This window comes from Phyllobates terribilis, unplaced genomic scaffold (genome assembly GCF_046119375.1).
Source record: "Phyllobates terribilis strain yellow unplaced genomic scaffold, ASM4611937v1 Scaffold_3__8_contigs__length_932513732, whole genome shotgun sequence".
NCBI lineage: Eukaryota > Metazoa > Chordata > Amphibia > Anura > Dendrobatidae > Phyllobates > Phyllobates terribilis.
In genome coordinates, this window is record NW_027362763.1 from 418577509 (window position 1) to 418865866 (window position 288358).

Consider the following 288358-nt stretch of genomic DNA (forward strand, 5'->3'; position numbering starts at 1 on the left):
TGCTGTTTTAAAAGGAAAGTCTAGCAATGTGTATGTCAACTGCAAGCTCATAGGGATGTTTGGGGAAGGCATTAAAAGGACTAAATTTAAGTTCCACGAGGGCATAGATTTTTTTCACCATGGGTCTTAGCCTTTCACCCATGGGTGGGCAGATTCTTCAAAGCCGTTCAAAGACTAAAGGAAAGTGAAAGAAAACACTAAAGGCTGATATTTAGACTTTTTAATCCCTTATTAAACTCTGCTTGTAGGAAGTCTAATATTTTAGGAATATCTGGTCGAGACGCATCTATAGAAGAACAGCCACATTCAGAACAGAATCTCTTCCAGATCTTGTTGTAAATGGCCAAGGTGACTGGCTTCCTGCTTGCCTGTATTGTGGATATCACCTGATCCGATAGGAAGATCCTAAGATCCTGGGGCCTTTCAGGATCCAAGACGAAAGGTGAAGTCTCTCCAAGTCGTGGTGAAGAACTGGGCCCTGAAGAAGCAGATCTTTCCTCTGAGGGAGCAGGATAAGTTCTTCTAGGGCCATGTTTCTTAATAGTGGGAACCAACTTTTTTTGGCCAGAAAAGAACTATCAGAAGTACTTTTGCCTGGTCCTCCTGAATTTTTCTGAGAATCCTTGAGATCAAGGCTATTGGTGGGAAGACATGATAGAGTCCAGCTCCAAACTTTGTTTAAGGCATCGATCTTCTTGGGTTTGTCCGTAGGGTTCAAGGAGTAAAACCATTCGACCTTCAAATTTTTTTCTGGTTGCAAAGAAGTCCATTTGAGGAAAGCCCCAACGCTGACACAGCTGCTGGAATACCTCCACATTTAATTCTCCCTCGGTAGGCCAAATCTTCGTCCTGCTTAGATAATCTGCCATTCTGTTCTGGCATCCTTCCAGATGGACCACTGGAATTGACAAGACTGTCCTCTCTGCCCAGGAAAAGATCTATTAGACCAGATCCTGAAGTGTACAAGGTCTTAGGCCCCCCTCGGTGACGTAAAAAAAAATACAGTCGTTACGTTCAACAGAATCTTTACATGCGTTTTTTTTTAGCAATGGTCGACTCTGTTTTAAAGCTTCCCATACCGTGCAAAGCTCCCTGTAATTTGAAGTCTGGGGTTGGATTCCGGAGGCCAGACCCCACTAAAAATTTTCCTTCTAGATGGGCTCCCCATCCCCATTTGCTTGAGTCAGTGGTAATTGTGACACAGGGAGAGGAAATCCATGAAATACCCAACTGAAGGTTTTCGGGGATGGTCCACCAGACCAGAGATCTCCTTACCACTAGGGATAGGTACATTTCGCTGTCTAGGGTTACTTGCTGCCTGTTCCAGAAGGATAGAATAGCCCTTTGAAGATCCCATGTGTGGGACTGACTCCATCGGACACAGGGGATACAGAATGTTAAAGGTGTCTATAATCTTCATCGCCATCCTGATCCAACATCGGCTTCTTAAAAATAGGCAGATCTTGTTGCTTACCATATTTGTTTCTCTGCTGGTAAAAATGAAACTACAATGGAATCTAAAAGGACACCCGGGAATATCTTCCTGGTTCCTGGAACCAAATCAGATTTCCAATTTAGGATCCAACCCAGACTCAAGTGTTGAAATTGATACTTCCAGGTGGTTCCGTAGCTCCTCTACGAAGTTGGCCACCAGCAAGAAATAGTCTAGGTAGGGAACTACACTGCTCAAAAAAATAAAGGTAACACTCAAATAACACATCCTAGATCTGAATGAATGAAATATTCTCATTCAATACTTTGTTCTGCACAAAGTTGAATGTGCTGACAACAAAATCACACAAAAATCATCAATGGAAATCAAATTTATTAACCAATGGAGGCCTGGATTTGGAGTCATCCCCAAAATTAAAGTGGAAAAACACACTACAGGCTGATCCAACTTTGATGTAATATCCTTAAAACAAGTCAAAATGAAGCTCAGTATTGTGTGTCGCCTCCACGTGCCTGTATGACCGCCTTACAAAGCCTGGGTATGCTCCTGATGAGCTTGCGGATGGTCTCCTGTGGGATCTCCTCCCAGACCTGGACTAAAGCATCCGCCAACATCTGGACAGTCTGTGGTGCAACGTGATGTTGGTGGATGGAGCAAGACATGATGTCCCAGATGTGCTCAATCGGATTAAGGTCTGGGGAACGGGCGGGCCAGTCCATAGCTTCAATGGCTTCATCTTGCAGGAACTGCTGACACACTCCAGCCACATGATGTCTGGCATTGTCCTACATTAGGAGGAACCCAGGGCCAACCGCACCAGCATATGGTCTCACAAGGGGTCTGAGGATCTCACCTCGGTACCTAATGTCAGTCAGGCTACCTCTGGCAAGCACATTGAGGGCTGTGCGGCCCTCCAAAGAAATGCCACCCCACACCATTACTGACCCACTGCCAAACCGGTCATGCTGAAGGATGTTGCAGGCAGCAGATCGCTCTCCATGGCGTCTTCAGACTCTGTCACGTCTATCACATGTGCTCAGTGTGAACCTGCTTTCATCTGTGAAGAGCACAGGGCGCCAGTGGCGACTTTGCCAATCCTGGTGTCCTGTGGCAAATGCAAAGCGTCCTGCGCAGTGTTGGGCTGTGAGCACAACCCCCATCTGTGGACGTCAGGCCCTCAGAAACAGATTCCATGAGGGTGGTATAACAGTTTGTACAGACACATACACATTTGTGCCTGCTGGAGGTCATTTTGCAGGGCTCTGGCAGTGCTCCTCCTGTTCCTCCTAGCACAAAGGCGGAGGTAGCGGTCCTGCTGCTGGGTTGTTGCCCTCCTACGGCCCCTCCACGTCTCTGGACACTACGCTGACAGACACAGCAAACCTTCTTGCCACAGCTCGAATTGATGTGCCATCCTAGATGAGCTGCACTACCTGAGCAACTTCTGTGGGTTGTAGAGTCCGTCTCATGCTACCACGAGTGTGAAAGCACAACCAACATTCAAAAGTGACCAAAACATCAGCCAGAAAGCATTGGTACTGAGATGTGGTCTGTGGTCCCCACCTGAAGAATCACTCCTTTATTAAGGGTGTCTTGATAATTGCCAATAATTTCCATCTATTGTCTATTCCATTTGCACAACAGCATGTGAAATGGATTGTCAGTGTTGCTTCCTAAGTGGACAGTTTGATTTCACAGAAGTTTGACTTACTTGAAGTTATATTCTGCATAAGTGTTCCCATTTTTTTTGTGAGCAGTGTAGAATGATGTCTCTTTCAGTTAGGTAGGCTACGATTTCTGCGATTAATTTCATGAAGACCCAAGGTGCCGAGGACAGACCGAAGGGAAGACACTGAAATTGGAAGTGGCAGTTCTGGTCCCGGAATCTTATTGCAAACCTTAGGAATTTTTGACAGCAACAATGTATTGGAACATGGTAGTATGTCTTTTTTTAGATCTAACGTGCACATCCCTGCATTCCTGTCTATTAAAGGGGATGTTCGTCTTTATGGACTCCATTATGACTCTTTTGCACTTTAATTTAAAACCATTAAATCGGTGGATATAGTACCAGCCTCACCAGAGGGCTTTTTGATGGTGAAAAGGCTTGAGTAGTGATCCTGACCTCTCTACCTAGGGAATAGGGTCTATTACGCCTGATTTTAAATAGTTCTCTTATATCTAACCAAATAGGGAAACTGGTTGCTGGAGAGTGAGGATCTGTTCCAATAAATCTTTCAGGTGGCACCTGGACAAATTATCATATATCCCTGTGAAATGGTTTTTAGAGTCCACTGGTCTTGGGATATGTTCTGCCAGTACCCCTGCAAACTGCCTTAGCCACCCTTACACCAATGGAGTCATTGCCTCCTTGATCCTGAGTGAAAAAGGGGAGCTCTACCCCTACCCCCCTTTGGGGTAGCTCCATCTGCTGGACTTCCACTTTCCCCGATAATCCTGCCTCTGGGAAGGACAGGATCTCTGAAAGGGCTGAAATTTCCTGGGTCTATATTCCAGAAAACTTTTTTTGATCGATCCACAGATGCATGGACCTCGCAACTGAGGTAGCGTCTAGGTTTGCTTTCATTATTGCCGTTGAGGCTTCCCAGACTCTTTTTAGAAGACCATCAGCCTTCCTGTCCATGGGTTCCCTGAGGCTTGAAGAATCCTCAAAAGGAATGGAGGTCTTTTTGGCAACCAGGACGTCAATTTTTGGGATCTCTTCCCAGGTCTTTATATCTTCTAGTTCGAAAGGTAGACTAATCCTGAAGTCACAGGGTATAACAAGTCTTTTCTCATCTTCCCATTCTTCCAGGATCATGGCACGAATGTGATTGTTTACCAGAAAGATTTTATGCCTTTGGGATCTCAGGCCTCCAAACATTTCATCCTGGATTGACAGATTTATGAGCTTCTTCCACCTGCATAATGCTTCTGACTGCTCATAGGAGCTTGTCTGTCAGATCTTTTTTACCCTCTTCCGGAGGTTCTGAAGTTACCTCCCCCTCTTCATCCTGATCCGAACCAATGGATTGTAGGTCTTCTTGTGAACTTAGTTCTATCTCCCATCTTGGTCTCTTAGCACGTGGACTAGATTGAGATGTATGTGGGGAAACGAGACTAGAGATAGAGGCTTGGACCTCCTCTCTGATCATGGACCTTATGTCAGACAGGAAATTAGGCTGTTCGTCCCCGATGACCTTAGATGCGCAACCGTTACAAATCTGCTTCTTGCATGGTCCGAGCAATTTTACACTGCAGATGGCATATCTTCTGGTTTTCCCTGAGGCCTTGCTGGCCCTTTTAGGTGCTGATATTTATGTAGCAGGGGCTCCACTGTCCTAGATTTTTAAACAACGGGGAAGATACTCAGTATACATGAAAAAAAACTTTGTGAGTAATCTTATTATCAGTACTCACAATTACCATGGTTTGCTCAACAGGGACATTTGCACAACCTGCATCCTCCATTGTGTTGACTATGTCAGCAGTGCCTCCAGTAGACAATAGTAATCCTTTTATATTACCTTGTCTTCCTTTTGCAGATCTTTTCTGTTCCACCCTGGAATGTGCGCCGGGTCCGGAAGCATGTGCTGTCGGTGCTCTCCAGTGACGTCACCGGAAGTGCACCTCTTCACTTCTACCGGGCGCTTTCCCCGTGAATGAATAGCGTAGAATTGGCAGATGCCCTGAGCCGAGAGTCCCCCACAGGAGGGAAGCGGCTCAAAGACCAGAAGCTCCCCTGCTCGACTGGTTTGTGGCTGAAGAACCACCCTTCGTGGGGTGTCGGCCATGGACCGCTTGACAGGGAAAAGGAGAGGATGGACTCCCCGGATCCCACTCAAGTCAATTCCAGGTAACCTTGCTTCTGAGGCTCTTCAGAAGTCTTCTCTTGTGGACAGGAAAAAACTAAGGGGTGTGGGTGGGAGGTGTCTTTTAACCTCTTGGGCGTTTCCTGTCCCTACAAGGATAAGAAGGACGACCTCCATGGTGCGGTCAGGAGGGACATCCTGGAAAACTCATTGTGGGACCTTAACCTCAGACACAGATGCCTGCTATTTAATTTAGCCAACATCATCCCTGTATGGAGCAGGCTGAGCTTCTGAGCCTGCTCCCCACACCTTGACCCGCACCATGATAGATACAGTCATGGAGCATTAAGGGCTTAAAGAATTTGTCCACTACTTGTCATACCCCACGACTGGCCCCGATAAAATAAAAAAGCTCACACTCCCCTCCCGTGCTGGTGCTGTTCCCGCGGTGTCAGCACTCGCTCTCCCCATGGCTCCTGTGCTGTTGTTGTGACACGAGATTCCCGGCACTCAATCAGCGCTGGTGTCACTGTCCCCGTCTCCTGTCGAACAAGAAGAGGAAGTCAGATCAGCTGCAGCCCGGACTTCTTGTTCATGTTAGATTTGTCTGAAGGCGGGGACAGGGATGCCAGCGCTAACTGGGCGTCGGGGTCACGTGTCACAACAACCGCATGAGAGCCCCGGAACGCGAGTGCAGACACTGCTGGAATGGTGCCAGCACAGGAGGAGAGTATAAGCTTTTTTTATATTTATCAGGGCCAAGTGTGGTGTATGACAAGGAGTTGTCCAAGAAGTGGACAACCCCTGCAAAGGAAGTAGATTTTGAGCTCTGTGTGACCCTAGGTTATGCCAGCAAGATATATAGGTAGTAAATAAAAAATATATACATATGGTCAATAAAACACAGACACACAAATTAAGTATTAACTAAACAACCATAAGTAAATTAAAAAAAAAAAAAAAATAGACTCAACCAGTAGTTTGCATTTGCTTCTGTTCAAGGTGTTTATTGCATCTCACAGGGCATACATGCACTGGGTCTTTAAACCATGATACAAAGGAAAGCCAGTTTGAAATTGATTTTAAATACTTGATCCCCATTTACAGTGTATGTTATCCCCACAGTAAATTCAGATACAACCATCGAATAAATAATTGAATTGAAAGACTTACAACAGGTGAACGTCGTTCCTATCCAATAGACTTCTACAAACAGCTGCCAAGCCACTTGTTAACACTGATCAACAGTGACCTCATTTGCATTCACCAAAACCTTAAGCCAAAGCAGTCAGCACACAACGGGATGAGTGTGTGAACGAAAAATGAAACGCGCACAATATGTACAAGAGGGGGTGGACCTTGCTGATTCACATGACATTCGGCCACAAGTGTTACAAACCTACTCACAGTCAACTCAGAGGAAAAAGTGCTAAAATAAACACAAAACAAGAAAATGAATGTACAATAAAATTTAAGATAAAAAAAAAAAAAGGAAATTGTAACGCTCCACGGAACCTAGTAGCCCTGCTGCAGCTACAGTGAAGAGATACGTTGATTCATTTTGCAAAACGGACCAATAGACTAGTTTGGGTGCAGAGACTGAAAAATATAATTAAAATATATATTATATTTAAAAATCAACAAAAAGAGAAATATGATGCATTTCTGATATGATCTGTCTGAATAGGATTGCATAACTATATACGTGGAGGATGGATTACCTTTCATATTCAATTAACTTATAAATAACTTTAAACATATAAAGTACCACAACAACAGCTTCCTTTTCCACAATTAATAGTCCTGTGGGTAGTTCTCACACACAAACAACGGGTTGTATTGGAGTGTTTTCTGCTGTCATCACACAAGATTTCATATTTGATAGAAGAAAAAACAGGGGATGTCCAAACATTATATACATTGAAACGTTCAAAAAACACAGACACATCTGTCCAGACTGCTCAGCACACAACAGCTGCGTGTTCTGCCCCCTTCAGGCAGGGGCAAGAAAAGCACTAGAAAGCCATGGTGGGGGGGGGGGGGGGCATTACACTCACTCATGGAAAACACTGGAAACACAAAAACACAGAAATGAACAAAATATGATATATAGTGGCGGGTTACTGCTAGGGTAATACAGGATCCTAATGATTACTTTCACAGCTGTGCTACGCGTTTCAGATGAGAGAAATCTAAGCACTGGGTTTGGTACTGGTGGCTCACTTAAAAAACTCTGAGCAGCAATCTGTTCTTCACAGGCTCCAGACTCACATATTCAGGTCACAAAACAGAATCTAGAAGAAAAAGATACAAATTAGCATTGTATAGGACAAGAATACATCTTGTAAACCTACTGCCATGTTATATACATGGACAGAGGTCAATCACTTTCTGACGCTTGCGTTTGCACAGATCCTGGTCCCTATTGCTATGAGGAACTGCTGCTCCGTGCTCATGGGCAGTGGTGACAGCGGTGGGGTTGGCGAGTACTACTTTACCAGACTGTTTGGCCCTACCCACCAAACTTAAAGTGACCCTCCACCTTGGGACAGAAAAGTGAATATACATTTGAAAAATTATAGTCACCCTAACTTTTGCCCTCTGTTTTTTTGGTTTTGATTTTACAGTGATCATTGTTGGTAAAAATTACTTGTATGAATAATTTAAGCAGTGAGAAAAAAAGTAATGTCCTTTAAACGGGTCTTTATAAAAGTAATATCCTCAGTGGAAGCCCTAGAAAGTAATTGGGTCACCTTTTGCACCCTAGACTATAAAAAAATACCCCTTTCTTCTGAAGGCAATTTTTGTTTCTCTACCTTTTCACATCCCCTTCTTCCAAGAGCCATAACTTTTTTATTTTTCCATCCATTTGTTTTTTTGCAGGACAAGTTGTAGGCTTGAATGACGCCATTCATTTTACCATTTAATGTACTGAAAAATGGGAAGTGTTTTTGTCTTTAAGGCATACATTCTATGGTAAAAGTTACTGTGAATCATGAGACTCCAGGTCGGTACAATTACAGTGATTAGAAACTTACATTATATTTTAGCTCCCTTAGGGAAATTGAACCTTTTATTGTTCAAGATTACACTATATACTGCAATACTGTGGTACTGCAGTATATAGCTTAAGCAATCGGTCTCAGCTAATAGCATCAGTGTCCTGCGATTGTGTCACTGGGAGCCAAACAGGAGCAGGTATGGCAAGCAGCAGCATGCTTTCCATTTATCTGCCGCTGTCAGAGATTGACAGAGGTGTTTAAATGGTTAACAGTCACCAGAGCTCATTTCCGGCTGCATCTGTCAGAGACAGACGCCGGCTATGCTGTATAGCCAGTATCAGCAGGTGTGAGCTCAGCTTCTGAGACCCTCCACACGCAATCACCCCCTCAATCACATACACGTATGTCATATTTGGTGAAGGGGTTAAAGGTTATAGTGTTACCCTTAAATAGTAATGCCCCAAGTGCCACCACTACTCAGATTGACGTTTCCTTCATATATACAAGAAAGCGGTTGCAGCCAGCAGAAGTGCATCGGTAATGCTAAACCACACCATCCCTGCCTTTCCTGTGCTGTGGGATAGATCTATTCAATATCATAATCTAATCTAATTTTCTTACATTCTTTAATTAAAAATTTCCTATCGCTCCCTGGCTACACTAACTGCATTATTTTTTTTCCCACTTCCTTTGAGTATCCCAGCATGCACTGGGATTATCAAACAAAGTGTTGTCGGGGGGCTGAGGCTGCGGTTACTGCTGCAGCCTCTGCCCCCTCCCTGAAACAAAGCGTCATCCAGGGGCAGAGGCTGCATTTACTGCTGCAGCCTCTGCCCCCTCCCTGAAACAAAGCGTCATCCAGGGGCAGAGGCTGCATTTACTGCTGCTGCCTCTGCCCCCTCCCTGAAACAAAGCGTCATCCATGGGCAGAGGCTGCATTTACTGCTGCTGCCTCTGTCCCCTCCCTGAAACAAAGCGTCATCCGGGGGCAGAGGCTGCATTTACTGCTGCTGCCTCTGTCCCCTCCCTGAAACAAAGCGTCATCCGGGGGCAGAGGCTGCATTTACTGCTGCAGCCTCAGCCCCCTCCCTGAAACAAAGCGTCATCCGGGGGCAGAGGCTGCATTTACTGCTGCAGCCTCTGCCCCCTCCCTGAAACAAAGCGTCATCCATGGGCAGAGGCTGCATTTACTGCTGCAGCCTCTGCCCCCTCCCTGAAACAAAGCGTCATCCATGGGCAGAGGCTGAGGTTACTGCTGCTGCCTCTGCCCCCTCCCTGAAACAAAGCGTCATCCATGGGCAGAGGCTGAGGTTACTGCTGCTGCCTCTGCCCCCTCCCTGAAACAAAGCGTCATCCATGGGCAGAGGCTGCATTTACTGCTGCAGCCTCTGCCCCCTCCCTGAAACAAAGCGTCATCCATGGGCAGAGGCTGCATTTACTGCTGCAGCCTCTGCCCCCTCCCTGAAACAAAGCGTCATCCAGGGGCAGAGGCTGCATTTACTGCTGCTGCCTCTGCCCCCTCCCTGAAACAAAGCGTCATCCATGGGCAGAGGCTGCATTTACTGCTGCTGCCTCTGTCCCCTCCCTGAAACAAAGCGTCATCCGGGGGCAGAGGCTGCATTTACTGCTGCAGCCTCAGCCCCCTCCCTGAAACAAAGCGTCATCCGGGGGCAGAGGCTGCATTTACTGCTGCAGCCTCTGCCCCCTCCCTGAAACAAAGCGTCATCCATGGGCAGAGGCTGCATTTACTGCTGCAGCCTCTGCCCCCTCCCTGAAACAAAGCGTCATCCATGGGCAGAGGCTGAGGTTACTGCTGCTGCCTCTGCCCCCTCCCTGAAACAAAGCGTCATCCATGGGCAGAGGCTGAGGTTACTGCTGCTGCCTCTGCCCCCTCCCTGAAACAAAGCGTCATCCATGGGCAGAGGCTGCATTTACTGCTGCAGCCTCTGCCCCCTCCCTGAAACAAAGCGTCATCCATGGGCAGAGGCTGCATTTACTGCTGCAGCCTCTGCCCCCTCCCTGAAACAAAGCGTCATCCATGGGCAGAGGCTGCATTTACTGCTGCTGCCTCTGCCCCCTCCCTGAAACAAAGCGTCATCCATGGGCAGAGGCTGCATTTACTGCTGCAGCCTCTGCCCCCTCCCTGAAACAAAGCGTCATCCATGGGCAGAGGCTGCATTTACTGCTGCAGCCTCTGCCCCCTCCCTGAAACAAAGCGTCATCCATGGGCAGAGGCTGCATTTACTGCTGCAGCCTCTGCCCCCTCCCTGAAACAAAGCGTCATCCATGGGCAGAGGCTGCATTTACTGCTGCAGCCTCTGCCCCCTCCCTGAAACAAAGCGTCATCCATGGGCAGAGGCTGCATTTACTGCTGCAGCCTCTGCCCCCTCCCTGAAACAAAGAGCCATCCGGGAGCAGAGGCTGCATTTACTGCTGCAGCCTCTGCCCCCTCCCTGAAACCAAGAGCCATCCGGGGGCAGAGGCTGCATTTACTGCTGCAGCCTCTGCCCCCTCCCTGAAACAAAGCGTCATCCATGGGCAGAGGCTGCATTTACTGCTGCAGCCTCTGCCCCCTCCCTGAAACAAAGCGTCATCCATGGGCAGAGGCTGCATTTACTGCTGCAGCCTCTGCCCCCTCCCTGAAACAAAGCGTCATCCATGGGCAGAGGCTGCATTTACTGCTGCAGCCTCTGCCCCCACCCTGAAACAAAGCGTCATCCATGGGCAGAGGCTGCATTTACTGCTGCAGCCTCTGCCCCCTCCCTGAAACAAAGCGTCATCCGGGGGCAGAGGCTGCATTTACTGCTGCAGCCTCTGCCCCCTCCCTGAAACAAAGCGTCATCCATGGGCAGAGGCTGCATTTACTGCTGCAGCCTCTGCCCCCTCCCTGAAACAAAGCGTCATCCATGGGCAGAGGCTGCGGTTACTGCTGCTGCCTCTGCCCCCTCCCTGAAACAAAGCGTCATCCATGGGCAGAGGCTGCATTTACTGCTGCAGCCTCTGCCCCCTCCCTGAAACAAAGCGTCATCCATGGGCAGAGGCTGCATTTACTGCTGCTGCCTCTGCCCCCTCCCTGAAACAAAGCGTCATCCATGGGCAGAGGCTGCATTTACTGCTGCTGCCTCTGCCCCCTCCCTGAAACAAAGCGTCATCCATGGGCAGAGGCTGCATTTACTGCTGCTGCCTCTGTCCCCTCCCTGAAACAAAGCGTCATCCGGGGGCAGAGGCTGCATTTACTGCTGCAGCCTCAGCCCCCTCCCTGAAACAAAGCGTCATCCATGGGCAGAGGCTGCATTTACTGCTGCAGCCTCTGCCCCCTCCCTGAAACAAAGCGTCATCCAGGGGCAGAGGCTGCATTTACTGCTGCTGCCTCTGCCCCCTCCCTGAAACAAAGCGTCATCCATGGGCAGAGGCTGCATTTACTGCTGCTGCCTCTGTCCCCTCCCTGAAACAAAGCGTCATCCGGGGGCAGAGGCTGCATTTACTGCTGCAGCCTCAGCCCCCTCCCTGAAACAAAGCGTCATCCGGGGGCAGAGGCTGCATTTACTGCTGCAGCCTCTGCCCCCTCCCTGAAACAAAGCGTCATCCATGGGCAGAGGCTGCATTTACTGCTGCAGCCTCTGCCCCCTCCCTGAAACAAAGCGTCATCCATGGGCAGAGGCTGAGGTTACTGCTGCTGCCTCTGCCCCCTCCCTGAAACAAAGCGTCATCCATGGGCAGAGGCTGAGGTTACTGCTGCTGCCTCTGCCCCCTCCCTGAAACAAAGCGTCATCCATGGGCAGAGGCTGCATTTACTGCTGCAGCCTCTGCCCCCTCCCTGAAACAAAGCGTCATCCATGGGCAGAGGCTGCATTTACTGCTGCAGCCTCTGCCCCCTCCCTGAAACAAAGCGTCATCCATGGGCAGAGGCTGCATTTACTGCTGCTGCCTCTGCCCCCTCCCTGAAACAAAGCGTCATCCATGGGCAGAGGCTGCATTTACTGCTGCAGCCTCTGCCCCCTCCCTGAAACAAAGCGTCATCCATGGGCAGAGGCTGCATTTACTGCTGCAGCCTCTGCCCCCTCCCTGAAACAAAGCGTCATCCATGGGCAGAGGCTGCATTTACTGCTGCAGCCTCTGCCCCCTCCCTGAAACAAAGCGTCATCCATGGGCAGAGGCTGCATTTACTGCTGCAGCCTCTGCCCCCTCCCTGAAACAAAGCGTCATCCATGGGCAGAGGCTGCATTTACTGCTGCAGCCTCTGCCCCCTCCCTGAAACAAAGAGCCATCCGGGAGCAGAGGCTGCATTTACTGCTGCAGCCTCTGCCCCCTCCCTGAAACCAAGAGCCATCCGGGGGCAGAGGCTGCATTTACTGCTGCAGCCTCTGCCCCCTCCCTGAAACAAAGCGTCATCCATGGGCAGAGGCTGCATTTACTGCTGCAGCCTCTGCCCCCTCCCTGAAACAAAGCGTCATCCATGGGCAGAGGCTGCATTTACTGCTGCAGCCTCTGCCCCCTCCCTGAAACAAAGCGTCATCCATGGGCAGAGGCTGCATTTACTGCTGCAGCCTCTGCCCCCACCCTGAAACAAAGCGTCATCCATGGGCAGAGGCTGCATTTACTGCTGCAGCCTCTGCCCCCTCCCTGAAACAAAGCGTCATCCGGGGGCAGAGGCTGCATTTACTGCTGCAGCCTCTGCCCCCTCCCTGAAACAAAGCGTCATCCATGGGCAGAGGCTGCATTTACTGCTGCAGCCTCTGCCCCCTCCCTGAAACAAAGCGTCATCCATGGGCAGAGGCTGCGGTTACTGCTGCTGCCTCTGCCCCCTCCCTGAAACAAAGCGTCATCCATGGGCAGAGGCTGCATTTACTGCTGCAGCCTCTGCCCCCTCCCTGAAACAAAGCGTCATCCATGGGCAGAGGCTGCATTTACTGCTGCTGCCTCTGCCCCCTCCCTGAAACAAAGCGTCATCCATGGGCAGAGGCTGCATTTACTGCTGCTGCCTCTGCCCCCTCCCTGAAACAAAGCGTCATCCATGGGCAGAGGCTGCATTTACTGCTGCAGCCTCTGCCCCCTCCCTGAAACAAAGCGTCATCCATGGGCAGAGGCTGCATTTACTGCTGCAGCCTCTGCCCCCTCCCTGAAACAAAGCGTCATCCATGGGCAGAGGCTGCATTTACTGCTGCAGCCTCTGCCCCCTCCCTGAAACAAAGCGTCATCCATGGGCAGAGGCTGCATTTACTGCTGCAGCCTCTGCCCCCTCCCTGAAACAAAGCGTCATCCATGGGCAGAGGCTGCATTTACTGCTGCTGCCTCTGCCCCCTCCCTGAAACAAAGCGTCATCCATGGGCAGAGGCTGCATTTACTGCTGCAGCCTCTGCCCCCTCCCTGAAACAAAGCGTCATCCATGGGCAGAGGCTGCATTTACTGCTGCAGCCTCTGCCCCCTCCCTGAAACAAAGAGCCATCTGGGAGCAGAGGCTGCATTTACTGCTGCAGCCTCTGCCCCCTCCCTGAAACAAAGAGCCATCCGGGGGCAGAGGCTGCATTTACTGCTGCAGCCTCTGCCCCCTCCCTGAAACAAAGCGTCATCCATGGGCAGAGGCTGCATTTACTGCTGCAGCCTCTGCCCCCTCCCTGAAACAAAGCGTCATCCATGGGCAGAGGCTGCATTTACTGCTGCAGCCTCTGCCCCCTCCCTGAAACAAAGCGTCATCCATGGGCAGAGGCTGCATTTACTGCTGCAGCCTCTGCCCCCTCCCTGAAACAAAGCGTCATCCATGGGCAGAGGCTGCATTTACTGCTGCAGCCTCTGCCCCCTCCCTGAAACAAAGAGCCATCTGGGAGCAGAGGCTGCATTTACTGCTGCAGCCTCTGCCCCCTCCCTGAAACAAAGAGCCATCCGGGGACAGAGGCTGCATTTACTGCTGCAGCCTCTGCCCCCTCCCTGAAACAAAGCGTCATCCATGGGCAGAGGCTGCATTTACTGCTGCAGCCTCTGCCCCCTCCCTGAAACAAAGAGTCATCCATGGGCAGAGGCTGCATTTACTGCTGCAGCCTCTGCCCCCTCCCTGAAACAAAGCGTCATCCATGGGCAGAGGCTGCATTTACTGCTGCAGCCTCTGCCCCCTCCCTGAAACAAAGCGTCATCCGGGGGCAGAGGCTGCATTTACTGCTGCAGCCTCTGCCCCCTCCCTGAAACAAAGCGTCATCCATGGGCAGAGGCTGCATTTACTGCTGCAGCCTCTGCCCCCTCCCTGAAACAAAGCGTCATCCATGGGCAGAGGCTGCGGTTACTGCTGCTGCCTCTGCCCCCTCCCTGAAACAAAGCGTCATCCATGGGCAGAGGCTGCATTTACTGCTGCAGCCTCTGCCCCCTCCCTGAAACAAAGCGTTATCCATGGGCAGAGGCTGCATTTACTGCTGCAGCCTCTGCCCCCTCCCTGAAACAAAGCGTCATCCATGGGCAGAGGCTGCATTTACTGCTGCAGCCTCTGCCCCCTCCCTGAAACAAAGCGTCATCCATGGGCAGAGGCTGCATTTACTGCTGCAGCCTCTGCCCCCTCCCTGAAACAAAGCGTCATCCATGGGCAGAGGCTGCATTTACTGCTGCAGCCTCTGCCCCCTCCCTGAAACAAAGAGCCATCTGGGAGCAGAGGCTGCATTTACTGCTGCAGCCTCTGCCCCCTCCCTGAAACAAAGAGCCATCCGGGGGCAGAGGCTGCATTTACTGCTGCAGCCTCTGCCCCCTCCCTGAAACAAAGCGTCATCCATGGGCAGAGGCTGCATTTACTGCTGCAGCCTCTGCCCCCTCCCTGAAACAAAGCGTCATCCATGGGCAGAGGCTGCATTTACTGCTGCAGCCTCTGCCCCCTCCCTGAAACAAAGCGTCATCCGGGGGCAGAGGCTGCATTTACTGCTGCAGCCTCTGCCCCCTCCCTGAAACAAAGCGTCATCCATGGGCAGAGGCTGCATTTACTGCTGCAGCCTCTGCCCCCTCCCTGAAACAAAGCGTCATCCATGGGCAGAGGCTGCATTTACTGCTGCAGCCTCTGCCCCCTCCCTGAAACAAAGCGTCATCCATGGGCAGAGGCTGCATTTACTGCTGCTGCCTCTGCCCCCTCCCTGAAACAAAGCGTCATCCATGGGCAGAGGCTGCATTTACTGCTGCAGCCTCTGCCCCCTCCCTGAAACAAAGAGCCATCTGGGAGCAGAGGCTGCATTTACTGCTGCAGCCTCTGCCCCCTCCCTGAAACAAAGAGCCATCCGGGGGCAGAGGCTGCATTTACTGCTGCAGCCTCTGCCCCCTCCCTGAAACAAAGCGTCATCCATGGGCAGAGGCTGCATTTACTGCTGCAGCCTCTGCCCCCTCCCTGAAACAAAGCGTCATCCATGGGCAGAGGCTGCATTTACTGCTGCAGCCTCTGCCCCCTCCCTGAAACAAAGCGTCATCCATGGGCAGAGGCTGCATTTACTGCTGCAGCCTCTGCCCCCTCCCTGAAACAAAGCGTCATCCATGGGCAGAGGCTGCATTTACTGCTGCAGCCTCTGCCCCCTCCCTGAAACAAAGCGTCATCCATGGGCAGAGGCTGCATTTACTGCTGCAGCCTCTGCCCCCTCCCTGAAACAAAGCGTCATCCATGGGCAGAGGCTGCATTTACTGCTGCAGCCTCTGCCCCCTCCCTGAAACAAAGCGTCATCCGGGGGCAGAGGCTGCATTTACTGCTGCAGCCTCTGCCCCCTCCCTGAAACAAAGCGTCATCCATGGGCAGAGGCTGCATTTACTGCTGCAGCCTCTGCCCCCTCCCTGAAACAAAGCGTCATCCATGGGCAGAGGCTGCGGTTACTGCTGCTGCCTCTGCCCCCTCCCTGAAACAAAGCGTCATCCATGGGCAGAGGCTGCATTTACTGCTGCAGCCTCTGCCCCCTCCCTGAAACAAAGCGTCATCCATGGGCAGAGGCTGCATTTACTGCTGCTGCCTCTGCCCCCTCCCTGAAACAAAGCGTCATCCATGGGCAGAGGCTGCATTTACTGCTGCTGCCTCTGCCCCCTCCCTGAAACAAAGCGTCATCCATGGGCAGAGGCTGCATTTACTGCTGCAGCCTCTGCCCCCTCCCTGAAACAAAGCGTCATCCATGGGCAGAGGCTGCATTTACTGCTGCAGCCTCTGCCCCCTCCCTGAAACAAAGCGTCATCCATGGGCAGAGGCTGCATTTACTGCTGCAGCCTCTGCCCCCTCCCTGAAACAAAGCGTCATCCATGGGCAGAGGCTGCATTTACTGCTGCAGCCTCTGCCCCCTCCCTGAAACAAAGAGCCATCTGGGAGCAGAGGCTGCATTTACTGCTGCAGCCTCTGCCCCCTCCCTGAAACAAAGAGCCATCCGGGGGCAGAGGCTGCATTTACTGCTGCAGCCTCTGCCCCCTCCCTGAAACAAAGCGTCATCCATGGGCAGAGGCTGCATTTACTGCTGCAGCCTCTGCCCCCTCCCTGAAACAAAGCGTCATCCATGGGCAGAGGCTGCATTTACTGCTGCAGCCTCTGCCCCCTCCCTGAAACAAAGCGTCATCCATGGGCAGAGGCTGCATTTACTGCTGCAGCCTCTGCCCCCTCCCTGAAACAAAGCGTCATCCATGGGCAGAGGCTGCATTTACTGCTGCAGCCTCTGCCCCCTCCCTGAAACAAAGCGTCATCCATGGGCAGAGGCTGCATTTACTGCTGCAGCCTCTGCCCCCTCCCTGAAACAAAGAGCCATCTGGGAGCAGAGGCTGCATTTACTGCTGCAGCCTCTGCCCCCTCCCTGAAACAAAGAGCCATCCGGGGGCAGAGGCTGCATTTACTGCTGCAGCCTCTGCCCCCTCCCTGAAACAAAGCGTCATCCATGGGCAGAGGCTGCATTTACTGCTGCAGCCTCTGCCCCCTCCCTGAAACAAAGAGTCATCCATGGGCAGAGGCTGCATTTACTGCTGCAGCCTCTGCCCCCTCCCTGAAACAAAGCGTCATCCATGGGCAGAGGCTGCATTTACTGCTGCAGCCTCTGCCCCCTCCCTGAAACAAAGCGTCATCCATGGGCAGAGGCTGCATTTACTGCTGCAGCCTCTGCCCCCTCCCTGAAACAAAGCGTCATCCATGGGCAGAGGCTGCATTTACTGCTGCAGCCTCTGCCCCCTCCCTGAAACAAAGCGTCATCCATGGGCAGAGGCTGCATTTACTGCTGCAGCCTCTGCCCACTCCCTGAAACAAAGAGCCATCTGGGAGCAGAGGCTGCATTTACTGCTGCTGCCTCTGCCCCCTCCCTGAAACAAAGCGTCATCCGGGGGCAGAGGCTGCATTTACTGCTGCAGCCTCTGCCCCCTCCCTGAAACAAAGAGCCATCTGGGAGCAGAGGCTGCATTTACTGCTGCAGCCTCTGCCCCCTCCCTGAAACAAAGCGTCATCCATGGGCAGAGGCTGCATTTACTGCTGCAGCCTCTGCCCCCTCCCTGAAACAAAGCGTCATCCGGGGGCAGAGGCTGCATTTACTGCTGCAGCCTCTGCCCCCTCCCTGAAACAAAGCGTCATCCGGGGGCAGAGGCTGCATTTACTGCTGCAGCCTCTGCCCCCTCCCTGAAACAAAGAGCCATCTGGGAGCAGAGGCTGCATTTACTGCTGCTGCCTCTGCCCCCTCCCTGAAACAAAGCGTCATCCGGGGGCAGAGGCTGCATTTACTGCTGCAGCCTCTGCCCCCTCCCTGAAACAAAGAGCCATCTGGGAGCAGAGGCTGCATTTACTGCTGCAGCCTCTGCCCCCTCCCTGAAACAAAGCGTCATCCATGGGCAGAGGCTGCATTTACTGCTGCTGCCTCTGTCCCCTCCCTGAAACAAAGCGTCATCCGGGGGCAGAGGCTGCATTTACTGCTGCAGCCTCAGCCCCCTCCCTGAAACAAAGCGTCATCCGGGGGCAGAGGCTGCATTTACTGCTGCAGCCTCTGCCCCCTCCCTGAAACAAAGCGTCATCCATGGGCAGAGGCTGCATTTACTGCTGCAGCCTCTGCCCCCTCCCTGAAACAAAGCGTCATCCATGGGCAGAGGCTGAGGTTACTGCTGCTGCCTCTGCCCCCTCCCTGAAACAAAGCGTCATCCATGGGCAGAGGCTGAGGTTACTGCTGCTGCCTCTGCCCCCTCCCTGAAACAAAGCGTCATCCATGGGCAGAGGCTGCATTTACTGCTGCAGCCTCTGCCCCCTCCCTGAAACAAAGCGTCATCCATGGGCAGAGGCTGCATTTACTGCTGCAGCCTCTGCCCCCTCCCTGAAACAAAGCGTCATCCATGGGCAGAGGCTGCATTTACTGCTGCTGCCTCTGCCCCCTCCCTGAAACAAAGCGTCATCCATGGGCAGAGGCTGCATTTACTGCTGCAGCCTCTGCCCCCTCCCTGAAACAAAGCGTCATCCATGGGCAGAGGCTGCATTTACTGCTGCAGCCTCTGCCCCCTCCCTGAAACAAAGCGTCATCCATGGGCAGAGGCTGCATTTACTGCTGCAGCCTCTGCCCCCTCCCTGAAACAAAGCGTCATCCATGGGCAGAGGCTGCATTTACTGCTGCAGCCTCTGCCCCCTCCCTGAAACAAAGCGTCATCCATGGGCAGAGGCTGCATTTACTGCTGCAGCCTCTGCCCCCTCCCTGAAACAAAGAGCCATCCGGGAGCAGAGGCTGCATTTACTGCTGCAGCCTCTGCCCCCTCCCTGAAACAAAGAGCCATCCGGGGGCAGAGGCTGCATTTACTGCTGCAGCCTCTGCCCCCTCCCTGAAACAAAGCGTCATCCATGGGCAGAGGCTGCATTTACTGCTGCAGCCTCTGCCCCCTCCCTGAAACAAAGCGTCATCCATGGGCAGAGGCTGCATTTACTGCTGCAGCCTCTGCCCCCTCCCTGAAACAAAGCGTCATCCATGGGCAGAGGCTGCATTTACTGCTGCAGCCTCTGCCCCCACCCTGAAACAAAGCGTCATCCATGGGCAGAGGCTGCATTTACTGCTGCAGCCTCTGCCCCCTCCCTGAAACAAAGCGTCATCCGGGGGCAGAGGCTGCATTTACTGCTGCAGCCTCTGCCCCCTCCCTGAAACAAAGCGTCATCCATGGGCAGAGGCTGCATTTACTGCTGCAGCCTCTGCCCCCTCCCTGAAACAAAGCATCATCCATGGGCAGAGGCTGCGGTTACTGCTGCTGCCTCTGCCCCCTCCCTGAAACAAAGCGTCATCCATGGGCAGAGGCTGCATTTACTGCTGCAGCCTCTGCCCCCTCCCTGAAACAAAGCGTCATCCATGGGCAGAGGCTGCATTTACTGCTGCTGCCTCTGCCCCCTCCCTGAAACAAAGCGTCATCCATGGGCAGAGGCTGCATTTACTGCTGCTGCCTCTGCCCCCTCCCTGAAACAAAGCGTCATCCATGGGCAGAGGCTGCATTTACTGCTGCAGCCTCTGCCCCCTCCCTGAAACAAAGCGTCATCCATGGGCAGAGGCTGCATTTACTGCTGCAGCCTCTGCCCCCTCCCTGAAACAAAGCGTCATCCATGGGCAGAGGCTGCATTTACTGCTGCAGCCTCTGCCCCCTCCCTGAAACAAAGCGTCATCCATGGGCAGAGGCTGCATTTACTGCTGCAGCCTCTGCCCCCTCCCTGAAACAAAGCGTCATCCATGGGCAGAGGCTGCATTTACTGCTGCTGCCTCTGCCCCCTCCCTGAAACAAAGCGTCATCCATGGGCAGAGGCTGCATTTACTGCTGCAGCCTCTGCCCCCTCCCTGAAACAAAGCGTCATCCATGGGCAGAGGCTGCATTTACTGCTGCAGCCTCTGCCCCCTCCCTGAAACAAAGAGCCATCTGGGAGCAGAGGCTGCATTTACTGCTGCAGCCTCTGCCCCCTCCCTGAAACAAAGAGCCATCCGGGGGCAGAGGCTGCATTTACTGCTGCAGCCTCTGCCCCCTCCCTGAAACAAAGCGTCATCCATGGGCAGAGGCTGCATTTACTGCTGCAGCCTCTGCCCCCTCCCTGAAACAAAGCGTCATCCATGGGCAGAGGCTGCATTTACTGCTGCAGCCTCTGCCCCCTCCCTGAAACAAAGCGTCATCCATGGGCAGAGGCTGCATTTACTGCTGCAGCCTCTGCCCCCTCCCTGAAACAAAGCGTCATCCATGGGCAGAGGCTGCATTTACTGCTGCAGCCTCTGCCCCCTCCCTGAAACAAAGAGCCATCTGGGAGCAGAGGCTGCATTTACTGCTGCAGCCTCTGCCCCCTCCCTGAAACAAAGAGCCATCCGGGGACAGAGGCTGCATTTACTGCTGCAGCCTCTGCCCCCTCCCTGAAACAAAGCGTCATCCATGGGCAGAGGCTGCATTTACTGCTGCAGCCTCTGCCCCCTCCCTGAAACAAAGAGTCATCCATGGGCAGAGGCTGCATTTACTGCTGCAGCCTCTGCCCCCTCCCTGAAACAAAGCGTCATCCATGGGCAGAGGCTGCATTTACTGCTGCAGCCTCTGCCCCCTCCCTGAAACAAAGCGTCATCCGGGGGCAGAGGCTGCATTTACTGCTGCAGCCTCTGCCCCCTCCCTGAAACAAAGCGTCATCCATGGGCAGAGGCTGCATTTACTGCTGCAGCCTCTGCCCCCTCCCTGAAACAAAGCGTCATCCATGGGCAGAGGCTGCGGTTACTGCTGCTGCCTCTGCCCCCTCCCTGAAACAAAGCGTCATCCATGGGCAGAGGCTGCATTTACTGCTGCAGCCTCTGCCCCCTCCCTGAAACAAAGCGTTATCCATGGGCAGAGGCTGCATTTACTGCTGCAGCCTCTGCCCCCTCCCTGAAACAAAGCGTCATCCATGGGCAGAGGCTGCATTTACTGCTGCAGCCTCTGCCCCCTCCCTGAAACAAAGCGTCATCCATGGGCAGAGGCTGCATTTACTGCTGCAGCCTCTGCCCCCTCCCTGAAACAAAGCGTCATCCATGGGCAGAGGCTGCATTTACTGCTGCAGCCTCTGCCCCCTCCCTGAAACAAAGAGCCATCTGGGAGCAGAGGCTGCATTTACTGCTGCAGCCTCTGCCCCCTCCCTGAAACAAAGAGCCATCCGGGGGCAGAGGCTGCATTTACTGCTGCTGCCTCTGCCCCCTCCCTGAAACAAAGCGTCATCCGGGGGCAGAGGCTGCATTTACTGCTGCAGCCTCTGCCCCCTCCCTGAAACAAAGCGTCATCCGGGGGCAGAGGCTGCATTTACTGCTGCAGCCTCTGCCCCCTCCCTGAAACAAAGCGTCATCCATGGGCAGAGGCTGCATTTACTGCTGCAGCCTCTGCCCCCTCCCTGAAACAAAGAGTCATCCATGGGCAGAGGCTGCATTTACTGCTGCAGCCTCTGCCCCCTCCCTGAAACAAAGCGTCATCCATGGGCAGAGGCTGCATTTACTGCTGCAGCCTCTGCCCCCTCCCTGAAACAAAGCGTCATCCATGGGCAGAGGCTGCATTTACTGCTGCAGCCTCTGCCCCCTCCCTGAAACAAAGCGTCATCCGGGGGCAGAGGCTGCATTTACTGCTGCAGCCTCTGCCCCCTCCCTGAAACAAAGCGTCATCCATGGGCAGAGGCTGCATTTACTGCTGCAGCCTCTGCCCCCTCCCTGAAACAAAGCGTCATCCATGGGCAGAGGCTGAGGTTACTGCTGCTGCCTCTGCCCCCTCCCTGAAACAAAGCGTCATCCATGGGCAGAGGCTGCATTTACTGCTGCAGCCTCTGCCCCCTCCCTGAAACAAAGCGTCATCCATGGGCAGAGGCTGCATTTACTGCTGCAGCCTCTGCCCCCTCCCTGAAACAAAGCGTCATCCAGGGGCAGAGGCTGCATTTACTGCTGCAGCCTCTGCCCCCTCCCTGAAACAAAGCGTCAACCATGGGCAGAGGCTGCATTTACTGCTGCAGCCTCTGCCCCCTCCCTGAAACAAAGCGTCATCCATGGGCAGAGGCTGCATTTACTGCTGCAGCCTCTGCCCCCTCCCTGAAACAAAGCGTCATCCATGGGCAGAGGCTGCATTTACTGCTGCAACCTCTGCCCCCTCCCTGAAACAAAGCGTCATCCATGGGCAGAGGCTGCATTTACTGCTGCTGCCTCTGCCCCCTCCCTGAAACAAAGCGTCATCCATGGGCAGAGGCTGCATTTACTGCTGCAGCCTCTGCCCCCTCCCTGAAACAAAGAGCCATCTGGGAGCAGAGGCTGCATTTACTGCTGCAGCCTCTGCCCCCTCCCTGAAACAAAGAGCCATCCGGGGGCAGAGGCTGCATTTACTGCTGCAGCCTCTGCCCCCTCCCTGAAACAAAGCGTCATCCATGGGCAGAGGCTGCATTTACTGCTGCAGCCTCTGCCCCCTCCCTGAAACAAAGCGTCATCCATGGGCAGAGGCTGCATTTACTGCTGCAGCCTCTGCCCCCTCCCTGAAACAAAGCGTCATCCATGGGCAGAGGCTGCATTTACTGCTGCAGCCTCTGCCCCCTCCCTGAAACAAAGCGTCATCCATGGGCAGAGGCTGCATTTACTGCTGCAGCCTCTGCCCCCTCCCTGAAACAAAGCGTCATCCATGGGCAGAGGCTGCATTTACTGCTGCAGCCTCTGCCCCCTCCCTGAAACAAAGCGTCATCCGGGGGCAGAGGCTGCATTTACTGCTGCAGCCTCTGCCCCCTCCCTGAAACAAAGCGTCATCCATGGGCAGAGGCTGCATTTACTGCTGCAGCCTCTGCCCCCTCCCTGAAACAAAGCGTCATCCATGGGCAGAGGCTGCGGTTACTGCTGCTGCCTCTGCCCCCTCCCTGAAACAAAGCGTCATCCATGGGCAGAGGCTGCATTTACTGCTGCAGCCTCTGCCCCCTCCCTGAAACAAAGCGTCATCCATGGGCAGAGGCTGCATTTACTGCTGCTGCCTCTGCCCCCTCCCTGAAACAAAGCGTCATCCATGGGCAGAGGCTGCATTTACTGCTGCTGCCTCTGCCCCCTCCCTGAAACAAAGCGTCATCCATGGGCAGAGGCTGCATTTACTGCTGCAGCCTCTGCCCCCTCCCTGAAACAAAGCGTCATCCATGGGCAGAGGCTGCATTTACTGCTGCAGCCTCTGCCCCCTCCCTGAAACAAAGCGTCATCCATGGGCAGAGGCTGCATTTACTGCTGCAGCCTCTGCCCCCTCCCTGAAACAAAGCGTCATCCATGGGCAGAGGCTGCATTTACTGCTGCAGCCTCTGCCCCCTCCCTGAAACAAAGAGCCATCTGGGAGCAGAGGCTGCATTTACTGCTGCAGCCTCTGCCCCCTCCCTGAAACAAAGAGCCATCCGGGGGCAGAGGCTGCATTTACTGCTGCAGCCTCTGCCCCCTCCCTGAAACAAAGCGTCATCCATGGGCAGAGGCTGCATTTACTGCTGCAGCCTCTGCCCCCTCCCTGAAACAAAGCGTCATCCATGGGCAGAGGCTGCATTTACTGCTGCAGCCTCTGCCCCCTCCCTGAAACAAAGCGTCATCCATGGGCAGAGGCTGCATTTACTGCTGCAGCCTCTGCCCCCTCCCTGAAACAAAGCGTCATCCATGGGCAGAGGCTGCATTTACTGCTGCAGCCTCTGCCCCCTCCCTGAAACAAAGCGTCATCCATGGGCAGAGGCTGCATTTACTGCTGCAGCCTCTGCCCCCTCCCTGAAACAAAGAGCCATCTGGGAGCAGAGGCTGCATTTACTGCTGCAGCCTCTGCCCCCTCCCTGAAACAAAGAGCCATCCGGGGGCAGAGGCTGCATTTACTGCTGCAGCCTCTGCCCCCTCCCTGAAACAAAGCGTCATCCATGGGCAGAGGCTGCATTTACTGCTGCAGCCTCTGCCCCCTCCCTGAAACAAAGAGTCATCCATGGGCAGAGGCTGCATTTACTGCTGCAGCCTCTGCCCCCTCCCTGAAACAAAGCGTCATCCATGGGCAGAGGCTGCATTTACTGCTGCAGCCTCTGCCCCCTCCCTGAAACAAAGCGTCATCCATGGGCAGAGGCTGCATTTACTGCTGCAGCCTCTGCCCCCTCCCTGAAACAAAGCGTCATCCATGGGCAGAGGCTGCATTTACTGCTGCAGCCTCTGCCCCCTCCCTGAAACAAAGCGTCATCCATGGGCAGAGGCTGCATTTACTGCTGCAGCCTCTGCCCACTCCCTGAAACAAAGAGCCATCTGGGAGCAGAGGCTGCATTTACTGCTGCTGCCTCTGCCCCCTCCCTGAAACAAAGCGTCATCCGGGGGCAGAGGCTGCATTTACTGCTGCAGCCTCTGCCCCCTCCCTGAAACAAAGAGCCATCTGGGAGCAGAGGCTGCATTTACTGCTGCAGCCTCTGCCCCCTCCCTGAAACAAAGCGTCATCCATGGGCAGAGGCTGCATTTACTGCTGCAGCCTCTGCCCCCTCCCTGAAACAAAGCGTCATCCGGGGGCAGAGGCTGCATTTACTGCTGCAGCCTCTGCCCCCTCCCTGAAACAAAGCGTCATCCGGGGGCAGAGGCTGCATTTACTGCTGCAGCCTCTGCCCCCTCCCTGAAACAAAGAGCCATCTGGGAGCAGAGGCTGCATTTACTGCTGCAGCCTCTGCCCCCTCCCTGAAACAAAGCGTCATCCATGGGCAGAGGCTGCATTTACTGCTGCAGCCTCTGCCCCCTCCCTGAAACAAAGCGTCATCCATGGGCAGAGGCTGCATTTACTGCTGCAGCCTCTGCCCCCTCCCTGAAACAAAGCGTCATCCATGGGCAGAGGCTGCATTTACTGCTGCAGCCTCTGCCCCCTCCCTGAAACAAAGCGTCATCCATGGGCAGAGGCTGCATTTACTGCTGCAGCCTCTGCCCCCTCCCTGAAACAAAGCGTCATCCGGGGGCAGAGGCTGCATTTACTGCTGCTGCCTCTGCCCCCTCCCTGAAACAAAGCGTCATCCATGGGCAGAGGCTGCATTTACTGCTGCTGCCTCTGCCCCCTCCCTGAAACAAAGCGTCATCCATGGGCAGAGGCTGCATTTACTGCTGCAGCCTCTGCCCCCTCCCTGAAACAAAGCGTCATCCATGGGCAGAGGCTGCATTTACTGCTGCAGCCTCTGCCCCCTCCCTGAAACAAAGCGTCATCCGGGGGCAGAGGCTGCATTTACTGCTGCAGCCTCTGCCCCCTCCCTGAAACAAAGAGCCATCTGGGAGCAGAGACTGCATTTACTGCTGCAGCCTCTGCCCCCTCCCTGAAACAAAGCGTCATCCATGGGCAGAGGCTGCATTTACTGCTGTAGCCTCTGCCCCCTCCCTTAAACAAAGCGTCATCCGGGGGCAGAGGCTGCATTTACTGCTGCAGCCTCTGCCCCCTCCCTGAAACAAAGAGCCATCTGGGAGCAGAGGCTGCATTTACTGCTGCAGCCTCTGCCCCCTCCCTGAAACAAAGCGTCATCCATGGGCAGAGGCTGCATTTACTGCTGCAGCCTCTGCCCCCTCCCTGAAACAAAGCGTCATCCGGGGGCAGAGGCTGCATTTACTGCTGCAGCCTCTGCCCCCTCCCTGAAACAAAGAGCCATCTGGGAGCAGAGGCTGCATTTACTGCTGCAGCCTCTGCCCCCTCCCTGAAACAAAGAGTCATCCATGGGCAGAGGCTGCATTTACTGCTGCAGCCTCTGCCCCCTCCCTGAAACAAAGCGTCATCCATGGGCAGAGGCTGCATTTACTGCTGCAGCCTCTGCCCCCTCCCTGAAACAAAGCGTCATCCATGGGCAGAGGCTGCATTTACTGCTGCAGCCTCTGCCCCCTCCCTGAAACAAAGCGTCATCCATGGGCAGAGGCTGCATTTACTGCTGCAGCCTCTGCCCCCTCCCTGAAACAAAGCGTCATCCATGGGCAGAGGCTGCATTTACTGCTGCTGCCTCTGCCCCCTCCCTGAAACAAAGCGTCATCCATGGGCAGAGGCTGCATTTACTGCTGCAGCCTCTGCCCCCTCCCTGAAACAAAGCGTCATCCATGGGCAGAGGCTGCATTTACTGCTGCAGCCTCTGCCCCCTCCCTGAAACAAAGCGTCATCCATGGGCAGAGGCTGCATTTACTGCTGCAGCCTCTGCCCCCTCCCTGAAACAAAGCGTCATCCATGGGCAGAGGCTGCATTTACTGCTGCTGCCTCTGCCCCCTCCCTGAAACAAAGCGTCATCCATGGGCAGAGGCTGCATTTACTGCTGCAGCCTCTGCCCCCTCCCTGAAACAAAGAGCCATCTGGGAGCAGAGGCTGCATTTACTGCTGCAGCCTCTGCCCCCTCCCTGAAACAAAGCCATCCGGGGGCAGAGGCTGCATTTACTGCTGCAGCCTCTGCCCCCTCCCTGAAACAAAGAGCCATCTGGGAGCAGAGGCTGCATTTACTGCTGCAGCCTCTGCCCCCTCCCTGAAACAAAGCGTCATCCATGGGCAGAGGCTGCATTTACTGCTGCAGCCTCTGCCCCCTCCCTGAAACAAAGAGTCATCCATGGGCAGAGGCTGCATTTACTGCTGCAGCCTCTGCCCCCTCCCTGAAACAAAGAGCCATCCATGGGCAGAGGCTGCATTTACTGCTGCAGCCTCTGCCCCCTCCCTGAAACAAAGCGTCATCCATGGGCAGAGGCTGCATTTACTGCTGCAGCCTCTGCCCCCTCCCTGAAACAAAGCGTCATCCGGGGGCAGAGGCTGCGGTTACTGCTGCAGCCTCTGCCCCCTCCCTGAAACAAAGCGTCATCCATGGGCAGAGGCTGCATTTACTGCTGCAGCCTCTGCCCCCTCCCTGAAACAAAGAGCCATCCGGGGGCAGAGGCTGCATTTACTGCTGCAGCCTCTGCCCCCTCCCTGAAACAAAGCGTCATCCATGGGCAGAGGCTGCATTTACTGCTGTAGCCTCTGCCCCCTCCCTGAAACAAAGAGTCATCCATGGGCAGAGGCTGCATTTACTGCTGCAGCCTCTGCCCCCTCCCTGAAACAAAGCGTCATCCATGGGCAGAGGCTGCATTTACTGCTGCAGCCTCTGCCCCCTCCCTGAAACAAAGCGTCATCCATGGGCAGAGGCTGCATTTACTGCTGCAGCCTCTGCCCCCTCCCTGAAACAAAGCGTCATCCGGGGGCAGAGGCTGCATTTACTGCTGCAGCCTCTGCCCCCTCCCTGAAACAAAGCGTCATCCAGGGGCAGAGGCTGCGGTTACTGCTGCTGCCTCTGCCCCCTCCCTGAAACAAAGAGCCATCTGGGAGCAGAGGCTGCATTTACTGCTGCAGCCTCTGCCCCCTCCCTGAAACAAAGCGTCATCCAGGGGCAGAGGCTGCGGTTACTGCTGCAGCCTCTGCCCCCTCCCTGAAACAAAGCGTCATCCAGGGGCAGAGGCTGCGGTTACTGCTGCAGCCTCTGCCCCCTCCCTGAAACAAAGAGCCATCCATGGGCAGAGGCTGCATTTACTGCTGCAGCCTCTGCCCCCTCCCTGAAACAAAGCGTCATCCATGGGCAGAGGCTGCATTTACTGCTGTAGCCTCTGCCCCCTCCCTGAAACAAAGCGTCATCCGGGGGCAGAGGCTGCGGTTACTGCTGCTGCCTCTGCCCCCTCCCTGAAACAAAGAGTCATCTGGGGGCAGAGGCTGCATTTACTGCTGCTGCCTCTGCCCCCTCCCTGAAACAAAGAGTCATCTGGGGGCAGAGGCTGCATTTGCTGCTGCAGCCTCTGCCCCCTCCCTGAAACAAAGCGTCATCCATGGGCAGAGGCTGCATTTACTGCTGCAGCCTCTGCCCCCTCCCTGAAACAAAGCGTCATCCATGGGCAGAGGCTGCGGTTACTGCTGCTGCCTCTGCCCCCTCCCTGAAACAAAGCGTCATCCATGGGCAGAGGCTGCATTTACTGCTGCTGCCTCTGCCCCCTCCCTGAAACAAAGCGTCATCCATGGGCAGAGGCTGCATTTACTGCTGCAGCCTCTGCCCCCTCCCTGAAACAAAGCGTCATCCATGGGCAGAGGCTGCATTTACTGCTGCAGCCTCTGCCCCCTCCCTGAAACAAAGCGTCATCCGGGGGCAGAGGCTGCATTTACTGCTGCAGCCTCTGCCCCCTCCCTGAAACAAAGAGCCATCTGGGAGCAGAGACTGCATTTACTGCTGCAGCCTCTGCCCCCTCCCTGAAACAAAGCGTCATCCATGGGCAGAGGCTGCATTTACTGCTGTAGCCTCTGCCCCCTCCCTTAAACAAAGCGTCATCCGGGGGCAGAGGCTGCATTTACTGCTGCAGCCTCTGCCCCCTCCCTGAAACAAAGAGCCATCTGGGAGCAGAGGCTGCATTTACTGCTGCAGCCTCTGCCCCCTCCCTGAAACAAAGCGTCATCCATGGGCAGAGGCTGCATTTACTGCTGCAGCCTCTGCCCCCTCCCTGAAACAAAGCGTCATCCGGGGGGCAGAGGCTGCATTTACTGCTGCAGCCTCTGCCCCCTCCCTGAAACAAAGAGCCATCTGGGAGCAGAGGCTGCATTTACTGCTGCAGCCTCTGCCCCCTCCCTGAAACAAAGAGTCATCCATGGGCAGAGGCTGCATTTACTGCTGCAGCCTCTGCCCCCTCCCTGAAACAAAGCGTCATCCATGGGCAGAGGCTGCATTTACTGCTGCAGCCTCTGCCCCCTCCCTGAAACAAAGCGTCATCCATGGGCAGAGGCTGCATTTACTGCTGCAGCCTCTGCCCCCTCCCTGAAACAAAGCGTCATCCATGGGCAGAGGCTGCATTTACTGCTGCTGCCTCTGCCCCCTCCCTGAAACAAAGCGTCATCCATGGGCAGAGGCTGCATTTACTGCTGCAGCCTCTGCCCCCTCCCTGAAACAAAGCGTCATCCATGGGCAGAGGCTGCATTTACTGCTGCAGCCTCTGCCCCCTCCCTGAAACAAAGAGCCATCTGGGAGCAGAGGCTGCATTTACTGCTGCAGCCTCTGCCCCCTCCCTGAAACAAAGCATCATCCATGGGCAGAGGCTGCATTTACTGCTGCAGCCTCTGCCCCCTCCCTGAAACAAAGCGTCATCCGGGGGCAGAGGCTGCATTTACTGCTGCAGCCTCTGCCCCCTCCCTGAAACAAAGAGCCATCTGGGAGCAGAGGCTGCATTTACTGCTGCAGCCTCTGCCCCCTCCCTGAAACAAAGCGTCATCCATGGGCAGAGGCTGCATTTACTGCTGCAGCCTCTGCCCCCTCCCTGAAACAAAGAGCCATCTGGGAGCAGAGGCTGCATTTACTGCTGCAGCCTCTGCCCCCTCCCTGAAACAAAGCGTCATCCATGGGCAGAGGCTGCATTTACTGCTGTAGCCTCTGCCCCCTCCCTGAAACAAAGAGTCATCCATGGGCAGAGGCTGCATTTACTGCTGCAGCCTCTGCCCCCTCCCTGAAACAAAGAGCCATCCATGGGCAGAGGCTGCATTTACTGCTGCAGCCTCTGCCCCCTCCCTGAAACAAAGCGTCATCCATGGGCAGAGGCTGCATTTACTGCTGCTGCCTCTGCCCCCTCCCTGAAACAAAGCGTCATCCATGGGCAGAGGCTGCATTTACTGCTGCAGCCTCTGCCCCCTCCCTGAAACAAAGAGCCATCTGGGAGCAGAGGCTGCATTTACTGCTGCAGCCTCTGCCCCCTCCCTGAAACAAAGCCATCCGGGGGCAGAGGCTGCATTTACTGCTGCAGCCTCTGCCCCCTCCCTGAAACAAAGAGCCATCTGGGAGCAGAGGCTGCATTTACTGCTGCAGCCTCTGCCCCCTCCCTGAAACAAAGCGTCATCCATGGGCAGAGGCTGCATTTACTGCTGCAGCCTCTGCCCCCTCCCTGAAACAAAGAGTCATCCATGGGCAGAGGCTGCATTTACTGCTGCAGCCTCTGCCCCCTCCCTGAAACAAAGAGCCATCCATGGGCAGAGGCTGCATTTACTGCTGCAGCCTCTGCCCCCTCCCTGAAACAAAGCGTCATCCATGGGCAGAGGCTGCATTTACTGCTGCAGCCTCTGCCCCCTCCCTGAAACAAAGCGTCATCCGGGGGCAGAGGCTGCGGTTACTGCTGCAGCCTCTGCCCCCTCCCTGAAACAAAGCGTCATCCAGGGGCAGAGGCTGCGGTTACTGCTGCAGCCTCTGCCCCCTCCCTGAAACAAAGAGCCATCCGGGGGCAGAGGCTGCATTTACTGCTGCAGCCTCTGCCCCCTCCCTGAAACAAAGCGTCATCCATGGGCAGAGGCTGCATTTACTGCTGTAGCCTCTGCCCCCTCCCTGAAACAAAGAGTCATCCATGGGCAGAGGCTGCATTTACTGCTGCAGCCTCTGCCCCCTCCCTGAAACAAAGCGTCATCCATGGGCAGAGGCTGCATTTACTGCTGCAGCCTCTGCCCCCTCCCTGAAACAAAGCGTCATCCATGGGCAGAGGCTGCATTTACTGCTGCAGCCTCTGCCCCCTCCCTGAAACAAAGCGTCATCCGGGGGCAGAGGCTGCATTTACTGCTGCAGCCTCTGCCCCCTCCCTGAAACAAAGCGTCATCCAGGGGCAGAGGCTGCGGTTACTGCTGCTGCCTCTGCCCCCTCCCTGAAACAAAGAGCCATCTGGGAGCAGAGGCTGCATTTACTGCTGCAGCCTCTGCCCCCTCCCTGAAACAAAGCGTCATCCAGGGGCAGAGGCTGCGGTTACTGCTGCAGCCTCTGCCCCCTCCCTGAAACAAAGCGTCATCCAGGGGCAGAGGCTGCGGTTACTGCTGCAGCCTCTGCCCCCTCCCTGAAACAAAGAGCCATCCATGGGCAGAGGCTGCATTTACTGCTGCAGCCTCTGCCCCCTCCCTGAAACAAAGCGTCATCCGGGGGCAGAGGCTGCATTTACTGCTGCAGCCTCTGCCCCCTCCCTGAAACAAAGAGCCATCTGGGAGCAGAGGCTGCATTTACTGCTGCAGCCTCTGCCCCCTCCCTGAAACAAAGCGTCATCCATGGGCAGAGGCTGCATTTACTGCTGTAGCCTCTGCCCCCTCCCTGAAACAAAGCGTCATCCGGGGGCAGAGGCTGCGGTTACTGCTGCTGCCTCTGCCCCCTCCCTGAAACAAAGAGTCATCTGGGGGCAGAGGCTGCATTTACTGCTGCTGCCTCTGCCCCCTCCCTGAAACAAAGAGTCATCTGGGGGCAGAGGCTGCATTTGCTGCTGCAGCCTCTGCCCCCTCCCTGAAACAAAGCGTCATCCATGGGCAGAGGCTGCATTTACTGCTGCAGCCTCTGCCCCCTCCCTGAAACAAAGCGTCATCCATGGGCAGAGGCTGCGGTTACTGCTGCTGCCTCTGCCCCCTCCCTGAAACAAAGCGTCATCCATGGGCAGAGGCTGCATTTACTGCTGCTGCCTCTGCCCCCTCCCTGAAACAAAGCGTCATCCATGGGCAGAGGCTGCATTTACTGCTGCAGCCTCTGCCCCCTCCCTGAAACAAAGCGTCATCCATGGGCAGAGGCTGCATTTACTGCTGCAGCCTCTGCCCCCTCCCTGAAACAAAGCGTCATCCGGGGGCAGAGGCTGCATTTACTGCTGCAGCCTCTGCCCCCTCCCTGAAACAAAGAGCCATCTGGGAGCAGAGACTGCATTTACTGCTGCAGCCTCTGCCCCCTCCCTGAAACAAAGCGTCATCCATGGGCAGAGGCTGCATTTACTGCTGTAGCCTCTGCCCCCTCCCTTAAACAAAGCGTCATCCGGGGGCAGAGGCTGCATTTACTGCTGCAGCCTCTGCCCCCTCCCTGAAACAAAGAGCCATCTGGGAGCAGAGGCTGCATTTACTGCTGCAGCCTCTGCCCCCTCCCTGAAACAAAGCGTCATCCATGGGCAGAGGCTGCATTTACTGCTGCAGCCTCTGCCCCCTCCCTGAAACAAAGCGTCATCCGGGGGGCAGAGGCTGCATTTACTGCTGCAGCCTCTGCCCCCTCCCTGAAACAAAGAGCCATCTGGGAGCAGAGGCTGCATTTACTGCTGCAGCCTCTGCCCCCTCCCTGAAACAAAGAGTCATCCATGGGCAGAGGCTGCATTTACTGCTGCAGCCTCTGCCCCCTCCCTGAAACAAAGCGTCATCCATGGGCAGAGGCTGCATTTACTGCTGCAGCCTCTGCCCCCTCCCTGAAACAAAGCGTCATCCATGGGCAGAGGCTGCATTTACTGCTGCAGCCTCTGCCCCCTCCCTGAAACAAAGCGTCATCCATGGGCAGAGGCTGCATTTACTGCTGCTGCCTCTGCCCCCTCCCTGAAACAAAGCGTCATCCATGGGCAGAGGCTGCATTTACTGCTGCAGCCTCTGCCCCCTCCCTGAAACAAAGCGTCATCCATGGGCAGAGGCTGCATTTACTGCTGCAGCCTCTGCCCCCTCCCTGAAACAAAGAGCCATCTGGGAGCAGAGGCTGCATTTACTGCTGCAGCCTCTGCCCCCTCCCTGAAACAAAGCATCATCCATGGGCAGAGGCTGCATTTACTGCTGCAGCCTCTGCCCCCTCCCTGAAACAAAGCGTCATCCGGGGGCAGAGGCTGCATTTACTGCTGCAGCCTCTGCCCCCTCCCTGAAACAAAGAGCCATCTGGGAGCAGAGGCTGCATTTACTGCTGCAGCCTCTGCCCCCTCCCTGAAACAAAGCGTCATCCATGGGCAGAGGCTGCATTTACTGCTGCAGCCTCTGCCCCCTCCCTGAAACAAAGAGCCATCTGGGAGCAGAGGCTGCATTTACTGCTGCAGCCTCTGCCCCCTCCCTGAAACAAAGCGTCATCCATGGGCAGAGGCTGCATTTACTGCTGTAGCCTCTGCCCCCTCCCTGAAACAAAGAGTCATCCATGGGCAGAGGCTGCATTTACTGCTGCAGCCTCTGCCCCCTCCCTGAAACAAAGAGCCATCCATGGGCAGAGGCTGCATTTACTGCTGCAGCCTCTGCCCCCTCCCTGAAACAAAGCGTCATCCATGGGCAGAGGCTGCATTTACTGCTGCAGCCTCTGCCCCCTCCCTGAAACAAAGCGTCATCCGGGGGCAGAGGCTGCGGTTACTGCTGCAGCCTCTGCCCCCTCCCTGAAACAAAGCGTCATCCAGGGGCAGAGGCTGCGGTTACTGCTGCAGCCTCTGCCCCCTCCCTGAAACAAAGAGCCATCCATGGGCAGAGGCTGCATTTACTGCTGCAGCCTCTGCCCCCTCCCTGAAACAAAGCGTCATCCATGGGCAGAGGCTGCATTTACTGCTGTAGCCTCTGCCCCCTCCCTGAAACAAAGAGTCTTCCATGGGCAGAGGCTGCATTTACTGCTGCAGCCTCTGCCCCCTCCCTGAAACAAAGAGCCATCCATGGGCAGAGGCTGCATTTACTGCTGCAGCCTCTGCCCCCTCCCTGAAACAAAGCGTCATCCATGGGCAGAGGCTGCATTTACTGCTGCAGCCTCTGCCCCCTCCCTGAAACAAAGCGTCATCCAGGGGCAGAGGCTGCGGTTACTGCTGCAGCCTCTGCCCCCTCCCTGAAACAAAGCGTCATCCAGGGGCAGAGGCTGCGGTTACTGCTGCTGCCTCTGCCCCCTCCCTGAAACAAAGAGCCATCTGGGAGCAGAGGCTGCATTTACTGCTGCAGCCTCTGCCCCCTCCCTGAAACAAAGCGTCATCCAGGGGCAGAGGCTGCGGTTACTGCTGCAGCCTCTGCCCCCTCCCTGAAACAAAGCGTCATCCAGGGGCAGAGGCTGCGGTTACTGCTGCAGCCTCTGCCCCCTCCCTGAAACAAAGCGTCATCCAGGGGCAGAGGCTGCGGTTACTGCTGCAGCCTCTGCCCCCTCCCTGAAACAAAGAGCCATCCATGGGCAGAGGCTGCATTTACTGCTGCAGCCTCTGCCCCCTCCCTGAAACAAAGAGTCATCCATGGGCAGAGGCTGCATTTACTGCTGCAGCCTCTGCCCCCTCCCTGAAACAAAGCGTCATCCAGGGGCAGAGGCTGCGGTTACTGCTGCAGCCTCTGCCCCCTCCCTGAAACAAAGCGTCATCCATGGGCAGAGGCTGCATTTACTGCTGCAGCCTCTGCCCCCTCCCTGACACAAAGCGTCATCCAGGGGCAGAGGCAGCGGTTACTGCTGCAGCCTCTGCCCCCTCCCTGAAACAAAGCGTCATCCATGGGCAGAGGCTGCATTTACTGCTGCAGCCTCTGCCCCCTCCCTGAAACAAAGAGTCATCCATGGGCAGAGGCTGCATTTACTGCTGCAGCCTCTGCCCCCTCCCTGAAACAAAGCGTCATCCATGGGCAGAGGCTGCATTTACTGCTGCAGCCTCTGCCCCCTCCCTGAAACAAAGCGTCATCCAGGGGCAGAGGCTGCGGTTACTGCTGCAGCCTCTGCCCCCTCCCTGAAACAAAGCGTCATCCAGCGGCAGAGGCTGCGGTTACTGCTGCTGCCTCTGCCCCCTCCCTGAAACAAAGAGCCATCTGGGAGCAGAGGCTGCATTTACTGCTGCAGCCTCTGCCCCCTCCCTGAAACAAAGCGTCATCCATGGGCAGAGGCTGCATTTACTGCTGCAGCCTCTGCCCACTCCCTGAAACAAAGAGCCATCTGGGAGCAGAGGCTGCATTTACTGCTGCTGCCTCTGCCCCCTCCCTGAAACAAAGCGTCATCCGGGGGCAGAGGCTGCATTTACTGCTGCAGCCTCTGCCCCCTCCCTGAAACAAAGAGCCATCTGGGAGCAGAGGCTGCATTTACTGCTGCAGCCTCTGCCCCCTCCCTGAAACAAAGCGTCATCCATGGGCAGAGGCTGCATTTACTGCTGCAGCCTCTGCCCCCTCCCTGAAACAAAGCGTCATCCGGGGGCAGAGGCTGCATTTACTGCTGCAGCCTCTGCCCCCTCCCTGAAACAAAGCGTCATCCGGGGGCAGAGGCTGCATTTACTGCTGCAGCCTCTGCCCCCTCCCTGAAACAAAGAGCCATCTGGGAGCAGAGGCTGCATTTACTGCTGCAGCCTCTGCCCCCTCCCTGAAACAAAGCGTCATCCATGGGCAGAGGCTGCATTTACTGCTGCAGCCTCTGCCCCCTCCCTGAAACAAAGCGTCATCCATGGGCAGAGGCTGCATTTACTGCTGCAGCCTCTGCCCCCTCCCTGAAACAAAGCGTCATCCATGGGCAGAGGCTGCATTTACTGCTGCAGCCTCTGCCCCCTCCCTGAAACAAAGCGTCATCCGGGGGCAGAGGCTGCATTTACTGCTGCAGCCTCTGCCCCCTCCCTGAAACAAAGCGTCATCCGGGGGCAGAGGCTGCATTTACTGCTGCAGCCTCTGCCCCCTCCCTGAAACAAAGAGCCATCTGGGAGCAGAGGCTGCATTTACTGCTGCAGCCTCTGCCCCCTCCCTGAAACAAAGCGTCATCCATGGGCAGAGGCTGCATTTACTGCTGCAGCCTCTGCCCCCTCCCTGAAACAAAGCGTCATCCATGGGCAGAGGCTGCATTTACTGCTGCAGCCTCTGCCCCCTCCCTGAAACAAAGCGTCATCCATGGGCAGAGGCTGCATTTACTGCTGCTGCCTCTGCCCCCTCCCTGAAACAAAGCGTCATCCATGGGCAGAGGCTGCATTTACTGCTGCAGCCTCTGCCCCCTCCCTGAAACAAAGCGTCATCCATGGGCAGAGGCTGCATTTACTGCTGCAGCCTCTGCCCCCTCCCTGAAACAAAGCGTCATCCATGGGCAGAGGCTGCATTTACTGCTGCAGCCTCTGCCCCCTCCCTGAAACAAAGAGCCATCTGGGAGCAGAGGCTGCATTTACTGCTGCAGCCTCTGCCCCCTCCCTGAAACAAAGCGTCATCCATGGGCAGAGGCTGCATTTACTGCTGCAGCCTCTGCCCCCTCCCTGAAACAAAGCGTCATCCATGGGCAGAGGCTGCATTTACTGCTGCAGCCTCTGCCCCCTCCCTGAAACAAAGAGCCATCTGGGAGCAGAGGCTGCATTTACTGCTGCAGCCTCTGCCCCCTCCCTGAAACAAAGCGTCATCCATGGGCAGAGGCTGCATTTACTGCTGCAGCCTCTGCCCCCTCCCTGAAACAAAGAGCCATCCATGGGCAGAGGCTGCATTTACTGCTGCAGCCTCTGCCCCCTCCCTGAAACAAAGCGTCATCCATGGGCAGAGGCTGCATTTACTGCTGCAGCCTCTGCCCCCTCCCTGAAACAAAGAGCCATCTGGGAGCAGAGGCTGCATTTACTGCTGCAGCCTCTGCCCCCTCCCTGAAACAAAGCGTCATCCATGGGCAGAGGCTGCATTTACTGCTGTAGCCTCTGCCCCCTCCCTGAAACAAAGCGTCATCCAGGGGCAGAGGCTGCGGTTACTGCTGCTGCCTCTGCCCCCTCCCTGAAACAAAGAGCCATCCGGGGGCAGAGGCTGCGGTTACTGCTGCAGCCTCTGCCCCCTCCCTGAAACAAAGAGCCATCTGGGAGCAGAGGCTGCATTTACTGCTGCAGCCTCTGCCCCCTCCCTGAAACAAAGCGTCATCCATGGGCAGAGGCTGCATTTACTGCTGTAGCCTCTGCCCCCTCCCTGAAACAAAGCGTCATCCATGGGCAGAGGCTGCATTTACTGCTGCAGCCTCTGCCCCCTCCCTGAAACAAAGCGTCATCCATGGGCAGAGGCTGCATTTACTGCTGCAGCCTCTGCCCCCTCCCTGAAACAAAGAGCCATCTGGGAGCAGAGGCTGCATTTACTGCTGCAGCCTCTGCCCCCTCCCTGAAACAAAGCGTCATCCATGGGCAGAGGCTGCATTTACTGCTGCAGCCTCTGCCCCCTCCCTGAAACAAAGCGTCATCCATGGGCAGAGGATGCATTTACTGCTGCAGCCTCTGCCCCCTCCCTGAAACAAAGCGTCATCCATGGGCAGAGGCTGCATTTACTGCTGCAGCCTCTGCCCCCTCCCTGAAACAAAGCGTCATCCATGGGCAGAGGCTGCATTTACTGCTGCAGCCTCTGCCCCCTCCCTGAAACAAAGCGTCATCCATGGGCAGAGGCTGCATTTACTGCTGCAGCCTCTGCCCCCTCCCTGAAACAAAGCGTCATCCGGGGGCAGAGGCTGCATTTACTGCTGCAGCCTCTGCCCCCTCCCTGAAACAAAGCGTCATCCGGGGGCAGAGGCTGCATTTACTGCTGCAGCCTCTGCCCCCTCCCTGAAACAAAGAGCCATCTGGGAGCAGAGGCTGCATTTATTGCTGCAGCCTCTGCCCCCTCCCTGAAACAAAGCGTCATCCATGGGCAGAGGCTGCATTTACTGCTGCAGCCTCTGCCCCCTCCCTGAAACAAAGAGTCATCCATGGGCAGAGGCTGCATTTACTGCTGCAGCCTCTGCCCCCTCCCTGAAACAAAGCGTCATCCATGGGCAGAGGCTGCATTTACTGCTGCTGCCTCTGCCCCCTCCCTGAAACAAAGCGTCATCCATGGGCAGAGGCTGCATTTACTGCTGCAGCCTCTGCCCCCTCCCTGAAACAAAGCGTCATCCATGGGCAGAGGCTGCATTTACTGCTGCAGCCTCTGCCCCCTCCCTGAAACAAAGCGTCATCCATGGGCAGAGGCTGCATTTACTGCTGCAGCCTCTGCCCCCTCCCTGAAACAAAGCGTCATCCATGGGCAGAGGCTGCATTTACTGCTGCAGCCTCTGCCCCCTCCCTGAAACAAAGAGCCATCTGGGAGCAGAGGCTGCATTTACTGCTGCAGCCTCTGCCCCCTCCCTGAAACAAAGCGTCATCCATGGGCAGAGGCTGCATTTACTGCTGCAGCCTCTGCCCCCTCCCTGAAACAAAGCGTCATCCATGGGCAGAGGCTGCATTTACTGCTGCAGCCTCTGCCCCCTCCCTGAAACAAAGAGCCATCTGGGAGCAGAGGCTGCATTTACTGCTGCAGCCTCTGCCCCCTCCCTGAAACAAAGCGTCATCCATGGGCAGAGGCTGCATTTACTGCTGCAGCCTCTGCCCCCTCCCTGAAACAAAGCGTCATCCATGGGCAGAGGCTGCATTTACTGCTGTAGCCTCTGCCCCCTCCCTGAAACAAAGCGTCATCCATGGGCAGAGGCTGCATTTACTGCTGCAGCCTCTGCCCCCTCCCTGAAACAAAGCGTCATCCATCGGCAGAGGCTGCATTTACTGCTGCAGCCTCTGCCCCCTCCCTGAAACAAAGCGTCATCCATGGGCAGAGGCTGCATTTACTGCTGCAGCCTCTGCCCCCTCCCTGAAACAAAGCGTCATCCGGGGGCAGAGGCTGCATTTACTGCTGCAGCCTCTGCCCCCTCCCTGAAACAAAGAGCCATCTGGGAGCAGAGGCTGCATTTACTGCTGCAGCCTCTGCCCCCTCCCTGAAACAAAGAGCCATCTGGGAGCAGAGGCTGCATTTACTGCTGCAGCCTCTGCCCCCTCCCTGAAACAAAGCGTCATCCATGGGCAGAGGCTGCATTTACTGCTGCAGCCTCTGCCCCCTCCCTGAAACAAAGCGTCATCCATGGGCAGAGGCTGCATTTACTGCTGTAGCCTCTGCCCCCTCCCTGAAACAAAGCGTCATCCATGGGCAGAGGCTGCATTTACTGCTGCAGCCTCTGCCCCCTCCCTGAAACAAAGCGTCATCCATCGGCAGAGGCTGCATTTACTGCTGCAGCCTCTGCCCCCTCCCTGAAACAAAGCGTCATCCATGGGCAGAGGCTGCATTTACTGCTGCAGCCTCTGCCCCCTCCCTGAAACAAAGCGTCATCCGGGGGCAGAGGCTGCATTTACTGCTGCAGCCTCTGCCCCCTCCCTGAAACAAAGAGCCATCTGGGAGCAGAGGCTGCATTTACTGCTGCAGCCTCTGCCCCCTCCCTGAAACAAAGCGTCATCCATGGGCAGAGGCTGCATTTACTGCTGCAGCCTCTGCCCCCTCCCTGAAACAAAGCGTCATCCATGGGCAGAGGCTGCATTTACTGCTGCAGCCTCTGCCCCCTCCCTGAAACAAAGCGTCATCCATGGGCAGAGGCTGCATTTACTGCTGCTGCCTCTGCCCCCTCCCTGAAACAAAGCGTCATCCATGGGCAGAGGCTGCATTTACTGCTGCAGCCTCTGCCCCCTCCCTGAAACAAAGCGTCATCCATGGGCAGAGGCTGCATTTACTGCTGCAGCCTCTGCCCCCTCCCTGAAACAAAGCGTCATCCATGGGCAGAGGCTGCATTTACTGCTGCAGCCTCTGCCCCCTCCCTGAAACAAAGCGTCATCCATGGGCAGAGGCTGCATTTACTGCTGCAGCCTCTGCCCCCTCCCTGAAACAAAGCGTCATCCATGGGCAGAGGCTGCATTTACTGCTGCAGCCTCTGCCCCCTCCCTGAAACAAAGAGCCATCTGGGAGCAGAGGCTGCATTTACTGCTGCAGCCTCTGCCCCCTCCCTGAAACAAAGCGTCATCCATGGGCAGAGGCTGCATTTACTGCTGCAGCCTCTGCCCCCTCCCTGAAACAAAGCGTCATCCATGGGCAGAGGCTGCATTTACTGCTGCAGCCTCTGCCCCCTCCCTGAAACAAAGAGCCATCTGGGAGCAGAGGCTGCATTTACTGCTGCAGCCTCTGCCCCCTCCCTGAAACAAAGCGTCATCCATGGGCAGAGGCTGCATTTACTGCTGTAGCCTCTGCCCCCTCCCTGAAACAAAGCGTCATCCAGGGGCAGAGGCTGCGGTTACTGCTGCAGCCTCTGCCCCCTCCCTGAAACAAAGAGTCATCCGGGGGCAGAGGCTGCGGTTACTGCTGCAGCCTCTGCCCCCTCCCTGAAACAAAGAGCCATCTGGGAGCAGAGGCTGCATTTACTGCTGCAGCCTCTGCCCCCTCCCTGAAACAAAGCGTCATCCATGGGCAGAGGCTGCATTTACTGCTGCAGCCTCTGCCCCCTCCCTGAAACAAAGCGTCATCCATGGGCAGAGGCTGCATTTACTGCTGTAGCCTCTGCCCCCTCCCTGAAACAAAGCGTCATCCAGGGGCAGAGGCTGCGGTTACTGCTGCAGCCTCTGCCCCCTCCCTGAAACAAAGCGTCATCCGGGGGCAGAGGCTGCGTTTATTGCTGCAGCCTCTGCCCCCTCCCTGAAACAAAGCGTCATCCGGGGGCAGAGGCTGCATTTACTGCTGCAGCCTCTGCCCCCTCCCTGAAACAAAGCGTCATCCATGGGCAGAGGCTGCGTTTATTGCTGCAGCCTCTGCCCTCTCCCTGAAACAAAGCGTCATCCATGGGCAGAGGCTGCGTTTATTGCTGCAGCCTCTGCCCTCTCCCTGAAACAAAACGTCATCCGGGGGCAGAGGCTGCGGTTACCCTGCAATGAAAAGTCATAAAAAGGAAGTAGGGGGAAAAAAAAAAAAAAAAAAAAAATGTAGTTGGAGAAAGATAGGGATTTTTTTAATTAAAGAATATTAGAAAATAGATTAGACTATGGCATTACAAAAGCACATTTTACTTAGGTTCATGCATATACTAATATATATATATATATATATATATATATATATATATATATATATATATATATATATATATATATATATATATATATATATATATATATATATATATATATATATATATATATATATATATATATATATATATATATATATATATATATATATATATATATATATATATATATATATATATATATATATATATATGGCTAGCTATATCTTGGCGCAATAGAATATGAATGTTCGCAGCCGAAACGTTGCCAGTCACATGATGGGCTAATAAAGTCCTTTTTTCTTCATTGAAACTGGAGTGCTGCCTTTTTCTCTTTTGGAATAATAATAATATAGAATTATACATTCATATTCTATTGCGCCAAGATATAGCAATAGTATTCCCAACTTTGTGCTTGCACGCGGCCGTCTGCACAAACTTTCTTTTACAGGTCGGAGTTGCATTGATGGTACAGTAGAAACACAAAAAGTTTGAAGGAATTACATTACCTTACACATTTACAAGAAATCCTTGATGTTGAGATCGGCTAATGGATCCTTTGAGGGTGGCTTTTTGGGGCTTTGTGAAGCAGGAGTCATACTTGGAGATAGCTGTAAGTAAAATAGATATTTGTAAGGTTGTTGAGATACTGTAGGTTTACATGTGTCTTATTTAAGTTCTAAGAACATAATCTTACCGGGGCACCAGAAGCAGAAGCACCGCCAAATGACGGCCTTATAGGTTGGCCATACATCATTGGCTGTTGGGGCATTATTGGTACCCCTGTCCCAGATGCAGGCTGGATAAAAGAGTAAAAAAAAGTAAGAACGTATGAATATTTTTATGTAAAGCAATATTCAACAAATGTGTAAACATTTAGCTCTGGAATACAGGATTTGGGCATATGCGCTGACAGGGCCATTGACTGGAATGATGCAGATGAAGTCACTGTGTGCTCTGTTGGACATCATTTTCGGCCGTGTCCAACTACTCGACGCGGGTGCCAAACTCAGTCAACTCAATTGGAGGCATGGCCAAAAATTATGCCTGACAAAACAATGAGTTATTTTCTGCAATTCTAGTCAATTAGCCCATCAGCAAATGCATCAGAAACCCATTTTCAAGGGCTTTAGATGTAAGCACCGATGGAGTCACAGAAGGAAGGGTAAAACGCGATGTGAACTAGCCTTATACATTTTACTAGAACACATAATATCTGCATTCTACAGTCATAATGAAAACAATCCCAAATTACACTGCAATGAAAAAAAACCATGAGTCTCTTAACAGAATATGTTTCAATACACCAACAAATTTGGCATTTAGGTTCAGCCAGCCCCAGTGTAACAATACCCCAAAAGATCTTTCCAAGCTATTTTTTCAAACCTATACAGCATCATAATGCATAGGAGAGGGCCTTATACCAAAGTATAATTATATTATTTCCATTTATTAGATTTTCTACTTGGAAAAGAAGAAGAAAATGAAGTCCAACCTGCCACTGTCATTAGCTCAAGTCCGATTCTTCCACCGCTCGTGTACCGTGATAAATGTACAGCTGTACGAGTATATCACGTACATGGTGCCGGCATTCATAAATCTTACCAAATGTCTTTTCTACATAATTACTGTGACATGATTGTTACTGTATACCGTTACATCAGCTAAACATATCAACCTACTGGTAATGGCCAAGGATATATTTAATTCGAAAAGGGGCCATTTAAAGTGGACTTTCCATTTTAAGTATTTATTGGGTCTCGTGTTAAAATACTTACCAGACCAAATCCTGCGGCTGGCTGTGCACCTTGAGCAGGACTTGCTGCCTGGGCCCCCGCACTGCCTGGAGGAGCAGATCCTTGCTAAAATAATAAGTCAGATACAAAATTAATTAAACCTACTTATAAAATGTCATTAATTCATGTTCCAACACTGCTAAAACATGTTCCTATGTGCGTTTTGTTTGGAAATGTTCAAATCACCAATGACATTTTGAGCAAATTCTGATGGTTCTCTATTAGTTACAGCTAAGTGTGATCGCTCTGACAGACCCCCCAAAACATGACTTTTTGAAGTCCTTCACGAATTGGAGGGTCTGTAATCTATAGGTAACTAAAGAATCACCTTTCAGGTGCCTAACTAGTAGTACTAGTGTAGAATAAATGATGAAGCATGGGACCTCATCCTTGTTGTTACAGCCCATATGTCAAGCCTGTAAAGCAGATCTCACATCACTATTTACCAAAAGAACATACTCAATTATATCTTAGCCATCTGCCCTTTATATCACCTTTCCAAATGCTACACTAAATTTGTACCAACTCTAGAAGCATCATTACGCTTCAGCACATTTAATCATAGGACCTGGTCCATAAGCTACAGGTGCATCTCACTAGATTAGAATATCATTAAAAAGTTCATTTATTTCAGAATTGAAAGACTCTTGGTTGTCTACAAAAAGCGTTTACAAGCTGTGTTACTTTCAAAAGGGGTGCTAACCATGCAGGGTGCCCAAACTTTTGCATAAATTAGTTTTTTGGCCTAAAATACAAAGGAAATGTGTCATCTTTAACTTTAGCCCTTTTAGAGATCAGTTCATCTTCAACCTGCTTAACTGTTCACAATAACAGTAATTTTGACCAGGGGTGCCCAAACTTTTACAAGCCACTGTACGTAACTACCTGACGGAATCCACAATTCTTCTTTTGATTAGCGGTCCTGGCACAACATCATGTGTTAGTCATGCCACAACAATGACGTTGCTCCAGGCTGGCCAATAAAAAGTGGAGTCAGGGATGCCATCAGGTAAATGGCGGTTCTCAGGGAAGCTACAGATTGACCTGGCAGCTGGATCAGGTCCCGCAAATCGATCTGCACCAACTCTATTCTCTACTCTAACGATCAGCAAATGTTCACATTCGTGTCAAGCTCTTTATTTATTTATTTTTAGAATTAGGTTATATTGTTGGATTGATACTTAATAAATATTTAATTTAGACATTCTGATATTTCTCCTAAAAATGCACTTCTTAACAATAAAGAAATAATAAATGATGTCAGTAGAACATTACCATAGACGCAGTTGATGGGCCACCGGATGCCCATGTGGCCGGAGCTACCTTTGGTTGCCAGTTAGCACCTCCTGTCAGCTTCTTCTCGCCTGCATTCCACTCAAGGCCTCCCCTAAACAGTTACATTGTGAAACAATAAGCTATGCTCTGCAGTAGAATTAGGTCTACATTTCTGCAAGACATGTATACATTTAAACAGTTAAACTTTCTTCTTTTTTTTTATCATTTCGCCTCTCCATTGAGAAGATATTAGCAATTAAAGTATTTTCCACCTAAACAGTTTTTTTATTTAAACAAGAGGCATTGCCAGAGAGATTTCACCAAGCGCTCATACCCATCAGGGTGAATAAAATCAGTCGCATTTTGTTCCTGAAAAGTCAGACAAGTGTCGTGCGAGTAGAATGCCATTTTTCTCACCTAGCATCCAAATGACATGCGAATGCAATCCGAATGCAATGCGATTTTAACATTAGCTTTTACATATGGTAATTCTGTGTGTCATTTAAAGATTGGTTTTTAAGAATATTTTATTTGAAAGCTTAGATAGATATGCGAGTGAGATATATAAGCAGTGCTTTGTGTGTGTAGCTTACTGTACATGTATTTAAGTAATAAATGTAAAAAAATGGCAAAAGGGTCCCCCATAATTTTTATTAACCAGCTGTGGGAAAGCAGACAGCTGGGGCTGATGTTTATAGCCTGGAAAAGGGGTAAAAGAGGAGGGGGTGTTTATTTCTATTAAAGGATTTTATTCCGGCTGTGTATTATTTACAAATTTGACTATGGGGTTAGTAATGGGGGCATCTTATAGACGCCTCTCCATTACTAACGCCTAGGCTTGATGTCAGCTGCCAATACAAAGCTGACATAAACTCCAATACTATTACCCTACTTGCCAACGCACCAGGGCAAGTGGAAAGAACGGAGGCCAAGTGCCAGAATTGGCGCATCTTATGGATGCACCATTTCTGGGGCGGCTGAGAGCGGATTTTTTAGTCTGGGAGGTGGCGAGTATCCAAGGCCCCTTCCTAGCCTATTAATATCAGTCCGCAGCTGTCTGCCTAGCCTTTGCTGGTCATTAATTATACAGGGAAACCCACGTAATTTATTCATTCATTTCTTTTTTTGGGGGGGGAAGGGGTGAGTCCCTATTTTAATAATCAGTAATGGCCAAGAATACAGCTGTGAGCTGATATTAATAGCCTGGGAAGTTCCATGTTTATTATCCCCTTCCCAGGCTATAAACATCAGCCCCTAGTTAACCAGCTGAGTGAAAGCGGACAACAAAATTTTGAAGTATCCTACGCCATTTTTTTCTGTAATTTAATTACTAAAATACATGTACAGTAAGCAACACATGCACTGTACTTCTATATGTCACTCATTTCTAGCCATCTATTCTATGCCTATATATCTTTTATTGTGACGGGTCACACGGATTCTACTGTACTCGGCTGATGAAATGACAGGTTTTCTACGAGATGGGTGCGTAAAAATTGGACGGCACAAGCATGGTCTGTGTGCCGTTCGATTTTTTTTCTTGCATCCATTGACTTGAACTGGCGATTCTTGTCCGATATATGCGGACAATCGCATCATGCTGCTTTTTTTCCCTCAGTCCAATGTGAGAAAAAAAAAAGCAGTGAGCATGGAATGATTGAACATTAATCAACGTGCAATCCGATTTTTTTATCGCAGATGAATATGAGTTTTAAGGGTGTGTACTTCTTCCCCCTGTAGTGCGCTGACCAATCATAAGCAGGCAGCAACACACTCCGGAGAAACACGCCCCCACAATACCTTAGAACAAGCTCAGTGTGAGAAATTTATTGATAATCTGCTCTTCTCATTGAAATGTCATGACACTAGCCTGTCACATAAATATTATCAGTAGAGCTAGACATTTAGTTCGTGCCATCTGTTTTATATACCTTTCATAATCTTATTGATGTCAGGACGCAGTTTCCAACATTTGGCATCAACAAAAGAAAATCTCACCCCACTGTACCCCCATAAAAATGAATTTTTTACAACTAAAAACTGGTATAATTTTAAAATGCTACATAGCACTTAACACTTAAGGTATCATTCAACAATTTTTCACTAAAACTTTTTTTTTTTTTCTTTTTACAAAAAGCATAGAAAAATAAAAAAAACATTTTGGCTTCTGAATGTTTGACATGAACATATAGCAAAATAGCTGTAGATGTATAAGCTCTCCTAAAAAATAAATTTCGAGATGTACAAAGTTCATACCTGTGACATATGCGCATGTCTAGATTTCACATATCTTCAACAAAATCCTCAGAATGAAGGGGTGATTAGAGGTGTTACCCCATTAGGGTATGTGCACATGGTGTATTTTGCCACAAAAAAACCCACAGTCCTGACAAAGTGAATGAGATTTCTGAAATCTCATGAACATGTCGCTCATTTTTTTCCTTGCAGATTTGAAGCAGTTTCAGCAGTATCTGACAAATATGAATTCTGTGTTTTTGCTAATAAATGGGAAAAAAAATGCATGTTTTTTTCTGCATTTTTTCCTGCCAAGAGACATGTTTTTGATGCAGAAATGTCTGCAGCAAATACCCTTAGAACAAAAAAATAAAAAGCACCCACCTCAATGCATACTAAATGGCACAATCAAAAAGCACATATCCTCTCTGATAAGATGTTAATTGCAGTTTCTCCCCATCCCTCTCACAGTGACACAGAACTAATAGCCCACAGCATAATGGGCACACAGCCTTATAATTAACAGGCCTGGCTTTCATCAATGTGGGGCAATGTACCCGGACTACTAATCAGAAGAGGTGCCAGCGATGCAGGCAGGAGGTTCCCAGTAGGTCTGCTGGACCAGGGTCTTGTGAATCTAACCAACATGACCTCTGAACCAGGATCCTGTGGATCTTTTTGCTTCGCTGTAGATTTAGGTCATGACTTTTTCTATACAATTTAGTAATAAAAGTTTATATTTCCTAAATCCCAGTTGCATTACTTATTTCTATAATGTAAAATGTCACCAAGCACCACACAGGTTTTAGGCTGATTGGCTGGCAGAGACTTACTTTTTAACCGTGGTTCCAGAAATACCAAGATCTAAAAAGTAAAAAAATTAAACTTTAATGCAACATTACTTACATCATGATATTTATCACACAGTTCTATATAGAGTATTATAACATTCATGGTTATAAACTGCTCTTCAAAATACAAGGAGGAAGTGGAAAAAGAGGAAAACATGGAAGGAAACACACTGATGGGTGATAACTGGATTATCAGAGGCCAGTGTGATCTTGTTGCGAGCACTGACTGTTTCACGGTGATCTTCTTGGGAAAGTCAAGGTTGGGTGCAACAGGGTCATTGTCAAAAACATAAGAAAGCAAATTGTAAGGAAGCAACTGACTGACACAGCACGGAGATTAGCAGAGGTTCTGTAAGAGTCCTACCAAACTTACACATCTAAATACACATAGAAGTAAAATATGAGCAGAAATGTTCCAGCACTTACTGCCTACTAAACTTGCAAGAGAAGAATCGAGGTCACTGCCAAGTCCTTTGCCAGCACCACTGGCATTGCTTGCTGATGTGGCTGATGTTGGCTGAGATGAGGAGGTCATTGTGGGTATAAGAAGATCACCTAAACCATCAAATACTGATATAAAAAAGACAAAGGTTAGAAACAAAAAAAAACCATTAGCCATTTAAATTATTGTATGGGCTACCCAATTGAACTTATTAAATGTTTAATAAAGCTGAACTTTTTATTGCCGGTTTTCTTCCATTGAGAAACACTTCTGACAGACAGAATATGGACTACAGATAAACTACAGGTGCATCTCACTAAATTAGAATATCATCAAAAAGTTAATTTATTTCAGTTCTTCAATACAAAAAGTGAAACTCATATATTATATTGAGTCATTACAAACAGAGTGATCTATTTCAAGTGTTTATTTCTGTTAATGTTGATGATTATGGCTTACAGCCAAAGAAAAACACAAAAGTCGTTAAATTAGAATAATTAACAAAAAACACCTGCAAAGGTTCCCTAAGCATTTAAAAAGGTCCCTTAGTCTGTTTCAGTAGGCTCCACAATCATGGGGAAGACTGCTGACTTGACAGATGTCCAGAAGGCAGTCATTGACACACTCCACAAGGTCCCAGAGTCTGGAAGAAGAGTGGAAAGGCACACAATCCAGGCTGCTTGAGGTCTAGTGTGAAGTTTCCATAATCAGTGATGGTTTGGGGAGCCATGTCATCTGCTGGTGTAGGTCCACTGTGTTTTATCAAGACCAAAGTCAGCGCAGCCGTCTACCATGAAATTTTAGAGCACTTCATGCTTCCCTCTGCCGACAAGCTTTTTGGAGATGGAAATTTCATTCTCCAGCAGGAATTGGCACCTGTCCACACTGCCAAAAGTACCAATACCTGGTTTACAAACAACAGTATCACTGTGCTCGATTGGCCAGCAAACTCGCCTGACCTTAACCCCATAGAGAATCTATGGGGTATTGTCAAGAGGAAGATGAGAGACACCAGACCCAACAATGCAGACGAGCTGAAGGCTGCTATCAAAGCAACCTGGGCTTCCATAACACCTCAGCAGTGCCACAGGCTGATCGCCTCCATGCCACGCCGCATTGATGCAGTAATTGATGCAAAAGGAGCCCGACCAAGTATTGAGTGCATTTACTGAACATACATTTCACTAGGCCAACATTTCGGATTTTAAAAACATTTTTCAAGCTGTTAGAAAATATTCTAATTTACTGAGATGATGGTTTTTGTGTTTTCATTGGCTGTAAGCCATAATCATCAATATTAACAGCAATAAACACTTGAAGTATATAGTCATTACAAACAGAGTGATCTAATATATGAGTTTCACTTTTTGTATTGAAGAACTGAAATAAACTTTTGATTATATTCTAATTTTGTGAGATGCACCTGTATATTAAAGTGAATCTGTCAGCAGAGTTTTGCTATGAAATTGGATAGCAGCATGATGAAGGGGCAGAGAGCCTGATTCCAGCGATAAGTCCTGACTGGACTGCTTGGTGCAGTTTTGGTAGCATCCTTGTTTTCTCAGATGTGGGAGTGCTCATGTTGCGGAGCTGTGTATAACACCACCCACACCACAGATTGGCAGCTTCCTATGGCACTGTTTGCAAGTCACCAATCTGTGGTGGGAGCAGGAGGTTACACAGATTATCTGGCCTGGCATGCATGTGAGACCTAGTCCACTAGTGATGATCTCCTGCTAATAAAACACTAACAGTATTGAAACTATGGTACACAGCCTAGCAAGTAACATCACAGGAATCGGGGTCTCAATGTCTACAATATGCTGTTCTCAAATTAAATAGCAAAAACCTGCTGACAGATTCCCTTTAAGGCTAGGTTCAAAACATATTTGTATCCAGTTCAAAAGGTACTGGAAATATTGTAAGCATGACAAAAGAAAAACCATAAATTACAACAGGACGTCACAACATGGTGTGAACTTAGTCTAATTTACAAACATGTGGTTTAAGACACCATTACGCCCCATGATACGTCAAACCAACCTGCACTGCTAACAGTGGAAAAAAATAATGGCAGAGATCTGGTAGACACTTTAACTAGAATGAGCCTCGCTGCCAGCAGGGAGTCAGCAATTCCTATTGAAAATGTAAATTTTGCTACAAGCAGCATTCAGAGGGTAAGCTACCAATAACGTTAATTTTTAAAGCACCATTTTTATTTTGAATTCATACTGGGCAATTATTGTCGTGGTTGCTCTGAAACTTGCAATTCATGGCAATGGTTGACAGGGAGAACAAGTTTTAATACAAAAAAGTGGTTGAACTTTGGGAACTTTTGGAAAGAATTTCACATCCTATTCCTAGAAATCTATGGTAACTACATAGTATTTGGCAAGTAATTGGATGAGTAACCATTTCCTATCATTCCCTGTGTGTTGACTTGTGACCAGAAAGTAGAGGCTTGTAGGGGAACCAAAGTAACTAGGGTACCCAGGAGTCATTGAGGCAAATATAGATTATTTTTAAACTCATTTTTGGCGATCGATAAAATAAAGTTTGCTGCTTAAGAACTGCATACTTTGTTTAGGTATCACTGGTTTAAGGTCATGTCAGGCTTTTTGAGATAACAGAGGGATGGTCCTCTGGCGGAATGATGTTTAAAATGTGTTCTTAAAAGGCAGATGAGAAATAGACCTATGTAAATCTCTGACACTTGCCGCTTACTTATTACTAGAGGAGTATTACTGGTGCAGAGTGCCAAGTAACAGATTGTAGAGGAAAACTCACCAAAGCAACAGTGCAGCACAGCCCCAGCATGGAAAGTGCCAAAATGAAAGGAAAGAAAATGAAAGTAGTACAAAGTGATAGCAGGATGACAGCCCAAGCAGTTATAGTAAGCACAGAATAGCTCTACATTTCATTATCTTGTGCCATGCATAATGCAAATCTACAGCTTGATCACCCACCTCAACTACATTATCAACCAAGCATGCGATCACTCATGCAGATCAAAACACTATTTTGTTGTGACACTTCACATTAAATTATATAAAACAATGTAAAGTATTCTGGTTATTTAAAAGTCTATATGTGAGTGTGTTTTAAAAATGCATTAAGTAATCCTAAGAAATTTTAGATAATGGTTTAAGGGATTAGCCAATATCCCCAACACCTGGGGTGGGTTCTATCATGTGGGCATCTTCCCTTTAGTTGCTGTAGGTTGTTTATGATGCCTTCAGCTGCTGCCAGGAATATCTAACCAGAAACAAGGAAAGCAACCTATGGATTTATTTTATTTATTTATTTTTTTAAAAAAAGGAGTGACATTAATCCTCCTCTAGCCCAAAAAAATAGTATAAATTGATTTTACATCATAATCGATGCTGCTTGTCAGAACCATATGACAGCTAAATAAATAAAATTACATACATATTAGATATATCTTTCTATTGTCCCAATTTCATAAAAGTTGTGTAAAATGTAAATAAAACAAGAATGCAATAATTCGGAAGTCTCTCTTGGCCATATTGTATTCACAACAGAAGGCATATCAGAAGTTGAAAGTTAGACATTTTTCCATTTAATGCGAAAAAAAAACAAGTTCTCAAAAAAAGTTGGGACAGTGTGAACAAAAGGCTGGAAAAGTAAGTGGTTGCTGAAAATTGACCTACCAGATGTTTTACTTAAGAAGTCACATGACTGTATAAAAAGAAGAAGGTTAGAGAGGCAGAGTCTCTCAAAAGCAAAGATGGTCAGAGGATCACCAATATGAACAGCTATGTTTAAAAATTATCAAACTATTTCAGAAAAAGGTTTCTCAACATAAAATTGCAAAGACTTTGAATATCCCACCATATACAGTACTTAGTATCAAAAGATTCAGAGATTCTGGAGAAATCCATGTGCACAATGCAGACTCTCAATGGATGTTCGTGAACTACAGACATTAAAAACAGACATGATTTGTTCGTGCAAATCGCTGCATGGTCTGAGGAATACTTCCAGAAAACATTGTCTGTAGACACAGTTGGCCATGCAAAGCACAAATGCAAGTTAAACCTCTACCATGCAAAGAAGCAGCCATGCATCAACAAAATCCAAAAATGCTGCTGTTTTCTCTGGGCCAAAGCTCATTTAAAACAGACTTCGGCAAAAATGGAAACTTGTTTTGTGGTCAAAATATAGAGAAAAATCATATTTTAATTCAAGAAAACCGCGGACTCAAGAGGAGAGGGACGATTCAGTTCATCAGCGCATAGCCCAAAACTCTGAATCTCTAATGGTATGGGGCTGCATTAGTGCCTATGGCATGGGTAGATTACACATCAATAGGCACCACTAATGTTGATCATTATATAGAATATATTTCAGGGAAGGCCTTGTATATTTCAGCAAGACAATGGTAAACTGCATATGGATTCATCACAACAGCATACATTAAAAGAAAGTTTGGGTGATTAGCTAGACACCTGCAGTCAAGACCTTTTACCAATTGAAAACATTTGGCACCCTATGAAAGGAAAAATCCAGCAAAGACGACTCAGAACTAATGAGAAACTAGAATCCTACATCAGACAAGAAAGGGACAACATTCCTCTCCCAAATCTCCAGCAATTGGTCTCACTTACCAGATGTTTAACCGCTTCCCGACCGCCCACTGTGCATAAACGTCGGCGCTTGCTGGGCTCTGTGCAGCGCCGACGTTTAAAAACGGTCGGTGGTCCCGCAGCCCTCAGGACCCCCAGGGTCCTGCAAGCGCTGCAGGTGCGGTGCAGTGCGACAGCTCTGACAGGGAACATCATCGGGACCTGATTGGATCAGGTCCCAAAGATGTTAACCCTTTGCCATCTTCTATATGCCGCGATGTATAGTGATCGCGGCATTTAGAAGATAGTGAGAGGAGAGGGGGTCGTCCACTTACCTCTTAGACGGCCCCCTGATGTCTGACCGGACCTGCCGTTGCCATGGCAGCCGGAGGTCACATGACCGCCTCCGGGTCTGCCATGTACGGTGGTGTCCAGCTAGGCTCAGCCTGCAGCTGAAGTCTAGCAGGAGACACTGAATGTGAAAATGTCAGCAAAGCTCTCATGCAATGCAATACATGTCTATTGCATTGCATGAGAACAGTGATTAGAAAAATAAAAATTAATGTCCCATACAGGGACTAAGTAAAAATGTAAAAAAAAGTCTAAAAAATGTTTTCAAACTGTTTAAAAAAAAAATAAAAAAAAATAAAAAAAAAATCACAAAATAAAATATTAAACCAATAAATCCGTATATTTATGCAAAAACAAGAAAAGTACACATTTGGTATCGCTGCGTCCGAAACAACCCAATCTATAAAACTGTCACACTAATTAACTCCTTCTGTGCACACCGTAATAAAAATAAATAAAAAACGGAGCAAAAAACTGCTTTTTTTTAATCATATCAGCAAACAAAAAGTGGAAAAAAAATGCGATCAAAAAGCAAAATGGAAATAAAAATGGTACCGCTGAAAACGTCATCTTGTTCCGCAAAAAAAAGCCGCCATACAGCTCCATCAGCCGAAAAATAAAAAAGTTATAGCTCTCAGAATAAAGCGATGCAAAAAAAATATTTTTTCTATAAAATTGTTTTATTGTGTAAAAGCGACAAAACATAAAAAAATATATACGGTAAGTGTAGTATCGCTGTAAACGTACTGACCCGAAGAATAATGCTGCCTCATCACTTTTACCACACGCAGAACGGCATAAAAAAAAACCTCAAAAAACAATTCCTGAATTGTTGGTTTTTGTTAATTTTACCTCCCAAAAAACGGAATAGAAAGCGATCAAAAAATGTCAATTATCCAAAAATGGTACCAATAAAAACGTCAACTCGTCCCGCCAAAAAAAAACAAAAAAATAAGCCCTCACATGATGCTGTCGGACGAAATATGGAAAAATTATAGCTCTCAAAATATGGCGATGCAAAAACTAGATTTTGCAAAAAAAGCGTTTTTTAGGGTGTGACAGCTGTCAGTCATAAAAACCCGATATCAATCTGGTATCTCTGTAATCGCACCGACCAGAAGAATAAAGTAATCTCATCACTTATACCGCACGAGGAACGGCGTAACAAATAAATAAAACGAATTCTTCACCTGCTACTGATTTGTGTATTATGTCTCCCAAAGATCGCAGTAAGGCTCTGCTCACATTTATCTTGCGCTCTGCACTGAGCACTTACACCGGGGTTTCCGTGTAAATCTTTGAAATACGTGATACAGACGGAACCCATGACGGAAGATTCCCTGTAATGAAGCAGATATAGGCACTGTGGATAGCGTCTGGCCTGTGATCCCACGGTGTCAGTTTTTTTAGGTGCGCATAAAAGTGCGGTTGGTCACAGTTTTGTGCACTTCTGAAAAAAAGGACACCGCTAAACAGAGGCCAGACGGAGTCCAGAGTAACTCTGCTGCCTCATTACAGTGAATGGATCCCGCAGGGGTTTCATCTGAATTACATCACTTGGAAATTTAGATGGAAACCCCGAAGTAAGTGCTCAGCATAGAGCGCCGGATAAACAATATGTAAAATGTTCCCAATAAAAGCTTCAACTCAGTCCTCAAAAAAAGCTAGTCCCCACTCAGGTCTGTTATCTGTTAAAAATATAAGGGACTTCCAAGTTACTGGTAGCAGAAAGGCTCTGGAAAAGCGAAATGGCCTTTGCCCCCCAAAAGAAATTCAGAAAATGTTGTGCTCCCAAATGCAAATGCCTATTCTACAATAATTTGTTCTCCAATTGTCAAATAGTGCTCCGTCCCTCCAGATCTCGCCGTATGGCTGAGCGTTACGATACAGCCACATATGGGGTATTGCCACTTTTAGAAGAAATTGTGAGACACATTTCGGCACCATTTTCACCCATTGCCCTGAGTGAAAATGTAAAATCTGGTTTCGGGTTTCTGCTGTTTCGGCATGTCAGTGACTCTTCAAATGTGACATGGTGTCTGCAACCTATCCCAGCCAACATAGCGCTCCTTTCTCTACCGAACCTTGCCGTACACCAAAGCAGTGGTTTTCCCCCACATATGGGGTATCGGCGTACTCAGGAGAAATTGCACAACAAATTTCATGGTGCAATTTCTCCTGTTATCCTTATGATAATGCAAAATTAGGGGATGAAAAACATTTTTTTGTGGGAAAAATGTTAAAATTTTATTTTTACGGCTCAATATTATAAACTTCTGTGAAGCACCTGGGGGTGCTAGGTGCTCACCACACATCTAGATAAGTTCCCAAAGGGGTCTAGTTTCCAAAATGGTGTCACTTGTGGGGGGTTTCCACTGTTTAGGCACATCAGGGGCTCTCCTAACGCAACATGGCGTCTGCTAATTATTCAAACAAATTTTTACATTCAAAAAGTCAAATGGCGCTCCTTCCCTTCCGAACCCTGCAGTGTACCCAAATAGTGGTTTTCCCCCACATATGGGGTATCGGCATACTCAGGAGAAATTGCACAGCAAATTTCATGGTGCAATGTCTCCTGTTACCCTTATGATAATGCAAAATTAAAGGATGAAAAACGTTTGCGTGAAAAATGTGAACATTTTATTTTTACAGCTCAATATTATAAACTTCTGTGAAGCACCTGGGGGTTAAAGGTGCTCACCACACATCTAGATAAGTTCCATAAGGGGTCTAGTTTCCAAAATGGTGTCACTTGTGGGGGGGTTTCCACTGTTTAGGCACATCAGGGGCTCTCCAAACGCAACATGGCGTCCGCTAATTATTCAAACAAATTTTACATTCAAAAAGTCAAATGGTGCTCCTTCCCTTCCGAACCCTGCAGTGTGCCCAAACAGTGGTTTTCCCTCACATATGGGGTATCAGCGCGCTCATGAGAAATTGTACTACAAATTGTGTAGTCCATTTTTTTCCTGTTACCCTTGTGAAAATAAAAAAATTGGGTCTAAATTAAAATTTTAATGAAAAAAAGTTAAATGTTCATTGTTTTCTTCCACATTCCAAAAATTCCCGTGAAACACCTGAAGGGTTAATAAACTTCTTGAATGTGGTTTTGAGCACCTTGAGGAGTGCAGTTTTTAGAATGGTGTCACTTTTGGGTATTTTCTGTCATAAAGACCCCTCAAAGTCACTTCAAATGTGATGTGGTCCCTAAAAAAATGGTTTTGTAAATTTTGTTGGAAAAATTAGAAATCGCTGGTCAACTTTTAACTCTTATAACTTCCTAACAAAAAAAAATTTTGGTTCCAAAATTGTGCTGATGTAAAGTAGACATGTGGGAAATGTTATTTATTAACTATTTTGTGTGACATATCTCTCTGATTTAAGGGCATGAAAATTCAAAGTTTGAAAATTGCTAAATTTTCACCAAATTTCCGATTTTTTCACAAATAAACGCAAGTGATATCGAAGAAATTTTACCACAATCATAAAGTACAATAGGTCACGAAAAAACAATCTCAGAATCAGTGGGATCCGTTGAAGCATTCCAGAGTAATTACCTCATAAAGTGACAGTGGTCAGAATTGAAAAAATTGGCCTGGTCACGAAGGCGAAAACAGGCCCTGGTGCGAAGTGGTTACAAACTGTAGTAAAAAAGAAGAGTGGATGCTACACAATAGTAGACATGGCACAGTCTCATGTCCCAATTTTTATGTTGCTGCCATCAATTTCTAAAGAAGTGATATTTTTCCATTTTATTTGAAAATATTAACTTTCACCTTCTGATCTGTATACTAATGCTCTGTTATGAATAACATATGACTACATGACATTTGTATATCATTGCATTCTTGTTTTTTAACATTTTACACTGCTTTTACTTTGGGATATTAAATTTCTTTTAAAGCATTTTGTATCTAAAAATTCACCTTGTTGACAACCCTGTAAGCTCGTTTTTGTTTAGTTTTGCACATTGATGCAGTTGTAATTCTTATTTATCTGGTATTACTGAAAGAGGGAAAATATATTGTCATAGAATCAGAGAGTGAATTTTGGATTACCCTGCCTTCAGGGCCAGCTTCAGGTTTATGAGGCCTTTGGGCTGTAGAGTCACAATGGGCCCCTAAATTATTTAACTTCTTCCATCCATACAAGCTATACAATAATAACGTGGAATGTTTTCATCATGCGTTTTGCTCTATTTTTGTGTGTATGTGTAATATATAACATAATATAATATAATATAATATAATATATATATATATATATATATATATATATATATATATATACAGTGGTGGCCAAAAGTATTGGCACCCCTGCAATTCTGTCAGATAATACTCAGTTTCTTCCTGAAAATGATTGCAATCACAAATTCTTTGGTATTATTCTCTTCATTTAATTTGTCTTCAATGAAAGAAACACAAAAAGTATTGTCCTAAAGCCAAATTGGATATAATTCCACACCAAACCTAAAAAAGGGGGTGGACAAAAGTATTGGCACTCTTTAAAAAATCATGTGATGCTTCTCTAATTCGTGTAATTAACAGCACCTGTAACTTACCTGTGGCACCTAACAGGTCTTGGCAATGACTAAATCACACTTGCAGCCAGTTAACATGGATTAAAGTTGACTCAACCTCTGTCCTGTGTCCTTGTGTGCACCACATTGAGCATGGAGAAAAGAAAGAAGACCAAAGAACTGTCTGAGGACTTGAGAAACCAAATTGTGAGGAAGCATGAGCAATCTCAAGGCTACAAGTCCATCTCCAAAGACCTGAATGTTCCTGTGTCTTCCGTGCGCAGTGTCATCAAGAAGTGTAAAGCCCATGGCACTGTGGCTAACCTCCCTAGATGTGGACGGAAAAGAAAAATTGACAAGAGATTTCAACGCAAGATTGTGCGGATGGTGGATAAAGAACCTCGACTAACATCCAAACAAGTTCAAGCTGCCCTGCAGTCCGTGGGTACGACAGTGTCAACCCGTACTATCCGTCGGCGTCTGAATGAAAAGGGACTGTATGGTAGGATACCCAGGAAGACCCCACTTCTTACCCAGAGACATAAAAAAGCCAGGCTGGAGTTTGCCAAAACTTACCGGAGAAAGCCTAAAATGTTTTGGAAGAATGTTCTCTGGTCAGATGAGACAAAAGTAGAGCTTTTTGGGAAAAAGCATCAACATAGAGAGTACAGGAGAAAAAAAAGAGGCATTCAAAGAAAAGAACACAGTCACTACAGTCAAACATGGCGGAGGTTCCCTGATGTTTTGGGGTTGCTTTGCTGCCTCTGGCACTGGACTGCTTGACCGTGTGCATGGCATTATGAAGTCTGAAGACTACCAACAAATTTTGCAGCATAATGTAGGGCCCAGTGTGAGAAAGCTGGGCCTCCCTCAGAGGTCATGGGTCTTCCAGCAGGACAATGACCCAAAACACACTTCCAAAAGCACTATAAAATGGTTTGAGAGAAAGCACTGGAGACTTCTAAGGTGGCCAGCAATGAGTCCAGACCTGAATCCCATAGAACACCTGTGGAGAGATCTCAAAATGGCAGTTTGGAGAAGGCACCCTTCAAATATCAGGGACCTGGAGCAGTTTGCCAAAGAAGAATGGTCTACAATTCCAGCAGAACATTGTAAGAAACTCATTGATGGTTACCGGAAGCGGTTGTTCGCAGTTATTTTGGCTAAAGGTTGTGCAACCAAGTATTAGGCTGAGGGTGCCAATACTTTTGTCTGGCCCATTTTTGGAGTTTTGTGTGAAATGATCAATGATTTGATGTTTGCTTCATTCTCTTTTGTGTTTTTTCCTTGCAAGCAAATTAAATGAAGATAATAATACCAAAGAATTTGTGATTGCAATCATTTTCAGGAAGAAACTGAGTATTATCTGACAGAATTGCAGGGGTGCCAATACTTTTGGCCACAAATGAATGAATGAATGAATGAATGAATGAATGAATGAATATATATTTATTAATTCCATTTAATTGTTTAATGCTGTTTGTAGAAAACAAGTACCCCAGCTATGACATAGGTTAGGTTTACACATACAAATTTGCAAAGCCCTACAATCACTGGATTCCCAAGTCAGATAAAAAAGGCATGATGGTAGTGATTATTATTAACTGAAGACAAAGACAAGGATATTACCCACGAAATCATATGTTGTACACTCTACAATTTCCACATTGGGCATCATTTATAAAAAAACAAACAAAAAGCAGACAAAATGTATAGAAAAACAAGAAACCGTTTTAATTTTCACAAGTTTAGATGATTACCATACTCCTAATTCAATTGATTCAATTGGCCATTTAAATTCTCAATGACAAGCATATAGTTGAGAAATAAAAGCCTCTACAAGTAAGATATACAGAATATTTATTTCTCATTTTTAATAAAAAATATAACGTTTTCCAGAGAAAGTAAACTCCAGTATTGAAAAATAGAATACGCTACATATAAAAGTCTCTGGCAGCCCCCTCTCGGTGGTCTCATTCTGGTGATGCCTTGATATGCGAGTTATGTAGGCAGTGAACATTTATGCCATGTTAAAGTGAATATACGTGTAAGAAAAGTAACGTGATCCCCAAAAAATTAAGAAAAATAAATAAAAATGTAAAAAAAATATATTACAAACATGGGTAAAAGTGGAAAGAGATTAGATTAGAATATCACTACCTGGAAGTTTAGATAACTATATGACACTATTTTTCTTATATGTACTTAGCCTCACCTGAAGCATCAAAGGTGCTGCTAGATGTTGCAGTGGCTGCAGCCGGAGCAGGGGCAGTAACTGGCTGACTGGCTCCAAACGCAGCATCAAAGCTTGGCTGAATTAGGTTATTCTGTGCAGGGGCAATCGGTGCAGGAGATGGTGAAATAAATGACCCTCCAAATCCTATAAACACACAGAAATTTGTAAACTTTTTCAGAATCTTTTCTGGTCATTGTTTCTGTTTAGCTTCAAACCTCTGTCTAACGCACTGGACAATAAACCTTTGGCCAACAGATAGAACAATGATACATAGTTCCGGTATTGCAGCTCAGTTTCACTAAAGCGAAAACCATACACAACCTGTGGACAGAAGTGACAATTTTTCAGAGGGAAGTAAACATTTGAATAGCATTCATCACCCCTGTAAGACTGCAGAATTGAAGCTGTATTTTTGCTTTATAAATGCTGAGAATTTTTAGATCACCTTTTGGAAAAAAGGGCTGATTTGATGGATTATAAAAATGGAAATTATATCAGTAAACACAATTTAGAGATAATTAAGAACAGAAATAGTTACCAGCCAGTAGATCTGCTGAAGCTGATGAACTCGTAGGTGCCAAAGCCGCAGGCTGTGGTTCAGTAACACTTCCAAAAGCATCTGTCATCGATGGTAAAAAAAAAAAAAAACGAAAGAAGAGATTAATCTCATAATGTACAGAAATGGATTAAAAGCAACAAGACAGGTTTGCCATAACCAAAACGACCGATAAAATTTCAAACCTCAAATATGTCCACTAAAGCTTAGCCTAGAAGTAAGTCAACAGGTGAATTCAGGGAAAATAAACTTGCGATTGATAATTAAAGAGCAAATCTTTTGAAACTAAAATTTACCAGAATCGGTAAATGCAATGGATTCCCTGTGAATCGCAAGTACTCCAAATGGCCTGAAAAAGGTGTATACCGGCAGCTCCCAGGTTACAATCTATACAAGTTCTGTAGATTGATTCGGAATTGGAATTTGTAAACAAGTTGGAAGGTTCACACCTTGACATCACCACCTTACAATACGCAGTGACCTACGACGCCTGGATGTGGTCAGAAGTCCTGGCCTATAGTGGAGGAGCCAGAGATGGAGCACACGATGATGGAAAGAAGAGAGCAGGGCAGCGGGAAGCAAGCAGCCAGGGTCTTGGAGAGGCGAGAGATAAAGTATTACTTCTTACATTTCTAATCAGGAGTTGTACGTAAGCAATCGGATGTTCGTAACTCTGGGACTGTCTACTCTGTAACTAACTCTGATGTCTACTAGGAATGTATCCGACTAATTTCAAGCTCTTTGACATTACCAAGGACTCTTTCACACGTCCTTGTGTCTGGCAAGTGTGGTGACAATTTCCACAAGTACTGGAGACACACACAAGTAGACCCATTCAAATGAATGGGTCTGTGCAAATGTCAGTGTGTTTCCACGGACCATGTGTCCGTGGGCAAAACATGTTGACATGTCCATTTTTTACCCGCTGCACGGGCTGCAAAACGTCCCACACTGATTACATCCGTGTCTCATCTGTGTGACATGTACCGGCGCTTGGGAATCAGCGGTACAGTTAGTGCTGTTCTAAGCGCCGGGTGCTGAACGCTGCACTCATCATTGTTCCCTGCTGGTGCTGTGATCAGCACCAGCAGGGGACAATATTGAGTGTAGTAGTCTGCTCTCGCAGTGTCCACCTGTAAAAAGAAGAATAAAATAAAAAAATCCTTATACTCCCCTGTACTGAGTGTCCCTTGCTGTAATCCATATGACCGCTCACACTGAGGAGTCAGGGAGAATGACTTGCTCCAGCAAGCGAGCCCCAGAGCTGCGCTGCAGTCAGTGAGTGACAGGACAAAGCTCGCCGAGTTCAGCTCTGAGGCTCGCTCGCTGGAGTGAGTCATTCTCCACAGCGTGAGAGGTTAGATTTATTACAGCGGGGGACACTCAGGACAGGGGAATAAGGATTTTTTAACATTTTATTCTTAATTTTTACAGTTGGACACTGCGTCAGCAACAGACAATTCTACTCTCAATATTGTCCCCTGCTGATGCTGATCGCAGCGCCAGCAGGGAACAATGATGAGGGCAGCGTTAAGCACCCATCGCTTGAGAACAGCACTAACTGTACCGCTGATTCCCAAACACGGGTACGTGTGCTCCTGATGCGCCACATGTGTGCCACACAGACACGGATAACTCTGGTGCTGATTTTTCCCGTGCCGGAAATATCAGGAAGTGTGAAAGAGCCCTAAGGCTGTAAGTGCGTTAAAGTGGCCTCAACATATAGGGCTATGGGTAAACAGATGGTACAGTCCTTCACTGCAGTATTTTCACACACGATAGGTATGGTTTCTTCAATGTTTTATGACTCTCTTTCTATTTCTATTCCTAAGCCATGACGTTTTCTCACTATTCAGATTAACCCTAAAATGACTTCTGCATTCTCTGTCTCTGCTGTTATACAGTCTATGGATAGTCATTCCTGATTGGCTGTGTTATAACATGTGGCGTGATCTCTGCAAGGCATTATAGGGCAGCACGGCCAACTGCACCTGATTTCATGTCAGCCTTTCCTGGCAGATACAATGTTCTGCAATGTGTAAAACGGAAGCTGCTATTTGTGGTAATTTATTTTACTCATTTATACAGCGCCATTAATTCCACAGCGCTTTACAGACATTATATGCACTGTCCCCATTGGGGCTCACAATCTAAATTCCCTATCAGTACGTCTTTGGAGTGTGGTAGGAAACCGGAGAACCCGGGGGAAACCCACGCAAACACGGGGAGAACATACAAACTCCTTGCAGATGTTGTAATTCATGCAAATTGAAAGTTTCTTGTATTCTCTGGGCTTAGTGAAATCCTAAGAAATGAAAACTAGTTTGATTTGCTCTCACCGGTTGTCAAAATATGTAATTATCTCATGGGTTTGTGATCTGGGTTGAATGGTTGGCACATGGGTAACATTCACTAAATCACAGCGAGTTTCCCCATTTTAAATATTGGCCTCTCCCACTTTGTCTTAAAAAAAAAAAAAAAAAAAACACACAACACAATACAATACAAATAAAATCTTAGGCTGCCACCAAAATATTGCAGCATGTGTGTCATAATAAAATATTTCAGTAGGCATATATCAGACTGTCTGTAGAGAGATGGGTGGACTCCCACTTCAAACAGGGCCTACTCTGAGTTTTTAACCAAATGTCTTAAGAGGGAAGTCTCTTTTGTAAATGTAAATACTATATTATATATATATACTAGCTATTGAGCCCGTTCTACGCCCGGGTGGCGAGCATTTGTATTGGTATATGGTCTCCCATCCTGGTATTTGTGCTCCCCAATGCTGTTCCCCCATCCCTATCCCAGCATGCATGGCACCCCTCACCCCCCAATCCCGGCATGCATGGCACCCCTCACCCCCCAATCCCGGCATGCATGGCACCTCTCACTCCCCAATCCCGGCATGCATGGCACTCCCTCACCCCCCAATCCCGGCATGCATGGCACCCCTCATCCCCAATCCTGGTATGTATGGTACCCCTCATCCTGGTATGTATGGCCTCCTTATCCCAAAAACCTGGTATGCATGGCACCCCATCCCTCATCCTGGTATGCATGGCACCCCATCCCTCATCCTGGTATGCATGGTACCCACCAATCCTGGTATGTGTGGTACCCCTCACCCACCAATCCTGGTATGTGTGGTACCCCTCACCCACCAATCCTGGTATGTGTGGTACCCCTCACCCACCAATCCTGGTATGTGTGGCCCTCTCATCCCTTTCATGCTGTACACACATATAAAAAAAATACACACTTATACTCACCTTTCTTCCCTGTGCTCCAGCGCTGCGGTGTCCTGTTCTGCCGGGGGAAGAGTGTGGCGCAGGAGTACGCGCTTGCCCATATCACGCTGTCCGGCGCCATTTTGCTGAAGACACACTGCAAATGTGTGTCTTCAGTAAAATGGCGCTATGCGCATGCGCCGATCCGACGCATCACTCCTGCCCCGGTCGAAGAGAGGCGCCGCGGTAACTCTCCTCCCGGTCAGGTAAGTATGTAAATATGGCGTCGGAGATCGCGGTATGCGTTCAGTGTCTACGCATACCGCGATCTCCGGCACCATACACTCCTCTTACCTGTAATGGCAGGATGCCTGCTTCTGTCTGGAGCCAGACTGTGCGACATGCATGCGCGGTCTATCGAGGCTTCAGACAGAGACAAGCATCCCCGGATAGCTAGCTATAGATAGAGATATCTATCTTTACACACACACGCACACACACCTATGTATAGTGCTAGATCAGCCCACTCGACAGCACACAGAGGTAGACAAGGGAACACTTTTTTTCCCCAAAGCTGATAGCTAAAAAATCTAGTCAAATCTAGTGCCAGCTTTCCGCCGCTGCTTCAGTCTTTGTTATTTGTTTGCAGCGTCGGCACCACATCGACAGCTCGAGCCGGTGAGCTCACTGATAAGCTGCAGTGCTGTCGACATGACATCAGCGCTGCAGAAAAACAGTCGTGCAGCCGCAGAGACACATTACTGGACCCAGGGAGTGTAAATAAAGCACAGTTTAAATAAATAAATAAACTGCCGCAGCTTATAGCTAAAAGTTTTCTGAAAGCGGACAACCCTTTTAAATGACTTGACAAAGAAAGTTGTGTACCCACCTCCAAATAAGTCAATTACAGCTGCGGGTTCAGCCTTAGCCGGAGATGCGGTGGGCACAGGCGATGGCGCAGCAAATGTGTCCACTGTAGTAATTACAAAATATAACATCTTACCCATATTGACTTTTAAAATTGGTATTCACATTTTAGACTTTTCTTTTCAAAAACTTATTACAATGTGAGGAAGGACTGGTTTTCCTTAAAGAAGCTGTCAGCAGATTATTACATCCTCTAAACGAATGTCATCTATATAAAGTCACCGTAAAGTTGATTAAATTCTTTGTTTTACAAATCTATTGGCAATTTTTTATGCAATTGAGCCACAAGTGCAGTGGGGTTGACACTACACATACAGATGTCTGGCCTCACTCCCCTCTTCACCTTCCCCCCAACCGCCACCTGCCTCCACTCCAGTGACTGACAGGCCACTCGTCTCCCGAGCTCAATATCTTGCACAGGCGCAGTCATTCCCTGGAGTAGTGCATGCCCAGATAAATCGTCCCTCATAAGGAGCTTATTGCACATGCGCGGCTCAGGTATGGAATTAATCAACATTAAAGCAACTTTATCAAGATGACATTATTTTGGGGTGTAGAAACCTGTTGACAGGTTCCCCTTAAAGAGACCAGCTGAGTGTTACAGGCAATGCTCCATGGGAGAAAAGTACACAGATTGGCACTCTTGGAGAACCAAATTCTGTGAGAGCTAATTTTCATACAAAAACTGGTTAAACTGATATGTCAATAGAAGTGTCATACAAAAGCGCCTTTTGGAAAATATTAAAAACATAAGAAGCTTGATGCTAAAGGTCCGATTGCTTTTTTATAGTTTATTGTCACTATAGGTACTTTTTGAGGTCATGTAATTTTAACTAGAAGAAATTATTCAATAGATCCAGCATGGTCACATGTTTAGGAAGTATTTGGGGTAGAAACAGGAATTAAAGGGAATCTGTCAGTAGGATGAACCCTCCCTAAGCAGTCTATATGGGCATGAAGGTCGTAGGAAGCTGAATAAATTAATACCTTAATATCTATTATCGGATTTCTTATTCCAGAGAAATCCACGTTTTTCTTATATGTAAATGAACTGTAAAAGACCTATGGGCCAGACAGTAATCTGCATGAGAATCTGTCTCCAGAGCTTATTTTATATGAAGGGGGAGTTACCAGTGTGATGTGTAATGGACGCTCTCCAGATCTCACTGCGGAGCTGTGTGTGATTATAACTGACACATCAGCAGGTTCCTTTCAGCTTCCATCTCACAAGCATCCAGTGTTTCTATACAGCAGAGCTGTGAGAGCTGCAGCAAATGTGTTTGTAAGAAGACAAACTTCAGTTGTACTGTTCGCTACATGTCTCACACTCGCAACACCTCCTTTTATTACAAATAAGCATTGGGAGGCAGATTCTCATGCAGAGCAGTGTCCATGCCAATAGATCTTAGCAGCTCATTTACATACAAGAAAAACGTGGATTTGTTTGGAAAAATACATATCATATATCTGCGATCCAATGTATCATTTTATTTATAGATGGCTTATGAGGGTTGATCCTACTGACTGATTCCAGGGCCTTTAATATAAAAATTCTATTTCTTGTTCCTTACTAATGCCTTGGGATATAGGCTTCTCTATTAAAAAGAAAATGAAAATTAAATGAAGAAATACATTATAAATAAAATGAAATCAATAAAATGACAAATAATTAAAAAGTATAACGCCTAAACTGAGCGGAATGGGTTATGTCAGTTCAGAGAGCCCCGGATGTATGTCAGCCCCCCTGCCTAGCTGTTAGCTACGAGGAGAGATAGGAGAGGATGTGTGCAGTATCAGACTGGGGTGCCAAAGCCCCACCACCAACATGGATTCCGGAGGTCCACTTAATTACCTGACCCTTGTTCACAAATTTGGCTATGCTTTTATTTATCCATTTTGGACAAATAAAAAGGTCTAGATAGGGGAAAAAAAAACAATACAAAATGTTCTGCTGTTCTCGTGATTATGTTCTAGAAATATTTGCTTTGGGAACGATTTAAGGCCATGTTCACAGCTTGCCAGGTCAATAGGTCTGATATATTTCTTATACATATATATTACATATATGAAATGTATTGTAGTGTGTTTGGAGTTTATGTGTTGCCTATATGGTGTATTTTGTGAGTCCTTAGTTCAAACTAAAAAAAGTCAATTTTCACTTTTAGAAAAAAAATTGGAGTTACATTTTAACTGTAACCTCTAGTAATTGTGCCTTACCATGGAATCACATATGTGACAAAGATCGTATATAAAAAGGGGTTTTCCACTACTATGATATTGATGACCTATTCCACTCTCTTTGGGATTTAAAAAAAAGAAATAAAATAAAAAAAATAAAATAAAAAACTCAATTGAAAAACATATCTTATATGTTACAATTCCCAAAAGCACAAGTAATTAACTTATTTGTATTAGTTTTTCCTTAATAAAAATATAAAACTATAAGATGCCCATATTTCTCCATTTTGGTCTTGGGTTCATATTGCTAAAGGAGGGGGGGGGTGAAGTATATCCTATGCATACAGTACGAGGTGGAAGGTGTAGTTGTTGGCTGAATGCTTCGCCATGTAACGTTTTGGCAAGTGGAAAGGGATTGTCTGGGCTGATGACAGATTCCCTAATCTGATAGCTCATCAATATCAGATCGGTGAAAGTTCGACACCCGGCATCCCCACTGATCAGCTGTTATTAGTTCTGTCAGCAGCTGGATATCGCACAGCCCTGTTCAATGTGTAGTAGCCACTGCCAAGTGCTGCACATCAGCTCTTATTGTCTAGGATAAGAGCAGACATGTAGTTCTTGGCAGCAGCCACTACATATTGAAAGTTGGTGGGATAGCAGGAGAACTGAGACAGAGATAAAAAGCAAGTATCACTATCAAAAATCTTGCAATGTTCACTCTGGCCACTAGGACAAATTTAAGATCCCTTCTCCCAGCTGGGCTTAAGGACATGGCACATGTTTAAAATAATACATTTAATACCAAAAACCACAGCTCATTTTCTGATGACACATTCCCTTAAAGCAGTAGAAACAGAACTTCATGATAGAGAAGTTACTGAAGCACAATAAACATGACTTCCCAGCTAAGTGGCCTTTACCAGACACCAGAGATTGCATATTGGCATGTAACAAATGGTAGAATGACCGGGGAAAACTGAAATTTTACTTTAATAGCAGCGGGCAGAGCCAGTCTTTATAACACATTGAGCATGCATTCTCGAGTCTCGAAAATTAAAGTGGTTGCCCAGTTAAAAAAAATAATAATATACATACTTTAATGTCCTAAAAAAATAAGTTTTAAAACTTTACCTTGTTAATATACTTTAACTACCCAAAAGGTGCCAATATGAAAATATCCACCCGGGTAGCCTCACTTCTCGCTTGTACTCAACATAGCATTTCCCATGTTGGTACATCATTAGTGCTGTATGTGTAGGGACTAGCTGACCGACTTATTTCAGTCCCTAAGTCAGACTCATTCTACATCTATGCATTACCCATGATTGAAAACTGGGGTTAGTTTAGCTGTTGAAATGATCCAGTCAGTCAATGCTCTTCACATACTGCATTGAAGATGTGCCGACAAATGAAAAGCTCCTGTGTCAAGCACAAGTTGGAAGCAGATCTGCAGGAAAGGCAATAATATCTGAAGACACCTTATATGACTGAAGTATATTAGGAGTTGTATAGCTTGCAATTTTAAGAACACCATATTTTATTTGATTGGGCAACCCCTTTAACATGCAGCTACAAATCAGATTAATTGAAATGACACTGCAGACAACTCATATCCTAAATGTATGATGTAAGTAATGATACAAAGCACAACGGGCAGCGACATGGACAGTTGATCAGCGCATTGGATGTTCTTACAAGACCACAGGGTTTCTAAAACCTTAGCTGTACAGACATGGCCAACTGTTACTCATCCATTAGGCCTACATATCAAGTGCTTTACCCAAAAAAGCACTCACCAGATAAGAGATCTCCAGTGAGGGAAGTCTCGGGCACAGGAGAAGGCCCATGCGGTGGGGATGAGAAAGCATCTTCCCAAAGCAAAAGAAAACAAGAGCTGCGTCAGTATAAGCAATGAGTAAATCAGAAGAGCAGCAACAATTCATGGAGCCAAAAAATGTGAATGAAAAAGATGTCATGCTTTACCTGTACCAAACAGGTCTATGCTAGGTGCAACTTCAGGCTTAGGCGCAGCAACCACCTCCGAAACAGACTCAAATAAATCTAAGACCAAATACAAGCAATGTTATTTCTTCAATGGTGCTTAGAACAGCAGAGGGTGAATGAGTAATCTGTTTCGAAAGGGAGAGAGGCATGCAAAGAAAACTTGCATGGTAATCATTGGCAAGCAGATTTCAATTGTAGAACAGCACATACAGATGACTTCAGACATTCTGAACCTCAAGTTCCATCTTATCACAGTAGTGTAGAAAATCCACACGGCCACGTGAATCTCCAACTTTTAAACATTGCTGGTTTTTAAATTCATAGTTCTGTGCAGATTGATTTCTTAATACATCTTTATAGCAGTAGGAGCTCTATTTTGTTATACAAAACTCCATATCTCCTTGATAGCCAGAGATTTAAAGAAGCAGTACAGTATTTTTTCCCCATCCCTCAAATGATTGTCTATCACACTGTGCATTTTTGTGCATGTGCACTTACTTATATGTAGTTCAGCCTCCATCTTGATTTCCAGATTTCACCCTGTATTTTCCCTCTATAACCTGCTATCAATTCCATGATGTATGAAGACAGCATCATACAGGCAACTATAGCCAGTAACATCTCTGCGTACTGTAGGGATAATTAAAGGTAATCGGTCAGCAGGTTTTTTGCTACCTCATCTGAGAGCTGCCTATATTATGCCAAGAGAAGCTGAATCCAACAATGTATCACTTCGTTTATTGGGTGTATCAGTTCTGATACAGAGCTTTTAGATTTACGTAGAGTGAAGCAGAGCTGAGAAAGTAGCCCCTGCCCACACCAGGCTCTGTGTAAAAAGTCCATGGACAGTGAGGTGCTTGTAGTCCGGCAATGTTAATCTCTTCGTGATAAATCCTTCACAGTTAGTAATTAACAGCACACACTTTGCCAAGTGATACATCCCTGAATTCTGTGTTTCAGCCTCAATCGCCTGCAGTCTTCAGATTACATAAGAAAAACCTGCTGACAGATTCTCTTTAAATGTTCCTGCACTCTACATTCTCTCAAAAAGTGACTTAGTAAAAAAATATGAAAATTGTAATCTTTATTAAATTAATTAGTCAAGATAAAGACTAGAATGATAAAAAATGGAGTCCAAAAAAAAAGTATGGGACAGAGATCCCTGCTACCCAGGAAACAGTAAACAAATAGTTTAGAAATCTACAACAATGTATACTCGAATAGGTCTGTATATGTATATAAAAATAAAAGGGCTAAGTGCCTATCCACATACATAAGCATATACAGACAAATAAGATATAAATATCGCCAAAAAAGTATCAAAAGCAATAGAGTAAAGTACATTGCATTAAATAAGTAGTAGAGACCTGAGAAACCAGCGAGGGCAAGGACAAAAATTCCCAAGTGTGTTTCGCATTAAATATACCCCATGGAAGAAACCAACACAAAACGTACGTTGGGGTTTTGGTCCCGACCCTCCTTGGTTTCTCAGGTATCTACTACTTATTTATCGCAATGTACTTTATTTTATTACTTTTGCCACTGTTTGGCGCTATTGAGATCTGATTATGGGTGCATAGACACTTGGCCCTTTATCTCAATTTGTTTACCAGTTTCCTGGGTAGCATGGCTCTGTGTCCCATACTCTTTTTAGAACTATTAGTCAAGACAAGGATAAGCATGATGAAAATGGAGTCCTAAAAAGAATATGGGACACAGAGTTCCCTGCTACCCAGGAAAAAGTTAAACAAATAGTTTAGAAATATATAGGGAACAATGTATTCTCATATAGGTCTGTATATGTATATAAAAGAGATAAAGGGGCAAGTGCCTATTCACCTACATAAGCATTAACAGACAAATAATTAGATCTCAATAGCGCCAAACAGTGGCAAAAGTAATAAAGTAAAGTACATTGCAATAAATAAGTAGTAGAGACCTGAGAAAGCAGGGAGGGTAGGGACTAAAACCCCAAGTGCATTTCGTGTTAAATATACCCCCTGGAAGAAGCTATTTTTTTGCGATATTTAGATCTTATTTGTCTGTATATGCTAATGTATGTGGATAGGCACTTGGCCCTTTATCTCTTTTATATACATATACAGACCTATATGAGTATACATTGTTCCTTATAGATTTCTAAACTATTTGTTTACCCGTTTCGTGGGTAGCAGCGATCTGTGTCCCATACTCTTTTTAGGACTCCATTTTTATCATGCTTTTCATTGTCTTGACTATTTTATCTCATCGAGATTACAATTTTCATATTTGAGCCTTTTGCTCCCATTTTCATTGGGTGCTTTTATCTTTTGGACATGCCCCTTCTATATCTCAGCCTGATAGAAGTACTCTTTATAATAAGTAGGCAGACATGGGAGGCTGAACTACTGTGATCTTTTTTATAACCATGTGTGACAGGAGAGGTGCAGTACAAGTAGTGTTTCTGCCCCTCCTCGCCCACTATCCCGAGGAGAACTTCAGTGGTTTAGTCCTGCCTGTATGATGAAACTGCATGTTCTGGTGACTTAGATTTTCTGAATGAGGCCACTATCTGTCATGTGATTTTATGGTGTCCCCTTGGGAACTTCATGGCTAATTGAAGAAAATCATACCATGTATTTTCAGATAGGAAGATACAAGGCAATACTGGCAGACTTAGAATTAGGCCACGGCTCCACTATCAGTATTCGGTCAGTATTTTTTCTCAGGAGTGGGAACCAAAACCAGGAGTGGGTGGTAAATGCAGAATTGGTGACTTGTTTCTATTATACCTTTTCTCTGATTGTTCCTCACCTGGTTTTGGCTGGGGCCGGGGCCTTACTTGGAGACTAGTGAGTTAATAAATGCTGCTGCTTGCCTACAGCAGGCGCTGGAGGGACCTCCGGTTCCTACTGCATACGGTGATATTAGTTCACAGTATAAATAGAATACAGTAAACTATAAAGCTCCCTTAAATGGTTACAGACAGCCAGCATTTTATCTTTAGTGTAAAAAAAAAAGCAAGAGCGCAATTATTATTATTATAGAGCTTAGAGTTTTATCTACGTTAAACCTTTATGGTTTATGTATGGTTGTCCTGTCAGTGAACTCTGAAACGCGTTGACAATAAACCTACAATTGTATTTACCAATATTTGTGTCGTATTGCAGAGAGTGCAAAACACTTCCTATCCTGCTACTTATTTTTATCTTTAAAATCTTATGGCCCCATTTAAAGCTGAAAATAATAAAAATGCACAAGTAATCATTCACCAACGTAAATTTTCATATTTGAACATTTTTCTTTATTGGTATATGTCTACATTTTTTTTTAATGAAGAATTGGAAATCTCCTGCAGCGATGATGAAAACCCTATGAATATCTCTAGCCACTACTAGTGAGAGCATTCTTTATGTCGTGTATTCACTAAACAAAAAGTATAAAACCGCATGTTGGATGCGCTCTAGTGGTGGCTTAACATAACTGAGTGAACACGAAAGAGAATATCTGCCTTTTTAACTTGCATTTTTTTTGTAAAGTTAATGGGGTTGTCTGACATTTTTTTCTAGACATGAATATTGACTAAAAGAGCAAGTCATTGGCAGCTTCTCTGATGACGGGCATTTCTAGTCACTGACTGCTGTAGCTAAATACAGGCTACTGCAGTCCTGGAAACTTCTGAATGGAGCAGACAGCTAGCGGAGCCAGAGCAGAACTTCAAAAGTGGCCCAATCTCAATCTATGGGGTGGAGAATGGTGAATAAGTCTGTCATTTTACATGACAAAAAAAAAAATGGATTCAAAATGTTGGACATCCCCTTTAAAGAGCCAAAGGAGCCATAGTGTGCCATGGTAAGCTGCTATAGTTTCATTATAGAAACATGATACATTTATCTAATGGACAGTAATGTCTAATTAGATTATGACCATACATGTGATATATTACAACTTGAGATTTCAATGTCTGCCTCATAAAACACGGTCTTAAAAATAAGTGAAGCCACGAAGCTCAACCAGATATTACAATGAGTGGGAAAAGAAAAACAAAAGGAAGCGATGAAAACAGAAATCACCTGGTTACAAAAATAAAGAGAACAACAAAAAAATACATATCAATCAAAAACCCACAAAGTCATTTACCACCAAAGATATCTAGAGCAGCTGTAGCAGTAGTTGTTGTAGTGCTGGCAGTTGTGGTAGCAGCGGTGGTAGTGGTAGTAACAGTTGTGGTAGTAGGAGCAACTGCTGCAGCAGGAGTAGGAGGAGGAGGAGGAGAAGGAGTAGTGGTGAGAGCAGCACTAGCAGTGGTTGTACTAGTCGTAGGGGTAACTACAGGAGTGCTGCTGTCAGCTGGCTTCAAAGCAAAAAGGTCCAGTTCAGGAGCAGCTTCTGCACTACCTTCAGATGGGGCAAAGGGGTCTTAGGAGGAAGAAAGTGGAAAACAGATGGAGAAGTTAGGAAGGAATAAGAACTCATTGTCTTGAAGGATCAGGAACACAGTTCATGCTATGATAAAGTTAACTCAAAACGACTGTAAAGTTCATTGCATACACAGACATCCACCTGTAGTTCTGATCAGATGACAAGAACCAACTAGAATAACTAAGGATACGTTGCCATATTTTCGGATGCATGTAGTAAATTTGCTGCATAGTACAGTGCCGGTATTGTGAAAGACTTCTTGAAATCTCAGCCACATACTGCTGGGATAATCTGCAGCACATATTGACCGGATCGGAAAATATGAAGTCTGTCTCTCGTCACACTGTGCTGCAGATGTAATGACGGATTTCATCCTTTGGTCCCATTACAATGTACCCTTAGTGTATATTCACAAACTCAGATTTGTTGACGACATTTCTGAGACTGCCATATTCATCTAAATGCGGCTAGTAGAAATCCATGTGCTTGATGTCAGAATAGCCAAATTTAGATGAATGGAGGGGATTCTCAGCTGCAGAGATTTTAACTGTAAAAAATACATATACAGTCATGACTGAACATTGTGAGACTAACACAAGTTTTGGTTTTCACAAAGTTTGCTGCTTCATTGTTTTTAGATCTTTTAGTCAGATGTTTCTATGGTTACTGAAGTACAATTATCAGCATTTTAGAAGTTTTAGGGATCGTTCACACTAAGGTATGAAGAACAACAAAAAGGTCCGATTCTCATCCAGGAAAGTGGGACGATTTTTTTCTCACTTATTATCCATGTGTTGTCCCGTGAGCTGTCCGTACACAATCAGTTTTTTACTCAGCAGTTATTAATCTTTAACGGGGCCATTTACAGTTTCCTATGCTACAGAACTGGAATGCAAACGTAAAAATCAGATGTCAAACTGATGGTCCACATGGCATCTGTCGGATTCTTTTCTCACATCCATCAGATTTCAGAGTGAAATCCCAGCATGCTGCGATTTTTTTTCTCATGCCGAATACAACAGAGAAAAATACGCAGATCTGAACGGCCTTATTGAATAACGTGAGTCCAATTGCAATACGATTTTTTATCGAATTGCACTCATCCAAGTTATACGCTAGTGTGAGCGAGCCCTTAAAACACTGATTGATACATACGTCAAGTTTATGCAAAGACTCAATATTTACAGTGTTGACCCTTATTTGTCAAGACTTCAGCAATTCACCCTGGAATGCTGGATTTCAGATTCTGGGCTTAATCCAGGCTGACTACAATGACTAGGTTTTGGTTTTCCTTACCACTTTGACGACTGACCACAAGTTCTCAATGGGATTGAGATCTGGGGAGTTTCCTGGCCATGGATCCAAAATTTCAATTTTTGGTCCACCAGGCCACTAGGTAATAACTTTTGCCTTGCGACATGGTGCTCCATCATGCTGGAGAAAGCATCCATCACCAAATTGATCCTGGATTGTTGGGAGAAGTTGCTATTGTAGGAAGTTTAGATACAATTCTTTATTTATGGTAATGTTCTTAGGCAAAATGTATAGTGTTCCCACTCTCTGATGAGAAGCAACCCCACACATGAATGGACTCCTGATGCTTTACTGTTAGCACGACACGGGACCAATAGTAGCCCTCACCCATTCTTCTCTGCACAATTATTCTTTTAGACATTTCAAACAGTCTGAAGGGGACATTAGCTCGGACTTCATTAGAGATAACTTTACTTGTGTCCTTTGCAGTCCAAACCCTGTCCTTCCTGCAAAGACTGGGACATCTAGAATAATGATTGTCCGGAGAAGAAGAGGTGAGCGCTGCCATGAGTCCTGGGTCATGTCAACAGTAAAGCATCCTGAGATCATTCATGCGAGAGGTTGCCTTTTATCCAAGGGATCACTCTCAAACTTTGGCCCATTAATAAAGAAAAACGTCTAACAATCAGGAAGAATTTGGCAATGGACAATGCTTTTTCCAGCACGATGGAGCACCATGTCAAAGCAAAAGTGATAACCAAGTGGCTCGGTGAACAAAACATTGAAATTTTGGATCCGTGGCCAGGAAACTCCCCCGATCTCAATCCTATTAAGACCTTATAGTCAATCCTCAAAAAGCAGGTGGACAACACAAATTGTGATAAACCCCAAGCACATATTAGACAAGAAATGGTTGCCATCAGTCGGGGTTTGGCCCAGACACGGATATCCAACATGTCAGGGTGAATTGCAGAAGACTTGAAAAATAAGAGTTGACACTAAGTATTGAATCTTTGCATAACCTTAATACATTAGTCAATAAAAAAAGTGTAAAAACATGAAATGCGTGTACTTCAGTATTTTTAGATCTTTTAGTCAGATGTTTCTATAATTACTGAAGTAGCAAAACTTGCGAGAAGCATACATTTGTGTCATCTCAAAAATTTCAGCCACAATAATAGAAATTGTAAAAAACACACAATAGCACAAATATAATTAAAATAAAAACAGAGGTGTTACTCATAGCATATGCTGAATATGGCTGGTTGCATTGCACAATATATCCACCTTTCCACTGCACCATTTTTAAACACACCATCCCACAGTCTGCTTTAATGAATACATCTAGATCATGTCCTCACTTGGTAACTGTGTTTTTAACAGCAGCCATATCTCTGATGGATCTGTGGTCTTACACTCTCCAGTGGACCCTAAATTCTTATATAGGATATGATGAAGTTTCAGTAATTTTTTATTGCACTTCTAAAGCTGCATGCTTTGCTAATATTACCATAACAATGTCAGAATCCAGCAGCCAGAGTGTGAACAGAGCTTTATAACCAAATGTTGAAGTTCAATTACAATATTGGTGAGCATTAAATAGCAATTATTCAATATAGAATGGTATTCCTGGTACTGCAGCAAGGTAAGACAGCTTTCCAAGAGACAAGGGCAAAACTACAGATAGACTTTCATAAAAGAATCCCATTTGTAGACTACTTGATTTGTAGGTCACTATACCAAGGAAGCAGTACCAACAATTACATTATTGCAATGAATTGCTATTCACTCTTTGCATATTGTAAATAAGTATTAACAAAAATTAAATTAAGTCAGTGCAAGGCATGCCGACAGGTGACAAGGAGCAGATTATGAAACCCACCGTTTCCAGAGCATGCATCAAGAGCCGCTGCAACAGGGGTAGGGGTAGGTGGTGCTGCAGCCCCTTCTAATGTTGCAGGTGCTTCACCAGGAGAAGCAGCAAAGGCATCTAGGGTGAGGGAATTTAATGGAAGCAAAAACAAAATCAAAAAAGGGGAAGAAAAAGAAGAAAAATCATTTTACATTCCCTTATACAACAAGCGTAATTTCCTCTGACTGCATAAGTCAATTATAGCACATGATAAAAAGAACAGGCTTATATTGTATAAGGGCTCCATGCATATGGTTAGAGCGTCACAACCACAAGACTCACTTACCAGCTACTAATGGATATCTTTGCTTGAGCAAAGCAGATCTCTTTATTTTCCCTTACCATGTTCAAGCAAGGATATGATATTGCATGACAGAAGCTACTGAAGGATGGAGTACAGATATATAACTTTTTTGGATCTTAGAATATCAGAAAAGAAGATACAAGAGTTTAGGCAACAAGACAGAAATCGTGTGTCAGACCAATCATCGTGTTGGCCTGTAAACAGTTTGTAAGTCTTCAGGAAGAAATTTGCTTCATGCATTCAGTTCATCTTCAGACTTATTTATATTTTCTTAATATATTGTAATCCTCCTATTATATAGCACTGTGTACTTAAAATTGCTCATTTTGCCTTTCTACCCAGCTAATTCTTCTCTTTTTTAGGTCTATGACATGACATGATTAAAAACTGACCAGCTGAATCATTCTAAGATCTATGTAGAAACAGGAGGTCAATTTTCACTGCATGACTAATCCGTCACTGCAAAAGTCTCTGGCAGGAGAGAGAAGTGGAGCAGCTTGGTCAGGAGTTGAAAAGGGGAATGATAAATGCAGGGACAAGAGACTTCCTGTTTCTACATAGAGCAGAGAAAAGAAGAATTAGCTGGGTAGTATAAGGTACTGTGAAAAAGTTATATGAGGGTCAGGGAAACACTAAATTACTTACCAGTAATGTGATTTTCCTGAGCCCATGACAGCACCACAACGAGAGAGGGGGATCCGCCTTTCCAGGACAGGAAACCTCAGTTGTTTACAGAGCATGAGAGGACACTACTTAATAGTTATATATCCCATGATTTTTCCTTCTACACACAGCGTGAATCAAACATCACGAGGAAATGGAGTGATCAACTTCTACCAGTGATGGGAGTGAATATAAGGGTGCTGTCATGGGCTCAGGAAAATCACATTACCGGTAAGTAATTTAGTGTTTTACCATCACCCATGACAGCACCACAACGAGAGATTTACAGAGAAAAAACGTTAAAGTTAGGGTGGGACCACAGCCTGTAGAACAGTTTTCCTAAAGGAAAGGACAGCAGAAGATCCCAGATCAAGCCTATAGTGTCTATGGCAGGTGCAAGGTGAAGATGAATCGCAACCTTACAAAATGCTTGATGGGGACATCTGCTTTCTTATTGTTCTGCTATGGATTCCCTGGATTAGAACAGAAAGTAGGGTGCACAATTTCCTGACTTCTACGGAAATTGGAAACCATCTTCGGAAGATAGGGTAGCTCCGGAACCGGCCCATCTTCTAGGATCTGTATAAACAAAGGAATAACCGACAAAGCTTGAATGTCACTAACTTACCATGCTGAAGTCAGGGCCACCGGGATAATAGTCTTTAATGTGAAGCGAATGTGGGTTCAAGCAAAGGCTTGTTAGAGCTGTAAGCACTGGATTCAGATCCCAGGGTGCCATCTTTGGACTGAAAATGGGCCTAGATCCAAAACTCACCTTCACATTCCTGGCTTATTCAATGCAGGTTGGACACTGTTCCAGTAGTCTACGGCTAAAAAGGTCCACTTGCAATTCTCTTCCTCTTTATATGAGGTGCTGTTAAAAGATAAAAGATGAGACTTCGCCATCTGAAGTGATTATACATAAGTGTCTTGGCAGAGTTCCTCCATAATGGTTTATGTAAGCTAAAGCTACTCGGTTGTATGACAAGACCTTTACATGGTGACCATGTATAGATGAATGCAGCTTTCTTATATAATGCCTAAAGCTTCTTTAGGTTAGAGGAACTGGATCTTTAGAGGCAGCCCACGGATGTGTATCTGTGACCATGCTACTACAGGAATGTAGGAGATTAGAGTTATTAACAGCAATATTGTCTTGTTCAGAGTTGTGGCCAGACGGCTTATTAATTTTGACATATAACAGGACTCCTTATTCTACCTTGGAAGACCACAACTCTTACTCACTGCCCAGTGAGTTCTGCAGCGCTCGATGGATCTGCCCATAATCCCGAAATAGTTGAGGTAAACTATTGTCAATGCCTCTTCCTTCGATATGAGAGTTGTCCTAACTACTATAATTCTCCATAAAGCCTTAAGGCTCATTAACATCTGAATGGAAGGACACAAACTGAAAGCCTAAATCCTCATTTTATGCCAAGAATTATTCTTAGGAAATTTGATGCTTCACCTGAATTGGAACCTGATTCTATACCTCCTTAAACGCCTATACTACTATATAGCAATCTGGAACTGCAGATTTAATAGCAGATCTTATAGAGTCCATTTCCAATTATCTAACTCTCAGGGATTTGTACAGCCCCTTCGGGTTGTAGCAAACCCAGGTAGGCCTGGGTTAAATAGCAGCTTTACAGGTCTTGATTAGAGCACCTGGAGAGCTAAGCACCAGAGCAGGCTAGGCATTCACCTTAGTCAGACTGCTGGAAAGCAGAGCAGACTGTGTGCGTCTTGGAGCTAATCAGAGACACAGGCCAGACTCCACCTGAGCTGAGTCTGTAAGTATCAGTTGTTGCCCTGGATAAATATTGTTTTGTTTGATCAAGCAGAGTTAGCTGAGCTGTATATGAGTAGTCAGAGTCTGTCCTATTTAATCAGCGCTTGGACAAGACCAGAAATATTAATGTTTATGACTTCTGTGCAACCAGTAAAAAGTAATAAAACTGCACTTGATTGGACCAAACCCACAATGTATGAGCACTACGTGATGCCTCCTACCTTTAAGAGCGAAACCCTACAAGGTTTATTATTATTAACATGCAAAACTAAGGAAGCGCTCTTATTGTCACCTGCCTCCAACTGGCATTCCACTGAGCCAGCTGAGCTCCAGCCAGGAATACTGCCACACTCTATCTCAAAATAGAGGCTAGGATATTTTTCCCCCTGAATTCGGTAAGCTTGCCATGCACAGTTTACAGTCGCAGAACTTGGTTTTGTCAGACAAACTTAGTTGTGCAACCAGTACCTTTACAAAGAGGGACTATGAGGCACAGGGCGCTACAAGGCACAGACACCCTATAAAGCACTACAAGACACAGAGGCACCCTGACTGAGAGACACTATGAGGCCCCATGAGGTACTAACAGGCGCTATGCGGCACTATGAATGCACCATGAGGCGCGATTAAGTGCTATGAGGCACTATGCCATGAGGCACTATGAGACGCTTTACGGCACTCTGATGTGATATAAAGCACCATGAGGCACTGTGCCATGAGGCACTATGATGTGCTATGAAGTGCTATACTATGAAGCGCTATGATGTGCCATGAGGCACTATGAAGCGCTATGCCATGAGGCACTAAGATGTGCCATGAGGCTCTGTGAGGCACTATGATGTGCTGTAAAGAGCTATGCTATGAGGCACTATGATGTGCCATGAGGCACTATGATGTGCTCTTTCTGAAATGCAAAGAGGCTTTATGAGGCACTGCGCTCAGATTTTTATTTAAAAAGAGTAATCCATCTGAATGAAGGATAAACCTTTCCTTTGGGTGGTAAATCTCAATAGTCAGACTAGCCACCAGAAGGAGCCAACTGATGAGACGCAGCTGGATAGCAGACTTTCACAAAGACCTTTACCGTTCTGTGGATGGAGTAAACAGACTGGAGGACAACAGTAAAAACCTGTGAGTGTTACTTTAACATTTACGGAGCAGATTGAGGCTCATTTTTGTGGTAAAATTCTGAAGGCTAACTTTAGCCTAGAGGTATAATGTCCAGCTTCAGTCCTGAAGCCAAATTTAAAGCACGAGGCCCTTGGCCCAGATGGGGTCTTACAGAGCGCACACACACCCATTTTTGAGTTTTGCGCCAACTTCCTTCAGCCTTTCCTAGTAACCAAAACAAGGAAAGGGCCCCATAAACAAGATAAAAATTCACGACGATCACTCACCACCAGCTGTACGAATTTGGAGGCTGGACCAAGTCACAGGCCTATTCCTCTTCATCCGGCCGTGCCGGAGCAATACTGGGGTGGCCAACCCCAGGCAGGGGCGCCTCCAATAGTGCGCCGATCAAAGCTGGAGCTTCTGACCCCAGGCATGGGCGCAGCTCAACAGATGCTCCCATTGATGTGCAGAGCTGGAGCTGTTGACCCCAGACAGGGGTGCAGCTCCACAGCAGCTTATCCACTGATGCACGGAGCTGGAGCTGCAGACCCCAGACAGGGCCGCCGCTCAGTCATATCTTCAACAGGTAAGCCTGTCTAAGGTTCTCCCATCAAGGACCCTCCGGTACGATAGTCATCAGGGCTGCAGGCTGGTACAAAACAGTAGCTGGAAACAAGTTAGAAGATATTGGTCTCCGCTACTTCTTTTTTCACTGGCGTGCGTCTTAAGGTGCGATTTCCTGGATAGTGTCCTGTGCCTGCACAACCGGGATGCGCAGCTGCCAGGCCACCATAAGGTAATGGTGCGGCTGCTGCTCATGCCCGTCCAACGGAACAGGCCCCCTTGGACCCACCATGGTGCTTCCAGGTCCCTGGCGTCGGCCGCAGCAGAGACTGTGCCCTTTTAGAAACCGACCGGCCCATGTCTGGCCCATGTCTTTCTTCTGCCGCCGTTTTAACAAGGTTCCCCCTCAAGGACAGGAAACCAACTGAGGTGGTGGAGAGGCGCCGCCCTTTTATTCTGCAGGTTTCCTGTCCTGGAAGGGCGGATCCCCTCTCTCGTTGTGGTGCTGTCATGGGTGATAGGAAAAATAATGCTTTAAAAATAGAAGTGTTAATATTTTTTCATAAATTTAAATGCAAAGTGAATGAACAAAACAGAAATCTAAAATCAAATCAATATTTGTTGTGGCCATCCTTTGCCTTCAAAACAGCATCAATTCTACTAGGTGCACTACAGTTTTTGAAGAAAGAATGTGAGAAGCAAGGATAACAGATTTTTGGAGAATGTAGGTAGTCAAACACATTGGCTGCTCTATTAATAAAGTGTATAGTGTGAAGAGGGAACCACTGACATGAATGGTAAGACATGCGATAGCTGGATAGCCTTGGTCTGCAGGACCAAAAAGGTGTTGTCCTAGTAGTGTACAACCCCTTTGAATGATTCTCTTTAATCCACACAAAATAGTTAAAGTTTGAAAATTTTCAGAATTTTGTGTCAAATTTCTGATATTTTTATAAATAAAAAACGCAAAACATATTAACCTAAATTACCATCATCAAAAATATAAGGTGTCACAAAAAAACAAAAACATTCTTGAAATCAATGGGATGAGTTGAAACATTCTAGAGTTATTGCCACAAAGTGACACATCAGATTTGAAAAATTTGGCATGGTCACTAATGGGTTAAACTGTACAACTCCTGGCCCGCCTAATATATACTAACCATAATAAAAAATCTATATAAAATATAATACTAGGCCCTGTACAACATATTTGATGAAATGGCATAATTGATGGAAGAAATTTACAGGTACACTTTGTCTGAAGTGCGTTCTAGTGGATACTGGGGTAATTATGTACATAGCAAAGTCTGCTGCACTGTGTCAATGATCTATGTGAACTGTCACTCCTCAATAAGCAGTGCCGTGTACTCCAGCAGGTATGCCCAAATTACAAGCCAATACAAAAGATCCTGCTAGCTATAAATCACCAGCATGTGTCCTCGTATGCAGATTATTTAATAGCATGTAAATTCTACAACAGGGCAAAAGTAATGAGAAGCTGATTAACCTTTAAAATATAGGCAATTAAAATATTCCCTTCCTGGAGAATCTGGATGCCTAAGAAGCAACATGCAAGGACAGGCAAAGCATTTTAGAAGCTATAGTCAGGGCAGCGCTATAGTCAGGGCAGCGCTATAGTCAGGGCAGCGCTATAGTCAGGGCAGCGCTATAGTCAGGGCAGCGCTATAGTCAGGGCAGCGCTATAGTCAGGGCAGCGCTAGTTTTCCCTCACAGTGTACTTCAAAGTGAAAACTCTCTGAAAAGCCACACATTTGTTTGACTTGCTGTCAAACAAATCTGAGATCTGATTTTGCTGTAAGTAAAAGCAGCCAATTTGCAGATAAGTTGAACACAAGTTGCATGTCGAGTGTGACCTGCATTGAATTCTACGGCATGTGTGCCATGTTCGACTTGCGACCAAAAATCCAACACATTTGGAAATATTTCCCACTCTGTGGCAGAATGTCACACGTCGCAACCTGACACCATTGTTGATCATTACGTCCAATACTGCAATTTCAGTTTTGAGCGAAATCTCGCCTTGTAGCCCAGCCTAAAGATCAGAATATTGTAAGACCAGATTGCAAAGGTTTGAGGATACCTTATACTTGCATAAACATGACTACAATAAACTTTACAGCAGAGTCCTTGCACGCATAAATCCTATTAATGGGGTACTCCATGCAGATAAACTATAGTTTTAGACAAAATGTGATTGGAAATAAAGACTCAGATCCCCCTTCCTTTTCTTATATGTAAATTTATGTAAGCTTACTACTAGGGATGAGCGAGCATGCTCATATATGGAGTTATCCGAGCATGCTCTGGTTCGGATAGAGGAGCCGGTGTTCTCAAGTCAAAGGCTCGGGTAGCCATCGCCGCATATATCGTGGCTGATACACTGCCGCTAATCACAATACATGTGGCCGTGGCTACCTGAGCATTTGACTCAAGCACGACGGCACCTGTATCCGAAGCCGAGCATGCTCGGATAACTCCATATCTGAACATGCTCGCTCATCCGTACTTACCATTTCTCACTGTGATTTAAAGTTAGAGCGCTGCTGAGGATTCCCCCTCCCTTCAGTATAGCTACATAAGATCAGGGGACATGGCTTTTGTAAGGCTGTTTATGCAAGCCAGAATCCTGATGAAGGGTGTGTGGCCTGCTACTTTCAACTTCTGCAAGCCAGCCCCCTAACCAAGGCGTGCACGTGCGCGTGTGTGTGTGTGTGTGCGTGCGCGTGCGTGTGCGTTACTCCTTCCCCCTCACTCTCATTCTGCACAGCTTACAGGTGACCTATCATTTCCCTCTCCATGTTTCTCGAGTGCTATTTCCGTACTCCTTGACAGGTCATGTACAAGCTATGAAGGTGCAGGCAGGCAGTGGAGAAAGAAAAGATGGAAAGGAGTGAGCGGAGGGAGAAATCTTCACAGATTGTTATAAGCCTCTGTCAGAGGGCTGGCATAAAGAAGAAAAAGGTAGCAAGCCACATGTGCTGATCTTCTGATAACATGTCCCAGAGAGGAGGGGGAGCACTCAGGAGCAGCAGCAGCACTGTGATGGGAGGTAAAAATCACATGAAGTTACATACAAGAACAGGAACATCAGCTTTTAGAATTTATCTTCCTGAAATACCCCCTTAAAAAGGAATCTGTCAGCAGGTTGTTGCCATGTAATCTGAGGACGGCATGAGGCAGCAGCTGAGACATTGAATTCAGTGATGTTACTTATTAGGTTATGAGCTGTTTACTTATAATGAAGGTTTTTTTATCACTAGGAGATTCTCATTGCTGTGACCAAAGTGCACAAGAGCACTGGTCTGACCACGCCTCCTCCTCTGATAAGCAGCTTAATGTCAATAGACAATGTACACAGGAAGCTGTTGTGTGTGCAGGGTTAGCCTTCTGAGCTCTGCTACATACTACATCTAAGAACTCTGATTGAGTCACAACTGCTGCACCCAGTAAACCAAGGGACATATCGCTGGAATCAGGGTCTCTTTTCCTACAATATGCTGCTCTCAGGTGAGGTACCAAAATTCTGCTGACAGATTCCCTTTAATGCTGCATGGCAGCAGTGCTGTGTACCATCTGCCATGCAGCATGAAAGGATAACGCCACATTGGAAACATTTCTATAATGTCATTTGTCTGACAGCATCACTGGGTTCATGAATACATTTCTTCAAATCGATGTCATTATCCTATTTGTACTCTGCAGAAAACGCAGATGTTGACACCTGCATTTTTTATTGTTGGGTACCGTATTAATGAGAAAAAAAAAATTAAACTAGAGGACATTGACACACAATGCTAGGTCGTAGGATATACAAGGGAAAGCAAGGAAAGCAGATGTCTACAGCCTTACTAACCTCCAAAGAGATCGACATCAGCACTGGCAGTACTAAGAGTGGCAGGTGCCGGAGACACTGAGGGTGCTGGAGGTTCAGTGGAAGCAGCAGGAAGGGCACTGGGCTCAGCTGAAAATGGGTCAGAAAGCTGAGGAGCCTCTGAGATAAGAGAAGTAGAAGGCGCAGAGAGAGAGTCTGCATGCAACATGGAAGGGGAGAAATGTTATCTGTCAGAAGACAAGGCACAGAAGCAAGCAAGGAGAAAGGAACAGCCGGACAGAAAAACTACTCACCCTCGCCCAAAAGATCTGTCATGTAATCCATTAAGCAAGCGATTAAAAAGAAAACAAGTGTAAGAGGTAGGATAAAAGGAGAAACTTTGAATGTTACCTGCAGAGTGATGAAAGAGAAAAAACAGAAAAGGGCAGTAATCTGGAATCTTTCCTACCAAAACCATATAAAATATTTAAGCACATACCTACAATGTGACGCCAACTGAATAGCAAGCATAAGGTGACAACCATATTCCACAACAAAGGCAGCCGCCATAGGTATCAAGTTTAGGGCAACAGTAACATTTGGGGTAGGCAAATTTTTTTTTTTTTTTTTTTTTTTTTTTATATGAAGCCAAACTTGAGATCAATAAAACCCATTCATCCGCTACCATTTTTTTTTCTTTCTACTGAGTGAAAAATACAAAAGACTGGATACTACCTAAAAATGAAAGACATGATATACTACACTGTGTGTAGAATTATTAGGCTAATGAGTATTTTGATCACATGATACTTTTTATACATGTTGTCCTACTCCAAGCTGCATAAGCTTGAGAGCCAACTACCAATTAAGTAAATCTGGTGATGTGCATCTCTGTAATGAGGAGGGGTGTTGTCTAATGACATCAACACCCTATATAAGGTGTGCTTAATTATTAGGCAACTTTCTTTCCTTTGGCAAAATGGGTCAGAAGAGAGTTTTGACGGGCTCTGAAAAGTCCAAAATTGTGAGATGTCTTGCAGAGGGATGCAGCAGTCTTGAAATTTCCAAACTTTTGAAGCGTGATCACCAAACAATCAAGCGTTTCATGGCAAATAGCCAACAGAGTCGCAAGAAGCGTGTTGGCCAAAAAAGGCGCAAAATAACTGCCCATGAATTGAGCAAAATCAAGCATAAAGCAACCAAGATGCCATTCGCCACCAGTTTTGCCATATTTCAGAGCTGCAACGTTACTGGAGTATCAAAAAGTACAAGGTGTGCGATACTCAGGGACATGGCCAAGGTAAGGAAGGCTGAAAAACAACCACATTTGAACAAGAAACATAAGATAAGATAAAACGTCAAGAATGGGACAAGAAATAGCTTAAAGGCTGATTTTTCAAAGGTTTTATGGACTGATGAAATGAGAGTGACTCTTGATGGGCCAGATGGAGGGGCCAGAGGCTGGATCAGTAAAGGGCAGAGAGCTCCACTCCGACTCAGACACCAGCAAGGTGGAGGTGGGGTACTGGTATGGGCTGGTATCATCAAATATGAACTTGTGGGACCTTTTCAGGTTGAGGATGGAGTGAAGCTCAACTCTCAGACCTACTGCCAGTTTCTGGAAGACAACTTCTTCAAGCAGTGGTACAGGAAGAAGTCGGTATCGTTCAAGAAAAACATGATTTTCATGCAGGACAATGCTCCATCACATGCATCCAACTACTTCACAGCGTGGCTGGCCAGTAAAGGTCTAAAAGAAGAAAAAATAATGACATGGCCCCCTTGTTCATCTGATCTGAACCTGTGGTCCATCATAAAATGTGAGATCTACAGGGAGGGAAAACAGTACACCTCTCGTCTGTGTCTGGGAGGCTGTGGTGGCTGCTGCACGCAATGTTGATCGAAAACAGATCAAGCAACTGTCAGAATCTATGGATGGAAGGCTGTTGAGTGTCATCATAAAGAAAGGTGGCTATATTGATCACTAATTTTTTTGGTTTTTGTTTTTGCATGTCAGAAATGTTTATTTCTAAATTTTGTGCACTGATATTGGTTTACCTGGTGAAAATAAACAAGTGAGATGGGATTATATTTGGTTTTTATTAAGTTGCCTAATAATTCTGCATAGTAATTGTTACCTGCACAAACAGATATCCTCCCAAGATAGCCAAATCTACAAAAAACCCACTCCAACTTCCAAAAATATTAAGCTTCGATATTTATGAGTCTTTTGGGTTGATTAAGAATATAGTTATTGATCAATAATAAAAATAATCCTCTAAAATACAACTTGCCTATTAATTCTGCACAGAGTGTATGTGACTGCACATAGAGTACATCTCTGGAATGTCGGTGGCATCTTCAATTATGACCGTGACAATGAATGTCTTGTACATGTGGTGTGAATTCACATGCTTCATTCTGCATAGAGACTGCGAACACTGATCCAAGGCAAACCTCTAACATACTCTGCACAAGCAGCAACTTATAATTTTGATGTTAAATCACGGCAAAAACTATACCAAATTTACATAGAAATCTGTCTTACATGAGGGCTTTACTTCGGATTTTGTTGCAGAAGCGCCATAGACTTCATCGTTCACAATATGAGGTCTTCAATGAAATCCGTAAAATTAAATGACATGCTGTGGATTTGAATACTCACATGGCGGTATTGAAATGTATCCCCAATGTATAGATGAGAATTGTTTAGCTTCATCTACAATGTGGGTACTGTATTACACTATTGATATGCTGCTGGAGAATCAGCACGGCAAACATTACTAAACGTGTGCATTTACCCTAAAATAATTTTTTTCTACAGTCTTCTGTGCTTAAGTTAGCCAAGGAGAAGATTTAAATCTTCTCCTGTCACATACTTCTCCAGTAGCTCTTGTATTTTTGCTTATGAGATAGCTCCTCTGTCAGCTGAGACACAGGTCTCAGGAGCTGCATTTTTTCAGAATGCAGTCAGTTCTGACACGCGACTCGGATGGCCTGCCGTTTGGATTACATGAAGGGGGGTGGGGGGGATTTTAGAACCCCTTTAAAACAGCATGTCATAACCCAACACCCGAGGGTCGTAAAAAAAAATATTATAATATATATATATATATATATATATATATATATATATATATATATATATATATATATATATATATATATATATATATATATATATATATATATATATATATATATATATATATATATATATATATATATATATATATATATATAATAATTATGGATATTGAGTATATATATATATATATAATAATTATGGATATTGAGTTTACCTCCCCACGCACTGGCAGCTGCGGGAGCAGCACATGCCGCCTGACCGGATGAGGTGAAGTCTGGCTGCAGATCCAAAAGATCATTGGAGAGCTTTGCTGAACTACAAAAGGACAAACCAAAAAGGATTAAGAAAAATATACTTCACAGTTATATGTACATTGATGTGAATGACTGGAGAACAATTCATTAGGAGTTAATTTGCTGAATCACATCATTATGATATATTTGTAACACACACTGGAGTCGGCTTCAGTTGGGGTCAAAATGTATGGAAACCCATAAATAAAGAGCTAAACAATTTTTGGCATTAGTGACCTTCACACTTCCAAGCAAACCACTCCCCCTTTAATCTCACTCCACCTAATTAGGTTATATGAATTTGTTAAACGTTTCAATATTGCATGTCTTTAATGTACGTAGTTCAGACAATTTATAACTCCATAGATAAAGATCCTTATGCAACCTTGGCAACTGGATTAAGATGGAATTACCCAAAAATTATAACTTCTGGTAAAAGATTCCTACAGAACTGAAGAAACCACTTGGATGTATGATGAGAATATGTACATGTAAAAGCTTAAAAATAATTCCCTTCTTACTACTAGAGCATGCGGAACAATCCGGATGAATACAGACCATGGCCTCAATTCATCAAGCAGTTTGTGCTAGAATTTTGGCATAAATCTGTTTGAATTGTTGCAAATTATTTGTGCAAATTTTACAACTTAATGTTTTTATGTCATTCTCGGCCACCTTTGCCAACTTTTTGAAAAGTAGTTCGATTTTGGGCGGAACGGGGCTTGGCCAAGCGTACCTGACAAATTCGTCATAATTAATACCACAAAAGTGGCGCAAATTACGTCAGAAATGCATGCCAGCCACAACCTAGCAATAATTTTGGGCAATATCACTTGGCAGTTTAAAAATATGCCAAATTCAATAAGAGGCAGACCCTTCCTAATGGATTTGACCATCTTACTCTAGCGCTCCGTTCATTAAAGGGGTATTCCCATCTCCAAGATCCTATCCCAATAAGTAGTAGGTGTAATATTAGCAAACAACTCCAATTATAAATGTAGTATAGCTTTTCTGATTCTCTGCGTCTCTTTTCCTCATGTGCAGGCATTGCAGGACATTAGCCATTCATGGTTACGACCACCGATAGTGACAGTTAGCTAGTTGCTAGTGGTCATAACCATGCATACCGAAGGCCCTGCAATGCCTGCACATGAGGTAAGGGACATAGCGAATCAGAAGAACTATACTACATTTCTAGTTAGAGGTATTTGCTATTACTACAACTATTACATATTGGGATAGGATCTTGAATACGGGAATACATTTAGGTAAGAGGAGATTGCCTTGAAACACGTCAACTACTGTGCGCTTAAGGGACTTTTTACATCTAAAGTTTTTTGATACGCCATTCTTTCATCGGTTTGTTTTTAATTATAAAAAAGAAAAGTTTACAATTTAGACGTGCTGGATCTCTTTTGGATTTTTCTATTTGCGGTGGATTTAGAGCCTGTGCACTCTTCAAGACAGGTGAGCCGGAAGCCCTACTTATTCATTAAAATTGGTATACCAAAATGCCAGTCTTAATGAATCAGAGCCAATGTGTTTATTCCTAATGGTTATATATTTTTCCCTATGTAAAAATTAAAAGGCACCAAATATCAGGAAATACAGTTTGCTGGCTAAAAAAAAAAAAAAAAACAACAACAAAAAAAAAACCTTCAAGATTTGCAGTTAACCTTCAGGGATTATAGAGCACACCATAGTAGCAAGTGACATTTTTCACAAAAATGACCATTAAACCTCAAAATACCACGGTAATAACGGACCCAAAATAAAAAACAACTTACCAAATGGGAGATGCAGCGCTTGCAGTTGCAAAAAGATCAAGAGGTGGCGAGGTGTCTACAGTCTTGGATGGAGTAGTGTTTGGAGAGGTGACTGTAGTAGCAGGGGAAGACTAAAAACACAAATTACACAATAAACATAGGAAAACTATGGATTTTAATTGATGAAACACTCTGAAGTGCCAGAACACCAATGGCAATTTGAGTGCTAGTGATAACACCATAATGACTTTAGTCTATAGTGATAAAAGTCTTATTTAAACACTATCATACCTTAAAAATCAATGACTAAGTTTTAATCTGTAATTATTAAAAGTTATTTTAAATTTACTCCAAATGGTTAAGTCTGTGAATTAGTATAAGTTTCTACCTTGGAGACATAATTATTATTTTTATACAGTGAAGATGGTGGCATAACCCCTTTAACTTTGCTGTGAACAGGATTACCAATGGCAGCAAAAAAACAAGTGCTGCATGGTGCTTGAAAAGGGAATGAAAATTACAAGAGGCGGCTCAAGCTCTAAAAGGCCAAATTTCTTATTGAAGCTGCAAAAAAGATGGGCAGTTAATAGGGATGGGAGGATTTAAGAGAGTGCCTGTGATTAAGATTAGCGCTTTACGTACAGCTATGCAGGAAGAGTTGTGCAATGACCATAGGAAGACACTTAAAAATAGTTAATACGAATGAAGCACTGTTTGCATTGGGGGTCAGGGCTTCCAATATCTCACACAACAGATCTGCCATTGCATCGTGGCTTCAATTATATACAGAAATCACAATTCAATTAGGAACATACCATATGCCACCTATAAATCACAAGGGAAGATGAGCAAGACATATTTAGTTACATTACCTTGCCTCCTGGTGATCCAGAGCTGAAATCACAAATGTACACGTCATTAGTTGCTATATTATATAAAACATTTAGTTTCTACTATTTACAGATTTCACATTGTAAATTTATATGAATTACTGTATTTTCTGGACTATAGGAAGCACCTACATTTTTGACAACATAAAATAGGAAAACAAATAGAACTTCCCTTGTTAATGTTTTTCAGCTACATGTGTATTATACATGTTGCATTACACATATACACTACACACACTCTGTTACATACACACACAGCTCAGCTATATCAAAACACACACACACACACTTCAGGCATGTCATCAAAACACTTTCACAGCTCAACCACAACATACTCCACTAACTATTTCATCTAAAAACACACAGTATAACTTTTGCAACATTTTGAATTTCCTGAAAGGTCCTTCAGTATCTGTGTAGTTACCAGTAGCTTTCTCTCCTGTCCTGCACTGATCAGTTAGATCAGTGTAGGGCACGAAGAGAGAGCAGTTATCTAAGTGATCGGGAAGGACACTCCGCTTTCTCCTTGATCACAGGAATCTGCCTCCGGACTAGAAGATGCACACTTTTTAGCAAGAATTTTTCTAGCTACAAAGTTAGTATAGTCCAAAAAATATGGTAATTTTTAACATACAGTAAAGGCTATTGACGCCTTAAGACTTTTTTTTTTTTTTTTTTTTTTTTTTTTTACTTCACAAATAGTGGAAAAAAAAAAAAAAAAACCCACAGCACAAGAACATGGCTTCTTGAATTCCCCCACTCCCCTCCCCATTGACAGCATCGCAGTCCATCAGTGAGCTCAGCAGCACTGTCAGTGTGGACTGAACGCCCTCTTCAGAGCCGCCTGGCGCACTTTTTGGCTGTTGCGCTGTAGGCGTGACATCAGCGCCGCAGACAATGGGCGCGGCGGCAGAGACTCGCTGGTGGATCCGAGTAAGACAACTACAGTGCGATTTGTTTCTTTATAATAACCTACAGTCAGGAACATTCATTTACCAAAAGGAAACAACCCCTTTAACTACTTTATTAACTCCTTATGGTGAGAATTTTTTTTTTTTTTTTGCCATCTATCCCTATATATACGCACGCACTTTAAGTGTGAAATTTTATTCTTTTTATAGTGCTGTACAAATAGTTTGTTAACTTAGGTCAGTATGGTTATAGAAATACCAAATTTATGTAGTTAGATTTAAATCTATTAAGGGAGAATCATTAAGGTGCTTAAGCGAGAAATCTGGCGTAAACACCTTAGCAAGTCACAATATTTTGGACATTTTAGCACTAAAATGGGTTGTCCCATTAACAAAGTGCATCACCTAGACAAAAGATAGATAATGAATGTATTAGTGCTAGGATCCGACCACCACAATCACAGGAAGGGGAAGTCCCATGTAAAAGAAGCAAGTTTGATCATCGGCTGGAGCGGCTAACTGAATGAGGATGGAGAGGGGGGGGGTGGCTGCAATTAGATCTTTAAATGCATAGAAAATCAATCACACAATAAAAAATGTATGCAAATTCTCACCCATCACTGAATGATCCAAACACGGAGGAGAAAAAAAAAGAAAATATTAAGTCAGTTCAGTAAATAGCATTAAAAAAAAATATATATAATAGGTGATTAACTATTTAAACTAAGACAGACATAAAAAGAATATCTTAAAAAGGGCTTGTCCACCTTTGGAGGCAGGGGACTTATTATTTTTGCTCAAATTCATGTAATTGGGGATAAAAATAATTTTATGCAAGAGAGCTTCATTACAACAATGTTGCACAGTTTGCCTTCTATAGCCTCTGTGTTGCATCGTCTGCAGAATGAGTTATCTGTGAATTCATCCGACAGCTCATTATGACGGTCTGAAAGGGAGCGCTTAACTTTTATCTCTCTTTTTCTGAAGTGCTCTCACCTGATTCACAACGATATTGGAATTGAATGTGAAGGGAAACAAAGGACATAAAAGCCAAACTGTAAAATTGTTATTGAAACCCAACTGCAAAAATTATTTTTAGCCCAAAATAAATGCATTTACGTTACAAAAAGAAATAAATTCACTCAAGAAATGGAAAACTCCTTTACGGATATATGCACATGGAGCCTTTTCGCACCCGCACAGTTACAGAAACAGAAAACGCAGGAGGAGGGGGCGTTTTAACTGCAGTCTTTTTCACATCTTTTCGGATGTCCTTTGCAGTGGCTGTGCTGTTTTTTTTAATTTTTTTTAAATGGTACATATAAACATAGTAGTACTGTAGCTTCCAACAAGAATCACGGACCAGTCACTTCTTTTAACCATTTTTCGGCGTCTGAAGCCGGTAAAAGTTGCTAAGGATGAAACATATGCACAGCAAGCAAGTCATTTTGACTTTTGGGCACAAGATGAGGCTCAGAAGGTAAAGAGCCACATTTGGAACAAAATTTTGCTTGAATAGTTTTCTGTCGCCATATTAATATTTACAGGTATTAATACAGGAGAAACCTTTACCCCTCAATGTATTTATCAAAAGGAAGGAAGGAAAATTTTAAAATTCCAAAAGAGCGGAACATTTCAACTCTCCATTTTGCAGGTATTAGTAATCAAAGTGTTAGAGCCCCAATACCCTTTTTTGAGGATACATTAAAAATCATGAACATCTGAACGTGAGAGATGGGAATGTTTGCTGCACACTTATGCAGCTTGAACTTTATCTCCAGATATCTTAGGATGGATCGAGACTACTGTGACGATTTTGGTCTCATTTTGAAACGAACAAAGAATGCCAGCTTCAAAATAAGCACTGGAACGCTTCTGTAGGCCTGATCCTAGCTGAGATTTCTATAAACTTTTTGACAGGGAGGGTGATCAATGAGCTGAACAGGCTGCCACGAGAGGTGGTGAGTTCTCCTTCATTGGAAGTCTTCAAACAGAGGCTGGACAGACATCTGTCTATGATGGTTTACTGAATCCTGCATTGAGCAGGGGGTTGGACACGATACCCTGGAGGTTCCTTCCCACTCTAACATTCTATGATTCTACATACGGTCATTAATGGCAAGAGTGTTTCTCATTTGTCCTTGGCTACTGAACTGCCACCTGGCAAGGATGTAAGTCATACGTCCATGGCAAGGAAAGTGTTAATAGGGGCCTTATGTAAGCCATTTTGCCTTTAGTTGTAATGATGTCCCAGATTGCTTTTTTTAATTAGAACATCTTTCCAAGCCATTCACTGACATGGACACAGTTACATGACGATTCACTGATTGGTCACTCACATGTACCACAATGCCCACTGGTAGTCATAGAGGAGAGCAATATGGGAGCATGGAGGACTAAGTGCTTACACACGTCACCCACAGCGCCTCTGCGCTCTGCCATATACACTAAGGGCTCATGCACACCGGAAAACCATGGGAAATTGGTAGGTAAATTACAAATAGGCACACAAAAAGGAACTATATGGACAATATTCATCAATGATCCAGAATACAGCCATGTGAGCACAAATGTGGTATGTGGATAAGATATTTGATTGAAAGAAATACTTGGGGGTCGGGGGCTAGACAATATTAACATTCAAGATTCTAAAAAAAAAAAAAGATTTAGATACAAACTTGTTGCCTTTCTTCCCTTCCAATGTATTTAAATGTTGTTCTAGGGTTTCCATAAGGCTGCTTGGTGCCTATGAAACAAATAACATATTACATAATTCCAAAGCAAAGACATGTGTTACCATTCACTGTCAAAAAGACAATTTTTCTGATTTATTACTGATTTACGTGAGTAAAGACATAGCCTCTTTGAAAACAGATTGATCAAGAGGACACAAAGTAAAAGCCACTGAAGACACCAAAGAGGAACCACTAGTAGTGTAGGTGAACCCATTAACAAAGTTATAGCATGCAATCAAGCATTAGGGGGGAAACAGGACAGTCCTTACCATAAGATGCTAATTACATTTCTAAGAATCTCACTGAATATTATTTTTTTTAAAGACAGAGAAAAAAATTAAGAAAAAAAAAAGAATCTAATGTAAATGAAATAAATAAAAAAAAAATATTTTTTTTTTTTGAGAAAAGTGTACCAAAAATCTATATGGGAGATTAAGCGCAGAGTCAGCTTTTTTCTACTGCAGCGTGGTCTGAGGTCAAGTTTGCACACAGCAATGTTGCATTACACGAAAATGAATGGGAATGCATGGATCCTTTTCAAAAAAGCTTTAAAACTGAGGATATATGGCAACTTAGGCCGTGACACAGGTCACTCGCCCAAAGATCACTAGGTGTCATCACAGCGCAGAACAAGTGAATGGGAAACTCCAATTGGTTACAATATTTGAGACTTGCCCGTCATGGGCGCAGTATCCTCAGGTTTGCTATGCGACCCTATTCACTTGCATTGTGCTAAATATAGCAATGACATCCAGCGATCATGGTCCTCGTGACCTGGGTCACAGCCAAAGTCGCCGTGTGGCCCCAGCCTTAGTGAGGCTTCACTTCCTTAAAGGCTGCACTAAATGACACATTGCTTAGCCTATAATACAGAGAGTGACTATTTGACCATCAGATTATTTCACATATAATCTTTATTTCGCACTTGGATTTTGGCTTTCTAAAAGCTTCTACTAATGTGTTATGTTATGCGGCTAGCTATGAATGTCCTTAGAACTCGAGGTCTCCAGCACGTAACATACACTATATGGAGTACATAAAGATGGCCATACACATGTGAGAGAAGTAGGTTGATGGTTGAACAATCAAATCATAAAATTTCCATTTGCAGGCATACACAATTTAATTGATGTTGGTAGTTAAACGGAATCTGTCAGCAGGTTTCTGCCATGTAATCAGAGCACCAAGATGTTGGGGCAGAGACCCCGATTCCAGTGATGTGTCACTTACTTGTCTGTGTTTTATCACCAGGAAATTAACACCAGAGGACTAGGTGTTTCATACCTCCGGTCAAACCTTGGCACCCACCACTGATTAGCGCCCTCTGTCAATATACACAAAGTTGACACGCAGTGGTGTGCGTGGGGCTCAACATTCTGAGCGCTGCTAGAAATGCAGCAGAAAAACGGACTATCACAACTGCGGTACCAAGTAAACTAAGTGATACATCACTTGAATCAGGGTCTTTATTCCTACATCATGCTGCTGTCAGATTACACAGCAAAAACCTGCTGACAGATTCATTTTAAAGTTGTTCAAAGCAGCAATACAAGTTAGGGTTACATCCAGCGGGTTTTGGACGATGTATTGCCAGAAAAGACTGTCATCGTAGGAGGATGGAAGAAAGATCTTTCATAGGACGATCCTTCATGGATCAGCAATTTGACCCAATAAAGTCACTTACTAGTGGCCATCAGATTAAAAAAATAATAATAATTCAAGACATTTTACAACGGATGATGGCATAACAATTTTTAGCTTAAACAATTGTTTGTTATATTTCACCCTCCAAATATTTGTTATGGTTGATATGGTTCATGGTCATCAACCTTAGTATGTTTATGGCACCTTTACCAAGACAGCCAAGAATTTATTGCAATTACATCCAGTTGGAACAGAGAGCTGTGATCTGTTAATTGTCATTTTGTATTATGTGCTTATGGCAGACTGAAGGCTCTGCTACTATCTGAAGATATAGAAGGTAAAGCAGGAGTTACTTCTTAGCAAGATCATAAGAGGCGAGCAAAGACACGCTGAAAGCAAAGTGTCAAGTCTAAAAATTAGCGCCTAAATTACCGGCTCCTCGACGATACCGTCCTTAAAGGGAAAAAAATATGGTTAAAAGAGAAGGTTGTCTACTATCAAGTAATAATGAAAAATAAATTGTATGGAGAAGGAATTCATTCAATTTAACAATATGAAGTTGAGCAATTCATAGGCTGTCCCTGTGTGCTGTCTATTACCTGCCGTCTAAAACACACACGACTATGGATCAAATTGGCCATTATTAGTGTTTGCATATCTGAGACTTGGCAAATTAGAAAGTACTTAAATTGGGACCTCCAGAAAACCCCTTTAAGTATCCATAATGGGATGAAACAGGCATAAAAATGGCAGGGATTACTTGATTAGAAGCATCACATTAGATTTCATAGTAAAGGCTGCTCACCTGGGTAAGATCGGGGATGTCACCTTTATCGATACCAACTTGCTGTAACACAAATGTAACATAAGTGGAAGATACAGAAAAACGCACAAGGTAAAGACCAAGCAAGCTCGTCTGCATTGGTATTCCCATAGTAGTGAATGGAGAGGGCACATGTGCGGCCATAGCTCCTGTCACTGCAGCTGGGGCACCAGTCCGAAAAGGAGTATGGAGATTATGGGACCCCCATTCTGTGGACAGGTACAGATCCCACAGTTAGCACCTACATAGATTACACATTTAAGGCATTTCCAATCTGGGGAGGGACTATCCCTTTAACAAACGGCATAATTTTGGACATAAATTACCTTCAAGAACAGCTGTATGACTTACTAACAAGCAGTCTGTAGTCAAACTATAGCATCCGACCACTGTGTATCACAGGAGCTTACAAATTCATTGTTTAAACCCACTTACCTCGGCAACTTTCATAAACTCTGAAACTCTTGTCATTCTGGTCAAGAACCGCTTATAAATTTCGAGAGCATCCTTGCATTGACCTTTCTTCATTTCAAAGAATTTCTCTGATTCATAATGGAAAAGGTAGGAAAAAAAATAATGGAAAATTTAAATAACAGAACGGTAAGCCACAAACTGATAAAATATTTAGCTGTAGGATCCATTCACATCTTGCAGCAAAGATGATGCAGTTTTACCATTATTTTGAAATTTCACAAAGTTAGGGCAAAAAAAAACAAAACACAAACTTGCAGTTATTGCCAATTTGCAAAGTGTGAACACTGCCTTAAAAGGGTTGACCACCTGGGGGCGTGGCCTGGGCTCTGGCATGGCTGGTCGTGCTTGATTACTGCTCCTGCTCCCAGGTCACGAAAAGCACTCAAAACCTGATGTATTTTCTTTTTTATTAGCTGTGGCCACTAGTATCCTTTCCCTGTTGCTTTGTGGACTCACCAGAGCGCTCATACCGCAGTTGTAGCTAGGAGGACCGAAGAGGACGCAGCGGAGACCCCGGAGCAGCGGGGCCTGTTCGGTGGTGGAGCTTCCCGCTTGGGCTGTGACGAGTGCACCGTGCCCTGTGAGCCGCCAGCACGACAGAGGGACGCGAGACTGCAGGAGACCCTGGGGAGTGATCTGGTCGTTCCACCAACGGCCGAGGAGAGCCAGCACGGAGAGCGGCGGTGGGCCCCGGGTTAACTTGTGAGCACGTGACAAGGAGGCGGTGACGGTCACCCGGCTTTGCTCCCTGAGCGGAGAAGGAGCCATCGGATAGTGCCCGCTTCTCTGTGCCCGAACCGAGCGGGCGGTGCTCGGTGGGTGAGGTCCGGTGGGGATATCTCTGCTGTCCCTGGGGCGTGGGAGCTCGGCGCCATCTTTCCTCATATAGCTCCGCCCACGAAGCCTGAAAAGCGCGAAAGGCGCCATTATACTAATCCCTCGGCTCCTGTCTCTATTCTTCTCAGCTGAGAACCCGTTTAACCTCCAAGTTCCTGGAGAGGATCTTGTTAAGATTCTGGCACCATCACACAGTTGGATATATACCAGGAACAGCTGAACTGAGTATTTCTTATCCCCTAATCACACGGTGAGGACACATTTAACAGTGACTGTGGCAACAATAGGACATTATTTCTGATAACAATTCTGGGGGCTCATATCTTTGTGATCGTGACAATCTGCTGGAAGGGAAGACCTGAGACACTTTTACTGTGCTTTGATTATACACAGGCACATATTCCATTTCAGATTCTTTTATGTACAACTTCTCTTACTGCGAGCTAGGTCTCATTACTTTGTGGATTGCGAGCTCCATCTACTGGAACGACCGGGTTACTATATTTCTACAATGTTGGGTCTATAATTTCTACAATTGTGCCCAAATCCTTATAAATATGCTGATATATTGATTCTTCTAATGTAACCAAGTGGTGTCTAATCCCACTCGTAATCAGCTGCCTTATAATGGTTCGCACAGATCATAAAATATGGGCAAAAAGCCTTAAACGACAAACCTCTATAACTTTGCCTACCACACCTAAGGGAGATTTGGATAAATTTTTAAAAAAAAAATTGGGAATGTCACAGCCAACTGACAGACTGCAGTGAAGCGATTTCGGGGGTTAATGATCTCTCCGACGAGGGCCCGGGCGATTCAGACTGCAGATCTACTTCAGAGGACTCGGCCCCTCTCTCCAGGTCCTATATGAAATCTTTGCTAGAATCTACTGTGCAACCCTTGCTCAAGGAATTGACTGAACTAAGATCTGACGCAAGACATATAGGGCATACGGTTGAAACACTTGAAAATACGCAGATGGACTTAATAGACGCCTCTAACACCATTGGCGACCATATCCTTGTCCATCAGCAACACCTTAACTCCGTTTATCTTGCACTAGAGGACCAGGAGAACAGGAGCAGAAGAAAAAACGTGCGCCTCCGCAGCATCCCCGAGTCGTTTGCACCAGAATCCCTTAAAAAAAAGTGTCCAAAGAAATATTTGCAGCCTTATTGGGCACTGAAAGAGCAGACGCTGTATTCATTGAAAGGGTTCATAGAGCCCTTAGACCAAAGCCCAAACCTAATGAATGCCCAAGGGATATAATTTGTGGTCTCCTCAGTTATGTCGACACTGCTGCCATTTTGTCTGGAGCAAGGGAAAAAGCACCCCTGACATATGGAGATGTCAATTTCCAAATATTCCAGGATATCTCCCCAACTACATTGGCCAAGAGAAAAATCCTCAAACCATTGACAGAAGCAATATTAAACCAAGGCCTATGATTCAGGTGGTTGTTCCCTTTTGGGTTGGGTATTACCAAAGAAGATAGTCAGATCATCATTCGCTCCCCGGAAGACTTGGAAGCAGCCTGGGTGCCGTTACAAATGGTCCCCATATCCATTCCCTCGTGGATGCCACTAGACATCGGTTTACCCATCCCACGGCTTGAAAAGCCCGACGATTGGTCGATCAAAAAAAAAATAAATAAATAAATAAAAAATAAAATCGACATCACCTAAGGCCAAAAAGCATGCGAATAGACAGCAACATACATGAATATGACGATCACCTTTCTTTAAATGGACATCGAGACTGATCTCTTATGCTGTCCTCCTTCCCCTAAGGGACTAATGGACAATGGCAGGGGTCTCTCGTATTTTTGATTAGTTTACTTGGGAATCTTTGGACTTAGGTTCCCTTCAATTTTTGGTGTGGTCCATAAAGGTGTAGAGCTGCGCTCGCCTCTTATAATTCTTCTATGGTTCATAGAGGAGAGCTCGATGTGTGTAGGTCACTCTCTTGTTACTAGTTAATAATAACTTCATATATATCTGAACACCACTTGGTTGCCATGGAACTCATCTTCCGCAGGGGGAGGTTGTAAGGACCCAATTGTTGAAGAGGAGTCTATCTTTGTTTATGTACATAATTCTGTTTTGAATTTGTTTCATTCCCATTACAGGTCTAACTTTCAGGTTGAGATCACCGATGTTACGTGAATATGGCTACTTGTACTGGGAAAGGTTCGATCACTGTGGTGTCCCTCAACACAAAGGGGCTGAATAGCCCCGCCAAACGTAGCCAGATCTTGTCCCTTCTGAATAAAGCTCATTCCCAGGTAATCTTTTTCCAGGAAACACATTTTAAGAGGGGTAGATCTCCCAACATGTCCTTTTCCAAATACCCAATTTGGTTCCATAGCTGTTCAGGGTCGGCTTCTAAAGGGGTCAGTATAGCCTTAAAAAGGGGATTACCTTTCACTTTAAAAGATAGCATCACGGACTTGGAAGGCAGATACATCTTTGTGAAGGGTTTTCTGTCTAATACCCCAATTACATTTGCAAACGTTTATGCTCCAAACCAGGGTCAGGTGGAGTGGTTGTCAGATACTTTGGATGCGCTTTCACTGTTTATGGAAGGACTATTAATTTTGGGAGGAGACTTTAATTTGACGTTACAACCGGACCTGGACTCTTCCTCGGGGGAAGTCTAAAATTTCTTATAAAGATCGGAGAAAATTGATCAATAAATTACAAGATATTCACTTATTAGACCCCTGGAGATTGGCCCATCCCAATGAAAAGGATTATACTTTTTATTCTTCCCCTCATGACACGTTTCACAGAATCGGTTATTTATTAGTTCAATCCTCGGTTATTAAATTGATCACTTTTACTTCAATCGGATCCATAGCACTATCAGATCACGCCCCGATCTTCCTATCGGTTAAAATAAACTCTTTATCGCGACACCATCCCTCATGGCGTCTGAACGAAACACTCTTAGATAACGCTGATAATGTTTCCCAGATCACCTTCTCATTGCAAAAGGTTTTTCAGAGAGAATAAGGTCAATGGTGAACTTACCCCCATGGTATGGGAAGCCCATAAAGCTGTCCTAAGGGGGAGAACTGATTTCTCTGGGTTCTTACATAAAAAAGAAAAGGGACAAAGAAATTTTCTCTCTTCTGCACCAAATCAATGTTATGGAGCGTTTGCATAAACAAAAAAAAACGGAGGGAGTCCGAAAAGAGTTGAAGGATTCGAGAGAAAAACTAAAGGATGTACTTAATGTACACTCAGCTAAAATTTACACACGTTGCAAACAAAAAATCTAAGTACACGGTAACAGGGGTAGCAAATTTACTTCTAGAATGCTAAAGGCACAGAAAGACAAATGCTTCATCAGGCAGATTAGTTCTGAGGGGGGTGAGACCGTTTCGGATTCAGAAGGGATAGCAGAGGCTTTCTGCACATATCACTCACTGTATAATTTAAAACCCCATGATTCCATGTCTGACCCTCCTTCAGCACTCCATCGCATACATGACTTTCTTTCTACTCTTGCACTACCGGAGATCTCCGTTTCAGGCCATTCTATTCTACTTGCCCCAATCTCCTCTCGAGAGGTTAAGGAAGCACTTGCTTCTACTCCTAATGGAAAGACTCCGGGTCCAGATGGTTTCCCCATTATATACTACAAGAAGTTCGCGGAGGTATTCGTTCCTCATTTGGTTGAATTATTTAACCTCTTTCTCTCAGGTTCGGTTCCCCCACCACAGGCTCTAGAGGCACATATTACTGTGCTTCCTAAGGAGGGAAGAGATGGCACCGTATGCAGTAGCTACCGTCCTATTTCCCTGCTGAACGCAGATCTTAAACTATGGGCAAAAATTTTAGCTAATAGAATTCATTTAGTATTGGCAGACCTAGTTCACCCTGATCAGGCTGGTTTCGTTCGTGGAAGGGACAATAGTATTAAAGTCTTACAGGCAATTTGGTATGCTAAACACAATCGTCAGCCGCTTATATTACTTTCTACGGATGCTGAAAAAGCATTCGATCGAATCAGTTGGCGTTTTATGGCGTGTGTTCTGCGGAAGTTTGCCTTTCCCCCTCCTTTCATAGACGCAATCATGTCGCAGTATACTTTCCCTACGGCTAGGGTCAGGGTGAATGGGATTTTATCTACGCCTTTTAATATCACTAATGGCACCAGGCAAGGCTGCCCTCTCTCTCATTCTTTATTTGTATTAGTGATGGAATGCTTTATCCAAGCAATCAGACAACAGCCTGAGATTGGGGGTTTGAGGATCAACTATTTAGAGCTGAAGACTGCTGCCTTCGCGGACGACCTCTTGCTCCTCTTATCCAACCCAAAAATCGCAGTCCCAAAGATTTTGGAACTTTTCTCCTTATTTGGAGAACTCCCCAACTTTAAGATTAACTTAGATAAAACAGAAGCACTGAATATATCGGCTACTGAAAAAGATGTACAAATTTTGAAGAGCCTTGCCCCTTTTAAATGGCAACAACACAAACTTAAATATCTTGGAATATATATAACGGATGATCCCAGTATGCTTTTCAAACATAATTTCTCCCCTCTGATAGGACAAACTGAAACTCTCCTACGCTCCTACAATACTCCTCTTCTGTCCTGGCTTGGCAGAGTCAACGTGTTTAAGTCCTATGTTTTCCCCAAGATTTTCTATGTGATGAATATGATCCCAATTCAACTCCCCGTTTCTTTTATACGCTCTCTTAAATCAAATAATAGCCAAATTTGTTTGGAAATATAAAAAAGCCAGATTACCTTTGAAACTTCTGATGCGCTCAAAATGTGGGGGAGGAGTGGGTTTACCTAACCTAGCTCTTTATCATCAAGCCATTCTTCTGGCAAATTGGCTAAAATTAATAAAATGGGCGGAAAAGGGTCATGATTCGCACATTGAAATGCAACTTCTGGGAAAGCATGCATTGAAATACTTATGGACAGATTGCCCCCTTCCTAAAGAGGGACTGGGAGATGTTCTCCTAGCTACTTTACAAACCAGACATGCACGGATTCCAATCAAAGCCCCAACTTGTAATTTTCTAGATAAAATACCAATGGGACTTCTCCCCTATCTCTTCTCTCCGGATTTTACAGACCCTTACGCTCTATGGTCCTCCTTACCACTTAAACCCATTTCACATTTGCTTCAGGGGAAAATTCCATGTGTTGACGGTTGGCCAATGGCAGCGGGGAAACGCCCTCTCAATTTTTTACAACACCTACATATTGATCATTATATGAACTTGATCACAGGATTATCTCAACCTCACACCAAATGGCTTTGGCTTGAGATTCTAACCAAAGTCAATCATTTTGTTCCAAAAATTGTTTCTAAACTTTATTCTAATCTTGCAAACTTGATAGACAATGCCCCACCGTTATTCTTACATTCTTGGGAATCTGAACTGAATATTCACCTCTCCCCAAAAGATAAACAAATGATATGCCTCAATTCACATGTTTTTTCACGATGTGTGGTATCCCAGGAAATGGCGTACAAATTGCTCTCGCGTTGGTACTATACACCAGATAAACTTTATCATTTGGGGTTAACTAGCTCTCCACAATGCTGGAGGTGTGAGGGGTCGCGAGGTGCTTTGTCTCATGTCTTCTGGTTTTGCCCGGTCCTTCGACAGTTTTGGTCTGAGGTTATGGGAGTTATGCGTTCTCTCAAATTAATTGTTTCAGATTTGATGGTAGTAGAGGTGCTTTTGTCCCTTGCCAAAAACAACTTCCACCCTAAAAAACATGAGTTGGCCCCACTGATGTTAGGGGCTGCGAAACAACTGATAGCCTTTAAGTGGAAGCAGCAAGCCCCACCAACTTTGGATGAATGGAAATGTAAAATGAGAGATCTTTTTAGGTTGGAGGAATTGACGAGTTGGGACTCCATGACACATGAGAAATTTAGGAAGATTTGGGCCCCGTGGATACATTATACGGGGGGTATCACATCTTAGTCCCTGAGTGTCTGGGGGGTGTCACGGTGGTCAGCCGAGTATTAAATCACCGTTAAGTGTTGTGTACAATAATGCTAACTCTCCACATATTTTGCCAAAATCCGCTAGGAGACTTGAGGGTTTACGGCCCTGTGGGCTCTGGTTTGACAAGGGACGGATATTGCAATGTTCTCTAATGTATACTCCGCATTGGTTTATCTCGGGAGTTGCTTTGATTCTAGGGTTGAACTAATGCTTTATTGATACTCTCCTGTAAGTGGGAATGCTTTGTATTGAATTGTTTTGAACTGTTTAATATTTCTCTGCTTGTTTAGAGAATTTGTTAATTTTACTGTATTAAGATTGTGCAACGCAGTGTTTTTGTCTTCTTAACTATCGGAACTTATATGCATCTCTGTGTTGCATAGTATTTCTTCTTTATTGCAAAATTAAAAATAAAGAATTGAAGAAAAAAAAAAAAAGGGTTGACCACCTTTGGGGACTATTTTTTTTTTTCCATTACTTTACTTTTCGCCCATAGGGAGTAATGGGTGGTCATAAAAAACGCAGAAAAAAAAGCAACAAATATGCATGTTTTTTACGCAGCTGTTTTCCTGTCAGAGAAAAGTTAGCAGCAGAAAAAAAAAAGCTACAACGTGTGTGAACATAGGCTAAGAGTTACAAAAACTTTCCTGCTAGTCTGTCAGAACACGCTCACTGACGGATTCTCAGGTAAAGAGGTCGGCCTCGTGTTAGGGCAGCTTTCTTCACAGACTGACCGGCACTTCTGTCCATACAATGGCTGCTGGTAGAGGAGCATGTGATAAAACCAGTCCATCAGCCACCTCCAATAGAAAAGCATATCTCACATGTGAGGTGTTTTACAATTGGTGGAAGCTGGCGGACCGATCCAGTCACATGCTCCTCCACCAGCAGCCGGTCAGTCTGTGAGGAAAGCTGCACTAACAAGAGGCCGACCTCTTTACCGGAGAATCCTTCGGACAGCCTAAGGCCTCTTCAACACGTCCTGATACTGCCGGTAGTGTGACCGCTCACTAAGCGTGAGAAACTGCTGCAGTGACGAGCGGTTAAGGTCACAGGCAGCGGTTCTCACGATCAGCTCTCTGTGAGCCGGTCTGTGAACTACTTTAACCCTACCTACATCACTGCTCGCAGTGGGAGAAATGGCGGTGATGCCAGTAAGGTTACCGCATGGGAAACTTGCGCACATACAAGTCAGAGAAACAGACATGTTGCGGATTTCAAAAAGACACTACACCTCAATGTATGCGGCGGAAAAACAAAGACACAGTGGGTACGAGGTTTCTATAAATCATATCCATTGTTATGAAGCTGTAAGACGCAGCGTTGTTTGCGCAGCAAAAACAAGCAGGATGAAAAACTCACCAAAAACTTATTGTGGGAGGTTAACCTTAGAGGAAAGTTTGTAACTGTCATTTTCTGAGCTTCGCGCAACTGATATCTGGCCGCAGACTACATTAAAGAGAAACAGTCACTAGGATCGCACCTCCTAAGCCATCTATATGGGCATGTAGGTCATCGATATCAAGGTATCATTTTATTCAGCTTCCTGTGATCTGATTTATTTGAGAGAAATCCATATTTTTCTTGCATGTAAATGAAGTGTTAAGATCTATGGGCTGGGCACTGATCTGTATGAGAATCTGTCTCCAGAGATTATTTTACATGAGGAGGCGTTACCAATGTGAGACATGTAACAGCACATTTGCTGCAGCTCTCACAGCTCTGCTGTATAGAAACACTGGCTGCCTGTGAGATGGAAGCTGAGAGTAACCTGCTGATGTGTCAGGTATAATCACACACAGCTCTGCAGTGAGATCAGCAGAGCAGAGAGCGGCCATCACACATCACACTGGTAACTGCCCCCTTCATATAAAATAATCTCTGGAGACAGATTCTCATGCAGATCAGTGTCCCCTCTAAAGTCTGAAACCGCTCATTTACATAAAAGAAAACCAGAGATTTCTCTGGAATAAGACATCGGATCACAGTATCATCTTTTCAGCTACCTATGACCTGCATGCCCAAATAGCCGAGCAGTGCAAAATTTGTAATGAACGCCAATTGAACAAGTTGTTTCTAACCTAAAATTACTTGAATTCAAGTCTAAAAAATAAAAATAAAAAGTTGTTCCCGCAAAAAGAGGTGGACATATAGGGCAGCTGACTTGCGCCATTTACACATACTCACCCAATAAATTAATGATTCCATCATTATAACAAGCAAACAACTTGATAAGATCTTTAAAAAGTAGCATAAAAGCAGCATTTATAACACCATTGGTCAATTCATTAGGGTGAACCTGCAAACAAAAGAAATAAGATTAAGCATAGCACCCAGCAAAGGCAACATAAAAAATACATGATATTCACATAAAGTCCATGTGAAATTTACCCTCAATTTCCTATTTGTATAATCCAAAATAAAAAGTCGCCTAATTGAATACTGCCATGTGGAGAAGATTTTTATCCTATAAGCTACTGCTTCTAATAACAAAAAAAGGAAACATTTCCCTGTATTCACACTGGGTTCAAGCCATAGTATATGGTTGTTAGAAATGTATATAGTGTCTGAATACAAGCTAATTGGCTACACACAGAGAAAGCACAGCATTATTCATTCACAAGCAGACTCCCCAGGTTTAATGGTGTTAATAACAGAACCTGTCCTTATGGCTTCCTGCAATATATTATTACCAATTGTGTTCCCATGCAGATGGCATTCTCTCAGAAACTACTACATGTTTCTTTGCAGAAGAAACAGTGATTATCTATTTAATAACAGATAAATCCTAACAGCAAAGAAGTCATGTGCCTAGAAACTTGGTAGTAGCTGTATACAGTTTGGGCTGTTTTAGTCTATAAACCTTCTTGTAGAATAGCAAAAAAAGTCAAATATTGTTTCCTGGGCAGGTAATTTTTTATATTCTAAATTGTATACTTAGTAGAGAATTACAGGCTGTCACGCTCAGGTCAGGAGAGCCGACGGTCAATCCAAGGATAGCGATGCGACCCTTGTGCGAGTAATACGGCCTTCCGACTGTGCCCTTAGTGACAGAGCGGCTGCAGTACCGTATTTTGCGGACTAAGACGCACCGGACTACAAGACTCACCCCAAATTTTGGGGAGCAAAATAGGAGAAAATAATGAAATAAATTGGGCGGTCCGTCTTATAGTCTGAACTTACGGTAGCTTACTGGGGGAAGGGGGAGGGGGGGGCAGCAGTAGTGGAGCGGGGGTCACAGGAGGTAGGACTGGTGATGGAGGGAGCCGGCAGGAGTGGAGCAATGCTGCAGGCCCCAAGCTAGGAGGTAGGGCTGTCCTGGCAGTGTGAGGTTGCAGGCCCTGGGCTTCAAACAAGATGTTGGTGGGGAGGCAAGAGAGGAGTCCCATGTTCTGCCCATTGATTTCCCGGTGGTGGGCTTCAGGAAAATGGCTATCGGATGTGGGCCGTGCGCAGATTTAGATCTCGGCTCAAGGAGTAGCCTAGATCTCAATCTGCGCATGTGCAGCCTCCGGTGGCCATTTTCCCTGAAGACCACAGCCGGGAAATCAATGGGCAGAGTGGGGACTCCACTCTTGCCTCCCCACCGACATCTTATTTGAAGCCCAGGGCCCGCATCCTTGCACCACCGGGACAACCCCTCCTCCCAGCCCGGGGCCTGCAGCATCGCTTTACTCCTGCTGCTGTGACCCACCGCCAAGCCCCCATCTCCAGTAACCACTTTCAGACTGCAAGTACCCCCCCCCCCCCCCACTTTCCTCCCAAATTTTTTTGGGGAAAAAAGTGCATCTTCTAGGCTACTAAATTTGACAGAATTACTGTATTTTTCATAGGTTAGAGAATTGTAAAATGGGATTGATTGCAAAGCTCTTATACAGTACATCACATCTGGAAATAGATTCTCAGCAAAAGGATAAAAACACTACCTTTCATTTACTCCACTTTTTCATAAACCCACCCCTCACCCCAAAAAAAAGAAAAAAAGAAATGCAGGTTACAGTGAATTCCCCAAAAGTGATGTGGAAGGTCGTGAAATAATTACATAGTTAATACAGTTAAAAATATAGAGGTCCATGAAGTTCAACCGAGGGATGGGAAAGGATAAAGCCTGCCCTAGAGGACAGAATCTTTCCCTCTAGATGCCAATTGCAGATCCACTGGACCAAGAATTCAGAAAAAATCTTAGCACATTTACATACCGTAATTTATGTACATTTTCTTCTTTAAAAAAAAAAAAAAAAAAAATCTAAGCCCTTTTATAAACCATCAATGGTTCCCACTGTGACCAGCTCTTGTGGTAGAATATTCCACAGAATAGTTCTTAAGGTAAAGAAGGCTAATCTCCTCTGATGATTGAAGGAGTGCCACCTTGTCTTTTGAGGGGGTTTAATATAAAAAACAAACAAAAAACTTGACCATACTTTTTATGCTGTACTATAAAATAAAATTATAATGTGGTACTGTGTTAGCCAGAAAAAAAATTCTATGTAAATACTTTAATTCCCAAAAAGACAAATTATTCTGGTAACAACTGAACATATTCACAAGGATCCCAAGAAGCAGCCTCCTGGGCTACAAACGTAGGGAAGATAGCAACAAGGTGCCTCCTATGGTCACATGCAACCCCAAAATGAGAATCCTAAGGAAAATTGATGCTGGTCTTCAACCCATATTCCACAGGGACCACAGACTGTAGGAAGTTAGTGGTAGATCTGGAAACATTTTTAAAACAGCCCCCTAACTTTAGGAATCTGCTTTTCAGAAGATCATGATTCATCATCCATTATCATGATTCATCAACCACCACTATATCCATCATCACAACCATATCCAATGCAAATACGGACTATAAGATCATGGATGTCTTTTCATGTACATCTTCCAATATGGTGAACATGAAAAGAGTACAAGGTGCCTGGAGGTATCTACAGAGGCTTGCAAAAGTATTAACCCCCTCCTCTTCCTTGGCAGTTTTTTGTGTTTTTCTACCTCACAACCTGGAATTTCACGGTTTGTTTTTTTTTTGAGGGTTTGCATCAGTTCATGTAAAGAACATGCCTACAACTGTGAACATTGTTGTTTTACGTCCCAATAAAAATAAAACGAAAATAACTGAAAACTTCAGAGTGTATAACTATAGACCCCCCCCTAAAGTCAGTACTTTGTAGTGCCTCCTCTTGCAGCAATTACAGCTGCAAGTAGCTTAGGATAAGTCTCTGAGCTTTCGACATCTTGCCACTGGGATTTTTGTCCATTCCTCAAGGCAAAACTGCTCTAGCTCCTTCAAGTTAAATGGTTTCCTCTTGTGAACAGCAATCTTCAAGTCTGACCACAGATTCTCAATTGGATTAAGGTCTGGGCTTTGACTAGATCAAGCCAAAACATTTCACATTTCCCCTTAAACCACTCGAGCAGTATGCTTTGGTCAGGTCTTCTTGGAAGGTGAACCTCCGTAAATAACTTACAGACTGAAACAGGTTTTGCTCAAGAATATCCCTGTATTTCGCACCATCTATCCCCTTCTCCCCTAGACTCAGAACATTTTCCCTATCCCTGCTGCCAAAAAACATCCCCACAACATGATGCTGCCACCACCATGTTTCACTGTGGAGATTGTGTTCTTGGACTGATGAGCTGTGTTGGTTGGGCGCCAGACAAAATGTTTACCTCAGTGGCCAAAAAATTAAATTTTGGTCTCATCTGACCACATCACCTTCAAAGGCCACTTCTATGGAGTGTACGGCTTATTGTGATCATATGGACAGATATTCCAGTCTCTGCTTGTGAACTCTGCAGCTCCTTCAGTTTTACCATTGGTCTCTGCGCTGCCTCTTTGATTAATGCCCTCCTTACCCAGGCTGAGAGTTTTGGTGTGCGGCCCTCTCTTCGCAAGTTTGTTATGGTACCATGTTCTTTCCACTTGATAAATGGATTTGATGGTGCTCCAGGGATCATTATAGACTGGGAGATCTAGATATACACACATACATACACTTAACCCAACCCTGATTTGAACTTCTCAACTTTGTCCTTGACTTGTTTGGAGATCTCCTTCGCCTTCATGGTGTTTGGTTAGTGGTGCCTCTCCCTTAATGGTGTTGCAGCCTCTGTGGCCTTTCAGAAAGGTGTGAATATACTGACACACCATGTGACACTTAGATTGCACACATGTGGACTTCCTTTCACCAAGCATGTGACTTATGAAGGTAATGGCTTGTACCAGAAATTTAGGGGTTTCTTTGCAAAATGGGTGAATACATATTCGCATGCCAATTTTTAGTCATTTGATCCCATACATTTAACTTTTTCCTATATTTTAATTTTTCTGTCCATATGGCCATGTGAGGGCTTACTTTTTGTAGGACGAGTTGTACTTTTGAACACCATTGTTTTTCACCATTGCAGTGAAATTGCAAAAAAAGTGCAATTCCCCAATTGCTTTTTGGGCTTTTTACCATGTTCACTAAATGCTAAAACTGACCTGCCATTACGAGTTCGTAGATGCCAAATTTGTATAGGTTCTTTTTATTTAAGTGGTGAAAAAAAATATCCAAAGTTTGCAAAAAAAAAAAACAAAACAAAACGTAATTCTGGCGTTTTGACTTTCTCGCTACGAAGTTTACCGTTCGGATTAATTTTTTTTTTATATTGATAGATCGAGTGATACCAAACATGTGTATTTTTTATTGTTTTTGAATGGTTTTATTTTGAATTGTGCGAAAGGGGGTGATTTGAACTTATTTTTTAAGAAAAACTTTTTTTTTTTTTTTTCCCTTCACTTGCTTCAATAGTCTTCATGGGAGACTAGAAGCTGCGATCTTCTGATCGCCTGCGTTACACACAGCAAGGCGGCGCTCATAGCAGATCTTCTATGACAACCAGAGGGTTCTCCTGCAGACCCCGGGTTGTCCTACCAACCCATTTGCGACCCGCGATCATGTGACAGGCGCATCGCCGGAGCCCACACCAAAGAGAGGGATGCGACCTTGGATGTACTCGTACGTCCAAGGTCTTAAAGAGGTTAAGCCAGTTTTCAATCCAACTACAAACCTTACTTTCTAAGACTATAAACTTTAAATTTACTCATTAGGAGTCTGTGGGACAGCATCAAACGTCTTTGCAAAGTCTAAAAACACTATTCACAGTTATCCCTCTGTCCAGAATTATACTCCTGTATATAATCCCTTACAAGCCCTTTGAACTTCTTCCCCACACTGGAGGTTAAAAACGTACTGGTCTACAATTACTTGGGATAGACCTGGAACCCTTTTTGAAAATGGGCACCACATTAGTGTTGCACCAGTCTCTTGGTAAAGTTCCAGTCACTAGGGAAGCTAGAAATGATGTATGGGGCACAGCAATAATTGAAACAACTTCATTAGGAGACCCTTGATGCAACAAGTCTGGGCTGGGAGCAAGGCTTCCTTTGATTATATTTAACATCCGTCGTTTTCTCGTCTTTGGTATATACACGGAGCTAAATAAAAAAAAAAAAAAAAAAAAAAAAAAAAAAAAAGCAATTTAGTAATTCTACCTTCTCTTCATCCTCAGTGACCAACTCCCTGATACCATTATTTAGGGGACCTACCTGTGTGAACCTTGAATATATTTTTACAAACTTTACTTCCCCACCCCCCTCAGGATTCTATTCAGCTCTTTTTAAATGCTAGAGCTAGTCTATCAAGAAAGGTGAGGGAAAAATCCCAACAAACTTCCTATCTCAATTTTTCATACAGCTCTACCAAATTTTCCATGTAAAAAAATGGGAAAAATTAGGAATTCCAGACTGTTCTTCACTTATAAAGGGGCCTAAATTAGACTCCATTACAAAGTTTCAGTCATTAAAAACCCTATACAATCTTCCTGATCAAGAATTCTATAATTTTCTAGACTTAAGTATATTAGAAATCAATTCTCTTTACCTTTGACCCCTTCAAGAGAACTTGTTACTCTTTTAGAGAATCCTATGAATAACTCAATTTGGAATATGAAGAATATCTACTCAATTTTTAATTCTGATGTCTCATTAGAAAAACTGAATTATATGTGGAGATGGGAAAAGGATCTAAATAATCATTTCCTCCTAGATAAATGGAAAAAAGCGGTGGAACTAGCGTACAAATCTTCTATTAGCGCAAACCTACATGAAAATTATAAAATTTTACCTAGGAGGTTCTACACTCCCGCTAGACTTAAAAACGTATTCCCTGATCAATCTGATTTGTGCTGGAGGAATTGTGGTCAAAGAGGCAATCTTCTTCACATATTCTGAGAATGTCCAAAACTTTCGATACTTAGGAGAGATGTCTCTTTACTATTGAATAAAATCAATGAATCTTTTGTCAAAATTTCTCCCCAGTTGGTTCTCCTTTTTCTGGAAGCAGATGACCTCCCTCAAAAAATTAGACAAGTTTCTTTACATATTTTTTGTTATAAAAACTTGTATTGAATTGGAAATCAATGGATATTCCCTTTATTTCCAACATAATTGATATTATGTCCTCCCATAATGCCTTTGAAATCTCCTTAGCTTTAAGGAATAACTCTCTACCTAAATATAATTCCAAATGGTCCTCTTGGAACGCAATTTTTCCTCCAAGCAAGAGAAGCCTCTTTATATGATGTTTTACTACTTTGCTGGAATTCTTTTAATCTATACTTTATTCTATGTTGTTTTTGCACTTGGTATGTTAACGTTGTGGTGCAATTATGTTAAGATGATCTTCATTTCCTTCTTTTTTTTCCCACTCTCTCTCTTATTCTCTACTCTTCCTCCCTACCCTATTTTCTCTTTTCTTTTATTTGGTTGCCTTTCCTTTCCCTTCATCCCTTTCCTGACCCCTTGTTCCCTATACTGTAAAAATCTCCTAATAAGAATTTTAAAGAAAGGTGAGGGAAGAAATAATTGTACAATGACGGGAAGAGGGGGGAGGGAGCCTAACAACTAGAGAAAGGGGGAGTGGAGATTCCTAGGCATATCTAATATCACCCTGCCTTCCCTATATAGGTTCTGCACCCATTGCCAAGCAGGAACCTAAACCCTGAATGTACGTAGAGCTTGGCCCTAGACAGGAAAGTGACTGGGTGAGCACTAGTCAGGCCCCACTACAAACTAAAGACAACAAGGTAAACAAACTAAGGGGGATACACTTAACTTGCGCAGACACCAGAGAGATAACGCCAAATGTCGTCCAAGGGCACCAAAGACGAGACTAGCCGACTGTCAGTACTCCAAGTCTGTATAGAGGTACATAGAACTATCACCAGCGACTCTCTAGAGAAACTGAGTGTTTTTAACTACCAAGCAAGGGTGTGTCAATCAGCAGCAGAAGGTGGAGGTTGCTGCTGGGTCCTAAAGGAAGGACATAACTATACTACAAAGATGAGAGGATCAAGAGGGCGCCTGCAATGCCAAGCGCAGTGACCTTCTACAGCTGGATCCAGAGCGACTATCTGTCACACCAGTAACAGTCCTTCACATTTATAAACTATGGGCCCGATTCATCAAAACCAGCATTGTTCACACAGGGATTGAGGAGAGTGCGCGCTGGAGTCCGATGCTCCCAATTCAAGAAGAGATGCGCGCCTCTACACGAATCTTGAGTGCCCGACAAGTGGCGTGTCCATAGCTTGTAAGGAGTTAGACAATATTTGCGCAGTCATGCCCCGACCCACTGCACCCATTTCGCTGGAGCTTAGAAAAACTGTTGTGAAAATAACAAAATTCTCAAAATTTGGTGGAAACTAAGTTGTGCTTAAATTTTGCAACTTATCAAAGCTTTTACGCCAGAATTCTGGCATGAAATCTTTGCTGAATTGGGCCCTATATATTCTAAATTCCCTTTTTTTGTCATGAATACCCTTCCCGACTGTAAGTGTAAGTAACGTGTGGTGTAATTTTAGTTATCTGTACTTGTTACCTATAGGAATACATTTTGCAGTCAGATTGACCAATATAAACTTAAAGTGCTCTCATTTATCATTTGTATCACAATCACTATCTGACAGTAGCTGCCCCCAGTTAATGTCCTGAAGTGCAGCCTTCAATTTGGGAAAATAAAGCCAAAAATGTCATTCTAGCCCCGAACTGGAGTGAGATTTCTGGTGAGGCGCATGCTCCACACTCATGAAGAGGCATGCATCTCTTCATGAATCAGAAGCTGCTGACTGCACCACGCTCCTCATCAGGATTGGCAAGGAAGAGGTAAAAAAAAAAGTAAAAGTAAAACATTGATGAATCGGGGCCCAAGGGTTTTTGCCCTCCCTGCTCGAGAATTTTTTATTGGGTAAGCAACATAAAATAATATTGTGGTGACTGGTACTAAAGGTTATCATGAACAGTGACCTTTCCATCCAGCTCTGCCTTGTTAGAGATTACTATTTTTATATATCTAATACCCTGGGTAAAGTTGTATTTTGCCCAGAGAACCCCTTTAACAAAAGCAAATATATTTTTACAGCTTTTGTGGTGTTTGCCTCTTTGCTTGCAACTTTGTAGTGCAGTTTCATTCATTTTAAGGTCTTCCTCTTCCCCTAGCTACCAGCGACAGAAACTTAACACAAAGTAGATTATAAAGTTAATAATCTGCATTGCCTTTAGCTTTCTAATTTTGCTTAGTAGTATTTTCAACAGTACAGTCCCTGCCAAATACAAGTCACACTCACAGCGTGCGTGCCGCAGTAAGATTTTATCAGCTGAAGCCACCAAATTCTCAAATAAACCTGTTAAAAGGATGTCTGCAATCAGTACAATTTGTCCGTTTCTATTAACTAGTTTTTGCTTTCTCATTCTTCAGCAGGGCTTCAGATGTGAAACCTCATTTGGCCAGCATTCTTCAGACATGGGATTACAAATAATCTTTATTAAGACAATTTTTATTGCCATTTAAAAAGGCATACTACCCAGTATTTATCTTAGGGAGTCAGCAATACAGAAAATAAGATCAATCAAAAAGAAAATTATATATATATTATATATATATATATATATATATATATATATATATATATATATATATATATATATATATATATATATATATATATATATATATATATATATATATATATATATATATATATATATATATATATATATATATATATATATATACATACATACATACATACATACTACTATCTATAACAACTTTGCCCCATACTAGGAGCTTCTATAGTCTAAAGCAGTGGTCCCCAACCTTTTTTGCACCAGGGACCGGCTTGAAGCAAGATCATTTTTCCATGGCCCAGCAAGGAGGGGGTGGGGTGGGCGGGGCTTTGGAGTTTAGTGCATACTTATCATATAGTGTAGACCAGGTCCCCGCCAGGAGCTATGCCAGGAGCCCCACATAATGTGCTGTGCCAGGAGCCGCATCACTGAGGCCCCATCACGCCCTGCAGCAGGACAGGGCAGCTGTCCTGACAGCTGCTGTTCAGCTGCATTTACTTCATCCCAGGGGCGGACACAGACTGTAGTGGGCCCCTGTGCAAGAAATTTTTGGGGGCCCCCCCCGCCCTTCATAAGGCAACAAAGTTATGTAAACATAACCCCCCCATGTGCATCTCTCACCCCCCCATGTGCAGCTCACCCCCGTGCATCTCTCATCCCCCTCCGTGCATCTCTCATCCCCCTCCGTGCATCTCTCATCCCCCTCCGTGCATCTCTCATCCACCCCCCGTGCATCTCTCATCCACCCCCCGTGCATCTCTCATCCCCCCCGTGCATCTCTCACCCCCCGTGCATCTCTCATCCACCCCCCGTGCATCTCTCATCTCTCCCCTCCCTCCCATGTGCATCTCTCATCTCTCCCCTCCCCCCATGTGGATCTCTCATCTCTCCCCTCCCCCATGTGCATCTCTCATCTCTCCCCTCCCCCCCATGTGGATCTCTCATCTCTCCCCTCCCCCATGTGCATCTCTCATCTCTCCCCTCCCCCCATGTGCATCTCCCATTCCCCCCACTCCTAGTTAATTGTATTTAAAAAAAAATAAAACTTGTTATACTTACCCCCATGCGATCCCTGCAGAATCCTGGCGCTCGTCCAAATCGCTGACACCAGGTTCTCCTGACTTCCGGCCATGTGACGGCGCCGTCACATGACCGGAAGTCAGGGGAATCATGAAGGTGCTGCCGCAGCAGCGCAGCGCTAAGATGTCCCGGACCCGGCGCTTAGCATGCGGCCGGGGGCCCCATGAGGAGAGAGACGTACAAGAGGGGGGCTCCGAGGGGGCTCCTACCGGCCGGGCCCCATACTGGAGTCAGGGCAGTCATGCCCTGATGGCGGCCCTGCTGGAGGCTGGAGGGGCCCCCTCTCCCCGCGGACCGGCTGAAAAACCCCAACGGCCCGGTCCTGGTCCGCGGACCGGCGGTTGGGGACCTCTGGTCTAAAGATATAAAATATTTCACATAAGACCAAATAAAAATCTGCAAGAACAACACACTCTGAATTGCAGCTGTTTAATTGATTGTGACAAATGTATTTTTTTTTAATTCAATTAGATGTCAGATCTAAGCATCTGTCACACGTCACTTGGTATCAGCTGTAATTCTGTGGCATTCATCATGTCTACAGGAGCAGTGACTATTACTGATGTACTAACATGGGCAGCTTGGTGGACCAGTGGTTCACATAATTGCTTTGCAGTGCTGCAGTCCTGGGTTCAAATCCCTGCATGGAGTTAATATGTTCTCCCCGTGTTTGGAGTGTGGGAGGAAACGGGACAACCCAAAAGGGAACCCACACAAAGACATACTGATTGGGACTCTCAATCTAGATTCCTTATGGGGACAGTGAGGATGAGGTCTGTAAAGCGCTGCCAAATATGACGACGCTACAGTGGCATGTAAAAGTTTGGGCACCCCTGGTCAAAATTACTGTTATTGTGAACAGTTAAGCAAGTTGAAGATGAAATGATCTCTTAAAGGGCTAAAATTAAAGATGACACATTTCCTTTGTATAGTTTTGGCACCCTGCATGGTTAGTACCTAGTAGCACCCCCTTTTGAAAGCATCACAGCTTGTAAATGCTTTTTGTAGCCTGCCAAGAGTCTTTCATTCTTGTTTGAGCGATTTTTTTCCATTCTTCCTTGGAAAGTTCTTCCAGTTCTGTGAGATTCCTGGGTCATCTTGCATGCACTGCTATTTTGACGTCTAGCTACAGATTTTCAATGATGTTCAGATCAGGGGACTGTGAGGGCCATTGTAAAACCTTCAGTTTGCACCTTTTCAGGTAGTCTAGTCTATTGTGGATTTTGATGTGTGTTTAGGATCATTATACATTTGCAGAAGCCATCCTCTTTTCAACCTCTTAGCAAGGTCCCTCTCCTCCCTCCATGCGGGTACGTCAGCGTACTCACCACCCACGGTCACAGTAGTGTCCACTTGATCCTACCTCAGTGCAAGCTGTCTCCCGACGCCGCGCCTAGTGCACACGCTCCCCTGCTCTTAGAATGGGGCAGCGCGCATAAGGTAAATGCCCCCATCTAATAGCTGGGAGGCATTTGGTTAAAATGTTCACCTACAAGATGTCTCCCAGCCAATAGCTGGGAGGAATCTTGAATAAAAGGCACCCTCCCCAATAAGGAGGAGCCTGAGCAACCCCTAGAGTTTAGTGTGTACAACTGTATATGTTGCCAGGTCCCCCATCCCTAGTCTGTTAAAGTTAATCCCTTATCCTGTTTTCCCATTCGTATACTAAAGTGATACCTTATCCTGTTCTGTCCCTGTATAACCTACTCAGGACTACATTACCCTGAAGCTGCGTCTGTGGTATCCGTACCCCGTTGCCGCATCAGCGGTACCTGAACAGTTTCCCGAGACATACATGTCTGTACCTGTCCCAGTGGCCTTCCTGCCTTGTCTAGAACTCTTTCCAAATTAACATCTCTGACCCTTGGGGCCAGCTGCTACTGCCAGATGCCACCCTGGAGTGGCACCTGGCAGCTACCTGCTGCACAAGTCAGACCTCACCACTAGAGGCTCCAGTGAACACCAAGGTAGTTACTTAGTTACGCCCCTCCAGAGCAAGTCCGGTCCATGGCACAGTGGGTTCACGAACCACGTGTGCCACCTGCAGGCGTGACAATACCTTTGTTCATTGTGGCCAAAGAGTTTATTTTAACCCCATCAGTCCATAGGACGTGGTTCCAAAATGCATTAGGTATGCTTAGATGTTCTTTTGCATACTTTGACACCGAATTTTATGGTGAGGACGCAGGAGAGGTTTCCTTCTGATGACTTCCATGAAGGCAATATTTGTGCAGATGTCTCTGAACAGTAGAACAATGTACCACAACTCCAGAGTCTGCTAAATCTTTCTGAAGGTCTTTTGCAGTCAAGCAGGGGTTCTGATTTGCCTCTCTAGCAATCTTACGAGCAGCTCTCACTGAAATTTTGCTTGGTCTTCCAGACTTTATCTTGACCTCCACAGTTCCTGTTAACTGCCGTTTCTTAATTACATTTTGAAGTGAGGAAAGGGCAACTTAAACTTTGCCATCTTCTTTTAGCCTTCTCCTGCTTTGTGGGCCTTCACCATTTTCAGACTGCTAGGCAGCTGCTTAGAAGAACCCATGGCTGCTGTTTTTTTTGGCACAAGGTTAGGAGAAGGCTGGGTTTTTGTAAAGCTGGGAAATTTACATCACCGGGCCTTTCCTAACAATGATAGTGAACAAGCCATAACCCTAAGGTTAGGTGCGCACGATGAACAGCCGCCCGCGGCCTCCACTCTGGAACAGCCGCCCGCGGCCTCCACTCTGGAACAGCCGCCCGCGGCCTCCACTCTGGAACAGCCGCCCGCGGCCTCCACTCTGGAACAGCCGCCCGCGGCCTCCACTCTGGAACAGCCGCCCGCGGCCTCCACTCTGGAACAGCCGCCCGCAGCCTCCACTCTGGAACAGCCGCCCGCAGCCTCCACTCTGGAACAGCCGCCCGCAGCCTCCACTCTGGAACAGCCGCCCGCGGCCTCCACTCTGGAACAGCCGCCCGCGGCCTCCACTCTGGAACAGCCGCCCGCGGCCTCCACTCAATATACAAATGAGCAGCACCATTTTATGGAGAAAGTAAGCATGCGGACCCACAAGAGAAATTGACATGCTGCGGTCAGGAAAGATGTGCCGCATGTCAGTTTCCGCGTGTGATCCGCAGGCGCCCAGATACGCATAGTGGACATGGGATTTCTAGAAATCCCATCCACTATGCTGCAACATCTGGCCGCTGCGGCTTTGACGCTTCATAACACACAGCGTCAAACCCGCAGTGTCTCCGGATCGTGTGCACATAGCCTAAAAGGTAGATTAAGGTCTGAAACCTTGGTAAAAGTTATCTGAGCAGACAAATCTCCAAGGGTGCCCAAATTTTTGCATAGGCTTATTTTCCTTAATTTTAAAAATTACAAAAAAAACAATATATTTTTTTTGCCCAAAATACAAAAGGAAAATGTGTCAATCTTTAACTTTAGGCCTTAGGAGATCATTTCATCTTCACCTTGCTGAACTATTCACAACAGTAGTTTTGACCAGACTTTTGCCCAAACTTTTACATGCCACTGTATATAAGCAGAGCATAATAAATAAATAATTCACCTAGCAGTAAATGTAAGTAGATAGTCAGCAATATTGCAACTTACATCAAACTCGAGAAGAGCATCAATTTGTCCCTGTAGTATTGGCATACCCTTGAGTAACTTTTCTGGTACCATTGTTCGCATCACTCCTTCAGCACTAAAAACAAGGTTACAAAGATGATGAATCGGATCAAATACATTACTATATAAAAAGCATTATACAGCCCTTGTCATTCCAGAGCAATGCTTGTTTACTCTCTGTACAGAATTTGCTCTAGTGATTGGCATGGTTAAAAGAGTATTCCTACAATGGACATTTAGCACCCATTCACAGACTAGGTAATGTTTGAACATTAGAATAGAAGCTCAATGAGCAAACATGGTTTACAGATCACAGTGCTAGACTTTTTTGCTGTTTTTTCAGCAGCACCAATTTAGCTGCATCTTTCTTTCCTTAGAAATAACTAGCTCATCAGAATGCAGCAGAGAAGAGCATTGCATTATACAATTATAGAATCCGCCAGGCTTCTGTTGGAACCAGGAAAATTGAAAATGCAGCTCTGAAGCGTTCTATAGTCTAACTCTGTATCAGTACAAGGCAAGTCATGAAATGTACAAAGAAACTCATTTACGCCTTAACAGTTTTTGCTTCACTAATCCTCACTCTTCTCCGCTATCCCCAAACCAAATAAGCATCTCTCCTTCCATCTTACCTCCTCACCTGACCTCATCTGCTGACCTGCTCTTCAACCTCAAATCTATCCTACTCATAACATAAAACAAGCCGGCCACTCTCCTTTTTCCCACATGCTCTCCCTCTCTCTGCTGGCGATATATCTCCCAATCTGGCCCCCCACAGCTTACACCCTCCAATTGCGCCCCCTCCTATCGCTCCCAACCAAATAAAAACTACAGCAATCTCTCCTACGTTAAACCTGTGCCCTTGATGCCCACCCTCCTGCTCCCCCTCTAGGGCACTCTGGAACACCCGTTCTGTCTGCAATAAGCTACATGTTATACACGACCTCTTTACCTCTAGTAATCTCTCCTTCCAGGGCATCACTGAAACATGGCTGACACCCTCCGACACGGCCTCCCCTGTTACGCTGTGTTACGGTGGCTTGCACTTTACCCACACTCCTCGCCCTGGTAACAGACATGGTGGAGGAGGAGTGGGTCTTCTCCTTTCTGCCAACTGCACCTTTAACCCAATCCCAACTCTACCCTCCCTTATTCTCCCTTCTTTTGAAGTCCACTCTGTCCGCATCTACTCTTCCTCCAACCTCCAAGCAGCTGTCATATACAGACCTCCGGGCCCGGTCACTCCCTTTATTGACAAATTCTCCACCTGGCTTCTCCACTTTGTCGGCTGTCATTCCCACCATCATCATGGGCAATTTCAACATCCCCACTGACACACATCAGTCAACAGTATCCAAACTTCTGTCACTCACTTCATCTTTTGGACTTACTCAGTGGTCCTCCTCAGCCACCCACACAGATGGACATAGGGGGAGGGGGGAGATAGGGATGAGAAAGTGAGTAGATGGTCATATGGGGTGCACCCTGTTCTCCTCACCTGTCACCCATATTCAGCAGCTAGCACACCCCCGCAGAAACCTTGCACATCTAGAAAACACACACTCTGACTCTACCCTACCATGGACATCCATATCTTCACTCCACGACACAGACAGTGCCACTGCTTTCTACAATGCCACTCTCACATCAGCTATTTACTCAGTCGCGCCTCTTGTGCATAGCAGAGTGCGACGAATCAATAGACAACCCTGGCACAATAACCTCACTAAAAAGCTTCTGCAAGCGTCCAGGGTTGCAGAGCGGCGTTGGAAGAAAACACATTCGCAAGATGACTTCACTGCATTCAAAAAAGCAACACTCACATTCAAATGAGCCCTCGCCTCCATTAAACATGCATACTTCACAACCCTGATATCCTTCTTATCCTACAACCCCAAACAACTATTCAACACTTTCAACTCCCTCATCACTGCTGAGGACTTTGCCACACACTTCAAATACAAGATTGACCAAACAAGGCAAGCCTTCATTGTCCGACCACCACAACCACTTTGTTTTCCAAACCATTGCCCTTCCCCCACAACCTCTCTCCAACATCACTGAAGGAGAGCTTACAGGCCTCCTCTCCAAATTACACCTCACCACTTGTGCACTTGACCCCATCCTCTCCACCACACACACATCCCATCCCTAACTCATCTCTTCAACCTATCACTAACTTCTGGTACCTTCCCCTCTGCTTTCAATGCCACAATCCCTCGACCCAACCGCTTTGTCCAGCTATCGCCCCATAGCGCTGCTCCCATTTGCCTCGAATCTCCTTGAGCTACATGTCCACGCTGAACTTTCCTCCCATTTCTAATCTAACTCTCTCTTCGACAACCAACAATCTGCCTTCCGTCCTTACCATTCCACCAAAACTGCCCTTACCAAAGTTACTAATGGTTTTCTTACAGTCAAAGCTAACAGACAATTCTTCATATTCCTCCTTCTAGACCTGTCCTCTGCCTTCGACACAGTTGACCACTGACTCATACTACAGATTCTCTCTTCCTTTGGTGTCAAAGACCTTGCCCTATCCTGGATCTCCTCATACCTTTCCAACCGCACTTTTAGCGTTTCCCACTCCCACACTACTTCCTCATCCTGCCCTCTCTCTGTTGGAGTCCCTCAAGGATCTGTCCCAGGACTCGTACTCTTCTCCATCTATTCTTGGCCTGGGGACAGCTCAAAGTCCCACGGTTTCCAGTAACACCTGTACGCTAATGACACCCAGATCTACCTCTCTGGCCCAGACGTCACCTCTCTGCTGTCCAGAATCCCAGCATGTCTATCAGCCATATCCTCCTTCTCCTCTCGCTTCCGCAAACTCAATGTGGACAAATCTGAACTCCTACTCTTTCCTCCATCTTTCCCATCTGATCTATCAATCACAATAAATGACATCACTCTTTCCCATGTACCAGAAATCCGCTGCCTCGGTGTAACCCTCGACTCTGCTCTGTCCTTCAAACCACACATCCAAGCTCTAGCCACCTCCTGTCGTCTCCAGCTCAAAAATGTTTCCAGAATTCATCTTTCCTCAACCCTCAATCTACTTGTGCATGCCCTCATCATCTCCCGCCTCGACTACTGCAACATCTTCCTATGTGGCCTATCTGGTAAAACTCTCGCACCCCTCCAGTCCATCCTTAGCCCTGCTGCGCGACTGGTTCATTTCTCGCCTCACTACTCCTCTGCTACCCCCTTTGCAAATCTCTCACTGGCTCCCATTTGCCCAGCGTATCCAGTTCAAACTACCAACACGGACCTACAAAGCCATCCTTAACCTTTCTCCTCCGTACATCTCTGAACTAATCTCCCGATATATTCCTTCACGTAATCTCCGGTCCTCCCAAGATCACCTCCTCTCCTCCACACTTATTCATTCCTCACCCAATTGCCTCCAAGACTTCTCCCGAATATCCCCCATCCTCTGGAATTCTGTGCCTCAACACGTCCGATTATCTGCCACATGTGGATCCTTCAGACGGAACCTGAAAACCCATCTCTTCAAGAAAGCTTACAACTAGTGATGAGCGAGTAGGTTTGGTTAACCCTTTCGGCGAGTATGCTCAGGCGAGTACCGAGTATCTTCAGCGTACTCTGTGATATGTTTGAATCACTCCCTTGTGCATAATTTGCGACTGTTTGACAGCTTTAATACAGGTGAGGAATGTGAAAGAAACAAGCATTCCTCCTTCTCTTCCGTTCTGCTCTGTCGACGTGGTGTCTCTGCTAATATTATACTGATTGGGCCCCAACTGTACTGAGTGGAAGAGAAAGATCTGCTCCATCAACGTGATGTCACAGGAAGCGTTAGAAATTTACAGCAGGAACGGTCTGGGAGAGAAGGAGCTGCTCTTAGACACAAAAAAAAAGGCCTGCATAACCGTTTAGAATAAAATCTTTTGTGACAAAAAAAAAAAAAAAAAGTGTAAACAAGACAAAGTAAATGTAAGAAAGTTAAAGGGAAAAAGTTACTTGGAAAATCTGACAAATTTACTGCAAATGAAAGTCAAATTGTGTAATTTGTTTTACATTAGAAAATATAAATTTCAGGAATTTCTAGGACAAAGCACTATTTGCAGCACCACACAACTATTAGATACAGATGAATGGTCATACCCTTTCTTCACTCTGGCGAAGTCAAATGCCATTTGTCGGTAGGAGAATGCTTTTTCATTGAGATATCTACTGTAGCGCCTAATAAATGTTGACATGTCATAACCTGAAGGAAAAAAAAATAAAAAATACATGACCATTGCTTTACATGATTCATAGCATAGTCCTATAATAAACATGTATAAATATACATAGTGGTAAATAATTCTCCTATTAAGAGGCTTTCTGTAGCGAGAAATATAAAAAAAAATTAAAACATATTTATGATGTTAGACACTTTGTGTTGTACTACAAAGCAGGATGTCCTCGAACATGGCTGTAGTTTACTGGAAAAAGGGCATAATGTGCCATAATTGTGGTGAACATTACTGGCACAAAATAAGCCAATTCTACAGTGGTGGAAACTTATACTAACCGTCAGGATTTATCAAACAGCAGGAACCACCATAATAAATCTGGTGCATTTTAAGACTGTCTAGTCCAAGTATTGGACAACAGCGATAAATATGCCCCAATCTCATTTTAAGGAGGACAGGTACAGGCCCTTTAAATTTGCATATATGCACACAACAGTACAGACCAAAAGTTTGGACACACCTCATTTAAAGAGGTTTCTGCACAATTTTCATAGTCATGAAAATACATTCACACTGAAGGCATCAAAACTATGAATTAGCACATGTGGAATTATATACTTAACAAAAAAAGTGTGAAATGACTGAAAATATGTCTTATATTCTAGGTTCTTCAAAGTAGACACCTTTTGCTTTGATGACTGCTTTGCACACTCTTGGCATTCTCTTGATGAGCTTCAAGAGGTAGTCACTGGAAATGGTTTTCACTTCACAGGTGTGCCCTGTCAGGTTTAATAAGTGGGATTTCTTGCCTTATAAATGGGGTTGGGACCATCAGTTGTGTTGTGCAGAACTCTGGTGGATACACAGCTGATAGTCCTACTGAATAGACTGTTAGCTGCTTTTTTTCTTGCCATAATACAAATTCTAAGTAAAGAAAAACGAGTGGCCATCATTACTTTAAGAAATGAAGGTCAGTCAGTGCGAAAAATTGGGAAAACTTTGAAAGTGTCCCCAAGTGCAGTTACAAAAACCATCAAGTGCTACAAAGAAACTGGCTCACATGAGGACCGCCCCAGGAAAGGAAGACCGAGAGTCACCTCTGCTTCTGAGGATAAGTTTATCCGAGTCACCAGCCTCAGAAATCGCAGGTTAGCAGCAGCTCAGATTAGAGATCAGGTCAATGCCACACAGAGTTCTAGCAGCAGACACATCTCTACAACAACTGTTAAGAGGAGACTTTGTGCAGCAGGCCTTCATGGTAAAATACCTGCTAGGAAACCACTGCTAAGGACAGACAACAAGCAGAATAGACTTGTTTGGGCTAAAGAACACAAGGAATGGACATTAGACCAGTGGAAATCTGTGTTTTGGTCTGATGAGTCCAAATTTGAGATCTTTGGTTTCAACCACCATGTCTTTGTGCGACGCAGAAAAGGTGAACAGATGGACTCTACATGCCTGGTTCCCATGAAGCATGGAGAAGGAGGTGTGATGGTGTGGGGGGTGCTTTGCTGGTGACACTGTTGGGGATTTATTCAAAATTGAAGGCATACTGAACCAGCATGGCTACCACAGCATCTTGCAGCGGCATGCTATTCCATCCGGTTTGCGTTTAGTTGGACCATCATTTATTTTTCAACAGGACAATGACCCCAATCACACCTCCAGGCTGTGTAAGGGCTATTTGACCAAGAAGGAGAGTGATGGGGTGCTACGCCAGATGACCTGGCCTCCACAGTCACCAGACCTGAACCCAATCGAGATGGTTTGGGGTGAGCTGGACCGCAGAGTGAAGGCAAAAGGGCCAACAAGTGCTAAGCATCTCTGGGAACTCCTTCAAGATTCTTGGAAAACCATTTCCGGTGACTACCTCTTGAAGCTGATCAAGAGAATGCCAAGAGTGTGCAAAGCAGTCATCAAAGCAAAAGGTGGCTACTTTGAAGAACCTAGAACATAAGACATATTTTCAGTTGTTTCACACTTTTTGGTTAAGTATATAATTCCACATGTGTTAATTCATAGTTTTGATGCCTTCAGTGTGAATGTACAATTTTCATAGTCAAGAAAATACAGAAAAATCTTTAAATGAGAAGGTGTGTCCAAACTTTTGGTCTGTACTGTACATACTTATTTTCTGTGTATATGTAGTAGATCTGCACAATGTAAAGTGATATGTAGTTGGTCTATATTTCATGATGTACATATGGATGTATAGAAAGTCGTGCTAGTAACTATAGAAGCATATTTAATATTTCGCAATGCAACGACAGGTGAATTTTATAAAGGACTCTTATCTGGGTCCAGGTCATTACGCTGGTCTTTTAGGAACCCAACCACAATTCCTCGGTGGGGGCTCTTTATAGTTTCCTTTGCTTTTCTAGATCTAGCATGGCATCATGATAGAAGTAAAAGCCGGACCATGAATAAATCATGCCTGACAACCAACTTAGTGCTGCATCTGTTACCTACACCTTCAATGAACACAAAACCAGGCTGTATACAGAGCAGTTCACAGCTGGAAACTAGAAAATGCTCATCCCGATGTACAGTTATATGGATACAATAGATATCTGGTGCCAGACTTCCTAGAATTGTATACTATAGATGGTTGATGGATACCAGATAGAGGATACGGCAGTAAGCATAGGAGATCAGGAGGGCCATTGTACGAGCTAGTTCTCCAGTGTAGGCCACGACTATACTAAAGGATACAGTGGCGCCCATTTGTAGGGTCTTTAATATTTCTTACGGGCAGTATGGTCGCTCAGGGGTCCTGGAATGAAAGGGGTGACCTCTGTATGGAGTGTGTTCCAGTTTCCTGGTTTTATCACACAGATATAAGAAGCTCTGATATCACCTGTGGTCTGTAGATCCATTGTGAGCTGTGCAGGATTTACATCTATAGGATGGGATGCATGTTAAAGGGAACCTAAAGGACAATTTTACAAGTGATATGGATGTACAGGTTCTAGTACAATAAAACAAATATACTTGTTTTATAGTAATTTGATGTGTTAGTGCTGAGGAATCAGGATTTGAAGCCACATGCAAATTAGCCTGAAAGTGCACTGAGGGAGTGTTCATGTACTTGGAGTCCTTGATTGTCAGCATTGCCACATTTCTATAAAAAACAGGTATAATTTTTAGGCTGGGACTACACAACTATTTTTGAATGGAACCCAAAAGGTCCCACTACAAGCTAAAAAATAATAAAAAATGTAACTAGGCTTGACAGCGCACCTTGTGGAGCACTATGTAACCCCATTCAGTTGCATTATGCTGCGATTTATAAGTGGCATACAGCAAACTTTAGCCACGTATAACCCCAGCCTTATTGTTATACTTTGACCTATACAGCCATACCACCAGTATCAACAGTAAAATCGATAAAGTATATGATTTAATCACTTATTTTTAACGTTAAATCCTTTTGGTATTTTTGTATCCATTGCTTTTTCTTGAGTAACAACTTCCTCCCCCAGTCAAGCCTTTCTCGCCCTCATTCCACCCCCCCACAAAAAAAAAAAGTGCACTTAGACAAAGTGATGATATTCTGCTACATTTATTTAAATTCTCTGATTCAATACATTGAATGTAACAGGCTTCACATACTGAGAGGACAAGGTGCGTGTCACTACTGATAGAATCCTCCATTCTGCGACATACAAAACAGGTCCTGAACCCGGTGAAGGGAGGTTGTTGGAGATACGGTTCTTAGTAGAATCACATTAAAATACTGGATTTCATTGTAGACTTGGAAGAGTCGTGAAAATCTTTTACATATTCAAGTCAATTTTATGGTCATCAAGGCAATCAGCAGCCACAGATACGCGCCACATGGCCGCTATTCAACGAGAAGAGTGAGTGAGCTCGCCAATTATCTATGATCTCATTCAAATCAGTGTGGCTACAGCAATACCCCATTTATTTTGTTTTTATTTTCAATTTTTAGAAGGCGAATGAACAAAAAAAAACACAAACAGTACCTCCAGCACTTTTTGTGGCAGTCACTTTGCAGTTAACTACTGTATGATATTGCCATTACAGTAAGGTCACATGAGCATACAAAAACAAATAAAAATTATATTATTATAACAATAACAATAACAATAACAATAACAATAATAATAATAATAATAGTTCAGCACTTCATCCAGAAAATTGGGACTACTTTTTTTTCCCCCTCACTTATCCATACGCAATCGTTTTTTTTCCCAGCAGCCATTAATATTACAGGACCATTTACAGTTTCCAGAGCTACAGAATTGCAATGCATCTGTAAAAATAGGATGGTATACTGTGGATCCGTATGGGAACTGTTTTTTTACGAAGCTATAGACCTGAATAGATGAGCATCGTCCGACTTACAGAAGAAACTTGCGCATGCCACAATTAATTATTATTATTATTATGCAGATTCCGTCAGTGGGAAGGGGGGGGGGTAGAGGAAAAAGAAAAAAAAAAAAAAACTAAATCGCTTATCTGCACTGATCCATTGAACAATTTGGTCTGAGGGCTTTCCATTTTATCCACAACCCAATTACATGTATTTTATTTTTTTTTTTTAATATAGCAGTCTCCTCCTATCTCAACTATATAAATTCTTTAGTCGTTATTGACCGTAGTATGAAAGTTAAAGGGAACCTGAGAGCAGGATCGACACCCATTAACTAATTACATGGCTACATTTGTCTTTTAATGGCAAGTATAGGCAACTCCATTGTGTGGGGAAAGTTTACAATATATTGCATATTCTTGTGAAAAGGACTAGTCCAAGAGGCATCTGCTACGTGTGGACCATTCCTGCCCTATCCTACCATAGCATGCCCACTGAGCTCCATGAACTGCCCTTATACAGTCCTCCCAGGACTTTGAATCCAGCTGTGAGAGTCTAAGTTCCAGGATGACATAAGGGAAGCTCAGGGATCTTGGTCACATCTCAGTAGGCATGCTATGGGTAGATGGGGCAGGACTGTTTCGCACATAGAGGTCTCTTGGGCTAGTCCTATTCACAAGAAAAGGCAGAGTACAGTCTTTAAAAAAGATGAGAATATGCAATACACTGTAAACTTGCCCCACACAATGAGGGTAACCTGTAATCACTATTAAAAAGACAAATGCAGCCAAGTAAATAGTGTATAGACGACACTTCTGGTGTCAGGTTCCCTTTAAACAGCCAGGATAGGAGTTCTCTCCAATCCCAGTTGTCAGAGCAGGGTGACTACTTGAGGATATAGTTGCCACCAGCACCTGTACCCAGGCCATCTGTGGTGTGCATTTGTGTTAACATGAAGGAATTGCGTAGACACTACAGATGTTCCACCCCTATACCCCTATCTAATCTTCTACAAGCTGGGAAAGGCAAAGAGGGAAGGAGACAAATTAACATGTTAATGATACAGCACTTATTTTATTTTTACATGAAACAACCAATGTTTTTGTTCCACATCTCAGGTTTAGAAACAAGCCAAGGAAGGACACATCTGTATACACAGATAAGGCTGTAGATGCCGCTCTCCTGATCTCTGGGGAGGTGGCTGGTCTCCCCCACTTCATTCACAAATCTTTACATTTCTCTGTCAATGGCCTGCGTACTTGCAGCCCAGCAATAAGGCAGTCAGTCAGTCATTTTCCTTAGCTGGCTTTTTTTTTTCCTTTCTATAATTTAAAACTAGAGGAAGCCGCCCAAAGAATGAACAAGTTCCTTAGAAGTAACCAAAGACTGAACAAGTGCACAGCAATGTCACTTTTTTTTCAGATGTTTGAACAGTCAGTCGCGGCAACTACTGCAACATATCTGCCACATGTGAATATAGCCTTAGCCAGCAAATATTCATCATCATCAGTAGTCGCTCTATTCCAAAAAAGTAAAAAATGAAAATGAGACAATCTACCTCTAAGTCTACATTTCTGATATTATTTTCTGGAGTTTTACAATGAAGAGTTTTCAAATAAAGTAACCGTAATTAGATCCAATTTTCCTATAAGATTTTCCAGTGGAAAAGGAAATGTCTACTACATACAAAGAAGAGCATCCCTATCCATGAAATCTGCAGTTGTGGATTCCTCACAGCAGATACTGTAAAGGAATGGCATCCTTAGAAGAATAGATGGCACTTATTACTCTGCCAAGAGGTCAGGGCTATTAACATGGAAACACCGCGCAAAAACAGTCATTATGTAGTAGCTAAAAGTAGTCTCAGCAGGTCATTGTTAGAAATCCTATTTGTCTACAGCCGACCTCAAACATTGTCCAGCTCACATTTTCCCTAGGAACAACCCGCTGTGAAAAAATCCTAACAAGTCACAAAGCAAAAATGTTTAGATTTCCTGTAACACTGTATGAATGAACAATATAGTATAGCATGTAGTACAACACATTGTACATGGGGTTTGAGTACCACAAGCACATGGAGCCGAAGAAACCGCTAAGAAAAACATGGCTTTCAATGCATGAAGTGGAAAAAAGGTGGCGAATCTGGATTCCACCAACCCATGAGAAAATACACCTCGGATTACTTACAGATTTGGCTGCAGAAATGATGCATGTATGCAGCAAGGTCCATTGCAGAAATTTCTGCAGTTTGGAAGTGCCCAAATACCATGAAAAAACAAACAAACACACACACAACCAACACCACACGCACCACGCCCTTACCATGTGATCCGCTTTTGTCCAAAAAGTTGCTAAGATTAAATAGTGTGTTTCGCGATGCCAAATACTGGATGAATCTCTGCAATAAATTAAAGAACAAAAAAAAGTTATACAAGACAGTGTGCTGCATTTTTAATACGTTTTATCTTAAGTACTGTTGCAGTCAAAATTATTCAACCCCAAATGCAAATTAGATTTATTAGTAAAATTGACAAACTTTCTGGTGTGTGCAATAAACCGAAAGAAGAATAATTTAAATGTCTCAACACAACTAATTTAACAAGTATAATACAACCCTAACACTTAGTAGAGCCAGCAGCAACTCAGCTGCGTCAAAAACTTAGGTTTTGCTGCCTTTTTTGTGCGTTTTTCTTCACTGTCCTTCTGTCTCTATTTATGAATGTACAAAAAGTTCAGAGGAAAAAAAAAAAAATCTTATTCTGGTTTTGGCATAGTGGGGTGAGGAAGGGGGGGGGGGGATTTTTCAGGAATAGTTTAGACAAATGCATTGAGTTTGTGTGACACTATTTAATTTTACACTATGGGTTCTGCCATTCAGTTGCACAGGCATTGTTCAATTTCACACCTCCCTGGGCCACATGTATTGTTCAATCTCACACCTAGCTCAGCCAGTGTTTACAATGTACACATCACTAATTTAATTAAACTCTAATACAAACAACCATCTCAGTGACCAAGACAAGATGGTAAAAATCACAAATAAATGAGTTTTACATACTTCTGTACTTTCTTATTGTTACTAAAAACGCAGAAAAACCTGATAGCTATGTTCACACATCATGTTTTTTTCAGCGTTTTTTTTTTTTTTTTTTTCCCACTACCCATTACTTCCAATGGGTGAAAAACGCAGAAAAAACGCTGAAAGAAGTGACATGCTCTATTTTCCAAAAACCCAACAAAGGCACAAACTACGCAACAAAAAAAACAAGAAGTGTGAACAGAGAATTCTGGTTTCTCAAAGACTTTGCTGGTACTGCAAAACACAGCGGAAAATTTGCATAAAAATCTGCAGCAAAAAACGCTGAAAAACCCAACATTCCTTAGGCTTGTGTGCTGCACCTACTTTGTTTAACCCCTTCATGACCGAGATATTTTCAGTTTTTTCCTCTCTCTTCTTCCAAGAGCCACAACTTTTATTTTTACTTTTTCAAATACTTAGCCGTGTAAAGGCTTGCTTTTTTGCGGAGCAAGTTGTACTTTTTAATAACACCAATCATTTAATCATGATCATGTTATGCAGCGGAAAGAGGGGAAAAAAATCCAAGCGTGTTGAAATTGCAAAAAAATATATAATAATAATAATAATAATAATAATAATAAATAATAATAAGTGCAATTCCACAATTATTTTGAGGGGTTTTTTTTTTTTTTTTTTTTTTACCTACCATGTTCACTATACGGTAAAACTGACCCGGTAATATGATTCTCCAGGTCAGTACAATTACACAGGTTAAAAAAAATAAATAAATAAAAAAACTATGCATATTTGCTATTTAAGTGATGAAAAAAAAAATAATAATTTGCATATGGGGACATGGGGCTGTAAAAGGGCTTATTTTTTGTGCACCCAGCTGACGTTTTTATGGATACCATTTTGGGGTAGATACAATGTTTTGATAGCTTTTTTTGTATTTTATTGCAATGTAGCGGTAGCCAAAAAAAATAAAAGAAAAACAAACGTATTCTGGCATTTCGATCTTCGGTCTCGTTACACCATTTACCGATCGGAATTTCACAAATGCAGTGATACCAAATGTTTTTTTGTTTGTTTTTCAATTTATGCGCTATGCACTTTTCCCCACATATCTACCTCTGGGGACACTGTATTGTTGTAGAATAGAATCTATGTATTGGAAACGTCCACCATTTTTAGCGGATTTGCCCTTTCTATAATTATACAACTTTTTTTGCTCCCTGCAACACTAGACGGATTGCCGTATTTTAGAGCCATTTTTCAGATCCACTTTGACTCAGAGGATTTCTGGAAACATCTACTCATTACTTATTAGATATTTGTAAGATTGGGTCTAAGCACATACATTTTAAATGTTTTTTATATGTCAATAATAAATCTATGCTTCTAAACCATTTATTGCATGTGTAGTCTCTCTCTATAGGTTTAAGAACTGTATTGTTGATTACAACCAGTATATATATTATTTAACCTTTGGTGGCTTTGGACACTTCTGTAGGTTTTCAACTATTATATTAAATTGAGATAATCTTTAATGTATGTGTGTGCCTCCATACTGCCCTCTAGGTCTTTTTCTTTCAATTCCTCAAACAATTGTAGCATGGTGTCCTCTCATCGTTGATTACAGCGTTCCTTCAGCTTTAATCTTGTGAAGTATGCTTCATATTGTATCTCGAGGAACATTCAATGCCTTTGCTATCTTTTTGTATCTTCTTCCTCGTCTGTGTACGGCATCACTCTTCTCAACTTCTTGGACTACTCTTGACACATAAGGAATATTCGTGAACTAAAGACCATTGCCCAGGAGGAATGGGAGCAGTTTTTGATACCTCATCTGAAAGCAGCCTGAATCAAACGATGTATCACTGATTACTAGGTGCAGCCGTTCTCACACCGTTTTCAGATTTAGCAATGCAGCAGAGCTGAGAAAGCTAACCCCGCCCACAACAGGCTCTGTATGTACAATGTCCATAGACAGTGAGCTGCCTATCACAGGAGGGGGGGGGGGGAGAGGGGTGTTCCACCAAGGCTCACCCAACCAGCTAGACACAGCAATAATAAACTCCTGGTAATAAAATAATAATTGTAACAAACAAAAGATCAGCGCTCGATAAGAGGCATCGCTGAACTCTGTGTTTTAACCCTTACCTTATGCTGTCTTCAAATTAAATAGCAAATACCTACTGACAGATTCCCTTTAAGAACACTGCTAGAAGCTGGGGCCTGGAAATGCATGTTTGTACCTGGATGGTAGGCACACGCACATCATTTCTGGGGTAGCCTCAGTTGGGTCCACTAGGATGATGGAAGGAGAGCTTGCTTCCATTCGTTCTTTAAGTCTTGGACAAACTCTATAATTGCCAAGAATGCCTCGATCTTCAGACATTAATGTTAATCTCAAGTTCTCAGAGCTCCACTGCTGACTTGTATTCAACACAGTAGAGGGTCTTCTGCGATGGCACATGACCAGGGCTGTGTGTGAATGCATCGGCCATAACAGAGAAAGGAAGCTGGCTTGCTATCAAAATGAGCAACTAAGCCAACCCCATTCTCTTCTAGCACTGATGTCCTGCTCACATAGAAGCTGCTCTCTTGTGCTGAACATAAGCTAGAAGCAGAGCTGCCTGCCATGAGGGCTAATGCGCATATCTGATGGTGAGGTGCAGTTTCAATACAATCATTGTTTTATCAGCAGGAGATTACCTCTACAGACTAGGTGTCTCTGCCATGTAGTCCTTCTGCTCTGTGTAACTCAGCCCCCATCATTGATCAGCACCTTTCTATCAATGTACAGTGTACACAGAAAGCAGCCAGTCATGTGTGCGGGGTTATACACAGCTCAGCATTTCAGCTCTGCTATATCTGCAGCAGAGAAAGCTATCAAAACAATGGCTTGCAGACCAGCAAGTGACATCACTGAAATCAGGGCCTCAGCCTCTACATCATGCTGCTTTCAGATTACATAGCAAAAATCAGCTAACAGATTCCATTTAAACAGTAAAATACAGGCGTGTGTTTTGGCTTTTATTATCATAGGACCATTGACAAGTTTGATCCGCAACACAGATCAAAAGTAGCATGCTTTTTTATGAGAAGGCACATTTATTGTAATAGGTCACGTTATCTATTCACAAAAATAGTAGGACAATTAATGTAGTATTAGTACATGGTACTTAGGGCAAGTCCACCCACTGGATTTATGCCGTAAATCCAAAATACATTTTTCCATGCAACAGAAAGTGACATGCTGCAGTGTGGTATAAGCGTCCCAATGCCAGCTAGTCTGTCCAGAATACGGTCTGCACAAATCTGCAGGTACAACCCTCAGCTTTTCCATGCCTTGTGGATGTACCTTTACAGCATGGATGGCATTGTACTATACAATCAACATCTTTTTTTAAAAGAAACTCTTGATTTGTCATGACCTAAACAGCTGCCACACTGAAGTACAAGTAGTAGAGTATTTATAAACGCCTGAATAATCTATATATTCCTACCTCATTACCATGGACCATCAGATGATGAGTTGTGACTAAGGCTTTGAACACAACCACCCAGCTGCTATTTGTGGCTCGCTCAAACAAGGTGTCTGCCATCTGAGGGATATTCACATTAGTCTCATTGGTAGCTTGGATCAAATCTGAAATGCAAGAAAAAAGAAGGAGAAGGATGTACTCCACAACAAAAACAAAAAGGTTCATAATCCTGAAACGTAGAATGGACAGTACCTGTGCAGTCCTTCAGAAACTCCTATGCCTTATTCACACTGCATGATCTTGGTCAGTATTTCACATCCGTATTTTTCTGGGCTTACCTCCTGCAAAATGGGATCCAGGCGTATACGCCGCCAGGACAATTATTGACTATAATGGTGCAGTTGGAGTCAATGTGTGCTCGGTCCTGCATCACTTTCGGGCATATATGCCTACTGGAGGCAGACACCCAAACATAGTAGACGTCATGTGGGTGTCTGCCCCGGTAGGCATATATGCCCGAAAATGAAGCACAACAGACCACAAGTGGACTCCGACGGGGTCATTCCAGTTAATAGCCCCGACGACACATACGCCCGAATCCTGTTTTGCAGGTGGGTTCAGACCACAGAACGTGGAGAAGAACGCAGTGTGAAAGGGGCCTTATACATTTTCTGGTTGTTCCACACCAGGTTTTGGTTTGCAAATACTAATGTAAGGCCGCATTCACACATCGGTATTTTATAATACGTTTCATACACAAGTTCCAGTGTTTCTTAGGAAAATTATACATAACTGAAAGTGAGCCTGAAGAGCTATAAAGACATTATCTATATTAGTAACAGATGGATGGAACATGCAGGACCTACCCAATGGCCATAGTAATACCCATCCTCTATACTAAACAGATATGAAAGCCAAGCAGTAACAGCGGGCCAATGAAATCTTTACAATGGTCTCCCAATCTCCAGGTATCAGCATAATTCATGGGACCCTAAATTTCTGACAGATGCTCCACTTCATCAATGCCATGTGGAAAAAAAAAAAAAAAAAGCCAATATCGCTCCCAAGAATTGTAAATTCTGTTCACGCCTCTTTCAATGCATCAGTAGTAACAGTAGGGGGCTGACGTAGATAGTAAAATAAGTTAGCCAGCCTCCTCCGCAAACACTGATGACGTGCCAATACAGAAAACGCTCTCCTATTTGAATAAAGAGCTGGAAGTGGAGCTGCCCGGACCATCATAGGGCGGACACTGATAACTGAGGATTGGGAGACCTTTGGTAATTAGAGTACATGAGGACGTTTTAGGTTTATAGTTCCAACACATCTTAAGATATCCTTTTTATAGATAGACAGCCCTTAAAAAAAACATCCCCCTTTTTTAAAAGTTACCAAAAATTAGAACAATTAAAGAAGTAAATAAACATCATTACTAAACTCCTTGGCTCCCGCTGGTGCTGCAGACTCAAAATGGAGATGAAGTGTTTGGGTATTAGGAGAAACTGTCTTTCTAATTTGCCTACTATAGGTTTGGGGGCGTTACACAGCTGTCGATTCTCTTACGCTAAAGAATGGGGCAGATTATGCTAATGGGGGCCAAAAAGCGCTGAACGGCACTGCCCCATAGTGTAACATCAGTCAGAGGGCTATCCAATAAAACATCAGATAGAACTTGGCCGTGTTATACGCTAGTGAGTGCGAGCCTAAGACACGTGGACCATATAACAGCTTATAAACCAATGTGAATTAAAAAGGGGTTAGTTATAAGTTTGGAAGTTTCCAATCACTGGTGGTCCGACCGCTGGACAAATGTGGACCCCCACTTCACTCAATGGTACTGCAGGAGATGGCCAAGAGCATCATCTTCGCATTCCCATTAAGAATGAATGGAGCCGTGGTGCACATAATGGACCACATGGAGCAACTCAGAGACCTGGTTCTCAGGATCAGTGGGAGTCGCAATTGGGTCCCCAGGGAATTTAGCGTAACCTTAGAATGGGTCGCAGTAAGAATAATTTACTTCTTACATTAGAATCCCAGTGGTCGGTCATTCATGGATGAGCCTTTTGAGCAGTCAGATACGCCATGAAAGCAGGATGCGATAAAACCCTGTTAAAGCAGGGGTGCACAACCTGCAGCATGAGAGTCTCTTTGCAATACACAAGAAATCTGAACACACGTGTCTCTAATGTGCAGACATGGCCGTCAAGAATCCAAAAATGGATATGGTGCAGTTTATACTACCAGGAGACTGAAAATAGTGCCACTATGCCATAAATGGGAAAAAAATAAACTCAGATTTGTATTGACTCTTGGAGGTAATACAATGTAATAGCACTACTCTAAGACAGAAAAGTTTGCGCACACCAGCTTTAAATAAAAAAAAAATATATATATATGATATAATATATAGTGATGAGCGAGCATGCTCACCACTGCTCGGTACTCGCCCGAGCATCTCAGTACGCGAGATGCTGTGAGCTCGCCGAGTACTTTCCAGATGCCCGTCCCCGTCCTGCATGTCTGGCGCTATTTAGAGCACCAATCATGCAGGGATTGTCTGCCACTCACTGTAATATCACAGCCATGGTGGTTGTAGCATTACAGTGATTGCCCAAATCGATGGGAACAGTGCAACATGAAAAGCCGGCAATTCAGCAGCGGCATACACCGGTACCCGACAATTTAGACAAGAAGGAATAGAGCCTCACACATAGATAGAAACATGTCAGTCACATATATAAGAAGTACAGTGACAGTGTTGGTTACTGTACTTGTCATTTAGTGTTAAAATAAAGGATTTATTTAAAAAAAAAAAAAAAAAAAAAAATTGGCGTGGGGTTCCCCGTAATTTTAGTCTCTAGCGGAGGTTAAGCCGACGGCTGGGGTAGATGTTTGAAGCCTGGGAAGGGGGTAATACCCACGAAGCTTCCCAGGCTACTAATATCAGCCCCCAGCTGAATACCTAGCCTTTACCAGCTATTAAAATGGGGGACCCCCAAAAAGATGACGTGGGGTCTCCCCTATTTTAATAGCTAGCAAAGGCTAGGCAGACAGCTGGGGGCTGACATTAATAGCCCAGGAAGGGTGCCATGAATATTGGCCCCCTCCCTGGCTAGAAACACCAGCCGTCAGCCGCCCAAGAAATGGCACATCTATATCTCTCTCTCTATATATATGACTGACATGTTTCTATCTATATAATCTGTGTGTGATGCTCTATTGTTTCTGTTCTAAATTGTCGGGTACCGGTGTATGCCGCTGATGAATTTCCGGCCGGCTTTTTTAAAGAGACGGGTGCATGAAAATCGGAGGGAATAGTGTGTTCCAAGTGCCCTGCTAGGTTTTTCATGCACCCTCCTATATACCCTGCCTGCCTATATATTCTGCCTGCCTGACGTTTAATTGAACACGGTTCCCATCGATTTGGGCAATTTTTGACCTTCTGCAGACCGCCGTGGGGGGGGGGGGGGGGGTTGGGGGAGACCGACAGAAAAATGCTTGAGTTTCCCATAGACTTACATTGGGCTCGTTGCTCGGGTCGAGCACTCCAATGTGCTCGACCCGTGCATTTTAGTGCTCACTCATCACTAATTATAGATAAAGATATACATATTTAAAAAAATAAAAAGTATGAGGGTTCACTGTACTCTCCACTTCTTATATACTTTTATCAGGCTGCTCGGCACACCAAACTATCAGTGTTCCTGTACTGCCTGCCAATTAAGGAGACAGACTACCATTTATGCTATATCTCCTGGGTCATTAGCAGAATGCTAATAATAGAGCGTGCGGAGACGGCAGAGGCCACCAGCACCATGTAGCCTCCGCACACAGTCACATATATCCTCATTGTACAAATCACACAGTGCATATTATAGAAAAGGCTTTAGCTACATGTCCCCCAATACTCCCAATCTTGCAGCACTTCAACACTGTAAAAACACAATAGGGCACCCTATTCTACTGAAGCCTCCATGCCAGCCCGTGGGAACACCTTCATTAAATAGAAAAAATGTGCAAGAACAGGAACCCAGATTGGCCTTTAACAAGGTTAGCATGGTTACATTTTCGTTTAATCCCTGTATATCCCCGATGAAGCGCACTGATAAGGACTCAAAGCAGCGCCTCCTCAGGTAGACTGGGAATCCATTACTCAGCCTCCAATTACTAGATAATACAGAATCCATTTCCACAGTGCTAGCAATTCCCTGATGTGGGAACAGAAGCCTGGCAAAAGCTGTCTGCTGGTGAATCAGCAACACCACACATTAAGCGCATCAGATCCTCGAAGGGTTAAAAGTGGAAGCATCAGCTCATCATTACATTCTCATTTGTGGCGGAGGTTTGGGCTTTCTTCTACCCCCCAGATATAAATATCTATACATACGGATGGCATGATGCCCACTGTACAGAAAAAAAGTGTACACCAAGCTCCAGCATTTGCTACATTAGAGGTGGAAAAGATTACATCCCATTTTTATACATTTATAAGAACACAGCACAGATCTAAATCTAAGCCTTATTTAAAAGTAGTTCTCAAAGTCTTAAGTTAGCTATCCTATTGATAGAGGTTAAGAACGTGCTGATTGCTGGAGGTCTGATAATGAGACCCCTCACCACTTGCAGAACGGGGGCTCTGCAGGTCTACATCATGAATGGAGCGGAGGTGCACTTGCTCGGCTTCTACTCCATAGTGTCTATGAGACTGTGGGGGAAAGCAGAGGTGTGAACTTTGCCTTCTCCCGTATTTCCATAAATAATGAAAGGAGCAAGGGGCAAGCACACGCACCTGCACTCCAATCAAGACAGGATGCTACAAAGCCATGTTCTTGGGGTTCCAAAATCCATAGATATCAGACTCCAAATTATCAGCAAGTTATCCTCTTAACAACAAAGTCAAAAGATGAATCAATCTAGAAGTCCTTTAAAGCCAGACCATTCTAAAAAGGCAACGATAATCTAACATAATATTATAAAAACAAATAGTTTTTACTTCTATAGCGCCAACATATTCCGCAGCACTTTACATTACAGAGGGGACTTGTACAGACAATAAAGACATCACAGAATAACATGAGGAGTGAGGACACTGCTCGCAAGCTTACAATCCATGAGGAAATAGGGGAGACACCAAAGGTAATGGTAAAAGTGCTTGTATTTTATGGTCCAGCCATCAATATAATAGATAGGGTATTCTAGGAACCGTATCTGAATAAAGTACAAAGTGCTATTAAGTGCATTGAGGGTATAATAAACAGATGCTATGAGGGGTCAGATTTGTAAGAAAATTTTTGACGGGCAAAACTGGAATTGCTACATAAATGAGGTGAGGTGAGGTGAGGTGAGGAGAGAGGCCAGTCTAAGGAAATGCGTTTAGGCCACGCTTAAAGCTGTGGGTATTGGGAATTAATCGATTTGTCCTGGTTAGTGCGTTCCAGAGAAGTGGCGCAGCTCGCGATAAGTCTTGGAGACGGGAGTGGGAAGTTCAGATTATTGAGGATGTTCGTCTTAGATCATTAGAGGAATGGAGGGCACAGGTAGGGTGGTAGATTGAGATGAGGGAGGAAATGTAGGGTTGTGCAGAACTGTGGAGCGCTTTGTGGGTGAAGGTGATGAGTTTATATTGGTCTCTGTAGCGGATGGGCAACCAGTGCAATGTCTGGCACAGGGTAGAGGCATCGGTGACACTGAGCAACAGTAAGAAAAGGTCGAAATCTAGAGAGATTTTTGATATGTAGGTGACATGAGAGAGTAAGTGATGAAAAGTGTATGAGAGACTGGACAGGATACAACATACATTTCAGAGAGCAGAATTCCAGATCATTCTCCTGTCTGCCTGTCACAATAGATTACAGATGCTTTATTATTAAGAATTTAATGTACAAAGACCTACAGGTAAAAATAATTTATATATATATATATATATATATATATATATATATATATATATATATTTATATTTATATATATATTTATATTTATATATATATATATATATATATATATATATATATATATATATATATATATATATATATATATATATATATATATATATATATATATATATATATATATATATATATATCTTAATTGTCTCCCACGTTTCCAGTTTATACTGAAAGGTTTCCGTAATTATTCAGGCTCTTAAACAAGTCTTTGAAGAGAAGTGAATAAAAGAAAGATCTCGAGCGGCAATGTGTCGACTGCTGAAGTGCAAATATTTTACTAGTAAGGATTGTATGAATGAGGGCTAATGTATAATTTACAATCAATGCATTCATAGGCACAAGTTTCCAATGAGCCGGCAGCAGCCTGTGAAGCATCAACACCAATGTAACAGCTGCTTTATTACATTGTGCTGATGTGTCTGCTCCGCTGCTAAATATGGCACAGAAAACATTGAAAGGGATAGTCTGATCTTAGACATTTAAGCGTGATTATCTATCTATCTTGGACAAAGTCGTGGGTGGTGCTTCTGGTGTTGCGGGCCAAATAAACCACCTTGTGTGCCAGATTTGGCACATGGGCCAGAGTTTGACATGTATGTTTTAGATACTAGTTTTTTTGGCCTCTGTGTTCTTAATTCCATATACTGTAGGCCAAACCCATTGAAATCAGCAGGTTCAGAAGACACTACTCTGCTGTTTATGGAGACCTTAAGGGTAAATATGCACAATCAGTATTTGCTTGCAGAAATTTCTGCAAGGGTCTGCACCTCTTGGCATCAAAAATGCTGCGGAAATTCCAAGTTTTTTGCCATGCGTTTTTTTCCAATGCATTGTATAGGAAAAACGCAGGAAAATCCGCACAAAGAATGGACATGCTGCTTATTTAAACGCACATGAAATTCGGTCAGGAAAATTAATGATCATGTGAACAGAACTTGCAAATGGTCAAAGAAAACGCTGGGATAAGGTTTGCAATGCGTTTTTTGGGGCCAATTATGTGTGGATTTACTGCACCAAAAATGCATCGTTTGCACATACCCTAAGAGTGTCCACCACTACTGAGCTCATTGAGATGGATTTACGCCCCTTACTGCCTGTAGGTCTTTGCATTTATTCACATCTGGGCACAGGGACTTCATAACTATGATGCTCAAACCCAACATTGAACAGGTTGGTGAGCTGGCAGGTAAACATGATGTTGTACATTCTTAAAACAAAGAGACAAGTCAGTGTGATTATGGGAGAATCAAGGCCCGGAAGCAATAGACAACTAAAGGAAGATCTCTTCATCCACTTTGGTTCTTGTTGTTTAGGATGAGATGGAAAGGGTAATGTTGGCTTAGAGAACCAGTAGATTAAACCTACATTTTTAGAATATGTGCATCTATGTGTATTAGAAAACATTCAGCGCCACTGTTCTTGAAAACCTGTGGAGTCTCAGGACGCATTTAAATTCCTAAGATGCTTGCATATCAATAACTTCATAAAGATCGACTTATGCACCGAGACCTCCAGAGCAACATGAGAATATTTTACTGCATTTACCTTGAAGCCATACTGGGACACACAGCATCTGCTAAGACTTTTCTGCATCCTCAATACCTTATGGAAAAACCAACAAATTATTGGATATGATGTATGTAACCCACACACAGAGTGATATACAGAAGTGGTTAATGTTTAAAGGGCTTTTCTTCTAAACAGGATTTATCACCCATCCACAGGATAGCTGATAAGTGTTGGATAGGCCGGGTACAGACACTGGTTGTAACAGGTAGAAGACCCAGCAGTCAGGCATATACCAATCTTACATCTATCACCTTTTCCATTAGAAGGATCCTTTGATGATAAACTGATTACAGGATTTATAGGTCATAAATATGATGTTAACAGAGCTTTAAGGGCTTGTCCACTACTTCTGTTGCCAAAAACTGTAGCTCTGCTCCTACCTTGGTGGAGCACTCATGTATTGTCAATGGAGTGAGTGGAGTATCACATGCCCAAGAACAAAAAAACAGGCGTTTCATTCACACTGCCTGATCCTTCTCTTTTCCAACATCTGATAGGTGAGAGAGATAGGCAGTCCCCCATATAGATCAGTGGTTCACAACTTGCCTTTAGAGCTGTACCGGTATGCCAGCCACAGCTCCCCACCACCACCACCACCACCACCACCATAGAAATCACAATGAGCAGTATGCTTACGCCTAGGGGTTCCCACCTTACCCCAATTCAGTATTTTCTCATCAAGCACTACCACCACACTACTGCATCCAGTTTCAAGCATGTCTCTAAGGCAATGCTGGCGATCCTATGGCACGCGTGCCAGAGGGGGCACGCAGAGCCCTCCCTAAGGGCACGCGCGCCATTGCCACAGCACTAGCTCTCCAGAACCGGGCCTGGTGGGTGAGGACTGTGAGCCCACCGAGTGCAGGCGCCAGCTCCTACTTCAGCTAGATGTGCGTTCTCGGACACACATCTAGCTGAAGTGTATTGCAGCGCACAAACTTGCCAAGCCCTGCGCGGGAATACATGCTGCCAATAGCCGGCGTACAAGCGACTGGGCGCATGGCAGTGACGTCATGGGCCCCCGTCGCTAGGACGTTGAAGTCAGCTGCCGGCTACAGGAGAGGAAGGGAGGTGAGTAGAAGTGTTTATTATGTTGTTTTTTTTTGTATGCGATGAACAGCAGCTCCAGCATGATGGGGGGGGGGCAGCATATATACACATGGATTGGGGGGTGGAACGCAGCATATACCAAGATGGGGGTGAGCACATTCTTTATTTCTGAAGTCTCATACCCCTGCTCCTTCCTGTGGCTGCTCTATGCTGCCCTCGCCTGCTCTCTGTACAGTCACACGTTCAGTAGTTGGTCAGTATTTTATATTAATATTACCAAGGCTGTGGAGTCGGAGCCGGTATAAAATGGACTAACTCAGACTCCTAAAAATATATGATAAATTGGGTACAGTAGTTCAATGCAATTTGTGGGGAATATTTTTTCCTAAGAATTTGGGAAAGTTATGAAATGTCCTATTCCTGATCTAAGGGTCTAGACTTGTAGCTGAGATGAATCTGTGATACAGTAAATTTATCACTTAAACATGAGCCATGTATGAGGGAGTCGGAGGTTTGGCTTGCCGACTCCACAGCCCTGAATATTAGTAAGCCAAAAACAGGAGTGGATCATCAGAGAAAAAGTACATTGCTCAAAAAAATAAAGGGAACACTTAAACAACAGAATATAACTCCAAGTAAATCAAACCTCTGTGAAATCAAACTGTCCACTTAGGAAGCAACACTGATTGACAATCAATTTCACATGCTGTTGTGCAAATGGAATAGACAATAGATGGAAATTATTGGCAATTATCAAGACACCCTCAATAAAGGAGTGGTTCTGCAGGTGGGGACCACATCTCCGTACCAATGCTTTCTGGCTGATGTTTTGGTCACTTTTGAATGTTGGTTGTGCTTTCACACTCGTGGTAGCATGAGACGGACTCTACAACCCACAGAAGTTGCTCAGGTAGTACAGCTCATCCAGGATGGCACAACAATGCGAGCTGTGGCAAGAAGGTTCGCTATGTCTGTCAGCGTAGTGTCCAGAGGCTGGAGGCGCTGCCAGGAGACAGGCCAGTACACCAGAAAACATGGAGGGGGCCGTAGGAGGGCAACAACCCAGCAGCAGGACTGCTACCTCCGCCTTTGTGCAAGGAGGAACAGGAGGAGCACTGCCAGAGCCCTGCAAAATTACCTCCAGCAGGCCAAAAATGTGCATGAGTCTGCACAAACGGTTATAAACCGACTCCATGAGGGTGGTATGAGGGCCCGACGTCCACAGATGGGGGTTGTGCTCGCAGCCCAACACCGTGCAGGACGCTTGGCGTTTGCCACAGAACACCAGGATTGGCAAAGTCGCCACTGGCGCCCTGTGATCTTCACAGATGAAAGCAGGTTCACACTGAGCACATGTGACAGACGTGACAGTCTGGAGACGCCGTGGAGAGCCATCTGCTGCCTGCAACATCCTTCAGCATGACCGGTTTGGCAGTGGGTCAGTAATGGTGTGGGGTGGCATTTCTTTGGAGGGCCGCAAAGCCCTCCATGTGATCGCCAGAGGTAGCCTGACTGCCATTAGGTACAGAGATGAGATCCTCACACCCCTTGTGAGACCATATGCGTGGTGCGGTTGGCCCTGGGTTCCTCCTAATGCAGGACAATGCCAGACCTCATGTGGCTGGAGTGTGTCAGCAGTTCCTGCAAGATGAAGGCATTGAAGCTATGGACTGGCCCGCTCGTTCCCCAGACCTGAATCCGATTGGTGGATGGAGCGAGACATGATGTCCCAGATGTGCTCAAAGTCACGTTGCACCACAGACTGTCCAGGAGTTGGCGGATGCTTTAGTCCAGGTCTGGGAGGAGATCCCACAGGAGACCATCCGGAACCTCATCAGGAGCATGCCCAGGCATTTTAGGGAGGTCATACAGGCACGTGGAGGCCACACACAATACTGAGCCTCATTTTGACTTGTTTTAAAGGACATTACAGCAAAGTTGGATCAACCTGTAGTGTGTTTTTCCACTTTAATTTTGGGGGTGACTCCAAATCCAGGCCTCCATTGGTTAATAAATTTGATTTCCATTGATGATTTTTGTGCGATTTTGTTGTCAGCACATTCAACTTTGTACAGAACAAAGTATTCAATGAGAATATTCCATTCATTCAGATCTAGGATGTGTTATTTGAGTGTTCCCTTTATTTTTTTGAGCAGTGTATAATAGAAACACGTCATCACTTCTGTATTTTTCATCCACTCCTGGTTTTGGCTTACAAATACTGATAGTGTGACCGTAGCCTAAGGGCTCATACTCATTTGCAAAAAAAAAATAAAAAAGTTATTCAGATTGCACTCTGACCAATGTTAAATCTATGAGTTACAGCTCATCTGCTTTTTTTTCTCAGCTGAAATCGGACTGAGAAAAAAACAAACAAAAAAAAACAGCATGCTGCGATTTGCTGCATATATTGGACGAGCCTCACCAATGCAAGTCAATCGGTGCGAGAAAAAATAAAGGACGGCATACAGACCATCTGTATGCCATCCGATTTTTTACAGATACATTACCATTTTGTAGCATAGAACACTGTAAGTAATTGCAGAAAAAAAAAAAAAAAACGCACTACATATGGATGTCCTACAGAGCCTAGGTGTGGAGAAAAAAAAACAAAAACCAAATGGGACTAGGCCGATTTTTCAGTCCAGATAGCGGAATTTTTTTTTTTCTACACATATGGGTATGAGCCCTAACAGTCAGTATCATAGTACCTGCACACCCCCACCCCGGGCCAGTATATGTGCATCCAGATCTGCTCTTCTGTGCAGGGCTACTCACAAAAATCACAATCTGGGGGCCTGATCTTCATCGGAGTTTTCTAGACCTTGTGCTAATGCACCAAGCCGGTAGACAGCCATGAGCCACACATCATGGGTCTGAGAGCCACATGTGGCTCCCAAGCCATAGGTTGAGGACCCATGCATTAGATGGTTGCAATACAATTATGTACAGGGGCCTTTAGTCATTAGGAAGGGACCTCTTTAGTATATAGTGGTGCCGATTAATCAATATATTTACAGAAATTTTCTGACGCAGATAAACAAGGGAAAACAAAGTCCGGTCCCAGTCCCCTAAAAGGCGGGGTGGGCTGACGTTAGTCTGATGCATATAGGGGGGCTTTAATGATATAAATAAAAAAAAACTGCATCAACCACCCTCACATCCATAACAATCATCTAAATTAAAGTCCTATCCTTTCCTAAAATAGTTACATTTGTCAATAAATTAAACAGAGGTGTTTGTGTTTTCTTTTTTTAAGTCATCCAACATGTTGAGAGACTTTTTCTTATTTTCATCTATTTGCACCCCATAATGACGAAGCACATTGCTGAGCACTGGTAAAGCTGTGACCGGGGCTACCTATGCAAGTGAAAAGGCAGCGGGATTTCATAGCCTATGTCTCGTTTCCATGGGATCACTAAAGGAACACACTTGTTTGGAATTGAAGCCGCTCTGAACAATAGCAATGTATAAACCCCCACCTAGAGAAATATCCAGCCCTTACTTATTAGAAATACCAGTCTATTAATCACATCCATCACCTTCTGCTGATATAAGCAGAGATTTTTGACAAATTTCTCACATTTGTTTTCTATTGGGAACATAGGAAAAAAAAAATCTTAAAAAGGGAATGTAAAAATCAGACTTACTTGTTTAAAATCAGGTTGTTTAAAAAAAAAGACAACATTTTGAAGGAAAGTGGGGGGGTGCGTCTTATAGTCTGAATGTGATGTATGCATGTACAGTACAGACCAAAAGTTTGGACACACCTCATTTAAAGATTTTTCTGTATTTTCATTACTATGAAAATTGTACATTCACACCTTTTGCTTTGATGACAGCTTTGCACACTCTTGGCATTCTCTTGATGAGCTTCAAGAAGTAGTCACCGGAAATGGTCTTCCAACAATCTTGAAGGAGTTCCCAAAGATTCTTAGCACTTGTTGGCCCTTTTGCCTTCACTCTGCGGTCCAGCTCACCCCAAACCATCTCGATTGGGTTCAGGTCTGGTGACTGTGGAGGCCAGGTCATCTGGCGTAGCACCCCATCACTCTCTTGCTTGGTCAAATAGCCCTTACACAGCCTGGAGGTGTGTTTGGGGTCATTGTCCTGTTGAAAAATAAATGATGGTCCAACTAAACGCAAACTGGATGGAATAGCATGCCGCTGCAAGATACTGTGGTAGCCATGCTGGTTCAGACAGTAACACTATTAAGCAAGTAAGAAAAAGATCTTCAGCTCACCTGGCCCAGCCTGCCCAGTTTTCCTTTCCATGATATCGGTGCTCGGAATTAGTCCATCCCCATCTGGGAGAAAAATGTGTAGGCTTACGCGTTTCAGATCACATTTGACCCTTAGTCATAGCCATGCTGGTTCAGTATGCCTTCAATTTTGAATAAATCCCCAACAGTGTCACCAGCAAAGCACCCCCACACCATCACACCTCCTCCTCCATGCTTCACGGTGGGAACCAGGCATGTAGAGTCCATCCGTTCACCTTTTCTGCGTCGCACACAGACACGGTGGTTGGAACCAAAGATCTCAAATTTGGACTCATCAGACCAAAGCACAGATTTCCACTGGTCTAATGTCCATTCCTTGTGTTCTTTAGCCCAAACAAGTCTCTTCTGCTTGTTGCCTGTCCTTAGCAGTGGTTTCCTAGCAGCTATTTTACCATGAAGGCCTGCTGCACAAAGTCTCTTCTTAACAGTTGTTGAAGAGATCTGTCTACTGCTAGAACTCTGTGTGGCATTGACCTGGTCTCTAATCTGAGCTGCTGTTAACCTGCGATTTCTGAGGCTGGTGACTCGGATAAACTGATCCTCAGAAGCAGAGGTGATTCTTGGTCTTCCTTTCCTGGGGCGGTCCTCATGTGAGCCAGTTTCTTTGTAGCGATTGATGGTTTTTGCAACTGCACTTGGGGACACTTTCAAAGTTTGCTCAATTTTTCGGACTGACTGACCTTCATTTCTTAAAGTAATGATGACCACTCGTTTTTCTTTACTTAGAATTTGTATTATGGCAAGAAAAAAGCAGCTAACAGTCTATTCAGTAGGACTATCAGCTGTGTATCCACCAGACTTCTGCACAACACAACTGATGGTCCCAACCCCATTTATAAGGCAAGAAATCCCACTTATTAAACCTGACAGGGCACACCTGTGAAGTGAAAACCATTTCCGGTGACTACCTCTTGAAGCTCATCAAGAGAATGCCAAGAGTGTGCAAAGCAGTCATCAAAGCAAAAGGTGGCTACTTTGAAGAACCTAGAATATAAGACATATTTTCAGTCGTTTCACACTTTTTTGTTAAGTATATAATTCCACATGAGTTAATTCATAGTTTTGATGCCTTCAGTGAGAATGTACAATTTTCAAAGTCATGAAAATACAGAAAAATATTTAAATCAGAAGGTGTGTCCAAACTTATGGTCTGCAATGTATGTATGTATCCCGCGGCTCCGGCATGGGGAGCAGTGACTATTCCCGCAGCTGATCTCACCCTGGGGGGGGGGGAAAGTCGCATGGCAGTGACTCATCATTAATAAAATCTTGCACTTTTCCCAATGGCCACTGGGTTGTTTTTGTTTTTTTCTCGTTAGACCCCGTTTCAGGAAATCAATATGTACATTAGCAGCAACAGAAAGACTCAGACTATCTTTTGGATTGAAGCATCTAATGAGCGTGTGCAGAGGTCATTGTGAACATAGGGGGTGCAGGGTCAGCTGTGATATGACTATTGTTATTGACGTATTCTGTATTACGCGCTGTCTAAAGAGGTGCTACCTGTTATTATAGTAGGGCAAAATGGGTCACTAAGGCCAAGTTCAGTATTTGTAAACCCAAACCCAGGAGTGGAACAGTCAGAGGAAAAGTACAATAGAAACTCGTCACCACTTCTGTATTTATCACCCACTCCTGGTTTTGGCTTACAAATACTGAACGTGTGAATGGGGCATAAAGCAGCTTTTTGGAACGCTTTCAAATGCTGTCAGAGGGAAGAGATCACTGTAAAATTAAAACAAAGCACACATACATAATCTTGTGGGGGTAGCAAAAATACAGGAGTGAGCAGCTTGATGTGGCTACGCAAATAATGCCTATTTTTTGTCAATATCTGTAATGTAGTTCTAAACTTCATGTCATTTTTTCTAAATAAATCACAAGCTCAAAAAGGTATAGCAAAATGGATTAAGAAAACATAACTAAGGTTATGTTCACGTTGTTGCGCTTTTGTAGCATTTTTTTTATGCACATTTTCAGCTGGGTTTCACAATACCAGCAAAGTCTGAGATTTCAGAAGTCTCATGCACACACCTTGTTTTTTTTTCCTGACTGTTTTGTTAAAGAGCTGCTTTTTTGCAAAATGGAGCATGTCACTTCATCCAGCGTTTTTCACTCGTACAAAGCAATGAATAAGTGCAAAAACGGAGCAAAAGACACAGGTATCAGATTTTGCTGCGTTTTTGGTGCCAAAACCATAAGGAAGTTGAATCAGGTTATTTTTTTTCTGCAATAATGCACAAAGATAAATGTACCCTGATAAAAACATAACAAAAACTAATCAAAACCTGCTTTTTTGACATTGCTTTTTTACTGCCAAGAGAGCAGGTTTTGCCTGCGGGGGACGCAAAGTGTGAACATAGATTTCTACTATCTCCTGTAACTGCCCCCATTAACATGCCAGCTCGGATCAGCCACACATGCATGTTTACGACAAGAGAGAAAGGCTGCCATCCGACACCACTGGTGGCACTTATTTCCCAAGTGAAATATAGGAAAGGGCATGTTGACATTCAATATGTGGGAAGATGAGGAAAATAGTGCAAACTGCATAAGCACATAAAAAAAAAAAAAAATTTCCAACAGAAAAATAATTGCACCTGCAGAACAGATGTAAGTGGTCAGGGAATGGCCTGCTGTTCTGTGCATTACTAACCATCTCCAAAAACAAGAAGTTAAATTAGCATTACTGGCCATTTTCCCTGAAGAACCTCTCCATCTGATCTAGTAGATGAAGCCTTTACAAAATGGGTTTTGCCTGGAGAACAAAGCACCAAACCACAGAGGTGCACAATGGTAGCAGGGTCATTTACAGTGCTTACTCCCGTAACGTAGCTCCCATTGTCATTCCAGAATAATAATTAAAGGACCAATTAAAAAAATATATTAGTCTTCAAGGGAATGAGATGTTCTCAGCCACATCTGGCCCAGTTCCAATCCAAGAAGGTAATGACAAGTATAATGGACTATAAAAGCAAAGGAGAATTACAGTGACACGTATGTGTGTTGTGTCATTCTTAATTGTATGTGATTCCTGCTGCACACGGAGCTTCTCCAGCTCGCACATTTATACTATTACATTACCTAGCCCTGACGGGACGTCGCCCTCACTACTGCTGACATAAGCATCAGCTCCATCTCTTCAATTAGCAATTTGGAAAAACAAACTGAGTTAGGGCTCTTTCACACGTCCGTATTTCCAGTACGTGTGCTGAACACACGTGAGTAACATCCGTGTGTCATCAGTGTGACACGGACCGGTGCCTGGGAATCAGTGTACAATTAATGCTGTTCCCAAGTGCCGGGTGCTGAACGCTGCCCTCATGGGTCCCTGCCGGCGCTGTGATCAGCACCAGCAGGGACAATGATGAGGGTAGTGGTAGTCTGCTCCAGAGTCCACCTGTGTAAAAATAATAAAATAAAAAAATCCATATACTCACTTGTCCGGAGAGGTCTCCCGCTGTAATCCATGTGACTGATCAGCAGAGGAGTCGGGAGAATGAGACGCTGCAGCGAGCGGCGTCGTGTCACCGAGTGCAGCTCCGGAGCCGCCCACTCTCCCTGGCGTCAGCGGTCGCATGGACTACAAAAGGGGGATACCTAGGACAGGTGAGTATATGGATTTTATTATTTTAACCCTATGTTACACAGGGACACTGCGGGAGCAGATTACTACCCTCATAATTGTCCCTGCTGGTGATGATCACAGCGCTGACAGTGGCAGGGAACCATAATGAGGGCAGCATTCAGCACCCAGCGCTTGAACAGCGCTAATTCCCAAACATGTGGGACACACGGACACTGATGATATCTATCAAAAAAAATAAATAAATCAACTGCACAAGAGCAGTATTTAAGATAGGATGCAGCTCACTAAAGGATCAGGGAGTACATACCCTAAATGATCACATGTATTTGATCGGTGATCATTTAACGGCCTGGATCGAACAGAGTGAAAGTGGAGTTACTTTATAATCATGTTTTGGACAGGAGCAGTGCACCATGAAAATGGCGACAGTTACCACCCACACATGTAGGATGCCAAAAACATTGTTATGTGCCCACAAAATCTTTTTCAGGCGGATTCCGCCTGGAACATAACTGGCAAAACAAGAACAGTGTACAGCAATGTACAGATGACATTGCTGTGCACATTTAGTCTTTTGTTGCTTCTTTTAACCACCTCAGGGTGGTGGTGAAGCATGTAAAAGGAGTAACATGCTAATTTTTCGGGTGGCTTTGTTTGGAAGCCGCCCACTCGTTATAGTTAAAATACATGGAAAAAGAAGCTGGAGGCGGAGAAGTCACTAAAAACTACGGCAAAACCGCCAGTGAAGCAGCTTTATGAAAAAGATAGTCTCTCTCCAGAAGTGGCTTTACCTAGGAAAAGCTCAGCAGCTTCACTGACTGGCGTCTCATTTTTCCAACAAAATTTACAAATATTTTTTTTTTTGGGACCACATCACATTTGAAGTGACTTTGAGGGGTCTACATGACAGAAAATACCCAGAAGTGACACCATTCTAGAAACTGCACCCCTCAAGGTGCTCAAAACCACATTCAAGAAGTTTATTAACCCATCACGTGCTGCACAGGAACTGAAGCAATGTGGAAGGAAGAAATTATTTTTGTGAAAAAAAAGTTACACTGCTCAAAAAAATAAGGGAACACTTAAACAACAGAATATAACTCCAAGTAAATCAAACTTCTGTGAAATCAAAACTGTCCACTTAGGAAGCAACACTGACGATCAATTTCACATGCTGTTGTGCAAATGGAAAAGACAATAGGTGGAAATTATTGGCAATTATCAAGACACCCTCAATAAATGAGTGGTTCTGCAGGTGGGGACCACAGACCACATCTCAGTACCAATGCTTTCTGGCTGATGTTTTGGTCCCTTTTGAATGTTGGTTGTGCTTTCACACTCGTGGTAGCATGAGACGGACTCTACAACCCACAGAAGTTGCTCAGGTAGTGCAGCTCATCCAGGATGGCACATCAATTCGAGCTGTGGCCAGAAGGTTTGCTGTGTCTGTCAGCGTAGTGTCCGGAGGCGCTACTAGGAGAGAGGCCAGTACACCAGGAGACGTGGAGGGGGCCGTAGGAGGGCAACAACCCAGCAGCAGGACCGCTACCTCCGCCTTTGTGCAAGGAGGAGCACTGCCAGAGCCCTGCAAACTGACCTCCAGCAGGCACAAATGTGCATGTGTCTGCACAAACGGTTAGAAACAGACTCCATGAGGGTGGTATGAGGGCCCAACGTCCACAGATGGGGGTTGTGCTCGCAGCCCAACACCGTGCAGGACGCTTTGCATTTGCCACAGAACACCAGGATTGGCAAAGTCGCCACCGGTGCTCTGTGCTCTTCACAGATGAAAGCAGGTTCACACTGAGCACATGTGATAGACGTGACAGAGTCTGGAGACGCCATGGAGAGCGATCTGCTGCCTGCAACATCCTTCAGCATGACCGGTTTGGCAGTGGGTCAGTAATGGTGTGGGGTGGCATTTCTTTGGAGGGCCACACAGCCCTCAATGTGCTCGCCAGAGGTAGCCTGACTGCCATTAGGTACAGAGGCGAGATCCTCAGATCCCTTGTGAGACCATATGCTGGTGCGGTTGGCCCTGGGTTCTTCCTAATGCAGGACAATGCCAGACCTCATGTGGCTGGAGTGTGTCAGCAGTTCCTGCAAGATGAAGGCATTGAAGCTATGGACTGGCCTGCCCGTTCCCCAGACCTGAATCCGATTGAGCACATCTGGGACAGGAGATCAGGAGACCCAGTGGATGGTAGAGGTACCGGGAGGGCTAGGGGGGGTGGTGGTGGTGGTGGGGGGGGGGGGTTCATATCTCTCTCTCGTCCGACATGATATACATGTCAGAGGAGAGATGATTGTAATTGCGGGCACACTTTTTGCTTCGATCACATGATAGGGGACTGGAAAAAAACGGTAGCCGAGACCCCGGAGATTTTCAGATGCTGGGGATGTGGGGACGACTACACTGTTATTCCTCAGCACAGTTAACCCCTTCACCCCGAAACCTGTTTTCACCTTCCTGACCAGGCCAATTTTTTGAATTCAGACCACTGTCACTTTATGAGGTAATTACTCTGGAACGCTTCAAAGGATCCCCCTGATTCTGACATTGCTTTTTCATGACATTGTACTTCATGATAGTGGTAAAAAAATTTCGACATCACTTGCGTATAAAAAAAATAAAATAAAAAATATCGGAAATTTGGGGAAAATTTTGCAAATTTGAAAATTTAAATCTTTAAATAAGAGATATATAACACAAAATAGTTAATAAAGAACATTTCCCACATGTCTACTTTACATCACCACAATTTTGGAACCCAATTTTTTTTTTTTTTTTATTTGTTAGGAAGTTCTAAGGGTTAAAAGTTGACCAGCAATTTCTCATTTTTTCCAATAAAATTTTACAAAACCTCCCCCCCCTTCCTTCTTTTAGGGACCACATCACATTTGAAGTGACTTTGAGGGGTCTATATGACATAAAATACCCAAAAGTTACACCATTCTAAAAACTGCGCCCCTCAAGGTGCTCAAAACCACATTCAAGAAGTTTATTAACCCTTCAGGGGCTTCACAGGAATTAATGGAATGTGGAAAGAAAAAACACAATTTTTTGTTAAAAAAAAAAAAAAAAGTTAAGTTACTTTAGACCCATTTTTTTGCTTTCACAAAAGTAACAGGAGAAAAATGGACCCCAAAATTTGTGTGCAGTTTCTCTTGAGCACACCAATACCCCATATGTGGGGAAAAAAATACTGTTTGGGCGCATGGCAGGCTTCGGAAGGGAATGAGCGCCATTTGACTTTTTGAGTTTGCTGGCATAATTAACGGACACCATGTCGCATTTGGGGAGCCCCTGATGTACCTAAACAGTGGAAACCCTCCACAAGTGACCCCATTTTGGAAGCTAGACACCTCAGGAAACTTATCTAAATGTGTGGTGAGCACTTTGAACCCCCAAGTGCTTCACAGATGTTTACAACATTGAGCCGTGAAAATAAAAATAATTTTTTCCCACAATGTTTTATAGCACAAAATTTGGCATTTTCACAAGGGTAACAGGAGAAAATGGACCCCAAAATTTGCTTTGCAATCTCTCTTGAGTATGCAGATACCCCGTATGAGGTAAAAAAAAACTACTTTTGAGGCATAGTGCAAAGCTCAGAAGGGAAGAAACGCCATATTGGAGTTCAGATTTTGTTGGACTGGTTTGAGGGTGCCATGTCACATTGGTAGAGCCCCTGAGGTGCCAGATCAGCTGAACCCCCCCCCCCATAAGTGACCTAATTTTATAAACTACACCTCTCAATGAATTCATCTAGGGGGTGCAGTGATCATATTGACTCCACAGGAGTCACACAATTTTATACCACTGGCCAGTGAAGAAAAAAATGACATTTTTACCACAAAAAAAATTAGTTTTAGCCCCAGATTTTACATTTTCACACTGGAAAATGGGTAAAAAAATGGCACCCAAATTTAGGCTTTAGGCCTCCTGGAGCGCAGATTTTCCTAGAATAGTTTGCGGACTACATATACAGAGATCCTAAGTGCTAAAAGAGCAGAATCCCCCTCAAGTGACCCCATTTTTTAAATGATACCCCTTTGTGAATTTATCTACAGGTGTAGTGACGATTTTGACTCCATGGGTATTTTCCAGAAACAAGCAGCAGTGGATGTTGCCAAGTGAAGATTGCAAACTGCTGTTGTAGTGACCAGTACCCTGCAGGGACCAGTACGTTGCAGGGACCAGTAGTACATTATGCCCAGCTCGTGCTTCTGGAGACATGCACCAGAAATTAGGCAGGCTCTCATCGCTACAGGAAAGCCAAACATGTGGATGTTAACTGCGGTTTAGACACACTCAGGAGCACAGAATGGAGGGGGACATTTGGATTTGGGAGCGCAGAATTTGCTGGATTTCTTTTGGAGGGTGAGGAGCCATTTCGTTTTTCCAGAGCCTTTGTGCTACCAGTAATGCGGAAGCCCCTATATTATTGTTAACAGATAACGGACCTGAGTGGGGGCTTTTTTTGTGAATGGAGTTGAAGCATTTATTGGGAACATTTTACATCAAGTTTTTCCTGCACTCTACGCTGATCACTTACAACGGGGTTTCCATCTAAATCTCCAAGTGATGTGATTTAGATGAAATCCCCAAGGGATCCATTCACTCTAATGAGGCAGTAGAGTTAGTCTGAACTCTGTCTGGCTTCTGTTCAGCATCGACGTTTTCAGAAGTGCATAGAACTGTGGCCAACGGCACTTTTATTCACGCCTAATAAAAAGACGGACACCGTGGGATCACAGGTCCTACGGCGTCCACAGTGCCTCAATCTGCCTCATTACAGGGAATCTTCCACCGGGGGTCCCGTCTGAATCACATATTTCAGAGATTTACACGGAAGCCCCGATGTTAGCGCTCAGTGCAGAGCGCCGGATAAATGTGAGCCGAGCCTTACTGCAATCTTTGGGAGGCACAAAGAACCAATCAACAGCATGTGAAGAATTGGTTTTATATATTTTATACGCCTTTCCTCGTGCAGTATAAGTGATTAGACGACTTTATTCTACGGGTCGGTGCGATTACAGCGATATCACATTTATATTTTTTTTATGTTTTGGCAGCTGTCACACACTAAAAACTATTTTATAGAAACAATTATTTTGGCATCACTTTATTCTCAGAGCTGTAACTTTTATTTTTCTGCTGACAGCTGTATGGGGGCTTGTTTTTTGCAGGACAAGATGACATTTTCAGTGGTACCATATTTATTTACATCGCGTTTTATTCCACCTTTTGTTTGGCGGCATGATGATCAAGGCAAAAAAGGATGTTTTTTTTTGTTTTGTTTTTTACGGTGTTCACTGAAGAGGTTAACTAGTGGGACAGTTTTATAGGTTGGGTCGTTACGGATGCGGCGATCCCAAATATGTGCACCTTTTTTTAAAAAAAAAAAATAATAATAATTATATATATACACATACATATTTATTAGATTAATATTTTCTCTTTTTTTTTCCTTATTTTCTGATTATTTTTTAAATATTTTTATTAAAGGTTTTATTACTTTTTTACATTGTCGCAGGGTGGGACATCATTAGCAAATGTTCAGATCGCTGATCTGATGCTCTGCAATGCATCTGCACTGCAGAGCATCAGAGCAGCGTCTGACAGGCAGGAAGGAGGCGTCTCAGCCCCTGAAGGACCCTGTGGCCATTTTGGGACAGGGGGGGGGGGGGTGTCACCATGGAGACCATCAACATAATGCAATCACATCGAGTGGTGTTGATGGGATCATAGAGGGAGCCCACTCGCCCTGCGATGTGGCTGTCGCTACTGACAGCAGCATCAGAGGGGTTGAAAGCCGTGGGTGCTGCTGCAGGGTGTCCGCTCTCACACAAAGCTGACATCCGCATGCGATCGCGATGGCGCTCAGCGTGAGCCCACAACGCAACGCAACTCCCGAAGAGCAGTACATGTACGGCGCACGTTGGGAAGGGGTTAAACGGCGGCACTGAGGAATAAGTAACCTTAACTGCTGCCGTGAAAAGGTGCATAAAAGGTCGCTAAGGGGAGGGGGGGGGGGGGGCTAAAGGAATCTGTCAGCAGGTTTTTGCCATGTAATCTGACAGAGAACCTGATTCCAGCAACATATCACTTAACTCGAGTGCAGCATTTGTGATAGAGAAAAACTGTGATTCTAGCAGGGCTCAGAATGTGTATAACCCCACCCACACCACTGATTGGCGGTGTTCTGTGTACATTGATTACTAGCTTTCTGTCGCTATAATCCTAAATTTGTATCAGGAGGCACAGACGAGTCTTCTAGTGATATCCTGCTAAGACACTGAATTTATTGAAATAGCAAAATACAGCCCAGTAAGTGACATCACTGGATTCAGGGTCTCTTCCCCTACATCATGCTGGCCTCAAATTACTTTACAAAAACCTGCTGACAGACTCCCTTTAAAGTCGTCATGTGAGCATATCCTTAGGCTATGTGCACAGAGGGGGGTTTTTTGTTTTTTTTTTAGGAGTTTTTGGAGCAGAAGCTGAGTGGAAACTCTGCAAAACCTCCTCAAAAATTTTTAGCAATTTATGCTCCAAAAATGGAGTGCCCTTATTAAGAGTGCCACTTTACACACCTGTCTTAATAAAGTGGCGTAGTAGGGTAAAACGTGCACGACATTTAACGAGTTTGACACATGTTCTCAGTGGCATAAATACTTTAATGAATCGGCATAGAACCTTAGTCAGCACCTCTGAGCAAGATTAAGTACAAGAATTAGGTCTCTTTTACACATGGGAGCACATACATAAAAATAGAGAGTATATTTGTCAAAAAAAAATAAAAAATCCCATGAATTTGAACCATTTTTTTTCCCACATTCATAAATATACCGAAAGAAGAATGTCACACCCAGCACAGTTAACGAACCAAAAAAATAAAGTGTACACGACAAACATTAAAAGGGAATCTTTAACCAGGTTTTTGCTGCCATGAGAGCAGCATAATGTAGAGACAGAGACCCTGATTCCAGTGATGTATCATTTACATAGCCAATTGCTGTCATTTTGACAAAATCAGTTTGTTTTTCTGACGATGTAGCAGTTCTCTGAATGCTGAGCTCTGTATAACCCTGCCTACCCCACTGATTTGACAACTTTCTACCCATGTACAATCAGTGGGGTAGGCAGGGTTATACAGAGCTCCTGAATATGGAGGACTATGTCAGAAAGTTTACTAGTTTTCTAATGATAAAATCAGTTTAATCAACTGGAGATTATAAAAAGTACACTAAAGCAGCCCTGTGACACATTGCTGGCATCAGGATCTCAGTCTCTACATTGATGCTCACAGATTAGGTGACCCAAACCTGGTGACAGTTTCCCATTAACTGAAGAAGCAGACCAGTTTTTTTTTTTTTTTTTTAGGTTTTGCGTTTCCCAAAAGACCACAAACACACACAATCATATTTTCAGCTAACTGTATGTGAGCCAAAGCCAGTTCCTAAGTTCATCCTCCAGAGAGGCAAGTCTCCTGTTATACAACTACAAGGTTTTTTTTTTTTGCAGGAACCCATCTGCACGAGGTTGGCTTAGCAGGTGGGCTCACACAATTTGATCAAAATATGTCCTAAGAGTCTCAAATTTCTACGTAAATATAGAGAAGATGCAATGATAAAAAGATTGCACATTTTCAAATACCTAAAAAGGAACTGTTCACATTTGCGTTGACAACTAGGACAGCACACGGGGCTATTTTATCTCGGAAAATGAAGGACCCCATGATGAAACTTGATAAACTCCATTGATTAAAATTGGGTCAATTGGGTATCATTGATAGCCATCATGCGATTGTTCCATCAGATCTTGAATTCTTTTACTGCTGCTATGACTGAACAGAGAAATGGGGTTCCTAATGCAGCAGTGCACTCAGCCTTATTGCCGGCAGGGTGATGCATCCTTGTGTTGGTTTGCTTTTGCACTGCAATCTCCGCAGATTTGGACCTGCCTATTCGTTTCCCTTTCTTTGGAGGTCCCAACTAACTTTGTCTTTTAATTTGCCAAGCCAATGCATTCAATATGCCTATGAGATATCTGCATACAATTGTATGCTGAAATACAATTTATTGATGTATCTATTGATCGCTCAATAACATTAAAACACTTCAGTTGTAGGATATCCTAAATGTTTTCATCAAATCATGTGGATGAAAGCATCAATAAAGTTCATCAAAATTAATAGTGTTAGACTTTTTCATTTATCTACTATAAAAGTATTGAAAATGAAAAAAAGGGACAAATCATCAAGAGATATTTGTTTCCAACTCATAGCTTGGCGCTTTATAAATAAGAATAAACATTGCTATATAATAAAGGCAGCCATACACATGTATGGGGGGCCTCCCAACTCTCCGCCAAAAGAGGATGCTGAATTTCAGTGGCCGATCCTTTTGTTCTCCCTCGAGATTAGCAGCCGCCAGGAGTCTGGCAACAACTCTTCATAGAGAACACAGAACACTTGACTGGCTCGGTCATTCCTGTGTATGGAGGCGATAGGAGAGAAAGCTGTCAGCCTTAAAGCAGTCCTCCAGCTGTTTTTTTTTTTTGGAAGGGGGGGGGGTCAGCAGTGGAGTGGCGCTTTAAATGTAAGCCCCCTGCCCACAGTCATATACTCACGCTCCAGAATCTTCTCCGTTTTTTAGCACCACTCTAGTCCAGCGGCGCCATCTTGTCACAGTAGCTTCCGACAGCCAGGAGCTACGTCACAAGCTCTCAATGCAAGTCTGTGAGAGCCAGAACAAGGGTGGCATAGACTTGTGTTGAGAAGGGACCTCCGTCCAGCTCCATTAAACACCGGAGCAGCCATCAGGTCACTTTTCTCCAGAGACCAACGGGAGCGGCGGCGAAAACAGATGAAAACACTGGAGGGGAGAGTATGAGATAGGGAACTTACATTTAAAGCACCACTCCAGCGGTGAAAGAAAAAACAAAACACATGCTGGAGTGGTGATTTAAGGATTTTGGCCAACTGCCATCTAATGTGTATGGAGACCTTGAGGCTATGATCACACAAAGTGGTAAATTAGTGCTTGGAGATATTGTGCCCAGAAGGTCAATCCCATTAAATCAGGGGTGTACAACGTTTTTCTGGCCTGAGGGCCACATACTAAAAAGGCTGCATGAAAAGTAAGAGGTTTTACCATCCAAGGTATTTATGATGTATTGAAAGTATAGGCCATAAATGTACTATAGGTAAATAGAGCACTAGAGGAGGATACCAACCATGCGTGTGGCTCTCGCCACTGTAGATTATTGGTGTTCTAAAATGCTAGGCAACTGCCACAACTCCCATAAACCACAATGGAGAGCCGCACACACAGATGGCCTCCTCTAAGGCCAAAGTCAGATGTGTTTGGATCATGAGACACAGTTTGGCCACATGCCTCCTGACTCAAAAACACAACTACCCAATAGGCATTTATGAGGTTGTCAAGTTTTGGGCAGGAGACACACAGTCTGTGGATTGACTAAGACCATGATACATGGACGTCTTAGCTCAGCCCAGCTCCCTTGTGGAGCACCAAACGATGGTGTAGTGACTCCATGCTCCTTGTACATTGGCTTCCATGAGTTGGCTACACAGAGCACTGCCAGTACTTCTTGCTCTTGAGCGGTGTCCCAATTCTCTCTGACATGGAAATTACTTGTGAGCAGCCACAAACAAGCATTTTTGTGCCCAAATGGTTTAGAGCTTTACAACATGGCATTGCAGGCCGCAGGTTATGCACCCTTGCATAAGATAAGAATTGTGCCAACACCCCATTATGCTACAGAAAAAGGTCCACTGATTTCCATGGAAGAATTGTAGATTAGTGGCAGTAAATCTGGATCACAAATCTAAGATTTTAGGAGTTTTATTAGAATAAAACGGAATTACAGATATACAGCAGGTGAACTAAACCAATTTAAGGGAGGAGAAGACTCGGATCCATAGCCGCACAAAAGAGCTTGACATGTTCTGCTTTGGTTTTCGACTATGAATTTTCTAACCCTATGGGGAATCCTTGCCATGTGAACTTATCCTTATTGTGAATAAGCAATCAGAAGACTACTGAAAGAGCATGGCAAGCTTAAGGCTACATTCGTGTGACATGTCCGAGTGCTGCCGCAGTTTGTTTTCTTGAAAGGCACTCGGACCCATAGAGTAGAATGGATGTATTTACCCATTCGTTAAAATCACGGCACAGAGAATGAGATCAGTGTAGCAGGTTCTACTCTGATCCGATGTGTGGATCGAACTCAGCCAGCCATTCTCGTGTATGGGAATCAGTGAGCAATGGATCCAAGCTGGAGGGCTTACGGTTTGCTTCTGTGTCTCATGGATAAACTTGGATAAAAACGTGACTTTTAGTTTTTTTTCCCCTTCAATGAGAAACAAAACAAAAACCAATTAGGATGACACCTGAAGGGGGAGATCTGTGTTTCGCTGGGATGGTAACAGATGGATGTGTGCATCTAGGCTTACAAGAGGATTTTACACTGCAATGGGTGAAATAAGCAGATCACGTGCAGTTTCTTCCAGGTTACTTGTGTACCTGCCCTACAGAAGTTATTCTACATTCCCTGCTTACCTTGTCATGGACATATTCACAGATAAAACGGGCTGCTTATAACCTTGCTGTTGACCATTGGTAGAGAGGACCTTTATAGGTTACAGGGGTTGTCCAGTCTTCCGCATAACTTACATTCAGCGTGCAGGCTTAAAGCGACACTGGTCATTTGCAAATGGGCCTCTGCTGTTAAATTGCCATAGTAAGAAATGCACGCCATGCAGTCGCTATGTACTAGGGGTACGTCAGGAGGGGTCCCTGATGAATACCACTGTAGAGGCATATGGCAGAAATTAACTGCCATTGTAAAAAACAAAAACAAACACAATAATTTCCAGTAGAATAAATGGGGGGGGGGGGTACATCCTGATGTATAGCTCTGATAAATGCCTTAGGTTATGTTCACACGGCGCATTTTTTGCTGAGTTTTTTTAGGCAAATTTTAAGCTGCATTTTACATTACCAGCAAAAGCTATGAGATTTCAGAAATCTCATGCACACACAGTTTTTTTTTTTCCTGACTGAATTTGAAAACTGCTGCACTTTTGCAAAATGCATTCTGTCACTTCTTTCGCTCATAGAAAGCAAAGAGTAAGTGGAAAAACGCAGGTATCAAGTTTTGCTGCGCTTTTGGTGCAAAAATCTAAGGAAGTTGCATCATGTGTTTTTTTTGGGGGTGGGGGATAATCTTTATCAGTATGCGCAAAAGACAATAAATAAGCAGTTCAAACAGCGGTTTTGCAGGTTTTTTTTCTGCATCCAAAACCTGAAGTTTTGCTGCATTTTTACAGCGCATTACATGTGCAATTTGTTTACAGTACATGTTTAATAAAGCTGGTGTTATTCACCAAAGACACAGCAAAACCTGTTTGCTGCATTTTATTTTTGCACTCTCGTTGCTCTCTATGGGTGAAAAAAAAAAGGCTGAAAGGCTATGTGCCCACGATGCAGAAATGCTCCGTTTTTTTTCCTGAGCGTTTCTGCTTCTCCCTGGCAGAAAAGACGCATGTGGATTGTACATGTGGATTGTACATGCGGATTGTACATGGGGATTGTACATGGGGATTGTACATGGGGATTGTACATGGGGATTGTACATGGGGATTGTACATGCGTTTTCCTGCCAGGGACATGCGGATCTGAAGCGTTCTTCACATGCATTTCCGCATGCGGGTTGACAAGATCTTTCCAAGAGATTTTAGCATCACTTGGAAAGTGCTTGACAACTTGGTCACACTATATAAATCCATGCAGCCGGCATAGATTTATATAGTGTGACCCCAAAGAATGGTTAAAAAATAAATCTATACTTACCTTATGATGGCCCCCGGTGTCTTTATTCGATGCGTCTCGGCTTGCCGGCAGCTCACTGTACACTGAAAGGACCTGCCGACGTCAGCGGTCGCGTGACCCGTCACATGACTAAATGACGTCAGCACAGGTCCTTGAGTCCACCGTGATCTGCCGGCAAGCCAAGACAAGCGCACCGCGGGCCATCAGAAGGTAAGAATAATGTTTATTTATTTATTTATTTTTCTTACATGTTCTATGGTACCCGGGTCCGGAGGAGAGTCTCCTCTTCTCCAGACCTGGGTACCATCCGCACATTGAACCGTGTGATATCCACTTGTGCACATGTAGTGATGCGGATGTCACGCGGTCTAATGCAAGTCAATGGCGGCGAAAAACGCAGCACTTCCGCAAAAATAATTGGTAATGCTGCGGATTTTTCCACAATGATAACCCGTAGCGGAAATTTCCGCAGCATGTGCACAGCACATGCAGATTATCATTGGGGAACATGGCAGACCTTCTACCAAGTGTTTAAGTGTTTCTGCAGCGGAATTGCCGCTGCGGAAACGCTTAAAAAAATGCATCGTGGGCACACAGCCATAGAAATGAAATGTTGAAGATTTTAAAAACACTGCAGTAATTAAAGTCAGGGGGAAAAAAAAAAAAAAAAAAAAACGCATGCAAATGAGATTACTGAAATCTCAGTTTTTGCTGGTACTCTAAAACACAGCTGCTTATTTGCATTAAAAAAAAAAAAAAAAAAAAAAAAAAAAAAAAAACGCTGTGTGTGAACATGGCCTTAGGATGCAGAGAGGATGAAGACAGCAAAGATTAAACCACATTACTATCCACCTTTTTTTGTATTAAAATAATAAATGTACACTACAATAATTAAGCAACCCTAATATTATCGTACTGTTGGGAATACCAGTATAAATTTATATAGGCCTGGACAACCCATGTAAGATCCTAAAATAGTCGTGAACAATAACATAGTGGCTGCAGCAGACAGCACTGCGCCTGATGAGCAGGGGAATTACATTTAGAGTTCGCTCACACTAGCGGAAAAAAAATAAAAATAAAATAATTGGTCCGATTCTCACCCAGAGAAGTGGGACGATTTATTTCTCACTTGTCAGCCGTACAGAATACGCTTTTTTTTTTATTCAGCAGCTATTAATCTTTTACAGGACCATTTACAGATTATGCTACACAACTGTAATGTATACATAAAAATCAGATGCATTTGTAACATTTCTGTGTACTTCCAAATATGTAAATAGTTATCTCTGTATACCTTGGCAACTTATGTTATGAACGAATCAACCAAGTTACCCGTCTATAAAATGCACCGATAAGATATAGCTTACGTATCTAAAGCTATGAATCATATCACCAACCGAATAATTTCAGGTTTACGACGGTGTTCACCTTGTTTATTTGTGTACCTCTATTTCACTAAGTATGTACGGTTTGTATGAAATCATTATATATATATATATATATATATATATATATATATATATATATATATATATATATATATATATATTCCTTATTCTACTTGAAAAATTTAATAAAAAAAAATAAAAAATTTGAATATAAAAATTGGATGCCACTCTGATGGTCCATATGGCATTGGATTTTTTTTCTTGTACCCATCCGAATTCGGAATCAAATCGCAGCATGCTGCAACTTTTTCTCACGCAGAAAACAAATACGCAGCTCTATCTGCACTACGTCATTGAATAACATTGGTCCGAGTGCAATCAGAATTTGTCTGATTGCACTCATCCGGTTTATAGGCTCAATCATCCGGTTTATAGGCTCAATGAACGTATCTCGTTAGGGCGATATTGGTTGTGAATGGCTCCATATACTCCTGCAGCTGCGGGGATATTTATACACAAGTGTTTCCTACAGGTTTGTTCATACAGACGGCTCCAAATATACTCAGATGTCCCCCAGAAGACTTTACCCCCCCTATCCAGATGATTGAAAGAACCTATATGGCTATGCAGCGGTCACAAGGGAAAGCTTTTCCACTTATATTACGTATCAGAGACAGTAATTGCGACACACAATCCCTAATTGAACAAAACCAGAAGCTAACTTTCCTTGAAGGTCTCATCATACCAGGGTCAGGGCTCACGGAGACGTCCGTGCAAATCGGTTCCATCTCAGACCGCAACGCATGGACCGGCCGTGGGTCTCCCGACCCGAGCGTGACAGGGTCATAGAAATATAGAACGCTGTCACGCTCGGGTCAGGAGTGCTGCACAAAGTTTGTGTTCAGTCCAACTTGTACAAGTCATTCATTTGTTTTTTTTCCCCCCAACCACGACACACCACATGGACAGGTGCTTGCTCCATCGACTATAAAGGGTACATATTCTATATGTGATAAAACAGCACAAATATGTGAAACACAGAAAAGCCCCTACTATTGCAAATCTTTTATAGTAATGGTCTTGTCATATAGTCCAAAGGCACCTATTGGGCCTCTAGGCTCCAGGGCCCAGGTGCAACCCCAGTATTGGATGAGTTTTTACCTCAGTATGTGTAAGCCAAAACCAGGAGTGGAACAATCAGTGGAAAAGTATAATAGAAACACGTCACCACTTCTGTATTTATCACCCACTCCTGGTTTTGGCTTCCACTCCTGAGAAAAAATACTGACCAAATCCACACTTATTATACACCCCTATGGCATTCCCATTTGAGCAGCTATGCCACACATGCAGTCATTGGGACATTCTCATAATACAGTGTGCAAGGTGGAATAAGAACATAGTAATGATAGAAATAACCCCGCCATTGTGTCCACCAGGCGCCTGCAGCCCAGGACAAGGGGTGACATAGGAGGCCGCTATCTCTGCACCACACCGGCTACATAACGTCTCAGGGTGATCGGAGCCAGCAGATAGCAGCCCACAAGGGTCTCAGCTGCAGGGAGCGCAGGACTCCAATTGATGCAGGGTGTGGTGGGTGATTACTACTACAGGAGCACTATCAGCTCCACAAGGCTCAGCACATGCCAGTATAGAAAAGGTTGTACGAAGGTCACACAGATACATGTATATGGGGTGTCAGGAACAGCCATCCATCCAAGGAGAGGACAGTATCCACAAAGCCCATCAGCATCATGCGAGATACCGGGGCAGCACAGAGGGTTCCCAGCAGGCACATATAGGCCTGGTCCTTAAAGTGGCAGGAAGGCCTACAATGACCCTTTAAAACACACATTTTATATAGGTGCACTAATATATTCTAAATATATACATCCCTGTACACATTCTCTCTAAATATATATATAATATTTATTATACACGATCCACCATGTTTGGAGCCAGGCTCATCCCTGGGCTCGTTAACCCCTCACCCCCCAGCCATGGCCGCTCTGCATTGCTGCACGGAGCAGGGATGCTTACAGTCCAGGTGCTTCTTCTTGGGCCCCATCACCTCATGGGTGGTCGCCTTGCACACAGCTCTGGCCACGGCAGAGCCCGTCACACTGTACTGTGCGGCAGCGATGCGATCTGTCAGTGTCTGGCCCGACATCTTCTCTCCTGTCACAAGAAACAGATCCTCCGTCACATCACCCTGCAGATAATCCGCACACCACTAACATGGATGATACGTGCAGCACACGCACAGCACCCACCCAGATAATGCCCGCACCCTCCGTAGACTCAGGCACCTGCTCGCTTTTCCTGGTGATGAAACCCCTCAGATGAGCGGCGGCTGCAGATCCGAGGTCCTGTCCCTCACAATACAACACATCCTCCTCTTCCTCCTCCCTCCTGTTATCCTCCCTTGGATTAGAATATCACCGCCCCACCCCCCACCTGCACTCTCACATCGCTCCTGCTCAATTATTAAAGGGGCAAATAGCAGACTGATCCCTGCCCGGCGCCCAGGTGCCCATCACACCATGTACTGGATAGCACAGCCCTGCGAGGTGCCAGGCAGCCTCCATCTATTAGTATCTGACAGCCTGCACCCCTGCATGGAGGCTGCCCACTGCAGAGGACGCTGGATCCCTGCATATGGATCATACTAGTGTATATACTAAAGCCCTGCTATATGTATAATGTACATTACCAGTCATAGTCCTAGAGCACTGATATATGTACCATGTATAGTACCATATATTGTACACACACACATATATATATATATATATATATATATATATATAATATATTAGAAGTAGATCCCTTATATATGTCATACTGCAGTGTATATTACCAGTCCTAGTACTAGATCCCTGATGGAAAATAAGTATTTGATACACTGCCAATTTTGCACGTTTTCCACCTACAAAGAATTGGGTGGCACGGTGGCTCAGTATTTAGCACTGCAGACCTGCAGCACTGGGGTCCTGGGTTCAAATCCCACCAAGGACAACATTTGCAAGGAGTTTGTATGTTCTCCCTGTGTTTGCATGGGATTCCTCCCACACTCCAAAGACATAATGATAGGGAATCTAGATTGTGAGCCCCAATGGGGACAGCAATGATAATGTATGTAATGCGCTGCAGAATATGTTAGTGCTATATAAAAATAAAAATTATTATTAATGGAGAGATCTGTAATTTTTATCGTAGGTACACTTCAACTGTTAGAGACAGAATCTAAAAATAAAAAAAACAGAAAATCACATAGCATGATTTTTACAAAATTAAATTGCACTTTATTGCATGAAATAAGTATTTGATCACCTACCAACCAGCAAGAATTCTGGATCTCACAGACCTGTTAGTTTTTCTTTAAGAAGCCCTCCTGCTCTGCACTCATTATCTGTATTAATTGCACCTGTTTGAACTCATTACCTGCATAAAAGACACCTGTCCACACACTCAATCACACTCCAACCTCTCCACCATGGCCAAGACCAAAGAGCTGTCTAAGGACAACAGCGACAAAATTGTACACCTGCACAAGGCTGTGATGGGCTACAGGACAACAGACCAGCAGCTTCATATTTAGGCAATAACTGTTGGCCCAATTATTAGAAAATGGAAGAAACACAAGATGACTGTCAATCTTTCTCGGTCTGGGGCTCCATGCAAGATCACGCCTCGTGTGGCTTCTGAGAAAGGTTAGGAATCAGCCCAGAACTACATGGGAGGACCTGGTCAATGACCAGAGGAGAGCTGGGACCACAGTCTCAAACTTTTTGGTATCAACTCCACTCGCCATGTTTGGATGAAAAAGAAGGATGAGTACAACTCCAAGAACACAGTCCCAACCGTGAAGTGGGGGGGGGGGGGAGTCATACTTTGGTGGTGCTTTTCTGCAAAGGGATCAGGATGACTGCACCGTATTGAAGGGAGGATGGATGGGGTCATGTATCGTGAGATTTTTCATGCAATAAAATGCAAATTACTTATGTACAAATCATACAATGTGATTTTTCAGGATTTTTGTTAAATATTGCCTCACAGGTGAAGTGTACCTACGATAGAAATTACAGACCTCTCCATTCTTTGTAGGTGGGAAAACTTGCAAAATAGGCAGTGTATCAAATACTTATTTTCCCCACTGTATGTACAGTGTATATTATCAATCCCAATACTAGATTCCTGATATATGTATAATACTATAGCGTGTATTACTAGTCCTAGATCCTTGATATATGTATCATACCACAGTGTATAAGTTCTAGTACTGGAACATTGATATGTGTCATATTACCAGTCCAAGTACTACATCCCTGATATATGTATAATGCTACAGTGTATATTATCTTTCCTAGTACTAGATCCCTGATATATGTAAAATGTATATTACCTGTCCTAGTACTAGATCCCTGCAGGGCCGGCATCAGCACCCGGCATACCCGGGCAAGAGCCGGGGCCCTGGACCATCAGAGGGGCCCACTCGCTGTCGGGGCCCGGGCCGCTTCCCCGGCATCTGTGCAGCCAGGACCACCCGCAATGTTTGATTGCAGTGTGCATTGCGGCTGTGTCTGGTAGTAATGACACGGCACTCGGCAGGGGCGACACTGCACCTTTAATTTTGATTGTGTGTCGCCCCTGTCGCGTCATTGATAGCAGACATAGCCGCACAGCGGACGGCCATGTCTGAAGTGCTGGCAATCAAACACCGCCGGAGGTCCTGCACAGATGCGGGGGAGTGGCCAAGGCCCCGACAGCGAATCGGCCTCTCTGATGGTCCAGAGCCCTATGCCAGCAACCCTGCACAGCCACATGGCAATGGAGCTGGACTGGAGACAGGACCGGGGGCAGGTGAGTGAGGCTTGTTGCCAGCTTCCCCAATCTCCATATTAAAAAATATTTCTAATGTGTGTGTGTGTGTGTGTGTGTGTGTATATGTATGATGTAAATGTATGTGTATGACTGTGTGTGTGTTTGTGTATATATATATATATATACAGTACAGACCAAAAGTTTGGACACACCTCATTTAAAGATTTTTCTGTATTTTCATGTCTTTGAAAATTGTACATTCACACTGAAGGCATCAAAACTATGAATTAACACATGTGGAATTATCTACTTAACAAAAAAAGTGTGAAACAACTGAAAATATGTCTTATATTCTAGGTTCTTCAAAGTAGACACCTTTTGCTTTGATGACTGCTTTGCACACTCTTGGCATTCTCTTGATGAGCTTCAAGAGGTAGTCACTGGAAATGGTCTTCCAACAATCTTGAAGGAGTTCCCAGAGATGCTTAGCACTTGTTGGCCCTTTTGCCTTCACTCTGCAGTCCAGCTCACCCCAAACCATCTTGATTGGGTTCAGGTCTGGTGACTGTGGAGGCCAGGTCATCTGGCGTAGCACCCCATCACTCTCTTGCTTGGTCAAATAGCCCTTACACAGCCTGGAGGTGTGTTTGGGGTCATTGTCCTGTTGAAAAATAAATGATGGTCCAACTAAACGCAAACCGGATGGAATAGCATGCCGCTGCAAGAAGCTGTGGTAGCCATGCTGGTTCAGTATGCCTTCAATTTTTGAATAAATCCCCAACAGTGTCACCAGCAAAGCACCCCCACACCATCACACCTCCTCCTCCATGCTTCACGGTGGGAACCAGGCATGTAGAGTCCATCCGTTCACCTTTTCTGCGTCGCACAAAGACATGGTGGTTGGAACCAAAGATCTCAAATTTGGACTCATCAGACCAAAGCACAGATTTCCACTGGTCTAATGTCCATTCCTTGTGTTCTTTAGCCCAAACAAGTCTCTTCTGCTTGTTGCCTGTCCTTAGCAGTGGTTTCCTAGCAGCTATTTTACCATGAAGGCCTGCTGCACAAAGTCTCCTCTTCACAGTTGTTGTAGAGATGTGTCTGCTGCTAGAAGTCTGTGTGGCATTGACCTGGTCTCTATTCTGAGCTGCTGTTAACCTGCGATTTCTGAGGCTGGTGACTCGGATAAACTTATCCTCAGAATCAGAGGTGACTCTTGGTCTTCCTTTCCTGGGGCGGTCCTCATGTAAGCCAGTTTCTTTGTAGCACTTGATGGTTTTTGCACCTGCACTTGGGGACACATTCAAAATTTGCCCAATTTTTCGGACTGACTGACCTTCATTTCTTAAAGTAATGATGGCCACTCGTTTTTCTTTACTTAGCTGCTTTTTTCTTGCCATAATACAAATTCTAACAGTCTATTCAGTAGGACTATCAGCTGTGTATCCACCTGACTTCTGCACAACACAACTGATGGTCCCAACCCCATTTATAAGGCAAGAAATCCCACTTATTAAACCTGACAAGGGCACACCTGTGAAGTGAAAACCATTTCCGGTGACTACCTCTTGAAGCTCATCAAGAGAATGCCAAGAGTGTGCAAAGCAGTCATCAAAGCAAAAGGTGGCTACTTTGAAGAACCTAGAATATAAGACATATTTTCAGTTGTTTCACACTTTTATGTTAAGTATATAATTCCACATGTGTTAATTCATAGTTATGATGCCTTCAGTGTGAATGTACAATTTTCATAGCCATGAAAATACAGAAAAATCTTTAAATGAGAAGGTGTGCCCAAACTTTTGGTCTGTACTGTATATATATATATATATATATATATATATATATATATATATATATATATATATATATATATATATATGTTCGTTTTATATGTGCTTCTAAGAATTTGTGTTCAAAAGTGTATGTGTGCGCGCATGTCTGCATATGTGAAGGATGAGGGGGCAGGTTGGGCCCTGTGTACCAGTGGCGTACCGCCAATGGCGGCAGGCCACACGACTGCTATGGACTGAAGCAGCGGGGAACGAGGAGCGGTAAGTATGTATTTATTTATAAATCAGTGAGTACTGATAAAACTGGAGTACTGGGGGCTGCATTTTACACTATGGTGGGGGGAAGCTGTATTTTACCCTATGGGGGGCTACATTATACGTGTACAGGACCATGGGGTGCATTATACTGCATGGAGGACCATGGGTAGTGCATTATACTGCGTGGAGGACCATGGGGAGTGCATTATACTGCATGGAGGACCATGGGGAGTGCATTATACTGCATGGAGGACCATGGGGAGTGCATTATACTGCGTGGAGGACCATGGGGAGTGCATTATACTGCGTGGAAGACCATGGGGAGTGCATTATACTGCGTGGAGGACCATGGGGAGTGCATTATACTGCGTGGAGGACCATGGGGAGTGCATTATACTGCGTGGAAGACCATGGGTAGTGCATTATACTGTGTGGAGGACCATGGCGAATGCATTATACTGCATACAGGACCATGGGGAGTGCATTATACAGCGTGGAGGACCATGGGGAGTGCATTATACTGCGTGGAGGACCATGGTGAGTGCATTATACTGTGTGGAGGACCATGGCGAATGCATTATACTGCATACAGGACCATGGAGAGAGCATTATACTCTGTGGAGGACCATGGCGAGTGCATTATACTCTGTGGAGTGTGGAGAGGTGTGGGGCCATTATATTGTATGTAGGCCCATTATACTGCATGGAGCGCTGTGTGGGGGTCACAATTGGGGGATCATACTGTGTTGGGGTCACACAGTATGATCATACTTTATGGGGGAATGAAAAAGGAATCTAGGACTTCAGGAGGAAAATTACTATGTAAAGGCTGGAAAGTTGTGAGATCTGCTCTTCTGTGACCCCCGACAATTATTTACTTTTTTTTGGGGGGGGGGGGGGGCAATTAGAACTTCTGCTATGGGGCCCCATGATTCCTATGTACGCCTCTGCTGTGTAATATACCTATATTTCTCTGCTGTACCTGTGCAACATGAATGGTGGTATGTGTTAAAGGAGCCCACTAAGACTCTTTCGCCGGGGCCCAGGAAAACCTGAAGCCGGCCCGGGATGCCTGATATATGTAAAATGTATATTACCTGTCCTAGTACTAGATCCATGATAGATGTATCATACTACAGTATATGTTATAAGTCCTAGTACTACAATGTGTTCCAAATTATTATGCAAATAATATTTTCTCAGATTTTCCCAAATTACCTATATGAATTGCAGTCATTGTAATTTTCCAGTCAAATAACTATTAGAGTACAATTGAAAGGTTTTTGTACAAACTGCCAATGATAACAGTATGTTTTTAAAAAAATAAAAAACTCAAACTGCACTCAAAATGCATGTTCCAAATTATTATGCACAGCAGAGTTTTCAACCTTTTCATTTTAATAAAGAACAAAAAAATGGTCATTTTTGAAATTATAAGCATTAGCAGGTTATTACAAACTGAAATCAAACAGTTTTCAACTCAAAACTTTATTCTAGGTGATGTTACATTTGCACATAGGACCCCTTGTTCGAAAGGAGCTTCTGAACTCTCTCGTCCATTGAATTTGTCAGGTTTTGGATGGTTTCTGCTTCCAATTGTTTTGCATGAGGACAGAATACCCTCCCAGAGCTGTTGCTTAGATGTGAACTGCCTCCCGCCATCATAGACACTCCTTTTGATGATGCTCCAGAGGTTCTCAAAGGGGTTGAGGTCAGGGGAGCATGGGTGCCACACCATAAGTTTGTCCCCTTTTATGCCCATAGCAGCCAGAGATGCAGATGTGTTATGTGCAGCATGAGACGGGGCATACCTTAGGATTTGCTCCTTTATGGGTGAGCGCAGATATGGGAGCAGTCCAGGAAGAGAAGTGCGGGATGAAGAGACGATAGTAGTTGGCGAAGCCCAGGAACCGCTGAATCGCCTTCAACCCTTCAGGACGGGGACACTTAAGGACAGCAGAGAGTTTCTCGGGATCCATTCGTAAGCCGGTCTGGGAGATAAAGTAGCCCAGGAATGGAAGAGAGGTCTGCTCGAAGAGGCATTTCTCGTATTTAGCATAGAGGTGGTTCTGCCTGAGCCTAAGCAGGACCTGACGAACATCCCTCCGATGTGTGGGAAGATCCGGAGAGAAGACCAAGATATCGTCCAGGTATACCACCACGCAGGAGTAAAGAAGATCACGGAAGATGTCGTTGACCAATTCTTGGAAGACAGCGGGAGCATTGCAGAGACCGAAGGGCATCACACGGTATTCATAGTGACCGTCCCGGGTATTGAATGCCGTCTTCCACTCGTCTCCTTGACGGATACGGACCAGGTTATACGCTCCACGTAGATCCAATTTGGAAAAGATCCTGGCGCCCTTAAGGCGATCAAACAACTCGGAGATGAGCGGCAGGGGGTATTTGTTTTTTACCGTGATCTGATTGAGTCCTCTATAATCAATACAGGGGCGTAGCGAGCCATCCTTCTTCTTGACAAAGAAGAATCCGGCTCCAGCCGGGGAGGTAGATTTCCGGATGAATCCCCTAGCCAGATTCTCCTCAATGTATTCGGACATGGCCTGGGTTTCGGCCGCCGACAACGGATAAATACGCCCACGGGGTGGAGTGGCGCCAGGTACCAGGTCGATCGGGCAATCATATGGCCTATGGGGTGGCAGTGTCTCTTCCTTTTTACCGAAGACATCCGCATAGGACCAGTAAGGAGCCGGAAGGCCGGGTAAATTAGCTGGGATAGGTGGTGGACGAGCCAGGCGAACTGGAACCAGGCAGTTCCTGTGGCAGTCCTGACTCCACCGGAGTACTTCACCGGATTGCCAGTTCAGTACGGGTTCATATGTCTGGAGCCAGGGTAGACCTAGCAATAGGGAGTGGGAGAGTCTGGGTAGCACATGGAAGGAGATTTTCTCAGAGTGCAGCATTCCCACCTGCAGGGTTATGGGCTCAGTGACGAGCAGGATGGTCATCGAAAGGAGTCTTCCATCCACGGAGGTGACAGACAATGGTTCAGCCAGAGGTTTGGTGGGAATCCGGTATCTCTATAGCAGGGACTGGGAAATGAGGTTTCCAGCAGCTCCAGAATCCAGGTGACCAATTTCAAAGTGACGGTTTTCACCCCAGGAGATAGAGACGGACAAAGTCAGGGTTGGAGATGGCTTACTTTTGCCTAGGACGACCTGTCCGAGCGGTCCTAGACACTGGCGTTTCCCAGCTTCTCCGGGCAGGAACGGATGAAGTGCTCCTTACAGCCACAATAGACACAGCTTCCCTTGGTTCGGCGTGACTCTTGGCGAGATTTGACCATCTTGGTCTGGTCGATCTGCATAGATTCGGGCGAGTACGCCCGGGGAGTGGCTGGTTGAGAGGCAGGTCTCTGGAAAGTAGGAGCAAGGTGGGAAAACTCTCTGTCCCGAGTAGTCTCTTTGGTACGTTCTTGGAACCGGATGTCGATCCGGGTAGCTAGTGACACCAGGTCATCCAGGGTGGTAGGAATGTCCCGACCGGCTGACTCGTCCTTAATCCAATCGGAAAGACCCTCCCAGAAGACAGACACCAGGGCCTCGCTCTCCCAGGCAAGCTCAGAAGCAAGGGTACGGAACCGTATGGCATATTGGAGGAGGCAGAAGAGGTTTTCCGTCCTGGTTCATCGAAGACTTTCCGGAAAGCAGCGAGGAAAGACGACAGGTCGGACACCAGGGGATCCCCTCTCCCACAGGGGATTTAGCCATGCCAGTGCTTCCCCAGTGAGATGGGACATGATGAAGGCCACCTTGGCCCGGTCGGAGATGAACTGGTATGCCAAGAGTTCAAATTGCAGGGTGCACTGGTTTATGAAACCCCGGGCTAAAGCGGGGTCGCCAGCAAAACGTGGAGGTGGAGCCGAGGTCCATAGCCGGGTGCCATAATGGGGCTGGATTGCGGTGCCGCAGGAACAGGCACCACTGGACCGGAGATAGGCACAGACGAGTCAGACAATGCGCATAGGCGAGAGTAAACAGACCATAGAAAGGACAGGACCGATTCTTGTTGAGCTCTCTGACGTAAGACTTCCTGGTGCAGGTCGAAGATTGTGGGGGTCTGGGGGCCACCGGGTTCCATGGCCCGAGCAAATTGTTACGGATTCGGGTGGGGGAACCTCTGTGCCGAGGTGCAAGGAGGGACCCAGAGGAGCGTAACTAAGTATCAACTCAGACCGACCCTGGTCGTACGGCGGCTAACGACTCCGTGACCAGGGAGGGACCGAGCAGAGGGACCAGGTGCTACTCTGGGGACGACCTTGTAAGAGAGCAGGTGGCTCCCACGGGTCAGCGGACTGGGACTGACTGGTATAGCGGAAGGACACAACCAGCAGGCAGAAGTCTCTAGGTTAGCAGACGGGTAGTCACAGCAAGTGACAGCAGGAGCCTCCAGGTAGGCTATCAGGTGGTCACGGCAAGTGACGGCCAAGCAGGCAGAAGTCTCTAGGTTAGCAGGCGGGTGGTCACAGCAGGTGACGGCAGAGCAGGCTGAAGTCTCTAGGTAGTCACGGCAAGAGACGGCAGAGCCTCCAGGTAGGCTAGCAGGTAACAGGCAGGTAACAGGCGAGTGCTCCCAGGTGAGCGGGCTAGCAGGCACAGCAGGTAGCAGGCAGGTGACTGGCAGGTGCTTCCTGGTAAGCAGGCGGACTTGCCCATAGACAGACTGGTGCGTAGAACGGAAGGCAGACTGTCGGGCTGGAGAGTAGTCAGACTGGCGGACTGGAACAGTAGTCAGGCTGGCAACTGGACCTGAGGGCTGAAGCAGAGGTAAGTATGCTGTGCTACAACTTTGCTCGGGCACCTCCATTTTGGAGGAGGTGCCTTATATATGAGAGGTCCTCCGGCTATTGGCCGGGGACTCCTTAGGACGGCGCGCGCTGCCCCTTTAAGAGAGGCAGCAGCAGGAAGAGGAGCGCAGGAGGACGCCGCGCGGGGAGGTGAGAGGGACGGCGTCTCTGCCTGGCAGGGGGCAGAGACGTAGATGCTACATCTGGCAGGCAGCTAGTCCATTTTCATGTGGGATGTTAGAATACAGGGATTCCACAAGCATGGTGGCTAGGATGGCACCTAATAGGTCTGTGGCATCCTGCAATAGGTCATTGGTGTCCTGCAGATGGTTGGCTGATTTTCTTACCTGTAGATAAAAGACACTCTCTACACACACTGAGATTTTTTTTTCTGAGTTTTCTACTTCTGAGATGATTGGCATACCTGGGCTGCCTCGTTTATGCATCTTACGAATCATGTAGAAAACTCATTTTCTAGGATTCTCAGATATAAGGCTATGTGCCCACGATGCAGAAATGCTCCGGATTTTTCCTGAGCGCTTCTGCATCTCCCCTGGCAGAAAAAAAGCATGTGGATTGTACATGCGTTTTTCCTGCCAGGGACATGCGGATGTGAAGCGTTCTTCACATGCATTTCCACATGCGGGTTGACAAGCGCTTTCCAAGCGATTTTAGCATCACTTGGAAAGTGCTTGTCAACTTGGTCACACTATATAAATCCATGCAAAAGGCATGTATTTATATAGTGTGACCGAAAGAATGGTAAAAAATAAAAAAAATAGATATATACTTACCTTCCGATGTCCCCCGGAGTCTTGCTTCACCGTCCTGGCTGCCGGCAGATCGCGGTACACTGAAGGACCTGCCGACGTCAGCATCGCGTGACCGTCACATGACTATGACGTCAGCGCAGGTCCTTCAGTCCATCGCGATCTGCCGGCAAGGGAGGACAAGCACACCGGGGGCCGTCAGAAGGTAAGTATAATATTTATTTTTTCTTTTCTTTTTTTTTTTTTTTTTCACAGTTTCTATGGTACTCGGGTCCGGAGGAGAGTCTCCTCTCCTCTAGACCTGGGTACCATCCGCACATTGAACGCATGTATTCCGCATGTGCTTATCTAGTGAAGCGGAATACATGAGTTCTAAATTAAGCAAAGCGCGCTCTATGTGTATGCTCATAGTAGAGGTCTGATAACTCCCAGGGGGTGACAGATTCCCTTTAAGTCCAAAAGATTTGTAGAATCTGCACACACACCTCTGATGACCCTTTTCAACTCCCTAATGTATTTTGGAGATTGGATGATTGGATCAGGTCCCAATGATGTTAACCCTTTGCTATCTTCTAGATGACGGGATCTATAGTGATCGCGGCATTTAGAAGATAGTGAGAGGAGAGGGGGTCGTCCACTTACCTCTCCGACGGCCCCTTGATGTCTGCGAGGACCTGCCGTTGTCATGGCAGCTGGAGGTCACATGACCGCCTCCGGGTCTGCCATGTACGGTGTCCTGCTAGACTCAGCCTGCAGCTGAAGTCTAGCAGGAGAGACTGACAGTGTAAAACTGTCAGCAGAGCTCTCATGCAATGCAATACATGTCTATTGCATTGCATGAGAACAGTAATTAGAAAAATAAAAATTAATGTCCCATACAGGGACTAAGTAAAAATATAAAAAAAAAAGTCTAAAAAATGTTTTCAAACTGTTAAAAAAATCACAAAATAAATAAAAATAAATAAATAAAATATTAAACCAATAAATCTTTATATTTATGCAAAAACAAAAAAAGTACACATTTGGTATCGCCGCGTCCGAAACAACCCGATCTATAAAACTGTCACACTAATTAATTCCTTCTGTGCATATCGTAAAAAATAAAAAATAAAAACGGAGCAAAAAACTATGCTTTTTCATATCGCCAAACAAAAAGTGGAATAAAATGCGAGCAAAAAGCAAAATGGAAATAAAAATGGTACCGCTGAAAACGTCATCTTGTTCCGCAAAAAAAAAGCCGCCATACAGCTCCATCAGCCGAAAAATAAAAAAGTTATAGCTCTCAGAATAAAGCGATGTAAAAAAAATATTTTTTCTATAAAATTGTTTTGTGTAAAAGCGCCAAAACATAAAAAAATATATATACGGTAAGTGTAGTATCGCTGTAAACGTACTGACCCGAAGAATAACGCTGCCTTATCACTTTTACCACACGCAGAAAGGCATAAAAAAAACCTCAAAAAACAATTCCTGAATTGTTGTTTTTAGTTCATTTTACCTCCCAAAAAACGGGATAGAAAGCGATCAAAAAATGTCACGTACCCAAAAATGGTACCAATAAAAATGTCAACTTGTCCCGCAAAAAAACAAGCCCTCGCATGACTCTGTCGGCCGAAATATGGAACAATTATATATAGCTCTTAAAATATGGTGATGCAAAAACTAGATTTTGCAAAAAAAAAAGCGTCTTTTAGTGTGTGACAGCTGTCAATCATAAAAACCCGATCTAAATCTGGTATCGCTGTAATTGCAGCGACCCGAAAAAATAAAGTAATCTTATCAGTTATACCACATGAGGAACGGCGTAAAAAATAAAAAAAATAAATAAAACCAATTCTTCACCTGCTACTGATTTGTTTATTATGTCTCCCAAAGATCGCAGTATGGCTCTGCGCTTAGCACTTACACCAGAGTTTCCGTGTAAATCTCTGAAATACGTGATTCAGACGGAACCCATGACGGAAGATTCCCTGTAATGAGAAATTACACAACAAATTTCATGGTGCAATGTCTCCTGTTACCCTTATGATAATGCAAAATTAAGGGATGAAAAACATTTTTGTGTGAAAAATGTGAAAATTTTAATTTTACAGCTCAATATTATAAACTTCTGTGAAGCACCTGGGGGTTCAAGGTGCTCACCACACATCTAGATAAGTTCCCTAAGGGGTCTAGTTTCCAAAATGGTGTCACTTGTGGGGGGGGTTTCCACTGTTTAGGCACCTCAGGAGCTCTCCAAACACAACATGGCGTCCGCTAATTATTCAAACAAATTTTCCATTCAAAAACAGTGGTTTTCCCTCACATATGGGGTTATCAGCGTGCTCAGGAGAAATTGCACTACAAATTGTGTGGTCCATTTTTTTCTGTTACCCTTGTGAAAATAAAAAAATTGTGTCTAAAGTAACATTTTTGTGAAAAAAAGTTAAATGTTCATTGTTTTCTTCCACATTCCAAAAATTCCCATGAAGCACCTGAAGGGTTAATAAACTTCTTGAATGTGGTTTTGAGCACCTTGAGGGGTGCAGTTTTTAGAATGGTGTCACTTTTGCGTATTTTGTCATAAAGGCCCCTCAAAGTCACTTCAAATAAGATGTGGTCCCTAAAAAAATGTTTTTGTAAATTTTGTTGGAAAAATGAGAAATTGCTGGTCAATTTTTAACCCTTAGAACTTCCTAACAAAAAAAAAATGTTGGTTCCAAAATTGTGCTGATGTAAAGTAGACATGTGGGAAATGTTGTTATTTATTAACTATTTTGTGTGACATATCTCTCTGATTTAAGGGCATGAAAATTCAAAGTTTGAAAACTGCAAAATTTTAGCCAAATTTCTGATTTTTTCAAAAATAAACTCAAGTGATAAAGAATAAATTTTACCACTATCATGAAGTACAATATGTCACGAAAAAACAATCTCAGAATCAGGGGAATCCGTTGAAGCGTTCCAGAGTAATTACTTCATAAAGTGACCGTGGTTAGAATTGAAAAAATTGGCCTGGTCACGAAGGCGAAAACAGGCTCTGGCGCGAAGTGGTTAATTATGGTTAAACTGGAAACTGACTTTTACCATCCTGCTCCTTCAAATCCTCGGCAACTTCCGCTAAATTAATGATATTTTAATAACCGGGACCGACTCGAACAATCTAAAATTCCATGAAAGATTCAATTCATTTCATTCCACCTTAAACTTGACATTGGATCACTAATACAGTCATGGCCGAAAGTGTTGGCACCCTTAAAATTGTTTGAGAAAATAAAGTATTTCTCCCAGATGTTTTGTTATGCACATGTTTATTTCCTTTGTGTGTATTGTAAAAACACAAAAAAAATGAAGGAAAAAAAGGCAAATTGGACATAATTTCACACAAAACCCCAAAAACGGGCCGGATAAAATTGTTGGCACCTTTCCAAATTGTAGGTAAACAACTTTATTTCAAGCATGTGATGCTCATTCAAACTCACCTGTAGCAAGTAGCAGGTGTTGCCAATATGAAAATCACACCAGAATCCACATAAAAAGGGGAAAAGTTGACTCAATCTTTGCATTGTGTGTCTGTGTGTGCCACACTAAGCATGGAGAACAGAAAGAGAAGAAAATTGTACGACGACTTGATAACATAAATTGTTTAACAATATCAACAGTCATAAGGTTACAAGTCCATCTCCAGAAATCTTGATGTTCCTTTGTCCACAGTGCGCAACATAATGAAGAAGTTTACAATCCATGGTACTGTAGCTAATCTCCTTGGACGACAGAGAAAAAATTATGAAAGGTTGCAACACAAGATCGTCCAGATGCTGTATAACCAGTCCCAGTCAAGTTCCAAAGAAATTCAAGCTGTCCTGCAGGCTCAGGCTGCATCAGTATCAGTGCAAACTATCCGTCGATGTTTGAATGAAATGAAACGCTATGGCAGGAGACCCAGGAGGACCCCACTGCTGACATAACAAATCTAGACTGCAGTTTGCCAAAATGTATGTAAGCCAAAATCCTTCTGGAAAATCGTCTTGTGGACAGATGAGACCAAGACAGAGCTTTTTGGTAAAACATCATTTTACTATTTTATCCAAAAAAGGCATGAGGCCTACAAAGAACACAGTACCTACAGTCAAATATGGTGGATGTTTTGGGGTTGTCTTGCTGCCAGGAGGTCTTGGAATATAAATTTATGACTGTCTTCCATACACTACACACAGGACTACATCTGAGGAAACTGGTCCAGAGGCAGTGAGGCCATCATGTCTCCGATGTAAATCAATTTTGGGAAAATAAAACTTTCACGCCATATATCTATACTAATTAAGGATTTACTCACCCAGTTCATTGATTTTTTCATTTTTTTTATTTTTTAATGTCTATCAAACAACATCTCTACTCTTTTCTATTGTTCTTTTTGGATGTATAGATATACATATATGCGTGTGTGTGTTTCTTCAGATACTTTGTTATATCAAGTCTAATGAAAGAGACTTAAGTAGTTTTAAAAGTATTTTTTGTAGCATCCTTAATTTTATTTTTTTTAATTTTTGTTTGCCAATAAACGGTATTATAACCATCATATCATTTTGTTTCTCAAATTGAGAGTAGAACAGAGTATATTACTAACCACTGTGCTAGATCTATATGTGTATCATACAGCAATATATTAATAGCTATAATGTTGGTAAATGTCGTACAATAGTAAACATTGCTACCTGTAATTTTAGGTCTACACTGTGTTCCAAATTATTATGCAAATAATATTTTCTCAGATTTTCCCAAATTACTTATATGAATTGCAGTCATTGTAATTTTCCAGTCAAATAACTATGAGAGTACAATTGAAAGGTTTTTGTACAAACTGCCTATGATAACAGTATATTTTTAAAAAAATAAAAAACTCAAACTGCACTCAAAATGCATGTTCCAAATTATTATGCACAGCAGAGTTTTCAACCTTTTCATTTTAATAAAAAACAAAAAAATGGTCATTTTTGAAATTATAAGCATTAGCAGGTTATTACAAAGTGAAATCAAACAGTTTTCAACTCAAAACTTTATTCTAGGTGATGTTACATTTGCACATAGGACCGCTTGTTCGAAAGGAGCTTCTGAACTCTCTCGTCCATTGAATTTGTCAGGTTTTGGATGGTTTCTGCTTCAATTGTTTTGCATGAGGACAGAATACCCTCCCAGAGCTGTTGCTTAGATGTGAACTGCCTCCCGCCATCATAGACACTCCTTTTGATGATGCTCCAGAGGTTCTCAATGGGGTTGAGGTCAGGGGAGCATGGGTGCCACACCATAAGTTTGTCCCCTTTTATGCCCATAGCAGCCAGAGATGCAGATGTGTTATATGCAGCATGAGACGGGGCATTATCATGCATGAAATGATCTCGATGGTCCAGATGGATGGAGTGGAGGATGGCTGGTTGATGGACACCCCATGCAAACACGGCTACGGCGCTAACAAGGAGGAGGTCGAGTAATGTTTTGGGCTGGAATCATGGGGAGAGAGATTGTCGGCCCTTTTAGGATCCCTGAAGGGGTAAAGATGAACTCCATAATGTATGTTGAGTTTCTAAAACAGCACTTCCTTCCATGGTTCTAGAAGAAGAACCGTGCATTCTGCAGCAAGATCATTTTCATGCATGATAATGCACCGTCTCATGCTGCACATAACACATCTACATCTCTGGCTGCTATGGGCATAAAAGGGGACAAACTTATGGTGTGGCACCCATGCTCCCCTGACCTCAACCCCATTGAGAACCTCTGGAGCATCATCAAAAGGAGTGTCTATGATGGCGGGAGGCAGTTCACATCTAAGCAACAGCTCTGGGAGGGTATTCTGTCCTAATGCAAAACAATTGAAGCAGAAACCATCCAAAACCTGACAAATTCAATGGACGAGAGAGTTCAGAAGCTCCTTTCGAAAAAGCGGTCCTATGTGCAAATGTAACATCACCTAGAATAAAGTTTTGAGTTGAAAACTGTTTGATTTTAGTTTGTAATAACCTGCTAATACTTATAATTTAAAAAATGACAATTTTTTGGTTCTTTATTAAAATGAAAAGGTTGAAAACTCTGCTGTGCATAATAATTTGGAACATGCATTTTGAGTGCAGTTTGAGTTTTTTTATTTTTTTTTAAATATACTGTTATCATAGGCAGTTTGTACAAAAACCTTTCAATTGTACTCTAATAGTTATTTGACTGGAAAATTACAATGACTGCAATTCATATAGGTAATTTGGGAAAATCTGAGAAAATATTATTTGCATAATAATTTGGAACACAGTGTATACTGTATGTGTGATATACTACTGTATATTTGTTGACATAATTATATGTAAGGTTTTATAGTGCATATTACTAGCCACAGAGTTAAATAAACAATGGATACAAAAATATCAGGTTTTTGTAATGTAAAAAAAATCATACCAAAAAGAATCATTCCAGAGCTTTTTCCACCTTTAATGTCACCCATTATCTGTACAATTCAATTGAAAAATAAACTGAACTTTTTTGAGGTGGAAAAAGAAAGCTAAAATAATATGGTTACAGAAATATGCACACCCTTAAAGTAATACTTTGGTGAAATACCGTTTGAATGTATGACAGCATTCATTCTATTTAGATAGGAGTCTGAAACATTTAGAATTGGTAATATTTGCCCACTCGTCCTTACATTAGCGCTCCAAGTGTGTCAGATTGCGAGGGCAACACACAGATTTTCAATTGGATTCAGGTCTGGGCACTGGCTGGACCATTCCAAAATTTTTATCTTCTGGTGAAACTATTCTTTCATTCATTTTGAGGTGTGCTTAAGGTCGTTACTATGCTGAAAGTGAAATTTCTCATCTTCAGCTTTTTAGCCTCTGTAACGGGTCTGGGAGGCGGAACCTCTGAGCTACTATACAAGGGGGCAGTCCTTGTAAGGGAGCAGGTGGCGACCAGGGAAGACGGGCAGGAGGTCACAGCAGGCGACCGGGACAGTCTCTGAGTGAACGGGCTGGAGGTCACGGCAAGTGACCGGGGCAGTCTCTGAATGAACGGGCAGATGGTCACGGCAAGTGACCGGGGCAGTCTCTGGATGAACGGGCAGATGGTCACGGCAAGTGACCAGGGCAGTCTCTGGTTGAACGGGCAGATGGTCACGGCAAGTGACCGGGGCAGTCTCTAGGTAAAGGGTTGGTACGACCTGTGGCGGCTGATGATAGACGTGAGCTCCCAGGTGAGCAGGCGAGAGTCTCTGGATGAACGGGTGGTCACAGCATGTGACGGCGGAACCTCCAGGAAGACCAACAGACAGGCGGCAGATGAGCGCTCCCAGGTGAGCGGGCAGAAGTCTCTGGACAGGAGGGTGGTCACAGCACGTGACGGCAGAGCCTCCAGGCAGGCTAGCAGACAGGCAGCAGAAGAGCACTCCCAGGTGAGCGAGCAGGAGTCACTGGACAGGCAGGTGGTCACAGCACGTGACGGCGGAGCCTCCAGGTAGACTAGCAGGCAGGTAGCTGGTGTGTGCTCCCAGGTGAGCGGGCAAGCTGGTCCATAGACAGACTGACAGGAGATGGAAGGCAGACCGTCGGACCTCAGGCAAGCAGGCAGGTGGCTGATGTGCGCTCCCAGGTGAGCGGGCAGGCTGGTCCTTAGACAGACTGACAGGAGTAGTAAGGCAGACCGTCGGACCTCAGACTAGCAGGCAGGTAGCAGATAATCAGGCAGGACTCTGGCAGGTAACTGGCAGGTAACTGGCAACGGGACCTGAGGGCTGAAGCAGAGTAGTGAACAGTGCAACAACATTGCTCGGGCACCTCCATTTTGGAGGAGGTGCCTTATATATGGTGAAGTCCTCCGGCCATTGGCCGGGGACTACTTAGGACGGCGCGCGCGGCCCCTTTAAGAGGGAGGGAGAGCGCGCGCGCCCTAAGCACAGTGGCCGGGAAGGAGCGCGCGCTGCCAGCAGAGCGGGAGGAGGACGCCGGGCACGGAGCAGGGAGGTGAGGGGAACATCGTCCCTGCCTAGCAGAGGGCAGGGACGCCGACGCTACAGTACCCCCCCCCCCTTTAGGCCCCCCCTTTTTAGGCCAGACAGAAATTTAGCTAGGATAAGAGGGGCATGGATGTTCTCCCGGGGCTCCCACGTTCTCTCCTCAGGACCAAACCCCCTCCAATCTACTAGAAAAAAGGTCTTTCCTCTTACCCTTTTGGTGGCAAGAATGTTCTCTACCTCAAACTCGTCCTCAGCAGAAACCGGAGCAGGAGGCGTACCTGTAGACTTGGAAAAAGAGTTAAGTACCACAGGTTTGAGGAGAGATACATGGAAGGAGTTAGGGATCCGTAAGTTGGCCGGGAGTTTTAATTTATAGGCCACCGGGTTGATCTGACTGATGACCTCCAGAGGACCGATGAACCGAGGCCCTAACTTGTAAGAAGGTATCTTGAGTCGGACATATTTAGACGAGAGCCAGACTTTATCTCCAGGACGAAATTGTGGAGGATCCAGGCGTTTTTTGTCAGCGTGTCTTTTCATCCGTTCGGACGACTGGAGGAGTGCGGATCGGGTACTCTCCCAAATGGAGGAAAATTTGCTAACGAGAGATTCCGCAGCCGGGTTGCCCACAGAGGTGGAGACAGGAAAAGGAATCCGAGGATGCTGACCGAAGACTACAAAAAACGGGGATTTGGAAGAGGCTTCGCTCTCGTGATTGTTATAGGAGAACTCGGCCCATGGTAGGAGATCCACCCAGTCAGAATGATGGGCATTAACGAAGTGCCGGAGGTAACTGGTCAGGTTCTGATTGATCCGCTCCACTTGACCATTAGACTGTGGGTGGTAAGCGGAAGAGAAGTCCAGGGTGACGTCTAGCAGTTTACAAGTGGCTCTCCAGAAACGTGAGGTGAACTGTACCCCACGATCCGACACGATGTGGAGGGACAGGCCATGAAGACGGAAGATGTGGCGGATAAAGTCTTTAGCCAGCTCGGGTGCAGACGGGAGACCAGGCAGGGGAATAAAGTGGGCCATCTTGGAAAAGCGGTCAGCGACCACCCAAATGACCGTACAACCGGCAGAGATGGGGAGATCAGTTATGAAGTCCATAGAAATATGCTGCCAGGGGGCAGCAGGCACAGGAAGCGGAAGAAGGCGACCGGCTGGCAGGTGTCTCGGGACTTTGTTGCGGGCGCAGGACACACAGGCAGAAACAAAGTCTATTACGTCCTTGTGCAGGGTAGGCCACCAGTAGTGCCGGGCAATAAGCTGGAGGGTCTTTTTCTGACCGGCGTGGCCAGCTAGTTTAGACGAGTGACCCCAGTGTAGGATCTTCTCCCGATCAGGTACTGATACGAACGTCTTACCGGGAGGGAGACGATTTAGGCTCACGGGAGCCACCTGCATTACTCTGGCGGGATCGATGATATGTTTAGGTTCTTCCTCGAGATCGGACACCAGAAAGGATCGGGACAAGGCATCTGCTTTGACGTTTTTGTCAGCCGGGCGAAAAATGAAGAACAAAATCAAAGCGAGCAAAAAACAAGGACCACCGGGCTTGGCGCGGGTTAAGTCTCTGGGCATGCTGGAGGTAAGCCAAGTTCTTGTGGTCAGTGTAAATTATTACCGGGTGAAGAGCCCCCTCGAGTAGGTAACGCCACTCCTCCAATGCCAGTTTGATGGCCAATAACTCTCGGTCTCCTATGGAGTAGTTGCGCTCAGAAGAGGAGAAGAGTTTGGAGAAGAAGCCACAAGTTACCATTCTCCCGGAAGATGATTTTTGAGTAAGTACCGCTCCGGCTCCAGAGGAGGAGGCGTCAACTTCCAGGAAGAACTGCTTGTTGCCGTCCGGGCGATGCAGCACCGGGGCGGAAGAGAAGGCCTGTTTTAGGGAAAGAAAGGCCTCCTCTGCTTCGGGCGGCCACTCTTTGGGGTTAGTGCCCTTATGGGTGAGCGTGGAAATTGGGGCAGTCCGGGAAGAGAAGTGTGGTAATAAGAGGCGGTAGTAGTTGGCAAAGCCCAGGAATCGCTGAATGGCCTTCAACCCCTCCGGTCGAGGCCATTTCTCGATGGCAGACAGTTTCTCTGGATCCATTCGTAGGCCGGTCTGAGAAATAATGTAGCCCAAAAACGGAAGCGAAGTCTGCTCAAAGAGGCATTTCTCGTATTTAGCGAAGAGGTGATTCTGCCTGAGCCTGAGCAGAACCTGACGAACGTCCCTCCGGTGAGTCTGGAGATCCGGAGAGAAGACCAAGATGTCGTCCAGGTACACCACTACGCAGGAGTAGAGAAGGTCCCGGAAGATGTCATTGACCAACTCTTGAAAGACGGCAGGAGCGTTACAGAGACCAAAGGGCATTACCAGATATTCATAGTGGCCGTCCCGGGTGTTGAATGCCGTCTTCCATTCATCCCCCTGACGGATACGAACCAGGTTGTACGCCCCACGGAGGTCCAGTTTGGTGAAGATTCTAACACCCCTCAGACGATCAAATAACTCCGGAATGAGCGGAAGGGGGTACTTATTCTTCACCGTGATCTGGTTAAGGCCTCTATAGTCTATACAGGGACGGAAAGAGCCGTCCTTCTTTTTGACGAAAAAGAAGCCTGCTCCCGCCGGGGAGGTAGATTTCCGGATGAATCCCCTGGCCAGATTCTCCTCAATATATTCGGACATCGACCGGGTCTCAGCAGCGGATAAAGGATAAATACGCCCACGGGGAGGAGTAGTACCAGGTAACAGGTCGATAGGGCAGTCGTATGGTCTATGAGGAGGTAGTGTCTCTGCTTCCTTTTAATTAAAGACATCAGCATAAGACCAATAAGGAATCGGAAGTCCAGGTAGATTAGCTGGGGTAGGAGAAGGACGGACGGGATGGACGGGAACCAGACAGGTATTATGGCAGTCCTGTCCCCAGCGAAGGACTTCTCCGGTCTGCCAGTCAAGCACGGGTGCATGTCTCTGGAGCCAAGGTAGGCCTAGCAAGAGGGCGTGAGAGAGTCCAGGCAGAACATGAAAGGAGATACTCTCAGAATGCAGCATTCCCACCTGCAGAGTAATGGATTCGGTGATGAGTTGGATGGGGCGTGGTAAGAGACCCCCATCCACGGCAGCAACAGACAAGGGCACAGCCAGAGGTTTGGTGGGGATGCGGTATTTCTCTACCAGGGACTGTGAAATAAGATTCCCGGCTGCTCCAGAGTCAAGTTGGGCTAGTTCGAAATAACGGTTCTCCCCGCAGATGATTGAGACTGACAGCAGCAGAGATGGAGAGGATTTATTCTTGTCTAGGTTGACCTCTCTGAGCGAACCAAGACACAGGCGTTTCCCGACCTCTCCGGGCAGGCACGGATCCGGTGCTCCCTACTGCCACAGTAGAAGCAGCTCCCTTCGGCACGGCGTAAGTCCTGACGGGTTTTGACCATCTTGGTCTGGTCAACCTGCATAGACTCAGGAGAGTGTACCTGGGTAGAGACGGAGGGAGTGACGGGTTTCTGAAAAGTAGGAGCTAGACGTGGAAACCTCCTCTCACGGGTGACCTCTTTGGCACGCTCCTGGAACCGTAGGTCAATCCGGGTGGCAAGAGTTATTAGATCATCGAGAGTGGTAGGAATGTCCCGACCGGCAAGTTCATCTTTAATACGGCTGGACAGACCCTCCCAGAAGACGGATACCAGAGCGTCGTTATCCCAGGCCAGCTCCGAGGCAAGGGTACGGAACCGTATGGCATATTGGCCCACGGTGAGACTTCCCTGACGGAGGCGTAGCAGTGATGATGCGGATAAGGTCTTCCGTCCGGGTTCGTCGAAGACTTTCCGGAAAGCCGTGAGAAAAGCAGGCAAGTTGGACACCAGGGGGTCTCCTCTCTCCCATAGAGGATTTAGCCAGGCCAGGGCCTCCCCGGTGAGATGGGACATGATGAATGCAATTTTGGCCCGGTCGGAGTTAAACTAGTGGGACAATAGTTCAAAGTGCAGGGTGCACTGATTTATGAAGCCCCGAGCCTGGGCGGAGTCGCCTCCGAAGCGAGGAGGTGCAGAAAGCCGGGGTCCGGGGTAGGATACCACGGCATTAGTGGGCAGCGGAGCTGCCGGGCTGCGAGACATGGCACTGGCAGAGGTCGCTGGTGGAGCAGTCAGAGTGTCCAGGCGAGTATTGACATTCCGCAGGTGACCCAGGATGGACTCCTGTTGGGACCTTTGACGGGACAGTTCATGACACAGGTCCGAGAGCGAGGGAGCTTGGGTGCCACCGGGTTCCATGGCCCGAGCAAACTGTAACGGGTCTGGGAGGCGGAACCTCTGAGCTACTATACAAGGGGGCAGTCCTTGTAAGGGAGCGGGTGGCCACCAGGGAAGACGGGCAGGAGGTCACAGCAGGCGACCGGGACAGTCTCTGAGTGAACGGGCTGGAGGTCACGGCAAGTGACCGGGGCAGTCTCTGAATGAACGGGCAGATGGTCACGGCAAGTGACCGGGGCAGTCTCTGGATGAACGGGCAGATGGTCACGGCAAGTGACCGGGGCAGTCTCTGGTTGAACGGGCAGATGGTCACGGCAAGTGACCGGGGCAGTCTCTAGGTAAAGGGTTGGTACGACCTGTGGCGGCTGATGATAGACGTGAGCTCCCAGGTGAGCAGGCGAGAGTCTCTGGATGAACGGGTGGTCACAGCATGTGACGGCGGAACCTCCAGGAAGACCAACAGACAGGCGGCAGATGAGCGCTCCCAGGTGAGCGGGCAGAAGTCTCTGGACAGGAGGGTGGTCACAGCACGTGACGGCAGAGCCTCCAGGCAGGCTAGCAGACAGGCAGCAGAAGAGCGCTCCCAGGTGAGCGAGCAGGAGTCACTGGACAGGCAGGTGGTCACAGCACGTGACGGCGGAGCCTCCAGGTAGACTAGCAGGCAGGTAGCTGGTGTGTGCTCCCAGGTGAGCGGGCAAGCTGGTCCATAGACAGACTGACAGGAGATGGAAGGCAGACCGTCGGACCTCAGGCAAGCAGGCAGGTGGCTGATGTGCGCTCCCAGGTGAGCGGGCAGGCTGGTCCTTAGACAGACTGACAGGAGTAGTAAGGCAGACCGTCGGACCTCAGACTAGCAGGCAGGTAGCAGATAATCAGGCAGGACTCTGGCAGGTAACTGGCAACGGGACCTGAGGGCTGAAGCAGAGTAGTGAACAGTGCAACAACATTGCTCGGGCACCTCCATTTTGGAGGAGGTGCCTTATATATGGTGAAGTCCTCCGGCCATTGGCCGGGGACTCCTTAGGACGGCGCGCGCGGCCCCTTTAAGAGGGAGGGAGAGCGCGCGCGCCCTAAGCACAGTGGCCGGGAAGGAGCGCGCGCTGCCAGCAGAGTGGGAGGAGGACGCCGGGCACGGAGCAGGGAGGTGAGGGGAACAGCGTCCCTGCCTAGCAGAGGGCAGGGACGCCGACGCTACAGCCTCCACCATGCTTCACTGTGTATGGTGTTATTTTGGTGATGAGCAGTGTTGGCTGTGTGCCAGACATACCATTTAGAATTATGGCCAAAAAATGCAACTTTGTTCTCATCAGACCATAATACTTTTTCTCACATGCTTTTGGCAGACTTGATGTAAGTTTTGGCAAAACAAAACACAGTAGGGCTTAGAAGTTTTTTTTTTTGTAAGAAAAGTCTTCCGTCTTGCCACCCTACAGCATAGGCCAGACGTTTGAAGAATACTTGAGATTGTTGTCACATGCAATACACAATTAAAACTTGACAGAAATTCCTGCAGAGCCTTGAATGTTGCCATAGGCCTATTGGTAGTCTCCCTGACCAATTTTCTTCTTGTATTTTCAGAAATTCTTGAGGGTCACCCAGTTCTAGGTAATGTGTTATGGATCGGGGTGGTGGAACCTCTGTGCCGCGGTGCAAGGAGGGACCCAGAGGGGCGTAACTAAGTATCAACTCAGACCGACCCTGGTCGTACGGCGGCTAACGACTCCGTGACCAGGGAAGGACCGAGCAGAGGGACCAGGTGCTACTCTGGGGACGACCTTGTAAGAGAGCAGGTGGCTCCCACGGGTCAGCAGACTGGAACTGACCGGTATAGCGGATGGAAACAACCAGCAGGCAGAAGTCTCTAGGTAGCAGACAGGTTCTTCACAGCAAGTGACTACAGGAGCCTCCAGGTAGGCTATCAGGTGGTCACGGCAAGTGACGGCAGAGCAGGCTGAAGTCTCTTAGGTTAGCAGACGGGTGGTCACAGCACGTGACGGCAGAGCAGGCTGTAATCTCTAGGTTAGCAGAGAGGTAGTCACGGCAAGTGACGGCAGAGCCTCCAGGTAGGCTAACAGGTAACAGGCAGGTAACAGGCGAGTGCTCCCAGGTGAGCGTGCTAGCAGGCACGGCAGGTAGCAGGCAGGTAACTGGCAGGTGCTTCCTGGTAAGCAGGCGGACTTGCCCATAGACAGACTGGCGGGTAGAACGGAAGGCAGACTGTCGGGCTGGAGAGTAGTCAGACTGGCGGACTGGAACAGTAGTCAGGTTGGCAACTGGACCTGAGGGCTGAAATGAGGTAAGTATGCTGTGCTACAACTTTGCTCGGGCACCTCCATTTTGGAGGAGGTGCCTTATATATGGGAGGTCCTCCGGCTATTGGCCGGGGACTCCTTAGGACGGCGCGCACGGCCCCTTTAAGAGAGGGGGAGCGCGCGCGCCCTAAGCACAGTGCCCGGGAAACTGCGCGCGCCGGCAGCAGCAGGAAGAGGAGCGCAGGAGGACGCCGCGCGGGGAGGTGAGAGGGACGGCGTCTCTGCCTGGCAGGGGGCAGAGACGCCGATGCTACAGTACCCCCCTTTACGCCCCCTCTTTTTTAGGCCAGAAATAAATTTTTCAAGGAGAAGAGGGGCATGGATGTTCTCCCTGGGTTCCCAAGTTCTCTCCTCTGGGCCAAACCCCTTCCAAATCCACCAGAAAAAAAGTTTTTCTTCTTACCCTTTTGGTGGCCAGAATATTCTCTACCTCAAAAACATCCTCAGCGGAAACTGGAGCAGGGGGAGTACCTGGGTTGTTGGAAAAAGAGTTAAAGACAACTGGTTTGAGGACAGATACGTGGAAGGAGTTGGGAATCCGTAAGGTGACCGGGAGTTTTAACTTGTAGGCCACTGGATTGATTTGTTTAAGGACTTCAAATGGACCAATGAACCGAGGACCCAACTTGTAGAAGGGTATTTTGAGCCGAACATGTTTGGAGGAGAGCCAAACCTTGTCTCCCGTACGGAATTGAAGCAGATCCAGACGTCTCTTGTCAGCTTGTCTCTTCATCCGCTCGGAGGACTGAAGAAGAGCGGACCTAGTACTCTCCCAAATGGTGGAAAATTCGCTGACCAGAGACTCCGCGGCAGGCTTGTCCACAGAAACGGAGAAGGGAAACAGAATCCGGGGATGTTGACCATAGACTATAAAGAACGGAGACATGGAAGACGATTCGTTCTCATGATTGTTGTAGGAGAATTCGGCCCATGGCAGGAGATCTACCCAATCAGTATGGTGAGCGTTAACAAAGTGTAGGAGGTAGCTGGTAAGGATCTGGTTGATCAGCCCCACTTGACCATTGGACTGTGTATGGTAAGCGGAGGAGAAATCCAGGGTGATATCCAGCAGCTTACACGTAGCTCTCCAGAAACGTGAGGTGAACTGAACCCCTCGATCTGACACGATGTGGCGGGGTAGGCCATGGAGACGGAAAATGTAAAGGAAGAAGTCCTTAGCTAGCTCTGATGCAGACGGGAGACCAGGCAGAGGGATGAAGTGGGCCATTTTAGAGAAGCGGTCGGCGACCACCCAAATGACTGTACAACCGGCAGAGACAGGGAGATCTGTAATAAATTCCATAGCAATGTGTTGCCACGGGGCATCAGGTACGGGAAGAGGCAGGAGATGACCGGCTGGTAGATGTCTGGGAACTTTGTTGCGGGCACAGGACGAACAGGCTGAGACGAAGTCTACCACATCCTTGCGCAGGGTAGGCCACCAGTAATGACGGGTGATGAGCAGAAAGGTCTTCTTTTGGCCAGCATGGCCGGCTAGTTTAGATGAATGACCCCAGTGAAGAACCTTCTCACGATCTGGTACTGCTACAAACGTCTTACCGGGTGGAAGAAGAGTCAGATCCAAGGGGGCCACATTCATCACTCTGGAGGGGTCGATGATGTGCATAGGCTCCTCCTCTTGATCGGAGGACAGGAAGGATCGGGACAAGGCGTCGGCTTTGACATTCTTGGAAATGTAGGACGAAGTCGAAGCGGGCGAAGAACAAAGACCACCGGGCCTGACGCGGATTGAGTCTTTGGGCATTTTGAAGATATGTCAGATTTTTGTGATCCGTATAGATGATCACCGGGTATAGAGCCCCCTCAAGCAGGTAGCTCCACTCCTCGAGCGCCAATTTAACGGCTAACAATTCTCGGTCTCCAATGGAGTAGTTGCGTTCAGACGAGGAGAAGAGTTTGGAGAAGCCGCAGGTTACCATTCTACCGGATGAAGACTTATGGGTGAGCACCGCTCCGGCTCCAGAGGAGGAAGCATCAACCTCCAGGTAAAATTGTTTGTTGCAGTCAAGACGATGCAGTACCGGGGCAGAGGAGAAGGCTTGCTTTAAGGAGAGGAAGGCCTCCTCAGCTTCGGGTGACAATACCGTAGGATTTGCTCCTTTACGGGTGAGCGCAGATATGGGAGCAGTCCGGGAAGAGAAGTGCAGAATGAAGAGACGATAGTAGTTGGCGAAGCCCAGGAACCGCTGAATCGCCTTCAACCCCTCCGGACGGGGCCGCTTAAGGACTGCAGAGAGTTTCTCGGGATCCATTCGCAAGCCTGTCTGGGAGATAACGTAGCCCAGGAATGGAAGAGAGGTCTGCTCGAAGAGGCACTTCTCGTATTTAGCATAGAGGTGGTTCTGCCTGAGCCTAAGCAGGACCTGACGAACATCCCTCCGGTGTGTGGGAAGATCCGGAGAGAAGACCAAGATACCGTCCAGGTATACCACCACGCAGGAGTAAAGATCACAGAAGATGTCGTTGACCAATTCTTGGAAGACAGCGGGAGCATTGCAGAGACCAAAGGGCATCACACGGTATTCATAGTGACCGTCCCGGGTATTGAATGCCGTCTTCCACTCATCTCCTTGAAGGATTCAGACCAGGTTATACGCTCCACGTAGGTCCAGCTTGGAAAAGATCTTGGCGCCCTTAAGGTGATCAAACAACTCGGAGATGAGCGGCAGGGGATATTTGTTTTTTACCGTGATCTGATTGAGTCCTCTATAATCAATACAGGGGTGTAGCGAGCCATCCTTCTTCTTGACAAAGAAGAATCCGGCTCCAGTCGGGGAGGTAGATTTCCGGATGAATCCCCTAGCCAGATTCTCCTCAATGTACTCAGACATTGCCCGTGTTTCGGCCGCCGACAACGGGTAAATACTCCCACGGGGTGGAGTGGTGCCAGGTACCAGGTCGATCGGACACTCATATGGCCTATGAGGTGGCAGTGTCTCTGCTTCCTTTTTACCGAAGACATCCGCGTAGGACCAGTAAGGAGCCGGTAGACCGGGTAAATTAGCTGGGGTAGGTGGAGGACGAGTCGGGAGAACAGGAATCAGGCAGGTCCTATGGCAGTCCTGCCCCCACAGGAGTACTTCACCGGATTGCCAGTTCAGCACGGGTTCATGTGTCTGGAGCCAGGGTAGACCTAGCAATAGGGAGTGAGAGAGTCCGGACAGTACATGGAAGGAGATTTTCTCTGAGTGCAGCATTCCCACCTGCAGGGTTAGGGGCTCAGTGACGAGCAGGATGGTCACCGGAAGGAGTCTTCCATCCACGGAAGCGACGGACAATGGTTCAGCCAGAGGTTTGGTGGAAATTCGGTATCTCTATACCAGGGACTAGGAAATGAGGTTTCCAGCAGCTCCAGAATCCAGATGAGCAATTTCAAAGAGACGGTTGTAACATACCTGGCGGCGTCCTTGCATAGTGGTCCATCTCCCACTGTGCAAGAGAGCGCACTTGATCTCCAATTCAGAATGTCTCTCTGGCTTCCCTCCATGCTATTTGTTTGTCTCTGTTTCTGCTGCTTAAGGGCGGCGCCCGATCACTTCCTGCTTTTTGTACCTGCTGTAGGCACACCCCTTGTGCGTCCTCAGCCTATTGCTGTCTGTCACCTGGTATTTAAACCAGCTGCTCCAATTAACCCAGGGCTGAGCATCTTGCCCTGTCAGTTGGCTTTTTGTCTCTGACATGCCAGGTCCTGTGTATGTTACCTGTCTTGCAGTATTTGTTCTCGTGTCTGTACTGTGTCCTACCTGTGTACTCTAACCTGCAGTCTGTACACGCTCTCTAGCCTATTGTCTTCTGCCTATCCTGGAGGCTGTATTTCCAGGCCAGTGTGAACACGCTCCTAGCCTGTTCTTTCCGCCTTCTAGGGGCCGCATACCTAGACCCGTTCCTGTATCTTGCCTGCTCTTGTTTGTATACTCTTCTAGTCTGTTATCTGTTTTTCTCTATGTCCGTACCTTCCCTTTTCTTGCAGAATCTGATCCCGTACCTATCTCCTACTCGTTGTCTTTGTACTCCCGTTTGTGAGTTTGGAGTCCACTCTCTACTTCACTGCAAGTATCCTGTGTGTATCTGGTTCTGCCTTTCCCTTCCAGTCTGTTCCGTGTGAACAGAGCCCTGTCCCCTCCGCGTCTGCAGTTTCCCTTTGCTCTGCCCTGTCCACCGCGTCTGCGGTTTCGCTTTGCTCAGCCCTGTCCACCGCGTCTGCGGTTTCGCTTTGCTCAGCCCTGTCCACCGCGTCTGCGGTTTCGCTTTGCTCTGCCCTGTCCACCGCGTCTGCGGTTTCGAATTTGTCTCCCAGTCTGTACTGGACCCTACCCAGCCTGCGCTCTAGTCTGCCTGTTCCTGTATTCCCTGGTGTGGGTCAACAGCCGTGTCCGGAGTCTGACCTGGAGTAGACCCTGGTCCCTCTGCTCGGTTCCTCCCTGGTGCACTGGCGTCGTATGCCGTCGTGCGACCTTGGTCGGATCGGACAGATACTTAGTTACGCCCCTCCAGGCACTCTCCGGTTCATGGCACAGTGGAATCACTACATACACAAGCACACGCCACTCAGCCCGGGCGTGTGCATTACAACGGTTCTCTCCCCAGGAGATAGAGACAGACAAAGTCAGGGATGGAGAGGGCTTACTTTTGCCTAGGACGACCTCTCTGAGTGGTCCTAGACACTGAAGTTTCCCGGCCTCTCTGGGCAGGAACGGATCAGGTGCTCTTTACTGCCACAATAGAAACAGCTCCCCTCGGATCGGCGTGAATCTTGGCGAGATTTGACCATCTTGGTCTGGTCGATCTGCATGGGTTCGGGTGAGTGACTGGTTGAAAGGCAGGTCTCTGTAAAGTAGGAGCAAGGCGGGGGAACTTTCTCTCCCGGGTAGTCTCTTTGGTGCGTTCTTGGAACCGGATGTCAATCCGGGTAGCGAGTGACACCAGGTCATCCAGGGTGGTAGGAATGTCCCGACCGGCTAGCTCATCCTTAATCCGACCGGAAAGACCCTCCCAGAAAACGGACACCAGAGCCTGGTTATCCCAGGCAAGCTCAGAAGCGAGGGTACGGAACCGTATGGCATATTGGCCCACAGTGAGACTCCCTTGGCGGCGACGTAGCAGAGAGGAGGATGAAGAGGTTTCTCGCCCTGGTTCATCGAAGACTTTCCGGAAAGCAGCGAGGAAAGACGACAGGTCGGACACCAGGGGATCCCCTCTCTCCCACAGGGGATTTAGCCATGCCAGTGCTTCCCCAGTGAGATGGGACATGATGAATGCCACTTTGGTTCGGTCGGAAATGAACTGATGTGCCAAAAGTTCAAAGTGCAGGGTGCACTGATTTATGAAGCCTCGAGCTAAGGTGGGGTCGCCACCAAAACGAGGAGGTGCAGAAAGCCGGGGACCGGGGCAGGATGCCATGGTATTGGTGGGCAGCGGCGCTGCCGGAGCGGAAGTCGTAAGACTCGAGGTGGGCGCAGGAGGGACAGGCAGTGTGTCCAGGCGAGAGTTGACACTCCGCAGGAAGTTCAGGATGGTTTCCTGTTGGGATCTCTGACGGGACACCTCCTGGTATAGGTCAGAGAGCGAGGGAGCTTGGGTGCCACCGGGTTCCATGGCCTGAGCAAACTGTTACGGATCGGGGTGGTGGAACCTCTGTCCCGCGGTGCAAGGAGGGACCCAGAGGGGCGTAACTAAGTATCAATTCAGACCGACCCTGGGACCATGGAGGGACCGAGCAGAGGGACCAGGTGCTACTCTGGGGACTACCTTGTAAGAGAGCAGGTGGCTCCCACGGGTCAGCAGACTGGAACTGACCGGTATAGCAGATGGAAACAACCAGCAGGCAGAAGTCTCTAGGTAGCAGATGGGTAGTCATGGCAAGTGACCGCAGGAGCCTCCAGGTAGGCTATCAGGTGGTCACGGCAAGTGACGGCAGAGCAGGCTGAAGTCTCTTAGGTTAGCAGACAGGTAGTCACGGCAAGTGACGGCAGGGCCTCCAGGTAGGCTAACAGGTAACAGGCAGGTAACAGGCGAGTGCTCCCAGGTGAAAGGGCTAGCAGGCATGGCAGGTAGCAGGTAGGTAACTGGCAGGTGCTTCCTGGTAAGCAGGCGGACTTGCCCATAGACAGACTGGTGGGTAGAACGGAAGGCAGACTGTCGGGCTGGAGAGTAGTCAGACTGGCGGACTGGAACAGTAGTCAGGCTGGCAACTGGACCTGAGGGCTGAAGCAGAGGTAAGTATGCTGTGCTACAACTTTGCTTGGGCACCTCCATTTTGGAGGAGGTGCCTTATATATGGGAGGTCCTCCGGCTATTGGCCGGGAACTCCTTAGGACGGCAAGCGCGGCCACTTTAAGAGAGGGTGAGCGCGCGCGCGCGCCCTAAGCACAGTGCCCGGGAAGCTGCTCGTGCCGGCAGCAGCAGGAAGAGGAGCGCAGGAGGACGCCGTGCGGGAAGAGGGGAGGTGAGAGGGACGGCGTCTCTGCCTGGCAGGGGGCAGAGACGCCGATGCTACATAATGTCACTGTTGTGCCAAATTTAAGCCACTTGTTGATGACTGTCGTCAGTGTTCCATGGTATATCTAATGCCTTGGAAATTTGTTTGTACCCTTCTCCTGATTGATAACTTTTAATAATGAGATCCCTTTGCTGTGTTGTAAGTTGTTTATGGTCCATGACTTTTGCTGTAAAATGCAACTAGGAAAATGTCAGGAAAATACTACTAGAAAAGTTATACTTTATATGACGTTAATCAGGATTCATTTAAATGACAGTTCTGTGTACTGATTACTATTTAACATGAGTTTAAATGTAATTGGTTAATTCTGAACATAACCACATGCCCAATTATAAGAGGATGTTCACACTTATGCCAACAAATTATTTTAGTTTGCGATTTATTTTTTCCCCCCTTCAAAATCAATTCAGTTTGTTTCTCAATGGATTTGTACAGAATATGGGTGATACTAAAGGTGGAAAAAGATCTAAAATTCTTCTTGGTATAATTTGTTTACATGAGATAAACCTGGCATTTTAAGAGGGGTTAGTAGACTTTTTGTTTCCACTGTATAGAGTATGCATGATATTTTTGGGGAAAGAAAAGTATTATATAAGATGGCCAATGGATTTTGTATCTTCATTTACAGTAGCTTATAACTAGAAAACTATGTATTCCAACCAAAATACCATGGCTGTATATCTAATTTTACAAAAGTACAGTGCCTTAAATGTGACATAGGACTGCGAAAAAAATCATTTGTGTTCAATCATAGTGGAAGTTCACACTCAGTTCAGTTTGATACAGTGTATATTAGTAGTTCTAAAGCTATATCTATAGTGTATGTATGATACTACTCTATATATATTAGTAAGTACAGAGCTATATCTACACTGCATGCAAAATTATTAGGCAAGTTGTATTTTAGAGGATTATTTTTATTATTGATCAACAACTATGTTCTCAATCAACCCAAAAGACTCATAAATATCCAAGCTTAATATTTTTGGAAGTTTGAGTGTTTTTTTTTTTAGATTTGGCTATCTTAGGAGGATATCTGTTTGTGCAGGTAACTATTACTGTGCAGAATTATTAGGCAACTTAATAAAAACCAAATATAATCCCATCTCACTTGTTTATTTTCACCAGGTAAACCAATATCAGTGCACAAAATTTAGAAATAAACATTTCTGACATGCAAAAACAAAAAAAAATATGAGTGATGAATATAGCCACCTTTCTTTATGATGACACTCAGCAGCCTTCCATCCATAGGTCCTGTCAGTTGCTTGATCTGTTTTCGATCAACATTGCGTGCAGCAGCCACCACAGCCTCCCAGACACTGTTCCTAGAGGTGTACTGTTTTCCCTCCCTGTAGATCTCACATTTTATGATGGACCACAGGTTCTCTATGGGGTTCAGATCAGGTGAACAAGGGGGCCATGTCATTATTTTTTCTTCTTTTAGACCTTTACTGGCCAGCCACGCTGTGAAGTAGTTGGATGCATGTGATGGAGCATTGTCCTGCATGAAAATCATGTTTTTCTTGAACGATACCAACTTCTTCCTGTACCACTGCTTGAAGAAGTTGTCTTCCAGAAACTGGCAGTAGGTCTGAGAGTTGAGCTTCACTCCATCCTCAACCTGAAAAGGTTCCACAAGTTCATCTTTGATGATACCAGCCCATACCAGTACCCCACCTCCACCTTGCTGGCGTCTGAGTCGGAGTGGAGCCCTCTGCCCTTTACTGATCCAGCCTCTGGCCCATCCATCTGGCCCATCAAGAGTCACTCTCATTTCATCAGTCCATAAAACCTTTGAAAAATCAGTCTTAAGCTATTTCTTGGCCCATTCTTGATGTTTTATCTTATGTTTCTTGTTCAAAGGTGGTCGTTTTTAAGCCCTTCCTTACCTTGGCCATGTCCCTGAGTATCACACACCTTGTGCTTTTTGATACTCCAGTAACGTTGCAGCTCTGAAATATGGCAAAACTGGTGGCGAATGGCATCTTGGTAGCTTCACGCTTGATTTTCCTCAATTCATGGGCAGCTATTTTGTGCCTTTTTTGGTCAACACGTTTCTTGCGACCCTGTTGGCTATTTGCCATGAAACGCTTGATTGTTCGGTGATCACGCTTCAAAAGTTTGGAAATTTCAAGGCTGCTGCATCCCTCTGCAAGACATCTCACAATTTTGGACTTTTCAGAGCCCGTCAAATCTCTCTTCTGACCCATTTTGCCAAAGGAAAGGAAGTTGCCTAATAATTAAGCATACCTTATATAGGGTGTTAATGTCATTAGTCAACACCCCTCCTCATTACAGAGAGGCACATCACCAGATTTACTTAATTGGTAGTTGGCTCTCATGCCTATGCAGCTTGGAGTAGGATGACATGTATAAAAAGTATCATGTGAGCAAAACACTCATTTGCCTAATAATTCTGCACACAGTGTATAGTGTATGTATGATACTACTCTCTATATATATATTAGTAGTTACAGAGCTATATCATAGTGTATGTATGATACTACAGTGTATATTAGTAGGTACAGAGCCATATATATAGTGTATAATACTACAGTGGAAATTATTATCTATAGTGTATGTATGATACTACACTGTATATCAATAGTTACAGAGCTATATCTATAGTGTATGTTTGATACTACTCTGTATATTAGTAGTTACAGAGCTATATCTAAAGTGTATGTATAATACTACAGTGTATATTAGTAGTGTGAGGCAGTGACTGGGATCGTATACGAGGGATGTTATATATCCCCCAGAATGTGTACAGAGACCTATTAAATCCATTGGAGTGCATTGCAGTCACAAACTCACCTGCGGCTGCAATGCAGGAATGAAGGTGAGCATTGACCCGGTCAGGATCTGAGCGGCCCGGCGCGGCCGTTGCCCCCGGCAACCATTGTGTATGGACTTCTGTTAACCAGGCTGCGAACCGGAGGACATTTTGTGAACCCGTGAGTTGCTGAAATAAAAGCAGTTTATGTTGTACTTGCTTGGGTCACTGCCTCAGTTACTGCATGGTGTGAACACCGTTGCCTTACAGCTTGGTGGAGAATGCGGGCAGTGTGACTGAGGCATACCCCACCGGCAGCTGCATGACCACAATCCGGCCTGCCACCTTTCAGCCTAAACCTGTGGAAAAAATGGAGGAGCTATTAAGGCAATTGGTCCACACACAGCGGCAGCAACAGCAAACCAAAGAGCTGATCATGCAGCAGCTCACAGCTCTGCGAGAGATGCCGACGGCACCAGCTCCGGAACATTGAGAGGCCTGGGACAAGGTTCATTCCGCGTTGAGGAAGATGGGACCGGAGGACGACGTGGAAGCCTTCCTGACCATTTATGAGCGCACAGCAGAGCGGGAAAACCTACCAGCCGGCCAGTGGGCAGAAGTAGTGGCTCCGTTTTTGGTCGGCGATGCCCAGAAGGCCTACTATGACCTCAGTCGGGAGGACGCCCAGGACTATCAGAGGCTCAAAGGTGAGATCCTTGCCCGAGTGGGGGTCAATACGTACGTGAGGGCTCAGCGCGTGTTTTCATGGGCCTATGTGGAGACCCCACCCGCCCGGTCTCAGGCTTATGACCTTTTGCAGCTGGTCAAGAGGTGGCTACAGCCTGAGTCTTTGACTCCAGCCCAGATGGTGGAGAGGGTGGTGGTCGACCGGCTGGTGAGGACTCTGCCGGCCGCTGTCCAACGTTGGGTGGGGCAAGGAGACCCCGGCACCCTCGACCAGGTGGTCAGCCTGATCGAGCTCTACTCGGCCACTCAGAACTTTATCCAAGACTTTGCCTCCTCGCGGCTGTCCCGCCGATCCCTGCCAACCCAAGAACAGGGAAAGGGGTCGCGTCCCTCTGCTGAGGACAGTCAGCGCCATACCTGTGCTGAAGGGGTACCCTGGAGAGAGAGTGTCAGGAGACAAATTCCCTCCCAAACGGTCATAAGACCGAACAGTACCTCCACCATTAGGTGCTGGCGGTGTCAGGGGCAGGGACATGTGGTTGCTAACTGCCCCCTGACTACGGAACCCATGAACTGCGGGTATAACCGCAGGGTCTCAATGTACGCCCAGACCGTCTGCACTGCGAGCGCCGACCCCTCGGACAGTGAACCTCAACTGTGCCAGGTACTGGTTAATGGATACCGCACGGAGGCCTTCCTAAACTCAGGTAGTCTAGTGACTTTGGTACATGGGTCACTGGTGGCAGGAGACAACCCCAGTGGACGGACAGTCGGGGTTGTGTGTATCCATGGGGACCTACGAGAGTACACAACCGCAGAGGTAGTTTTGTCCACGCCAGGTGGCGACATAAAACATGTGGTGGGGGTGGTAAAAACTCTTCCCTATGGGACTGTGTTGGGAAGAGACTTGCCCCTGTTCTGGACTCTGTGGAAAAACGAAATCCACTCTCCCCCGGTAAAATTTGTTACTGGCGCTGTACCCGACGAACCCGAGTCAGGGGTACCTGCCGTAGGGGTGTCCAACCTAGGGACAGAGTGTGACCCCCGATAGGTCTCCCTAGAAGTGCTGGCAGGAGAGGTCGAGGAGACCCATCGATCCCCGAGCTGGAAGTGTCCTGGGGCACGTTTGGGACAGCTCAGCTACAGGATCCCACTCTGACTCGAGCGCGGGAAAGGGTGTTAGAGGTAAATGGCGTGGCTCAACAGCCTGGTGCAGATACTGTATTTCCACGCATGATATTCAACGGTGAGTTGCTCTATAGGGTAGAAAAAATCAGGGACGAGGTCGTGGAACAGTTAGTGGTACCTCAGTCGTACTGTCGGGCGGTTCTGGAGTTGGCACACACACACCTGCTGGGTGGACACTTAGGGGTTAAAAAGACGCAAGAGCGTATCTTGCAGCGGTTCTTTTGGCCGGGGATTTACGCGGAGGTCCAAAAGTACTGAGAATCTTGCCCCGAATGTCAGTTGACCACACCCACTGCCAGTTTCCGTAGCCCATTGGTACCCCTGCCAGTGATAGAGGTACCTTTTGAACGGATTGCAATGGACTTGGTAAGGGTCCATTGTAAAATCTGCTCGTGGCCACCAACATATACTGGTTGTCGTCGACTATGCCACCCGGTACCCCGAGGCCATACCGCTATGCCACACCTCAGTGAAACTGATTGCACGGGAGCAGTTTGCCGTGTTCTGTCGCCTTGGACTACCTAAGGAGATCCTGACGGATCAAGGGACCCCTTTTATGTCCAAGGTGACAAGGGAACTGTGCAAACTGCTAAAAATTAAACAATTGCGCACCTCGGTGTACCACCCTCAAACCGACGGGCTAGTAGAACGGTTCAATAAAACCCTCAAGTCCATATTAAAAAAGGTGGTTTCTAAGGACGGAAGTGATTGGGACATGTTGCTAGCCTATTTGATGTTCGCCGTCTATGAGTTACCCCAGGCTTCTCTCCCTTTGAGTTATTGTACAGCAGACACCCTAGAGGTCTGTTGGACGTAGCCAAAGAGACGTGGGAACAAGAGCTGACTCCACATAGGAGTATAATTGAACACGTGGCTAGTATGCAGGACCGGATCGCGACGGTCATGCCCATCGTGAAAGAACATCTGTTACATGCCCAGGCAGCACAGAGGCGCACGTATAATAAAAGAGCCAAGGTCAGGTCTTTTAACAAAGGCGATCGGGTGTTAGTACTGGTACCCACAGCCGAGAGTAAGCTCATGGCCAAGTGGCAAGGTCCATATGAGGTTCGAGAAAAGGTGAGAGAGGTAAATTACCGGGTGTATCAGCCCGGTACGAGGAAACCTGAGCAGCTTTATCACATAAACCTGCTAAAACCTTGGAAAGATCGAGAGTGTTTAGTTACAGACGTCACGCCGGGCATATCACCAGAGAGTTCTCTACCTTCAACCAGGGATGCTTCCGGGGGAGAGGTCAGGATAAGTGATGCTCTCACTAAACAGCAGCGACGGGAGGCTCGCTCACTGGTGCAGCAGAATACCGACGTGTTCTCAGTGCTACCGGGTAGGACTACAGTTCTCCAACATGACATTGGGGCAAGGGTGCGAATGAGACCGTACCGGGTACCCGAAGCCCGGAGGCAAGCCATCACGGCTGAGGTAAAACAGATGCTCCAGTTAGGCATCATTGAGGAATCACAGAGTGAGAGGGCTAGCCCCATCGTACTTATTCCGAAACCAGACGGATCGTTACGCTTCTGTAATGATTTCCGAAAACTAAATGAAGTGTCGAAGTTTGACCTTTATCCAATGCCCAGGGTGGATGAGCTGATTGAGAGACTGGGGCAGGCCCAGTACTTTACTATGCTCGATTTCACCAAGGGTTACTGGCATGTACCTCTCACGAAATCGGCGAAGAAAAAGACGGCCTTCATAACTCCGGAGGGTCTATATCACTATATGGTCTTACCTTTTGGGGCCCCGGCTACATTCCAGAGGCTGATGGACATAGTGCTCAAGCCTCATCAGGAGTACGCGTCCGCGTATCTAGATGATATTGTCATCTTTAGCACTGACTGGCATACACATCTATCCCAGGTACAAGCAGTGCTGGATTCTCTCAGAGCTGCGGGGTTAATGGCAAACCCAAAAAAATGTGCGCAAGGGCTAGAGGAAGCCCGATATTTGGGGTATGTGATTGGCCGAGGAGCTATCAAGCCCAAAATCAATAAAGTTGAGTCCATAAAAAATTGATCTAAACCATCAAGTACAAAGCAGGTGAGGGCGTTCCTTGGTATCCTTGGGTATTACCGCCGGCTTATACCTAATTTTGCTGGGAGAACGGCGGCCCTGACCGATCTCTTGAAAGGAAAAAAAATCGGTAATGGTTCGGTGGAACCCTCAGGCAGAAGAAGCCTTTCAGTACATGAAGTTGGCCGTATGTGGACAGCAGGTCCTCATCAGCCCCTACTTCAAGGAAACCTTCATTGTACAGACAGATGCCTCGGAGGTAGGCCTAGGGGGGGTATTGTCACAAAAAGTGAATGGTGAAGAGAACCCGGTCACCTACTTGAGTCGAAAACTTGTCCCGGCAGAGAAAAACTATAGCGTGGTAGAGAAAGAGTGTTTGGCTATTAAGTGGGCCTTGGAATAGCTACGTTATTATTTACTCGGTCGTCATTTCCGCTTTGTGACGGACCATTCACCCTTGGTATGGATGAGAAATGCCAAGGAGAGGCATGCGTGAGTCACCAGGTGGTTCCTGTCACCTCAAAATTTCAGTTTCTCTGTAGAACATCGTCCTGGGAAGTCGCAGGCAAACAGGGTTGCCCTGTCCCAGGCACCCTGTATGGTGTCAAATGTTCAACCCCACAAGTTTGAACAGGGGGGGGGGGTATGTGAGGCAGTGACCGGGATCGTATACGAGGGACGTTATATATCTCCCAGAATGTGTACAGAGACCTATTAAATCCATTGGAGTGCATTGAAGTCACAAACTCACCTGCGGCCGCAATGCAGGAATGAAGGTGAGCATTGACCTGGTCAGGCTATCTGGCTAAGGCAGATTAAGTAAAACCCGGCAGGGCCTTCATTTCTTGGGGGAGGCGGCAGGAAGGCAGTGGGGCAGACTCCTCCCTCCAACCTGGGTTTTCCAGTGGCTCTTGCCACAGGTCCTTTAAAAACCCTGCACTAAGGATTAGTGTTGTTCAGTGTTGGAACCTGTTAGGAGTATAGCAGGAAAGCTCAGCGGGACTCTGTATAGCTGAATATACGCCTGGGAAGGCTCTGTACCCGTTAGGCTCTGAGCGGCCCGGCGCGACCGTTGCCCCCGGCAACCATTGTGTATGGACTTCTGTTAACCCGGCTGCAAAAAGGAGGACTTTCTGGCACCCCTTGAAAAAGGTTTTCGCCGAAACGTGCATCGGGGGACGTGTACTACGTGGCTGGTCTGGACTCTAAGCTACTGATATAATATATAACGCAAAGGTGATATTGCTATGTTCATATGGTGCAATATAATTTATGTAAATAGGTAATATGTAGCCATGTGACCTATGAGTAGCACATGATTCACCATATTTGAATTGTATACTGTTTACATCCATTGCATGTCCTTATATCTATATATCAGTCCAGTACCTGCCACTATGTTAACTCTAGTTGTTTTTATTATATATTTGTCTGATGCACTTTATTCTACCTGTTTGTAATTATGCTATCAATAAAGTTACTATATATTTTTCTATTCATTGATGACCCAGTATCGCTCATTTCTGACCTTCAGTGTTTAGAGCGGCTGGTCTATATAATAGTCCACATAGTAGCATAAAACAATATGGTTACTTCTTACATGATTTTGCTACCCTTTTCTCGAAGTTATCTCTTATTTAGCTACAGAGCTAGGTTGATAGTGTGTGTGTGTGTATATATGATACTACATTGTATATTAATTATAGAGCTATATCTATAGAGTATGTATAATACTACATTGTGTATTACTAGCTACAGAGCTAGGTTAAGGCTATGTGCCCATGATGCAGAAATGCTCCGGATTTTTCCTGAGCGTTTCTGCATCTCCCTGGCAGAAAAAACGCATGCAGATTGTACATGCGGATTGTACATGTGGATTGTAAATGCGTTTTTCCTGCCAGGGACATGCGGATGTGAAGTGTTCTTCACATGCATTTCCGCATGCGGGTTGACAAGCGCTTTCCAAGCGATTTTAGCATCACTTGGAAAGTGCTTATCAACTTGGTCACACTATATAAATCCATGCAAACGGCATGGATTTATATAGTGTGACCCCAAAGAATGGTTAAAAATAAAAAAATAAATCTATACTTACCTTCTGATGGCCCCCGCAGTTTTGCTTCGCTCCGTCCTCCCTTGCCGGCAGATCGCGGGACACTGAAGGACCTGCCGTCACATGACTATGAAGTCAGCGCAGGTCCTCCAGTCCATCGCGATCTGCCGGCATGGGAGGACGAGCGCAGCGGGGGCCATCAGAAGGTAAGTATAATGTATATTTTTTATTTTATTCTTTTTTTTTTTTTTACAGTTTTTTATGGTACCCGGGTCCGGAGGAGAGTCTCCTCTGCTCTAGACCTGGGTACCATCCGCACATTGAACGTATGCATTCCGCATGTCCTTATCTAGTGAAGCGGAATACATGCGTTCTAATGCAAGTCAATGGCGGCGAAAACACAGCGCTTCCGCAAAATAACTGGTAGTGCTGCGTTTTTTTCCACAATGATAATCCGCAGTGGAAATTTCCACAGCATGTGCACAGCACATGCAGATTATCATTGGGGAACATGGCAGGCCTTCTACCAAGCGTTTTTAAGAGTTTTTGCCGCTGCGGAAACGCTTAAAAAACGCATTGTGGGCACACAGCCTGATAGTGTGTGTATGATACTACAGTGTATATTAGTTTAGGTATGAGAGTCTGATCTCAAGTATATGTATGATACTACAGAGTAAATTATCTATAGTGTATCTATGTATGATATTACAGTGTATATTAGTAGTTACAGAGCTATAGCTATAGTGTATGTATGATATTACAGTGTATATTAGTAGTTACAGAGCTATAGCTATAGTGTATGTATGATATTACAGTGTATATTAGTAGTTACAGAGCTATAGCTATAGTGTATGTATGATATTACAGTGTATATTAGTAGTTACAGAGCTATAGCTATAGTGTATGTATGATATTACAGTGTATATTAGTAGTTACAGAGCTATAGCTATAGTGTATGTATGATATTACAGTGTATATTAGTAGTTACAGAGCTATAGCTATAGTGTATGTATGATATTACAGTGTATATTAGTAGTTACAGAGCTATAGCTATAGTGTATGTATGATATTACAGTGTATATTAGTAGTTACAGAGCTATAGTTATAGTGTGCATAGCATACTACAGTGTATATTAATAGTTATAGAGCTACAGTATATCTATAGTGTATGTATGATACTAAAGTGTATATAATTAGCTAGACATATAGTTCATGTGTCATGAAAATGTGCCTCATGGATCTGTAGACTCTACAATGAAGAGCACAAAATTAGCGCAAAACAAGTCGGTCAAATGGCTACACCTAAGATTAGGACTCAGGATGGAAAGTCACAGATCTGCCAGTAATATGCAGCGAGTGAAAGAAGTATTGAACATGTCACCAATTTTCTAAATAAATATATTTCTAAAGGTGCTATTAACATGAAATTCACACCAGATGTCGGTAATAAACCATCCAATCCACACAGGCAAAGAAATCAAACCATAGACGTCCATGAATTACCATATTTTGCGGAGTATAAGACGCACCTGACCAAAAGATGCACCACAAATTTTGGGGAGGAGTAGAAGGAAAGATTTTTTTTTTTATAAAATGGTGATTCTTATTGTCCGATTTTACGGTAGCTTACCGGGGGGGGCTGCGATGGAGCAGGGTCACTGCTGCAAGAAGCTAGCAGCGGCAGGAATGGGGCCCGGGGCTGGGAAGAGGGGGTGTTCAGCGGTGCGAGGCTGCGGTGGCCCCAGGCTTTCAGAAAATGTTGGCGGAGTTCCCGCACCTCCATTGTTTTAACTGCAATGGACTTCAGGAAAATGGTCCCCGGAGGCGGCGCATGCACAAATTGAGAACTCGGGAGCCGCACCTCTGCGCTGCCAGCTTCTTGCAGCACCGATCCTGCCTCCTATGACCCCGTCCCACCGCAGTCGCCTTCGCCCTGGTAAGCTTCATTTGGATTATAAAACACCCCCCCATTTTCCTCCCAAATTTGGGGAAAAAAGTGAGTCTTATAATCCAAAAAATACAGTTAAGTTCTGTAGATATGTAAGAAATATATATATGGAGGAAGAACTGCATACATCTGCCAGCAGGGTCGGGACAGGGATTAGGCAGGGTAGGCACTTGCCCAGGGAACTACCTCTTGCCTATCCGAGGGATTTTGAAAAAGAAAAAATTGCTGAATGCCTGCGGCAGCCCGGAGCTCTCCTCCGGCCACAGATATTCAGCACAGTGACGGCCAAGGCGCGGGACACAGTGGAGCAGTATCAAGTCACTTACAGCGCACACCTCTTTGCCTGCGCCCTGACCGTCACTCCTTCCCTGCACTCAATTGTATTTGCATCTGTCAGACGCGAATACAATTGCTGTGATCGCCGCCCGGCAGAGGAGCTGTAATCTCCTCTGCTCTGCTGGGAACTCCAACAGAATGCAGGCCACTTCCAACCTGCGCCTTGTTGGAGAAGGCGCATGCAGGGAACTTGGATTCCGCGATGAGGGGCTATGCATTTGGGCCAAAAATGAGGGGCTGTGCGTTTGGGCCATGAAATGAGGGGCTGTATGGGGTTGGGGGGGACAGCAAAGTATATGAGAAGCTGTGGTGACCATACTGTATATGGGGCAGTGGAGAACATTATACTAGGGACTGTGGTGACCATACTGGATAAGGGGCTGTGGTGAATATGATACTGTTTGAGGTGATGTTTGTGGGCCATAATACTGTATGTGGTGCTGTGGCAGCCATCATAGTATACATGGGGGCTGTTTTGGACATCACACTATTTATTGGTATCTTTGGTGAATATCATACTATATACATACAATTGAAACCAGAAGTTTACATACACTATATAAAAAGACACATATGCATGTTTTTCTCAATATCTGACATGAAATCAGAATAAACCTTTCCCGTTTTAGGTCAATTAGGATTACCATCATTTTTAATATTTGCCAAATACCAGAATAATGAGAGAGAGAGAATGTTTTAAGGCAAAGTCAAAAGTTTACATACACTAAGATTACTATGCCTTTAAACAAGACTGGACTGCCCATATATGATGTCATGTGTTTGGAAGTTTCTGTTTTTTTTTGGGCAACATCTGAGTTAATTAGAGACACACCTGTGGATGTATTTTAATGCACACCTGAAACACTGCTTCTTTGTATAGCATCATGGGAAAGTCTAAAGAAATCTGTCAAGATATCAGGAAGAGAATTGTGGACTTGCACAAGTCTGGCTCATCCTTGGGTACAATTTCAAGATACCTGAAGGTGCCTCGTTCATCTGTACAAACAATTATACGCAAATACAAACAAGATGGGAATGTCCAGCCATCATACCGTTCAGGAAGGAGACGGGTTCTGTGTCCCAGAGATGAACGTGCTTTGGTCCGACATGTGCATATCGACCCAAGGACAAAAGCAAAAGACCTTGTGAAGATGATGGAGGAAGCTGGTAAGATTGTGTCAATAACCACAGTGAAACGAGTACTGTATCAACATGGGCTGAAAGGCCACTCTGCCAGGAAGAAGCCATTACTCCAAAAGAAACATAAAAAAGTCAGATTAATGTTTGCAAATGCACACAGGAACACAGACCTTACTTTTTGGAGACATGTCCTGTGGCCTAATTAAACTAAAATTGAACTTTTTGGGCATAATGACCATCGTTACGTTTGGAAAAAGGGAGAAGCTTGGAAGCCTAAGAACACCATCCCAACTGTGAAACACGGGGGTGGCAGAATCATGTTGTGGGGTTGTATTGCTGCAGGAGGGACTGGTGCACTGCACAAAATAGATGGCATCATGAGAAAAGAAGATTATGTGGCAATATTGAAGCAACATCTCAGAGATCAGCCAGGAAGTTAAAGGTTGGGCGGAAATTGGTCTTCCAAATGGACAATGACCTGAAGCATACTGCCAACATGGTAACAAACTGGCTTAAGGATAACAAAGTCAACGTGTTGGAGAGGCCATCACAAAGCCCTGATCTCAATCCTATTGAAAATTTATGGGCAAAGCTGAAAAGGCAGGTGCGAGCAAGGCGACCTACAAACCTGGATCAGTTACACCAGTTTTGTCAGGAGGAATGGGCCCAAATTTCGACCAACAATTGTGAGAAGTTTCTGTAAGGATATCCCAAACATTTGACCCAAGTCATTCAGTTTAAGAGCAATGGTACCAAATACTAATGCAATGTATGTAAACTTTTGACTTTGCAGTAAGTCATAAAAATGCCTTAAAACATTCTCTCTCTCATTATTCTGGCATTTGGCAAAAATTAAACATTATAGTAATCCTAATTGACCTAAAACGGGAAAGATTTATTCTGATTTCATGTTAGATATTGAGAAAAACATGCATATGTGTCCTTTTATATAGTGTTTTGTGACAAAGTCACTGTCAGAAAACTGGTGGGGAGATGCGCGTCTCTGAGACTTTTTGCTTCACTGATGTAAAACCTGGAGATTTCTCCTGCACATTAGGTGCAGAGAGGTTTAATGGCCAGTTACAAGGTCATGCTTTACAAGTGGATAGCTAAGTGCTGGGAGGAAAGCTATCCACAGTATCTCCACTCCAGGGCATGGTTTAGGGGCTATAAAAAGCCAGCCGTTTGACTCAGGAGGTGGTCAGTATCTGGAGTCCAGCTTCAGAGAGAGGAGCATGTGTTTGTTCCTGCTAACCCTGAACTGTGTGTTTTTTTGCTAACCCAGAGTGGCCGAACCCCGGCGGTGCAAGGACTTTACTGGACTCTTTTCTTATTTTGTTTGCCATTAGGCCATATGGACTGCGTTTCTTTTCATGAACTTTATATTGGTTTATGCTACTCAAATAAACCAACTGAAAATTTAAAGAGACAGTGTTCCGTTTATACCTCAATGCATAGCTGAGTGAGCTGATCTACCACAGTTGGTGGAGAATGCGGGCAGCATTCCCAGCGAACACGTGTGACTGTTATAAGAGGCGCTGCATGTCCTGGGTGAAGGCGGCCGTAAGTCAGTACGTGACGCTGAACAAAATGGAGGACCTGCTTAAGCATTTGTTGCAGGCACAGTAGCACCAGCAGAGCCTGCAGAGCCAGCAGAACATGCAGCAGGAGACAAATAAACTACTGATGCAACAGATTCAACAACAGCAGCAGCAACAAGACCAGTACCGACAACAGCAGCAGCAACAAGACCAGTTCCGTCACCAGCAGCAGCATCAACAAGACCAGTATCGACAGCAGAAGCAGATTGAGCTACTTGCAGAGGTGGTTTGTGGGAGGCCGGAAGCCCCTCCCCCAACTCCATGTGATGGTGCATGCGTCCGGAAAACGGTTAGACGAGTCATGCAAAAGATGACCCCAGGGGATGATGTGGAGGGATTTCTGACTGTTTTGGAACGGGTAGCAGAACGAGAGAGACTTCCACCAGAACAGTGGGCAGAGGTTCTGGCTCCATATTTGTCGGGTGAACCTCAAAAGCCATATTATAACTTAGCACTGCAGGATGCCAAAGAATATGCCAAGCTAAAGACAGAAATCCTGGCACGCCTGGGAGTGAATATGGCAATGAGAGCCCAACGAGTCCACTAATGGGAGTATGCAGGCGACAAACCCCTTCGGTCGCAGATGTTTAACCTGCTGCATCTCGTTCAGAAATGGTTGCAGCCAGAGTCTTCCACTCCTGCTCAGATGGTCGAGCGCGAAGTGATTGATAGGTTCATACACTTCCTTCCTAAGTTGGTTCAGACTTGGGTCGCCCAAGGCGATCCCCAGAACACAGACGTCCTCGTCGGCCTAGCAGAGAGGTACCAGGTCATTGAGAAATCCCTTGGGAAACCGGGTATAGTCACTTCCCCGTACTGGGATGCCCAAAAGGGGGCGGGTTCACCATGGAAGGGGTTCAGAGGCACAACGGGGTGGCTTCCCACTTCCACTGAAGGTGCCGCAAAGACTGCTGTGAGGGATATTGTTTGTTGGCGGTGTCACAACCCTGGACCCGTAGTCACTCGGTGTGACATGTCTCCTGATCCAATGGACTGCAGCCTAGGCAGATGGTGTTCATATTATGCCTATCCAGCCTGCAGTGTGGATGGTCAGCCCGGCGAGGGGCCGCAGGCGTGTGCCGTGTCCATTAATGGAATAAGGGTGCTAGGAGTATTGGACTCTGGGAGTCTGGTGACCCTAATCAGTGCCATCCTTCCCCACCAGCTGATCCCTACCAAAACTGTGGGCGTCCACTGCATACATGGAGACGCCAAGAATTACCCAGTGGCCAGTGTGACAGTTGGAACAGACTGTGGCGCCCAATCCCACGATGTCGGGGTGGTCAGGGACCTGATACATCCCGTCATATTGGGGCGCGATTTTCCCTTGCTCTGGGACTTGTAGGGGAAGGGATCCAGACTAAGTCACGTGGACAAAACCCACGACCCAAGAGAAATATCCCGGTCGACATCGGAAGTAGATGACTTCACACTGCGTGTCCTTGCAGGCGACGAGGACGAGACTGTGACCGAGGTGGCCGACCTCCCTGAATTAGAGGTGCCCAGAGAGAACTTTGGGTCAGCTCAAGTTTAGACTTGACCTTGAAAGGGGCATGGGACAATATTACTGTTTTTAATGGTGTTGCTCAATAGCCGGGGGCGGACACCAGGTACCAACACTTTGCAGTTCAGGGGGAGCTATTATACCGGGTAACTAAACTAAAAGGTGAAGAGGTAGTGGAACAGCTGTTGGTTCCAGGGCCATACCGTCGGAGGGTGTTGGACATGGCCCACTCATATATTCTGGAGGGACACCTAGGGGTTGAGAAAACCCAGGAGAGAATAATGAGGAAGTGCTATTCGCCAGGATGTTACCGGGAAATCTTAGACTATTGTAGGTCCTGCCCCACCTGCCAGATAACCACGCCCACCTCCCATTTCAGTAGTTCCACTACCGGTGATAGAGGTCCCCTTTGAGAGAATTGCTATGGACCTAGTGGGGCCCTTAGTCAAATCAGCCCGGGGCCACCAATACATTCTCGTGATCATGGACTATGCGACCCGGTATCCAGAAGCGGTACCGCTAAGGAACTCATCAAGTAAGTGCATAGCCAGGGAACTTGTCCATATATTTGCCAGGACAGGTCTGCTGAAGGAGATACTAACTGATCAAGGGACCCCGTTCATGAGCAAGGTAATAAGGAGCTGTGTAGAGTCCTCCAGATTACCCAGCTGCGAATCTCCATTTACCATCCGCAGACAGACAGCCTAGTAGAGAGCTTTAATAAAACCCTGAAAGCGATGCTCAAGAAGGTCGTAGAAAAGGATGGACGTGACTGTGACTACCTGCTGACGTTCCTGCTTTTCTCGATAAGGGAGGTTCCGCAAGTCTCCACTGGTTTTTGCCCATTTGAGTTACTATATGGACGACATCCGCGAGGACTCCTTGGTATCGCTAAGGAAACCTGGGAAGTCGCGGTTACGCCACACCGGAGCATCATTGAACATGCCGCCCAGATGCAGGAAAGAATGGCGTAAGTGATGCCTACCGTGAAGGCGCATCTCCTCCAGGCGCTGAAGGCCCAGGCAAGGGTGTATAACTGATCGGCGAGGCCGAGGCAGTTCCAGCCTGCGGACCGTGTTTTGCTCCTAATCCCTACCGTTGAGAACAAGTTCCTGACCAAATGGCAAGGCCCGTACGAGGTGGTGAAGAAAATCAATGAAGTTAATTATAAAGTCCACCAACCTGGCCAAAGAAAGACGCATCAAGTGTACCATGTGAACCTGCTCAAGCCGTGGTGAGACCAGGAACCTGTGGAAGCCCCATGCCTGGGAGTCGCCCCCAGAGGCAAGGTGGAAGAGGTCACGATAGCAGAGACTCTATCGCCGTCTCAGAAGCAACAATGTCGAGAACTGCTACAGCGGAATCGTGACCTGTTCTCAGAGTTGCTGGGGCGTACTCAGGTGGTAAAGCATGATGTGCTAACAGAGCCGCATATACGAGTGAACCTGAAGCCCTACAGGATTCCTGAAGCACGCCGAGAGGTGATCTCAACCGAAGTGAAAATTATGCTAGACCTCAGGGTGATAGAAGAGTCGAAGAGTGGATGGTTGAGTCCCATCGTCCTCGTGCCAAAACCCAATGGGGAGTGGAGGTTTTGTAATGCCGGATGAATGGGGTGTCCAAGTGTGACGCATACCTGATGCCCCGCGTCGACGAACTCATCGAGAGGCTTGGACCGGCGAAGTATATCACCTCCCTCGACCTGATGAAGGGCTACTGGCAGATCCCCATGTCTCAGACGGCCAAGGAGAAGACGGTTTTCTCGACACCTGATGTGTGTTTCCAATACACTCGGATGCCATTCGTTCTTCAGGGGGCCCCAGCCACCTTCCAGAGGGCTATGGATCGGATCCTAGCCTCACAAAAGAAGTATGCCGCAACCTACCTTGACGACATTTGATCTTTAGCCCAGACTGGGCTAGTCATCTACCTAAGGTACAGGTGATTCTGGATGCTCTAAGGAAGGCGGGATTTACAAGAAATCCGAAAAAATGCGCAGTTGCAAAAGAAGAAGCCAAATACTTGGGCTATGTCGTCGGGAGAGGCGAGATAAAGCCACAAGTCAATAAAGTGGAGGCAATCCTGAACTGGCCGCAACCGCTCTCCAAAAAAGCAAGTGACAGCGTTCCTGGGAATGGTGGGATATTACCGGCGGTTTTTCCTAAATTTTTCCATGATGGCCGCGCCACTCATGGATCTCCTCAAAGGCACCAGACCAACAATGGTGAAATGGACGGAGGAAACAGACAGCGTTCCAACGGTTGAAGCTAGCACTGTGTAAGCAGCCAGTCCTGGTCGCACCAGACTTTGAGAAAGAGTTTGTGGTCTAGACAGACGCTTCAGAAGTTGGTCTAGGAGCCGTACTCTCTCAAGAAATAAATGGGGAAGAAACTCTCTCAAGAAATAAATGGGGAAGAACATCCCATTCTCTATCTGAGCCGAAAGCTTTTGTCCTGCGAGAAGAACTACGCATTAATAGAAAAAGAGTGCTTAGCCATAAAATGGGCCAAAGATACTCTGAGATATTACCTACTAGGCCAGAAGTTTAGACTAGTATCAGACTATGCCCCGTTGAGATGGTTGAGAGAAAAGAGAGGTAAATATGCCCAGGTAACTAGGTGGTTCCTAGCACTGAAAGACTTTAATTTTCAGGTAGAGCACAGGCCCGGGAAACTACATGGAAATGCTGATGCCCTCTCTAGAATTCCCTGTCTGGTGTCTGAAGGTGCCCAAACCCCCGGCTTTGGGCAGAGGGGGGAAATATGTGACAAAAGTCACTGGCAGAATACTGGAGGGGAGATAAGTGTCTCTGAGACTTTTTGCTTCAGTGATGTAAAACATGGAGATTTCTCCTGCACATTAGGTGCAGAGAGGGTTAATAGCCAACGTTACAAGAGCATGCTTTACAGGTGGACAGCTGAGTGCTGGAAGGGAAGCTATCCACCCTATCTCCACTGCAGGGCGTGGTTTAGGGGCTATAAAAAGCCAGCTGTCTGATTGAAGAGGTGGTCAGTATCTGGAGGCCAGCTCCAGAGAGAGGAGTGTGTTTGTTCCTGCTAACTCTGAACTGTGTTTTTTTTTTTTTTTTTTTTTTGCTAACCCGGAGTGGCTGGACCTCGGCCGGTGCAAGGACTTTGCTGGACTCTTTTCTTATTTTGTTTGCCGTTGAGCTGGATGGGCTGTGTTTCTTTTCATGAACTTTACATTGGTTTATGCTGCTCAAATAAACCAACTGAAAATTTAAAGAGACAAGAGCCAATTGAGCCTATCTACCACAGTATGTAAACTTCTGGTTTCAATTACATGTGGGGTGGTGGTGGATATCATACTATATATGGGGGATGTGATGGTGACCATACTATATATTGGTGACTTGTTGTGGATAGCATACCGTATGGATGGTTGCGGTGACCATCATACTTTATAGGGGGAGTGTGAGGAGTGATTATAGTTTGAAGAGGGCAGCATGGTGGGCAATATGAGGACATAGTGTGAAGAGGGGCACAGAATGGATAAGAGGAGACAGCGTGAAATGGAGGCACAATATGGAGAGGGGTTAGCATGGTGGAGTCAGTGTGGAGATATAGAAAGTGTAAAGGAAAATTACAGAGGGGACAGCCATGGTATAGGCTGTTCATAGGGGCAGATGGTGTGGCTGTTTTAGCTGATAATCGTAGACAGTGTGGAGGCCATATACCACAGGTGGCTTATTGAGGTCATCATATGAACAGATATTTTTATGCACAGGGCATTTCAGTAACACACTTATTTTTAAGGGCACTGTGTGGGGATGTGCTGCAAATGACCGGAGAAGGAGGTCTGCAGAGACTAGATGTGGATGTGAAAAGTCATCATGGCATCTAGACAAGATGGAGATGAAAAGAGAGACTACTCCAGAGAAGATGTCATGTATAAGGTACCTGGATGTACGGTAAATGTTTATTTGTAATACTGACTAATTCTCATCAGTACTGTGGTTTCTATATGGTCTGCAGTCTGCTGATGGCTGTTAATAGCAACTCCCAGTATCTCCTTACCATTGTTAAGGACCTATTGGGAGTTGTAGGTTCATGCGATAAAGTTGTTTATGGGGCTGATTTGATATTAAAATTGATCATTGGTACTAAGCTTGGTTCTTATATTCAAGTACTTCAAGTACTTTTGGTTCTGGTCATGTATTCATATACTTATGGTGGTTCTGGTGACGTAGTCATGCACTGATGGTGGATATGTTGATGTATACATGTACTGATAGTGGATCTAGTGATGCATTCATGTACTAATGGTGGTTCTGGTGACGTATTCATATACTGATGGTCTTTCTGGTGTCATTTATTTACTGATGTTTCTGGTGCCATATTCATGTACTATTGATGCATCTGGTGCACTAAGTATTGATGATGATTTTGGATTCATATTCATGTACTGATGATGGTTCTGGTGATGAATGAATCATCATCACTACATGAATATAGCACCAGAACAACCATCACTACATGAATTTGTCATCAGAACTGGAATATGTAACTAGACCCACCATCTGTACATGAACACATCACCAGAACCACCATCATTTTTGTGCAAACTATATTTGTCGCATGACGGACGCAAAAAAACATCAGACGTATCCCTTTATGTATAAGGGGGGTTTGTTTATTTTCCATTAGGGTATCTGCCAAATGCTGGGCACCTTAATTGAAGCCAAACAGCCCCGATTACAGTTATGCTTTATTAGTTTCCATAACTATCCTTGGGTTCTACATTTAAAATATAGGAAGTCAGGAATGAATATCACTATCTTCCCCTGTATTGTGTAAATGGTCAGCAAAAAATAATTACTTCTGTATCTAGCTTTGAAATTGCACTCCTTGTTAAGTCACATCCCTAAAGTACACCACTGTATATAAGGAGGGAGCGCTGCACAGATCTGCCTGTAATGTGTGTGTGTGTGTGTGTGTGTGTGTATATATGGAGGGAGCACTGCACGGATGTGCCTGTAATGTGTGTGTGTATATATGGAGGGAGCACTGCACGGATCTGCCTGTAATGTGTGTGTGTGTGTGTGTGTGTGTGTGTGTGTGTGTGTGTGTATATATGGAGGGAGCACTGCACGGATCTGCCTGTAATGTGTGTGTGTGTGTGTGTGTGTGTGTGTGTATATATGGAGGGAGCACTGCACTGATCTGCCTGTAATATATACGGGGAGCACTGCACGGATCTGCCTGTAATATATATATGGAGGGAGCACTGCACGGATCTGCCTGTAATATATACGGGGAGCACTGCACAGATCTGCCTGTAATATATATATGGAGGGAGCACTGCACGGATCTGCCTGTAATATATACGGGGAGCACTGCACGGATCTGCCTGTAATATATATATGGAGGGAGCACTGCACGGATCTGCCTGTAATGTATATAAGGAGGGAGCACTGCACGGATCTGCCTGTAATGTATATATGGAGGGAGCACTGCACGGATCTGCCTGTAATATATACGGGGAGCACTGCACAGATGTACCCCTGCGGTGAGTATAGGGAGCTCGGGCAGGAGGATGGATACCCAGACCTGTGTATGCGGGAATGTTCCTCCTTCTCTCCTCGCCCGTCGGTCTCCACCTTGATGCTCAGGACGCTGGAGAAGGAAAGCCTGGCAGCCCCCTCCCCCCTCGCACACAGGGAGGTGTGATCGCCCCCTCCTGGTACAGAGGCCTGAGCTGAGCAGTGCCGGAGGGATGAGCGCACGTCCTCTGTGCAGACAGCCTACATCTGTGCGTCATCTACGGCCACGTTCTATGTCGCTTCTTATGTGGAGGCAGCAGCAGCGCCCACTTATACGGATCCACAGGAAAGCATCCAGTCTCCTGAGCCTACAGCACCACCCCTGTGCTAGACAAGTGGTTGCTTCCTCCACTGCTTCTCTAGACTGCACGCATACGTGTCACCCCTAGTAATAAACAGAAGTGGGTGATCCCGAGTCATCCACGTGTATTGGGAGGGGTGCACTGACTTCAGGCTGTCATGATGATCCCCGGTGCTGAATGGTAACATCCAGATTACAATGTAGGGTCCTAATGCGGCTGTGCAGTGTGTGAGCTGCTTATGCTCTGCAGCCTCCCTGCTGCTCAGTGGTTTCTCCTAATCAGGTGATGGAGCAGCTTGCTTACATTAACCCCTCCGCTGCCAGCACTTCCTTTAGTAATGGTAGGTGGATGTATAAGGGTTTATCAAAATTGTAGAAAGAAAGCCGAGCAGATAAGGGTCATGTGACTGTGCAGCCGATCTCCAGGGATCATTACTAGTCTACGCCTCTGGAAGGGCACGTGGCCACGGTCAGGCGACGCTGCGGGTTTGACGCTACGTGTTTATACCGCATCAAACCCGCAGCGGCCGGATGTTACAGCCTAATGAATGGGATTTCTAGAAATCCTATGTCCACTATGCGTCTGCGAATCACCCGCGGAAACTGCCCTGCGGCACGTCCTTCAGACCGCAGCATAGCAATTCCTCTTGGGGGTCCGCATGCGGTCTTTCCCTATAGACCTAACCTCTATGAGGAAAGTCCGCAGGTGAAAAAAAAATAATGATAATGAGCGAAAGCCGCGCGGCTGTTCGGCAGTGTCGGGGCTGCAGGCGGCTCCTGACCGTGGGCACATGCCCTTAAAATGCCAGCTTTTTATCATGCTAAAAAAATCATTCCAAGGAGAAATATTTTAGAATTTTTTCCACCGTTAATATCTCCCATAATCTGTAAAATGCAATTGAAAAATAAACAAACTTTTGGGGGTGGAAAAAAAAGAGAGAACTAAAATAATACGGCTGCATAAATGTCCACACCCTTAGGGAACCTGTCGCCAGAAAAAAAACGCTATTAGCCTGCAGATATGAGGTTAATGTGCAGGTTAATAGTGTTACTAAATCCTATAGAGAAGGAAATACCACAAATTTCAAAAATAAATAAATCCAAATACCTCAAAACTCAAAATGCAAACCCCAAAAAAGAGTTATAAAGAAACTACAATAATATCAAATACAATTAATATATTTTATTTCATTCAAATACAAATAAATAAAAAAACAGACAACAAGACAATAAAAATAAATAAAACATAATTAAAATACAGCTCAGGAGGGGGGAGGGGGATGCTCACAATAAATATTCCTCATGGATTTCCTATATAAAGGTGTGTGTGTGTGTGTGTGTGTGTGTGTATGTGTGTGTATGTGTGTATGATTCACCGTAATTAAATATATAAAAATAAATAAAATACACATAATCATCTCAAATAGCAGCATAATATTCAAAAAACAGTAAATATTATATCAAAAAACCAATATAGATATATATAGGTGCTTGTGCCTTAAGCATATGTATATATGCACAATTGATTAACAAGTGTTTAGTTACCATGATAATGAAATGCTGCTATGATGATAAACACTTGTTAATCAATTGTGCATATATACATATGCTTAAGGCACAAGCACTTTACATGCATCTATATATATTGTTTTTTTGATATAATATTTACTGTTTTTTGAATATTATGCTGCTATTAGAGATTATGTGTATTTAATTTATTTTTATATATTTAATTACGGTGAATCAAATTTGTTTTATAGAGATATAGAGATCTCTAGGAGATCCACGTGGAATACTAATAGTGTTACGTGCCTGCACATAGCTGAACGCTGTGGGGAGAAGATGAACTTTATTCTCCCCAGCAGCATTCTGGTTTCACTCACGGGGGTGCTGCCGGTTCACTCATGGGGGTGCTGCCGGTTCAGTGACCGCTTCAATGTTTTTCTTTGTAAGAAAATGCTTCCATCTTGCCACACTACTGCACAGGCCAGACACGAAAAATATGGGAGATTGTTGTCCAAATCTGTCAGATTGTATAGGCATCTCCTGTATACAGTGCCCTCTTCTGGTCAACTTGCAGATTTTCAATTGGATTCTGGTCTGGGTTGTTTTTGGGTCATTCCAAAACTTCAATTTTCTTCTTTTGGTAAAGCCATTCTTTTGTTCATTTGGAGGTATTCTTGGGGTCATTCTCGTGATGCAAAGTGAAATAAATTCCACTTTATCTTCAGTTTTTTAGCAGAGGCCTGAAAGTTTTGGTACAAAATTGAACAATACTCCAAACTGCTCATAATTCCCTCCACCTAGATCAGGGATGTCAAACTGAAACACACAGAGGGCCAAAGTGAAAAACTTGAACAAAGCAAAGTCGTGGGCCAGCCAGTAAACAGTATAATGGGCCTCACACAATCCTCCATACAGAATAATGGGCCTTACATAGTCCTCCATACAGAATAATGGGCCTTACATAGTCCTCCATACAGAATAATGGGCCCCACAAAGTCCTCCATACAGAATAATGCCCCCACATAGCTTTCCATATAGTATAATGGGCCCCACAAAGTTCTTCTGCAGAATAATGGCCCTGCATTGGGGTGTTGGTTTTGGTGTCGCTGGCCATATTTTATCACCATGCAGGCCATATTTGACCCACGGACCAGAGTTTGACATGTATGACCTAGACTAAAGCCCCAGTTACAGCTGCTTCACTATGGCTATGGTGTTCTTTTGGGGATGTGCAGTGTTGGCTTTGCAGCAAACATACTGTACCTTCTGAAATTGTAGCCAAATAAGTTCAACCTTGATCTCATCATGCCATAACTCATTTCTCCACATGCTTTTGGCAGACTTGATAAAGGTTTTGGCAAAACAAACGGAGCCGGGCTTCAGTGTGTTTTTTTTTTTTTTTTTTTTTGTAAAAAAAAAAAAACAAGCAAAAAAAAAAAAAAACAAAGCTTCCATCTTGCCACCCTACAGCACAGGTCAGACATGAAAAATAAGATTGTTGTCACATGGTGTACCCAACAAGTACTTTCCAAAAATTCCTGCAGCTCTTTTATGTCGCTGTAGGTCTCTTAGCAGCTTCTCGGACCAATTTTCTTCTTGTCTTTTTATCAATTTTTGTGGACCATCCAGTTCTAGGTAATTTCATTGTTGTGCCAAATTTAAGCCACTTCTTTATGACGGTCTTTACAGTGCTACATGGTATTTCTAATGCTTTAGAAAAAATGTTATACCATTCTCCTGACTGATTATTAACAATGAGATCCCTTTGCTGTGTTGTAAGCTGTTTATAGATCATAGCTTTTACAGTAAAATAAGAAAATCATACTAGAACAGCTAAACTTTATGTGGCGTTAATCAGAATCGCTGTAAATGATGGCCGCTGTGTAGTGATTACTATTCTCAAACGTTTAAATGTGATTGGCTATTTCTGAACATAATCACATCTCCAATTATAGGAGGTTGTTCACACTTATGCAAACACACACATTATTTTAGTTTTGTTATTTTTATTTCTCCCCTCAAAATGATTTCAGTTTTTTACTCAATGGATTTGTACAGTTTATGGGTGAGGTTAAAGGTGGAAAAAGTTCTCAAATGATTTTTCTTGGTGTAATTTTTTTTTTCTTTTTTACAGGGGTGTGTAGACTACTTGGGCAAAATAAGTATTTGATAAACTTCCAATCTTGCAGGTTTTCCCACCTACAAAGAATGGAGAGGTCTGTAATTTTTATCGTAAGTACACTTCAACTGTGTATATATTTCATATGTTTTTAAAGCCTGACAAGCAGCATGAACTATGATGTAAAATCAATGTAAACTATTTTTTTTTGTCTAGAGAAGGATCAATACGTCATTGACATAACCCTGACATTTTAACAGGGGTGTATAGCCTTTCCATATCCACTGTATATACAGTGGCATTTAAATGTTTCAGCACCCCTGGTCAAAGTTACTGTGAACAGTTAAGCAAGTTGAAGATGAAATGATCTCAATAAGGCCACGGCTCCACTATCAGTATTCGGTCAGTATTTTTTCTCAGGAGTGGGACCCAAAACCAGGAGTGGGTGATGATTGCAGAATTGGTGACTTGTTTCTAATATACCTTTTCTCTGATTGTTCCTCACCTGGTTTTGGCTCCCACTCCTGAGAAAAAATACTGACATTGGGGCTGGGGCCTAAGGTCTAAAGTTGACACATTTCCTTTGTATTTTAGGCAAACAGACCAAAAAACAAAGGCAGCACTCCAACAGTAGATTTTTTTTTTGAAAAAGAGATGGACTTTATTCAGCCCAAATGGCAACGTTTCGCGTTTCAGTTCATGGAACCTTTCTTAAGCTTGAGAAAGTGTCTAGAGTGGAGTTGCTGAAAGGAGGCCATCACTCCAATCTAGACGCAACCGCGCTGTCAGTGTGTCGGCCACCACGACACTGCAGCACTGGGATGGGGCACCATGCTTCCCCAGGGTGGGATGCACCCTGCATGCATGTATGGAGAAGCTGGCATGGTCAGGGCAGCCACACCAGGTTCATGTTAGCTGTGACTTTTCCCATTCACTGCCTGCAAGCAGAGACCTTGCCTGATAGCAAGGTGGTATTGCGAGGAGTACTCTGGTGTCAGGATGTCTTCATTGCTCCCGTGTTTATGAAGATCCTCACTAAAGGCTCAGTGACGGTCAGCGGGGACGGCATAGTGTACTACCGGATCCAGAATGATCCTGGCTGTGGCCAGTATCGCCAACACTGACTCTGCCACTCGCTTCCTTGCGCAGAACACCCTGAGGAACGTGCTGGGAACCAAGAACCTGTCCCAAATCCTGTCCTACTGGGAGGAGGTCACACACAACATGCAGGTAAGGGGTGCTGATCATCCTGTTATCACAATCATGGCTGACACCCATCTTCCCTCTCCCTGCAGTACATGCTGGACTTTGCCACAGATGACTGAAGTATAAAGTTGCTATGCGTGGAGATCGCAGAAGTCAAGTTCTGTCCAGCTGGCCAGTTCCAAGGTACGGGATTTACAGCAGCACAGAGTTTCGTCAGGTTATGGTGGCAGATGTCCCTCCACATACTGCAGCAGACAGGTATTTCCAAACTCATCAGGTGGACAGGGTGCAACCACCATGCATGATGGTGGTGATAGCCTGACCCTGGAGATAACTACTCTCATCATTTCATCCCTCATCACCAGATATCACCCCCAAAGCCACTCCGCTCCTCTGCACAACACATCCTATAGGTGTGTGTGGGGGGGGGGTGATTAACAGTACCCCCATTATGTGCCCCCAGAGTATCTTGCGTCTCTGCCTTTTCACCAGTCAGAACATGTCACATTATCCTACCTGCAGTCACCACTAGAGGGAGCTCCCTGTACACAGATACATAAGATCCTACCTACTGTCACCACTAGAGGTAGCTCCCTGTACACGGAGATACATAATATCCTACCTACAGTCACCACTAAGGGGAGCTCCCTGTATACAGAGATACATGATAAGATTCTGTCTGCAGCCACCGCTAGGGGAAGCTCCCTGCATAGAGATACAAAAGGTCCTACCTGCAGTCAGCACTAGGGGGAGCGTCCTGTGTACCAATGTGTACCTATAGCACCCTGTGACCTCTAGGTATGGCCGTGCATTAACCCTATAATATACACCTCACCACATGTTCGCCTCTGGTTCCTCTGGAGGTACGTTAGCCCCTCAACGGCCTTTTAGAAAGCCAGGTCCGAGGAGGTGTATTTAGTTGTACGGGCCGGCTTGGATTGGCCCACAGGAGAATCCACCGGTAGGCCCCTGTGCAAGAGTGGGCCACCACCCTCTTATATAAGCAGTACTTGGCACTATATACTTGAATCACTATGTACAGAAAAAGGCAACATCTTATTCATGTAACAATCTACCCAGTTCATTGTTATATAAATTTGTGATTGAGGATAATGTCACATTTGCATGGAACTGAAAAGTGGGGCCCTGGAGTTGGTTACTGGGGGGCCGTTGGCACCCCGGTCCGACACTGCTTTTGTTTCTTGAATTCGGCGGCTCTGTGTCCCAGTCTTCAGGCTTCTATCAGGTAGTTTGTTGTGTAGGACATATACAATTTTAGTGCCCTGCCCCCATGATGGAAATTGGCCCCCATAACCCTTGTAATGTAACTTGGGACAGGAGTTGACATTATGATACCACAATGGGTAGAGATATATATGGTTTGCCTTCTGTAAATGGCGCCCACCATAATTCCTGGTTCAACTTGTGGCGTATTGAGGATAGTAATGATCACTCCCATCATTGTAACTGAAAAAAAGTCAAGACAAAAAACCTCACATGACACTTTTATTTTCTTTGTTTTTATCGTTTATTGGAATAGCAATAAGCAACATTGTAATAAAAATATTACCGGCCCTTTAAGAAATTAAACCATGATCACAATAACTCTCAGGACAGGCACCATAGAGATCACAGAACTAGCTGTGGTCATTGAGGACCTGCTGAGAGCCACTGGACCAAAAGATCCAGAGGAAGGCGAAGAAACCCCCCGGAGAGTTCTGCCTCAGGGGGGGGAAAAATTCCTTCCTGACCCCAGTTATGGCGATCGGATATTTCCCTGGATCACGTCTGTCCTGCTGCATATTGCTGTATATCTACATGTACGTATTGGCTCAGGAGAGCCGACCCTGGGAAGGCAAAGACAAATACACCCTGCTCAAGAGGAGCTTACAATCTAATATACAGGCTGCCCTGAGAGCTTATAGACTAATATACACCTTGCTCCAGGAGTTTACAATCTAATTCCTTGAGTACTTTGCTGATCTAATAAGCAATAGATATTCTGCTGCCAAAGGTGCACTTAAATACGCAATTATTGCGAACAAGAGTTTTGTAGGGAAAATTGTACATGATAATTGTGCTGTCTAAACAGGCTGCCCATCATCCAATGAGCAAAATGCTCGCTCGTCAGGTGAAATCTTTTTTTTGCCACACAAAAGATCATCGTTCTTGGCGGCACATCATCCTTTGGAAATAGGACATGTGCTGCCGAGAATATTGCACACTGAATGATTTATTATAGATCGTCCATTGAACATCTGAAGCCTAGTATACCAGAGGGAATAAGCCGCACATCGGGTAATATAATGCACCGCAAGGCTTTTAAACATCTATGTAAGGCCGGAGTTAAGGGCACAAACTTGACACTTGCCCATACGCAAAGCGGCCCCCTGCTTCTGCCTACGATACCATATTTTTTTAATTATAAGACTCACTTTTTGCCTCAAAATTTGGGTGGAAAATAGGGGTGTCTTATAATCCAAAAGTAGCTTACAGGGGGAATGGGCCGTTGCGGTGGAACGGGGTCACGGGAGGCAGGGTCGCTGCTTCAGGAGGCCGGTGGCGGCAGGAGTGGGGCGATGTTGCGGGCCTTGGGCTCTCATAAAATGTTTGCATCGGTGAGTTGAGTACCCTTTCCCATTGATTTTCCTGCAGTGGCCTTCAGGAAAATGGCCGCTGGAGGTGGCGTATGCGCAGATTGAGATCTCTATGCATCATCTCTATGCATCATCTCTATGCATCATCTCTATGCATCATCTCTATGCATCATCTCTATGCATCATCTCTATGCATCATCTCTATGCATCATCTCTATGCATCATCTCTATGCATCATCTCTATGCATCATCTCTATGCATCATCTCTATGCATCATCTCTATGCATCATCTCTATGCATCATCTCTATGCATCATCTCTATGCATCATCTCTATGCATCATCTCTATGCATCATCTCTATGCATCATCTCTATGCATCATCTCTATGCATCATCTCTATGCATCATCTCTATGCATCATCTCTATGCATCATCTCTATGCATCATCTCTATGCATCATCTCTATGCATCATCTCTATGCATCATCTCTATGCATCATCTCTATGCATCATCTCTATGCATCATCTCTATGCATCATCTCTATGCATCATCTCTATGCATCATCTCTATGCATCATCTCTATGCATCATCTCTATGCATCATCTCTATGCATCATCTCTCCCCCTCCCCCCCTCTTGGACCAAGTGGTCTGCGGAAAAAAATTCGGAGACCACTCCCATTTTGATCAAAATCGGCAATGCAAGTCTATGGGTTTGTGGAAAAACCTGGGCTGCACTTGGATGACATCCAAGTGCGGTCCGATTTTCGCAGAGAAAAATTGTTGCCACTCTGATCAGAGTCTGACTCTGTTATGCCAGTTGTCGTTGCCTAAATTCTTCTCATGATTTCCTGTGGTTCCAGTTCTTATCCTCCTGCTGCCATCAAGTCACTATGTTCTCCGTTGTTTCTGCTCTGCCATCCTGCTGCGCCACCGTCATTTGTTCTTCATTTGCTCATCTGAACTTGATGAGAGAACTCCTATCATTCCAAAAAAAGAGTATTAAATGACAGGTCCTATTTAACGAATTATCCTAATACACAAGAGAGAACACTGCACTCAGATGTTTGCTGAGATTTTTTAAGGGGGTGTTGGTGCAGTTCTAAACTTTACCTCAAACATCCCACTGCTACACAATGTGTGAATGGGGCCTTCGTGTTAAGTGAAGAGCTACCTACCTGGACACAAGATGGTTCAGGATTAGAACTTTATACATTCTGGACTAATTGTGATGTCATGTGCCCTGTGATGTCATAACTGCCACTGCTGTGTTATGTATCATGTTTCCAACATCAATGTAGAATTGAATTAATAAAACAAAATCACAGGCTACAAATAATTACAGGCCTCATTTTTAACATTTCCACCCTTTTATTCTAATCTGTATCACCTACTGTTCTATGATTTAAGTAAAAGACATGACGCCATGCTGCAATTCCTGATCACAATAAACTGTCAGTTACAGGTCACCTGGAGGGGAAATATGTTTTACTGAGGCTATTAGTTTCAGTGATGTGAAACCTGGAAGTCTTCTCTTGCATGGTATGTACTGAGAGGGTTAGTCAGCCATTTTTAATGGGCCTGTTTTTATGTGAACAGCTGTTGACCGGGTGGGAGGCCGTTCACCATCTCCACCCCGGGGTGTTGTCTGGGATATAAATAGCCAGCCTGTTGAGTCATGTGGTGTATCGTATCTGGAAGGGCTAGCTCCAGAGAGGAGCTTGCTTTTTTTTGTGCTAAACCTGAACCATGTGTGGTTAACCCTGAGTGGCTTGACCCATGGACTGCTATATTTTTATATTTTGCTTTGCTGTTATTCTGGATTGGCTGTGTTTATTTTATGAACTCTAGATTGATTTATGCTGTTTTTAATAAACCAATCCGAAACTTAAAGAGACAGTGTTCCGTGTCTACCTCCTTGTACAGCCGAGCAAGCCGCTCTACCACGCAGTCTGCAATTAAATTTGTTATGAATTGAAAACATTATGTTTTGACAACATTAATGGCAAAGCTACCCAAAAATGGAACTAAATGGAGTTGTCTCAACTGGCCCACCCCTTTCTATATACTTTTATTAGAGCACATGGGTGTTATAGAGGGAAAAAACAGCCGATTGTTGGGGGTCTAAAAGACCAGTGACACGTGATCAGTTGATCGCCAGCAAGTCCTCATTTAGGGAAGGGGTTGTCCAGTTTGGCAACCCATGTTAGGCCAGGCTCACACTAGCTTACTAAAGCACCCAATTGTTCATAATTTCCTTGGAATCTAGTTGATAACATAACATTTTATTTTAAATCACAGAATCATTATAAAAATCATAGCAAGGGACACATGATACAGCGCTTTTTGCTAATATTTTCTTGTTAATGATGCAGTTCTGAATCCCACTACTAACCCCCCCCCCCCCCATCTATACAATGTACGAGTGAGGTCATAAGTGAAGAGTTCCCTACCTGGACACGTTCCCTTCAAGCTGTCAGGCTCTAATGAAACAAGATGGCTCTGGTGTTACACTTTGTACATTCTATACCAATTGTGATGTCATATGATGTCCATGATGTTTATGTGCTTTGTGATGTCATCAAAACTGCCTGTTTAACCCCTTCTCTCCCAGTGATAGAGAGAGATAGATAGATATATATATAAATATATATGTGTGTGTATTTTTACAGGTGCTTCTCACAAAATTAGAATATCATCAAAAAGTTAATTTATTTCAGTTCTTCAATACAAAAAGTGAAACTCCTATATTATATAGTCATTACAAACAGTGATCTATTTCAAGTGTTTATTTCTGTTGATGATGATGGCCACCAGTATACCCCGCTAGGCAGCAAGTGAGTCACTTTGTACCCTGAATGTGCTCGTCACACTAGCTGCCCTCATTCTCTTCTGAAGCGCAGCCACAACACACCCTGTACTGTATGTCTATGCAGGAGTAACGGCCCACAGGAACGGCTTTCCGCTGCAGCCATATTGTCTCTCAAGCCTGCTTCTGCTCTGGTCATGGTCTTCTACTGGTGCGGTTCAAGGTCTTCTACTCGGCTCAGGCCTTCTCCAGGATCTCAGTTGGATGCCATACCCTTATTGATTGAGCATTGATAACTTGGCATCAATAGCAGATAGGAGCATATGAGGCAAACCACAACATATACTTCTTTTTCTTCTATGACCCACACTGTCTCTTTATAGGACAATAGTGGAATCACCATGTGTATATAAATAGCTATTATGTATGTATATTGGATCATATGCATATAAATAGCATATTGAATAGTTCTATGAAGGCTTATATGGTTTTTGCCATATAAAATATGGTCATGTACTGATTAATGTCCTTAGGGATCCACACACTCATTGGAGGAATTTTCCTCTAATATAATAATAATAATTTTTATTTATATGGCACCAACATATTCCGCAGCACTTTACAATTAAGTAGGGACATGTACAGACAATATAAACTATACAATGTATCACATTTCAACAGTCACAGGAGGATTGAGGGCTCTGCTCACAAGCTTACAATCTATATGGAAATGGGGGGACACAATAGGTAGAACATGGTCATCAGCCAGTATCTGTCTAAGAGCAGTTACCATGTGCTATTTGGTGCATGGAGGATGTGGAGACAGATGAATAGGCAGGGGCAGATTAAGATTAACATTTAGGAGGGAACAGAGGAGAGTTAGGTTGGTGAGTTGAGGTGATAGGCTTGTCTAAACTGATGTGTTTTTAAAGCACGTTTGAAGACATGGGGGCCAGATATCAACCATATCGTTTGTAGCAGTGCATTCCAGAAAACTGGCATGGCATGAGAGACGTTTTGGAGCCGGACGTGTGATTTTCGGATTAAGGAGGATGTCAGTCTTAGATTAGTTGCAGAATGGAGGGCACTGGAAAGGTGATAGACAGCAATGAGATATAGGGTGGTGGAGAGCTTTGTGAGTGAGAGATGAGTTTGTATTGTATTCTATGGTGATTGGGTAACCAGTGCAATGACTGGCACAGGGTAGAGGCGTCGGTGAAGCGGTCTGATTGAAGTACAACCCTGGCTGCTGCATTCAGAATGGATAGGAAAGGAGACAGTTTGTTTAGAGGGAGACTGATTAGAATAGAGTTGCAGTAGTCCAGACGAGGATGAATAAGAGCGACGGTAAGAGTTTTTGCAGTATGAAAGGTGAGAAAAGGTCGGATTTTGGAGATGTTTTTAAGGTGCATGTGACATGAGTGAGTGATTGTCTATGGGGCATAAAGGAAAGTTGTGTGTCAAATATGACTCCAAGACAGTGAGCTTGCTGCTTGGGAGTTATGGTGGCGCCACCCAAGGAAATTGTAAAGTCAGGTATAGGTAGATTAGTAGAGGGAGGAAGAACAAGGAGTTCAGTTTTGTAGAGATTCAGTTTCAGATAGAGGGAGGACATTATGTTAGAGACAGCGGACAGACGATCACTGGTATTTTGTATTCGAGTGGGGGTGATGTCAGGTGTTTAAGTGTTTTTTTTTTTTTCTGTGATATATGGTGTATACCAACTGAAACACAAAGTAATTACCATTTTATTAACATAATACTTGCCATGGTTTGCAATGATATAATTATCGCTGGTGTGTCCGGTTGTTTTTGGTGTATTGATATATATCTTATACTTATATCGGAGTCGGTTTTATATATATTTTTTTGTTTGTTTTTATGATATTGTGTGTGTGCACTTCTGGTTCACAGTGCCACTATTAACCACTGTCTGGAAATAAGTTTTTTTTTTATTGATACATTGAGTTCTGACTTCGCTTTATGACCTATGCTTTCGTGTTTTTTTTTTTTGCTGTTTTGGTTGTATAATTTTCCGAATAGTCAGCCATTCTAATAGTCCAGGCTAATTTATATCATCTATGATAATGTTTTTTGAGATATTTTTGAGGTATTTACTATGTATTGACATATAATACATGCTGAGTCCAGTATGTGTTCTAATAGACTATGGTGGCTGTAAGCCCACTTAACGGCCACACGACCTGCCTGGTACAGGCTCTGGTGCCAACTGCTCCCTCCTCGGACTAGCTAGGCCTCCTTTTTATATTTTGTCACTGCGACACAACTGTCACCTGACCCGGAGTCGTCTTCAATATCTTCCCCACGAACATGCCCTTCCACACTTGGGGTTCCTAATACTATAATCTTGTTTGCTTTCATTTTCTCTATTATCTTTGACCAGCAGATGGCAGTGTTCGCTTGCAGTTACTTTGTTTAGCCTTAACTGTATGTGTCCTCTTATTTGTCCATCTCATTTAAATTTTAAAGAGAATCTGTCACCCCCCCCCCCCTGGGCGATATCAGACCTCTACTATGGGCATGAAGGTGATGGAAAAGTAAATCTATACTTACCTGTATGGCCCTTAGCAGAGGTCTGATTGCTGAGAAATCTGGTTTTATAAAGTTTGTTTTCCAGAGGCTTGGCTTCTGGGGGACGCCAAGCAAACCCTTTCTATCTGCTTACTATTCCCCTAAATCGTCGCCTCTGTGCTCAATCACCATATTCCCCTTCCCCTGGACGTCACAGGGCTCTGACATGCCCTGCTCAGCATCCCCTCCCTCGCATGCGCAAAGCGCCGCTTTTCGCCCCGGGGGGAATGGGAATGTGTCAGCCCAGGGGGGTGACACATTCCCTTTAATTGAATGGATGTGGATGTATGAATTGAGCTCAGGAATTGATGCTGCTCCACACAAAGCAAATACTGGCTGTATTACACAGCAAGCTTCTGCCTCCAACAGCAGGTTGCGGTCCAGTTGCTGCTGTTAACCTGTTAAATGTCACTGTCAATCATTAACCGCAGCATTGAAATCATGCAATTCTTCTGCCCAGGTCAATGTACCAGGCACCCATCGACCCCCTCAATACATCGCGGATGGCAGCCAGGGGTCTGTTTTAGGGCCCTTTTGAATGACATTTTCGTACTTTTATGAAACCCAGCATGTGATCAGGCATCATAGGAGACCATGATTAAGACTATATACTGTATATGTATTGCAGTATATGTAGAGTATAAAGATCAAACAATTGCAGGTTCAAGTCCCCTATGAGGATTAAAAAAAGATCAAAGTAAAAAATGTTTTTAAAAAAAGTATAAGACAAATAAAAAAAAAATTTGAATCGCTCACCTTTTCTCAAGAAAAAAAATAAAGACATTTAAAATGAGCACATTTTAGTATCGCCGTGATTGGAAAAGTCCTGTCTATCTATGTAACTGTGTATGTGTGTGTGTATTTATTAGTACAGACCAAAAGTTTGGACACACCTTCTCATTTAAAGATTTTTCTGTATCTTCATGACTATGAAAATTGTACATTCGCCCTGAAGGCATCAAAACTATGAATTAACACATGTGGAATTATATACTTAACAAAAAAGTGTGAAACAACTGAAAATATGTCTTATATTCTAGGTTCTTCAAAGTAGCCACCTTTTGCTTTGATGACTGCTTTGCACACTCTTGGCATTCTCTTGATCAGCTTCAAGAGGTAGTCACCGGAAATGGTTTTCACTTCACAGGTGTACCCTGTCAGGTTTAATAAGTGGGATTTCTTGCCTTATAAATGGGGTTGGGACCATCAGTTGTGTAGTGCAGAAGTCTGTTGGATACACAGCTGATAGTCCTACTGAATAGACCGTTAGCTGCTTTTTTCTTGCCATAATACAAATTCTAAGTAAAGAAAAACGAGTGGCCATCATTACTTTAAGAAATGAAGGTCAGTCAGTGTGAAAAATTGGGAAAACTTTGAAAGTGTCCCCAAGTGCAGTTCCAAAAACCATCAAGCGCTACAAAGAAACTGGCTCACATGAGGACCGCCCCAGGAAAGGAAGACCAAGAGTCACCTCTGCTTCTGAGGATCAGTTTATCCGAGTCACCAGCCTCAGAAATCGCAGGTTAACAGCAGCTCAGAATAGAGATCAGGTCAATGCCACACAGAGTTCTAGCAGCAGACACATCTCTACAACAACTGTTAAGAGGAGACTTTGTGCAGCAGGCCTTCATGGTAAAATAGCTGATAGGAAACCACTGCTAAGGACAGTCAACAAGCAGAAGAGACTTGTTTGGGCTAAAGAACACAAGGAATGGACATTAGACCAGTGGAAATCTGTGCTTTGGTCTGATGAGTCCAAATTTGAGATCTTTGGTTCCAACCACCGTGTCTTTGTGCGACGCAGAAAAGGTGAACGGATGGACTCTACATGCCTGGTTCCCACCGTGAAGCATGGAGGAGGAGGTGTGATGGTGTGGGGGTGCTTTCCTGGTGACACTGTTGGGGATTTATTCAAAATTGAAGACATACTGAACCATCATGGCTACCACAGCATGCTATTCCATCCGGTTTGCGTTTAGTTGGACCATCATTTATTTTTCAACAGGACAATGACCACAAACACACCTCCAGGCTGTGTAATGGCTATTTGACCAAAAAAGAGAGTGATGGGGTGCTACGCGAGATGACCTGGCCTCCACAGTCACCAGACCTAAACCCAATCGAGATGGTTTGGGGTGAACTGGACCGCAGTGTGAAGGAAAAAGGGCCATCAAGTGCTAAGCATCTCTGGGTTCTCCTTCAAGATTGTTGGAAGACCATTTCCAGTGACTACCTCTTGAAGCTCATCAAGAGAATGCCAAGAGTGTGCAAAGCAGTCATCAAAGCAAAAGGTGGCTACTTTGAAGAACCTAGAATATAAGACATATTTTCAGTTGTTTCACACTTTTTGGTTAAGTATATAATTCCACATGTGTTAATAAATAGTTTTGATGCCTTCAGTGTGAATGTACAATTTTCATAGTCATGAAAATACAGAAATTTCTTTAAATGAGAAGGTGTGTCCAAACTTTTGGTCTGTACTGTGTGTGTGTGTGTGTGTGTGTGTGTGTGTGTGTGTGTGTGTATATATATATATAAAATCACCGTACAGACCAAAAGTGTATATATACTGCTCAAATAACACATCCTAGATCTGAATTAATGAAATATTATCATTGAATACTTTGTTCTGTACAAAGTTGAATGTGCTGACAACAAAATAATCAATGGAAATCAAATGTATGCTCCTGATGAGGTTGCGGATGGTCTCCTGTGGGATCTCCTCCCAGACCTGGACTAAAGCATTCGCCAACTCCTGGACAGTCTGTGGTGCAACGTGACGTTGGTGGATGGAGCGAGACATGATGTCCCAGATGAGCTCAATCAGATTCAGGTCTGGGGAACGGGCGGGCCAGTCCATAGCTTCAATGCCTTCATCTTGCTGCTGACACACTCCAGCCACATGAGGTCTGGCATTGTCCTGCATTAGGAGGAACCCAGGGCCAACCTCACCAGCATATGGTCTCACAACGGGTCTGAGTATTTCATCTCTGTACCTAATGGCAGTCAGGCTACCTCTGGCGAGCACATGGAGGGCTGTGCGGCCCTCAAGAAATGGCACACCATTACTTTTTTTTTTAAATAATAAGTCTTTATTAGAATTTTTCAAACATAACAGGGGAAAAGGACATCATATACAATAATTCGTGTACAATATTGTTTCTGAGAACAAGTAGCAAAGAAACGTTAATGTTATGTATCTGAGGAACAAGAGAGGGAGGATAGCAGAATATAAGCCAACCTCTCAATTGTGAAAGGGAGAGGAGGGGGGGGGGGAGGGTATATTCTCCAAAATAGATACCGAGAAGAAATATACATAGAGAAGGAACTGAGTCCAAACTCTACAAAAGCAAGAAGTGTGGGATATTGATAATCATGAGCATATCATACTCAAGAATCTTGAATATGAAAAAATGTTTTAACTTCCGGCTATGCAGACCACCGTTGTTGGGTCCTATCTTTTTTTTTTTGGAACGGCCCATGACAGAATCATCTCATAGGAATTATATGAATCGACTCTCCACCAAACGTCATCTATTGATGGAGCAGAGAGGGATTTCCACTTAGAGGCAAGAGTTAGTCTGGCCACAGTTAATATAAAGGAACAGAGCCATCTATTTTTGTACGGGAGATCGGTAATGCCTATGTTCAGTAAAGCTAATGCTGGATTCATTGGAATGTCAATTCCAGCACAGTGTGATAATATCTTATATACCTCCTTCCAAGAGCTATTTAATTTAGAGCAAGACCACCAAGAATGCAAGAGTGTGCCTGTTTCTCCACAATTTTTCCAGCATAAAGGGGAAGCTCCCTGGGATAGGTGAGCTATATGGTTTGGGGGTAAATACCAACGGAGTTGGATTTTTTTTTTGCAATTTCTAGGTGGTTTATGCATGACGAACCTTTAATGGGCCAAGACAGAGCTAATTGCCATTGTTCATATGTGAACGAAGTGCCCAAATCTGATTCCCATTTAACCATGTACAGGAGCTTAGTATTGTCAGGGGGAGAATTGAGATAATTATATGCTACAGAGACACCTCTGGAAAATCCCTTCTTCCCTAAGATAAAGTGTTGTATTGTGGATGGAGCCAGTCGAGACATAATTGTTGGAGAAGAGGATCAGAAACTCTTCAGTTGAATATAGGAAAAGAGAAGATTGCTGGGGAGTTGATATATGGAAGAAAGTTCATCAAACGTTTTGATAGAACTAGCTGAAAACGTAGACTGTAAATTAGGAATACCGTGATCTTCCCAACGATGAAATTGGGAGAAAGGGCCCACCAAATCAACGCTCTTAAACTAGATGTATTTCAATGGAATGTGTATAATCCTTTTAGAAATCAACTCTCTCCACATTTTAAGAGCGTGTATCATTGTAGGGAAGGAGCAAGATTGAGACCCAGGGAGCAGAAATTCCGCTTCTAACATAAATCTAGTAGAATGAAGTTTAGTTTCTGATTTTTCCATTTGAGCCCAGGAGAGATTAGACTTCGTGTTCCACCACTCTCTAAGAGCATCAATTGTACATGCTTTATAGTAGAGGTGGATATTTGGTAGTCCCAAACCTCCCTCTCCCATTCTATAAGTCAACAAGGAACTCTGGAATCTGTGTTTTTTGCCACCCCCAAATAAAATGAAATAGTAGAGCTTGGATTTCGTCTAGTTTTTTTGTATGGGAAGTGGTATACATCTTAAAAGATATAGAATTTTAGGTAAAAATGTCATTTTACACGTTTGTATACGGGCCATCCAAGAAAATTCTAAAGTGCTCAGTCTTTTGAGTTCTGGTTTGATAGAATTTAGTAATTCTGAAATATTTTTAGAGGGGGATATTAGGTGAATTCCCAGGTAGAGAATGGAGTTTTTAGCCCATGTAAAAGGCAGGATTTTTTTTTAAATCAGAAATTAATCTAGAGGGACAGCCAATCGGGAGGGCCATTGACTTTGTGGAGTTCAATTTATAGAGAGATACTTCTGAGAATTGAGAGAGAATGGATAGCAGTGCTCGGAGGGAAGTTTCGGGATGTGTTACAGAAATAATTACATCATCCGTATACAGATCAATTGGGTGGGCTACGGATCCTATTTTAATTCCAGAGATATCTTCACAGGTACGAATCTTCTGTGCCAAGGGCTCCATTATCAATGCAAAAATTGCAGGTGACAACGGACATCCCTGTCTAGTTCCATTCGAGATATGGAACCGTTTTGAACTAAAGTCTGCTGCTAATACCTTCGCACTCAGGGAGGAGTATAACGCCATTATATCCTTTTGTATGTGTCCAATGAACCCAAATTTAGTCAAGACTGCTTGAAGATATCCCCAGTGCACTCGATCAAACGCTTTTTCTGCGTCTAGCGAAACAAGCACACTGGGGACCTCAGATTTTTCTGCTCTATGGATCAAGTTTAGAACACGTCGCGTGGCGTCTCTAGTTTGTCTCCCCGGCACAAAACCCATTTGATCTGGTGCTATCAGTTGAGGAAGGACTGAATTAATTCTTTGAGCTAGGATCTTAGAGTACAATTTAAGATCACAGTTAAGTAATGAGATGGGTCGGAAGTTCTCAGGTTTATTTGGGGGTTTGCCTGGTTTTGGAAGGGTAGCTATAGTCTCTTCCAAGAATAATGGATTAATTTTACCCTTGATTCTCCAGTCCAAAAATCGCTGTAAGTACGGGGATAACTGCTCCGAGAGCAGTTTATAAAATTCATTGGCAAAACCATCTGGCCCTGGAGTGGAGTGTAATTTAGAAGCTTTAATTGCACTTATTATTTCTCCAACCTGTATAGGTGAGTTCAAGGATTCAAGTTGGGATTGTGAGATTTTCGGTAGATAAATAGGTTTTAAAAATTGTTCTATATGTGGAGTCGAGGGATGTCGGATAGCATGATCCGTATTCAGATTATATAACTGAGAGTAATAGTCTCCCCATAGTGCCCCATGCAGGATGTCACCCCCCCCCCCCACCTCGCTTATAATGGCCAATGTGCAAATGTGTTGGCAATTTCTGTTGGGTCATAAATCTTGTCCCCATTCGGCTGAAGCAATTGGTCAGTCCTCCCCTTAGCAGTCAGTTTTTTCACTCTGCGGGCCAGAACAGCGCTTGCTCTATCCCCCAAAGCATAGTATTTTGCTTTAACACGTTTTAAATTATGTTCATAATTGAATAACAAGAGTTTCCGAAGATCATTTCTGCTTTCTAACAAAGCGCTATTAATTGCCGGAGTTTTGTTTTTGTTTCTGGTTATTTTCCAATATTTTAATTTTATTTATAACTGATTGCACTTCACATTCTCTGCGTTTCTTTTCCCGTGAGGCCAATTTTATACATAGACCTCTCATAAAAGCTTTTTGTGATAGCCATAAAGTCTCGTCGGAAACTTCTACATTATCATTAATTTCGAGAAAATGTTTCAGTTCATTAGAGAGATATTCCCTATTATGAGCAGATTTTAACAGAAAAGTGTTCAAGCTCCAGGTAAACGCAGAGGATGGAGCGCCGCCATCAGCGAGTTCCAACATAACCTGGTCCGATCATGCCCCAATTATCGAACCTATATGTGAGGATTTACATAGTGATAAAGCTGTTCTATTTACTAAGAAGTAATCTATTCGAGAAAGTGATGAAAACCTAGGGGAAAAGTACTTGTAGTCCCTTTTGTTGGCATGGTGATATCTCCAAACGTCATGGAGAGCTTCTTCTGAAATAATTCCCTTTAGATCCTCCCGACCTGTAGATCGATCTGAGTCTGTGTCTAAATCTCTAGATATAGGGACGTTTAAGTCTCCACAAATTATGAATGGTCCCTGACAAATGGAGCGAATTTTTTTAAGGACTTTAGAGAAAAAGATTTGGGGTTTGCTATTAGTGCTATATAAGGTCACAATCGTGTATTGGGAATTATTTAGTAGACAAGATAGGACTATGTATCTCCCTCTAGGGTCAGTATAAAGGGACAGCATGGAATATGATATGGTATGTTTTATGAGTATCGCAACACCCGCTTTTTTACGTGGAGCATTAGCTTGAATTATTGTGGCGAAATGAGTATTGGATAATCTGGATGCATCTTGGGGAAGCAAATGAGTCTCTTGTAAACAAATAACTTCGCATTTAGATGACCCTATCTCTTTCCAAAAGAGACCTTTTAAAAGGGGAGTTTAAACCCCTTACATTAAGAGATAAGACCTTAATACCCATGGCGGTGTATCAAAACTCTCGAGTATGATCAAAGAGAAAAACATTTGTACGTCGATACATATTCCTGACATGGAGAAGAGTAGAACAGTGCAATATCGAGCATTTGGAGAATAGGGACCCAGAGGGTGAGGGTTAATTAACCAGACATAAACATATCTAAGAAAAAGGTAAAATAGAACAACCAAAAACACACATATGGAACAAAAATTCGAATGATGGTGTATATCCAGATGGTTCACTATCGAGTGGGGGTCTTAAGGGATACGGACACAATAAGGACAACCGAAGTCATCAGGACTGTACCCCTGTGTCCAGGGCACAACAGGAAACGGCAATTACAGAATCAGAAAATAGAGGTGGACTCCTAGAAAAAGAAAAACAGGTTACAGACCTCAACGGTTTACAGTAATCCAATCAGTTGGAATTTTTTTATATAGTTGCTCTGGAGGAAGAGGTGAGACAAATCCCTCCGGAAGAAGCTTCCATTTGCCAAGTAGTTTTTCTGCATGCCGCGGTGACAGGCAGGCCACCACGTCATTGTCCTTAATGATTAGCTGTTTGACCGGGTATCCCCAGCGGTAGGGAATGCCGGCGTTTCTTAAAATTGCTGTGTGAGGAGCAAATTCTTTACGTTTTGCTAAGGTAGCAGCTGATAAGTCTTGAAAGATAGTGATCTCTTGGAACGGAGCGGGTAGATCTGGTTTATCTCTGATGCAGCGTAAAAAATTTTCTTTGATGGTAAATAAGTGAATCCTTGCTAGAGTATCTCTAGGCAGAGAGGGATTTACATGTTTAGGAACCCTGTGAATTCTGTCCTCTACCAACTCAGTCAGATGCGTCTGGAAGTACAGACTGCAGCAGGTTGTGAAAAAATTGGGGCAAATCTGAATTTTTAACACTTTCTGGATTCCTACGTAGTCTCACGTTATTCCTACGAGATCTGTCCTCTTGGTCTCCCATTTTATTTGATATATTCTGAGGAATCTTTTAATTCATAATATGCGTCAACCAGAGAATTGTGAGAATCTGCAAAATCTACCATTTTGTCCTCCAATCGTGAGGTACGCTCCTCCAGGTTTCTCACAATTTTTTTCAAGGCACTCGCCATTTGTGTCATGTCATCATTTAAAGATTTACGCAGAGTGCTCAGTAACTCTTGCTCCGTTAACTAAAAACATGATGCATCTGCAGGCCCTGTATCTTCTCACATAGTTGAGCTTTCCCGGGAGGAACAATCTGAGGGTGGCGAGGAGTCTCGTTGTGTCTCACTCTGAGTGGAAGTAGACTCTGCTGCTCCCCGTGTAAAAAATTCAGTCAGTTTAGTAGGTGACACTGTTTTACGAGATCTGCCTCTGGTCATTTTTGCTTTTATTAATGGAAACAAGATAGTTATAAAGCTTATTCTCTGTTTTGGAGTATTAGCCTAGCTTCACAGTACACTTTGAGTAGAAATGCGTCGTTTCGCTTTTATAGAGGTCTGTGTAGTAGGAGTCACCTCATCTTGTGATCAGCATAATGAGGTTAGGTACCGGACAAAGCTATATCTATATATAATCGTCTTATCCCGTCTGTCTGTCCAGGAAATCCCGCGTTGCTCATTGGTCCGGCAGCGGCCAATCAGCGCCGCGGGATTTCTGAATAAAGATGGCGGCCTTTAGCGGCTCATCTGCGGGACGGAGCTGAGCAGCGATGCAGCCGGGAGATGAGCGCCGCGAGGCGCTCATCTCCCCGTCGGCAACAGCAGAAGGAACCCGACCGCCGGACCCATCTGCGGGACGGAGATGCAGCCGGGAGATGAGCGGCGCGAGGCGCTCATCTCCCGGCCGGTATCAGCGGAAGGACCGCCGGCGCCGCTGACCTCCATGCGGAAGGGAGGACCGGGGAGCGGCGCTGCGGGTCAGGATACTTCTGCTGCGAGCTCCCGCTATGTCCCGGGTTCTCGCAGCGTAAGTACCCGCACAGGCAGCGCCACTCCCCAGTCCTTACCAAGACGATTCGATGATTGGTCGCGGTCTTCGGACCTGACCAATCACTGATCTTAGCGCAAAACTTAAACACCGCTGTGCTGATTGGTCGCCGACGCTGCCCGCGACCAATCACGGATTTGGGCGCCACATTTAAATATCGGCCGCGACCAATCAGCACAGCGGTGTTTAAATGTGAAGCCAAGATCGGTGATTGGTCGCGGCCGATATTTAAATTTGGCGCCCAAATCGGTGATTGGTCACGGACGCTGCCCGCGACCAATCAGCACAGTAGTGTTTTAACTTTGGCCGCAAGATCAGTGATTGGTCGCGGGCCAAGTCCGCGACCAATCAACGATTTGTGCGGCACATTTAAATAGCGGCCGCGACCAATTGGACCCTCAGCGCCGCTCCCCGGTCCTCCCTTCACGCCCTAGCCGCATGGATGTCAGCGGCGCTGCCTGTGCGGGTACTTCCGCTCCGAGAACCCGGGACATGAGCGGGCTCTCGGCGCAGAAGTATCCCCGGTCCTCCCTTCACACCCTAGCCACTGATGTCCCCACAGTATCTGCATGGTGTTACAAAGGTCCGGACATTTGTGTTAAAAAACACCGATTTGGCGCCAAATTTAAATATCGGCCGCGACCAATCGGTGATTGGTCGCGGGCAGCGCCAGCAACCAATCAGCGATTTTTAACACAAATGTCCGGACCTTTGTAACACCATGCGGATACTGAGGGGACATCAGCGGCTAGGGTGTGAAGGGAGGACCGGGGAGCGGCGCTGCGGGTCGGGATACTTCTGCTGCGAGCAGTCGCTCATCTCCCGGCTTCTCGGAGTGGAAGTATCCGCACAGGCAGCGGCGCTTCCCGGTCTTCACCAATACGATTCCGCTCCCCGCTCCTCACCAATACGATTCGCTGATTGGTCGCGCTCTCCGCACGAGACCAATCGGTGATCTTGGCGCTAAAGTTAAACACCGCTCTGCTGATTGGTCGCGGCCGCTGCCCGCCACCAATCACCGATTTGGGCGCCACATTTAAATAGTGGCCGCGACCAATCACCGATCTTACCGCGACACTTAAACACTGCTGTGCTAATTGGTCGCGGACGCCAGCCTAGGCAGATGGTGTTCATATTATGCCTATCCAGCCTGCAGTGTGGATGGTCAGCCCGGCGAGGGGCCGCAGGCGTGTGCCGTGTCCATTAATGGAATAAGGGTGCTAGGAGTATTGGACTCTGGGAGTCTGGTGACCCTAATCAGTGCCATCCTTCCCCACCAGCTGATCCCTACCAAAACTGTGGGCGTCCACTGCATACATGGAGACGCCAAGAATTACCCAGTGGCCAGTGTGACAGCTGGAACAGACTGTGGCGCCCAATCCCACGATGTCGGGGTGGTCAGGGACCTGATACATCCCGTCATATTGGGGCGCGATTTTCCGTTGCTCTGGGACTTGTAGGGGAAGGGATCCAGACTAAGTCACGTGGACAAAACCCACGACCCAAGAGAAATATCCCGGTCGACATCGGAAGTAGATGACTTCACACTGCGTGTCCTTGCAGGCGACAAGGACGAGACTGTGACCGAGGTGGCCGACCTCCCTGAATTAGAGGTGCCCAGAGAGAACTTTGGGTCAGCTCAAGTTTAGACTTGACCTTGAAAGGGGCATGGGACAATATTACTGTTTTTAATGGTGTTGCTCAATAGCCGGGGGCGGACACCAGGTACCAACACTTTGCAGTTCAGGGGGAGCTATTATACCGGGTAACTAAATTAAAAGGTGAAGAGGTAGTGGAACAGCTGTTGGTTCCAGGGCCATACCGTCGGAGGGTGTTGGACATGGCCCACTCATATATTCTGGAGGGACACCTAGGGGTTGAGAAAACCCAGGAGAGAATAATGAGGAAGTGCTATTCGCCAGGATGTTACCGGGAAATCTTAGACTATTGTAGGTCCTGCCCCACCTGCCAGATAACCACGCCCACCTCCCATTTCAGTAGTTCCACTACCGGTGATAGAGGTCCCCTTTGAGAGAATTGCTATGGACCTAGTGGGGCCCTTAGTCAAATCAGCCCGGGGCCACCAATACATTCTCGTGATCATGGACTATGCGACCCGGTATCCAGAAGCGGTACCGCTAAGGAACTCATCAAGTAAGTGCATAGCCAGGGAACTTGTCCATATATTTGCCAGGACAGGTCTGCTGAAGGAGATACTAACTGATCAAGGGACCCCGTTCATGAGCAAGGTAATAAGGAGCTGTGTAGAGTCCTCCAGATTACCCAGCTGCGAATCTCCATTTACCATCCGCAGACAGACAGCCTAGTAGAGAGCTTTAATAAAACCCTGAAAGCGATGCTCAAGAAGGTCGTAGAAAAGGATGGACGTGACTGACTACCTGCTGACGTTCCCGCTTTTCTCGATAAGGGAGGTTCCGCAAGTCTCCACTGGTTTTTGCCCATTTGAGTTACTATATGGACGACATCCGCGAGGACTCCTTGGTATCGCTAAGGAAACCTGGGAAGTCGCGGTTACGCCACACCGGAGCATCATTGAACATGCCGCCCAGATGCAGGAAAGAATGGCGTAAGTGATGCCTACCGTGAAGGCGCATCTCCTCCAGGCGCTGAAGGCCCAGGCAAGGGTGTATAACTGATCGGCGAGGCCGAGGCAGTTCCAGCCTGCGGACCGTGTTTTGCTCCTAATCCCTACCGTTGAGAACAAGTTCCTGACCAAATGGCAAGGCCCGTACGAGGTGGTGGAGAAAATCAATGAAGTTAATTATAAAGTCCACCAACCTGGCCAAAGAAAGACGCATCAAGTGTACCATGTGAACCTGCTCAAGCCGTGGTGAGACCAGGAACCTGTGGAAGCCCCTTGCCTGGGAGTCGCCCCCAGAGGCAAGGTGGAAGAGGTCACGATAGCAGAGACTCTATCGCCGTCTCAGAAGCAACAATGTCGAGAACTGCTACAGCGGAATCGTGACCTGTTCTCAGAGTTGCTGGGGCGTACTCGGGTGGTAAAGCATGATGTGCTAACAGAGCCGCATATACGAGTGAACCTGAAGCCCTACAGGATTCCTGAAGCACGCCGAGAGGTGATCTCAACCGAAGTGAAAATTATGCTAGACCTCAGGGTGATAGAAGAGTCGAAGAGTGGATGGTTGAGTCCCATCGTCCTCGTGCCAAAACCCAATGGGGAGTGGAGGTTTTGTAATGCCGGATGAATGGGGTGTCCAAGTGTGACGCATACCTGATGCCCCACGTCGACGAACTCATCGAGAGGCTTGGACCGGCGAAGTATATCACCTCCCTCGACTTGATGAAGGGCTACTGGCAGATCCCCATGTCTCAGACGGCCAAGGAGAAGACGGTTTTCTCGACACCTGATGTGTGTTTCCAATACACTCGGATGCCATTCGTTCTTCAGGGGGCCCCAGCCACCTTCCAGAGGGCTATGGATCGGATCCTAGCCTCACAAAAGAAGTATGCCGCAACCTACCTTGACGACATTTGATCTTTAGCCCAGACTGGGCTAGTCATCTACCTAAGGTACAGGTGATTCTGGATGCTCTAAGGAAGGCGGGATTTACAAGAAATCCGAAAAAATGCGCAGTTGCAAAAGAAGAAGCCAAATACTTGGGCTATGTCGTCGGGAGAGGCGAGATAAAGCCACAAGTCAATAAAGTGGAGGCAATCCTGAACTGGCCGCAACCGCTCTCCAAAAAAGCAAGTGACAGCGTTCCTGGGAATGGTGGGATATTACCGGCGGTTTTTCCTAAATTTTTCCATGATGGCCGCGCCACTCATGGATCTCCTCAAAGGCACGAGATCAACAATGGTGAAATGGACGGAGGAAACAGACAGCGTTCCAACGGTTGAAGCTAGCACTGTGTAAGCAGCCAGTCCTGGTCGCACCAGACTTTGAGAAAGAGTTTGTGGTCTAGACAGACGCTTCAGAAGTTGGTCTAGGAGCCGTACTCTCTCAAGAAATAAATGGGGAAGAAACTCTCTCAAGAAATAAATGGGGAAGAACATCCCATTCTCTATCTGAGCCGAAAGCTTTTGTCCTGCGAGAAGAACTACGCATTAATAGAAAGAGTGCTTAGCCATAAAATGGGCCAAAGATACTCTGAGATATTACCTACTAGGCCAGAAGTTTAGACTGGTATCAGACTATGCCCCGTTGAGATGGTTGAGAGAAAAGAGAGGTAAATATGCCCAGGTAACTAGGTGGTTCCTAGCACTGAAAGACTTTAATTTTCAGGTAGAGCACAGGCCCGGGAAACTACATGGAAATGCTGATGCCCTCTCTAGAATTCCCTGTCTGGTGTCTGAAGGTGCCCAAACCCCCGGCTTTGGGCAGAGGGGGGAAATATGTGACAAAAGTCACTGGCAGAATACTGGAGGGGAGATAAGTGTCTCTGAGACTTTTTGCTTCAGTGATGTAAAACATGGAGATTTCTCCTGCACATTAGGTGCAGAGAGGGTTAATAGCCAACGTTACAAGAGCATGCTTTACAGGTGGACAGCTGAGTGCTGGAAGGGAAGCTATCCACCCTATCTCCACTGCAGGGCGTGGTTTAGGGGCTATAAAAAGCCAGCTGTCTGAGGAGGTGGTCAGTATCTGGAGGCCAGCTCCAGAGAGAGGAGTGTGTTTGTTCCTGCTAACTCTGAACTGTGTTTTTTTTTTTTTTTGCTAACCCGGAGTGGCTGGACCTCGGCCGGTGCAAGGACTTTGCTGGACTCTTTTCTTATTTTGTTTGCCGTTGAGCTGGATGGGCTGTGTTTCTTTTCATGAACTTTACATTGGTTTATGCTGCTCAAATAAACCAACTGAAAATTTAAAGAGACAAGAGCCAATTGAGCCTATCTACCACAGTATGTAAACTTCTGGTTTCAATTACATGTGGGGTGGTGGTGGATATCATACTATATATGGGGGATGTGATTGTGACCATACTATATATTGGTGACTTGTTGTGGATAGCATACCGTATGGACGGTTGCGGTGACTATCATACTTTATAGGGGGGAGTGTGAGGAGTGATTATAGTTTGAAGAGGGCAGCATGGTGGGCAATATGAGGACATAGTGTGAAGAAGGGCACAGAATGGATAAGAGGAGACAGCGTGAAATGGAGGCACAATATGGAGAGGGGTTAGCATGGTGGAGTCAGTGTGGAGATATAGAAAGTGTAAAGGAAAATTACAGAGGGGACAGCCATGGTATAGGCTGTTCATAGGGGCAGATGGTGTGGCTGTTTTAGCTGATAATCGTAGACAGTGTGGAGGCCATATACCACAGGTGGCTTATTGAGGTCATCATATGAACAGATATTTTTATGCACAGGGCATTTCAGTAACACACTTATTTTTAAGGGCACTGTGTGGGGATGTGCTGCAAAAGACCGGAGAAGGAGATCTGCAGAGACTAGATGTGGATGTGAAAAGTCATCATGGCATCTAGACAAGATGGAGATGAAAAGAGAGACTACTCCAGAGAAGATGTCATGTATAAGGTACCTGGATGTACGGTAAATGTTTATTTGTAATACTGACTAATTCTCATCAGTACTGTGGTTTCTATATGGTCTGCAGTCTGCTGATGGCTGTTAATAGCAACTCCCAGTATCTCCTTACCATTGTTAAGGACATATTGGGAGTTGTAGGTTCATGCGATAAAGTTGTTTATGGGGCTGACTTGATATTAAAATTGATCATTGGTACTAAGCTTGGTTCTTATATTCAAGTACTTCAAGTACTTTTGGTTCTGGTCATGTATTCATATACTTATGGTGGTTCTGGTGACGTAGTCATGCACTGATGGTGGATATGTTGATGTATACATGTACTGATAGTGGATCTAGTGATGCATTCATGTACTAATGGTGGTTCTGGTGACCGTATTCATGTACTGATGGTCTTTCTGGTGTCATTTATTTACTGATGTTTCTGGTGCCATATTCATGTACTATTGATGCATCTGGTGCACTAAGTATTGATGATTTTGGATTCATATTCATGTACTGATGATGGTTCTGGTGATGAATGAATCATCATCACTACATGAATATAGCACCAGAACAACCATCACTACATGAATTTGTCATCAGAACTGGAATATGTAACTAGACCCACCATCTGTACATGAACACCTCACCAGAACCACCATCATTTTTGTGCAAACTATATTTGTCGCATGACGGACGCAAAAAAACATCAGACGTATCCCTTTATGTATAAGGGGGGTTTGTTTATTTTCCATTAGGGTATCTGCCAAATGCTGGGCACCTTAATTGAAGCCAAACAGCCCCGATTACAGTTATGCTTTATTAGTTTCCATAACTATCCTTGGGTTCTACATTTAAAATATAGGAAGTCAGGAATGAATATCACTATCTTCCCCTGTATTGTGTAAATGGTCAGCAAAAAATAATTACTTCTGTATCTAGCTTTGAAATTGCACTCCTTGTTAAGTCACATCCCTAAAGTACACCACTGTATATAAGGAGGGAGCGCTGCACAGATCTGCCTGTAATGTGTGTGTATATATGGAGGGAGCACTGCACGGATCTGCCTGTAATGTGTGTGTGTGTATATGGAGGGAGCACTGCACGGATGTGCCTGTAATGTGTGTGTGTGTGTGTGTGTGTGTGTGTGTGTGTGTGTATATATATATGGAGGGAGCACTGCACAGATCTGCCTGTAGTGTGTGTGTGTGTGTGTTTATATGGAGGGAGCACTGCACTGATCTGCCTGTAGTGTGTGTGTGTGTGTGTGTGTGGATATATGGAGGGAGCACTGCACGGATCTGCCTGTAATGTGTGTGTGTATATATATATATATATGGAGGGAGCACTGCACGGATCTGCCTGTAATGTATATATGGAGGGAGCTCTGCACGGATCTGCCTGTAATGTGTGTGTGTGTGTGTGTGTGTGTATATTTATATATATGGAGGGAGCACTGCACGGATCTGCCTGTAATGTATATATGGAGGGAGCTCTGCACGGATCTGCCTGTAATGTGTGTGTGTGTGTGTGTGTGTGTGTGTGTGTATATATATATATATATGGAGGGAGCACTGCACGGGTCTGCCTGTAATGTACATATGGAGGGAGCTCTGCCTGTAATGTATATATGGAGGGAGCTCTGCCTGTAATGTATATATGGAGGGAGCACTGCACGGATCTGCCTGTAATGTATATATGGAGGGAGCACTGCACGGATCTGCCTGTAATATATACGGGGAGCACTGCACAGATGTACCCCTGCGGTGAGTATAGGGAGCTCGGGCAGGAGGATGGATACCCAGACCTGTGTATGCGGGAATGTTCCTCCTTCTCTCCTCGCCCGTCGGTCTCCACCTTGATGCTCAGGACGCTGGAGAAGGAAAGCCTGGCAGCCCCCTCCCCCCTCGCACACAGGGAGGTGTGATCGCCCCCTCCTGGTACAGAGGCCTGAGCTGAGCAGTGCCGGAGGGATGAGCGCACGTCCTCTGTGCAGACAGCCTACATCTGTGCGTCATCTACGGCCACGTTCTATGTCGCTTCTTATGTGGAGGCAGCAGCAGCGCCCACTTATACGGATCCACAGGAAAGCATCCAGTCTCCTGAGCCTACAGCACCACCCCTGTGCTAGACAAGTGGTTGCTTCCTCCACTGCTTCTCTAGACTGCACGCATACGTGTCACCCCTAGTAATAAACAGAAGTGGGTGATCCCGAGTCATCCACGTGTATTGGGAGGGGTGCACTGACTTCAGGCTGTCATGATGATCCCCGGTGCTGAATGGTAACATCCAGATTACAATGTAGGGTCCTAATGCGGCTGTGCAGTGTGTGAGCTGCTTATGCTCTGCAGCCTCCCTGCTGCTCAGTGGTTTCTCCTAATCAGGTGATGGAGCAGCTTGCTTACATTAACCCCTCCGCTGCCAGCACTTCCTTTAGTAATGGTAGGTGGATGTATAAGGGTTTATCAAAATTGTAGAAAGAAAGCCGAGCAGATAAGGGTCATGTGACTGTGCAGCCGATCTCCAGGGATCATTACTAGTCTACGCCTCTGGAAGGGCACGTGGCCACGGTCAGGCGACGCTGCGGGTTTATACCGCATCAAACCCGCAGCGGCCGGATGTTACAGCCTAATGAATGGGATTTCTAGAAATCCTATGTCCACTATGCGTCTGCGAATCACCCGCGGAAACTGCCCTGCGGCACGTCCTTCAGACCGCAGCATAGCAATTCCTCTTGGGGGTCCGCATGCGGTCTTTCCCTATAGACCTAACCTCTATGAGGAAAGTCCGCAGGTGAAAAAAAAATAATGATAATGAGCGAAAGCCGCGCGGCTGTTCGGCAGTGTCGGGGCTGCAGGCGGCTCCTGACCGTGGGCACATGCCCTTAAAATGCCAGCTTTTTATCATGCTAAAAAAATCATTCCAAGGAGAAATATTTTAGAATTTTTTCCACCGTTAATATCTCCCATAATCTGTAAAATGCAATTGAAAAATAAACAAACTTTTGGGGGTGGAAAAAAAAGAGAGAACTAAAATAATACGGCTGCATAAATGTCCACACCCTTAGGGAACCTGTCGCCAGAAAAAAAACGCTATTAGCCTGCAGATATGAGGTTAATGTGCAGGTTAATAGTGTTACTAAATCCTATAGAGAAGGAAATACCACAAATTTCAAAAATAAATAAATCCAAATACCTCAAAACTCAAAATGCAAACCCCAAAAAAGAGTTATAAAGAAACTACAATAATATCAAATACAATTAATATATTTTATTTCATTCAAATACAAATAAATAAAAAAACAGACAACAAGACAATAAAAATAAATAAAACATAATTAAAATACAGCTCAGGAGGGGGGAGGGGGATGCTCACAATAAATATTCCTCATGGATTTCCTATATAAAGGTGTGTGTGTGTGTGTGTGTGTGTGTGTATGTGTGTGTATGTGTGTATGATTCACCGTAATTAAATATATAAAAATAAATAAAATACACATAATCATCTCAAATAGCAGCATAATATTCAAAAAACAGTAAATATTATATCAAAAAACCAATATAGATATATATAGATGCATGTAAAGTGCTTGTGCCTTAAGCATATGTATATATGCGCAATTGATTAACAAGTGTTTAGTTACCATGATAATGAAATGCTGCTATGATGATAAACACTTGTTAATCAATTGTGCATATATACATATGCTTAAGGCACAAGCACTTTACATGCATCTATATATATTGTTTTTTTGATATAATATTTACTGTTTTTTGAATATTATGCTGCTATTAGAGATTATGTGTATTTAATTTATTTTTATATATTTAATTACGGTGAATCAAATTTGTTTTATAGAGATATAGAGATCTCTAGGAGATCCACGTGGAATACTAATAGTGTTACGTGCCTGCACATAGCTGAACGCTGTGGGGAGAAGATGAACTTTATTCTCCCCAGCAGCATTCTGGTTTCACTCACGGGGGTGCTGCCGGTTCACTCATGGGGGTGCTGCCGGTTCAGTGACCGCTTCAATGTTTTTCTTTGTAAGAAAATGCTTCCATCTTGCCACACTACTGCACAGGCCAGACACGAAAAATATGGGAGATTGTTGTCCAAATCTGTCAGATTGTATAGGCATCTCCTGTATACAGTGCCCTCTTCTGGTCAACTTGCAGATTTTCAATTGGATTCTGGTCTGGGTTGTTTTTGGGTCATTCCAAAACTTCAATTTTCTTCTTTTGGTAAAGCCATTCTTTTGTTCATTTGGAGGTATTCTTGGGGTCATTCTCGTGATGCAAAGTGAAATAAATTCCACTTTATCTTCAGTTTTTTAGCAGAGGCCTGAAAGTTTTGGTACAAAATTGAACAATACTCCAAACTGCTCATAATTCCCTCCACCTAGATCAGGGATGTCAAACTGAAACACACAGAGGGCCAAAGTGAAAAACTTGAACAAAGCAAAGTCGTGGGCCAGCCAGTAAACAGTATAATGGGCCTCACACAATCCTCCATACAGAATAATGGGCCTTACATAGTCCTCCATACAGAATAATGGGCCCCACAAAGTCCTCCATACAGAATAATGCCCCCACATAGCTTTCCATATAGTATAATGGGCCCCACAAAGTTCTTCTGCAGAATAATGGCCCTGCATTGGGGTGTTGGTTTTGGTGTCGCTGGCCATATTTTATCACCATGCAGGCCATATTTGACCCACGGACCAGAGTTTGACATGTATGACCTAGACTAAAGCCCCAGTTACAGCTGCTTCACTATGGCTATGGTGTTCTTTTGGGGATGTGCAGTGTTGGCTTTGCAGCAAACATACTGTACCTTCTGAAATTGTAGCCAAATAAGTTCAACCTTGATCTCATCATGCCATAACTCATTTCTCCAAATGCTTTTGGCAGACTTGATAAAGGTTTTGGCAAAACAAACGGAGCCGGGCTTCAGTGTTTTTTTTTTTTTTTTTTTTGTAAAAAAAAAAACAAGCAAAAAAAAAAAACAAAGCTTCCATCTTGCCACCCTACAGCACAGGTCAGACATGAAAAATAAGATTGTTGTCACATGGTGTACCCAACAAGTACTTTCCAAAAATTCCTGCAGCTCTTTTATGTCGCTGTAGGTCTCTTAGCAGCTTCTCGGACCAATTTTCTTCTTGTCTTTTTATCAATTTTTGTGGACCATCCAGTTCTAGGTAATTTCATTGTTGTGCCAAATTTAAGCCACTTCTTTATGACGGTCTTTACAGTGCTACATGGTATTTCTAATGCTTTAGAAAAAATGTTATACCATTCTCCTGACTGATTATTAACAATGAGATCCCTTTGCTGTGTTGTAAGCTGTTTATAGATCATAGCTTTTACAGTAAAATAAGAAAATCATACTAGAACAGCTAAACTTTATGTGGCGTTAATCAGAATCGCTGTAAATGATGGCCGCTGTGTAGTGATTACTATTCTCAAACGTTTAAATGTGATTGGCTATTTCTGAACATAATCACATCTCCAATTATAGGAGGTTGTTCACACTTATGCAAACACACACATTATTTTAGTTTTGTTATTTTTTTCTCCCCTCAAAATGATTTCAGTTTTTTACTCAATGGATTTGTACAGTTTATGGGTGAGGTTAAAGGTGGAAAAAGTTCTCAAATGATTTTTCTTGGTGTAATTTTTTTTTTCTTTTTTACAGGGGTGTGTAGACTACTTGGGCAAAATAAGTATTTGATAAACTTCCAATCTTGCAGGTTTTCCCACCTACAAAGAATGGAGAGGTCTGTAATTTTTATCGTAAGTACACTTCAACTGTGTATATATTTCATATGTTTTTAAAGCCTGACAAGCAGCATGAACTATGATGTAAAATCAATGTAAACTATTTTTTTTTGTCTAGAGAAGGATCAATACGTCATTGACATAACCCTGACATTTTAACAGGGGTGTATAGCCTTTCCATATCCACTGTATATACAGTGGCATTTAAATGTTTCAGCACCCCTGGTCAAAGTTACTGTGAACAGTTAAGCAAGTTGAAGATGAAATGATCTCAATAAGGCCACGGCTCCACTATCAGTATTCGGTCAGTATTTTTTCTCAGGAGTGGGACCCAAAACCAGGAGTGGGTGATGATTGCAGAATTGGTGACTTGTTTCTAATATACCTTTTCTCTGATTGTTCCTCACCTGGTTTTGGCTCCCACTCCTGAGAAAAAATACTGACATTGGGGCTGGGGCCTAAGGTCTAAAGTTGACACATTTCCTTTGTATTTTAGGCAAACAGACCAAAAAACAAAGGCAGCACTCCAACAGTAGATTTTTTTTTTTGAAAAAGAGATGGACTTTATTCAGCCCAAATGGCAACGTTTCGCGTTTCAGTTCATGGAACCTTTCTTAAGCTTGAGAAAGTGTCTAGAGTGGAGTTGCTGAAAGGAGGCCATCACTCCAATCTAGACGCAACCGCGCTGTCAGTGTGTCGGCCACCACGACACTGCAGCACTGGGATGGGGCACCATGCTTCCCCAGGGTGGGATGCACCCTGCATGCATGTATGGAGAAGCTGGCATGGTCAGGGCAGCCACACCAGGTTCATGTTAGCTGTGACTTTTCCCATTCACTGCCTGCAAGCAGAGACCTTGCCTGATAGCAAGGTGGTATTGCGAGGAGTACTCTGGTGTCAGGATGTCTTCATTGCTCCCGTGTTTATGAAGATCCTCACTAAAGGCTCAGTGACGGTCAGCGGGGACGGCATAGTGTACTACCGGATCCAGAATGATCCTGGCTGTGGCCAGTATCGCCAACACTGACTCTGCCACTCGCTTCCTTGCGCAGAACACCCTGAGGAACATGCTGGGAACCAAGAACCTGTCCCAAATCCTGTCCTACTGGGAGGAGGTCACACACAACATGCAGGTAAGGGGTGCTGATCATCCTGTTATCACAATCATGGCTGACACCCATCTTCCCTCTCCCTGCAGTACATGCTGGACTTTGCCACAGATGACTGAAGTATAAAGTTGCTATGCGTGGAGATCGCAGAAGTCAAGTTCTGTCCAGCTGGCCAGTTCCAAGGTACGGGATTTACAGCAGCACAGAGTTTCGTCAGGTTATGGTGGCAGATGTCCCTCCACATACTGCAGCAGACAGGTATTTCCAAACTCATCAGGTGGACAGGGTGCAACCACCATGCATGATGGTGGTGATAGCCTGACCCTGGAGATAACTACTCTCATCATTTCATCCCTCATCACCAGATATCGCCCCCAAAGCCACTCCGCTCCTCTGCACAACACATCCTATAGGTGTGTGTGTGTGGGGGGGGGTGATTAACAGTACCCCCATTATGTGCCCCCAGAGTATCTTGCGTCTCTGCCTTTTCACCAGTCAGAACATGTCACATTATCCTACCTGCAGTCACCACTAGAGGGAGCTCCCTGTACACGGAGATACATAATATCCTACCTACAGTCACCACTAAGGGGAGCTCCCTGTATACAGAGATACATGATAAGATTCTGTCTGCAGCCACCGCTAGGGGAAGCTCCCTGCATAGAGATACAAAAGGTCCTACCTGCAGTCAGCACTAGGGGGAGCGTCCTGTGTACCAATGTGTACCTATAGCACCCTGTGACCTCTAGGTATGGCCGTGCATTAACCCTATAATATACACCTCACCACATGTTCGCCTCTGGTTCCTCTGGAGGTACGTTAGCCCCTCAACGGCCTTTTAGAAAGCCAGGTCCGAGGAGGTGTATTTAGTTGTACGGGCCGGCTTGGATTGGCCCACAGGAGAATCCACCGGTAGGCCCCTGTGCAAGAGTGGGCCACCACCCTCTTATATAAGCAGTACTTGGCACTATATACTTGAATCACTATGTACAGAAAAAGGCAACATCTTATTCATGTAACAATCTACCCAGTTCATTGTTATATAAATTTGTGATTGAGGATAATGTCACATTTGCATGGAACTGAAAAGTGGGGCCCTGGAGTTGGTTACTGGGGGGCCGTTGGCACCCCGGTCCGACACTGCTTTTGTTTCTTGAATTCGGCGGCTCTGTGTCCCAGTCTTCAGGCTTCTATCAGGTAGTTTGTTGTGTAGGACATATACAATTTTAGTGCCCTGCCCCCATGACGGAAATTGGCCCCCATAACCCTTGTAATGTAACTTGGGACAGGAGTTGACATTATGATACCACAATGGGTAGAGATATATATGGTTTGCCTTCTGTAAATGGCGCCCACCATAATTCCTGGTTCAACTTGTGGCGTATTGAGGATAGTAATGATCACTCCCATCATTGTAACTGAAAAAAAGTCAAGACAAAAAACCTCACATGACACTTTTATTTTCTTTGTTTTTATCGTTTATTGGAATAGCAATAAGCAACATTGTAATAAAAATATTACCGGCCCTTTAAGAAATTAAACCATGATCACAATAACTCTCAGGACAGGCACCATAGAGATCACAGAACTAGCTGTGGTCATTGAGGACCTGCTGAGAGCCACTGGACCAAAAGATCCAGAGGAAGGCGAAGAAACCCCCCGGAGAGTTCTGCCTCAGGGGGGGGAAAAATTCCTTCCTGACCCCAGTTATGGCGATCGGATATTTCCCTGGATCACGTCTGTCCTGCTGCATATTGCTGTATATCTACATGTACGTATTGGCTCAGGAGAGCCGACCCTGGGAAGGCAAAGACAAATACACCCTGCTCAAGAGGAGCTTACAATCTAATATACAGGCTGCCCTGAGAGCTTATAGACTAATATACACCTTGCTCCAGGAGTTTACAATCTAATTCCTTGAGTACTTTGCTGATCTAATAAGCAATAGATATTCTGCTGCCAAAGGTGCACTTAAATACGCAATTATTGCGAACAAGAGTTTTGTAGGGAAAATTGTACATGATAATTGTGCTGTCTAAACAGGCTGCCCATCATCCAATGAGCAAAATGCTCGCTCGTCAGGTGAAATCTTTTTTTTGCCACACAAAAGATCATCGTTCTTGGCGGCACATCATCCTTTGGAAATAGGACATGTGCTGCCGAGAATATTGCACACTGAATGATTTATTATAGATCGTCCATTGAACATCTGAAGCCTAGTATACCAGAGGGAATAAGCCGCACATCGGGTAATATAATGCACCGCAAGGCTTTTAAACATCTATGTAAGGCCGGAGTTAAGGGCACAAACTTGACACTTGCCCATACGCAAAGCGGCCCCCTGCTTCTGCCTACGATACCATATTTTTTTAATTATAAGACTCACTTTTTGCCTCAAAATTTGGGTGGAAAATAGGGGTGTCTTATAATCCAAAAGTAGCTTACAGGGGGAATGGGCCGTTGCGGTGGAACGGGGTCACGGGAGGCAGGGTCGCTGCTTCAGGAGGCCGGTGGCGGCAGGAGTGGGGCGATGTTGCGGGCCTTGGGCTCTCATAAAATGTTTGCATCGGTGAGTTGAGTACCCTTTCCCATTGATTTTCCTGCAGTGGCCTTCAGGAAAATGGCCGCTGGAGGTGGCGTATGCGCAGATTGAGATCTCTATGCATCATCTCTATGCATCATCTCTATGCATCATCTCTATGCATCATCTCTATGCATCATCTCTATGCATCATCTCTATGCATCATCTCTATGCATCATCTCTATGCATCATCTCTATGCATCATCTCTATGCATCATCTCTATGCATCATCTCTATGCATCATCTCTATGCATCATCTCTATGCATCATCTCTATGCATCATCTCTATGCATCATCTCTATGCATCATCTCTATGCATCATCTCTATGCATCATCTCTATGCATCATCTCTATGCATCATCTCTATGCATCATCTCTATGCATCATCTCTATGCATCATCTCTATGCATCATCTCTATGCATCATCTCTATGCATCATCTCTATGCATCATCTCTATGCATCATCTCTATGCATCATCTCTATGCATCATCTCTATGCATCATCTCTATGCATCATCTCTATGCATCATCTCTATGCATCATCTCTATGCATCATCTCTATGCATCATCTCTATGCATCATCTCTATGCATCATCTCTATGCATCATCTCTATGCATCATCTCTATGCATCATCTCTATGCATCATCTCTATGCATCATCTCTCCCCCTCCCCCCCTCTTGGACCAAGTGGTCTGCGGAAAAAAATTCGGAGACCACTCCCATTTTGATCAAAATCGGCAATGCAAGTCTATGGGTTTGTGGAAAAACCTGGGCTGCACTTGGATGACATCCAAGTGCGGTCCGATTTTCGCAGAGAAAAATTGTTGCCACTCTGATCAGAGTCTGACTCTGTTATGCCAGTTGTCGTTGCCTAAATTCTTCTCATGATTTCCTGTGGTTCCAGTTCTTATCCTCCTGCTGCCATCAAGTCACTATGTTCTCCGTTGTTTCTGCTCTGCCATCCTGCTGCGCCACCGTCATTTGTTCTTCATTTGCTCATCTGAACTTGATGAGAGAACTCCTATCATTCCAAAAAAAGAGGATTAAATGACAGGTCCTATTTAACGAATTATCCTAATACACAAGAGAGAACACTGCACTCAGATGTTTGCTGAGATTTTTTAAGGGGGTGTTGGTGCAGTTCTAAACTTTACCTCAAACATCCCACTGCTACACAATGTGTGAATGGGGCCTTCGTGTTAAGTGAAGAGCTACCTACCTGGACACAAGATGGTTCAGGATTAGAACTTTATACATTCTGGACTAATTGTGATGTCATGTGCCCTGTGATGTCATAACTGCCACTGCTGTGTTATGTATCATGTTTCCAACATCAATGTAGAATTGAATTAATAAAACAAAATCACAGGCTACAAATAATTACAGGCCTCATTTTTAACATTTCCACCCTTTTATTCTAATCTGTATCACCTACTGTTCTATGATTTAAGTAAAAGACATGACGCCATGCTGCAATTCCTGATCACAATAAACTGTCAGTTACAGGTCACCTGGAGGGGAAATATGTTTTACTGAGGCTATTAGTTTCAGTGATGTGAAACCTGGAAGTCTTCTCTTGCATGGTATGTACTGAGAGGGTTAGTCAGCCATTTTTAATGGGCCTGTTTTTATGTGAACAGCTGTTGACCGGGTGGGAGGCCGTTCACCATCTCCACCCCGGGGTGTTGTCTGGGATATAAATAGCCAGCCTGTTGAGTCATGTGGTGTATCGTATCTGGAAGGGCTAGCTCCAGAGAGGAGCTTGCTTTTTTTTGTGCTAAACCTGAACCATGTGTGGTTAACCCTGAGTGGCTTGACCCATGGACTGCTATATTTTTATATTTTGCTTTGCTGTTATTCTGGATTGGCTGTGTTTATTTTATGAACTCTAGATTGATTTATGCTGTTTTTAATAAACCAATCCGAAACTTAAAGAGACAGTGTTCCGTGTCTACCTCCTTGTACAGCCGAGCAAGCCGCTCTACCACGCAGTCTGCAATTAAATTTGTTATGAATTGAAAACATTATGTTTTGACAACATTAATGGCAAAGCTACCCAAAAATGGAACTAAATGGAGTTGTCTCAACTGGCCCACCCCTTTCTATATACTTTTATTAGAGCACATGGGTGTTATAGAGGGAAAAAACAGCCGATTGTTGGGGGTCTAAAAGACCAGTGACACGTGATCAGTTGATCGCCAGCAAGTCCTCATTTAGGGAAGGGGTTGTCCAGTTTGGCAACCCATGTTAGGCCAGGCTCACACTAGCTTACTAAAGCACCCAATTGTTCATAATTTCCTTGGAATCTAGTTGATAACATAACATTTTATTTTAAATCACAGAATCATTATAAAAATCATAGCAAGGGACACATGATACAGCGCTTTTTGCTAATATTTTCTTGTTAATGATGCAGTTCTGAATCCCACTACTAACCCCCCCCCCCCCCATCTATACAATGTACGAGTGAGGTCATAAGTGAAGAGTTCCCTACCTGGACACGTTCCCTTCAAGCTGTCAGGCTCTAATGAAACAAGATGGCTCTGGTGTTACACTTTGTACATTCTATACCAATTGTGATGTCATATGATGTCCATGATGTTTATGTGCTTTGTGATGTCATCAAAACTGCCTGTTTAACCCCTTCTCTCCCAGTGATAGAGAGAGATAGATAGATATATATATAAATATATATGTGTGTGTATTTTTACAGGTGCTTCTCACAAAATTAGAATATCATCAAAAAGTTAATTTATTTCAGTTCTTCAATACAAAAAGTGAAACTCCTATATTATATAGTCATTACAAACAGTGATCTATTTCAAGTGTTTATTTCTGTTGATGATGATGGCCACCAGTATACCCCGCTAGGCAGCAAGTGAGTCACTTTGTACCCTGAATGTGCTCGTCACACTAGCTGCCCTCATTCTCTTCTGAAGCGCAGCCACAACACACCCTGTACTGTATGTCTATGCAGGAGTAACGGCCCACAGGAACGGCTTTCCGCTGCAGCCATATTGTCTCTCAAGCCTGCTTCTGCTCTGGTCATGGTCTTCTACTGGTGCGGTTCAAGGTCTTCTACTCGGCTCAGGCCTTCTCCAGGATCTCAGTTGGATGCCATACCCTTATTGATTGAGCATTGATAACTTGGCATCAATAGCAGATAGGAACATATGAGGCAAACCACAACATATACTTCTTTTTCTTCTATGACCCACACTATGTCTCTTTATAGGACAATAGTGGAATCACCATGTGTATATAAATAGCTATTATGTATGTATATTGGATCATATGCATATAAATAGCATATTGAATAGTTCTATGAAGGCTTATATGGTTTTTGCCATATAAAATATGGTCATGTACTGATTAATGTCCTTAGGGATCCACACACTCATTGGAGGAATTTTCCTCTAATATAATGATGATAATTTTTATTTATATGGCACCAACATATTCCGCAGCACTTTACAATTAAGTAGGGACATGTACAGACAATATAAACTATACAATGTATCACATTTCAACAGTCACAGGAGGATTGAGGGCTCTGCTCACAAGCTTACAATCTATATGGAAATGGGGGGACACAATAGGTAGAACATGGTCATCAGCCAGTATCTGTCTAAGAGCAGTTACCATGTGCTATTTGGTGCATGGAGGATGTGGAGACAGATGAATAGGCAGGGGCAGATTAAGATTAACATTTAGGAGGGAACAGAGGAGAGTTAGGTTGGTGAGTTGAGGTGATAGGCTTGTCTAAACTGATGTGTTTTTAAAGCACGTTTGAAGACATGGGGGCCAGATATCAACCATATCGTTTGTAGCAGTGCATTCCAGAAAACTGGCATGGCATGAGAGACGTTTTGGAGCCGGACGTGTGATTTTCGGATTAAGCAGGATGTCAGTCTTAGATTAGTTGCAGAATGGAGGGCACTGGAAAGGTGATAGACAGCAATGAGATATAGGGTGGTGGAGAGCTTTGTGAGTGAGAGATGAGTTTGTATTGTATTCTATGGTGATTGGGTAACCAGTGCAATGACTGGCACAGGGTAGAGGCGTCGGTGAAGCGGTCTGATTGAAGTACAACCCTGGCTGCTGCATTCAGAATGGATAGGAAAGGAGACAGTTTGTTTAGAGGGAGACTGATTAGAATAGAGTTGCAGTAGTCCAGACGAGGATGAATAAGAGCGACGGTAAGAGTTTTTGCAGTATGAAAGGTGAGAAAAGGTCGGATTTTGGAGATGTTTTTAAGGTGCATGTGACATGAGTGAGTGATTGTCTATGGGGCATAAAGGAAAGTTGTGTGTCAAATATGACTCCAAGACAGTGAGCTTGCTGCTTGGGAGTTATGGTGGCGCCACCCAAGGAAATTGTAAAGTCAGGTATAGGTAGATTAGTAGAGGGAGGAAGAACAAGGAGTTCAGTTTTGTAGAGATTCAGTTTCAGATAGAGGGAGGACATTATGTTAGAGACAGCGGACAGACGATCACTGGTATTTTGTATTCGAGTGGGGGTGATGTCAGGTGTTTAAGTGTTTTTTTTTTTTTCTGTGATATATGGTGTATACCAACTGAAACACAAAGTAATTACCATTTTATTAACATAATACTTGCCATGGTTTGCAATGATATAATTATCGCTGGTGTGTCCGGTTGTTTTTGGTGTATTGATATATATCTTATACTTATATCGGAGTCGGTTTTATATATATTTTTTTGTTTGTTTTTATGATATTGTGTGTGTGCACTTCTGGTTCACAGTGCCACTATTAACCACTGTCTGGAAATAAGTTTTTTTTTTATTGATACATTGAGTTCTGACTTCGCTTTATGACCTATGCTTTCGTGTTTTTTTTTTTTGCTGTTTTGGTTGTATAATTTTCCGAATAGTCAGCCATTCTAATAGTCCAGGCTAATTTATATCATCTATGATAATGTTTTTTGAGATATTTTTGAGGTATTTACTATGTATTGACATATAATACATGCTGAGTCCAGTACGTGTTCTAATAGACTATGGTGGCTGTAAGCCCACTTAACGGCCACACGACCTGCCTGGTACAGGCTCTGGTGCCAACTGCTCCCTCCTCGGACTAGCTAGGCCTCCTTTTTATATTTTGTCACTGCGACACAACTGTCACCTGACCCGGAGTCGTCTTCAATATCTTCCCCACGAACATGCCCTTCCACACTTGGGGTTCCTAATACTATAATCTTGTTTGCTTTCATTTTCTCTATTATCTTTGACCAGCAGATGGCAGTGTTCGCTTGCAATTACTTTGTTTAGCCTTAACTGTATGTGTCCTCTTATTTGTCCATCTCATTTAAATTTTAAAGAGAATCTGTCACCCCCCCCCCCCTGGGCGATATCAGACCTCTACTATGGGCATGAAGGTGATGGAAAAGTAAATCTATACTTACCTGTATGGCCCTTAGCAGAGGTCTGATTGCTGAGAAATCTGGTTTTATAAAGTTTGTTTTCCAGAGGCTTGGCTTCTGGGGGACGCCAAGCAAACCCTTTCTATCTGCTTACTATTCCCCTAAATCGTCGCCTCTGTGCTCAATCACCATATTCCCCTTCCCCTGGACGTCACAGGGCTCTGACATGCCCTGCTCAGCATCCCCTCCCTCGCATGCGCAAAGCGCCGCTTTTCGCCCCGGGGGGAATGGGAATGTGTCAGCCCAGGGGGGTGACACATTCCCTTTAATTGAATGGATGTGGATGTATGAATTGAGCTCAGGAATTGATGCTGCTCCACACAAAGCAAATACTGGCTGTATTACACAGCAAGCTTCTGCCTCCAACAGCAGGTTGCGGTCCAGTTGCTGCTGTTAACCTGTTAAATGTCACTGTCAATCATTAACCGCAGCATTGAAATCATGCAATTCTTCTGCCCAGGTCAATGTACCAGGCACCCATCGACCCCCTCAATACATCGCGGATGGCAGCCAGGGGTCTGTTTTAGGGCCCTTTTGAATGACATTTTCGTACTTTTATGAAACCCAGCATGTGATCAGGCATCATAGGAGACCATGATTAAGACTATATACTGTATATGTATTGCAGTATATGTAGAGTATAAAGATCAAACAATTGCAGGTTCAAGTCCCCTATGAGGATTAAAAAAAGATCAAAGTAAAAAATGTTTTTAAAAAAAGTATAAGACAAATAAAAAAAAAATTTGAATCACTCACCTTTTCTCAAGAAAAAAAATAAAGACATTTAAAATGAGCACATTTTAGTATCGCCGTGATTGGAAAAGTCCTGTCTATCTATGTAACTGTGTATGTGTGTGTGTGTATTTATTAGTACAGACCAAAAGTTTGGACACACCTTCTCATTTAAAGATTTTTCTGTATCTTCATGACTATGAAAATTGTACATTCGCCCTGAAGGCATCAAAACTATGAATTAACACATGTGGAATTATATACTTAACAAAAAAGTGTGAAACAACTGAAAATATGTCTTATATTCTAGGTTCTTCAAAGTAGCCACCTTTTGCTTTGATGACTGCTTTGCACACTCTTGGCATTCTCTTGATCAGCTTCAAGAGGTAGTCACCGGAAATGGTTTTCACTTCACAGGTGTACCCTGTCAGGTTTAATAAGTGGGATTTCTTGCCTTATAAATGGGGTTGGGACCATCAGTTGTGTAGTGCAGAAGTCTGTTGGATACACAGCTGATAGTCCTACTGAATAGACCGTTAGCTGCTTTTTTCTTGCCATAATACAAATTCTAAGTAAAGAAAAACGAGTGGCCATCATTACTTTAAGAAATGAAGGTCAGTCAGTGTGAAAAATTGGGAAAACTTTGAAAGTGTCCCCAAGTGCAGTTCCAAAAACCATCAAGCGCTACAAAGAAACTGGCTCACATGAGGACCGCCCCAGGAAAGGAAGACCAAGAGTCACCTCTGCTTCTGAGGATCAGTTTATCCGAGTCACCAGCCTCAGAAATCGCAGGTTAACAGCAGCTCAGAATAGAGATCAGGTCAATGCCACACAGAGTTCTAGCAGCAGACACATCTCTACAACAACTGTTAAGAGGAGACTTTGTGCAGCAGGCCTTCATGGTAAAATAGCTGATAGGAAACCACTGCTAAGGACAGTCAACAAGCAGAAGAGACTTGTTTGGGCTAAAGAACACAAGGAATGGACATTAGACCAGTGGAAATCTGTGCTTTGGTCTGATGAGTCCAAATTTGAGATCTTTGGTTCCAACCACCGTGTCTTTGTGCGACGCAGAAAAGGTGAACGGATGGACTCTACATGCCTGGTTCCCACCGTGAAGCATGGAGGAGGAGGTGTGATGGTGTGGGGGTGCTTTCCTGGTGACACTGTTGGGGATTTATTCAAAATTGAAGACATACTGAACCATCATGGCTACCACAGCATGCTATTCCATCCGGTTTGCGTTTAGTTGGACCATCATTTATTTTTCAACAGGACAATGACCACAAACACACCTCCAGGCTGTGTAATGGCTATTTGACCAAAAAAGAGAGTGATGGGGTGCTACGCGAGATGACCTGGCCTCCACAGTCACCAGACCTAAACCCAATCGAGATGGTTTGGGGTGAACTGGACCGCAGTGTGAAGGAAAAAGGGCCATCAAGTGCTAAGCATCTCTGGGTTCTCCTTCAAGATTGTTGGAAGACCATTTCCAGTGACTACCTCTTGAAGCTCATCAAGAGAATGCCAAGAGTGTGCAAAGCAGTCATCAAAGCAAAAGGTGGCTACTTTGAAGAACCTAGAATATAAGACATATTTTCAGTTGTTTCACACTTTTTGGTTAAGTATATAATTCCACATGTGTTAATAAATAGTTTTGATGCCTTCAGTGTGAATGTACAATTTTCATAGTCATGAAAATACAGAAATTTCTTTAAATGAGAAGGTGTGTCCAAACTTTTGGTCTGTACTGTGTGTGTGTGTGTGTGTGTGTGTGTATATATATATAAAATCACCGTACAGACCAAAAGTGTATATATACTGCTCAAATAACACATCCTAGATCTGAATTAATGAAATATTATCATTGAATACTTTGTTCTGTACAAAGTTGAATGTGCTGACAACAAAATAATCAATGGAAATCAAATGTATGCTCCTGATGAGGTTGCGGATGGTCTCCTGTGGGATCTCCTCCCAGACCTGGACTAAAGCATTCGCCAACTCCTGGACAGTCTGTGGTGCAACGTGACGTTGGTGGATGGAGCGAGACATGATGTCCCAGATGAGCTCAATCAGATTCAGGTCTGGGGAACGGGCGGGCCAGTCCATAGCTTCAATGCCTTCATCTTGCAGGAACTGCTGACACACTCCAGTCACATGAGGTCTGGCATTGTCCTGCATTAGGAGGAACCCAGGGCCAACCTCACCAGCATATGGTCTCACAACGGGTCTGAGTATTTCATCTCTGTACCTAATGGCAGTCAGGCTACCTCTGGCGAGCACATGGAGGGCTGTGCGGCCCTCAAAAGAAATGGCACACCATTACTTTTTTTTTTAAATAATAAGTCCTTTATTAGAATTTTTCAAACATAACAGGGGAAAAGGACATCATATACAATAATTCGTGTACAATATTGTTTCTGAGAACAAGTAGCAAAGAAACGTTAATGTTATGTATCTGAGGAACAAGAGAGGGAGGATAGCAGAATATAAGCCAACCTCTCAATTGTGAAAGGGAGAGGAGGGGGGGGGGAGGGTATATTCTCCAAAATAGATACCGAGAAGAAATATACATAGAGAAGGAACTGAGTCCAAACTCTACAAAAGCAAGAAGTGTGGGATATTGATAATCATGAGCATATCATACTCAAGAATCTTGAATATGAAAAAATGTTTTAACTTCCGGCTATGCAGACCACCGTTGTTGGGTCCTATCTTTTTTTTTTTTGGAACGGCCCATGACAGAATCATCTCATAGGAATTATATGAATCGACTCTCCACCAAACGTCATCTATTGATGGAGCAGAGAGGGATTTCCACTTAGAGGCAAGAGTTAGTCTGGCCACAGTTAATATAAAGGAACAGAGCCATCTATTTTTGTACGGGAGATCGGTAATGCCTATGTTCAGTAAAGCTAATGCTGGATTCATTGGAATGTCAATTCCAGCACAGTGTGATAATATCTTATATACCTCCTTCCAAGAGCTATTTAATTTAGAGCAAGACCACCAAGAATGCAAGAGTGTGCCTGTTTCTCCACAATTTTTCCAGCATAAAGGGGAAGCTCCCTGGGATAGGTGAGCTATATGGTTTGGGGGTAAATACCAACGGAGTTGGATTTTTTTTTTGCAATTTCTAGGTGGTTTATGCATGACGAACCTTTAATGGGCCAAGACAGAGCTAATTGCCATTGTTCATATGTGAACGAAGTGCCCAAATCTGATTCCCATTTAACCATGTACAGGAGCTTAGTATTGTCAGGGGGAGAATTGAGATAATTATATGCTACAGAGACACCTCTGGAAAATCCCTTCTTCCCTAAGATAAAGTGTTGTATTGTGGATGGAGCCAGTCGAGACATAATTGTTGGAGAAGAGGATCAGAAACTCTTCAGTTGAATATAGGAAAAGAGAAGATTGCTGGGGAGTTGATATATGGAAGAAAGTTCATCAAACGTTTTGATAGAACTAGCTGAAAACGTAGACTGTAAATTAGGAATACCGTGATCTTCCCAACGATGAAATTGGGAGAAAGGGCCCACCAAATCAACGCTCTTAAACTAGATGTATTTCAATGGAATGTGTATAATCCTTTTAGAAATCAACTCTCTCCACATTTTAAGAGCGTGTATCATTGTAGGGAAGGAGCAAGATTGAGACCCCGGGAGCAGAAATTCCGCTTCTAACATAAATCTAGTAGAATGAAGTTTAGTTTCTGATTTTTCCATTTGAGCCCAGGAGAGATTAGACTTCGTGTTCCACCACTCTCTAAGAGCATCAATTGTACATGCTTTATAGTAGAGGTGGATATTTGGTAGTCCCAAACCTCCCTCTCCCATTCTATAAGTCAACAAGGAACTCTGGAATCTGTGTTTTTTGCCACCCCCAAATAAAATGAAATAGAGCTTGGATTTCGTCTAGTTTTTTTGTATGGGAAGTGGTATACATCTTAAAAGATATAGAATTTTAGGTAAAAATGTCATTTTACACGTTTGTATACGGGCCATCCAAGAAAATTCTAAAGTGCTCAGTCTTTTGAGTTCTGGTTTGATAGAATTTAGTAATTCTGAAATATTTTTAGAGGGGGATATTAGGTGAATTCCCAGGTAGAGAATGGAGTTTTTAGCCCATGTAAAAGGCAGGATTTTTTTTTAAATCAGAAATTAATCTAGAGGGACAGCCAATCGGGAGGGCCATTGACTTTGTGGAGTTCAATTTATAGAGAGATACTTCTGAGAATTGAGAGAGAATGGATAGCAGTGCTCGGAGGGAAGTTTCGGGATGTGTTACAGAAATAATTACATCATCCGTATACAGATCAATTGGGTGGGCTACGGATCCTATTTTAATTCCAGAGATATCTTCACAGGTACGAATCTTCTGTGCCAAGGGCTCAATTATCAATGCAAAAATTGCAGGTGACAACGGACATCCCTGTCTAGTTCCATTCGAGATATGGAACCGTTTTGAACTAAAGTCTGCTGCTAATACCTTCGCACTCAGGGAGGAGTATAACGCCATTATATCCTTTTGTATGTGTCCAATGAACCCAAATTTAGTCAAGACTGCTTGAAGATATCCCCAGTGCACTCGATCAAACGCTTTTTCTGCGTCTAGCGAAACAAGCACACTGGGGACCTCAGATTTTTCTGCTCTATGGATCAAGTTTAGAACACGTCGCGTGGCGTCTCTAGTTTGTCTCCCCGGCACAAAACCCATTTGATCTGGTGCTATCAGTTGAGGAAGGACTGAATTAATTCTTTGAGCTAGGATCTTAGAGTACAATTTAAGATCACAGTTAAGTAATGAGATGGGTCGGAAGTTCTCAGGTTTATTTGGGGGTTTGCCTGGTTTTGGAAGGGTAGCTATAGTCTCTTCCAAGAATAATGGATTAATTTTACCCTTGATTCTCCAGTCCAAAAATCGCTGTAAGTACGGGGATAACTGCTCCGAGAGCAGTTTATAAAATTCATTGGCAAAACCATCTGGCCCTGGAGTGGAGTGTAATTTAGAAGCTTTAATTGCACTTATTATTTCTCCAACCTGTATAGGTGAGTTCAAGGATTCAAGTTGGGATTGTGAGATTTTCGGTAGATAAATAGGTTTTAAAAATTGTTCTATATGTGGAGTCGAGGGATGTCGGATAGCATGATCCGTATTCAGATTATATAACTGAGAGTAATAGTCTCCCCATAGTGCCCCATGCAGGATGTCACCCCCCCCCCCACCTCGCTTATAATGGCCAATGTGCAAATGTGTTGGCAATTTCTGTTGGGTCATAAATCTTGTCCCCATTCGGCTGAAGCAATTGGTCAGTCCTCCCCTTAGCAGTCAGTTTTTTCACTCTGCGGGCCAGAACAGCGCTTGCTCTATCCCCCAAAGCATAGTATTTTGCTTTAACACGTTTTAAATTATGTTCATAATTGAATAACAAGAGTTTCCGAAGATCATTTCTGCTTTCTAACAAAGCGCTATTAATTGCCGGAGTTTTGTTTTTGTTTCTGGTTATTTTCCAATATTTTAATTTTATTTATAACTGATTGCACTTCACATTCTCTGCGTTTCTTTTCCCGTGAGGCCAATTTTATACATAGACCTCTCATAAAAGCTTTTTGTGATAGCCATAAAGTCTCGTCGGAAACTTCTACATTATCATTAATTTCGAGAAAATGTTTCAGTTCATTAGAGAGATATTCCCTATTATGAGCAGATTTTAACAGAAAAGTGTTCAAGCTCCAGGTAAACGCAGAGGATGGAGCGCCGCCATCAGCGAGTTCCAACATAACCTGGTCCGATCATGCCCCAATTATCGAACCTATATGTGAGGATTTACATAGTGATAAAGCTGTTCTATTTACTAAGAAGTAATCTATTCGAGAAAGTGATGAAAACCTAGGGGAAAAGTACTTGTAGTCCCTTTTGTTGGCATGGTGATATCTCCAAACGTCATGGAGAGCTTCTTCTGAAATAATTCCCTTTAGATCCTCCCGACCTGTAGATCGATCTGAGTCTGTGTCTAAATCTCTAGATATAGGGACGTTTAAGTCTCCACAAATTATGAATGGTCCCTGACAAATGGAGCGAATTTTTTTAAGGACTTTAGAGAAAAAGATTTGGGGTTTGCTATTAGTGCTATATAAGGTCACAATCGTGTATTGGGAATTATTTAGTAGACAAGATAGGACTATGTATCTCCCTCTAGGGTCAGTATAAAGGGACAGCATGGAATATGATATGGTATGTTTTATGAGTATCGCAACACCCGCTTTTTTACGTGGAGCATTAGCTTGAATTATTGTGGCGAAATGAGTATTGGATAATCTGGATGCATCTTGGGGAAGCAAATGAGTCTCTTGTAAACAAATAACTTCGCATTTAGATGACCCTATCTCTTTCCAAAAGAGACCTTTTAAAAGGGGAGTTTAAACCCCTTACATTAAGAGATAAGACCTTAATACCCATGGCGGTGTATCAAAACTCTCGAGTATGATCAAAGAGAAAAACATTTGTACGTCGATACATATTCCTGACATGGAGAAGAGTAGAACAGTGCAATATCGAGCATTTGGAGAATAGGGACCCAGAGGGTGAGGGTTAATTAACCAGACATAAACATATCTAAGAAAAAGGTAAAATAGAACAACCAAAAACACACATATGGAACAAAAATTCGAATGATGGTGTATATCCAGATGGTTCACTATCGAGTGGGGGTCTTAAGGGATACGGACACAATAAGGACAACCGAAGTCATCAGGACTGTACCCCTGTGTCCAGGGCACAACAGGAAACGGCAATTACAGAATCAGAAAATAGAGGTGGACTCCTAGAAAAAGAAAAACAGGTTACAGACCTCAACGGTTTACAGTAATCCAATCAGTTGGAATTTTTTTATATAGTTGCTCTGGAGGAAGAGGTGAGACAAATCCCTCCGGAAGAAGCTTCCATTTGCCAAGTAGTTTTTCTGCATGCCGCGGTGACAGGCAGGCCACCACGTCATTGTCCTTAATGATTAGCTGTTTGACCGGGTATCCCCAGCGGTAGGGAATGCCGGCGTTTCTTAAAATTGCTGTGTGAGGAGCAAATTCTTTACGTTTTGCTAAGGTAGCAGCTGATAAGTCTTGAAAGATAGTGATCTCTTGGAACGGAGCGGGTAGATCTGGTTTATCTCTGATGCAGCGTAAAAAATTTTCTTTGATGGTAAATAAGTGAATCCTTGCTAGAGTATCTCTAGGCAGAGAGGGATTTACATGTTTAGGAACCCTGTGAATTCTGTCCTCTACCAACTCAGTCAGATGCGTCTGGAAGTACAGACTGCAGCAGGTTGTGAAAAAATTGGGGCAAATCTGAATTTTTAACACTTTCTGGATTCCTACGTAGTCTCACGTTATTCCTACGAGATCTGTCCTCTTGGTCTCCCATTTTATTTGATATATTCTGAGGAATCTTTTAATTCATAATATGCGTCAACCAGAGAATTGTGAGAATCTGCAAAATCTACCATTTTGTCCTCCAATCGTGAGGTACGCTCCTCCAGGTTTCTCACAATTTTTTTCAAGGCACTCGCCATTTGTGTCATGTCATCATTTAAAGATTTACGCAGAGTGCTCAGTAACTCTTGCTCCGTTAACTAAAAACATGATGCATCTGCAGGCCCTGTATCTTCTCACATAGTTGAGCTTTCCCGGGAGGAACAATCTGAGGGTGGCGAGGAGTCTCGTTGTGTCTCACTCTGAGTGGAAGTAGACTCTGCTGCTCCCCGTGTAAAAAATTCAGTCAGTTTAGTAGGTGACACTGTTTTACGAGATCTGCCTCTGGTCATTTTTGCTTTTATTAATGGAAACAAGATAGTTATAAAGCTTATTCTCTGTTTTGGAGTATTAGCCTAGCTTCACAGTACACTTTGAGTAGAAATGCGTCGTTTCGCTTTTATAGAGGTCTGTGTAGTAGGAGTCACCTCATCTTGTGATCAGCATAATGAGGTTAGGTACCGGACAAAGCTATATCTATATATAATCGTCTTATCCCGCGTTGCTCATTGGTCCGGCAGCGGCCAATCAGCGCCGCGGGATTTCTGAATAAAGATGGCGGCCTTTAGCGGCTCATCTGCGGGACGGAGCTGAGCAGCGATGCAGCCGGGAGATGAGCGCCGCGAGGCGCTCATCTCCCCGTCGGCAACAGCAGAAGGAACCCGACCGCCGGACCCATCTGCGGGACGGAGATGCAGCCGGGAGATGAGCGGCGCGAGGCGCTCATCTCCCGGCCGGTATCAGCGGAAGGACCGCCGGCGCCGCTGACCTCCATGCGGAAGGGAGGACCGGGGAGCGGCGCTGCGGGTCAGGATACTTCTGCTGCGAGCTCCCGCTATGTCCCGGGTTCTCGCAGCGTAAGTACCCGCACAGGCAGCGCCACTCCCCAGTCCTTACCAAGACGATTCGATGATTGGTCGCGGTCTTCGGACCTGACCAATCACTGATCTTAGCGCAAAACTTAAACACCGCTGTGCTGATTGGTCGCCGACGCTGCCCGCGACCAATCACGGATTTGGGCGCCACATTTAAATATCGGCCGCGACCAATCAGCACAGCGGTGTTTAAATGTGAAGCCAAGATCGGTGATTGGTCGCGGCCGATATTTAAATTTGGCGCCCAAATCGGTGATTGGTCACGGACGCTGCCCGCGACCAATCAGCACAGTAGTGTTTTAACTTTGGCCGCAAGATCAGTGATTGGTCGCGGGCCAAGTCCGCGACCAATCAACGATTTGTGCGGCACATTTAAATAGCGGCCGCGACCAATTGGACCCTCAGCGCCGCTCCCCGGTCCTCCCTTCACGCCCTAGCCGCATGGATGTCAGCGGCGCTGCCTGTGCGGGTACTTCCGCTCCGAGAACCCGGGACATGAGCGGGCTCTCGGCGCAGAAGTATCCCCGGTCCTCCCTTCACACCCTAGCCACTGATGTCCCCACAGTATCTGCATGGTGTTACAAAGGTCCGGACATTTGTGTTAAAAAACACCGATTTGGCGCCAAATTTAAATATCGGCCGCGACCAATCGGTGATTGGTCGCGGGCAGCGCCAGCAACCAATCAGCGATTTTTAACACAAATGTCCGGACCTTTGTAACACCATGCGGATACTGAGGGGACATCAGCGGCTAGGGTGTGAAGGGAGGACCGGGGAGCGGCGCTGCGGGTCGGGATACTTCTGCTGCGAGCAGTCGCTCATCTCCCGGCTTCTCGGAGTGGAAGTATCCGCACAGGCAGCGGCGCTTCCCGGTCTTCACCAATACGATTCCGCTCCCCGCTCCTCACCAATACGATTCGCTGATTGGTCGCGCTCTCCGCACGAGACCAATCGGTGATCTTGGCGCTAAAGTTAAACACCGCTCTGCTGATTGGTCGCGGCCGCTGCCCGCCACCAATCACCGATTTGGGCGCCACATTTAAATAGTGGCCGCGACCAATCACCGATCTTACCGCGACATTTAAACACTGCTGTGCTAATTGGTCGCGGACGCCAGCCTAGGCAGATGGTGTTCATATTATGCCTATCCAGCCTGCAGTGTGGATGGTCAGCCCGGCGAGGGGCCGCAGGCGTGTGCCGTGTCCATTAATGGAATAAGGGTGCTAGGAGTATTGGACTCTGGGAGTCTGGTGACCCTAATCAGTGCCATCCTTCCCCACCAGCTGATCCCTACCAAAACTGTGGGCGTCCACTGCATACATGGAGACGCCAAGAATTACCCAGTGGCCAGTGTGACAGCTGGAACAGACTGTGGCGCCCAATCCCACGATGTCGGGGTGGTCAGGGACCTGATACATCCCGTCATATTGGGGCGCGATTTTCCGTTGCTCTGGGACTTGTAGGGGAAGGGATCCAGACTAAGTCACATGGACAAAACCCACGACCCAAGAGAAATATCCCGGTCGACATCGGAAGTAGATGACTTCACACTGCGTGTCCTTGCAGGCGACAAGGACGAGACTGTGACCGAGGTGGCCGACCTCCCTGAATTAGAGGTGCCCAGAGAACTTTGGGTCAGCTCAAGTTTAGACTTGACCTTGAAAGGGGCATGGGACAATATTACTGTTTTTAATGGTGTTGCTCAATAGCCGGGGGCGGACACCAGGTACCAACACTTTGCAGTTCAGGGGGAGCTATTATACCGGGTAACTAAATTAAAAGGTGAAGAGGTAGTGGAACAGCTGTTGGTTCCAGGGCCATACCGTCGGAGGGTGTTGGACATGGCCCACTCATATATTCTGGAGGGACACCTAGGGGTTGAGAAAACCCAGGAGAGAATAATGAGGAAGTGCTATTCGCCAGGATGTTACCGGGAAATCTTAGACTATTGTAGGTCCTGCCCCACCTGCCAGATAACCACGCCCACCTCCCATTTCAGTAGTTCCACTACCGGTGATAGAGGTCCCCTTTGAGAGAATTGCTATGGACCTAGTGGGGCCCTTAGTCAAATCAGCCCGGGGCCACCAATACATTCTCGTGATCATGGACTATGCGACCCGGTATCCAGAAGCGGTACCGCTAAGGAACTCATCAAGTAAGTGCATAGCCAGGGAACTTGTCCATATATTTGCCAGGACAGGTCTGCTGAAGGAGATACTAACTGATCAAGGGACCCCGTTCATGAGCAAGGTAATAAGGAGCTGTGTAGAGTCCTCCAGATTACCCAGCTGCGAATCTCCATTTACCATCCGCAGACAGACAGCCTAGTAGAGAGCTTTAATAAAACCCTGAAAGCGATGCTCAAGAAGGTCGTAGAAAAGGATGGACGTGACTGTGACTACCTGCTGACGTTCCTGCTTTTCTCGATAAGGGAGGTTCCGCAAGTCTCCACTGGTTTTTGCCCATTTGAGTTACTATATGGACGACATCCGCGAGGACTCCTTGGTATCGCTAAGGAAACCTGGGAAGTCGCGGTTACGCCACACCGGAGCATCATTGAACATGCCGCCCAGATGCAGGAAAGAATGGCGTAAGTGATGCCTACCGTGAAGGCGCATCTCCTCCAGGCGCTGAAGGCCCAGGCAAGGGTGTATAACTGATCGGCGAGGCCGAGGCAGTTCCAGCCTGCGGACCGTGTTTTGCTCCTAATCCCTACCGTTGAGAACAAGTTCCTGACCAAATGGCAAGGCCCGTACGAGGTGGTGGAGAAAATCAATGAAGTTAATTATAAAGTCCACCAACCTGGCCAAAGAAAGACGCATCAAGTGTACCATGTGAACCTGCTCAAGCCGTGGTGAGACCAGGAACCTGTGGAAGCCCCTTGCCTGGGAGTCGCCCCCAGAGGCAAGGTGGAAGAGGTCACGATAGCAGAGACTCTATCGCCGTCTCAGAAGCAACAATGTCGAGAACTGCTACAGCGGAATCGTGACCTGTTCTCAGAGTTGCTGGGGCGTACTCAGGTGGTAAAGCATGATGTGCTAACAGAGCCGCATATACGAGTGAACCTGAAGCCCTACAGGATTCCTGAAGCACGCCGAGAGGTGATCTCAACCGAAGTGAAAATTATGCTAGACCTCAGGGTGATAGAAGAGTCGAAGAGTGGATGGTTGAGTCCCATCGTCCTCGTGCCAAAACCCAATGGGGAGTGGAGGTTTTGTAATGCCGGATGAATGGGGTGTCCAAGTGTGACGCATACCTGATGCCCCACGTCGACGAACTCATCGAGAGGCTTGGACCGGCGAAGTATATCACCTCCCTCGACTTGATGAAGGGCTACTGGCAGATCCCCATGTCTCAGACGGCCAAGGAGAAGACGGTTTTCTCGACACCTGATGTGTGTTTCCAATACACTCGGATGCCATTCGTTCTTCAGGGGGCCCCAGCCACCTTCCAGAGGGCTATGGATCGGATCCTAGCCTCACAAAAGAAGTATGCCGCAACCTACCTTGACGACATTTGATCTTTAGCCCAGACTGGGCTAGTCATCTACCTAAGGTACAGGTGATTCTGGATGCTCTAAGGAAGGCGGGATTTACAAGAAATCCGAAAAAATGCGCAGTTGCAAAAGAAGAAGCCAAATACTTGGGCTATGTCGTCGGGAGAGGCGAGATAAAGCCACAAGTCAATAAAGTGGAGGCAATCCTGAACTGGCCGCAACCGCTCTCCAAAAAAGCAAGTGACAGCGTTCCTGGGAATGGTGGGATATTACCGGCGGTTTTTCCTAAATTTTTCCATGATGGCCGCGCCACTCATGGATCTCCTCAAAGGCACCAGATCAACAATGGTGAAATGGACGGAGGAAACAGACAGCGTTCCAACGGTTGAAGCTAGCACTGTGTAAGCAGCCAGTCCTGGTCGCACCAGACTTTGAGAAAGAGTTTGTGGTCTAGACAGACGCTTCAGAAGTTGGTCTAGGAGCCGTACTCTCTCAAGAAATAAATGGGGAAGAAACTCTCTCAAGAAATAAATGGGGAAGAACATCCCATTCTCTATCTGAGCCGAAAGCTTTTGTCCTGCGAGAAGAACTACGCATTAATAGAAAGAGTGCTTAGCCATAAAATGGGCCAAAGATACTCTGAGATATTACCTACTAGGCCAGAAGTTTAGACTGGTATCAGACTATGCCCCGTTGAGATGGTTGAGAGAAAAGAGAGGTAAATATGCCCAGGTAACTAGGTGGTTCCTAGCACTGAAAGACTTTAATTTTCAGGTAGAGCACAGGCCCGGGAAACTACATGGAAATGCTGATGCCCTCTCTAGAATTCCCTGTCTGGTGTCTGAAGGTGCCCAAACCCCCGGCTTTGGGCAGAGGGGGGAAATATGTGACAAAAGTCACTGGCAGAATACTGGAGGGGAGATAAGTGTCTCTGAGACTTTTTGCTTCAGTGATGTAAAACATGGAGATTTCTCCTGCACATTAGGTGCAGAGAGGGTTAATAGCCAACGTTACAAGAGCATGCTTTACAGGTGGACAGCTGAGTGCTGGAAGGGAAGCTATCCACCCTATCTCCACTGCAGGGCGTGGTTTAGGGGCTATAAAAAGCCAGCTGTCTGAGGAGGTGGTCAGTATCTGGAGGCCAGCTCCAGAGAGAGGAGTGTGTTTGTTCCTGCTAACTCTGAACTGTGTTTTTTTTTTTTTTGCTAACCCGGAGTGGCTGGACCTCGGCCGGTGCAAGGACTTTGCTGGACTCTTTTCTTATTTTGTTTGCCGTTGAGCTGGATGGGCTGTGTTTCTTTTCATGAACTTTACATTGGTTTATGCTGCTCAAATAAACCAACTGAAAATTTAAAGAGACAAGAGCCAATTGAGCCTATCTACCACAGTATGTAAACTTCTGGTTTCAATTACATGTGGGGTGGTGGTGGATATCATACTATATATGGGGGATGTGATTGTGACCATACTATATATTGGTGACTTGTTGTGGATAGCATACCGTATGGACGGTTGCGGTGACTATCATACTTTATAGGGGGGAGTGTGAGGAGTGATTATAGTTTGAAGAGGGCAGCATGGTGGGCAATATGAGGACATAGTGTGAAGAAGGGCACAGAATGGATAAGAGGAGACAGCGTGAAATGGAGGCACAATATGGAGAGGGGTTAGCATGGTGGAGTCAGTGTGGAGATATAGAAAGTGTAAAGGAAAATTACAGAGGGGACAGCCATGGTATAGGCTGTTCATAGGGGCAGATGGTGTGGCTGTTTTAGCTGATAATCGTAGACAGTGTGGAGGCCATATACCACAGGTGGCTTATTGAGGTCATCATATGAACAGATATTTTTATGCACAGGGCATTTCAGTAACACACTTATTTTTAAGGGCACTGTGTGGGGATGTGCTGCAAAAGACCGGAGAAGGAGATCTGCAGAGACTAGATGTGGATGTGAAAAGTCATCATGGCATCTAGACGAGATGGAGATGAAAAGAGAGACTACTCCAGAGAAGATGTCATGTATAAGGTACCTGGATGTACGGTAAATGTTTATTTGTAATACTGACTAATTCTCATCAGTACTGTGGTTTCTATATGGTCTGCAGTCTGCTGATGGCTGTTAATAGCAACTCCCAGTATCTGCTTACCATTGTTAAGGACATATTGGGAGTTGTAGGTTCATGCGATAAAGTTGTTTATGGGGCTGACTTGATATTAAAATTGATCATTGGTACTAAGCTTGGTTCTTATATTCAAGTACTTCAAGTACTTTTGGTTCTGGTCATGTATTCATATACTTATGGTGGTTCTGGTGACGTAGTCATGCACTGATGGTGGATATGTTGATGTATACATGTACTGATAGTGGATCTAGTGATGCATTCATGTACTAATGGTGGTTCTGGTGACTTATTCATATACTGATGGTCTTTCTGGTGTCATTTATTTACTGATGTTTCTGGTGCCATATTCATGTACTATTGATGCATCTGGTGCACTAAGTATTGATGATGATTTTGGATTCATATTCATGTACTGATGATGGTTCTGGTGATGAATGAATCATCATCACTACATGAATATAGCACCAGAACAACCATCACTACATGAATTTGTCATCAGAACTGGAATATGTAACTAGACCCACCATCTGTACATGAACACATCACCAGAACCACCATCATTTTTGTGCAAACTATATTTGTCGCATGACTGACGCAAAAAAACATCAGACGTATCCCTTTATGTATAAGGGGGGTTTGTTTATTTTCCATTAGGGTATCTGCCAAATGCTGGGCACCTTAATTGAAGCCAAACAGCCCCGATTACAGTTATGCTTTATTAGTTTCCATAACTATCCTTGGGTTCTACATTTAAAATATAGGAAGTCAGGAATGAATATCACTATCTTCCCCTGTATTGTGTAAATGGTCAGCAAAAAATAATTACTTCTGTATCTAGCTTTGAAATTGCACTCCTTGTTAAGTCACATCCCTAAAGTACACCACTGTATATAAGGAGGGAGCGCTGCACAGATCTGCCTGTAATGTGTGTGTATATATGGAGGGAGCACTGCACGGATCTGCCTGTAATGTGTGTGTGTGTGTGTGTGTATATGGAGGGAGCACTGCACGGATGTGCCTGTAATGTGTGTGTGTGTGTGTGTGTGTGTGTGTGTGTGTGTGTGTGTATATATGGAGGGAGCACTGCACAGATGTGTGTGTGTGTGTGTGTGTGTGTGTGTGTGTGTGTGTGTGTGTGTATATATGGAGGGAGCACTGCACGGATCTGCCTGTAATGTATATATGGAGGGAGCTCTGCCTGTAATGTATATATGGAGGGAGCTCTGCCTGTAATGTATATATGGAGGGAGCACTGCACGGATCTGCCTGTAATGTGTGTGTGTGTGTGTGTGTGTGTGTGTGTGTGTGTGTGTGTATATATATATATGGAGGGAGCACTGCACGGGTCTGCCTGTAATGTACATATGGAGGGAGCTCTGCCTGTAATGTATATATGGAGGGAGCTCTGCCTGTAATGTATATATGGAGGGAGCACTGCACGGATCTGCCTGTAATGTATATATGGAGGGAGCACTGCACGGATCTGCCTGTAATATATACGGGGAGCACTGCACAGATGTACCCCTGCGGTGAGTATAGGGAGCTCGGGCAGGAGGATGGATACCCAGACCTGTGTATGCGGGAATGTTCCTCCTTCTCTCCTCGCCCGTCGGTCTCCACCTTGATGCTCAGGACGCTGGAGAAGGAAAGCCTGGCAGCCCCCTCCCCCCTCGCACACAGGGAGGTGTGATCGCCCCCTCCTGGTACAGAGGCCTGAGCTGAGCAGTGCCGGAGGGATGAGCGCACGTCCTCTGTGCAGACAGCCTACATCTGTGCGTCATCTACGGCCACGTTCTATGTCGCTTCTTATGTGGAGGCAGCAGCAGCGCCCACTTATACGGATCCACAGGAAAGCATCCAGTCTCCTGAGCCTACAGCACCACCCCTGTGCTAGACAAGTGGTTGCTTCCTCCACTGCTTCTCTAGACTGCACGCATACGTGTCACCCCTAGTAATAAACAGAAGTGGGTGATCCCGAGTCATCCACGTGTATTGGGAGGGGTGCACTGACTTCAGGCTGTCATGATGATCCCCGGTGCTGAATGGTAACATCCAGATTACAATGTAGGGTCCTAATGCGGCTGTGCAGTGTGTGAGCTGCTTATGCTCTGCAGCCTCCCTGCTGCTCAGTGGTTTCTCCTAATCAGGTGATGGAGCAGCTTGCTTACATTAACCCCTCCGCTGCCAGCACTTCCTTTAGTAATGGTAGGTGGATGTATAAGGGTTTATCAAAATTGTAGAAAGAAAGCCGAGCAGATAAGGGTCATGTGACTGTGCAGCCGATCTCCAGGGATCATTACTAGTCTACGCCTCTGGAAGGGCACGTGGCCACGGTCAGGCGACGCTGCGGGTTTATACCGCATCAAACCCGCAGCGGCCGGATGTTACAGCCTAATGAATGGGATTTCTAGAAATCCTATGTCCACTATGCGTCTGCGAATCACCCGCGGAAACTGCCCTGCGGCACGTCCTTCAGACCGCAGCATAGCAATTCCTCTTGGGGGTCCGCATGCGGTCTTTCCCTATAGACCTAACCTCTATGAGGAAAGTCCGCAGGTGAAAAAAAAATAATGATGATGAGCGAAAGCCGCGCGGCTGTTCGGCAGTGTCGGGGCTGCAGGCGGCTCCTGACCGTGGGCACATGCCCTTAAAATGCCAGCTTTTTATCATGCTAAAAAAATCATTCCAAGGAGAAATATTTTAGAATTTTTTCCACCGTTAATATCTCCCATAATCTGTAAAATGCAATTGAAAAATAAACAAACTTTTGGGGGTGGAAAAAAAAGAGAGAACTAAAATAATACGGCTGCATAAATGTCCACACCCTTAGGGAACCTGTCGCCAGAAAAAAAACGCTATTAGCCTGCAGATATGAGGTTAATGTGCAGGTTAATAGTGTTACTAAATCCTATAGAGAAGGAAATACCACAAATTTCAAAAATAAATAAATCCAAATACCTCAAAACTCAAAATGCAAACCCCAAAAAAGAGTTATAAAGAAACTACAATAATATCAAATACAATTAATATATTTTATTTCATTCAAATACAAATAAATAAAAAAACACAACAAGACAATAAAAATAAATAAAACATAATTAAAATACAGCTCAGGAGGGGGGAGGGGGATGCTCACAATAAATATTCCTCATGGATTTCCTATATAAAGGTGTGTGTGTGTGTGTGTGTATGATTCACCGTAATTAAATATATAAAAATAAATAAAATACACATAATCATCTCAAATAGCAGCATAATATTCAAAAAACAGTAAATATTATATCAAAAAACCAATATAGATATATATAGGTGCTTGTGCCTTAAGCATATGTATATATGCACAATTGATTAACAAGTGTTTAGTTACCATGATAATGAAATGCTGCTATGATGATAAACACTTGTTAATCAATTGTGCATATATACATATGCTTAAGGCACAAGCACTTTACATGCATCTATATATATTGTTTTTTTGATATAATATTTACTGTTTTTTGAATATTATGCTGCTATTAGAGATTATGTGTATTTAATTTATTTTTATATATTTAATTACGGTGAATCAAATTTGTTTTATAGAGATATAGAGATCTCTAGGAGATCCACGTGGAATACTAATAGTGTTACGTGCCTGCACATAGCTGAACGCTGTGGGGAGAAGATGAACTTTATTCTCCCCAGCAGCATTCTGGTTTCACTCACGGGGGTGCTGCCGGTTCACTCATGGGGGTGCTGCCGGTTCAGTGACCGCTTCAATGTTTTTCTTTGTAAGAAAATGCTTCCATCTTGCCACACTACTGCACAGGCCAGACACGAAAAATATGGGAGATTGTTGTCCAAATCTGTCAGATTGTATAGGCATCTCCTGTATACAGTGCCCTCTTCTGGTCAACTTGCAGATTTTCAATTGGATTCTGGTCTGGGTTGTTTTTGGGTCATTCCAAAACTTCAATTTTCTTCTTTTGGTAAAGCCATTCTTTTGTTCATTTGGAGGTATTCTTGGGGTCATTCTCGTGATGCAAAGTGAAATAAATTCCACTTTATCTTCAGTTTTTTAGCAGAGGCCTGAAAGTTTTGGTACAAAATTGAACAATACTCCAAACTGCTCATAATTCCCTCCACCTAGATCAGGGATGTCAAACTGAAACACACAGAGGGCCAAAGTGAAAAACTTGAACAAAGCAAAGTCGTGGGCCAGCCAGTAAACAGTATAATGGGCCTCACACAATCCTCCATACAGAATAATGGGCCTTACATAGTCCTCCATACAGAATAATGGGCCCCACAAAGTCCTCCATACAGAATAATGCCCCCACATAGCTTTCCATATAGTATAATGGGCCCCACAAAGTTCTTCTGCAGAATAATGGCCCTGCATTGGGGTGTTGGTTTTGGTGTCGCTGGCCATATTTTATCACCATGCAGGCCATATTTGACCCACGGACCAGAGTTTGACATGTATGACCTAGACTAAAGCCCCAGTTACAGCTGCTTCACTATGGCTATGGTGTTCTTTTGGGGATGTGCAGTGTTGGCTTTGCAGCAAACATACTGTACCTTCTGAAATTGTAGCCAAATAAGTTCAACCTTGATCTCATCATGCCATAACTCATTTCTCCACATGCTTTTGGCAGACTTGATAAAGGTTTTGGCAAAACAAACGGAGCCGGGCTTCAGTGTTTTTTTTTTTTTTTTTTTTTTGTAAAAAAAAAAAAACAAGCAAAAAAAAAAAAAAACAAAGCTTCCATCTTGCCACCCTACAGCACAGGTCAGACATGAAAAATAAGATTGTTGTCACATGGTGTACCCAACAAGTACTTTCCAAAAATTCCTGCAGCTCTTTTATGTCGCTGTAGGTCTCTTAGCAGCTTCTCGGACCAATTTTCTTCTTGTCTTTTTATCAATTTTTGTGGACCATCCAGTTCTAGGTAATTTCATTGTTGTGCCAAATTTAAGCCACTTCTTTATGACGGTCTTTACAGTGCTACATGGTATTTCTAATGCTTTAGAAAAAATGTTATACCATTCTCCTGACTGATTATTAACAATGAGATCCCTTTGCTGTGTTGTAAGCTGTTTATAGATCATAGCTTTTACAGTAAAATAAGAAAATCATACTAGAACAGCTAAACTTTATGTGGCGTTAATCAGAATCGCTGTAAATGATGGCCGCTGTGTAGTGATTACTATTCTCAAACGTTTAAATGTGATTGGCTATTTCTGAACATAATCACATCTCCAATTATAGGAGGTTGTTCACACTTATGCAAACACACACATTATTTTAGTTTTGTTATTTTTATTTCTCCCCTCAAAATGATTTCAGTTTTTTACTCAATGGATTTGTACAGTTTATGGGTGAGGTTAAAGGTGGAAAAAGTTCTCAAATGATTTTTCTTGGTGTAATTTTTTTTTTCTTTTTTACAGGGGTGTGTAGACTACTTGGGCAAAATAAGTATTTGATAAACTTCCAATCTTGCAGGTTTTCCCACCTACAAAGAATGGAGAGGTCTGTAATTTTTATCGTAAGTACACTTCAACTGTGTATATATTTCATATGTTTTTAAAGCCTGACAAGCAGCATGAACTATGATGTAAAATCAATGTAAACTATTTTTTTTTGTCTAGAGAAGGATCAATACGTCATTGACATAACCCTGACATTTTAACAGGGGTGTATAGCCTTTCCATATCCACTGTATATACAGTGGCATTTAAATGTTTCAGCACCCCTGGTCAAAGTTACTGTGAACAGTTAAGCAAGTTGAAGATGAAATGATCTCAATAAGGCCACGGCTCCACTATCAGTATTCGGTCAGTATTTTTTCTCAGGAGTGGGACCCAAAACCAGGAGTGGGTGATGATTGCAGAATTGGTGACTTGTTTCTAATATACCTTTTCTCTGATTGTTCCTCACCTGGTTTTGGCTCCCACTCCTGAGAAAAAATACTGACATTGGGGCTGGGGCCTAAGGTCTAAAGTTGACACATTTCCTTTGTATTTTAGGCAAACAGACCAAAAAACAAAGGCAGCACTCCAACAGTAGATTTTTTTTTTGAAAAAGAGATGGACTTTATTCAGCCCAAATGGCAACGTTTCGCGTTTCAGTTCATGGAACCTTTCTTAAGCTTGAGAAAGTGTCTAGAGTGGAGTTGCTGAAAGGAGGCCATCACTCCAATCTAGACGCAACCGCGCTGTCAGTGTGTCGGCCACCACGACACTGCAGCACTGGGATGGGGCACCATGCTTCCCCAGGGTGGGATGCACCCTGCATGCATGTATGGAGAAGCTGGCATGGTCAGGGCAGCCACACCAGGTTCATGTTAGCTGTGACTTTTCCCATTCACTGCCTGCAAGCAGAGACCTTGCCTGATAGCAAGGTGGTATTGCGAGGAGTACTCTGGTGTCAGGATGTCTTCATTGCTCCCGTGTTTATGAAGATCCTCACTAAAGGCTCAGTGACGGTCAGCGGGGACGGCATAGTGTACTACCGGATCCAGAATGATCCTGGCTGTGGCCAGTATCGCCAACACTGACTCTGCCACTCGCTTCCTTGCGCAGAACACCCTGAGGAACATGCTGGGAACCAAGAACCTGTCCCAAATCCTGTCCTACTGGGAGGAGGTCACACACAACATGCAGGTAAGGGGTGCTGATCATCCTGTTATCACAATCATGGCTGACACCCATCTTCCCTCTCCCTGCAGTACATGCTGGACTTTGCCACAGATGACTGAAGTATAAAGTTGCTATGCGTGGAGATCGCAGAAGTCAAGTTCTGTCCAGCTGGCCAGTTCCAAGGTACGGGATTTACAGCAGCACAGAGTTTCGTCAGGTTATGGTGGCAGATGTCCCTCCACATACTGCAGCAGACAGGTATTTCCAAACTCATCAGGTGGACAGGGTGCAACCACCATGCATGATGGTGGTGATAGCCTGACCCTGGAGATAACTACTCTCATCATTTCATCCCTCATCACCAGATATCGCCCCCAAAGCCACTCCGCTCCTCTGCACAACACATCCTATAGGTGTGTGTGTGTGTGGGGGGGGGTGATTAACAGTACCCCCATTATGTGCCCCCAGAGTATCTTGCGTCTCTGCCTTTTCACCAGTCAGAACATGTCACATTATCCTACCTGCAGTCACCACTAGAGGGAGCTCCCTGTACACAGATACATAAGATCCTACCTACTGTCACCACTAGAGGTAGCTCCCTGTACACGGAGATACATAATATCCTACCTACAGTCACCACTAAGGGGAGCTCCCTGTATACAGAGATACATGATAAGATTCTGTCTGCAGCCACCGCTAGGGGAAGCTCCCTGCATAGAGATACAAAAGGTCCTACCTGCAGTCAGCACTAGGGGGAGCGTCCTGTGTACCAATGTGTACCTATAGCACCCTGTGACCTCTAGGTATGGCCGTGCATTAACCCTATAATATACACCTCACCACATGTTCGCCTCTGGTTCCTCTGGAGGTACGTTAGCCCCTCAACGGCCTTTTAGAAAGCCAGGTCCGAGGAGGTGTATTTAGTTGTACGGGCCGGCTTGGATTGGCCCACAGGAGAATCCACCGGTAGGCCCCTGTGCAAGAGTGGGCCACCACCCTCTTATATAAGCAGTACTTGGCACTGTATACTTGAATCACTATGTACAGAAAAAGGCAACATCTTATTCATGTAACAATCTACCCAGTTCATTGTTATATAAATTTGTGATTGAGGATAATGTCACATTTGCATGGAACTGAAAAGTGGGGCCCTGGAGTTGGTTACTGGGGGGCCGTTGGCACCCCGGTCCGACACTGCTTTTGTTTCTTGAATTCGGCGGCTCTGTGTCCCAGTTTTCAGGCTTCTATCAGGTAGTTTGTTGTGTAGGACATATACAATTTTAGTGCCCTGCCCCCATGACGGAAATTGGCCCCCATAACCCTTGTAATGTAACTTGGGACAGGAGTTGACATTATGATACCACAATGGGTAGAGATATATATGGTTTGCCTTCTGTAAATGGCGCCCACCATAATTCCTGGTTCAACTTGTGGCGTATTGAGGATAGTAATGATCACTCCCATCATTGTAACTGAAAAAAAGTCAAGACAAAAAACCTCACATGACACTTTTATTTTCTTTGTTTTTATCGTTTATTGGAATAGCAATAAGCAACATTGTAATAAAAATATTACCGGCCCTTTAAGAAATTAAACCATGATCACAATAACTCTCAGGACAGGCACCATAGAGATCACAGAACTAGCTGTGGTCATTGAGGACCTGCTGAGAGCCACTGGACCAAAAGATCCAGAGGAAGGCGAAGAAACCCCCCGGAGAGTTCTGCCTCAGGGGGGGGAAAAATTCCTTCCTGACCCCAGTTATGGCGATCGGATATTTCCCTGGATCACGTCTGTCCTGCTGCATATTGCTGTATATCTACATGTACGTATTGGCTCAGGAGAGCCGACCCTGGGAAGGCAAAGACAAATACACCCTGCTCAAGAGGAGCTTACAATCTAATATACAGGCTGCCCTGAGAGCTTATAGACTAATATACACCTTGCTCCAGGAGTTTACAATCTAATTCCTTGAGTACTTTGCTGATCTAATAAGCAATAGATATTCTGCTGCCAAAGGTGCACTTAAATACGCAATTATTGCGAACAAGAGTTTTGTAGGGAAAATTGTACATGATAATTGTGCTGTCTAAACAGGCTGCCCATCATCCAATGAGCAAAATGCTCGCTCGTCAGGTGAAATCTTTTTTTTGCCACACAAAAGATCATCGTTCTTGGCGGCACATCATCCTTTGGAAATAGGACATGTGCTGCCGAGAATATTGCACACTGAATGATTTATTATAGATCGTCCATTGAACATCTGAAGCCTAGTATACCAGAGGGAATAAGCCGCACATCGGGTAATATAATGCACCGCAAGGCTTTTAAACATCTATGTAAGGCCGGAGTTAAGGGCACAAACTTGACACTTGCCCATACGCAAAGCGGCCCCCTGCTTCTGCCTACGATACCATATTTTTTTAATTATAAGACTCACTTTTTGCCTCAAAATTTGGGTGGAAAATAGGGGTGTCTTATAATCCAAAAGTAGCTTACAGGGGGAATGGGCCGTTGCGGTGGAACGGGGTCACGGGAGGCAGGGTCGCTGCTTCAGGAGGCCGGTGGCGGCAGGAGTGGGGCGATGTTGCGGGCCTTGGGCTCTCATAAAATGTTTGCATCGGTGAGTTGAGTACCCTTTCCCATTGATTTTCCTGCAGTGGCCTTCAGGAAAATGGCCGCTGGAGGTGGCGTATGCGCAGATTGAGATCTCTATGCATCATCTCTATGCATCATCTCTATGCATCATCTCTATGCATCATCTCTATGCATCATCTCTATGCATCATCTCTATGCATCATCTCTATGCATCATCTCTATGCATCATCTCTATGCATCATCTCTATGCATCATCTCTATGCATCATCTCTATGCATCATCTCTATGCATCATCTCTATGCATCATCTCTATGCATCATCTCTATGCATCATCTCTATGCATCATCTCTATGCATCATCTCTATGCATCATCTCTATGCATCATCTCTATGCATCATCTCTATGCATCATCTCTATGCATCATCTCTATGCATCATCTCTATGCATCATCTCTATGCATCATCTCTATGCATCATCTCTATGCATCATCTCTATGCATCATCTCTATGCATCATCTCTATGCATCATCTCTATGCATCATCTCTATGCATCATCTCTATGCATCATCTCTATGCATCATCTCTATGCATCATCTCTATGCATCATCTCTATGCATCATCTCTATGCATCATCTCTATGCATCATCTCTATGCATCATCTCTATGCATCATCTCTATGCATCATCTCTATGCATCATCTCTATGCATCATCTTTCCCCCTCCCCCCCCCCTCTTGGACCAAGTGGTCTGCGGAAAAAAATTCGGAGACCACTCCCATTTTGATCAAAATCGGCAATGCAAGTCTATGGGTTTGTGGAAAAACCTGGGCTGCACTTGGATGACATCCAAGTGCGGTCCGATTTTCGCAGAGAAAAATTGTTGCCACTCTGATCAGAGTCTGACTCTGTTATGCCAGTTGTCGTTGCCTAAATTCTTCTCATGATTTCCTGTGGTTCCAGTTCTTATCCTCCTGCTGCCATCAAGTCACTATGTTCTCCGTTGTTTCTGCTCTGCCATCCTGCTGCGCCACCGTCATTTGTTCTTCATTTGCTCATCTGAACTTGATGAGAGAACTCCTATCATTCCAAAAAAAGAGGATTAAATGACAGGTCCTATTTAACGAATTATCCTAATACACAAGAGAGAACACTGCACTCAGATGTTTGCTGAGATTTTTTAAGGGGGTGTTGGTGCAGTTCTAAACTTTACCTCAAACATCCCACTGCTACACAATGTGTGAATGGGGCCTTCGTGTTAAGTGAAGAGCTACCTACCTGGACACAAGATGGTTCAGGATTAGAACTTTATACATTCTGGACTAATTGTGATGTCATGTGCCCTGTGATGTCATAACTGCCACTGCTGTGTTATGTATCATGTTTCCAACATCAATGTAGAATTGAATTAATAAAACAAAATCACAGGCTACAAATAATTACAGGCCTCATTTTTAACATTTCCACCCTTTTATTCTAATCTGTATCACCTACTGTTCTATGATTTAAGTAAAAGACATGACGCCATGCTGCAATTCCTGATCACAATAAACTGTCAGTTACAGGTCACCTGGAGGGGAAATATGTTTTACTGAGGCTATTAGTTTCAGTGATGTGAAACCTGGAAGTCTTCTCTTGCATGGTATGTACTGAGAGGGTTAGTCAGCCATTTTTAATGGGCCTGTTTTTATGTGAACAGCTGTTGACCGGGTGGGAGGCCGTTCACCATCTCCACCCCGGGGTGTTGTCTGGGATATAAATAGCCAGCCTGTTGAGTCATGTGGTGTATCGTATCTGGAAGGGCTAGCTCCAGAGAGGAGCTTGCTTTTTTTTGTGCTAAACCTGAACCATGTGTGGTTAACCCTGAGTGGCTTGACCCATGGACTGCTATATTTTTATATTTTGCTTTGCTGTTATTCTGGATTGGCTGTGTTTATTTTATGAACTCTAGATTGATTTATGCTGTTTTTAATAAACCAATCCGAAACTTAAAGAGACAGTGTTCCGTGTCTACCTCCTTGTACAGCCGAGCAAGCCGCTCTACCACGCAGTCTGCAATTAAATTTGTTATGAATTGAAAACATTATGTTTTGACAACATTAATGGCAAAGCTACCCAAAAATGGAACTAAATGGAGTTGTCTCAACTGGCCCACCCCTTTCTATATACTTTTATTAGAGCACATGGGTGTTATAGAGGGAAAAAACAGCCGATTGTTGGGGGTCTAAAAGACCAGTGACACGTGATCAGTTGATCGCCAGCAAGTCCTCATTTAGGGAAGGGGTTGTCCAGTTTGGCAACCCATGTTAGGCCAGGCTCACACTAGCTTACTAAAGCACCCAATTGTTCATAATTTCCTTGGAATCTAGTTGATAACATAACATTTTATTTTAAATCACAGAATCATTATAAAAATCATAGCAAGGGACACATGATACAGCGCTTTTTGCTAATATTTTCTTGTTAATGATGCAGTTCTGAATCCCACTACTAACCCCCCCCCCCCCCATCTATACAATGTACGAGTGAGGTCATAAGTGAAGAGTTCCCTACCTGGACACGTTCCCTTCAAGCTGTCAGGCTCTAATGAAACAAGATGGCTCTGGTGTTACACTTTGTACATTCTATACCAATTGTGATGTCATATGATGTCCATGATGTTTATGTGCTTTGTGATGTCATCAAAACTGCCTGTTTAACCCCTTCTCTCCCAGTGATAGAGAGAGATAGATAGATATATATATAAATATATATGTGTGTGTATTTTTACAGGTGCTTCTCACAAAATTAGAATATCATCAAAAAGTTAATTTATTTCAGTTCTTCAATACAAAAAGTGAAACTCCTATATTATATAGTCATTACAAACAGTGATCTATTTCAAGTGTTTATTTCTGTTGATGATGATGGCCACCAGTATACCCCGCTAGGCAGCAAGTGAGTCACTTTGTACCCTGAATGTGCTCGTCACACTAGCTGCCCTCATTCTCTTCTGAAGCGCAGCCACAACACACCCTGTACTGTATGTCTATGCAGGAGTAACGGCCCACAGGAACGGCTTTCCGCTGCAGCCATATTGTCTCTCAAGCCTGCTTCTGCTCTGGTCATGGTCTTCTACTGGTGCGGTTCAAGGTCTTCTACTCGGCTCAGGCCTTCTCCAGGATCTCAGTTGGATGCCATACCCTTATTGATTGAGCATTGATAACTTGGCATCAATAGCAGATAGGAGCATATGAGGCAAACCACAACATATACTTCTTTTTCTTCTATGACCCACACTGTCTCTTTATAGGACAATAGTGGAATCACCATGTGTATATAAATAGCTATTATGTATGTATATTGGATCATATGCATATAAATAGCATATTGAATAGTTCTATGAAGGCTTATATGGTTTTTGCCATATAAAATATGGTCATGTACTGATTAATGTCCTTAGGGATCCACACACTCATTGGAGGAATTTTCCTCTAATATAATAATAATAATTTTTATTTATATGGCACCAACATATTCCGCAGCACTTTACAATTAAGTAGGGACATGTACAGACAATATAAACTATACAATGTATCACATTTCAACAGTCACAGGAGGATTGAGGGCTCTGCTCACAAGCTTACAATCTATATGGAAATGGGGGGACACAATAGGTAGAACATGGTCATCAGCCAGTATCTGTCTAAGAGCAGTTACCATGTGCTATTTGGTGCATGGAGGATGTGGAGACAGATGAATAGGCAGGGGCAGATTAAGATTAACATTTAGGAGGGAACAGAGGAGAGTTAGGTTGGTGAGTT

The 288358-nt window shown here is 45.1% G+C and overlaps 1 protein-coding gene across 3 annotated transcripts; it reads right to left on the reverse strand.

Moving 5' to 3' along the window:
• Positions 1-6251: 6251 nt before the first annotated feature.
• On the reverse strand, positions 6252-218001 carry SNAP91 (synaptosome associated protein 91). Of its 3 annotated transcripts, XM_073675642.1 has the most exons (30): positions 165799-166189; positions 165566-165703; positions 133846-133988; positions 129637-129712; positions 122905-123007; positions 118759-118852; positions 105323-105434; positions 96272-96378; positions 95819-95860; positions 93313-93380; positions 91249-91254; positions 89706-89727; positions 88855-88964; positions 86989-87089; positions 84001-84015; positions 83729-83902; positions 75386-75493; positions 71968-72246; positions 67828-67905; positions 67641-67712; positions 63626-63709; positions 59489-59569; positions 58930-59094; positions 47243-47371; positions 46799-46829; positions 43731-43842; positions 42438-42521; positions 41357-41458; positions 41169-41270; positions 6252-7559 (listed from the first exon to the last, which is right to left on the reverse strand). In XM_073675642.1, the coding sequence occupies exons 2-29, from the start codon at positions 165693-165695 to the stop codon at positions 41178-41180; spliced, it is 2721 nt and encodes a 906-aa protein (XP_073531743.1). In that variant the 5' UTR covers positions 165696-165703; positions 165799-166189; the 3' UTR covers positions 6252-7559; positions 41169-41177. The 3 variants fall into 3 exon arrangements, with proteins under 3 accessions (XP_073531743.1, XP_073531742.1, XP_073531740.1); XM_073675641.1 differs by lacking the exons at positions 6252-7559; positions 41169-41270; positions 41357-41458; ... (16 more) ...; positions 91249-91254; positions 165799-166189 and adding an exon at positions 217861-218001 and having other exon boundaries at positions 93243-93380; XM_073675639.1 differs by lacking the exons at positions 6252-7559; positions 41169-41270; positions 41357-41458; ... (15 more) ...; positions 89706-89727; positions 91249-91254 and having other exon boundaries at positions 93243-93380; positions 165835-166188.
• Between the last annotated feature and the right edge of the window lie 70357 nt (positions 218002-288358).

Excerpts from the sequence above, each read along its gene's own strand:
- SNAP91 (XM_073675642.1), bottom strand. The coding sequence starts at position 165,695 with ATGTCGGGCCAGACACTGACAGATCGCATCGCTGCCGCACAGTACAGT. Across the intron at positions 118,853-122,904 it reads TTCGCCAGAGTGAAGAAAGG|TGCTGAAGGAGTGATGCGAA; the intron begins GTATGACCATTC and ends CCTTGTTTTTAG. Across the intron at positions 87,090-88,854 it reads AGCGCTGCATCTCCCATTTG|TTCAGCAAAGCTCTCCAATG; the intron begins GTAAGTTGTTTT and ends GTCCTTTTGTAG.